The 288,358-nt window shown below is 39.7% G+C and overlaps 4 protein-coding genes across 7 annotated transcripts; all 4 read left to right on the forward strand.

The window, feature by feature from the left end:
- Nucleotides 1-1,271: 1,271 nt before the first annotated feature.
- Nucleotides 1,272-6,727, forward strand: LOC129457313 (sterile alpha motif domain-containing protein 9-like). Its single transcript, XM_055230755.1, has 4 exons — nucleotides 1,272-1,330; nucleotides 1,408-1,500; nucleotides 1,583-1,627; nucleotides 4,325-6,727. Exons 3-4 carry the CDS (start codon nucleotides 1,613-1,615, stop codon nucleotides 6,725-6,727), a joined length of 2,418 nt encoding a protein of 805 aa, XP_055086730.1. The 5' UTR covers nucleotides 1,272-1,330; nucleotides 1,408-1,500; nucleotides 1,583-1,612.
- Nucleotides 6,728-10,367: 3,640 nt separating this feature from the next.
- On the forward strand, nucleotides 10,368-23,841 carry LOC117388876 (sterile alpha motif domain-containing protein 9-like). The gene is made up of 3 exons (XM_055230756.1): nucleotides 10,368-10,388; nucleotides 12,470-14,687; nucleotides 23,708-23,841. The coding sequence occupies exons 1-3, from the start codon at nucleotides 10,374-10,376 to the stop codon at nucleotides 23,839-23,841; spliced, it is 2,367 nt and encodes a 788-aa protein (XP_055086731.1). The 5' UTR covers nucleotides 10,368-10,373.
- A 5,008-nt stretch (nucleotides 23,842-28,849) lies between these two features.
- Nucleotides 28,850-36,642, forward strand: LOC117389336 (sterile alpha motif domain-containing protein 9-like). Of its 3 annotated transcripts, XM_033986992.2 has the most exons (4): nucleotides 30,013-30,076; nucleotides 30,547-30,603; nucleotides 30,735-30,800; nucleotides 31,733-36,642. In XM_033986992.2, the coding sequence occupies exons 3-4, from the start codon at nucleotides 30,777-30,779 to the stop codon at nucleotides 36,335-36,337; spliced, it is 4,629 nt and encodes a 1,542-aa protein (XP_033842883.1). In that variant the 5' UTR covers nucleotides 30,013-30,076; nucleotides 30,547-30,603; nucleotides 30,735-30,776; the 3' UTR covers nucleotides 36,338-36,642. The 3 variants fall into 3 exon arrangements, with proteins under 3 accessions (XP_055086329.1, XP_033842883.1, XP_055086330.1); XM_055230354.1 differs by lacking the exons at nucleotides 30,547-30,603; nucleotides 30,735-30,800 and adding an exon at nucleotides 28,850-28,923 and having other exon boundaries at nucleotides 30,015-30,076; XM_055230355.1 differs by lacking the exon at nucleotides 30,735-30,800.
- A 2,176-nt stretch (nucleotides 36,643-38,818) lies between these two features.
- Nucleotides 38,819-144,506, forward strand: gli2a (GLI family zinc finger 2a). Of its 2 annotated transcripts, XM_055230356.1 has the most exons (15): nucleotides 38,819-38,916; nucleotides 39,330-39,405; nucleotides 60,563-60,703; nucleotides 91,189-91,294; nucleotides 102,862-103,067; nucleotides 109,236-109,445; nucleotides 119,046-119,250; nucleotides 120,110-120,305; nucleotides 122,480-122,590; nucleotides 123,192-123,332; nucleotides 129,659-129,808; nucleotides 136,505-136,669; nucleotides 137,236-137,517; nucleotides 139,881-140,241; nucleotides 140,555-144,506. In XM_055230356.1, the coding sequence occupies exons 3-15, from the start codon at nucleotides 60,589-60,591 to the stop codon at nucleotides 142,690-142,692; spliced, it is 4,386 nt and encodes a 1,461-aa protein (XP_055086331.1). In that variant the 5' UTR covers nucleotides 38,819-38,916; nucleotides 39,330-39,405; nucleotides 60,563-60,588; the 3' UTR covers nucleotides 142,693-144,506. The 2 variants fall into 2 exon arrangements, with proteins under 2 accessions (XP_055086331.1, XP_033842792.1); XM_033986901.2 differs by lacking the exons at nucleotides 38,819-38,916; nucleotides 39,330-39,405 and adding an exon at nucleotides 40,903-41,341 and having other exon boundaries at nucleotides 140,555-144,500.
- Nucleotides 144,507-288,358: the final 143,852 nt, after the last annotated feature.

The raw sequence follows: 288,358 nt of genomic DNA on the forward strand, positions 1-288,358 counted from the left end.
CTGGACAACAGGCGTACATAGTTGCTGGTTGCACTGGGTTAGATTACATGTTACAGGTTGCGTTCACATAAGGGACTATGTCTCTTGGCTGGCCTGGGAACGCCTTGGGGTCCCGCCGGAGGAGCTGGAGGATGTGTCTGGGGTGAGGGAAGTCTGGGAGTTCCTGCTTAGACTGCTGGCCCCGCGACCCGGCCCCGGATAAGCCGAAGAATATGGATGGATGGTGTTCACATAAAATAAACTTGTTACATTCTAAAATCATAATCTATGTAAGATTCTATAGGCTATGGAACATTTAGGCCTACGATTTATTTCTATATCTATAATAGAAATAGACCTATTAATGTTGTGGCATATTAAAGTCCTTTTGACTGACCATGACAACAATGACAGTAGAATAATGGCAACACTTTCTGAGGCTAATGTGACAAAATAATTTTACTTTTGTTTAGGCTGTTTATACAGGCAGAGGACACGTTCAACTTTGTGCCAGAGTTTGTTTCATGTGGATTGGCCCAGTAATTACACAGATATTAACCATGAACCAGGTCAAACAAACTGTAATCTGACAGACTTGTCTCCCCGTCGACCCACACAGTCACTGGGCGTGTATGAGGTAACGGAGGAGGAGGGACCCAGAGACGGGGGGAACTTTTAGCCGCTGGATGTGCACACCGGCTGGACACACATGTTTAACCCGTGGCCACAGTAGCAGGACCGCGCAAACTCTCCGCTAAGGGGTATGTTATTGTTATATTAAGGCAAAATGGTAACTTTGAGCAGCTTTTTGTATGTTCAGAATCAGGTGAGTGATGAGCCAGAGCGCGAGCCTAAAGCACGGCGCGTGTAACGAGCTGTCAGAGATGAAAGGTGCAGTAAGCTAGCCCAGAGCTACATTAGCTACGTCCTTTAGCCGAATGCAGAAAGTCACAAAGTATTTGGGCTGATACTTCTGGGCTAAGTATGTAACTACAGACACCGTACGTCATGAAAAATAACATTTTGGGTCATTTTTCCGCAGAAAGAGGAGACGAGAGGAGGCTCGCGCCGTCACGTGACCCCGGTGTGCAGTCCTGTACACACGAGCGCACTTTTCCTCACATCACCTCTGGATCCGACTCTTCTAGAAATAATGACCGTCCCGCGGAGGCTTTTGGGTGCACTACGCCGCGATAGCACCGTAAAGTCGCCCTCAAAATGTAAAACACGACGTTTTATCATCCATGAAAGCGACATGTGATGCCGGGATGTTTGGGAAAAAGTCGAGTGACTTTTTTCCTTGCAGCTCCGCGCGCCTTCCTGATGTGGCCATGAAATAGTCAAAGTGGAGGTGGGTAAGGGTTTGGAGAGCCTATTTATTTTGTTGTTACTGTTGTTACTTATCATAATACAGTTATTAATTTGCAGCCCAGATGTCGGAGATGTCCTGAGACACAACGAGTCTCTTATCAGCTGCTATTTTTGGCCATGGATGAACTGTTTTTCTCGTGCCTATTTCATGTAAGTAGGTTCTTAGCCTAATTATTTTTTTTATGTTTTTAAACACACTAATAATCATTAATTTGTTCATTATGTCTTACAGAAGTTCCTCCAGTGACCTCCATATTCTTCCATGGCTGAGATGCAGGTAATTGAATTAGCCAGTGATCTATAATCCTGTGCCACTCTGATAACACATTAAGCAGCTATTCATAGTATGACCCTATTCTATTCACTATTACGAGAGAATATTTGTTCAAAATGTTTCACAAAAAAAGGATCCACTGTGATCAGTTGGTAAAGCATGCCCCACACTCTGCAGCTTGTCAGTGCCTCTGTATCATGAGTGCTCTTGTAGTTTAACTCTTTAAGGACTGAGCACATTATAGATCAGTATAGCTCGCCTAGACTTTTTTTCGCCATAAAAATTATGTTAAAGGAAGTATCAGAATGTACTTCATTTTTTCACACAACTAACTCTATTTTACACATCCATTCGTATTTTTTCTTTGACGCATTGAATAACTGACTGGGAAGATCCCCGTGGCACCTGTGCTCTGATTCGTCATCTTCGAGGTACAACAGAGGCAGATTACCGTAATGACAGTAAAATATTTAAAGAGCCACATGTCTCTGCTTTGAGATGCCATTTGAATTTACATGATAGCTGAATTGATTGCGGATTTACAGTAATGGAAAGTCCGCAACTGTGCTCTATCGGCAACGATAGCATCCGCCACAATAGGGTTAAACATAGTTTCCGTTAAGCTATATTGCACTGTCCAGATTTGCACTACCCTGACCTCATCTTATTGAACTGAAACTTTTAAATACTACAGACAAGTCAGGAGTATTCACATTGGCCTTGACCTTGAGAATGTGCTTGATCTTGAGAATGCCAAAGTTAAGTGCGATGGGCCCATTCACTCAATGTTGACATAGGTTGCTCAAAGTGCTCATCTCTCCCAAACACACTCCTGGCATCGAGCCTGCGACATTGGTGCTTGGATCGTTGTCAACTGTCTTGAAGCGCTCAACTTTGTCCTCTCCTTCACCCCCTGCCTTGACTCTATGCCATGCCATACGTGTGGAATATGCATATTTGTTCTTGTTAACATGTCATTATCAACATTGAATCAGTGGCACCGTGTTGCCATGGCGATGTGCCAAAATGCCTACGTTATCCTAATGGGACTGATCCCAAAATTTCCCATTCATGGCAAAAATATTAGTTTCATGGAATAATGTGAAATTTGGCACAGTGATTCTTCATGTCATCCCGATCAAAAATTCAATCGGACGCACGTCATATCTTTCACTGCAAGGGCGATGCACAAAAGTGCCCATGTTATCATAATGGGAAAATTTCCAAATTTCTCTACAGTATATTTCAAAGCAATATAACAACTTGTTGGCTTCATTGAAGAATGTGAAATTTGGCACAGTGACTCTTCAGGTTGTCACCATCAAAGAAATCCCGGCACACCCTAAGGGAGCACCGGGTTGGCCAAGTGCAAAGTTTGATGCTGCCGGTGACTTTAATTCTTCTTTTTCTTGCCTTTTACAAAATGTTGCCCAAAATTTAGGTTTGCTGAAAACTTTTTTTTTTCATATGTTGCATATCTGGGCACAAAAAAATGCATATACATTGTGTCAAAGGGAGACGTCCCAACATCAGCTTTGTCATACAGCCATGAAATCTGGTACACGACTTCGCCAAGTGGAGCTCAAACAAAAAATATTATTATGGCCATGCCCCCTGACAAACCGGAAGTCGGCCATCTTGCATTGAACATTCCGAAATGAGTCAACATTTTCGCTGACATATTTTCATTATCTCCTCTGAGGGGGTTCACCGGCAGGGCTGTAAAATCACTGTACATTACTGAGAAGAGGGGCATCAAAAGTTATTCAATTAATTTTGATAACTGATACCTTTGATCCGGTGAAGCAACAAAATTCCATAGGAATTTTTACAATATTCAAATGTCAAAATTTGCTCCCATGTTATTCTATTTGAATTTTCTTAAAATTCAAAGTCTTATAAAAACTTATAAACTTCGTTGAAGAATATGAAATTTGGCACAGTGGCTCTTCATGTCGTCCCCATCAAAAATGTCCGGGGGCCAAGTTTGTATTTTGCACAATGTTGCCATGGCAATGCCTGGAAAAACCCACATTATTCCATTTTAGTGAATCAGCGCTTCCAATATGTGTAGACTTTGCTTATTGACAAATATAGCCCCAAGCCGCAATTAAACAGAGACAAGTGGCACGTTAGCGCCACCCGTAGGGAGTCCCGGGTTGGCCAAGTGAGAATCAAGGGCCGTTAGATCCCATTTGCAGCTTTACGTTAATGCTTTGTTTGTCCAGTGACATTAACTTCAAAGTTTAAATCACATGTTATGTCCCTGAGTTACTCTTACTTTAGTAGCAGTTTTCTCAAACACTTTTTACTCTTACAGAGTAATTTCTTGGATCACTACTTAGTACTTATATATTAGTAATATTATTTTAAAGTAACATTACTGTTACAGTTGGCTACTATACACACCTCTGGTTTATGTACACTGGTTTATTAATGATGTGTTTGTGAGACTCTTATGTGGACATTGTATAGAAATTATCCCATCCCAATCTGGTGTATTTACAGCATGTAGTATTGTATGTTCATTCACCAAATAATTATAAATAACTCTTACACCCACCAGTAAGAGCTTGTAAGACATAAAAGAAAATTAACACATTCATTTAAACACTTACATGTTATGTTGCGAACCTGAGATTGACTTTCATTACTTTAGAATATATGATCCATGATTGAAATCAACATTTCTTTCCTCAGACTGACGACCTGGTGCCTTCTTCAGACATGGAGGCCTGGAGCAGACATCAAGTAAGAGAATGGGCTCTTAATCTTGGAGTCGACCAGAATTCAGTGGACATACTCTTTAATCAGGACATTACAGGACCAAGCCTTAAGCATCTGGATACTACAGACTTGACCCAAATGGGTGTGAAATTTGGACCAGCCAAACTCATCATTGTTGCAAAAAATGAAATTGTAAAAGCCAAAGCAAAACAATGCACTCCTTATCCGTTTGGCAAATATGCTGCAGCTCATTGGTACATTGAGGGCGACATTCTCATTGTAGCTGAATCTGGTGCATCAGACCTTATCGAGCCATGTCATGAATTCAAAGCATTTATAAACACAACAAAAATGGACAAATTTGTAGATGAGGTTATCCGCTTTGGAGCTTCCTGTATGAACAGTCACACTAATGGCACAATACATTTTGGCATAATGGACCAACCACATGGTAAAATACAGGGTGTTCTAGTAGACAGCAAAGAAAAAGAACATTATGATCAAAAACTCAGGTTTTCCATCAGTAAGCGTTTTGCTTACGAGCACAAAGACGTAGCTCAACAATGCATCAAACCTCCTCGATTTGTGGAAGTCCTCAACAGGAATTTGACCACAACAGGCAAGTTTGTGATAGAGGTTGATATAGTGCCTTATAATACAATCTGTAAAAACGAAGTCTTCCACACTTACAATGCTATCACTAAAGAAAAACAGCTCTTTGTGCGAGAAGGTGGCAGCTGCAGAAACTTCCTAGCTCCAACAACGTTTGACAAAAAAATGAAAGATTGCCAGAGATTTGTCTCCAATGTGGATGACTTGACAGAACGCAGAAAGAAATCGGAAGAAAAGCAACTGTGTGCGGTAAAAAGACGCATGCAAGGCTCTAAGCTGTGTCAGATGATCACTGGGGGAACTGGCTCCTTGGACAGGTCATACTACACACACTACATTATAGTGACCAATAACTCTCACCCCACTCAGTTAGACTCAATGAGGTTCCTTATTCATCTCAGACCAGCAATCGTCTTTGACTTTGGACAAAAGTCAGCTCAAAATGGTCTCTATAAGCACATACAAAAATATTCTAGAGTAATTGCTGTCCCAGAAGAGTGTAAATGCTCCATGTCAGCAAAGAACATTTCTCTGCACGTCATCCGCTGGCTGTTTCACTCAGGAAAATTTAGACAGTCTCGCATACAGGTCTGGTTCCGTAGGTGCACAGCGTTTCAATCTGTAAATACATTCTTATATCAGAACGATGTTTTTCAGAACAAGTGTCTTTTTGTTTTTCTAATTTTGTCTGAAGTTGATCAAATGGATCCTCTTGTGGAGACCTTCTGTACATTTTATCAGCAGCTGAAAGGTAAACAGCAGATCCTTTGTATTTGTGACAATGAGAATGCATTTACCTTGTGGAAAAACTTGATAGACGCTCGCTGTGGAGTGGACATCTCAAATAGATGCATCTATGAGCTCAGCTTTGCAGAGGTCAATGGCACCATCCTGAGCCTTCAGTCAAAGAACCGCAGGAAGAGCCGATTCCTCCCGGGAGCTGGAGGGGGCAGAGTGCTTCTGAAGAAGAAAGTGGAGCACCAGCTCACTACACTGGATGTTGTTTGTGTGAATCAGTGTGAAGGAGGAAATGAAGACCAAGTCTCCATCGAGCAGAACTTCTACAGAGAGGGAGACATGTCCTGGTGGAACTTCTATTTCTCAGAGCAGCCTGGCTCCATGCCATTTATTAAAAGGGACAAATTTGTTTACATAGTTGACACACTCATCCCAGACTTGTGCTCCTTGAGAAAAGCCTGTGTCCTCTTGAACCTCCTCCATGTACCTGGATGTGGTGGCACCACTCTGGCCAAATACACTCTGTGGACTTTCCGAGAAAAGTTTCGCAGTGCTGTGCTTATTGACAACGACGCAGACCCAGTTACAGTGGCAGAACACGTGGTCACCCTCCTGCAGTGTGGCTGTAAAGAGCAAGAACCCCCAGTGCCTGTGTTGTTGATGATAGATGATTTCGAAGACATGGAGAAGGTCTTCAACTTACAACAGCTCATTGAGAAACAGTGTTTGAGCAGCAGTGTCCAGTCCAGGTCTCCACAGGTGATCCTCCTCAACTGCATGAGGTCAGAGCACATTTCTGGTCCCACTGATCCAACTGAAGACACTGTATTCATTGAACAGAGTATATTTGAGGATCAACAAGCTAAAGACAATATATTTCTACTTCTATTTTTACTTTGCTTTTTCATCTTTTTTGTCTGCCTGATCTTAACTCCCCAGCCATGTGTTAGACACCATGTGCCACTATTTGAACGCTGTCCAATATCTTATGACAGATTCATTGACAATATAGTATGCAATCCGTGATACTTGAAATCATACCTGAAGTCACTGGTGCAAGTTACTGTGTACTGTATTTAATTTCAGGGTTACCACATAATCTTGTGGCATTTAAAGTACACGTCGAGCCTACTTCTAACATAATTTTATTATGTATTATATTTATTTTGAAGAAATAACAAATACAAATAAAAAAGTGCAAGACACAAAGAGCAAAAAAGACAAAGATGTTCTTATGTTATGCTGACATCATTTTAAATGTGATCACTGTATTTTTGTCAATTGAACCAAAAAATTTTATACTCTACGAACCTGCCTTAATTTGTTTGTGGGTGACAATGATGTACCAGGACATTTTACAAAGTGTATTTTGTACATGCTTTTTAATAAAATAACATGAACTACACCAACAATATTTACATTTATTGAAAAATACAGTACATTGCTTTACTATTAACCCATAACACATAAAACTGTTTTTGCAAATTAATTGTATTTTCTGATGTTTCTAAGCTCTAACACATCTTTGATTATTTTCAAAATATCTTAAGCCTTTAGATCTCACTTTAAACAAATGACTATTTAGATTTGTTTTAACTGAAAAAAGCAATGCATTTAACAAGTATTTTCAGTGAAGCTAAAGTTAAGTGGATTTGACCAAGAAGGAATAATGGTTTAATAATTTCTTATTTAATTTTCAGTTCTTCCAAATGATCTGATGATTATAAATCTGATGTTATGTCCAGGCTGTTTCTCTTTTGCAACTCTTAACTTGGATTACTACTTTGTACTTCTTGACTGATATGATTTTGAAGTAAGTGTACTCTTGCTTAAGTACATCGTTTGGCTACTCTATCCAATTCTGCATTTTATGACAAAGAGTTGAGAAATGTAAGCTCAATTTAGTCAACCTTAACACATTAAAATGCACCAGAATTTTAAAATTTCTCTGGCAGACCCTCCTTCCTTACAGGTCTTTATACTGTTGTACTTGTGGCTATTGCTGTTGTGAGCATCTAGAATTTTCAGTCTTTTAACAACTGGTTGTAATGATGTGTTAATGTCTGTGTAAACCCTCAGTCGTCCAGGTCTGATCCATAGCAAATGACGAAGTTTAAATCTGTTAACTGGACAAATCGTAGGAGTGAAGACGTTTCGCTGCTCATCCAGTGGCTGGTGGCCACTGCCTTAAATCTATCTGAGGGGAGGGGCTAACCACACTGAAACTGTAAACGGCTGTTGTCTCCCGTTTCAGCTCAAACTACCCTATTCAGCCCTTAACGACCCTGCTATTGTTCTCATTGTTCTGGGTCTGAGGATGGAATTGTAGATGGGGGAGAGATTATGTCTCAGGCCCTCATTTCTGTTTCCTAACAAAAATTGCTTCTTTAACTCCACTCTCAAACCATTTCTTTTCTCTGGCTAAGATCTGAACTTCAGTCTCTTCAAACGAGTGGTTAGTGGCTTTGAGATGGAGATGTACGGCGTACTGGGGTCCAGAGGAACTCTCACGCCAGTGTTGGTACATCCTCTTATGGCAGGGGTGTCAAACACATTTTCACCGAGGGCCACATCACCAAAATGGCTACCCTCAAAGGACCAGATGTAAAATAAATCTAACACATTTTTAAACTTGTTAATTAACTGTTTCTGTATGTATTACTTATTCAAGGTACAAATATTGCATATGCATTTGCCTAAATGTAAAAATATGGCTGTGTAACTGTTTATCTCCTGATAAAATTAGATTTTAAGACTATCATACCTTTTAATTTACCCTGTCAAGGGCCACATAAAATGATGTGGAGGGCCACATTTGGCCCGTGGGCCTTGAGTTTGACACATGTGTCTTATGGAGTAGCTGTTTAGTTTCTCCAATGTAATGCTTACTGCACTCTTCACTACACTGAATGGAGTAGACTACATTATTTTGTTTATGGCTTGGGGTTTTGTCGTTAGGGTGAACCAATTTTTGCCTATGTAAGATTCTATAGGCTATGGAACATTTAGGCCTATGATGTATTTCTATATCCATAATAGAAATAGACCTATTAATGTTGTGGCATATAAAAGTCCTTTTGACTGACTGTAACAAAAATTACAGTTAAATAATGGCACCACTTTCTGAATCTATTGTGCCAAAAATAATTTCACTTTTTTTTTAGGCCAGGAGTCTCAAACTGAAATTATTTGGGGGCCGCAGGAGGCAGAGTCTGGGTGAGCCTGGGCTGCATCAAGTATTCCACAAAAAAAGCTTTGCTAAAATCTTCTCAAACGTCATAGCTGTTTTCAACGTACATGAGTAAATAAGCCAATTCTTGTGGATTTTACGGATATACATCATTATTTGTTGAATCTTTTGTGACGGCAGTACACAGCACGAGTGACACATGTTTTTGGGGTTTACCGATTTGGCGGAACCTTCAACTGCAACATGGTAATGCCACACTAATATTAAACTTTCATATTGTCCTGCGGGCCACAAAATAGAGTTTGAGACTCCTGGTTTAGGCTATTTATACAGGCAGAGGACACTTGAACTTTGTGCCAGTGTTTGTGTCATGTGGATTGCCCCAGTAACTACAGAGATATTAACAATGAACAAATCTGCAATCTGACAGAAAATTCCATCACTTGATTTGGCACCAGCTCAGTTTTAAGTCACGTCCCACACATAGTCACTGGGCGTGTATAAATACTCAGAGGAGGCAGAGAGGAAGAGGCGCAGAAAGAGGCTGGATGTGACAGCAGCTGGACACACATTTTCACCCATCGCCACGCTATCAGACCTGCGCTCCGCTAAGGGGTATGTTATTGTTATATTAAGGCAAAATGGTAACTTTGAGCAGCTTTTTGTATGTTCAGAATCAGGTGAGTGATGAGCCAGAGCGCGAGCCTAAAGCACGGCGCGTGTAACGAGCTGTCAGAGATGAAAGGTGCAGTAAGCTAGCCCAGAGCTACATTAGCTACGTCCTTTAGCCGAATGCAGAAAGTCACAAAGTATTTGGGCTGATGCTTCTGGGCTAAGTATGTAACTACAGACACCGTGCGTCATGAAAAATAACATTTTGGGTCATTTTTCCGCAGAAAGAGGAGACGAGAGGAGGCTCGCGCCGTCACGTGACCCCGGTGTGCAGTCCTGTACACACGAGCGCACTTTTCCTCACATCACCTCTGGATCCGACTCTTCTAGAAATAATGACCTTCCCGCGGAGGCTTTTGGGTGCACTACGCCGCGATAACACTGTAAAGTCGCCCTCAAAATGTAAAACACGACGTTTTATCATCCATGAAAGCGACATGTGATGCCGGGATGTTTGGGAAAAAGTCGAGTGACTTTTTTCCTTGCAGCTCCGCGCGCCTTCCTGATGTGGCCATGAAATAGTCAAAGTGGAGGTGGGTAAGGGTTTGGAGAGCCTATTTATTTTGTTGTTACTGTCCGTTATCATAATACAGTTTTAATTTGCAGCCCAGATGTCGGAGATGTCCTGAGACACAACGAGTCTCTTATCAGCTGATATTTTTGGCCATGGATGAACTGTTTTTCACGTGCCTATTTCATGTAAGTAGGTTTTTAGCCTAATTATTTTTTTATGTTTTTAAACACGCTAATAATCATTAATTTGTTCATTATGTCTTACAGAAGTTCCTCCAGTGACCTCCATATTCTTCCATGACTGAGATGCAGGTAATTGAATTAGCCAGTGATCTATAATCCTGTGCCACTCTGATAACACATTAAGCAGCTATTCATAGTATGACCCTATTCTATTCACTATTAGGAGAGAATATTTGTTCAAAATGTATCCTATAAATACAGAGTCTGACATCACAAAAAGAGGATTCATCCACACTCTGTCTGCAGTTTGCCAATGCCTCTGTATCATGAGTGTGCTAGTAGTTTAAACCTAGTTTCTGTTAAGCTATATTGCACCTTCCAGATTTGCATGGCGCTACACTAACCTCAACATATTGAACTGAAACTGAAATACTACTAACAAGTCAGGAGTATGCACATTGGCCTTTCCACCTTGAGAATGCGCTAAACCGCGTTGGGCCTGGTCATCAATCTTTAAAATGAGTTACTTACTCCTAGGGGATGAATATGAAAATTACTGTATTGATTTGATTGATTTATTGATTAATTCTGTGGATTGTTTCTCATTCAGACCACTGCACGCTGTCGTTGAGCCTTTGACTTTGTCCCTAGTGTTTGTCCGAGGTGGATAGTATATTTATTTGAATAACTTTTTAAAGAAAGTAAAACTTTTGTACTCTCATATTTGTGTCTACCCCTTGAAAATAACAGATTTTATACTTTATGTCAGGGGTCACCAACACTGTGCCCGCGGGCGCCACATCGCCTCCAAGCCCCACATGAGTCGCCCGCAGACCGGTTCTAAAAATAGCACAACTCACTAATGAGCTGCATCTAAAATTAAATTTTATTCTGTTGCTTTTTTTTTTTTTTATCACCCTTGCGTTTATATAGATTTAAAAATGACAATATCTTAAACATATGTTCATTATACGTGAAGTTTAGATAAGTTAAGGTGAACTTTGACCTACTCACTTCAAAGATCAGTATTGTGCGCGTGACAAAACCAGTGCTCCGCTCGCGAGCGCTGTGAGGATGCACTGAATGCAGTTTCTTACTCCATAACATGGTAGAAAAGAAAGAGATCACTTTCACAACGATTTAAGACTGTAAAAGAAACCTGCGCATCTCTCATCTGCGGAGCGACTGTGGTGACGGCAAAGCGGCACAATGTGGAGGGACACTTCACTACGTCTCACAAAGCTCCACACTAACTACCCATAGGGACTCGCACTCCCCACGGGGACGCACACTATGGGCAGAACAAGCCCAGAGCTAAACGCAGCTTTGGGTAAACAACAGGCTTTTTTCACGACACCGGTGAAAAAGTCACACAACGCAACCGAGATTTAGTGATGTAAGTGTCATCTGGAAATTTTACAATTACTAAGATTAGTAAAGTTAAAGTGCTGAATACTGATATCTGTTTCCCTCCTTGCTCATTGTTGATCATTATTTTGAGAAATCATTAATGTGATCAGTGTCTTACAACATGATCAGTGTGTTCACATAGATGATTATCATTTATCATTATTAATAATGTATAACTAAAGGCAAACTGAGAAAATGTGTTATTTCAGAAGAGCGTCTCAATATGGTAGCCCTACGTATGACTCAGTGCCCATAAAGTAGCTCTCAGGTTAAAAAGGTTGGTGACCCCTGCTTTATGTAATGTTTTGTTCTTTTTACTCTTACTAGAGTAATTTCTTGGACCACTACTTAGTACGTCTCTACATGAGTAATATTGTTTTAAAGTAACATTACTCTTACAGTTGGCTTCTATACACACCTCTGGTTTATGTACACTGGTTTATTAATGAAGTGTTTGTGAGACTCTATGTGGGACATTGTATAGAAATTATCCCATGATTGCAGTCTGCCATGTTTACAACATGTAGTATTCTTTGTTCATTAACATGCATTGTCCCAACCAAATTAACCAAATAATTATAAATAACTCTTACACCCACCAGTAAGAGCTTGTGATATAAAAGAAAATGAACACATTCATTTAAACACTTACAAGTTATTAGAAGTCTTGTGTCCAATTATGTTCCTCAAAAGTATCAGTCAGTGGGCGTATATTGCGAACCTGAGGTTGGCTTGCACTGCTTTAGAATGTAAGAAAATAATATATGATCCATGATTGAAATCAACATTTCTTTCCTCAGACTGACGACCTGGTGCCTTCTTCAGACATGGAGGCCTGGAGCAGACATCAAGTAAGAGAATGGGCTCTTAATCTTGGAGGAGTTGACCAGAATTCAGTGGACATACTCTTTAATCAGGACATTACAGGACCAAGCCTTAAGCATCTGGATACTACAGACTTGACCCAAATGGGTGTGAAATTTGGACCAGCCAAACTCATCATTGTTGCAAAAAATGAAATTGTAAAAGCCAAAGCAAAACAATGCACTCCTTATCCGTTTGGCAAGTATGCTGCAGCTCATTGGTACATTGAGGGCGACATTCTCATTGTAGCTGAATCTGGTGCATCAGACCTTATCGAGCCATGTCATGAATTCAAAGCATTTATAAACACAACAAAAATGGACAAATTTGTAGATGAGGTTATCCGCTTTGGAGCTTCCTGTATGAACAGTCACACTAATGGCACAATACATTTTGGCATAATGGACCAACCACATGGTAAAATACAGGGTGTTCTAGTAGACAGCAAAGAGAAAGAACATTATGATCAAAAACTCAGGTTCGCCATCAGTAAGCGTTTTGCTTACAAGCACAAAGATGTAGCTCAACAATGCATCAAACCTCCTCGATTTGTGGAAGTCCTCAACAGGAATTTGACCACAACAGGCAAGTTTGTGATAGAGGTTGATATAGTGCCTTATAATACAATCTGCAAAAGCAAAGTCTTCCACACTTACAATGCTATCACTAAAGAAAAACAGCTCTTTATGCGAGAAGGTGGCAGCTCCAATATCTTGTCAGAACGCAGAAAGCAATTGGAAGAAAAGCAACTGTGTTTGGTAAGAAGACACATGCAAGGCTCTAAGCTGTGTCAGATGATCACTGGGGGAACTGGCTCCTTGGACAGGTCATACTACACACACTACATTATAGTGACCAGTAACTCTCACCCCACTCGGTTAGACTCAATGAGGTTCCTTATTCATCTCAGACCAGCAATCGTCTTTGACTTTGGACATAAGTCAGCTCAAAATCGTCTCTATAAGCACATACAAAAATATTCAAAAGTAATTGCTCTCCCAGAACAGTGTACAAGCACAATGCTAGCAAAGAACATTTCTCTGCACGTCATCCGCTGGCTGTTTCACTCAGGAAAATTTAGACAGTCTAGCATACAGGTCTGGTTCCGTAAGTGCATAGCATTTCAAACTGTAAATCCATTCTATCAAAAAGATGTTTTTAACAACAAGTGTCTTGTTGTTTTTCTAATTTTGTCTGAAGTTGATCAAATGGATCCTCTTGTGGAGACCTTCTGTACATTTTATCAGCAGCTGAAAGGCAAAGAGCAGATCCTTTGTATTTGTGAGAATGAGAATGCATTTACCTTGTGGAAAAACTTGATAGACGCTCGCTGTGGAGTGGACATCTCAAATAGATGCATCTATGAGCTCAGCTTTGCAGAGGTCAATGGCACCATCCTGAGCCTTCGGTCAAAGAACCGCTGGAAGAGCCGATTCCTCCCGGGAGCTGGAGGGGGCAGAGTGCTTCTGGAGAAGAAAGTGGAGCACCAGCTCACTACACTGGATGTTGTTTGTGTGAATCAGTGTGAAGGAGGAAATGAAGACCAAGTCTCCATCGAGCAGAACTTCTACAGAGAGGGAGACGTGTCCTGGTGGAACTTCTATTTCTCAGAGCAGCCTGGCTCCATGCCGTTTATTAAAAGGGACAAATTTGTTTACATAGTTGACACACTCATCCCAGACTTGTGTTCCTTGAGAAAAGCCTGTGTCCTCTTGAACCTCCTCCATGTACCTGGATGTGGTGGCACCACTCTGGCCAAACACACTCTGTGGACTCTCCGAGAAAAGTTCCGCAGTGCTGTGCTTATTGACAACGACGCAGACCCAGTTACAGTGGCAGAACACGTGGTCACCCTCCTGCAGTGTGGCTGTAAAGAGCAAGAACCCCCAGTGCCTGTGTTGTTGATGATAGATGATTTCAAAGACATGACGAAGGTCTTCAACTTACAACAGCTCATTGAAAGACAGTGTTTGAGCAGCAGAGTCCAGTCCAGGTCTCCACAGGTGATCCTCCTCAACTGCATGAGGTCAGAGCACATTTCTGGTCCAACTGATCCAACTGAAGACACTGTATTCATTGAACAGAGTATATTTGAGGATCAACAAGCTAAAGGCAATATATTTCTTGACATCCTCTGTCAGAATACACAAGAGTGTTCTTTCTGTGTTCTACTGTTGGCCTTTACTCTTCTACTTTGCTTTTTCATCTTTTTTGTCTGCCTGATCTTAATTCCCCAGCCATGTGTTAGACACCATGTGCCACTATTTGAACGCTGTCCAATATCTTATGACAGAGTCATTGACAATATAGTATGCAATCCGTGATACTTGAAATCATACCTGAATTCACTGGTGCAAGTTACTATATATTTAGTTTCAGGGTTACCACATAATCTTGTGGCATTTAAAGTTCATGTCGAGTCTACTTCTGACATAATTTTATTATGCATGCGTTATATTTATTTTGAAGAAATAACAAATACAAACAGAAAAGAGTAAGACACAGAGTGAAAAAGACAAACATAGCTGTTATTATATTGGTGTAAACTCTCAGTCGTCCAGTTCTGATCAATAGCTAAAAGGCAAAGTTAAAATCTGTCAAATGGACAGTTCTGGTCAGATTGCTGGGGGGCCACTGCCTTATATCTATCTGAAGGGAGGGGCTAACTACACTGAAATCCATCCATCCATTCACTTTCCTCCGCTTATCCGGGGCCGGGTCGCAGGGCAGCAGTCTAAGCAGGGACTCCCAGACTTCCCTCACCCTGGACAATTCCTCCAGCTCCTCCGGTGGGACCCCAAGGCATTCCCAGGCCAGTCGAGAGACATAGTCCCTCCAGCGTGTCCTGGGTCTTCCCCGGGGCCTCCTCCCAGTGGGACATGCCCAGAACACCTCCCTAGGGAGACCAGGAGGCATCCTGAGCAGATGCCTGAGCCACCTCAACTGGTTCCTCTCAACGTGTAGGAGCAGCGGATCTACTCCGAGCTCCTGCCGTGTGACCCTACCCCTAAAGGTGCGCCCGGCCACCCTATCGGAGGAAACGTATTTCGGCCGCTTGTATCCGCGATCTTGTCCTTTCAGTCATTACCCAGAGCTCATGACCATAGGTGAGGATAGGAACGTAGATTGACCAGTAAATCAAGAGCTTTGCCTTTGGAACCAGCTCCTTCTTTACCACAATGGACTGATACAGCGACCGGATCACTGCAGACGCTGCACCGATCCGCCTGTCAATCTCACACTCCAACCTTCCCTCACTCATGAACAAGACCCCGAGATACTTGAACTCCTCCACTTGAGGCAGAGACTCACCAGCCACCCGGAGAGGGCAAACCACCTTTTTCCGGTTGAGAACCATGGCCTCGGATTTGGAGGAGCTGATTCTCATCCCAGCCGCTTCACACTCGGCTGCAAACCACCCCAGTGCCTGCTGCAGGTCCTGGCTCGAAGAAGCCATCAGGACAACATCATCTGCAAACAGCAGAGATGAAATCCTGTGGTTCCCAAAGCAGATTCCCTCCGGCCCCTGGCTGCGCCTAGAAATTCTGTCCATAAATATAATGAACAGAACTGGTGACAAAGGACAGCCCTGGCGGAATCCAACATGCACTGGGAACAGGTCTGACTTACTGCCGGCAATGCGAACACAGCTCCTGCTCCGGTCATACAGGGACCAGACAGCCCTTAGCAAAGAACCCCGGACCCCATACTTATGGAGCACTCTCCAAAGGACACCACGAGGGACACGGTCAAATGCCTTCTCCAGATCCACAAAACACATGTGGACTGGTCGGGCAAACTCCCATGAGCCCTCAAGGACCCGATGGAGAGTATAGAGCTGGTCCAGTGTTCCGCGACCAGAATGAAAACCACACTGCTCCTCCTGAATCCGAGGTTCGACCATCGGTCGGATTTTCCTCTCCAGTACCCTGGAATAGTGCTTACCAGGAAGGCTGAGGAGTGTGATTCCCCTGTAATTGGAACACACCCTCCAGTCCCCCTTCTTATACAGAGGGACCACCACCCGGGTCTGCCAATCCAGTGGCACTGTCCCTGACCGCCACGCGATGTTGCAGAGACATGTCAGCCAAGACAGCCCCACAACATCCAGAGACTTGAGGTACTCAGGACGGATCTCGTCCTCTCCCGGAGCCTTGCCACCGAGGAGCTCGCCAACCACCTCGGTGACTTCAGCCAGGGTGATGGACAAGTCCGCCTCCGGGACCCCAGTCTCTGCTTCCTCCTCGGAAGATGTGACGGTGGGATTGAGGAGATCCTCAAAGTATTCCTTCCATCGCCCGACAACATCCCCAGTCGAGGTCAGCAGCTCTCGACCCGCACTGTAAACAGTGTTGGTGAAGCACTGCTTTCCCCTCCTGAGTCATCGGATGGTTTGCCAGAATCTCTTTGAGGCCGTCTGATAGTCCTCCTCCATGGCCTCCCCGAACCCCTCCCAACCCCGATTTTTTGCCTCTGTGACTGTCCGAGCCGCGGCACGCTTGGCCCGCCTGTACTCACCAACTGCCTCAGGAGTCCCACAAGCCAACAAGGCCCGATAGGACTCCTTCTTCAGCCTGATGGCATCCCTTACTTCCAGTGTCCACCACCGGGTTCGGGGATTGCCGCCGCGACAAGCACCACAGACCTTACGACCACAGCTATGAGCGGTCGCATCGACAGTAAAGGTGGAGAACATGGCCCACTCTGGAGTCCATGTCCCCAGCCTCCCCCGGGATCAGGGAGAAGCTCTCCTGGGGGTGTGAGTTGAAGACCCCTCTTACAGAGTGCTCCACCAGCCGTTCCCAGCAGACCGTCACGATGCACTTGGGCCTGCCTGGTCTGTTTGGCTTCCTCCTCCGCCAGCGGATCCAACTCACCACTAGGTGGTGATCAGTTGACAGCTCAGCCCCTCTCTTCACCCAAGGGTCCAAGACACGCGGCCGGAGATCAATTAACACGACAACAAAGTCGATCATCGACTTCTGACCTAGAGTGTCCTGGTGCCACGTGCACTGATGGACACCCTTGTACTCGAACATGGTGTTTCTTACAAACTGTGACTAGCACAGAAGTCCAATAACAAAACACTGTTCGGGTTCAGATCAGGGAGGCCGTTCCTCCCAATCACGCCCCTCCAAGTGTCACTGTCATTACCCACATGGACCATGAAGTCCCCCAGGAGAACAACGGAGTCCCCGGTTGGTGCACTGTCTAGTACCCCTCCCAGGGACTCCAAGAAGGCCGGGTACTCCGCACTGCTGTTTGGCCCATAGGCCGACACAACAGTGAGAGACCTGTCCCCGACCCGAAGTGCAGGGACGTGCCCCTCTCGTTCGTTGGGGTGAACTCAAGGAGTTGGGTTCCAGAGCCCAAACTGTGCATGAAGATGAGGCCGACTATGTCTAGCCGGTAACGCTCAACCTCCCGCACAAGCTCAGGCTCCTTCCCCCCCAGCGAGGTGACATTCCATTCCAGTCTCCATGTCCGGAGGTGGTGGGTTCACGGGAGGATGGCCTCACGTCGTTCCTTCGGGCCGAGCACCCACCCCAGGCCTGGCTCCTGGGTGTGGCCCCGGTAAAGCCAGTCCGGGCGATGTAATTGGCCTTGTTCTTTTCCTCTTCATTTGGGGCTTCTGAACTGCTCTTAGTCAGACCCGTCTCCCAGGACCTGTTTGCCATGGGTGACCCTACCAGGGGCATGAAGCCGCCGACAACATAGCTCCCAGGATCATTCGGGTGCTCAAATCCCTCCACCACGTTAAGGTGGCGGTTCGGGGAGGGGAACTGAAACTCTAAACAGCTATTGTCTCCACTTTCAGCTGTAACTACCCTATTCAGCCCTTAACGACCCTGCTATTGTTCTGGGTCTGAGGATGGAATTGTAGATGGGGGAGAGATTATGTCTCAGGCGCCCATTCCATGGGAATGACATTATGTCTATGATGAGCAGCAAAACATCTTAACTTTTACAACGATTTGTCCAGTTGACAGATTTTAACTTAAATTTTAAGAGGTTTTTAATCTCAATGGGACCTTCCTGGTTAAATAAAGGTTAAATAAATAAAAAATAAAAATAACTTTGCCTTTTTGCTAGCTGTTATGAAGTTATGCTGACATCCATCCATCCATCCATTTTCTTCCCCTTATCCGGGGCCGGGTCGCGGGGGCAGCAGTCTAAGCAGCGACTCCCAGACTTCCCTCATCCTGGACACGTCCTCCAGCTCCTCCGGTGGGACCCCAAGGCGTTCCCAGGCCAGCCGAGAGACATAGTCCCTCCAGCGTGTCCTGGGTCTTCCCCAGGGCCTCCTCCCGGTGGGACATGCCCAGAACACCTCCCTAGGGAGGCGTCCAGGAGGCATCCTGAGCAGATGCCCAAGCCACCTCAACTGGTTCCTCTCAACGTGTAGGAGCAGCGACTCTACTCCGAGCTCCTCCCGTGTGACCGAGCTCCTCACCCTATCCCTAAGGGTGCGCCCGGCCACTCTGCGGAGGAAACCCATTTCAGCTGCTTGTATCCGCGACCTTGTCCTTTCGGTCATTACCCAGAGCTCATGACCATAGGTGAGGGTAGGAACGTAGATTGACCGGTAAATCGAGAGTTTCGCCTTTGGGCTCAGCTCCTTCTTCACCACATCGGACCGATACAGCGACCGCATCACTCCAGACGCTGCACCGTTCCGCCTGTCAATCTCCCACTCCATCCTTCCCTCACTCGTGAACAAGACCCCGAGATACTTGAAATGTTAAGTGTTAAATGTGAATTGTTATGCTGACATCATTTTAAAAGTGATCACTGTATTTTTGTCAATTGAACCAAAAGATTTTATACTCTACGAACCTGCCGCAATATGTTTGTGGTTGACAACGATGTACCAGAACATTTAACAAAGTGTATTTTGTACACGCTCTTTAATAAAAAATAACATGAACTACACCAACAATATTTGCACTTATTTAAAAAAAAAAAAAAAGATAAAATAAGAAAAAATATTGATCTTGACATTTCAATACATTGCTTTACTATTAACCCATGACACACAGAACTGTTTTTGAAAATTAATTGATGTTTCCAAGATATAATAACACATCTTTGATTATTTTCAAAATATCTTAAGCCTATATATCTCAATTACAACAAATTATTCTATTTAGATTGTTTTAACTGAAAAACGTTTTTCCCCCTGCATTCTACAAGTATTTTCAGTGAAGCTAAAATTAAGTGGATTTGACCAAGAAGGAATAATGGTTTAAAATTGTTTCATGCACTAATGTTGAAAACACTGCTGTGCAAAGAGTAGATTACATGCATAGGCTAACTTTTGAAAACTTGAAAATATTTATATAAACATGCACATACATCTTCTATAAAAACTCAACTCACTGTTTTAAAATGACTGCATAAAACCACTTTTCATGTCACCAGGAAAACTCACAAAATTGATTATACCATACGTCAAGACCAAAGTTACTGTCCTAAATACATGTTGGCCAGTAGTCACAGTGAGTAACTGTCACATTTCAGTGTTGTTCCCAAAGTGATACGCAGATACATTATGTCTTTTCCTCTTCAGCCTGCAAAATGTCACTCCTTCAACTTAGGAGGGTGCAAGTGATGCCAATCAAGTGACAAGTGACAATTTTGAATACAGCAACTATAGTATTAAAAGTAGATAACATTTTGACATCTATATAAAAAGTTAAAATTGATACTTGCATTTTTGCTCTAAGTGAATTACAAGATACACTGCCCAGCAAAAAAAAAAGGTCACACACTAATATTTTGTTGGACCACCTTTAGCTTTGATCATGGCACGCATTCCCTGTGGCATTGTTTCAATAAGCTTTTGCAATGTTACAAGATTTATTTCCATCCATCCAGCGTTGCATCAATTTTTCACCAAGATGTTGCATTGATGATGTTAGAGTCTGACCGCTGCACAGAGCCTTCTCCAGCACATCCCAAAGATTCTCAATGGGGTTAAGGTTTGGACTCTGTGGTGGCCAATCCATGTGTGACCCTCCTGCTTCCTGAACCACTCTTTCACAATTTGAGCCCGATGAATCCTGGGATTGTCATCTTGGAAAATGCCCGTGCCATCAGGGAAGAAAAAATCCACTGATGGAATAACCTGGTCATTCAGTATATTCGGGTGTCAGCTGACCTCATTCTTTGTGCACAGACTTGCTGAACCTAGACCTGACTCGTACCTATAGGCTTGTTTCTATTTGCTTAGTTAAATCCAGGTGGTGACTTTTTTTCGCCAGGCAGTGTACCTACATCATATTGCAACTACACTAGTGTAGGTCAGGCGAAATTAACCGCCCTCTTTTTTCTAAAGAATTTTCATAAGGGAGATCTCGTAACCATGCACAATCTCTTGTAGGCCTATACAACCCACCTCAAAGTATCCACTCCAGTGGAGTTGCCTTTTATGAAAAAACAACCAAGACATAACCATAGATTGACACTTAACACTCAAAGGCTGAGGTGAAGTTTCCATTATAGATGGCCAAGAGCTAGGAGATGGAATCTGGCACAAACGTATGCCGTGTCTGTATGTGTTTGCAAATGAAATCTCCTTGATCGGCCCATGAAATATTTCTCACCACCAGCGAACATTCACCCATAATTGGAACCAGTTTCAAATCATTAAATAAAATGTATTTTGTTGGGCCCTCAAACGGCCCCCTTTCCTTGAACCCAGTCAACACCAAATTTTTACCAAAATTATTAATCCATTCAACTCTATCTCTGCAAGACCAACTAGAACACCTGCATCTAAGAAATGCTGAAACTCCCACTAAGTCACGCACCACTGAAACAGTTTCAACCAAAGTGGTAGACTGAAGGCTAGCTGTGGTAAAAGATGATGTCTCAACCTTAATTTTCAAAGGTAGAGCAGTAGGTTTCAGATTTGTTCCCTCTACTGGTAGCCTAGAAGTGACCACTTCCCGTGTATCATTGACACCTCCTGCTGGTATGGTTTCTCCTGAATCCATCACGACCAACATTACAATTCTTGTCCTATAAACTGAACCTGACCATTCACCACGCTCCTTTTTAGCTGCTAATTGTGAGTCATAATACAAACACTTATATTGCCCTTGATCTTCAATTAATAACTTATCTATATAAAGACTACAGTCCCCGGCAACCTTCAATCTTCTTTTGTCATTTAACAACATATATTTCCCTAGGCCAAATACACTCCACAAGTCCAAAGTTTTCCCAAGAGGACCTTCCCATTGCGTTCGAAACTGCACTCGTTCTTCACTAGTGTTCTCTTCAGTATGGACAGGGAAGTAAAGCTGCTTTCCCCAAATTCACTTCCACTTTAGTGTCTGTATTGACTAGGTCTCCTTCTTTCCCAATCTGGATTTGACTGACTTGGTCCAGCTGGCTCTCTGGGGCCGTCTGGAATGAAACCACGGCCTCCAGATCCATCGTTTTTTGTGACCGACTAATATTTCCGAATTGATCTTCTCCATTGTCTGAAGAGCCCCCCATATGAGCGTCGGCAATGGGCAAAGAATCACTATGAGTGCCCAAAGTCTGTTCAATCTCTTCTGTTGGCTCTTCTGGAATTTCCCCACTGTGGGACTAATAAAGGCATATCTTATCTTATCTTATCTTCTGCTCCATCCACATGCTGGCCCTGAGCGCGCGGTTCCCCCCTTGGGACCTTTACACAATGTGACAAATGATACCACGCAGGGGTACCTTTAATTTGAACTGCTGTTCCTGTACTATGTACAACTTCAAACTGTCCTTCACGACGCTCATTATACCATTTTCGTCTAAACACCTTGACGAACACCTGGTCGCCAGGCTGTACTATTTCCTGCCTTCGCTCTATCTCCTGATCGTCCTCCTGTTTTTGCTTATCTTAAACATATGTACATAATTTCTTATGTAACTCAGCCATATTTTTCACATAAGCTTTCATTTCACTATCCAACAAGTCTAAGCTTGGACCCTTGCCACTCGTGCGCAACCGTGGGGTTTGCATTTGCCTTCCCGTAAGTAATAAATGTAATTAGTAAATGTGGCGTCACATGTAAATCATACAATTCACTCGAGCGACAAACCATTAAAACCAATGGAAGCGGCGTAACCAAATCCAAACCGGTATGCTGAAAAATTTTAGCAATGCAATTTTTCAAAACACCATTCATTCTCTCGCAAATACCCTGGCTTTGTGGGTGATAAACCGATCCAAGACATTGTTTAATACCTAAGTTTTGCTAAATTAGTCGAACCGTTTTATCCTCAAATTCTTTCCCATTATCAGATGAAATTCTATCGGGAAGTCCCCATCGAGTGACAACTTCTCGACACAAAAAATTGGCAACAGAGTGGGCATCTTTTCGCTTGGTTGGACAGGCTTCTGTCCACCTTGAAAATCTATCAACAACCACTAACATATACGTTTTACCTCCTACTGGTCTAATCATATCAACAAAATCAATTACCAATTCCCTCATAGGGCCTGCTGAAGTTGGAATGTAACCAGAAGATACAGCCACCCCTCTTCTAATATTATTCTTTAAACAAATAACACATTTACCAATAAAATAGTCAATTTGTTCAAGCACATAAGGTGCCCAAAACACATATTCTTTTGTATTTTTTCTCTTGACCTGTCCCTTTAAAATACTTCAAGGTGCAGTGTGGTTGATACTCAGGAGTTCTCACATTTGATAGATTTATGATAATGAATTTCTCCCATAATTTGGCTGACTCCAACAGTTCTGGGCTAAGATTTCCAACCCAGTACATGGTTGAGGTCTCCATCTCTGTGGTCAATAATAATTGGTGTTGAATGTCTTCTGGCACGTCCTCCAGACAGCCGTCTGGCGCACAATAAATAGTACATCTCATTTTGCATAAAGCATCTCTTCACAAAAGTGATATTGATGTTTTTTCTGGTACAAGTACAGGTATTGTAATACTTTGATTTTTGTAGTGGAGCTGTATTGGTTTTGTAAGAGGAATTAATTTTTTTATCCCTTCGAACCCGATTGTCCGTACAAAATGCTCAAACATGGGAGGTTCATAGCATCTTTAGGCCGTAGACAAGTGAGTACAGCTCCGGAGTCTACCATCAAGTTCAATGGCCGATCATTCACCTCTATTATAATCATGGGATCTGTTTATGGTTGTGATGCTACCAGCTGATACCTCCCTGTCGGGTTCTCCGGGCACCCCTAGAATGCAGGTTCTGGACCAGCATATGGATTTGCCGGCCCTGAAGCCTGCGATAAAGAAAGTTGTCCCATTGAAGTCTCCTCTAAACCCTCCTCTGTAGCCTCCTCTGTAGCCTCCTCTGAAGCCTGAGCCTGGATGGTTACATTCACGAGCAAAGGATCCCAATTGTCCACACCTGTAACAAGCCTCTGAAGAATTCAGTTGGTTTTGATTAAAGTTACTTCCTCTTCCTCTATTGACATTTTTTCGTCCTCTTCCTCTCCAATTTTGAAATTGATTGAAATTTGTCAGAATGAATGATGGGGCTGGAGCAAATGGTTGTCGTCATGGTTGATTTTCTTGAGGATGACTTGGCATAACCACAGCTTGTTATCCTTTTGCTTATTGTCTGCCATCTGGATCTGATTCAGTTTTCTGAGAATCTCTTGGTCTTGTTCTTTCCGATCTTGCTCCTTTTTTCGATATAATTCCACTTGATGGGCAATATGATCCATATAAACACTCTTCCCAAGACCAACAACTTCAGCTAATTTACTTCTTACTGGCTGTGGCAATCCCATCTCTATTTTAGTTCGCAGGATTGATTGCTCCATTCGATTAACATCTGGACCCTGTCCGGTGACGTTACGCCAAGTTTGAAATGCTCTTGAGATATATGCTCGAGGATTCTCTTGTTGTCCCAGTGGCTCTATCAGGATACTGTCTGGATGAAGGTTTGTTGGATAACAATCTTTCATTGCCCGCCACATTCGGCCTCGGCATCCGGCGAACAACTCAGCATCATTCACGCTTGTATTGATATATCGATCTAGTCCATCCCACTGAAAAATGTCATTCATGGCATCAACTCCCACTAGTGCCGCTAACAATCTCTTAATATCACCGATGGCGGGTTGCGTCCCAATAACCATTTCCTCCAATTTAGCTATCCATGGGTGTGCACTATCTTGAAGGACTGGTAATTTCTCCATAATGTATTCTTCAATGGTCTATATTCCAAATCTTGTCCTTTCACAACTATGGGACACATCTTATCAGCTGACTTCACCTTTCTTGAACGTAATTTCATATTTGTGGTGGGTAGTACTTCATCTTCGACCTCATCTACAACTCCTTCACTCTCTGATTCCTCCCTCGGGCGTCTGATTACAGAAGCGAAGGAATATTTACATTCTTCTCCCAAGTATTCTTCTTTTTCTTCACTATCTGTTTCATTTTCTTCGAGGTCTGGGTCTTGGCGATTTGGTTTCTTTGGTGTTTTATTTCCTTTCTTTTCTGCACTAGCGAGCATTTTCTTGGTCTTGGGGTCATAGCCACCTCTGGCCTCTTCCATTCTGTATTGTTCTTCTTCTCTCAATCTCATTCTCTTATACTTTCGACCCAGCCCCTTCAAAGCCGCTGACTTTTTGCTTTTCAGAATTGGATATAATTCCATTGTAGTCACTGCTTGGCCTGTTTCAATTGTCTGCTGGTCATCATCTTGCATTTGATAAGAGCCTTCTGCTTTCACCAATGGAAGTTGTATATGTGATTCACTGGTTTCAACTGCCTACTCGTAGGTTAGCGGACTTCTTACATGTGAATATGGTTAATTTATCTTGACTATTAACTTCTCTGTTCTTTCATTTGCCTTTTGTATATCTTCCATTGCTCTCTTTCTCTTATTTTGGTTGTCTTGTAAAATCTCCTGTCCTTCATTTTCAAATAGTTGCAAAACTCCAAGTTCAATGTGTCTTTTCTCCATCCGTTTGCGTCCTAGCCTGCCTTTCTTCTGAGTTGCTTTGTACGTAGTAATCAGAACTCTCAAAGTATCAATAACGTCAAGAGAAAATATCCCCTCAGCGGGCCATGTTAGCTCAATTTCTTTCCAGCGTAGATGCCACTTTTTCGATATCTTAGCAACATTTTGAACTAATGAATTCTTCTTTTCTACTACTTCAACTGGATTGATTTTAGGAGTTGTATCCATTTTCAAAAAGAAAAGAAAATTTTCTTGCAATAACTGCGCAATAATAACTTGTGTCTTCCCCTTCTATTTATTTATTTAGTTATTTAATTGTATTTATTTATTTCCACACTATTTTATTTATTTGTACATTTATTATCTATTTTAGTACGTGTTTGTTTGTTTATCAACCTCCACCGACAAACACAATAGCATTTACCCAGAACAATAAACTAACATTAACATTAGTATTTAAGCAAAAAATACTCAATGAAAGTACAAATATTTAAGATTATGTAACTGCACGTGTAAAATGTCTCAACTCTTAAATTTCCCAATAGATGAATTAGTTTAGTTAGTTAATTAAACAATTGATCGCCCAATTGCAATTGATTTATTACTCAACTACAATTATTGTATTTATCACTAATAACGTAAATATTGTCTATACAAAAGAGTGGAATGCAGTGGTGAAACCCAAAGAAATAAATAAATCAATTATTCAAAGCAAACAATTACTTCCCCCATACCTAAGACTTGTCATCTGTTGCCAAGATTTAGTGTCAGTATCTCTCTAATTCACATAGGCTGCATATGATAGGCAAGCACCCAATATATATTTAAGTATGATCATAAACCATGTAAATCAATATGACGATGTAAGCAGATCTTTGTGTGATGAAAAAGATTTAGTGGATAAAAGCAAGAAACCACTGGTCTTTTTTAATTCTGTGATGTTGAGTCCCGTCTCGGTTTCGCTTGGTTTGGCTCAGCTCTGCCGTCTCGCGATATATTAGCCTGGGTGTGGTCTGGACTAACCACCAACTGGCCTGGATTGAGCCTGATCTCCGTCTGGACCCGTCACTCTGGCAGGACCATCTGACCCTGGCCCGGGGCCTGTTTCATGCTCCCACAGGATTGTAATAAAGACATCAAAAATACTATCATTAAAGATATACAAATTACAGGAATACGGTATACCTTATGTAACAATATAATATAAAATGTATATATATCAGTATCTACTATATATATATATATATATATATATATATATATAATACTACAGTAATAATTATTGTAATATATATATTACAATAATACTATATAATATCAACTAACTTCACCAGTCTTCTCCATTCTTGCAGTGAGTGATCAGTTCACTACAAGATTAGCGCACTCATAATGCTGCCATCTCCTAAACCAGTGTCATCAATAGGGTGGCCAAATATCCAAGTGTACACCACAGTCTTACACCATTAAATAACACCAGGACATCAAAAAGAAGAAAGGTACCACCCCAAAAAAGGCAAAGGGAGATGGAGAGGGGAGGTGAAAGAAGAGGAGCAACAGGGGAGCAGAAAGAGAGAGAGATGGGAGAGGAAGAGATAAAGGAGGAGAAGGGGGCAAGAGAGCTTGCAGGGGTGGGAGGAGCACGGAGAAAGAGGGAGAGAAGGGAGGGGGTCAAAAGATAAGGAAGAAACAGAGACAAAGAAAGTGCAGGAATTTATCCCCTGAACACACCAACTGCACCCAATGCACACACAGAGACAAACAACTAACTACTAACAACTAACCCCAATTTAATTGTGACCTGGTGACCCGAGCCTGAACTGCACCAGCACGCGCTTAAACCTCAGTTACATAAATCATTGTACGTACACCTTTATCCATTTTCCCTTATATACTCGCGTGCACAAATGGGTCATCTAAATTTAGTGTCACCCAGCAGACCTGGGCCTAAACAGCTGCAAACACGCATTTCCTTATATACTCGTGTGTACCGTTATCTTGACTACTTCGCTTGACTATTTTCACTTATTCTTCTTCAACACACAGGCCTATTTACATGCATACAACATCAAAAACCCAATACAGCGCTATATTTCCCTAATTTAGCAATGTAGATGAATTTTAGGTAATTCCCAAACACTCCCACCAACTAATTTACAGAGCAATAAAAATAATGCTACCGATCCTGCCGACAACGCCAATATTTAATGTAGTTTAATTTACACACAGAGCAGCTCACCTGTAATAGTAGCCCAGTGGTCCGGAGTGGGATGTATTCAGGAAATGACCCAAAAGACAAGCTCTGATAGTGTAATGATATTTATTACAAAAACAGAGTATATGCCAATCACAGACAGAGTCTGGGTATTCTCTGAGCCAATGTGAGAAAGACCATGAACAAAGAAACTCACCTATATTTATAGTCTACAGAACTATAGAACTATAGGACAGCCCCTTGACACATGTTGTTTGTTCATGCGTTAGGTCCCAAGACTTAGCAGTTCCCATATGTTGCACCCATAGCTCTCAGTGTGAATTTATGATCTTTGTCACCTCTGTGTCTTAACCCTTAAAAAAAACAGGGAGAAATTCCTGGACCTGATAACAGTTGGCAGGCCAGATACCACACTAGCTTTGATTAATGGTTTGCTGTAGGTGATTGAGTTGGAGGTAGTGAAGATTCAGATCAGAAGATCTGGGTTTAAACCAACTGGATTTCAGCATTGAAACTGGCAACCCAAATGAAAAACTCATTCTTGAATAGCTTCATCATCTTGAAAACCAAAATACCATATTTTGACAAAAACTATTTGGCCATCGTGCCCAACACTTTTGTAATTAAGAATAAATCAGCATTACAGTTGTTATCAGTATTGTTATCAGTTACCTTTGGGGATTAAAATCTTACACACACCCTGTACTGCACAACACCCTAGTGCTGATTTCCAAATCAGCTTGACAAATGTGTGTTACATGCTGTTTTTCAAAAGGCAAAATATGTTTGTCTATACCTAGTGAAAAGGTATATTATAAGAGGCTCAAGTATTTTCTAGGTAATTTAGATTTTAAGATCTAAATTTATAATGGGGAATACAGTTTGCCTGAATTTATCCTTTTGGTTTGATTCTGGTGTTACCGTTAAACTGCTTATGGAATTTGTGACTTCATACATTATATTTTATTATACATCATATACTCATTTTTACCTCCATCTTGCTTGAACATAAATGTTTTAAGTTTTGTTTTTTGAAAAATGCATGAACAGCTAACACAAAGAGTGCCATTGTTTTTATTTCCTTGAGTTTCGTTTTCACCCAAGTCCCCGCCCACTGGCCATAAAAGACTCTGCACAGCTCCATTCTCTGAGAGCAGAGAAGCAGCAGACGGGAGAACTGAATAGGACAATTCCATCCTCCAACCTTCTCGATAGTGGACTTGAAATAGGTAAGTGGTTGTTGCTTTAATGCATCCTACTAAAATGTCTTTGTTGTAAGTTACTTGGGAATATGATATTATACTGTTATATTATACTAGCCTTTTACTGCCTAAAAAACACTGCAAAAATCAAAGGTAAACTGTCAAAGCCAGACTTGGAGAGACTTATCCATGCATTTGTCTCCAGTAGGTTAGACTACTGTAACGGCCTGCTCACTGGCCTCTCCAAACGAGCCTTAACACAGCTGCAGTACATCCAGAACGCTGCTGCTCGGGTCCTAACTAGAACCAGGAAGTACGAGCACATAAGTCCTGTGCTCAGGTCTCTGCACTGGCTTCCTGTGGCTCAGAGAATAGACTTTAAAGCAGCTCTGCTTGTGTATAAGTCTCTCCATGTCCTAGGTCCAAAGTATATCTCCCACATGTTAGTGCCATATGAACCATCTCACACTCTGAGGACTTCAGGGACCGGCCTCCTGCTGGTGCCCAGAGTCAGGACTAAATATGGGGAATCAGCGTTTCAGTTTTATGCAGCTAAAACCTGAAGATGTGAGACAGGCCTCTACTTTACGTGTTTAAATCCAGGCTCAAAACAGTTCTATTTAGCTGTGGTTACGATTGAAAGGTTTTTATTCTGCACTCTTCTGTTTTAATGTTAATTTTATGATGATTATTTGTGATTATTTATGTTTTGATTAGTGTGATTTTAATGTCCTTATTCTGTAAAGCTTTTTGAATAACTTTATGTACAAATTGTGCTATACAAATAAATTTGCCTTGCCTTGCCTGCTATACAGATTGAAATTGACCTTTTAACTGGTTCTGCTGCCATTCAACATAGATTCAACATTTTGTAGACTGCATACTGCTATTTGAATACAAATTGTCATTTTCTGGTCTTGCATCGTTTTATTATTACCGTATTTTAAAGAATTATAAGCTGTGTTTCTGGTTAAAATGCTCTCCTGAACACTTCCTCTTTAGACCAGCTGTAGACTTTGGTCTACAATTTTTAAGTTATGGTTGATAGTGTTTTTATGAGTATTATCTTTTAAGGCAACTTCTTACCTGATGTATGTATATCTACTTTTTGTTTTCAGGACTGATGCATAGACAAAAGGCCTGTAACACAATAACAGCAGGTTCATTGTGCCAAATCCAGGTAAATTGTCTACTTAGACGCTTTCCTTGTTTATCCGAGCTGCTTCGGTCTTTACTTTGTTTTTTAATCATTTTACCTATTCAACAAGGACAGGACAATCTGTATATTCATAATTTTACAATTTTCTCTTAAGTAAATCAAGACTGAAACTAATTTTTAACAAATTCTCTGATGAGCCAGTGAAAGGTCCAGAGGAAAAAAACTAAGGAATTCTTTCTGTGAGCAGTATTAAAAATAGCAAGAAGAAAATAATGACCTATAACCACAGATACTTGCTCTCTAACTGGTTGAACTCGTTGAACATGCTTCTCCTGGGCACTTCCCCTTTTTAATGTGAATTTATTAGCACGCAATGAATCAGCACTTCCTCCACTGCTACTTTTGTGCTGCCATTGATAATGTTTTCATATGAGTATTGTCTTTTTAGACAATTTTTACCTGTTGTATGTAAATCTACTTTTTGTTTGCAGGACTGATAAAAATTGGCGTCCCACACAATGGCAGCATCTTAATTTTGCACAATTCAGGTAACTAGTGGAGCAATCATCACAGATTAAATAAAAATAAAAATAGTAATATAATCATCATTATCATCATCTTTATACAGAAAAGTGCTTTTTTATTTTGTCAGTATATTTTTGATTCTTCTTTAAATTAGATTTCTGCAAGGTGTGTCATAGATGAAAAATCAAAAGTCACAATGGCAGAGCCAGACCAAAATGAGGTGAGTTTTCAGCCTAACAAACTGCAACTTACATTAATATGAGGTAAAGCGATAAATACATGTTAATATCTTCCAAGACCATTGGAAGATACTGGTCTAATAATCTCACAAGCACAACAAGAATAGACCATTATTATGAGCCAAAAATATATGTCTAGTGATGTGAGTAGTACATTATTGTAGTTGTTAACTGTCTTTTTGGGTTGGATTTCATCTATAACACATGAACTAAAAATAAATAAACAGAAACTCAGAGACAGCAGTAGTTAAATCGTTTGCCCATCAACTGTATGGTCACCTGTTTCATTTCAGCTCCAGCAAGTGCATTGGGTTGTTGTCCGTGGGTAAGACACAATTTGCCTATACAAATGTGGAGTGTGTAAGTGATAGTGAGTGTTGTGTCGACATTTTATATAAACATGATAATCGACCAAACCAACAAAGATAATCACCAGAATGTTCAGAAATAAGCTACTTATTTCTGATGATCTTAAACAGCTATTTAAATATAGAACCTATTCATAATATTAAAATTATTTATCTGCATTGCATTTTAAAACTGTCAGCAACTTTAATAATTATTGTGATATAATCATTAATCGCAATTAAAAAGTGAACATAGAGGACTGGGAAACAGCAGATTTCAGCAGAACAAGCGAAACATTTAACTCATATATTTTGGTGTATGTAAGAGGGACTGGCTGGTCTGGCAATCGAGTTATAGGTCAGATCAGAGGAGAGGCGACCCTGCTCACAGTAAATGTGTCACTGTGTTTTGGTTTTTTTTCATCTGTAATATTAAATTCATTAATAATATTTAGTGTACTGTAATATTGACAGTGTTTGTCACATTGCATTTAAAATGTATTAATTAAATAAATATGATCCACAGATTTCCTCACAATTATTTTCTATTTTGTTTTATTTTTCAGAATGACCACTTGGATCCATCAGCTGACTTGGAGCACTGGACTAAAGATCAAGTGAGAGAATGGGCTCTCTCACTGGAAGGTGCAGATGACAAAGCTGCAAACACACTGTTTGAGCAGGACATTACAGGACGTAGTCTAATGCTTTTAACAACAGCAGATCTAAGAGACATAGGTGTGAAACTGGGCCCAGCAAAAGTCCTCATTCATGCTAGAGATGAAATGAAAAAGTTAAAAAAGGAACAAACGGATATCTGTTCTGGAAGACCATGTAAACCATACCCTTTTTATAGGTGTCATGACACGTATAGATACGTGGAAGGTAACATTCTGGATGTAACAGAATCTGGGGCATCAGACTTTATTGAACCATGTCATGAATATAAAGCTTTTACCAACACTACAGAGGAAACTAAAATGATCAAGTTTATTTCTGAGGTTATACGCTTTGCAGCTGCCTGCATGAACAGCCGCACCAACGGTACCATCCATTTTGGAATCGGGGATGTGCCAGAATTTACTCATGGTCAAGTGTTAGGTGTAGTTGTTGAGAAAGATAGAGAGGAATATGACAGAAAATTAAGATGTGCTATCCGTCAGTGTTTTGAGGTCAGAAATGAAAAAACAGCCCAAACTTGCATTAAACCTCCTCGATTTGTTAGCGTACTCAACACAAAGAACACAACTTCTGTAAAGTTTGTGATTGAGGTAGATATAGTCCCTGATTCATCATTATGTGGAGACAATATCTATCACACATTCAACTGTAATACCAAAAAGAACAAAAGCAAAGCAAAAGAAGCATCCGAAGGTGAACAGAAGCAGTTCTTTGTTCGAGAAGGGGGCAGCAGTAGAAACCTTCTGGCTCCAACTACAAATGCCAAACCAATGCAAGACTACAACAAGTTTGTTACCAGTGTACCACAATTATTACAACTCCGAAGGCAGGCAGAGGAAAACCACCTGAGTGTAATTAAAAGCCACAACCATGGGTCTAAGCTGTGTCAGATGATCACTGGAGGAACAGGCTCCTTAGACAAGTCTTGCTATGAGCACTACATTATTGTCACCAATAAATCCCACCCCATTCATTTAGACTCCATTGGTTTCCTTGTCGAACTCAATCCTATAGCAGTGCTGGACTTTGATCCCCAGTCTTTTAAAAATGGGCTATGTGAGGGCTTTGAAAATAAAAGTCCTGTTAGTCTCCATTCACCAGACAAGTATAAAATCACAGAATCCGTTGAGGACATTGCAAAAAAATTGCAGCTGACACGAAGTACCAGCTGGGTGTTCTGCAATGGAAAAACTGGTGAAGAGCAGCCCGCGGAGATGAATCTCTGGTTGATGGACAAAGGAGCCTCGGTTCGAAATGTGATTTCTTTTTTATGTCGAAAAGATGTTCTTCGAAACAAAAGGTTTCTTGTTGTTTTTTTACTATTGTCAAGAGTAAATGACAAGATGGATCCTCTTGTGGAGACCTTCTGTACATTTTATCAGGAACTGAAAGGCAAAGAGCAGATCCTTTGTATTTGTGAGAATGAGAATGCATTTACCTTGTGGAAAAACTTGATAGACACTCGCTGTGAAGTGGACATCTCAAATAGATGCATCTATGAGCTCAGCTTTGCAGAGGTCAATGGCACCATCCTGAGCCTTCAGTCAGAGAACCGCAGGAAGAGCCGATTCCTCCCGGGAGCTGGAGGGGGCAGAGTGCTTCTAGAGAAGAAAGTGGAGCGCCAGCTCACTACACTGGATGTTGTTTGTGTGAATCAGTGTGAAGGAGGAAATGAAGACCAAGTCTCCATCGAGCAGAACTTCTACAGAGGGGGAGACGTGTCCTGGTGGAACTTCTATTTCTCAGAGCAGCCTGGCTCCATGCCGTTTATTAAAAGGGACAAATTTGTTTACATAGTTGACACACTCATCCCAGACTTGTGTTCCTTGAGAAAAGCCTGTGTCCTCTTGAACCTCCTCCATGTACCTGGATGTGGTGGAACCACTCTGGCCAAACACACTCTGTGGACTCTCCGAGAAAAGTTCCGCAGTGCTGTGCTTATTGACAACGACGCAGACCCAGTTACAGTGGCAGAACATGTGGTCACCCTCCTGCAGTGTGGCTGTAAGGAGCAAGAACCCCCAGTGCCTGTGTTGTTGATGATAGATGATTTCGAAGACATGGAGAAGGTCTTCAACTTACAACAGCTCATTGAGAAACAGTGTTTGAGCAGCAGTGTCCAGTCCAGGTCTCCACAGGTGATCCTCCTCAACTGCATGAGGTCAGAACACATTTCTGGTCCAACTGATCCAACTGAAGACACTGTATTCATTGGCAATAAACTCACAGATGATGAGCAGAAACAATTTGATCAGAAATTTGTAGAAATGGAAAAAAGACATTCTAAAAAAGACACTAAAACCTTTTATGGATTCATGGTCATGAAAACCAACTTCGACATTAAGTACATTAAAAGTGTTGTTCAACACACCCTTCAGAAATTTGACATGGAGCAAAAACATGCGCAGCTTATAGCGGTGTTAGCACTAATCAGTGTTTACTGCAAACATGCAGCTCTGTCTCTCTCTTTGTGTGAGGAATATCTTAGTCTGCAGCCAAAGCCATGTTTGGGAGACAATGAGGTTGAAGAGGGATTTCAGCAGTTTTCAACTTTAATCTTGTCCTGTAACATAAGATCTAAGGTTTTGTTTAAAGGAGTTAGAATGATCCATTCACAAATTGCATTGCACTGCCTGAAGGAAATTAACGTAACACACAAAGTCAGCAAAGCAGAGATTGCTAACTTCATCTTGACTACTGATAAGCTTTATGACTGCACACAAGGTAAAAACAGGCTCATGCAGGATGTTCATGACATTTTAGTTAAAAGGTATCCTTTTGAACAAGAAGCTCAACCTTCTGTTCTCACCAGTCCCTCACATTACAAACCCATCAGCTGTACTGAACAGGATGCTTCCTGTCCAGGGAACAAGGAGGATAAAAAAATTGAGTCTCGGTTCTCACCCCTCATTCAAGATATTGAACGTGAAACTCCAGGGTTGGAGGAGAGTGTTCTTATACATGCTTCCAGTAGGTTTCAAAAAGATGCTATTATTTCTCAGTTACTAGCCCGGTATTATTACCTAAAAAGGAAAGATTTTATTGAGGCAAAAAAATGGGCAAACACATCCAAAAAAATGTCACAAAACAGCTCATATATCTCTGACACCACAGCTCAAGTTATGAAGCATGAGCTGAAATATGCCATTGCACGTGAAAACTTTACCAATGACCCTAAAGTACTTCATAGACTTTTGAAACTCGCCAAATCTGCCGTGGGTGCATTCAAAGAAACTCAACAACTTGCAAAGCACGAGTCATTTCAGAGGTTACAATCCAAAAGAGACTACAACCCTTTAAATACCTCTGGATTCCTGGGAGAGATACAAGTGTGTGTACACATTATTGAAATGCTTGAAAAGATCCCTTTATTCTCTACTGGCAAGGTTCGCCATGACCTTTTGTCTTCCATGCTTTCTGGAAGCACAAAACTTGATCGACTTAAATCCTTCGATCCTGAATATAAGAAACATTTACAATTCTACAAGGTTCTTGAAGAATTTTCTGATACACTGCACAATCTCAAAGACGTGATGAAATATAATTTTAACTTCCTTGACAAATTTAATGTAAACCTGGGATCTAAGTTTGGGATGAAAGAAAGCCATGACCAAAGAGTTAAAAGTGAGCTTTCCCGATGCTTTGAAAAATTTGCACAGCTTTTCTGCTTGACAGAATCAGAAGATTTGTTTAACAAAAGCATGAGCACTAAATTGAACCTGCACAAGGCCAGGCAATTCATTGAGAAGGAGAAAGTTGATACATACTCTGGAATTTTGAATTGCCTTTCAAATGACAATAAACAGGAAATCTTGGGTAAAATTGTTGATGCTTACAAATTTATTTACAACTCTGTCAATTGTAGTCCTGTGGAAAAAATGAACTACATCTACATGAATGTTGTGCTCAGTTGTATCGATCAGAAATTGATTGAGCCATTTCCAGAGCTGGTTAAAATTCTTTGCAAATGCCTTAAGGATCCATTGCTAAAGTCTGATTTGCCTCTCTACTTCATAGCAGTCCTTCTGTTATGGCCAGCGCAACAGCGACATTTAATCTTGGCAGAGAGTGCTGAACTGCGGAGTTACATCACACATTTGAAGACCGCTTTTCACACTGAGATGAAACAAATATACAATGGCAAGACCGCAATTGTCCATTTCTTCCTGGGAAAAAAGGCTGGTTATGAACGCATAGTGCATCTGGGAGAAGTCAAACGATGTAGCAAAGCAGAGAAGGAACAATTTGCCACCAAATGGGAAAATGGAGTGATATGGAAAAACCCCAAGGTACAAGAGCTTCTTTGCAGAGTAACTGGGCAAGTGAAATACAAACACATTCTGGTCCATACTGGTAATCCTGAACAAAATGTTGAAGTCACACCACAATTCCAAAGTCAACTCCGACGTTACAGAGAGGGCTCCACTGTATCATTCTTTATTGGGTTTTCCATGAAAGGGCCTCTTGCAATTGACATTGACCAAAATTAAACTACATTAAAGTAGGACTCACGAGCAGTGTGATGGGACTCTATTGTTCTTATCCTTCCAGAAAAGTTAGCATTTAAAATCACTATTTATCAGCCAATGTTCTTAAAACATAACTTAAATACAATTTAACCATTTAAAAATCAAACACGCTAATCTTGTTGCAGATCCCTGAATGTAATGTAATGAATGTAAAATTATACTTTTGTCAATCAAATGTTGTCTTTTGTCCAACACTTGACATTTTATAATTTTGTTTGTTTTATGATTTATGAATTATTAAATGTAAAAAAAAAAAAAAAAATACTTGAGTGAATTGAGTGTTTTGTTTTTATTTATCTTATCCATAGCACTGTTGCCATAATAATACAAATTCAAACCAAGATAAATCAATAATTAAAAGTGCCTAAAATGGAGCCTATAAACAGGAAGCTGAAACTACTTGTACCCCCATTTGAGAAAACCTCTAAATAATAATGTTGTGTATTTCATCAGATGTATAGCAAACAATCCATAACAGTTTTAACATCACTTTTGTTTTAGTTAATACTTCATTTCTCCACCCATCTGTTAAATTATATCTACTCTCGTCCAGCAGAGGTCAGTGTAATATAATGTTTTTCCAGAATGACGAGAGTGAAAATGTGGTATTTACCTTTAACAATTTTATTTAAAGTCATCTTTCTGGACACTCAAGGACACCGTACAAACCCTTAATAGACAATTAAACAACAATTTATCAATTTAACATTCAAACTATTTATTCTTATCTAATCTCACACTAATAAGCATACCTGTATACTTAAAAAGACTGAAAGTATATATGAAATGAAACTGATTAAATTAAGCTATACTTAATTGTTCCTTAAGGGGATTAATGGTTACTATCAGTGCAGTTTTAATTTTATATGTCTTTGCATCATCTTCAGGTATTGAGCTATAGCCTTGATCAGGACCTTAGCTGGAAAATGTTCTGCTTTGTCATTGTGTTAATATTATTGTTCTATTGTTGCTTAAATATAACCTAAACCTTTGTGAAATGTGCTAGTTTAGAAATATAAAATTAATTCACCATTAGGTCAAAGCATCTCATAAAACAGTATCTTGTGGAGTTCCTCAGTCAGGCTTGTTGCAATACCATTAAAAGCCAGCAGAGGGCAGCACCTCAGGCCCGCTGCTCAGACTTCTAAAGTGGAACCTGAAATGACTGGTTAATAAGTTTTTAAATATCCATCTATTTTAGCAATTACATTACAAGAGAAACAAGCTGCTGCGAACCTCTCATACAAAAAAACTCATCTGTGTATTTTATCACTCCTAACAAATGGTACATGCAGAGTGAAATAATTTAATATTGTTTTCTCCTCAATTCTGATACCATTGATTTATACAAATATCATTGAGATAAATTAGGATTTCACACCAGGTGAGTCAGCACAATTCACGTTACCATAGTGATAATATGATAACATTTAGCAGTGGTTGTAAATGCATGTATTTATTGTTAATGTGTCATGAACTCCCCTATTAATCGTGCACTATGAATGGGTATATTGAGATCGCTAATGCTCCTATCATCGGTACTCTTCTACTAAACTACAATGTTGCATTTACTAATTTAACGTTCTATAAAATTTAAAGCTCTCATTTTGGTAAAAAGCATCATTCTCTCAAAAATTTTATTAAAAAAATGTTCACTCCAGATTACATCAGGTAAGTAATTTATGTAATGAAACGTCATCAATAATTTAGGTATTCTGTAGTTCATAACTAGCCTTGGCTAACTCATTTATGGTGATGGAAATCCCTGAACTTAATACAATCATAGTTTTTTTCTCTTTAACACATATACAATAAACATTAAAGCAGCAGGAAGTTTATCATTACAGTGAGATGGTCAGGGTCCTGAGGAATTACCCTCACTGACCAGTTTATGAGGTAATTGTAATAACTCAGCCTTAATTTATCTTTGCATACATGAGAAGAGCTCCTGGAATGACATCTGACCTAGACTCTTTGTATTATGTCAATTATTATATAAACTACAATAAAGGAACAACCTAGAAGTGGTGCACAGACCCTTATCATGTATGGATTCTGAATGAAATGTGTGATTGTCGTTATGTACTGTATGTAGTCCTGTTTTTTGCTTGTGTCCCTTTGACACAATCCATGGAGAATTTGGTTTTCCTTAATATTTTAGTCACAGCTAAATACAATAGTTTACTATGAGTATTTTATGGTTTAAGTGAGACTGAAACTTTTTGGATGTGGAAAGTCATCAGCATGATTTCATGGAAATAGAAAGTTAAAATCATACTATGGGATATTCTTCTTAGAGATAGATGAGGTTTGCAGTTTGTGGAGATGCAAGTCCACTCAGAGTAATATGCAGGGCTATAAAAACATTCAAATTGGAAAAAAAATGGCTAAAAAGTTACACAGTGGGTCTTTGAGATTGACTGGGTTATTATTGTCTTGTAGGAACCTTCAAACCCAGTGACCCGTCAGGAGCAGTGCAGCACCATGGGAACCTTGTCCAGATCTCCTGATATCAAGAGAACGATGTCACCTTACACAAAGTAAGTAGATTTTTTCTTACTTTTTTTGGACAGGATTCCTTCAGGTAAAATGTGGGTGTGTGGTTGACAAAAGTCAGAATTTCACAAATTATTTATATTTATTTATTTTTTTATCATTTTGATGGAATCCAATTTCACATATTTCTGGTGGTGGAAAATTATCTGCGTGATTCCATGAAAATAGAAAGTTAAAACCATAGCTACTTCGGAACATTCTTCATGGAGATAGATTCATTTTATGTCATAGTGTGAAATGTTATAGGCAAAGGAACAACATTTCCATGGAGACAAGCAGGTGAACAAGCAGGTTTGTGGAGATGTGAGCCCACAGAGTAGGGACACATGTATTTCAGTGCAATAAAAATAACCAAAATTAGTCTATTTTATAACTAAAATGTTACAAATCTTGTCAGGAGCCGTGCAGCGACATGGGAACCTTTTCCAGATTTCCTGATATCAAAGAGATGACGACATGAGGACCCGAGGCTTGTAAGTTGTAAATTTTTTCTAACTTTTCGACTTGCCGTGTATTCCCGTGGACAGGGTGACTTCAGGTAAAATTTGAGACCTATGATGATAAATGCTGTTTGTCCCTTCTTCCCACTGGGCCTAAACAGCAGAATAAAGGCTTTTAGAGTCAGATGAAACCTAGTGTGGACAGTCATAAACAAAACATGCATTACGAAGAACCCTTGCCTTCTACTTTGTAAATCAGTGCACTGATTTTAACTACAGGCTCTGAGCGCTGGGTCGGAAAATGTTTGTTCGACATCAGAAAGCGCCTTCAATTATGTTTCCGCCTACTTAAAGAATCACAAAAACAACAGGCCAGCAGATCCATGTGCAAAGAATTAAAGAAGGCGAGATTAAGGAGCGCTTCATCAGTGGAGAAAAAAGGGCTCCAAACAGGATAAGAGCATATTTCAATTTGATTAAATAGTTTGGCTCTTAAAAGCATAGGATCGTTACTTTGTAGTTGGTGAAAAGTGAAGAGATGATATCAAGTGAATGCCTCTGTAATTAAAGTCAAGACAACAGAGAATGACTTGGACAAACATTATTGATATGGACTCACAAATGACCAAGAACATAATGATTAGTGGGGTAATGAAACTCTAAAAGTCGTAAAAATGTGTCAAAATGGGACAGATATTCAGTAGTGCAAGTGTATTTCTGTATGTGTGATTTAGTTGTGTGTGAATGAGAGAAAAGGGGTTAAAAAAGTGTTGTTGTTTTTTTAATATATAGTTTAGTTGGAATACCAGTCATTCAAAGAGACCTAGTTTACTATGCCAGTGAATTTAACTTTATTAGTAGACTACCTTTTATGCATTAACAAGAACAAAATGCTGTTAACATAATCCACACATTTCCTTTGAGAGAAAATACTGGGCTGGGACTAACAAGTAATTTTCTGTAGCACTGTGTAAAATAACTTAAACTAAATAATAACTCCACAATGAAAAATAGACCTACATAAGGTGGTCCTCTATACTATAGCCGCCACTATGAAATGACTAGAGACCTTAAAGAAATACTGCTTGACTGTGGATTTTCAAATCTTGAATAACCCATTAGAATTATCATAACTCATTAGCATTTTACTGTGTTTTTACGCATGAAGTAACTTTTACGCACAGCGGTCCAACACCCAACTTTTACGCACACTCAACTTTTACGCACAGCGGTCTAACACCTAAACTCAATTGTTACTTTTACTCTAGGCCCCTTTCTCCAAGCCGATTCAGAATGCAGTTTAAAAAAAAAAAATCGAACAACAAATGAAACTTTACCCCAACTTTTCCTTCCCCTCAGCTTCCAACTGCTGGATTGGGTTAGGCCCGTCCCATCTGGCGCAGCAAATGGCCCTACTCACCGGGGAGCTCAGGGGGGGGACGAGGGGAGGAGGGGGGGAGGCGAGTAGGAGCCCGAGGAGGAGACGAGGAAGAAAGGGGGGCAGGATTGAAAACAGATCAGCAGAAAGGGACGATCCCAACACCAGCGCGTGTTTCTGCTCCAACTACCACCACAACACGCCGCGTACGCACACCGACTTCCACCCAACGCTCCAATTCTCAGCGCATACTTTTTGACCATGGATCTTACGCCAAAGTTTACCGCCACTACTGCTACTTCTTCTACAACTTATTCCCTCGCATCGCTCTGACTCAGGACAGTCCGGGGATACAGAGAGAAAGTAGAGGAGGAGGAGGAGGAAGAAGGAGCTAATGCCGGGCAAACTGCTCCCAAACTTTCCCCAAGTCGCTTCATGGAGTTTTTAACGCCGCTTGTACGTCGCGTTTTGAGTTTGCAAGTTTGTCCCTGACTCCAAAGCGAGTGGAAAGCAGAATAAAAGAGAGTTGGAGAGGAAGAGGAGACGTACCGGTAGTTAAAAAAAGGCGGTGAGACGCGACAGTAGTAGAAGGTAAGGAAAAGTTTGAGTTTGAGAGATGCTCGCACGCTGGTTTGTCCCTACTTTTTTGTGTTTGCCCGTTCTGTTAAATGTACTTGTGCGGAGTGGGGCTTCTCGTGTTGCTTTGCGTGTCAGCGGCAGATGAGGCTGCGCGCAGTCAGCTCCACATCTCTTTTGCACTTTGAACTTATCTGACACAGGAATCCAAAAAATGTTTCGTCCTGCAACTTGATCCATATGGGAAGAGATGTGATCAGAAAGCACGGCGCCAATCCCTCCCTTTTCACTCCCCACTGAGGCTTTTTTTTTCCTTTTTTTTGTAATATAGGAGTTATTGCATTGCCTAACAACTTTCAAACTATCTCCTGTCTCTTTCATTTTTTGACTATCACGTAAATTATAGACTGTTCATAGCGCGTTTTGCATCACGTGTTTTTGCATTACGCGCGTACATTGCATTTACTTTGTTTTGTGGTGTCAACTTTTAAAAGCACCTCTGCAAATCTGAGTGTCCTAAAATAATCCAGTTTGTACTTGGAGTGGATCAGACTTGGCAGTAGCCTACATTTGTTATTATCTGAAATTTGCCAGCACATTTTGACTTTGTGCACCAAATATTTGAACCAAACCTTTATTCAACATTTCTCTTAGTGACAGTTTGAAATGAAGTTGACCTTTTAGGAAACCTGTTTAGTTATTTTCAGATGCATTGAAAGTGTTAATTGCCAATTAGCATTTTCTCAACTTACTTAAGAACCACTTCCAAATGGACTAACCTCCTTATCCTATTTGACTTCTATGCATTTCAAAGAACATGCAAATCTAGTCACAACCTCAGCTTAGAAAATCTGCCTCGCAATCATTAGCAGTATTTCAAATTTTAGAGTTATTTCATACTTTTGCTTACTTTTGCTTCTTGGTGTTTGCAGTATAAAAAGAGAAAAAAAGTACTGTGTGGAATGCAGTAGCAGCGCAGGGTCCCGAACGCAAGGAGATGTGTACTTATTGTTGAAAGATTCACGGTTTACTGTTTGCTTTGGAGTGGAAGTAGTCAACAAACACTTGACGCCTTTGTGTGGACCCTTAAAGCTCCTATATTTGCTATTGGCTTTTTGGCCTCTATCAAACAGGCGCTGTGCTAATGATCTCCAAACCCATGTGCAATGGAATTATCAGTCCTACTTTTTGTGCAGTTAGTGAGTTTTTTGATTTTGCTCTGAATTTGAGCGCGTGGAAAAGTTGTTCAAGCTTATCTCCTTTGCTTTGGCTCATTATTCTGAAAAGCGATGTAAAGTTTGAAGTCTGTACTACGTTTTTGATTGAGAGTAGATTAAAAAAGTTCTAGTTCTGTCTATTAATCTTAGTAGTACGCATTGTAAGAGTTAGTAAAGCCTTCCAAGTTATTAAAGTTATCCAGTGCAGCGGAAGCAGTTATATTTTTCTTTTTTTTTTTCAAATTACATGTTAGTAAAATGCATAGTTTGTATATTTGCTTCTGTATGACATTTATGCTCCAAAATATTTTAATATTACATTTGCTATTTGCTTATTTACTTGAGAGTAGTGTCAGGTCTAAGATGATCAACTTTCTTCCGTAGCAAAAATCTATTCCAAACTTGTCAGATATGTGAGCTCTCAAGGTTTCAAAACTTTCCAGTAACTTCGAGAAAATCTTCGATACATACAGTATATTTCACTGTTAGCTTAAAATTCATCGACTTTTCTGTCCAGTACAAGTGTGTTTTTCTGCTTCACACGATGACAACTCCGCGGTCGAGGTTGGACACAAGAAAGAAGGAAGGAGGGGGTCTATTGCCATTTGCATGAGAAAAAAAGCGGCGAAAAGTTTTAGTGCATTTGCCCATTGTGAGGAATGAAGAGTTCCAACAGTTAGGGCCTATGGGTACTGAAAGGCCCGAAGAATGGATGAGCCTATTCAACTCATTCAAGGCTTCAGTCTTGTAGGGAGGGGGGGGGGGGGGTCTCTGCTGCGGCAGCCTTCACCGACCCATAGTAGCCGTGTCACTTTCATCTCCACAGTCCTTCTGTTGTAAACGCCATTGCACGATTTTTTTTTCTCGCACATCTCTGTATGCCTTGCTTTTCATTGATCCTGCTTCCTTATAGCTTACGGCATTTAATGAAGCAGATACTGGAAAAGCAACGACTGTTTTTTGTGTTGGAAGGAAAGAAGTAGTTGAAGGTGGCGACGATGGAGGTGGGGGGCGTTATGGACTTTAAAAAAAAAAAAAGAAAAGCAAATTCCGATGAAGTCTAGCGTACAGGGACCGAGAGTGACTCTAAGAAGAAGGGGGAGAGATGGGGGTGAGGAGGAGGAGCGATACCCCCCCTCACCCCACCCTACCCCACCCCACTAGGCCGGCCCTCCTACTACCTCAGAAAAGGGAAAACCACCCACTCCTGCTGAGTAAACTCAAAAGTGCAGAGGAAAAAGAAAATTCCTCAAAGCAGTGCGTCTTTGGGACATAACTCTGAAGATATATAAAGCCATTGAGAGAAGCCAGTCGTGAACATTTTTGGATGGGAACGGTTGGGCAGTCGTAAGAGGTGGTTGGGGCCGGTTGTTCAGAGGAGCGAGTGAACCTTTGACTCAGAGTCCTCCCGTAGCGCCTCGTAAATCTGCCCTCACATAAACATTTAGTCTGACTGTAAAGGCCTGAGTCGAAAAGTGCTTCTTTTGGATTGTCACCCTGTGTCCGAGCCGTTCCTGTTGTTGTTTGAATTTTGGACAGATTCACAAAAGGATAATAGTCACCGAACCGAACACAAGAAAAATAAGTGTGTTATTTTTTTTAGTTTAATTATACACAAGTTGGTAGGTACATAATCTAAAAACATGTATTGTTACAGTGTGTGGGATCACCTCTCCACAGACCTGACTTGTAATTTGGCCCGGAGACACCACCTGCTTGGCTCCATTGAGATAGATATATTTAATGCATATACTAGACCCCCCCCTGCACCAAAAAAGTTATATTGTGTACATTTTTTTGGAATATTTTTGAAATACTCCAAGTGACTGTTTATAAGAAATGTATGTTTTTAATCATTTTAATCTAAAAGCTTCTTACTTCATTCTCGTAGGGCTGTATTATATAACTTAAATTGTGAATGTTTGAAGATCATCAGAAGGATTGCTTAGTGGTGACAGTCTTTCCTCAAAGCCATTCATTTCTTGTTTATGTTCCGGTGATCGTCACGTCCTCAAAATACCCTTACATCTAGTGCACTTTACTTTCTCCGCATCCCTTTCCTGGAACCAAGAAGCGCCGTCGCCGATTGAAGTTTACTCAAGTGAAAGTTTTGAATTGACGAGACCCCAATGGCCGCTCAAGAGGCTGTAAAAGGCACCTCCGCGTTCAACGATGCCACCGCCGCCCGTCCCAGTCCAAACCCACTTCACCGTCGCGCGAAAGTGGACCAGGCGAGAGGGAGATGGCTGTTTACATTCATGTGTAGAGCACTTCACTGCATCTCATCTCCTTTTGGCTACGTCCCGAGGGTGGGCGGTGGTGGGTGCCGGAGGTGGGCGACACGGCTTGTTTTAACGCCTGTTGTCTTAGGCCCCCTCCAGGCGTCCCGTTCTTTCTCCCCTCGAGTGAGTGAGGTTAAAGAGGCTCCAATCATATCCGCCGTGAAGCACTGAGGTGGGCTGTGGGAGTGGGGGGTCAACCTGTTAGGAACCCCCACCCTTTTTTACTCTGGAGCTGAGGAGTGGGTACTCTCCAGTGGGTAGTGCTCTCCAGTCTCTCCATAGGAACCTGATGATTGTAGATAGTGGATAACTGGCTGGTGGTAAGACTGCTCTTTTTAAATTGAGAAGCTTTTACTATTACCTTTTATTTGACAGCTGTATTGTCATAATTTCCTTGTAAATGACATTCCACCAGCTTTTTTGTTGCCACCATGGTTTGACCTACAGGAAGGTGCCTAACTCTACTCGTACCTTAACTGCACGATATCGCAATTTCCAAATTATAATTGATTTGCACTGTTTTGTTGGTGACAGGTGAATGGATAAATTGGAGTCACTGGGGAGTTGGTGGTTTTAAAAGGCAGATTAAAGAGCTAGAATCATATTTACACTTAGCACATAGCATCAATTTCAAGCAGTGTTTTAGTAAAGGCCATTGTCACATCAACATGGGGTCCATCGTATTAAACATTCTGCGTAATTTAGAATGACTTGGGTAATTCCTTTCGTTTTCCAAAGACTGGATTCTCTCTTTAGTCGTAAGCTCTTAACATTTAAATTCCAGTTACGTCTTAGTCATCGAACACATGTAATACGTTTGGAATGTCAACTTTAAAAGTCTATCGCCTCTGAAAGACAAGAGAACATCCCAACTGTCTGGTCTTGTATACAGGTGAAAGCGCTGTGAATCATTCCCTTACATTAAACAGCGCTGCTCTGGACCTCTTACAGTTCTTTCTCCAGACACTTCTCTCACTCTTTAAATCACGTACTGAGTCATCGGAAGCCCGTTTTCCCAATAGCACTAACATCATCATTGTCTAAGGATCCACAAAGGAACAATGGTGGTCGCGGCTCGAAAGTTTTGTGTGCAAAAGCCAGTCCAGGTCACAGCAGGTCAGCTTGTTTGGAGAAAAGAGGGGGATGGGAGATGGTGATTCATTATCTCAACACAAGATAAACTCTGCAGGACAATGAGAAAGGTCTATTTTGAAAGAACAAATGCTTTTATGTGGAACTTTTTCCCTATAGAACAAGTTTGCTTTTGATCCTAAATTTGGGTTTATGCTAATGTAAAGACTATAACCCATTCTTTTTGCAAAATTACCACATAATTCAGGTATATAAAGTTAAGTTTGTTCGGAAACCATTTTGGATACCAACCAATAAAAATCTCAGCATTCAATATTTATTTGCCTTTTGCCCCCTAATAATCTCCCTCATTGGCATTAAAAGCTCATTAGCTCTAAGCCTTTGTTAGAACTGCAAACAAATCAGATTTCCCTCGCAAATCTTTAGACAGACTTTCCCTCTTTTTTGTTTGTAAGCAATCGGATAAGGTTTTTGCTGGACAGAAAGTGGTTCTATTATGAGAATCGGAAACGATGTTGACTCCAATGTAAGGTGATTTAAATAAAAGGATTTACAAGAACAAAGTACAAAAACAAACAGTTGCACCGCACAGTGTAATTTGGTTTGGCTATGCATAGGTCTAAGAGATAACATGTCACTGTAAAGATGTGAATGCTTTGACTGGAATGTTCCACAGTATGGCGTTAAACTATCCATTTTTAGTGTTTTTAAAATGAGTACTCTTACAGTAAGTGATGTCGTCTCTCCACAGAGCTGACCTGTAATTTGGCTTGGTGACTGCAGCTAGTCTCCGTGAAGATAGATATGTTTAATGCCATACTGTGAGGCTTTCTAGATGCGTAGGTGTACCTTTACGCCACACATTTAGAAGACCACCAATCAGTGTTCTAACTTTCTGCTTATTTGCTGGTTTAAATGCGGTTTCCTAACATGATTAAAATCAATTTTCCATTTGCCAAAATTGATTTTCTCTGGCAATTTAACCAAAACCAAACAGTTGAAAACGGGCTTACAGGCACACACAGATCTTGCTTTTGCTTTAACTGTATCATTAGCACTTCCTCATCAAACATCCCACAGGGCCCTCTGTGTGACCACAAGCTTTCGCGATAGACTTGCGGACAATGCTGTATTGTATTCCGTGTTTGCAGCCTGCTCTAATCTGATGCAGAAGCCTAGATTGGGGTCTACGTCGAGGCCAATGACAGCAGCCAACTTCTAGAGAGAGAGAACGATAGAGAGAAAGACAGAGAAAGAGAGAGTGGGCTGTGTTTGCGCTGCTAACTCCACGGTTTGTCTTGAGGATGGGGAGGGGAGAGGCTAACAAGTTTGTATGTTATGATTTACACTGGGCCCTCACGCAACTACAAAGCACCAAAGCCGGCATAGCCTTCAGGGCCAGATAGGCACGGCTTTCTTTCCGTACGACGTGAGATATTAGATTCCCAATTGTGCTGACTCGAAGCCAAGCCACAGTCTCCTCACTGATACAAGCCGGAGACAAGCAGGCAATAGTCAGATTTAAAGACATGTGGTTGTCTTTAGCACAGAAACGCGCCCCTCCTCTGCCGTAGCCACTATCATCTCCCCGGTTCCTCCATTCTATCCAGTTGGGCTGTAAAGAAATTCTTGGTGGACGAAAGACATGCCCTGCTGATCGATTGGTTGACTAAAAAGGGGGCGTGGTAAAAACTCTCAAAACTATTATGTATCTTTATGTATCTGAGCCAAACTGCTCTCACAAGACTACACCTGCACGGGAGTTCATGCAAAAACTTACTTCATGCAGAAAAAAGCACTAGGAAACAATGTATTTATATAAAAAACAGATTAAACTTATGAATCATGAGGTAAATGTGTTTTTTTAAACATGTAAATACCAAATAATACCAAATCTTCAGCACATTCACTCACTAACTTTTTCTTTCTGCTGTTTCCGCTACTGTCTTATATAAACCCTAATAAAATGATTGACTTATACAACGTTTGGTCAACTTAGACACCATCGATTAATCAACTAAAAGACTACAGCCTTTACTACCCCGTTCGTGTCTGGCGCTCTGGCTGCGGGCCCAAAGTACTTCGCTGTAGTGTTTTGTAATCATCTCATTAGAGGAGGGGAAAGTGGGATGAAAATGGTGCCTGTTATGTGCCGGGGCCATCTTTGTGCTCGCTAGCTTCACATGCGAGAGTCTATATCATGTCGAGGCCGCTCGCATAGTGAACCCAGCGCGGGGCAACAGGTGGCTGCAGCGGAGTGAGCCAAGCAGGAGGAAAGTTTATGGAGACAGAAGATCATTACAGTGCATTTGTGCTATTAAAAGGCAGGGGTTTTTTTCCATTTTACTGTACCAGATGACATTTTAAAGACTAAAAAGACAATGCTATTTCCTGTTTATGACCTATGTGTGTGTATGGTTACTGTCAAAATTTCTAGAAGTTGGTAGATAAAACTTCCAGACATGATCCAAAGTTCATATCTCTTTGTAATATTAACAGATGTAAAGGTTTGTTCTTGCAGTGCGATCCAAGTAGGAACGAGTGTGCTACGGGCAATTGGACATGTCAAAATCACAATCTTTTTCTTAAATTAATTTCAGTTCATACGTTTTCTGAAGCTCATTGGGAACCGCATTAGCTCCGACCAGTTTCTTCGTTTTCCTGCCTCTACTTCAACCAGTGTGGTCCAAATGGTCAACCAAAGTGTGCCAGTTCACTCCAGTTTTTAGCACCAGCCTTTGATGCAGTGCTTTAACGAAAGGAAACGACAACCGCCACCTGATGATGTTTTGTGACAAATGTTGCGATCTTCTGAAGCCAGCACTTTTGCGCTTTGTTTACCCCCTGACTACAAATGCCTGTCTATTGAAGAAACAAACAGATGTCATTATAAAGCATATCATGAGGGTTTTTGTGTCAGTGCTGCTTGGGTATTTTTAATCGAGCGGTTTAGCCAATGCGACTTGAAGCGGAGATCAGACCTTGGAGAAAGAAGTGTGAATATTTTTTGCGTTAAAAGGCAATTATTAACAGTCCATATCGTTCGCATTCAGGAAATAAATACTGAGAATTGACTCCGTTTTGATTTGTTTTGATGAAATAAAAAATATCCCCTGAAATGCATGGGATTCTTTTACTAGGTTTTCGCAATTGACCGATGTTTTCTCGAATGTTGACGCTCTTGGACCTATAGGCGTTAGAGCCATCTCTAACGCACGATAACAATAGATCTTTGAAAGCATGCCAGATACCACTTTTGATTTGGTTTTTGATATTCTTTCAGCTGCCAGAACCACAAGCTACTGTTGGTTAAGTACAGCCGGCGGTTATTGACAGCTGAGACGCTTTAGAGTGAGTGCTAACAACACATTTAGCGCGATGACCCTGGCCAAATGTTTTAGGGGAGAGAGGAAGCCGACTCGTCTCTGTGGCACCGACGACAGCTGTGCTCTTTACGCACACGCACTTCTGCTTCCACTGCAGTGTCACGGGTCACTATAGCGGGCAGTCAGCTGAGGTTTGGCAGCCGCTAGGAATTTTAATGATTTGGTCTTCTACTGAGAAACATTTCAAAAAACATATATGATTGATAACATTTTTCATCAAAACCCATCACCGATTCTGTGTTATTTGCTTTTCTATTTTGATTTTTAGATTTGTCCAATGCATTTTAACCACATCAGGGCAACTGTTACGGTCATTTTTATTTAAACGGTCTAAAACTGTTGTTGTTGTTGTCAGAACTCTCGCCGTTACTCGATAGCGCTGAATGTTGGTTACTGAACTAATTCCTGGGTTTGCGCTTTTTCATGACTTTTTACCGTTCAAAACCTAGGCTATTTTATTTTAAATTGCTACATCAACAGTCCTGGCTTTTCATCATTCTGAAACCCAAGATTGTGCTAAACTGTCTTGAACTTTTAGCTATCCCCTTACTAGCAAGTCCAAGTTGTTGGTTTTATTCAGTCACTCTACTGTTCCTTTGACTTGCGAAACATCTTTTGGCATTCTGTTTGCTTTATGCTAATATGCTAACACAAACAATTGTTTCAACAAACTCAGGATGACACTCTTCCAGTCCATTAGCTTAAGTAAGGACATGTTTCTTCAGTTTGTGCCCAAGTTTGTTAGCTAGAACTAGCGGATCTAAAGCTATGCTAACACCCTTGCTTGTTGCGTTTTGGCTTGGTTTATGCCACGAGCTGCCCTCATCCTCCCTGTCTGTACATTGCGGTTCTTCCATCCTCCGTTCCTGGTGGATTCCTCCCTGGCTGAGGTCGGGGCTGGTGCGTGGGCCGTGAGCTCCACATCTGTTTCGTGTTGGTTCGAAGGAGACGAGAGATCAACCACAGGATATTGCCTTTACTAGAAGGAAAGGTCAGGTCCAGGGGTGGAGTAGGAACTCATCCACGAGACTTTTCTCTTGCTGTTTTAGATGCCTTTTATATTACATCAGTTGTTAGATGCTCATTACAATGTATCCCCGGCAATCCCGCGGATGCTTGGGTTGTGGTTTAGGATTTGAGTCCCTGATGGTGGAGTTCAGAAAAGTCCAAGAAAGTAAATTGTGGCAGGAAAACCTTAAAATATAAATGGGCTGTTCTGCTTATACCCCTCTGGGAGTGTCTAGTAGTGAAACTTTGGATCAAGAGAACGGTAGCCCTGTAGGGACACTCTTTCGCCCATTTAGAAATCACAATAGAAATACTTGATGTTTTATTGGAGACTGCAAAAAAGACTTTGATTTAAATAGTTAAGCAATCTAGTGCTTAAGCTGCTTTTCTGTAAACATTTGACATTTTTGATAGCCTAGTTTAGAAATGAGTAAACTTTGCAAATATCAAAACTGTAAAAAAAAAAATTGTTTTCCTATTTTTGAAATGCTTTTGGAATCGCTCTTGTCAACATCGTATTATAATCATTATCAATATATGAATACACCTTCAACTTACCTTTGGAATACTGTATTTTACCATTAATCTATGTAAACAGGTTGGGTTACAGAGCCATCTTTTGCACTTAAAAAGCCCACCTAACAAACCCCTTTGGCCTAGTTTTGAGCACCACCGTTCTTTCTGCTTGACTGACTGCACTCTATACCCCAGTGACAGGCTCTAGTGATGTTGTTTAAGCCTATGAATCAGGCTGATGGCCAAAGCGCCGCTGTCGGGCCTCTCCAGCCGACTGCATGTGTGACCTCCTGGACCCCAGTGGTAAATCCTAACAGAGTTTCACCAAAGACAAGTGATTCACCCCGAGAGAATGTGTCCCGGCCCAGTTCAAACCTGCCCCGGCCGTAGGGTCTCTGAGCGCTTCCATCCATTACACCACATCGTCTGTCAACAAAAACATTCACATGCAACATATGGAATTTGTTTGATGATTTGTTTAATTTAGAGACCAAATGTGACAATGGGAAAGCATCATGTGTACAAATCTACGTTTAAGTATCTGGACATGCAAAATATAAATTAGAAATGTTAGCAGAATTCATTTTCGGAAGACTCAGTTTCCACTTTCTTTCCTTGCATTTAGAGATATTTTTATAATGGTAAAGTTAATTGGTGCTAACAACGATGCACTTTAATCAGTTTGAGTTATAATTATTTTGGTAACTTAAACATGTACTATGTTACTTTTATGGTGGAGGGTGATCAACCTTCTTTTGTCCTTGAAGATGTTACTGCTTTGATTGGAATGTTCCACAGAATGGAATTATTGCATTTAATAAATTACAAGCAGACAAGCAGGTGGTGGACCCTCCTCAAGAAAAGTTACACAACACGAAAAACAAAATTTGGATTAATATATTTGTTATGGCACAAGACTAGAAAAAATAACTTAAAGAAGACGATAACGGATCATGCTCCAGCAACTGTTACCTAACAAGGCCAAACAACGTTGTAAAAAGTATTTCGGTAGAACAACTCACTGGTTTGACCATGTAGCCACTCTATTTAAAAATTACACACCACATTATTATAACCAACGAGGCTTCAACTCGGAAAGTGGTGAGCCAAAGGTGAAGGCCTGAGACTGCGGTCAAGAGCTTTTAAAACCGTCAACTTGTGTCGCTGCCAGGCCTAAAAATGCACCATATTTCTAAGTAAAAAGGAAGTATTTGGGAAGTGCTCTCATGTAGGGAACATTTGGTGAGTTAAATTAGAGGTTCCTCGTGAAACTGTCGCTGCAAAGTCTCTCCGGGGTGCTCTGGGTTGGAGGCATGTGAAGAGAAAAACAGCTGGGTCGGTGGAGTGAGTTATGCGCAGAGCTTTTTGGGCCCATGTGAACAGAGTAAAGGTGGTTGACAGAGGAAGACAGTCGGAGTCGAGGTCGTACACCTGCCCACCTGTAAATTATATCTGACGCTTCCTGCATTCCTGCTGTGACTTCTTTTTTAGGCTTCAGTGATCAGCCATACTACATGTTGCGATTTTATTTTCCTATTGAAAATTCAGAAGTTATAATTCAAGTTTGTAGCTTGTTAGGCTACATAACCGGTCAGAGTGTATTTAAAGTACTGGTCCTGTCACTGATCTGAAGTAAAATAAAATATGTTGCTCTTTAGAAAGTTCTTATTCACTTAATTAAACTGTTGACATAACCGCCAATTCGCCTGAATGTGCTTTGTTTTAGTAAATTATTCAGTTGTTGTTTTTATTTTGTGCGAGAAATGAAACTAATAAACTACATTTTGAACTTTTTAACCCACTTGAAATAAAGTGTAATTCATTTTGTCTCTCATTTCGTTCTAACCTGACACGGTGAAACCAAGCGTAAGATTGTTGTGCCCATGGGCAAAAAACTTAACCTGCCTTTCCTCCAATGTCTATATTCACCGGCTTCTGAATCTACAGAATTCACTTGTAAAACACGTAAATGGGGCTTTGCTAGGACAACGTTTTTATGCAAAATATCACAAGAATTACCTTTTCTGAGGATTTTTTTTAGCATCTTCAAGAGCAGGGCTGTCCAAACTTTTTTCACTGAGGGCCACATACTGAAACATATTTGAAGCGGAGGGCCACAGACCAGTGTCGAAACAGGGAGTCAAATGATGCATTTCACACAGATTTGACAGAGACATTGTACCTTTTAATAAGACTTGGAAGATTATTTTTTGGTCTGTGTCACAATGCAATGTGAGGTTATTCAGGTTATAGAGGTAGAATATCTTCAATTTGTAGTAAAAATGTTGGCCGATGTTGATACCAATTGTTTAGAAACCAGAGAAACTGATTGCTGATTACCTCTGCTGATATTTTTGGGCCAACATGTAGGGAAAATTTAGGTCATTTTCTACAAATGATCAAATTAGAATTTAGCACAAAGTCATCCACAACCTTGTTTTACTACAAACTCTGTAGAGAGCAGTGTATTTTTGCTGTACCCTCTTTGGATTTAAGTGTTCAGATAAAGCTTTATGCATGCATTTTTCATGTATTTATATTGGGTCACACAAAATATCGTCCTCTGATAAAGGTATATCTGATATATCTCTGGAGTCTTTAATATGTAGATTAGCTTCCATTCCCACATGCCGAACCACTGTATAGAAATCAATGTTGAGATAGTGTACCAGAATGATTAAAGTATTAAATCACTCCCAGGTCCTTAAAACAACAGCTGTCATAGGGGCTATCCATTGTTTTGGCTTTGGGGTTCTTGTTGTGGTAACCTGCATGAGTGTTCCTGTCTGAAACCTGAGTGGAGAGGTCTGCAGGTGGCACAGGGGCCTGCTTCCACCAAAAGAAAGAACTACATGTTCGCTAGCTGCCAGGAATTAGACACTACCAGCACCTTGGATCACACTGACCGAAAGATAGGAAGTCAGAAGCCTGGAAATCTTTAAAAAAAAGCAAAAAAAAAAAAAAAAAAGCAGAGGCCCTCTTTTGATGTGTGTTTGCATTCCTCACAGCACTGGTGAAAGGGGAGCTGTCTAGCGGTAGTGCCAAAGAGGAACACTTGAAACTGAACGAGGCGCAAAGAAAAACACTGGCCCTCGGTTCATAACAAAAGTCTAGGGTCTGGGGGTACAAGGTAAAAAAGACAAGAAGGATAGATGTTTGGAGAGGAGATAGAGGGGAGATAGTTGCGACAGAGGCTAATGGACTGGAGTCTGTTCTGTCTAGTTCATGGGAATCATTTTTGCATCTACAAATGTTGTTTTGCAAGGAAAGGTTTGTGATAATTCTCGTGTGGTAGTCTTGTGATGATATTGTTCACTTGTGTAAGTCATGGGTGCATTGGTCAAATTTTACAGTTTTACAGATATGGAGAAGTAGCATTAAACCCAAATGTTCCATGTATTTGGGCAAAACTTGATTTATACCAATACAGATATATTGTATAAGCAGCTTTTGAAGTGAACAGTAGTCCGCTGCGTTCTGTTTGCATCAAGTGTTTTATTGTCCAGTAATCAGGAAGTGCACTGTTAGCATGTTAGTTGTTGTTAGCTTTACCGCTCTGACCTCTGAAAGTTGTGAAAAGTGCTGATGAACTCATCCCAGTAAAGAATTAGGATGCTCTGAATGCGTAAGGTAAGTCATTTAACCATTTTAAATTGTCTAGTTCTGTTTTTCACATCGTTAAGACAGTAAAAATCAGGTACAACACCTTTAACAAGAAATCTAAAGATGTTGTCTTGCAGCCATCAGGAGGTACTGTTTAATCAAAAGCCAAATTGTTTAATGAATGGCTGTTAGAGACATCACCCCATTAACAATTTGTCTTGCAATGTTGACAACTGAATTTGATGCTGCTCAATTCTTTATTTACACCATGTCTAAAACGTTTTCTTTCACCTTGTTGTGACGTGCCATATCTCATCAACCTGGACTATAAGTAGCAAAATCAATACTTTGACTGTTTTGGTGAACTTTGAACACTTTAGCATGTTTTGCCCTTGGCCAATGTTGTTTCCTGTTGTACAGACAACCCCAAATTTCAAAATAGCCATTCAAGCCATTCATTTGAAAGTGAAGTTTTATGGCAGGAAGCATCACGGACTAAAAAGCTTTGTTAGGTAGTATGGTTGGGCAAATCATTTTAACCAATTAAAGTTGTATTTTCATGATAGCTCACAGCATTCATTCATAAAAACAGCTCCAGAGCCAACGCTGCAGGAGACAAAAGATGATTCTGTGCCAAAGTTTTGTCACATTGCAGTGTTACATCACTCTATTAAACTCCTCTGGCCAATTCAATAAAATAGTCACACATTTCTGAGCAATTATGTTGTGTCACGAAGGTCTGTTTCAGTTGGTATCTGTAGTTTAATATCTAATAGTTATAGCCTAGCAAAATATTTCAGTTTCCTGTTATATGAGACATTTTTAGGACTTTTTTCCATTTCAGAAGATAATATTTTGATAAAGTTGCTAATCACTATGACAACGATCCTTATTCTTTATCATGCTGAAACCCATGAATGGCAATAAGTAGATCAAATAAAAGCATTTTAATGTACATGAAACTGAACTTTGATACTCGATACCGATTCCGATAACACAATGATAGTAAAAAACAGTCTTTATTTGGACAATAGAATGTGATTTTCAACATTAAATCGTAGTACTTCTTTTTATATTACCATCTAGTCTTATTTCTGTGTAAGTCCAGGCAGGTTTCATAGTGGTCAATGGGTCTATGTTAGTCTAAGTGGTCTGAAAAGGTTAATTTCTGTTCTGTGAATGTGAGTTTTTTTAGTATTTTTTGACACTTTTGACAATCTTAGCATCTTAAGTATAAAAAACAAAAAAAAAAAAAAACAACAACATTTAGTTATTGATACTCCAAGTTAAAGATAGCATTGTTAGAATAAAACAGAATAAGCTAAATAGGTCTAAATAATAGTTGGCTGTCCTGGCAAAATGACGATGACAATTTTAAATATTTTTTTGTATAATTTTAATATTGTGACAGTCTTAGCCGTCTCCATTCAGAGAAACATATATCATAATTTTGCAGCTAATATCTTGATGTGCGTGTGGTAGGAGGCCTATAATCCTGTCCTGCTCCGAAGTCAGCCTGTGGTCACATGGCACCAGGGGGAGGTGTGAGGAGAGGGGCACGGAGAGGTAGTTTCAAGGGTGGGGGTCTTATCCTACCCGTGCTGCTTCCAGTCTACCCGGCCAACCAGAAGATGAGAAAAGAAGTGCACCCTTGTTGTTATTTCGCCTTTGGCCCCTGCCATCTGTCTGCCCGGTTCCCGACACCTGTACCAGCCTGTCAGAGCCGGGGTCCCCTGTCATCGGGGCCAACGCAGGTCCGGCCTGTAGGGAGACCGGGGGTAGGGGGGCACCGTGTCGCCGCTCGGCTGAATTAGAGCAAGCAGTGGGTGGGGGGAGAAGGGTGAAGTTGGGGGCATTTTTGGAGAAACGAGCTTGGATTCTCACACTACCGCACTGTTGTCGTTATCATTTTATTTTGTATATAGTAAGAGTCGCCAATGTTGATGCAAGATTTCTATTAAACCTTCTATTAAACCTCAGAACTTGAAAAACAAAACAAAGCAAAAAATTATTCCACACTTTTTGGACAACTATTCACCACATTGAGTGTATAAGTACATTAAAACATTAAAACCCCAAAAACCTGTATAATTAGATGTAGCTAGTCAAGTTTGAACTGTACAGCTGTTTATGAAACCTGTACAAGAGTTTAGAAGGAAATTTGCCTGTTGGTTATCTTTATTGGATAGAGCTAGTGTTTGTGTTTTGTAAGTTAGTATTGCATAAATCGTATGTGGAAATCGCTGTCGTGAAAAGGGATCCTGAGGTGAATGAGCTTGGCGAGCAGAAGCAACTCATTTAAGATCTTCAGTTAGAAAGAAATGCCTATAGAGTATTCAACTCCACATTAATTCAAAATTTAACGTGCACCTGCCATGCCAATCAATATTTTCTTAGCTAAATGATCCCTGGAGTTTCTCGGATCCTTTCCTACCCCACTCCGTCCGATTTTGGCCCATGCTTCAGAGGGAAATCGGAAAGCAAAGAGTTGGCATTCCGTAAAAGCACCGAAACAGCTATTAATGCTTTGCCAGATGTTTGCAGACGCCCATGTAAGCAGGAGGATTCCCTGTTAGTTTTAATGGAAGGGTGCGATTGAAAGACGAAGGCGGGTGCTTGTTCATCTCATTCTTGGGCGCAACTTATCTGAGCCAAGAAAGACTCAAAGAAGCTTGCGTTCCAGCCAAGTCCAACCCCGATAAAGGCCCATGAAAGGGGACATTAAATCCTATCGCTATAAGGTGATGTCAGAGTTGTATAGTGGACAAGATGACAAGCTGGCTACCTCGGGGACTTTTTGGCATTGGGGGAAAAAGGGGGACAGCTGCAGTCTAAACCTGTTAGTCGCCCACCTCTAATCGGCTTAGACTGGCCAGGTGACAGGCGACTGGCACCTCCGAAGGGTCACAGACATCGCTGATACTACAACCACCGCACAGAGAAGGGAGACATGTTGTATAGCCACGTGGAACCAAGAACAGTACTTCACACATCCAGCAAGAAAGATGCCAGATCAGTGAACAATATTATGCATTTAATCGCCCAGAAACAAATTGTTCGTACCGTACTTGTAGGGCTGAACAAAAAAATTCAGTTTCTTTTATAAAACAGATTAGACACTGTCATGGAGCAATAATATTTAAGAGAATACTAGTATAATAGCTTAAAGGTGCACTATCTCACTTTAAAGGTACGAGTTTATTCTAGAAAAGAGAATATTACTCAAAAATACCTTAAAAAACATCTATTCTTAATGTGAGTGGGGTCATCTCTCCACAGATCTGATCCATAACCTGGCCTGATGAAGTCATGTGCTTATCTCCACAGAGTTTGATACGTTTAATGCTATACTGTGCAACATTCCTAGCAAAACAGTAATATCTCCATGGAGGTAAGGAGTAGTTTTACCTCCACCAAGAAAGTTACATTGTGAACCTTTAAATGAATTATAAATGTCCACGAAATATATATGGCATATTTTGTTCTCAGCGGAGGAAAGTTTTAAAAAGTATGTTATTATTATGATTCCGTTTTTCATTTATCTCTCGAACTACAAAACATTTATTTTCATGGCTCCAGTGAAAATGACTTACCTCATTGTATTATCAGGATGTTTCTCTTGCGCTCAGTCCAAGTAATTTTACAAGAGTCTGGACTGCTGACCAGTCGTGTAAAGTTTTAATCGTTTGGCCTTTTATAGACATTCCAACAGGTGTCCAGGAGATTAAAGAAAGCTGGACACTTCATTAAGATGCTCAAAGCTAGCATCTGTATCAGTGCATTTTTGAGAATAATATGTAATAATTTCCACACCTGGCTGTAACGCGCTGATGACTATGTAAACACTACATTTTAAAAAAGTCAAAGATATGGTAGAACAATTAATTAAGTGAAAAACAGAACTAGTTCATTTTAAACGGCTTGTGGTGGGTCCAAAGTTATTCCAGACTTCCCTTATACTTTCCGAGCATCCTAATTATTCACCGCAATGAGTTTATCAGTGGTTTCCACAATTCCCAGAGAAGTGCACTTCCTGATTATAGGACAGTAAAGCACTTTCTAATTAGGTACAGACAGTACACAACTGACTTACTTTGACCTCAAGAACTGCTTATGCAATATATCTGTACTGGGAAAGACACATTGGGAAAATATTGGTAACAGGCCTTTAAAACTTTTTATTTTTTTTGCAGTTTGTTGAAGTAAAATGTGTGTTATAATACTTAAACTTTTCATCATAAATTACAAAGCATTGACAATAGCTTTCTTTTGCATTCTGTACTATATCATTAAATGTGAAATAATAAGGTTAATTGTCTTGTATTTGCTACTTCATTTGGATGTGCCAGCAGGGCCGGATGCTGTACCTCGTTGGCCTAGAGTGAGAACATCTTTTTGTATGACTCATCTTTTTATGGGAATCATAACGCAATGGAAAATAAATGTCTTAAAACGCAGTAATGAGCTTTAACACATGACATAAGACAGACACGTTTCCCAACACAAACAACACATGTACGCCTGAAGACCTGACATCATGTAACCAGAGAACAGGCCTGACTTTATGAGACAGTGGGCAAAAAGTCAAGTGAAGAACAAAATTCTTGTTTTCCAAATTATAATTAGTTTTTTGGTGGAGGAAATCCGCAATCTGCTTGTCCCCATGGAGATGTTATTGCTTTGACCACAGTGTGACATTAAACTAAATCTATCTTGCATGTTGCACGCAATTTTATTGTTAGTTACTATGAGCGGACTTGCCTCTCCTCAGATCTGACACATAACTTGGCTTGTGTGACATGATAGTATCCATGGAGATAGATAGTTTAATACCATACTGGTGAACATTTCTTAAAACATCTAGTGGAACCTGTAGTCAAATAGGATCATTCACAAGAAAACCAGATAATTGGCTTAGTTCAATTTTAAAGTTATCAAAATACATGTAAACCAAGGAACTATGATTGAGGTGTCATAGTTCAAATCTCAAATATCCCAATAACAAGCACTGGGATAAAACTGTTCTGACAGGTTTTGGGGCAAGGATGATTTGAGTTTCGTTGTCTAGCACACTCTGAGTTCTCTGTGCATGTAACTGTAGATAGTGACAGAAAATGCCCTACTCGGTGTATAATGCTAATAAATCCACCATGCCTTATGTTTTCACACTGCTCCATTCACAAATACATGCCGACACATCCCAACCTGTTTCTCACCAAAGTCTGAGTTTAGCCTGAGGTGCGATGTCCACCGCTTCACTGGAGGTTGCGGAATGAGGTTTGTCTCTTCCCTGCCACAGACCCAGGGTTTGTTTGCTCAGGGCTGGGGATGATCTTGTAGTTCTCACCAAGTTAAACAAGTGGCTCGTTGCCAGGCCATGGAGCCATTCACAGAGCGGCGTGGAGGTATTGACTCAGGACACACGGCTAAAAGCTAAAGGCCAAGTGTATTTACAATTGGAATAGTAGTCGTGCTGTGAACATGCTGCCGCTATCTGAGACATGTGGGCTGGTTTGGATTTGAATATGTGGGATACAAAAATGTTGTTAAAGGTTTTTGGATTCTTGAATTGTGCTGCCAAAATGCATTGTGTGGAATAAGGATTTTTTGTTCAGAAAGTTTATAAAATGGGTGGTTACATGAGTAAAAATGGATAACACTCTATAAAAACTACACTTATGCCTTAATATAGCATGAACAAGGCAAGGCAAGTAATTCAAAGTGCTTTACAGAATAAGAAACACATTAAAATCACAATACAAATAGGCATCAAAACATAAGTAATCATTATAAAATTAAGTCCTCAGATTGTGAGATGGTTCATATAAGTCTTTGTTCATGCTTTATTTTAGGCATGAGTAAGTGAAGTTATTATAAAGTATATGAATTTATTTTAATTCATGGTTCTGGCGACAAATTTGTATTGAATGTAAACTGTACAAGAACTAGGCCTGTCACAATAACAAATTTTGAAGTATTTATTGTGACAGGCTTTGAAAGAACAAAACCCACCATTAGTCCTTTGTCAAAACAATTGGTTTCCCCCTAAATGTGAAGTTTTTAGCACCTAGCTCGTCATTAGCATCTTAATGACAAAGTGTGTTAACAGTTTTCCTTTTGGGCTTTTCGTAGGCGACACCAGAGAGTGGTCGGGCATCATGGAGACCACAGCTCCCACAGCCACAGAGAAGAAGGAGTGTAAGACCTCAGCGCTGGATGGAAGCAGCTTCTCTGAGCTCCCAAAGAAACCATCGCCAACCACACTTAACAGAGGTAAGCTAGTGTAATTCCACTTTCCATTGGTAGATTTAACTATAGCGCACAAAGATTCAAAAGAGTCAACCATCTCCAAGCCGTGTCCCAGCGCAGACCACAAATTCAAAAAATGTTATCAAATATATAGCTAAATGGTAAAAATGTACAAATGGAATAAGCCTTTTAATGCTCAGAATTGGCTTTTTATTTATTTATTTTTTATCTTTTGATCATTTTGATATAGTCTATGTATCTGTCACTCCATAGATACATTTCTCTTGCATTTTTCCTGTTTGCTTTTTGCTAAATCTACACACTTAAAGCTAATTAGCGTTGGAGTAACTAACATTGCTGATTAGTGCAATAAAGCAAAACAATCTAAAACTTGAATATTTAACATTTAGCTGGTTTTCTGAAAATGGAAGAATGACTGGAAAAAGATAAAAAGATTCCTAGTGTAGGTTCATTTGGTTTGCACACATTTGTAGTCCTAACATGTCCTGTACTTCTGTTATTTCTTTCTAAAGCTGTTGACTGTGCGCCTCTTCATCGACAGGCTCCACACATGTGTATCTGGGTGGCACATAAAAAGAGTTAGGCCCTGAGATGGGGGCTTGTACATGTCAGAGAATGTCTGATGAAAAAATGCTGTAATGAGGCCGAAGGACCTTGTTCTCACCTCCCGAGTGTAAATTTCATGAATTACTAAAAAAGCCAGTGGACGACATGGCGTATCAGAGGCCGCACGGAAAGAGCTAGCTGGGAGGGAGGGGGGAATCGCACTTTTGAAATGCTAACAAGACGTCATCTGACATTGTGGCATTAGCAGTGCTCGCGCTTAATGATGGGCTTGGTGGCCTGCCACAAGAGGAGCCGCGAGTATTAATTGTTTAGGGATGCGGGCGAGAAAGTAGGACGTTTGTGTTTGGCCTGACTGGCAGCACTACAAAGAATATACAAGTTCCTCCAAACCAGAAAGAGAAGAAAATATTGCACTTGCCACCATCTTGAATAATTGATCCATTTACACACTTCTGACCATTGTGTGTCCTGTTGGCTGGGAGCTGTAAGGGTAACCTTGTGCTCAGTGGGTGCTGGGTGGGTGCTGGATGAGCGCTCCATAAAGGCCTTGTAATTAAAAGATGAGAGCTCATGTTTTTGTAAGTGAATGTGTGATGAAAACTCCTTCTAACGAGGTTATGAATTACTAACGGAGACTGGTGGACACCACAGCCCCTCCGGATCGCTGCCTTGGCTTCGTGCGCAAGGTCCACCACAGGAGCGCACTCCACTGGTGTTAGAGATTAATGAAGGGCTTGGTGGCCTGCCATTGAAAGACCACTATTCCACCCAAGGGAGTCTAAAGTAGGACATAAGCACAGCGTTAAGTTTAAGATCAGGCTTTGTTTTTCTCTTAGATTCTTCCCTCTTTGACTTGGGTACATTAGTATGCATGCAGAAATGTGGGGCGCCCCTGAATAAATCTTGGTGATATTTGTTTTGGAATATATCATGCCAAGTCCTGCAAAGGCCACTTGTAATCTTCCAACTTGGAAAGTAGAATCAACAAAGGACAATAGTGTTTGTTAGGCAGAAATGTCCTAAAAACAAAGTTAATTGGATGAACCAGCTACATATGATGGATACGGCAACTATTTCACAGTAGTTCCTCACTTATACCCTTAAATTCATGAACTTAGAAAGACTTTATTGCCATTCAGATACTCATTCTATCAGTTGCATGCGAATAATGTTGACCTAATGTTATTGCTTTGCCTGGTATGTTCCACAGTTTAGCTTTAACCATATCTATCTCCATGGATACAAGCAGGCTAAGTTACAGGTTAGATCTGTAGAGACGCAAGGTCATGCAGTAAGAGAGTGCATGAACATTTGTTTAAGCAATAACAAGACCTGTAATTGGATAAATAAGGTTTAATGCCATGCTATTGAACATTCAACCAAAGCCTTAACATCTCCATGGAGACAGACAAAACACAACAGAAAAAGTTACATAGTGCACTATTCATGAAAGTCAGAAATTGACATTTGGTGCGAAAAGTACTAAATAAACACATCTGACAGTGGGTAAATGAAAGAAAAGTTAACATTCCAAACGTAACATTCTGAAACCCAAAAGACAGTGTGTAACGTGTGCACACTTACAGTAGAGTATGTAAACCTTAATGTACTTCAAATGAAACTGTCTAAAATTCAATAAATAGTTAATGAAGTCAATGTAGGAAGAAACCTCATAAAAAGTTAGCCCTTGAAATGAGGGCTAGCTTTGTTGTTCAAACCCGAAAACCCGTAAAAAGACAATAGAGTAATTTAAGCCGAAACATCCTGAGAACATCTTGTCCGACTTAATCCGATGTGTCAGCTGGCTACGGACTCCATAACTTTCCCCCCCTCCTTCCAAAAACACATGCCTTTTTGAACTCCCATCTGCGAGTAAGTGGATAGCAAAAGGTATAGCGCAATGTGGGTGCAAACGGTATAGGTCTCCGGTCATGTGATAGTATTCTCGAGGTCTTGTTAATGGTTTTAAATGGGTGATGGCGTTTTGTCTGACAGCCTCCATCTGTCTCAAAGCAAGGCGAAAAAAAAATAAAAAAAAATCGTCCACCATGCTTGCCCTTTTGCAACCAGACTCCGAGCCCGAGGATTTACGAGTCTGTGCCTGGCATGTGCTTTACCATGTCGGCTAACATGTGTCGAGATTAGCTACCCACCCCCACCCGTACCTTGGTAGTAAAACATCTCGCCATTTCTAACCCGTGATGGATGCAACTCCTCGTGCTCCCAACAACTGCTATGTAAATTTCGGCGGTCAAAAACAGACACTTTTACCAAACCTGCCATTTTGTTTTTGTTTTACGGTCCTTATTATATTCAAAGAAGAAACTTTACACTATTTTTCCGTCATCGCTCATTTTGCTGGTTGACCGTACTAGGCCAGTGGAGCAGACAGCCTTGATTATTTAACTTTAAGGAGGCCAGTCCTCAGTTTGTGAACTTCGGTGACAGAGGCTGATGTTGAGCATAAGAAACATATTGTCTACAGATATTCATGCGGAGCTTTGATTTATCTAAGAGGAGGCACCGTAAGGAATCCCCCCTCACCTTTGTCAACATTTGCCGTGCTTGCTTTGCTCTTAAGGAAAAGAAGTTGGATTAGGCTTTAAATCAACTCGGCTGCTACTTGAGAGGAGTAAAAAAAAAGGCTGTCAACATATAGATCAGGCTTTGTAAAACTTTTCACAAAATGTCTTAAAATTGTTTTTGGGAGTCCATTGCAGCATCAGCTTGCTAGATGAAACAAAAAGTCCCTAAACTAGATTAGGATTAGGAGCTATGTTATAAATAAACCAGCACAGATAAAGTAAGACAAATCCAGTTCTACCCCCAATATGATGATGAACTAATCTAGGTTGATACAAGGACTAAACCATGCAGCAATCATAACTGAACCAGATCTAAAAAGGTCTAAACCTTTATTAAACTAGTCAAAATAAGGTGAAACCTGTTAATTGCATTCTCTAAACCAGACAAGCTTTCCAAAATCTATTGTAACGTCTACTGTCTACACCAGGACTAAACAGCTCTAAACTCAATGGTCTGAAACCAAATGTCGAGAAACTTGATGAAAATGTACTACAACAGATCTGTAAACGCAAATAGATGTACCACCAGTGTTACCCACCCCACATCTTGAGAACCACAGCTGCAGATAGATAGCATAGAAAAGTCCCCTGTAATTACTCTTGTTGGGACTTTCGATAAGAAGGGTGTGTTAATCATGCCCCGTCAAGGCTGGGTCTGAAAGCCTATACGGGGGTCTGCGCACCGGCCACTGGGTCCTTTCTCTTGAGGGTGCTCTGGAACAGGTCATGCCCCCTTCCCCGGCAGAGAAAAATGTCCCGGAGAAAAATAGTTAAAAAAAAAAAAGGACTACCCTCTACCCACCACCATCACCCTCCCCGTATCCAAAGGCCTACTCCAAAGGGACAGCCACTAATCTTCCTGAGAAAGAGATTTCCTTTGCCTTTCTTTTCTCTTTCTGTGGGCCTAAATGAGGCTCTTACGCCGCCGTGGTTCTTTCAAGCCGAGTGGGATGTGGAAGGGGAGATTGGGGAGGGGTGGTTGTTGGGGGGCCGGAGAGAGAGAGGGGAGGGTGGGTGGTTTGGCCCGGGTTATGCAGTGATGACCGCATTCAAGCCAAGACCTCCTTCGCCCTCTTCTTTTTTAGGGCTTAACTCCTTGCCCTGGACTCTTAGTTTAAAGACCCAGAGAATTCTTTGCCCTGATGGTTGGAGTGTTGTACTCAGCAGGTCGGCAGAAGGAGACAATGTGAAAAAAAAGAAAGGATTTGATTGAGAGCGGTGGGGTTAAAATGGTTAAAATGATTAGCGAAACAATGCCTAATAACTTTTTAATGGCGCATGTTTCTTCTTAACCAATCCTCAAAGAATGTCAGCAGTCAGAGATAAACAAACAATGTGAGAAATTAAAGTGTATGATCAAATATATAACATTAACAGTAAAGGTACAGTATGTAACTTTCTGGAGGTGGCACGTCACTTGCACGAGTCTATGGAAATATTAAGTTAAAACCATCCATGGATATAAAGGTCTTATGCCATACGACGGAAGATTATAGTCAAAGGAACGATATTTGCATGGAAACAAGCAGTTAGAGGCCTTCTTCCATGCCAAAAGAGTCAGGTTTATGGAGATGCAAGCCCGCTCGTAGTAAGGACACATGTTTTTCAGTAAAATGTTTAGAATTTTTAGGCAAAACAATTCCATACTGTGGTTTTTAACATGTAAACCATTTTTAAAAATATAAAACTAGCATCTAACTCATACAACTTTCTGTTATCGCCCCGTTTCAAGAACCAGTGGATTGTTTTACTTCACTTTCAAGAAACACCTCCCTGCCCTCTAAATTCACCAAACATGCCATAGATTTCACTTTGAACGCCCCAAAGTCCGAGATGAAAAGAAATTAGCTCTATCAGGTGTCATCTACTGTAACATTTTGTAACAGCACATCAATAATGCTTTTCCGGATACTTGAGAAGACCTGCCAGCAACAAGCTTACAGTAAAGGCCTATTGACCAAAGCCTAAAGTGTTTGTTTTACTGTCAGGGTCTATAGCAGCATGCTAGCAGGAACCAGGAACTGTCCTTATCCATGTGGGCGGCCACCGAGGGATATAGTTTCTGTCCCGGAATGAATTTCAATTTATGGAATTTTTGGTAAAATGTTGCTTTTTGATATTGTCATTGTAGTTGAGAGTGGACATCTCACAATTAAGCTGTCTGCTAAAGTTCAGTGATTCATGTTGTTGTGTTAAATTGTGGTAGCTCGGTCTGGAATAATGTTGTTACTAGTACAGTGACTCAGCTAAATGCTTTAATGCGTAAATACTGTGTCATTAATACCACACACAGATGGTCTTTTACTGGTTGAAGGTCCTGTACCTGATTTGTACTGTCTTAAAACGAGAAAAACATCTTAATAGTTTGCAGTCCGATGTTACTCACTAACCTTATTCATTCCGAGCATCCTAATTATTCACTGTGATGAGTTTATAAGCAAATTTCACAACTTTCAGATATCAGAAGCTAACAACAACTAGCGTGCTAATGCGTACTTCCTGATAATCAGACAATAAAACGCATTCTAATGAGATACAGACAGTACAGCGGACTTATTTTGACTTAAGAGCTGCTTATACACTATACCTGTACTGGGGAAAGATACATTTAGCTCAAATATGGGAAAAAACAAACACAGGGCTTTTAATTTTGAACGACAAATTCAGAAGTAAAAATCTATGAAGCGCTTTTAGTCTGAGAATTGAAGCAAATATGATTTTTTTTAAACATATGATTGGTAAAAAACCCCCAACATAATTCAACTTTTGGATTTGTTTTTGTGCAATTCAAGCCTTTTTCAGAACTCCATGAAATGGGAAGTGGTTTCTCAAACTCCTCTTGTGTGTTTTTGTACAATTTACAAAAGAAGAAACCCGAACTAAACCTCAACAGTCCAAAGAACCATTTGAAACAGGCCCTCTAAATTTAACAAGACCAACAAAAGAGAAATGTTTACTCAACAGCGAATCACAAAGGCCCATGTTCCGATTGTGTTCTTGCATGTAGCATGAACCGACGTCTGACGAGACAACCTGACGCATGCCTCTTATGTGGTCTGTAGACATAAATCAGACAGCATTGAAAAGACCTTCCAGAAATTACTCCTCTTCTTTCTCGTTCTTCAAAGAGTCTCGAAAGCGCCGTGGTATGCTTTGGGCACTGTCTGCAAATATAAATTTCCCTCCTCCGTACCAGAGGCGATTCTCTTCATGCAGGCCAAAGACAACACATTACATTCCTGGCAGTTTACAAGCGCTGGGAGAGGGGGCAATGTATGGATGCTTTAGGGGATTAAGCGGCAGCCGGCTCTCCCTTCTCAGAGACGCACACTCTGCCTTCGTTCCCTCCAAAGCAGAAAGCTCTCTCCCAGCGTGCGTAGTGTAATCCGTGCTCCGGCTTCTGAGGCCATTTCCTGTCCTGTTGTGTTTGCGAGGCGGATGGGAATGGGACCAATAAGGTGCCAAGTCAAGGTCACGGTAGCATTTTGGTTGTTGTTTCAAGTTTTCAGCTTTGTGAGATAGAGGTAAAGTTTGGAACTTTCTCAAAATGATCATGTTAAGAAGTCTTTTCTTAATTTCTGGAGTATGTTTTATGTGCTACAATATGGTATGATAAAGCAAATGATGAAAAATGATGAATCAAAAACAAATGGTTGGCATAATTGTCATTTGCCATAAAAAAAAAAAAAATAAAATAATAAAATAAATAAAAAACATTTAAAAAAAATAAAATCTTCAAAACTAAAAATGCTTGAAATTTCAGATATAAAAAACCCTTTAAAACAACATTTAAAAAAGAGTTTATTTCCCATACATACATTGCATACTGATCTTATGCTCTCGTTCAACACACTTAACCTGCCTTTGTCTGAGTATGCCCAACTGACCCAATTTACAAATAGTACATTTTAACAACCAACATTTAATTTCACTCCAGAAACAACAAAGCAAACTTTTTTTGACATCTGACATATGCTACCTATCACTGACCTGGTGTAACCTCAAGTCGGGCCTAACCTAAATTGTCTGCCCGGCTCAGCTACTTTCAGTGCGCTAATGTTAGCCCTAACACTCACAGTTCAAGTGAACCAAAATAAACGTCGGAGGAGTTTAGACTGGTAAAACAAAAATGTGTGCTAGCTGTAAACACGGGCGGGAGGCGCTTGTGTAAACAGGCCACGGTTCCTACGGTCGAGTTGGTCTGCAGGCGGACAGTTTGCGGTTAGGCACTTCCGGTTCTCCCTCTCCACTGCCTTCGCCCCCCGAGCCCCCCTCACCTCCCTCCAGACACAGCTGTGGTCCGTCCTGGGAGGAATAAAGGGCCGCTGGAGGGAAAGGCATCAATCGCAGAGCAGCACGGGGCAAAGCCATAGAAGTCACCCGCGATGAGGAGGCCACGTCTGTAGCTTCTCACACAATATACACCATCTATATCAACAAATAGAGGCCTAGTTTAGAGAGAGGCCTGTGTGCTATAGCACTGAGTGAGGAACTAGGCCAAGTTACACTCTGACATTTCTAAGATCTACAAGTATTGTTGTTTTTTTAACCCTCTATCACACTTTTTGACTTTTGTTTCTTGCTTAACTTCTTAATTTTTTATGCAAATGATCAAATTTGTGTGACATTTCTTTGAGTATTTTAACATTTTCCAATCAGTTTTTAAATTTTAGTCTTTTCTAATACATGCTAGTGAAAATACTCTCTTTGTAGAAGCTTGTGCACAGAGCAGAATTTTTGAATAATGAAGTAATTTTTACTTTGCATCTAATTTTGCATTGAGGGAACATCAGCACTAGCTCCTCCCCTCAAGGCTCCATGACATCAGGTGTATGTGACTGAGCGAGTATTTGTAGAGCTCCAGAGTAAACAGTGAAAAACAATATTTAACTTTTACACAGTGTATTTGTAAGAATAGCAGAGGCACAGTATCAGTTACATAAGTCCCAAACCCGCTCATTCAGACACTACTACATGGAAAATCTCATATTTTTTCATTATGTCAGAAGAATTTAGAGTTTTGTTTGGGTAGGTGCGCTGCTCTAGAGTCAGTGTCTGGGAAGTGTTGTAGAATTTTTTTTGTTAACATTAGTTTCTGATGAGATAATTGTAATGTCTAGGTGCACATGCAGGGCCAACAACAGAAGGATGAAATGTATGATCAGAAATACAAACAGCCAAAGTCATGAATTATCACATAAAACGTTTTAAGGTCTAAAAGCAGTCATACCTCCTTATCAATCTCATTTTATCTCAGAAGATAAGAAGGATTGGGCCTGCAGGCTGCAGTGGCTCTAGCACATCTAGTCACTTAACCCACATGGACTAGAATACACCCATGGACCACTATGGGACCTACCTGGACGACTGACTGACATACACAGATACTAATTCCACTTTGTTTGTCATGTGGTTGCAAGTCAAGAGTTCAACCTACCTGGCTATTTTTAATGTAAAAAACATAGTACTCCTATACAAGTATTGCATGTAATTCCTAATGCATTCTTAGCACTGGCATGCCCCAGCCTTAAAAGTGTTGTTGATGTTTGTCATTATTCACAATTTTTACTAAATCCTTCCAACTGATCAACATAAACAAACATAAATCTCTCCACAACACACTTTATTATCATGATATTAACTCACCTACACTTCACATTCAAAGGCTCTGCTAAGCTCTATATATTATACCATTCTATGTAACCAATGTGCTATACAATGTTGACCTCAGAATGGCAACTCAGTCATCTTATTCAACCAAATATCTTTTTGTCAGGTACATATCATGGTTTCCCACCTGAGATCCCTTTTTAGTCCAAGAAACTATGGTTCAGAAAGGCAGCTGTAACAACACAACATTTTATAGTGGAATCTTTCTAATGAAAAGCCCAGACGTAGTTGTCCAACCTCAATTGCTTATGTTACGGATCATGTATGTTGGTTTGAGCCCAATGGAGTTTGCATGGGTTTTGCTCATTGTCCTGTACAATGTACCAAGCTGTTTTAGTTTTTCCACCTCTTCTGCTTAACAAACTCTGGGTGTGTTTAAAATTGTTAGCTCGCCCTCTGCACATCAGGTGTTATGTATGTAGGCCTGTGCTCCGGGGCTCCACCTTCTGTGATTAGGCTAATTGCTAAATGCTAACAGAGACGGGAGTCTTGGAGATCAGCGGCAGTGAAACGTTAGACCTGTAATTACAAGAAGCAGTGGTTCCCTCAGGACGAATTCCACTCACGGCAAAAAAATGAAAGGAAAAAAAAAATCAATTTCCTCTTGTTGCATTCTTACAATTACAGCAGGCATTAATTGCACAGCCATTCTTTGTCCAGGGGCTTAGCCTGCTGCACAGGCCGAGACACAACACACCTCACTTTTGTGCTGCCAAGTGAAAGTAACAAAGGCTTGACTTAGAAAAAGAATGTGTTTTATGCTCCGGGGTAAGTTAGCATACCGTCACCGTTTGTTTAGCATGACATATACATTGAATAGGTTGGGAGCTGGAATAACATTAAAATATACAAAGACAACTATAAGAAAACGCGTTGTAACTTTTCCAGTAGGGGGTACGCCACCTGCTTTTCTCCATTGTGATGTTAGTGCTTTGCCTGTAATGTTACACCTTATTGTATTGAACATAACCATTTTGGATTTAATCAAGCACAGGTGTTTTTATCATTCAAAACATAATAAAAAGATCCATGGATGTAACTTGGCCTGGTGGCGTCTCCATGGAAGTAAATTGTGGAACATTCCTGGCAAAGTAAGTAGTACACATTTAAGTACTGGTATTTTACACTTATCAATTGCTACTCATAACAAACATGCACAAAAACATTTAAGTTGATGTCCATGCTAAGAGAGGAGGCTAAACACTCTACTATTGAAACTACTATCATTTTCCAAAACCGTTATCCCAGACTTCTCGGTGTTAAAAAGCCCTGTCCGAGGCGTATATTTCATGTTTGGGTTACTTTGAAGAAATCCAAGATCCTCAGACATCCTGTTTTTTTTAAACCAACCGGGACATTCTTCTTTACCAGAGGAAAAGAAAAAAGTTCCCTGCCAACCTCAGCAAGGGATACCACTCAATCATGCTCCTGTACCCAGCTGTTACAGAGTGCCTGCCTTTATTCCTGCTTCTCCTGGCATATTTCTTGCAGCTGTATGATGAATGACATTACAAATCAGTTTTCCATATGGCAGCATTTTGTTTGCCTTTTTTTTTTTTTTTACCAGTCACTGTGACAACCGTACAGGGGCCCTATGACCGGCTTTTCAGTGATTATAGTGCGGTGGAACTAATATTTGAGTGGTCCCCAAGCTCTTTCTCACAAGGAAGACAATACTGTATGCGTGCTGTATCTGGGTGAAAAATGTTTGTGGAGTTTGACATATTGTGATGAATGGCGTCCAGCAATGAGGCAATACTTAACTATACTACACTGCTTGCACTACTACTACTGCAATAACAATACAACAAGTACTGTGGCTATACTACTGTACTTTATTCTACTATGCGTTACTATGCTACTGATGATTTGATGATTTACCTTGCCTCTTTACCAATGAATAAGTTCCAAATAAGTTCCAATACCAGTGTTTCAATGTCTGGCTGCTATTTTGCAAGTTCAAAAAGTAGTACTCCGAGTTTTATCAGCACATTTCACAACTTTTTAAAAGTTTTTTGAGTTTTGCCATTACTGTAATACTAATAACAACTAGCGCACTAGCCTTACTTCCTGGTTTGCGGATGATATAAATGTTTTACGATTAGCGTTTTCGTTTTGATCCGAAGAGTTTTTGCAAAATATCTGAATGAAAAGAAATTTTACTGTATTACATGAAAAAAGTCTGGTACAATGTTTTTAAGTAAACCTACTCACATAATTAACGCGGCAATGCTCTGCTACCTACCGTATTTGTGTCAAGGGTCACTTCCTTATCTTCTAGAAGGCATCGGTTTCATATGTGAAAAGGGGATGGTGAATGAAAGCTAGTGTACATTAGCCTAGCGTGTAAGCCCACCACATTTTGTTTGCCAGGTGATTTCCCCTTAACCGTGCGAGCTAAGCCGAAGAATTCCTGGCTCGGGCTTCAAAGAGTGTGCAGTGGGGTCAAACCCTGACAGCAGCAGATACAGACATGTTCAAGTCTGGCGAGGCGTTTCAAAATGCCCAACACCTTGACCAGCGTCGTCATGCTTTAGGTTTCTCTGGCAAAACAAACTGTATATCAACATTAATGTACAAGTTAAGTGTAAAAGCTACACTAGCAATAAAGAACAAAAGAAACTGGTTTAGATTAAATGCCATGTACATGATTATTTTTCATGTTTTTGAGCAAAATTTCTCTTGCCCCAGTACAGATATATTGCAGATTCAGTTCAAGAGTTCAAAATAAGTCTGTTGTGTACTGTCTGAATCGAATTATAAAGCGTTTTTATTGTCAGATAATCAGAAAGTGCACTGTTAGCATGCTAGATGTTGTTAGCTTTACTGTCACGGCAAAACTTTTGACCTATACCAAAACTAACCACTAGTAGACCTTTATAAATTATTTTGTGGAATACCAACTCTCACTATAGCGTTTGTAGCCATTATGTCAAGTTGTTTCTTTGTATTACATTAACTACGGCTGCTGTTTTGACCTCTTGACCCCGATGACCTCAGGTTTCATAGTGTTGTTTTTATGTTGTTGTGACACTTTTTTTTACCAGCGCTAGTGCATCTTTTGCTGTAAGCATGTCAGACAAGCACGGTCCACATTCCCCGAGCTCTGACAGCCCAGGTTCAAACTGCTTAAGTGCTCAAGGTGCTGTAAATCCTCTTTATTCAGCAGAGTTGTGGTCTTAGAGCAAATGTAGGCCCGTCTGAAATTCCCACAGAACAAAGCGGGAGGGGGCCAGGGGTTGAGGGTACTCAGCAGAAGAGGGGGTATTGTTTACATATCAAGACGCTTCCTCTAACTCCCAGGAAAAGCAGTAATTTGCCCCGCAAGGTTTTACTGTTTAATTTCTCCATTGTGCTGGGGGATAACCCCTTAATTATAGGGGAGGAAGTAGGCCTAAGCCCCGGACAGAGGGCCAGCGCACACAGAGAGCCCTGGAGAGTTTAGGACCCCACTTCACTGCAGCCAAGTTTGACAAAGTTTATGTGGTGTTTCTGTGGCAGCTACAAAAATGAAATCTTTTACATAGCTTTTAAGCAGAGAGCCTTAAATGTTGGCATATTTCTTTATCTTTTATCACTATAGGCTCATAATTTGCTTTACTTTCTATAGCGAGCGCTCCACATGTTCAAAGTGCTGTTGCGAGTTCTGGTTTCACCCACACTCACTCACTTAACGTGGCTATTTTACTTGTTCATTAGCACTTGCAGGGTGTCTGGCCACTTGCCAATTAGTCGTCCATTGCAGCTAATATTTCCTTCCTTAAGGCCAGACTAGCTTCACCGGGGGAGACTTGCAGGCGTCTGGATAACGGAGATTGTGGGGGTTGTATTGGCAAAGTCTCCTTAACCCACCTTTGCACACTGGCCATCATTTTAAAATCCCCTATAAACAGTTGATGCCAAAATGTATCATGCTAGCTCAGGTAATTAACAAGCAGACTGGATACTTTAGCGTGGCTAGCCAAAACGACAGACATGCGCAAATATTGACCCAAGTTATAAATGTTCCAAGGTGTATGTATGGCCAAATATATGGATATGGCAAGGCGATCTATCAACAGGTCGTTAGCTTGTATATTCAGGCTGAAGTTAAGTGTTGACGGACAGAAGTAAAATGACAAGTGGACTAAGTGTAATAGCAGGTCATTTGTTTATTTGTGGGGAAAAAAGATGGCTGCCAGTGTTATCTCCTGTACAAGGCTAGCATTTTGATACTTCAGTTTTGGTTACAGAAGGTTTTTGGAAAGTATGTCTATGTCTTCTGTTATTTTCGGGCAGGCTATACTTTAAATGTCTATTCTTTTTAAACTGAAGTCATTTTTTGTAATATTTTGGTTACAAAGATGGCCTGCATTTGTAGCCTACCTAGCTAGTACCTGGACTGGCCTATTAGTGCCTATAGTTTTATGTCATTGCTGAGTGAAAACTATTTTAAGAAACAGCCTAGCCTAATTTATACCAAAATAAATACTTATTCTATTCAATACTTTTTTCTACCACCACTGGAAGTTTGCCTCATTTGTTGTTGTATTGTCAGAACATGGACTAAGGCTGTTTTTACAGGTGCACGTTAGCTTAACACTAGCTTGCTTGTTTTGTGAAATGGCCCTTGTGTTAGCCGCGTGCTGTTTAGTTAGCTTGTGCAGCTTGTCACAGACCTAGACATTGTAATTGCCCCTGAACCTGCCTGAGAAAAGGGCAGTTGAAGTCATGATAATAGAACATTTCATTTTCTCAAACTACCGCGGGCTACGTTCAGTCATGAATATGAATGGAAGGCTAACATTGCCGTGTTTTCCATTAATGGTAACAGTTTAGCTATAAAGTTGTTGCTCATTGGGAACTTGATACACAGCCACACTTAAAACTTGGAAAAATGTATGAACGTCCTCTTAGAAAAAAAAAAAGTTCCATATTAAAAAGAATACTGCTGACAGTTAGGGTCGACATTTTACAGGCCTGAATAACTTACTAGAGGATTAATTATAAAATTTGGCTCCAGGAGGCTATGTTTTATTATTTTTCTGAGTCATATGCTCTCATTAAAATGTTTAACAGCACAAGCATCCCGCTGTGCTAGCGTGTATTTATTTAAGTTTATTTAATGTTGAAGTCTAAATCACGGAGGGCTGTTTTTCATGCAGACATGCACTTTGTCTGCGGCACATGGCATTGCTATTCTTTCTGCTTTGAAAGACCAGACAGCATTCTAGCCAAAATGTGTAAGGGCATATAATTGCTTTATTTATATTGTACATGAGGAGTTATTAATGATGTAGCCAATGTTTAACAAATGCTATTGCTAGCCTGTAATTTTATGGAAATTTTCCATAGTACGTCACTATTTTTCTGTTAGTTTTACAGCATAGTGTATGTTTAACTCGCCAAATGCCCGACTACATATGTTAAAAAAAAACAAACATGAAACTTAACATAGAATAACAAGGCCTGCATCTGCATTCTACACGTGCAACGTGAACTCCCATTTGCCTTTTACTCACTCACACTCGTACTTGCAATTTTAAATTCAACTTAAATAACTCCGTCAACTCCAACTAGCGCAACATATTTCCTCACTGGACATAATTCTACCTCTGTTTTGCGCTCCGTACCACCGAGTTACCAGCACCATTAGCCCGTCATAACACGGCACATATAACCCCAAGTGATCCCAGGCCTGAGAGGAGCCACTGTCCCTTGGGTCTTCTGGTCCACGGTCTAGGGTGATGGGTACCACATGTAAGCAGAGCCAACCGCCGGCGCTAATACAAGCTGACAAGTGGCGGTCCGGCAGGGGCAGATCGGATAGCCGAGACTTGACTATCGCTATGGAAACAGAGGCCTTTTTCACTATAGGGCCTAATGCCTAGTGGTTTTCTTTAAATAGAGGCTTTGTAGGGGAGAAATAGCCTACTCACAAGCTCCGCTCCTGTCTGGCGGTATGCACATATGGCTCTACGAAGGCTTGGCTAATCTGTGTATTGACATAGCAGCAGTCTGTTTTACAAGGACAATGTAAATGGGAAGTAGAGCAGTACGTCTGAGTAAAATATAGACTGGTATTAAAGGCAGCGCAACTGGTGGAATAGTATAAGTTCCTATACCAAAAATGTGGATTATTTGAACAGTCAAACCATTTATTTTTGTTCAGTATAGAGTCAAGCTAATGTATCTTTTACGTCAATGAAAAACCAAAGTAGTCTGTGTGGAGGTTTCTCAAGCAATCCCAGAAGAAAGTTGTGAATTGTGGAATCGTACTATATATATATATACAATGATTAGGACTGAAAAGCACTGAATTAGTTTAATTTATTATATTTTTTATGTTATGGTTATTATAATATGGATGAGAAGCTATAGCCTCTTTATGTTATTCTAACAGACAATTACAGGTCAAAACCTTTCCCCGTAAAATCACCACCATCTCTCCAACATGGGTGGGTCCTGCAAACATATTCTTATAGTGGTGAAGTGGATAAATCTAAAAACCGCTAAAATCATAACTGCCTTTCCAGATCTGTGATTGATTCCCCATCTCCCAAACCACACCAACTCCACATAGCGACCCCTTAGCGCTTTTTAAAGAGCAAGAGCTAGCATACCAAAGACAGTGGCAAACGCATATGGCAGCCTTTCTCCCATTGAAGAAACATGGATCTGTTGATGAATATCTCAACTACGCCACATGTGGGTCATTACCAAGACCCAGGCGGGGATGGTTAAGCTTTCAGTGTGCACTCTTTAAGATTATAGCTTTGAAGGGAACGGCTTTCTAATCAAGACCTTAAAAAAACAACGCCTAGAGTCAGAGCATTCAAATCCAGATGTTGTTTGTTGCGTTACTCCAAATCAGACTCTAAACGAATAATCCTGTTTGTTTAGTATAAAATTGTCCGTTGGGAATTCCTTACGGGAGATTTTGTCGTTTTCACTCGACGGAACAAACCGTGAAGTCAATTTTCGTTTCTTGTACAAAGACTTTAACTCGGATTTGCTGTGGAGCCATGAGCTTGGACCGGTTCCACCTTCTAATTGCTTCACTATGTCGCAGCCTGACGGAGCCATTGCAGAGGGTGCAGATAGCATATGGGACCAGCTAGCTTACTTTCAGATGTCTTATTTTAGCCTCCCCCCAGAAAACATCAGGGTTCGATGAAATCCCCACTCTTATCGCCGACTAAGAAATACTTAACTGACAGTCTCTTCAATTTGTTCCCCAAATGTTTCATTTAGTGTGTTGATGGAAGCGCTCTGGCAGTCATTCAGTCTAGACCAGGGCCCGATGACAGGCCACGACGCAGAGCTGTACAACTAGGGTCAACAAACACACAGCTTCTATGTACAGTAAGGCCTCGTAATGAGAATTCAGAAAGGAGGTAATTATATATACAGTGATGCAGCGGGATTGCAGTAGTCACGATTTGGAGAACCAGCTGAGAGAGCTACCTTAAAGACAGAAATTTAGAATAGCAAAGATTGTATAGTGCTTAAATACACTGTTATGATTTATGTCGTCATTCAGAAAGTCCAAAATATTACGTCATTCTAGTAGATTTAGCCCAATGTTTGTTTAGGAACTACTTTCTACGTTTTATATACGTGCAGAATACATCTAATACATGGTGGTTATGAAGTTATGTAGCAAAGAAAAACAGGTGTCTTCATTCATAGTTTTGATGCCTTCAGTGAAAATTTACAATAGTCCTGAAAATAAAGAAAGAACAAAGATGAAAAAGCATGTCCTTTGACTGTTAGTGTATATCTATATCTCTATCTATTTGTATAAAGGATTTCCAAGCTCTTCGGTAACCTTTTGACTGATTATTTGGCTTCAGAGATACTATTTATCCAGACTTGAAACTGTAAATCACATTAGTTAGATTTTCTTATGTCCCAACCACTTTTTCCTACCATATTCATCAAATTGACTTGGTTTATTTTGGGTTTATTAAGAATGAAGCATGACAGCTAACAAGAATGGTCTGTGTCTAGTGTTTCCCACCAGCAAGTTATTGGGCAACGAATGTAGTATTTTTCGGTTGATACACTTCATTCAACGGGGCATCTGTCAATCTCATCAAACTACTTAAACGTACTTGCTTTAAAACACTTTTGTCATTATGCATTTTACGGAACAGAGGTCCAAATCTCTGCAATCAGCCGACCAGTTTCATGTTTCAGTGACCAGCTGAGTTTTTAGTCCTAATCACAACCTGCATTCTTTCGCGACATGTTCAAGTGCTCCGTTGTGTCATTGTAATTCCTGTTTTGATTTGATGCAAACCTGATACGGCCTCAGAACGACTCAAGGCAATCTGGATTTTTTTTTTCAGGGAACCTTGTTTTGGCAAGAGTTTTGAACTACTAAACCTATATTTTTACTTTTTTTTTTTTTTAATTTAAGACCACTTTTTTAACTCTTGACAACTTTTTATATCACAATTTAGGCAAATGCTAAAAGGTACACTATGTAACCATGAAGATGTTATTGTGTTGTCTGGAAGGTTCCACACAATGGCATTAACAGTAACTTTGGCTTGTCAGTTATGTGCCTCCACGGAGATAGATAAGTTTAATGCTTTACTGCAGAATATTCCAGGCAAAACAAAAACATATACATAGAGAGAAGCAAGTAGCGGACTGCAGGCCTATTATAATTACTATATCGACTTATCGCTCAATATATGAAAGATGTTTGGGGTTAGAAGGTTTTTGAGGGTCAGTATTTATCGTGTGTACATGTTCTTTGCGCTACAGGGACATTTTTGGTAATTTTTTGGCAATATGATCAAATTTAAACCATAAAAAGGCTTCTGAGTGACACAATGAGTTTCAATATTATCGTTTATCGTCTATATTTTCTTCAGCAATATGTCGCACATCAAAATCGGGGATATATATAACATGCATATATCCATTTTAGCTTGACTGAACCAGAAAGTCAAGAAATGGGTTAGTCTTCAGTTTACCACAAATCTCAATGGGCCAAGTACCTATGTAAATTATAACGGAAGAAAATGGACATATGGATAAAAATAGTAGAAGAAAAAAGCACTACTGTAAGGAAAGGGAAACCACATTCGTGAAAACACCTTCCAACGTTAATAAAAAGTAAGTAGACTTTTGAGTGCACCTGGGGTAAAACGGATTCAACAATGGGTGCTACTGTTGAACGTGTGGCTCAAGTTGAGAATTTGAAAATGACTGAAAACATATTGAGAAAAAAATAGGGAAAAATTCACACCGGATTCAAACAAAGTCTAATGTGACGTGTGAAAATCACGGTGGTTGGGGCTGTTGTGGTTTGGTATGTGCGAGCTTTAAAAGTGCTTTTGTGGAGCGGAAGTTGAGATTGAGATATAGATTTTATGAGAGGAAAGGAGTGAAGCTAGGTACCCCTGATCAAGATCCTATAGCCCCAGATCTAGAGAAAAGTTGACAGGTTGCCCTAGGACAGGCATGCCCAAACTATGGCCTGGGGGCTAAATGTGGCCCTCACACCAATTTTTCTTGGCCCTCAACCTTCCAGGTGAATTGGCCGATATTATCTTAAACAATACTTTTTACACTACATTTCTGAAAATCTACTCATTGCCCATCTCAAATATTTAATGTGTCCCACTGAGGATGTGCATGAATAAAGGTCTAGTGGTTCAGTACTTGTAATAAACACACAGATTCGAAAAATGTGCTGTTTCGGCAACCAGTCTATGGCCCTCAATCGGCCCTCAGCTTTGTCTGTGTTTTTATATGTGGCCCTTAATAAGAAAAGTTTGGACACCCCTGCCCTAGGAGAACTGAAGGATGGTTTAAAATGCAGTGCAAATTGGCATACAGGGGCTATAAAGTAGGCGTCACAATACATTTTTAACTTGTTTTTGATATTCAGTAGTCAATTTTCATACCACAACAATACCTAAAAAAACTACTACAGATTATCCAAAAAAGGTCCAACTTTTCCCTGCCTATATGTTTTGTTTAGTATTGATACTTATTCAAATTACTTACTGTATCCAGTTTTGATGCTAGTTTTAGTATCGATTAGAATCTGACTTTATGGTTTTGACATGCCTACTATAAAATCTACCTTAATTCCTGTAATGCAGCAGTTTTTCAAGTACCCTAAGAACTGTAACATTTACAATTTGACTGAACTAAACTTGAAAAACCTGACTCGAACTGCAGAGTACCATGGCAACCATCAGAAGAAGCCGATACCACAGTTTGAGAACCACTGTCTTTGTATGATTTACTTACAGTATCACTAAAAGGCCACAATCTTTACCTTTCTTTGGTTATAATGCTCACTAAACCAAACCCCAAGAGACCAAAAAGTTCCACTATCAAAGTTACTTCCTAATGATTGAACACCTCTTCCTGCCGATATCCATAAAACTGCCGGTCAGATCTGGTCGCCGCTCCCACCAGGCCTCCCCTCACGGTGACTCTCCCGTCAGGTGTCACGCGGGGGAAGCGGCCCCGTTGGCTAATTTTATCACACAATGCGTTGCGTCTGTCAGCGGCATCGAGGTGACAAACGATTGCTTTATCTTGAGGCCTGTTGTTTGTTGTTGCTGAGTAATGTCCTGGCCGATTTCTGCGGTCTCCCGAGCCCTCAGCTGCTCCTCTGTCAGCTGTCATGGCCGCCTTCACCACCAGGTCTTACACAATGGGGATATACGCTGGAGACATGGGTTGTGTACAAATAGAACAAGTACTGATGCTGCTTACCCTCGTAGGACTTTTGACAACCTATACTACCATGGAAGCTGTAGTACGTACAAGTTATTTCTAAGTTGCAAATGGATTGGGACAAAAATGAAGAGGCCATGTGGTGGTATTATTGTAGGTTTTTCAGTCATGATTATTTGGATCATAATTAAAATCATTATTACTCACTATACTGTCAAAATTAACCTGTAGACAAAGTAGGTTTTGATTAACAGAATGTGAACCCAAGTTTATTTGAAAATTCAATTAATTGCACAGCTTTACAATTCACGTTAGCAAGATATAAAACAATTTACGAATAATTTTACCTTCATATTGTACAAATCTGTCCATGTCCCAAACTTTTATAATTATTTTTTACTAAGGACAATATGACAAAATATACAAAACAGTAGTATTACTCATTAACAGTAGTTTTAAAGCAGTTTGGGTGTCATTAAAGGCGTTCCAAAGATTCATTCATTCACTCATCAGGACTTAAAAGTGCACATTTCTTGCCCAAACCTACCACAGATTATAAATTCCAGTTCCCTTAAATTCAAATTAAGTCAAGTTTGCTATACATATTGTAGTAGAAACCAGCAAGACCAAAATCAAAAGTGTGCTACACATGTTACTCTTACTTCCTTTGATAAACTGTCTTCATTGTTATGTCTGCTCCCTAATAATTGTGTGGCCCCATGGTTGACCTTTAGCCCCCTCCTCATTTCCTGTTTCCTTTGGTGCATCTTCACTGCTTCCCTTTTTTGCAGCCAGGAGACATTCTCAATGGCTGCGTCAGAAAACATTCTCGAGCTCGTCTCTAGTTCTAAACCCATCTCTGAGCAAATTTGACCTCATTTTTGTGGTGCTCTGTGGAAGAATCTAACACATAAAAACTCTTTGCATTGAGAGAGCCCTTAAACACTTTCGCTATCACCTATGGACCCACAATAGATATTCATGTTATTTCTACGATCTACATTTGCAGTTTCTACGCCCCATGTGTTTTAAAATGAACCTTCTAACTCAGTAGTAGCCGCACTATCTAAACGCAACATTTATAATCTTATCTTCTTCGCATTTTTTAAAAGAATGACCCTACACTGCTTAACCCTAACCAGCCTCTTTCAACAATCACACAAAACAGCCAACCATCAACTCCCCCTTTCCCCAGACCTTTAATGAGGGTCATTTGACAAAAAAAACGAAAAGACATGCTCTCTTTATCTGAAATCATCGGAAAAACGAAAAAAAAAAAAAAAAAAAATCACCTGAGAACCATTGCGGCGGTTTGGGGCCCTCTGACCCATTTCACAGCTGTTTCTTGTTAGTGCTTTTAAAACAAATTCCCCCAGCGAGATGCTTTCCACGCTGGATCCTGCCCTGAGAGGAGGAGGCCGGGACGGGACGACAGGGTGGGACGTGGCCTTTACGAGCGCCTTTGTACATATGTGTATAAACAGAACCGACTTAACGTTTTTATCTTATCAGCTTAGATGACCCCAGGAGTAGGCCCAGGGAACTAGAGATGCTGGGCTGCGCTGAGGACTCCAACGAGAGCGGAGTGGATTTCGGTTAAATTTGTCCTGATGTGAAGTGAGTCCAGTGTAAGTGCAGCTGCCACTAAGAGTAAACGTGACGGTGTGTTGTGTTCAGGAGTGGTTAGAAAATATATGTGCAGGTATCAGTAGAAGATTCTTATAACTAGAACTATACAATTAATCGTTACTGACTCAAAATCACAATATGAATAGATATGATAAGCAGTTTTTGTACCACAATTTCCCCACAAACAACCAAATATGCTGTTTTATTCTGCATAAAAAACAGCAAACCCTGTAGTTTAGATCTGCACAAACATGTTCTGAAACGTGATTCTCGTATTAGTTTGTCAGTTCATAATTCAGTCTCTTCAGGGCACTTTTAACGTTAATCCTGTTATTAGTACACATAAATCACACAATGAGCACAATTGCAATGTTTGCCAGAAAAAACGCAGTTAGATATTTTTTTTTTACAAATCCGTCAGCCCTACTTTATGGCCATTATGATGGAATTGGCAGCAAAAAAAATGGTATTGGTACTTCCTCTGCATACTTATTATATACTTGTATAGTAAAATAGTAAGATTTGTCAGGTATTCAGAAATTGTCTGTAGTTGTTCCACATTATGAAGAAAAAACAGGAGCATTCACGCAGGATTTGTTATACATGTACCATATATTCTGACTTGCATAAAATAACGTATGAAGAAAAAGTTACGACATGACCTAATTTTGTAGAACCATATAAAAATGATTTTGTATTGTTCCTATAATCAAATATCTAAAACATTTTCGAACTGTCATCAAGTTATATTTTTATACAGAGTTAAAAAATAAAATCATTTTGTGTATAGAATTGCATCTTAATATAATGTAATAGTTATCTTTATCAGATCGAAATGAACTAGTAGATACAAAACGAGGCTTTGAAACATCTGTTCTCACTGTTCTAATTGGAAAAAGAAAGTTGTGTTAAATTTCACCACAGATACGAGTTGTAATGATGGCTTGATGGAGACCATGGGGTATGTCCCGGCTGATCCTCCCCAGCCTCCTGAGCCTCCCCGGGGGGCAGCTCACCCCTGCCTGACCCCCCGCCCGCTCCAGCCCTCTTTAGATTGATGTGCACTGCCTCTTCCACACATTGTGCACTGTTTAGGGCATTTCCTCTTCTTCTCCTTGTCTGGTTTTAAAAAAAGGCGCTAATTGCTGCGCTGAGCTAGCAAGCAAGCATGCCGTCATAAGGCCAATGAGGACGCTCTTTGTGTGGAACTGGCAGCCTCGCCGTCAGCTGTGTCTGAAGAGGTCAAAGGTCACGCGGGAGACTGAGGGGCCCTATTGAGTTCCCGCCGCTCGGAGTGACTTGGCTCGATCGTGGTGTTTGCACTTGGAAATGCTCAACTGATTGATTAAGTTAAAAAAGTACAATTTATGGGCAGGTGAATGGCGCGCTGCAAACAAGGAGACGGACATTATTTAAAGGTCCTATTATGAATTTTCTCAGACTTAGTAAGTCTTTTGAACGCCGGTCGTGTTTTTAATGAAAATAATACATGTAAAACTTAAATGAATCAGCCGTAATTTCTATGCAAACAAATTACTACAGCTGTCAGCAGAGGGTGCATGGACTGGAGTTAAGTAGTTTAAATAAGGCTTAAAAACAGTTGTTGCGAGCCATTATCAATATTTGTTTTGTAGATAAGTGATTGTGTTTGAACTTAATGAACACAGAGGAGCACCAGCTGTGGGATTTCTATTTTATTTCACATTTAAAGCATTGAAGAAAGACAGTTAGACTTGAAATAAAATAAATAAATAAATAAATAAATGGCATCATATTTTCTCTCTATCTACTCACACATCTATTGGACAGAAAAAAGACAGAATATTATATCAATTCAACACGGAATTAGTAGTAATCTCTACTCAAACCTAGACTTTACTTTTTTAGACTTTATACTAAACAAGAGTCAAAGCCCGTTCAGAGTGTTCACCACCACCATCCCTTCTCCTCACATGTCTGGACCAAATTGGCCACCATTTTGTCCTGACAACACCTCCCCAATTACAAAGAGGCTGTATTAATTAGGCCATCAGGAGTACACCTGTGCTCCGGTGCGGCCCCGCGATAAATCAGTGAGTGAGCTATGGGCTGATTATCCCGACAGCCCATCAGTCTTCAGAGAGGCCCACTCCGAGGCGCCGACCGACAAACCACAAACACTACATAAACCAGAGAGCAACTTTTACTGTACAGATATGTTGATTTTCAAACGTAGCATAGCATTGTTTTAACTTTTTTTCAACTTTGGTCAAAATTACTATTTGTGTACGTGTACAGTAAGTTGTGATTAAAAGGGATATTCTCTGTTTTAATGTAATAAAGTAAATTTTGTTTTACCCCAGTACAGATATAGTGTAAAAGCAGCCCTTAGTGTCAAAATGAAAATACTGGTGCACTGTTAGCATGCTAGTTGTTGTTAGGAACCGCTTATAAACTAATTATGGTGAATAATTAGAATACTAGGAATGCAAAAGAAAGTGTTTTGGATCGTACCAAAATGAGCAAGTTCTGTTATTCACATTTTCAACGCAGTTATAATGGTTGTAAATGGACTTAATGTAGTAAAAAAAAGTTAAATAAATCAGTGCAGCTTTTGGAAACATTGCAGTTATAAGCAGTTTTGCAATTATAGGGCCTCAATCATTATGACATAGTAACCATATTTGAAGAAATCTAGTTATAAACACCAATATTTTGACACTGACTTACACAATTGACCATACATTGATACTGTAATATTGAACTAGATTTTTTTTTTTACTTTCGGCTTTCTAAAAGTCCCAGTCCATTCCTAAGTCCTCACTAGGGCTTGACACATACAGGTCACTCCTCTCCCTCACCTCACGCCTCTCCCTGGACACCCATTTTACCCTTAACGCCCCTAAGTACCAGCAACTAATGGTTGGTCCGGGTGAGGTAGGCTCTTTCTTACGCTTGGCCCGTGGAACAATTATCCGCTCGGCGTTTCCGCGGTGATGGATCGTCATGGCGGCGGTGGGTTGGCCGTCGGAGCGTTTGATTGGCCGAGGCGGGCTCGTAGATTTGACAGAGACTGATGGTGGTGAAGTGAAGCCAGCTGGGTCTAAGCAGGATCTGTAAACAGGCCGGGACAGGAATCACATCCCGTTGGAGATAGGAACGAGATAGGGGCGTCATGGCAACCAAATACATAAATACAGGTAGATTTGATCAAAGCTTGACGAACATTGACGAAATATATGTCCGCATTGCTTATTACCCTTCTCTTACGAGTTCTTTTAGCGACTTCCAGGTTGCTGTTTCACTTTTACAGCCAATAATTTGAGTTTTGTGTTGGACTTGTCTCTTCTCATCAGGCTTACTGCTATTGGAAACAAGCCAGCTGTTTTCAATGTTAGAACTCCCATAAAGTCACTGCCCACTGCATTCCCAGTAGTGGAAAACAGTTAGCCGTTAGCAAAATATAGCTCGATAGCATGTAGTCCTGTCAAGATAAGAGCTTTCGGCTATCTTGAAATGAATATTCTTCTATATCAAAGTGGAGTAGCAATTTATAGTTGAACAAACACACAGTTTTAGCAATTAGAAAGTATAGTTTAGTGAAAATGTTGCGAGAATTCAGAAATAGGGGTAACTATTGCCACATCTTCTGGCGAATACCATAGGTTACCATATAGGCCTGTTTAATAGTATCTTCAATCAAACCAGGAGCGACGCAAATTTACAAAATAAATAAGTAAAACTGTGCATTACATGAACTGTCTGTGTTAAATTGCATCTAAAATCCTAGGAAATGTGCTGCTTTCCTGCTTAAAAAGGTGCTGAAATGTGTTTTATTTGCATGTTTTTTTATTCTATTAGCACTATACCACATCGTGAATAAATAATAAATAATAAAGCCAATTTTTCTATAGACCTTATGTTTACTGAAATGTAGTCAACACACAACTGGCTTCTACTTCTTATATATAGAGCAATGCACTTTTAACTTCACCCAAATGTGTCGTAGACCCATGGTTCTTGTTCTTTTTACCCAAATGTCTACATCTGTTTTTCACAAGAACTACAACATTCTCACCAGTCGTTTTATAGTTCACAACTTTGTAAAACCAGGTAGTTTCCACATCTCCAGGACTCACCGTTTGAAGTCACCACACTTTACCCAAGTTCACTGCAGGACCCGACCGACTTCCTCCTCGGCCTCCCTCTGTTATTCCACAGACCGCTGCTTCTAATCCACTTACCTTGCACCCACAATCCCCCTATTAATAAAACAGGTATCGTCTTTCCCTCCCCAGGGGCCGTGAGAAGCCGGGTGCCAGTCCTTTAAGACTTCCTTTCAGAGATGCTGGTGGTAGTGCACTCCGTTGTAAGCCCCTAATCCCTCTGTCGCCATCTCCCTGCGATGCTACAGCCTCAAGGAAGCTACGTCTTCTCGCTAAACCTGGAGCTAATATTCTGTGGATTATCTTAAACATACACTGTGACACAAACATACACGCGAGTCTGAATGTAGGTTTTTGACATTCATCCTAATTGAACAATTATTATATTTATGTAGTAAACACTATAATGGCACTGTTTTGCTTGACCTTTAAAATACTTTTACCTTTCATATATTCCACGATATGGCATTGCAAGTATGTTTCCAGCAATAAAAACATCTTAATGCCATACTGTGACATTTCTGGCAAAGGAGTAACATCTTCATGAGGCAGATAGAACCACGTCATAGAAGTACCTCATGTAAACAACTAAGAAAATGTCCCATATGTATCAACTTAGTAAAAGCTTGGCAACAAATGACAATTTTACTGTAGTGTCTTTGCCCACAGAAATACAGTTAAATATGTCCTAATTTGCCTACAAAGATCAGGATCGCCTATTGTTAACCCAAATAAGATTTAAAGATAGTAACTAGTGACATTGCAGTTAATATGGTGATTCCTTTATCTATTTTGTATATTGTTTTGGTTATTATGTGGATGTAGTTTACTCTTTCAAACAAGATTTTATCTATGTAAATCTCTATAAACATGTCATTAATGAGCAATGAGCAGCCTAAATTCTATATATCTTATACATAGAAATGTAGTTAGATCTCTTTATCAATGGACATGAGCACAATATGAACACAGCGCGGTATAATCTCCATGTGTAGTGAGTTTCTTTGATAGAGCAAACCCATGCACTCGAGCGTTTGTGTATAGCCACTGCTGGCACGCCGCCGCTGTGTAGTTAGGACAACATCCAACTTTTTTTCTGTTGGAATTTCCTGTCTACCATGACCCCTCCCTCCATCCACCGCTCTCCTCTTCTCTCCTCACTCCTCTCCTTCGCTCCTAGCATGACAAAGAACTTTTTCCGAGCGTATTCCTGGCCCGACCCAGCCTCTCTGGGCATTATTATTGAAGTCTGAGTACTTCCTCTAAGACGTGAGCCCACTCCAGATTGTACTTGATCAGCCGCCTCAATAGGATGTAATGAGCAAATGGAGTTTCCTACGTCTATAGTTAGTTATAGTTGTCAGTTAGCATTTTTTAGCACGGGACAGCTGGTATTGTCTTTAGTGGGAGATAAAGGTGAATGTTTCCTGATGTAGAGTTGCAGAAGATGTGGGTCGCTCTTTTGAGGATCGTCATGGGAGCGATGGTGGCTTAGATACCCTTGACTAATAAAAAAAATGAATGTGAGATAAGATCCGAACAACCAACATTTTGAGGTTGATATGGGCCTCATCATGGGGCTTCACTCAAACCTTTTAGTCCAAGAAGATAAGGTTGGTTTAACTAGTTTGTAGCTGTAGTGGTTAACATAGCTGCATTTTGATTATGTAGTTACTTAAAGGTTCCCTATGTAACTTTTCTGGTAGAAGGTCTGCCACCTGCCTAACTCCATGAAGAGGTTCTTGCTTGTTCCACAGTATAGCGTTACACTTATCAATCTCTATGGGGACAAGGCGGTACCTCCAGGCTAAGTCACAGGTCAGATTTGTTAAGAGGCACTGGAGGCATGTTTTTGAGCAATTAAAAACAAAAAACTATTGAAAAAAGGACAGTTTATATGCAAGACTGTGGAACGTTTCAGGAAAAGCAACAACTTCTTCATGGTGACAAGCAGGTAGCGGACCATCTACCAGAAAAGCTACATACTACAACATACCAACTGGTCATTACATGTAGTTTATGTGCAGTTGAGTCTGGTCTGATGTTTAATAGATATATATATTTTTTTTATACAACTTGCTTCAACCTGACAAGATAACAGTACTAAACCTGCTATTAAAAAAAAAAATGGAAGCCTCTATGACTAGTCCAAAAAACTGGCAGGTCACATTATAACAGCCTGGTTTTAATCTTGTATAATGGTCGGACATAAGTTTTTATTTTCACAAACAGGATGTGCCATTGTTTTAAGCGAAAGTATTTGTGTCTTAGATGTGCTGTCCGAAGGGGATTAAACCAAATGTCACAGGGAGGTGGATGTTCTGGTCGTGCACCTCTCAGAAGCTGTCCCTGCAGCCCAGGAAACAATGCAGCTGTCTGGGTGATGGAAAGGCCTGCTCACCCCTAACCGCCCGCACATCCACCAATCACACCGCAAAAAAACTCATGGTTTATTTTAAGGCTGGTGCAGGCTAGTAGTTTATTTTATGATTTGATTTATTCATTAAATGATAAATTTTTTTAAGTATAGTGAAAAAGTAGAAAATATGAATTTATATATATGTGCATAAGGACCAAGAAATGTAAAATATTTTTTTGTTTTCAGTGCAGTATCAAACAACATAGGTTCCAAAAAGTAGTTCCAAAAGTAGTAATCTGGTTTAAAGCCCCACTGTGCACCTTTATAGCCAAAAAAATAGACTAAAATAAAAGTTTTATTTTTCAGTTTGGATGTTTTTATTACACTTGAAAACCACAGAAAAACATGCATCCTTTCTGTGTGGGGGGTATTGCATCTGGACAGACTTGACTCTTATTTGGCCTAGAGGAGGACCTCTTCCTGCTTGTCTCCATGGAGATGTTCCTTCTTTGGCAATAATCTTCCACAGTATGTCATAAAACATATCTATCTCCATGGAGAATATTCTGAAGTTTAACCTTCTATGTCAGTGGAATCATGCAGGTGTCTGTCTATGTCCAGAAAGTGACACATTCTTAAACAGAAGATGATTTGCCAATAGGTTTGACCAATTTTTACATCTTTACATCTTTGTCCCATCTTATCCCGGTCCACTTCTCCACTAAGATGCCGGGACGCTCAAACTCAGGCTGCACCTCTCGGACAAAAGCCTGAACTTCTGGCTCCACTTGTGAAACAAAGCTCACAATTGTTTTTCTTCACGTTCAGCGCCCCTCTCTTCTTTTTTCTCTTCTTTTGGCTTTTTAACTCGCAAGTCGTCTCGGGATCTTTGGCCTGTCTTCATCACAAAGGCGGGGGTGGGATATTGGCAGGGTTCCAGGCGGGCGGCATAGATCACCATCCCAACATAGAGGGTCTGGCTCCAAGCAGGAAACAAGATATAAGCAGACAGGCAGTTTTTATGGCCCGCTTTGACTCCCTGGACATGCTTCTATTAAACCATACGCAGAGGAACCGTTAGGGCCCTTAGACTGATTTCACCTAGGGGCCGTGCAAGTATGAACGTATAATTTGTCAGCAATCTTTTCTTGTAAAAATTCCTCTGGAAAACATATGCTGTTTGTCCCTAAAGAATGGGAGAAACGGGATCTGTGATAGTATTTAACATTAACCTGGCTGTCTCTAGAGTGACATGTGCAACACTCTGAATTAAGTTTTACACATTTATCAATCTGGAATTCATCTGCACCCACGAATAGCGCAAAGAAAGCATAAAATATTTACCAGTTGCTTATTAATATCTCTCTTCTCCTATGTTCCTGGTAAATATAAAAATGTGTTTGCAATAATTTACTTTAGACTTTGACTCATACAGTATAACTTGTAGAGGCCTTTTTTTTCAAGTGGCAATATCTCCACATAGTTTTGCAAATGGTTTAGATGTGCAGGGATGTGTAGTACTACCTTAGATTGAGTTAAACGTCTGCTGTAACAATAAAAATGCCTTGTTTGTCCATCAATGGCACAACCGTTTGACGCTCTTCACAGGAAATGTCATCTCCTTTGTACTGACTCCCAGGTGTTGTCATTGTAACGAGAGCGCTCATCATTCGTTTGGATTATCCTAGCTTGATCTCCCCTGCAGGCAGACTGTATCCTCACTGCTCCTCATACCCAGAGGCTACCACTTGTTTTGAGGTGGTATAAACACACACATTACTGCTACTTAACCCTGATTGAGCCTTTTGTTACTCTGACTGGGGTTAGCATGTTGACGCGATGCCATTTTGTGCCAAATTGTGATGGGATTACCGATGACTGGAGGCAAATGTTTACTTAAGACGTTTGGAATTTTCAGAAAAGAAACTATAGCGTAGTTTTATGAATCATGTGCGATTTCAAATAAAGTCAGGGATAAATGGAGAGGTCAGCCACTAGAGGTCATTACGCAGTTACATGGAATAAAGTGATGGAGGGGGATCTGACATGAAAATCCAAATTTGTTATTGAATGTAAATTACTTGAGACTTGAACCATAAATGAGAAACATAAAAATCTAAACCTATGAAGAAAAAAATGGTCAGTTGCCCTTCCAGACACAACCTGCTCAATTCACAAAGTGCATTTTCTTTTAACACTATCTAGCTGCATATCCCGTGGGACTACTTACTATAAAAACAACAACTTAGCATTCACATCTTGCAAATATCACAATAATTTGATTGCTAGCGCTTCGACATTTGTTCTCTTTTACCATCAACAAATTAGAATAGCATTTCCTAGAATTCTCCTCACTGAAATTTTATCAGTAGCCAACTCATCAGTTTTTCCTCTGTGATCACCTCTGTTTACCTGCTTTTATCCTGGCTTGAATATATCCTGCTGAGATTATAAGACAGTGACTTTTAAATGTCTTTTCTAATAACGATGCAGCCTCCAGACATCAGACCCTTTACTGCAGGAAACCGTGCATTCAAGCGCTCTTTGTCCAACACATAAAACACATTTATTATAATGTTAAACCTGCTCCGGTCTTATTACATACACTCTCATTAATAGGCATTCAGAACTTGGGGGCAAACTCCAGAGACAGTCTACAAGGGTCCAATTAATGGGGCATTACGGGAACTGTAAAAAGCTAGCGTGGCGTGTCATGCTGTGTGCTGTGTCATAAGAACTAGTCACGAAATCACGGAATGGATTTAAGAAGCTCTATTAGCAAAAATGACTGTGATTTGGTAGTGCGTTTATGTCTAAGCTTTTGTCTTCTGGTGTCCGCAGGTGGTCATCCGCTCTTCCCCACCTTCCACACGCCCATCCCCATAGACATGAGGCACCACGAGGGACGCTATCATTATGAACCACATCCACTGCACGCCATGCACGGGTAAGTACCAATGAATGTACGGCAGTAAATTACTCAAAAATGTACGAAACAGGAAAGATGAAATCATATGACGGACAGAATTTTGGAGAAGTACAAAAAAAAATCTGTTTTCTTCATGGAGATGGTATTTCTTTGCCTGGAATGTTTCACAGTATGGCATTAAACATATTTATCATTTATTCAATTACAGGTTGCTACAAAAATGGCCCTAGAAAACGTGCATTGTTATTGTGGGCTCTCCTCTCCACAAATCTGACCTGTAATTTGGCCTGGTGGGGTTTCTTACTTGTCTCCATTGACATATTTACGTTTAATGTCATATTGTGATACATTCTAGGCATAGCAATAATATCTCCATGGAAACGAGCTGGATCCTCCACCAAAAAAAAGTTTTAAAAAATGAAATAAAATAAAAAAAATAGTCATATTTTTTACAGTACAGTAAAATATGTTTTTGTAAAATTCATATATGATTAAAATTAGCATTAAAATAAATTATTTGGATGCTCAATAAATACATTTGAAAGCATCATATCAGTTGGGTGTATTAAAAGCATATTAATAGTATGGAGTTTAAGTGACCTCAGCGGTAAAAATATCTGTAAAAAGCCTAAAAAGTCAAGTATTATATTACTCTTTATCTTTGATTCCCTGTAGACCTCTGTTTTATATTTGTCAGTAGCAGAACCTCAGAAAGTTGCCCTGATCCAAGTTCAAACAGATGAAAGCCAGGCAGGAACCACAAGCCACAGACAAAGAGACATGACGCATTAGCACTGATACCGCGCTATGCTAACATTTCCTAACATTTCTGGCGTTGGCAACAACCAGAACTGGGAACGTGTGCCAAGGCATGTCGTCTCTGAGGAGGAAGTCTGCAGTGAAAAGGTTAGAAAAAATATCTTTACATCATGTTGTAAAGCCACATCTGCAAAATATTACTGTTGTAGAAGTATTATTAACATTTCAAAACAGAAAATAAATGTAGTCAATTCCTACTAAACTGCAAAACTTACTTATATATCAACTAATATTACATGGTCAGGAAGGTTGTGAAAAGTATTGAAAATGAGATAGTTATCAATATTAAAGCTAGTATCAACAGTAAAAAAAAGTAAAAGAGAATAATTGTGAGCTGTATCAATTCAGTTTAATGTCAAAGTTTATATAGCACATTTGACCAAAGTGCTTCACATAAAAGTTAACAAAGTAACCAAATATACAGATAACACTATACATAGAAATAGAACAATAAAACACCAATATATCCTGTCTAGGTAGTATTAAATGCCAGGGAGAAGAGGTGAGTTTTCAGTCTAGTTTTGAACTGTCTTAAAGACTGAGAGGATCTGACAGACAGAGGGAAGCTGTTCCATAGTCTGGGCCATATTTTGAATTTGTTCTGATATAAAAGTTACATTTGCACCTGCAGAATTTTGTGAAAAGTTCAATTTAATCCCAAAATTCAAGCAAAATTTTCCCACCAGGCATTTACATGTAGAATAGAATAGAGTTGCTCTGTTTTCCCTCCATTGCAAGGGATATCTAGGTTGCCAGTCTACTTTTTGTAACTTTTATCCAAACCTGACCTACTTACTGTTTATTTTCTTAGGTTATCGAGGTTTGCCATTACCATACCAACATGGCCGCCCCTCCTCCTCCTCTCCCGCCACCTCCTTCTTCTTTTGCTTATCTAAAATATTTGAATCCAGCCGCATCTAGAAGGGAAGCTGGGGAGTAAGATCAATAGAGGTTTTGCGCGGACTGCGCTGTTACATTTAAATTCAGTACGATCAGGTGATACACAGCGCCATCAGGGCTATTCATCACCCCCAAAAGCAGTTGAAGAAGAAGAGGACGACAAAAAAAAAAGTGTTGCCGCGGCGCCCGGTTTGTTTTGATTAATGTGATGCAACTCTTGACGGCGAGCTAGCGCTAATTCATCAAGACCTTGATCTAGCTGTCGGTCCCCCCGGCGCACGCCAAATTCACCTAATTACGGCGAAGGCGTAGAGTCCCGTGGCTGGCCGGTCGCCCCATTGTCAAGCGCCGCACCTCGCTCTACATCAACTTCTTTTTTTGCACGTAGATTGTAACGAGTGCCGCCGGCCGTTCCGTCATAGCTGTCAGAAGTAGAGTGTAGGTTTGATTTGTCTTCATTGAGCTTACCGGACGGGAGGAGACAAGGATGAGGCGCGGTGTCAGGAGCCGAGCTAGTTTACATGCACAACGTATGGAAGATAGGGCTCTATGTATATGTAAAGTGCAAATAGGAGAAGTGTGGAGATAGGGATCGGTAAGGAAGTAGTGGTAGTTTTTGTAGATGCGTGGAAGCAGTGAGGGAAGAGAGTTCAGTTGGTCATAGAAAAACTTTTGATATACAGTACAATATGGTTTATTTTATAGCAATTAATGGAGTTGCTTTTTTTAGATCGCATACAAATGAACTTTACTTAAAGGTAACCTTTCCTGTGGGTTCAAAACGTTCTATTATACAGGGAGATATTGGACATTCTGCGCAATTTTGGCCACGTTTATCCTATGTACGCATGTATGTGTCACCTTAATTAATTTCGCAGTTTAAAAAAGTGCAAAAGTCTAGCATGTTTTCTAGGACACCTGTTGTAATGATGCACCAACCTTTCACCTCATCGCGTTTAACTGTAATTAGCAACTTAACCCCAGAATTCTTAGCAATGGGACATGAGGGATGAGAAAAACACGTCTCTTCCTAATTCCACTCTATCCAGTTTACTTTTCAGGCAAACACAGTCAGATTCTAATTGTTACAAAACCAAACTTGTCAAAAACAGGGCACTACAACTACGATCGGATAAAAGGTCTTAAAAAGAGGTTTTAAGTCTTTACAGTACGTTTACCATGAAAAACTCGGTGGATTCTTTGAGCGTCCCGATTGGTTGATTCTGATAGACATGTTGTTATCTTGTGTGTGGATGTTCCCTTGAGTTCCAGCCAGGAATGTGGAGTTTCGAGACAAGAGACCCATCAATCAAAGCCGGTCGCCATGTCGCAAATCAATAGCAACAATTTTCACGGTTTGAAAGAAATTTCTTGCACTACCAAAAGACTCAATGTGATGTGACAGCAGCTACGCCAAATAATAGTTAGCATCGGAGTACATTATCCCATCTTCGGACATGCTAGGGGCCACGCTAGGTTCTCAAGTTGTGTTTCTCAGCGTCTCGGAGCCCCAAAAACAACCGCGCTAGGGTCTGAGGTATAGTGTTCCCATGCGGGGTAGAGTGGTGATTTATCATGATCGCTACACAAGCCGGGAAGTACAGAAAGGAGCGTGTCATGTCATAATTCACCGCTACCACCACGGGCCGGTAGGGAAAATGCCAGAGAGGCAAATAGTAACTTGTTGGTCAGCGCGCAGGGCAGGAAGAGGCAGGAAGGAAGATGCAAAATAGAGAGGGGTTTGGTTAATTTTGAGTTTGACCGAGAGGAGTTGAGAGGTTAATGGGGGTTGGAACAAAACAAATTAGAGGAAATTGTGAATGAAAATACAAAATTTCAGAAAAATAAGAACTCAGAGTAATATTTCCGTGAAGTGGAGCTGCTCTAGGCCAAATAAGAGTCAGGTTTATGGAGATGAAAGCTCAATCACAGCACGGGCATGTTTTTCAGTGCAATAAAACATCCACAAAAAAATAAATAAATAAAAATAAATAAGTAAATAAAAGCACACCCAAAAATGCAAAAAACATAATTTTATTTGAGCCTATGTTTTGGCTAAAATTTACAAACTGTGGTTTTAATATTGTAAGAAACACACATTTTCTGTATTTTTGTAACTGGTAGTTAATACTTTTAAAACCTTTTTGAAAAAACATCAATTTAAAAAAGAGCATCTACTAAAAAAATCGGTAGACATTACACAATTTAACACAAAAACACTTTAAACTCTTCCCAACTTCTATTTTCAAATGCAACTCTTAAAAAAGACAATCACACACCAACCATTTTGCAACACTTATAAACCTGACTCATCACATCCATCTACAATACTTATTTGTTTCTCTGCCTCCGTCTAACCAACATGTCGGCACAGAACGCTCCGAGCCGGCAATAAATCACTCCGAGTGTATCCGAGGTTGCGATAATACGCAGACATTTACGGGGCTGGTCTGTCACGAGGAGAGCAAATAACAGTGCAGCGTGGCAGGTACCATTATTGAGGCCTTGTCGACCCACCCTCTGCCTGACAAGATGTTACATGAAGCCTGGCTGTTTTGGAGTCAGGGGGCGGGGTCCAGGGAGAAGGCTGTTCGGAGCTGTCTCTTCATCATCATTTAAACGCTCTTCCACCGTCAAGTCAACAGCACTTTGGGTGGCTGACAAAGCACTTAACTGAAAATTGACCTGCAAAAAAAGTTGGTCATTGGAGTTGTTGAAATCCATAGTAAAATATATGTTTATTATTATATATGTTTACTGTGGCTTAAAAAAACTAATCAGAAAAATAAAAAAATGGGATTAGACCTGTCATGATAATTACTCGAGTTATCGTTCAATATATGAAAGTTGGAACTATTTTTTAAAGGGGTCCGTATTTATCATGTGTACATTTTCTTTGCACTACTACTACACAAAATTGTTTGTTGTTGTTATTTCCTGGCAACTCGATAAGATTTAAGCAATAAAAGGTTGAATGAGTAACTTCTATGAGTCTAACGTCTAATTATGAGGCGATTTATTGTCCAATTATCAGGAAGTACTTGGTTAGCGTGCTAGTTTTTGTTAGTAAAACCCCGCTCTGGTCTCTGAAAGTCGAGAAAAGAGCTTCTAAACTCATTGCTGTGAATAATTAGAGTGCTCATAATGCATAAGGTAAGTGGGAAATTACTCGTGAAATAGAAACTGTTTCAAATGAACTAGCTCTGTCCATTTGTGTTATTTTTTGGCAACACGATAAGGTTTAAGCCATAAAAGATTGAATGGATAACTTTTTTGATTCATCACAGATGCAAGCTAAGTACTTAAGTGTTTCTTTCTGCTATTTATTTATTTAATGCAGCTCATGATTTTTGAAGAATATTGTAGATTTAGAGTATTTTTTATGGTTTAAATCTGCTCTTGGGTGTTTGTGTCAGTGGCAGAGTATCAGTATTACAATTTATCATCTATATTTACTTCATCATGTTATTGTGAGTTGTGCACACTGGACAAAAATAACCAAAACCCCAAAGTACATACAATATTGTGCATATATGTATTCCCCGTTTTCTATTATACAAGCTTCCTGGTTCATTGCATTAGTTACAATCAGTATATTGAGTATGGCAGAAATAATATCTCTCTTTCTTTATTCTTTATTTGTCAGGGACCATGTACAAATTCATTAATGTGACAAAAGAAAAGATGGTTTGTACCAGATTTAGCTACTGCTGCTTTCCATGTGCCGTCCCTGGGCAGGTGAACACACATTAAAATACACATTTCATGACAATTACATTATAAGACAAACAGTTTTTTATCATTAACATCAGCAGAAAAATAAAAAGTCCCCATGTCCAACACATGATGTTTCCTACAGTCCAAACCAATAAAAAATCATTATGTGCAGGTTTTTACAGTGATACAGAACAGTGCAATTTAACTAGACTGATTTGGACACATTTGATGATCTAAAATGTGCCTTTTCAAATTTCTAGTAAAATTATTCAAATCTACAGACAATTTCAGAGTCTGGAGCTGCTTCAACCGTCTGATGGTTTGAAAAGCAAAGGCCGAGAAGCATTTTGGAACTGAGCAATTTGGGTTCACTGAGACCAAATGGATCGGGGAGTTTGTGCCGAACAAAGTTTATTACATTTTTTCAATGGAAGTGGAGCTGTATTATTAATCATTTTGAATACATATCTTAGATTTGAATACAGAATTAAATTGTCAAAACTATTTAGAAAAAGAATATTATCCCAATATTCAAAACAATCATACCAAATTTTTTATGGTTTTTATTTTACAATCTAATGATACAATGATATGTATTGATCCACAAGAAAACACAGGACCACCAACAATTTGATTAAAAAAAATACAAAAAACTAAAAACAAACAAATGTGCTTAAAATTTAAACCATTTTGTAATTTAAAAAGTTTGTTTCTTCAAAGAGCACCTGCTTTATTTTGACTTACGCTCAAAGTCTTGTCTTCTGTTCTACAAACCTCCAAACCTTTTTGCAAACCTTATGATTACATAGTATTTGTCATTTGCAAGTCTTGAGTATAATGCTGAAAATAACGTGGATAGTTCTAACTCTTTTTGGGCTATCTATGAGGTAAAAAGTCAACAACATATCCCTAAATTCTCTTTAATGAAACTACACCTCACACACCAGATCATTTTCATAAGTGCGTAAACCAACCAATAAACCAATAAACGCAGCAAACCTTGGCCTCATCCCATTCTCCTCTGTCATCTCTCTGTTTTTCTTTAAATCGCTGCTAATCAGACCGCAATCTTACCCCTCCTTTCCCGGTCCGCCAGTCATCCTAATGTACATGTTCAGAGGTATGCACTTAGTCACAGGGTTACTCATGAGCGAGACAAGCCATGCCACGTCCCCCCATCACTTTTTCTCACACAGTGTAACAATGGAAGAAACAGCGTGTAATCACATAGGGATCGACATACTGGCAAACAGCAATTATACAGATGGAGGAGTGAGTGGTAGACTTTGTGGTTATGGATTTCAATAACATTATTTAGTCATTTAGTGGTGATTTTTACATTGGGGTGCATGGTAGTTGAAGTAGTAGTAACAGAAATGTATTTTAGGATATATTGGTGAGCATATTGATACTAGTAAGTTGTGAAAGTTGAAAGTAGCAAAGTATTTTGACTGAGCAATGGTCCTAAAATCGAAATAGCGTCGATCACATGTGTCAAACTCAAGGCCCACGGACCAAATGTGGCCCTCCACATCATTTTATGTGGCCCTCGACAGGGTCAGTTAAAAGGTATGATGGTCTTAAAATGTCATTTTATCAAGAGATACGCAGTTACACAGCCAAATTTTTACATGTAGGCAAATGCATATGCAATATTTGTAACTTGAATAAGTAAATACGAAACAGTAAATTAAGAAGTTTAAAAAGTAGTTAGATTTATTTTACATCTGGCCCTTTGAGGGGAGCCATTTTACTGACGTGGCACTCAGTGAAAATGTGTTTGACATCCCTGGTGTAGATGAATCTGCAGGATCGTAATTGGAATAATGAAAACATGAAATACAATTTATTACACAAAATAATAATAGTTTCTTCAATAATACTATTTGGTCTTATACTAGTTCTGATACTACACTACTCAAGAAAGGTCCAATTTGTCCCATTTATGATTTTTTCCCAGTATCCATTAGCTGAGTATCCATTTTGGACACCCTGCTGAGTTGATAAAGCAAGTTGTAACTGAGATAACACATATTCTCTCAAACATCGTTCAACACTCTTTTTATCTGTTACTTGAATCTTAAATGTGGCCTTAAACATTACTACATTATCACACCTGACACTTTAGTCACCGTTAGCCAGATATAGCTGTGACAGTGTGAGAGATGTGTTGCCCAATGACACAAAAACACACTTTGATGGAACATGAAAAATTACACCCAAAATGTTTTACAAAAAAAATAAACTTGAACACTGTAGAAAATGGATGGAGTACAGGAGTATTGTTAAATATTATGATTGTATGATAAAAGACAAATGAGTCAAAAACAGTACAAATCTGGAAACTTTTATAATGTAATCTTTCTTCCAGCAAAAAAAAAAAACACCAAAAAAACCAAACAAAACTCTAGTTATACCTTTCAGACCTTTTTAGGATCACTCCTAACCGTACATGAATAATACAATGATAAAGACCTAACATACATCTTATTTTATCCTAAACTTCACTTTTGGCCCCATGCTCACCATTACATACTTTACAATACTCTTTCAGCTATAAGTCATGTCCACTCTGCACTACAAAGGAAGCATTTCAGATACAGTGCTGAAACTGATGCTAAGTTTTCTGACACTAAAAACTTAAATGGAATTATGTGCAAAAACAGTATGGTCCGAGTTAGCCGCGAACATTTGTACAACTAATACAACAATATTAAAGTTATAGACATGGGGCAGACAGTGCACGCAGATGTTTCTAATGTACTTCCCATTCATTCAGCAGTGAAAGAATCTCATGTCATAACCAGACCCATCATTGTTTGGCTAAGAATATGTCCGTCTATGGTCAGTTTAACGGCAGATCTCCCCCTGTATCCCCGCGGGCATCCCATAAGGCAAAAAAAGACCCCAGATCTGTCACCGCGATGCCAGACTGCCAGCGCGTTGCCAGTTCGGTACGATAGAAGCTTGTTTTTGTGTATGGGTAGTCTGTTTCTTCTCACTTCTACCCCCCTCCCGTGCCAGAACAGAGCGCTCTTTATGGCTGTTTGTAAAGGGGAAGAGTGGTCCTGATGAAAATTGGCACGCAGACAAGGCCGGCAGTCTGCTTACTGGAAATGGAGTGAAGAATATGCTTGGTTGGATTGGCGTTGGATGGAGGTTGCAGGTTGGGTATAGTTTAAGAATTTAGAAAGATTTTAAAGGCCCTGTTTTTTTTGTATTTTCCTCCAGTACATATTGTATAAACAGCTCTTGAGGTTAAAATAAGGTCACTGTGTGCCGTCTGCATCTAATTATAAGGCGCTTTATTGCCCGGGAACCAGGAAGTGGTCGGTTAGCATGCTAGTTGTTATTAGCAAAACACAGCGCTGGTCTGTGAAAGTTGAGAAAAGTGATTCTAAACTCAAATCTGTCCAAAATAAGTCCCAAAATCTGTAAAAATCATGGTACAATGGTGCAACAGGGCAACATTAATCGCTATCAAAATTGCAATTTGAACTGACAAAACTGACCTTTGAACCGAATCCTAATATCAAAACACAAATCTAATCGCAATGCTTGTCAGAAAATTTGTAATATTGCATTATTTTTCCCAAATCGTACACTTCTATGGTGCTAGTGAGTTCATTATGAGCACTGATGGAGTGAGTTTGAAAGATTATAACAGGAAAAGTGCAAAGTCGATGCCAAAACAGAAATGTGGCTGCCAGCAGGGAAAACCGCATGTGTAAACAGACATTTGTTGCCGGAGTGTTTGCACAAGCTGCCTTTGTTTTCACGCACTTGTAAAGAGTGTGTTACGGTAAAGTGGTCCGTGCAAGATTCATTCATAAACAGACAAACAGAGAGGACGTCACATCCTAGTTCTGTTCACAATGAGGGTTTTATTGTGAAAGAGTATGCTGTATTTCTCATTCATTATAAAGAACTGCATCATTAGCTCCTTTTTCTACAGTATACATTTGGGAACTTTTTCTTTTTTTTTTTTCTTTTGTAAGATTTTACTTGGATTTGTAGCCAGGTTTTTGAAACATGCTGAATTTTTTGTATATTTTTGTCAAAGTGTATATAGAATATTCAGATTAACAGTATAAGAAGAATATGAGTTTTTTGTTTTTGTTTTTTGTTTTTTATATTGTCTTGCTTGCCTGAGATCTAGAAAACACACCTCTTTACAAATATTTGAGTCTGGTCACCGGTGAATCTGCCTGTTTTCAGATGGGCATGAGTGACAGGTGGATTAGCCAATCAGGAGCAGGCATTGTTCGTCTGTATTGAAAAACTCTGAGTTGAGATGAATTTTATTTTATTTGTAAATCATGGGTGACCAATGAGCTCCTTTGTTTTGTGTCACTGAAAAAACACATCTGATTGCACGATCACGTTTGACCAGGTTTGAGTCACAAAGGAGGACATGGGGACCGGACTGATAAAAATACAAAGAGATCTCATTATGGATTTGCCAGGCAATTGTCTTGCTGTAAAACTATTTGGAATATTCTGGATAAATATGCTCCAAAATGTGATCAATGTCTTAATGGACTAAAACATAATGAATACTGTGAATATAAATCAATAACCTTTTATATGATTGGGAAAAATATCTAATTAAGATTTTCCTGACAGGCTTTGCGATTGCGATCTATGCTTTAATAATAATAGAATTCTGTTCAAAGTTCACATTTTAAACACACCCAGAAGAATTGAGAAAGACTGAGATATGAACTGACAAACTAATACAAGAATCACATTTCAGAACGTGTTTGTACAGATCAAAAAGTACAGGGTTAGCAGTTTTGTATGCTGAATAAAACAGTCTTTTTTGTTGTTTGTGGAGGAAATAATGGTACTTCAAAAACTGCAGCCTTTTGCGTTTTGCTAATTGCATTCATTCTAATTGCAATTTTGATGATTAATCCGATTAATCTTGCAGCCTTACAATAGACACCTGCAAATCTGAAGCAAGAGACCTGCTACATAAAACAATATTATACTTTAAACACTAGCTGCGTATTACTATTTCTTGACCCTGACTACTGTACCGTGTTACTCATCCCCATCCGAGGCCTCACTCCTTGCAGGTGTTCCTACCACACACTGAGCGCCCGAAAGGCTTCTTATCAGCCCAGCACTCATTCCGCACAAGACTTTAAAGCCAGTGCCAACGGCCAGCAGACGATTTTATCTAGAATTCGGGCCCTCGGGGACACTTGGAGCATTACAACACCTACTTGTCTGTGATCCCTATGCACAAAGCTGCCAATTACCTGCCATACATGACAAATTTACTGTAAGGACTGGACCGACCGGCAGCTTCATCACATGAAACGCTAGCTAAAGGCTACGCTAGCATCCGGTTGCGCTCTCTCATTGTTTTGCATTACCTCAGGTTGGAAGAGTTGGTAGTTTGCCCAGCTGAACAAGGAGGAGACTACACTTTGCAAAATGATCGGTTTTAACATGTCTGTAGCTCCCAGGCTTAATAGGAGATGGTGTTATAAGGGATTATTATGTATTGCGGATAGGGAGGGGTAGACCATTTCAGATAGCATAACTTGGCTAAGTACACAGCAGGGAGACGACTTGAAATATGGCTGCCAGTCTGCGCTGTCAGCCTCTCCAGCCAGCACTAATCACTTATTCACACCCCACATTCAGACTCCAGCGAGGTATCTTGCCCGAAGACACAACAACCGTACACACAGTTAACTTTGAAACTGAGGAATGAACCAAATTATCACCTGAGCTATTGTTGCCCCATAAGAAATTATTAAACCTAACTTTGTACTAATCGGACTAACAAATCTATTAAAAAACTAGCTGAAAGTACATTTTAGTAATCTTTTTTTTTTTACTATACAGACTCTAAAATACATTACAAAACATATTTTATAACAAAGATTCCCAAATGTTCTCTATCTAGAAGACAGTAGTTCAACCTTTATTTGGTTAAAAATGTACAGTAGAAATAATGGTTTGACTAATTAACCAAACTGACCTACTCAAAAAAATTATTCCTGACTAGTACTCCTGACATTTTTGCTTCACCTCTGTCTCATATCAACACGACAAACCTATAGAACGTTATATTATCACACAAAACTTGGAAATAAGTTAATGTAATCCTATTTTTCCTTCTTTCCCCGCAGACCTCCAGGCCTGACGAGCAGCCCGGTCATCTCTGACATCTCCCTGATCCGGCTGTCCCCTCACGCAGCAGCGGGCACCGGGGAGTCGCCCTTCAGCCCCCCTCACCCATACGTGGTCCCACACATGGAGCACTACCTGCGCTCTGTGCACGGCAGCCCCACCTTGTCCATGATCTCAGCCGCCAGGGGACTGAGCCCGGCAGAGGGTGAGCTGAGACACAGTTTACTTACTTTAAGCCAGGTGCCCTACTATATTGCTATGTGATTGGAGGAGGTGTTTTAAGTGTCTTATCTATGGAAAAAACAGCTGAATGCATTTGTGAAGAGATTAAACTGGCTAAGCTACTCTCTATATTTCACTAAGCTTGTGTCTGACTTAATAGCAGTACACTTTTAGCTAGGATTCAACCACTAACCATGCTGTTTCTGGACGACGTGTTTAATTTCTTTCTAAATTCATACCATTTATATAAGTTTCTTTGTGGTAACTTACTCTTGTCTACATATCTTCCGGCATACTGACTTAGATTTGAAAGTTATTCTGTGCCCAAGGACCCAAGGATGGCAGTACACCTTCAACAGTAGCTCCACTGATCCAAAGGTTGGTGGTTTGAATCCCACTTTGGACGTGAACATCGTAAACATCATTGACCGGTCACATTCGCTGACTCACAGATTGGCAGTGATGTAAAGTGCTTTGAGAGCCTTGAAGCTGGAAAAATGCTATATAAAAATGTGACAACCTTGCTATTTGTGGACAACATGCTTAATTTCCCTCTAAATACATTTACCTAAGACGATTAATAAACATTTCTTTGGTATCACACATGCCCTTCTATCTTTAATACATGCCCACTGTATATTATGTGCGTTCTAAACACATAGCATGACAGGTACTCATTTGTCCTGACCTGTTTGACTGAAGCCATCATAAATCTAACAACTCGGCGCCTGCCCTGCCATTGCTATATCAAACAAAGCATTAGACACATCTCACTTAATATCACGCGCAAACAGTCTTAGCGGCTTAACGTCGTAGCTAGCTCTCAATGCCCTGTAGCACTATAAACACTAGCGCTACCTGTTCCGTGCTCCTCTGCATTCGAGATCTGCCAAAATGGAAATATTTAGTCTCCCGGTGATGTATGCCGTGCACAGTCTGCGCAACAGGCTGCCAGTGATGTGGAAAATGTCTCCTCTCTGTTATTCTACCAGTTAACATTAAAGAGGTGAGATTAGAGTTGAGCGGGTTGAAAATTTATGCATTCTGCACGCTCTGAACCGGGGCTGTCTGCAAACGGCATGCTCCGAGTTTGCACAGACTTGACCAATAGCGATAATTAGTGTTGCACCTCGTACGTCTGCACACAGAAAACGCTGAACGCACCTTTCAGCAGTTCACGTCGGGCTGTTTTCCTATGTGATTGGAGTTTGCAGAAGGATTTGGGCAAGGAGACTCCAGCGAGAATGTGCGGGTGAAGCAGAAACTATGGAAATTAGCAGGAGAGTGGCCAAATTCGGTTTGCAAATAAAAGTAGGGTTAAGGTAGGCTGGTAGTAACTCAAGTAAAAGAGATGCCTTTTGAATGCAGCAAAAATACAGTTTATGTAGTATTATTTTGCACTGAGGAAAAAGTCAAGGTCTTGTCTTGAAGCATGTTTCAATATTGAGAAAGTTTGTATTACAAGTTCCATAAAACCACATAGAATCCAATGTTTTTTTTTTTCCTTACGTTGGCCCCTTATGACAAACTTAGCACTTAGACACATAGTCATTTTGCACATTAAAATGTCAAGTTTTGTGTTTGTAGAACCACTCTATCCGCTGAATTAATTGTTCTGAGTTTGACCCTTAAAGGCATCCATAGTTGTAGGAGTCAATTGAGTAGAATTGTATTAAAGGAGATACAACGTGCAGTGTAGAGAGTCTTATAGAAACCAATAAGACTCACTTTTTTCATAGTTTGTTCAGGGGTGCGACTTATACTCAGATGCGACTTATATGTGAAATTATTAAAATATATAATTTCACATCTTTGTTATTGTCACACTGACAACTGCGTGAAGGTACTCTAGGCTTATGTATTAGTCTGACAGCCACGTGGAAGCGGCGTTTCATCTACCTCCTGAGTTGACGTAGTTCAGAAGCAACACTGAGGATGAAGAATTCAATGGATTTAATGATTTGGAGTGAGATTGAGAGTAAACTTGTTAGCTTGTGTTTTAAGCTTTAGTTATCTGATCAGCTGTTAATATCTTACGTTAACATACCATACACATATTCAGTTCGTTAAATATATAACGGTTGATTATACATGTTACAGTTCACTTGTTTGACTGTTAGATGGCGCTGGTGTGTTTGTAATACCTGTAAGAAAATTTACTTGACTCGTTTTCTTTTATACATTTCACATTTAATTTCCCCTTATTTATTTTCATTTATAAGACCATAAAGGTGATTATTTTTCATTAGGAACAATATTGGAAATGTTAAATTTATCATAAGTCTAGTTTAACGTCATGAAAACTACTTCCTGTTTTCTTGGTCAGCCTTTTTTTTTTACACTAATGTGAAGTCTTACCTGACAGAGCACTACACAAACAATTGAAAAGTAAAATATAAAGTTTTCGGTTCACTGGTTTGTTTACTAGCAGGCCAAAGTGGTATATATATTTTCCATACGTTCATATGCAGTTTTGTTTGTATATTTAATATGAGCCAGAGCTTATGTTATATTTTATCTGTTTGTTAGTTCTACGATGTGAACTGTGATGAATAAGTAAGACCACCGTAAACATCACTGAAAAGAACTCTGGTGTCTCTTCTATTTGTGCACAAGCCGGCATATGTTATGTTAGCATAGCGTATCTTATTAACTGTTAATATCTTACATAAACATACCAGACAGTTCGTTGTCTATGTGTTACGTTAGCCTGCTGTACTGCTATTCAGCCGGTTGTTGTCTATTTTATTATTCTTATTATAACTTGCCTTTGAAGATAAAATGTCTGTTCTTGGTTTCGGATTTTTTAAAATAAATTTCCCCTAAAAATGCGACTTATAGTCCAGTGCGACTTATATGTTTTTTTCTTCATTATTATGCATTTTTTCACTGGTGTGACTTATACTCCTAATCGATATATAGTCCGGAAAATACGGTATATGCATTTAGGGGTATTTTGTAGTGCCCTTGGGCAAAACACTTTAGCCACTCTTAATGATTGTGGTGAGAGAGCAAGAGTGAGTTGGCAACCATATAATTCCAGGGCAGCTATGGCTACAACTACCGTATACCTCAAAGCTGTTTTATAGAAAGTTCTAATGAAACTGTGACCACAAGAACATTTGCAAAACCTTTACTCCTCTGAGCTCAGTCTGTTAATCCCTCACATCTCATCTCCACTTTGACAAACTGGTCTTCACTGCCCCCATCCCAAACAACAGGTCACATAGTAGAGCAGCAGAGCCTCCAGCCTCCACAAATAAATCACCAAGTGCACGCTTTTGGCAAGGAAATGGTTCACTACCCTTTCACGAAGAGAAGAAGAGATGGTGTCACTGATAAAGTAGAGGCAAATATGGAGCGGCGGCATAATGCAGCTTTGCAGAACATAAATAAATCCTGGTAGTACAGCAGGCAGTAGAGCGTGTATAAACTTCTGATAGGGATACCTGGGTGCTAGCCATGTGTTGAAGAATGCTTGTGAAATCCTAACTGCCTCAAATGTACACTATATAAATTTAATTTGTGGTTTCAACAGGTATTGCCCATTTTCACAGCTACTCTTAAGCAAACCGGAACATAAAGATGGTTTTATAAGTGTGAAATTTCCACCCAGAAGTAGCTAATAGAGTAAGTCTATACGTTGGGGCTATACGGGAAGGGAGCCAGACAAGCGAAACGTATTTAATAGCCAAATGGGTCTGAAACCTCAACCCATTTACACCATAGATCCCAGCTTGGAACACCACAATTTTAAGGACCCCTAACCGATTTTTCCCATATATCTGAGCAAAGTTTGTCTTGCCCCATTACAGATATATAGTATAAGCAGCTCTTAAGGTCACAATGAGTCCAGTGTGTACTGTCTGCATCTGATTATAAAGCATTTTGCTGTTCGATAATCGTTAGCATGTTAGTTGCCAGTTCCAAAACGTCACTCTTGTCTCTGAGAGTTGTGAAAAGCAATTATAGACCCATGGCGGTGAAGAATTAGAGTGCTCGGAATGCATAAGATAAGTGAGTAATAATGATGACTGCAAATTGTTTAAAATGATCTAGCTATGTTTTTCACAGTTTTAAGACAGTAAAAAGTAAGTGCAGCGCCTTTAAGTTAGGATTTGTTGGCTTCATGTCAGAGAATTGAACCCTCAACCTCTTGTATCATAATCAGAGGAATTATCCATCTCGAAAACACATTTAAAACATTAGGATATTTTTCCAGTCTAAAGAGAGGGGCACATTTTTAAACCGCATTTTTCAAAAACACAAAGTAACCGATATAGCACAACTTACAAGCCTGAGTTTAACTTGAACCAAATGTTGCTGCTACTTGCTTCAATGGTGAGGTCACACACGCACAAATACTTACAGAAAATGTTCCTCTGTGGAGGCGGTAACGTGATCTGGCACTGGAAAAGTCCCCGGTCGCTATAGGCCTGTACACCTTTAGCCCAGCCGCGACCTAATCGCTTCTGATGGGGCCCGTTAACGCTGGGCCTGTGGTGGGGTGGAAGGTGGGGAGTGGTTTTGGTTTACCAGTTTTTACCCAATTTGCACCCCGACCCACATTGCCAACTTTTGCTTACCGCTATTTTTTTTGCGAGCAGTTTGAAGATGGCTGCGGTATATAAGCTGCATTGGTGTTGATGTTGTTTTGCTAGCCATGTCTACTGCCTACTATTACTTACATTAGCATACTGTTTTCGGGACATTAGAGGCTTGTTTTGACATTTTAGCTAGCAAGATTTGATTGACGGCTAATTTCTATGACTTGCTAACATCTTAAATGCTATTTGTACCAATAAAAAGCAATAGTTATAATGTAATGACTGACCACCTTCTGATAACGTGATTTATTTAGAATAAACTGTACTTTTTGTCTTTGTTGTTGTTAGCATTAGCAACAGTTTTGAGTGTTGTAGTTACGGCTAGCGGAGAAACCAACCCGATATAAACTAAAATAGTCATTACACAAGTGACTTTCTATTTTTACCAATATACTAGATGTGCAGGAGAAACATTGTTGTTTTTTGATACGTCATTATTAACCTTGACACTTGCAGGTGTGAGCACATTTTTTGGTCAATACTACTTTTGCACATTTAAGGCTTTCCTCAGCATTATACCTCCGTGCACCTGCGTTGTGCATGAGACCCCGGCCTGTCAAACTTAAGACACTCACAACACCACACAAGTCCAGGAATGTGCTCTTCCTCCTTCTTCTACCTCCTCCCTCCTGTACCCGGCCGAGCTTCCTCCTACTCCCTAGAGATTTTTTCCCACAAGCCAGCGAGCCTCAAAGACATCAGACATCTTTTATCAAACGCCCCACGCCCGGGGCATGCACGCAAAGCACAAATCTTCAAATCTGTAAAGCAGGCCACTTGTCGGCTCAGTTGAGACCTTCTCTTTCAACCTTTCTTTTCAGCCGCCTTTGTTTTGTCAGTCTGTCAAATGGCATGTAAGGAGATGTCTGCCAATGTGTTACTTGGTTTTCATGATGGATTTGAGCTCCCGTGACTTGTCAAAATGCATCACTTTACATGGCTGTGACCTCAGGGTAGACCTTAACAAAATGTAGCCGTTAGCGGATGTAGGTCAAAGTATATGTTGCATGGAAACAAACTGAAGGATTATGGTCTTGGAAACATTTTGATTTATAGTGGTTTTAGTTGTAGGTTACGAGCAGTAGTAGCAGGTGTAATAGTTTGGCTGTTTTTTTTTAGGTTATAGGGTATGGCATAGATCTACTTACACGTGAACAGTCCCCTGCATTTTCCCCATCTAAAAAATTTTTTAATTGTTACACCTTCAGCTTCCTGTTATGTGCAATATTTTGAGGACTTTTTGCCATTCAAATGATACAATATTTTATTTTTAAATTGTTAATTGCTATGCTAATAGTTTGTGTAATATAAAGCAGCTTTTTGAAGGATGGGTCAAAAGCAGAGAGCAAGTTTTGTTTCAGCGTGGCAGCAGTCTAGTGTAACAAGATTCTATTGATTATAATTTAGCCTATTGCACCCCGTATAATTACTTTGCATTATTTGTTACAGTATTGTCATGTTTACTTTTTTATGTATAGTTGCAGTGTGCATTGTAAGTGTCAACCAAAAGCTAACCAAAACAACATTTCCTTTCTCTTCTTTAGTTACCCATGAACATCTGAAAGACCGAGGCCTATTCAGCCTCCCCCCTCCACCCCCGGGAGCCAACCCCACAGAGTACTACCACCTGATGGCCAGTGCCAGCCAGCGTAGCCCCTATGGAGACCTCCTGATGCAGAGTGGAGCTGCAGCAGCCGCAGCAGCAGCAGTGGCAGCAGCTGGCCATCTACCCGACTACATAAGCCCTGTGGATGGTGAGATTTCAGTGGATAATATTATGATCTATTTGTCATGAGAAGCTGATTATCATATCTGCCTTTTTCTGCCCTGTCCATGTTTACTTTTGACTGCTATTGGCCCACACTGTTTGTGTTGGAATGTCTGGTTAAGCGGCAGTTCCATTCATTTCAATGAAATGAGATCAATGTTTGGTGCAGCAACAGGCAGGGAACCACATGTTAACTAGCACTATTAGTTTGTACTGAAAATTAGTTTCTACACTGAATATATTGTGGGGGGTTTTCAGAATTGTTGCATCGAAATTGGTATCGAGTATCAAGCCTTTTGCTTAGTATTGAAAGCGAAATTTGACTATCCTGACAACACTACCAACAAGTCAACACATCACCCATTCTCTGGGATAGGGCTGTGTCAAAAAATCGAAAGACTATAGATTGTGAAATGTGCCGCCCATATGTGGGATGTGTAACAAACTTCTACATGTGATGTGGAAGATTCACCACAACAGGTGCACAATTACTATGCAGTGTAGCACAGCAGAGATGCATGAAGTGGAAGAGTGTGTGGTTCTGAAGGACTCACCGCTCACTTGTTTAGGTGAAAGCTCAGTCAGGGCCACAGTCTCTTTATGTCTCCTCACGTGTCCTCATGTTTCCCAAATTTTACTAAAATCTGCACAATTTGACTAAAAGTCCAGTCTTCCTCCAGCCTCTGCTGCCATCACTCTCATCTTTTCTCCTCTCTTTCTCTGCTCTTGTGCTTCTTATCATTGTAGTCCAGGTTAAAATGACTATTTTCTCACCATTTATGAGTGAAACTTAAGACCAAGTGTAACACACTGACATTGCACATGTTTCTGCACATAGCAGTAGCATGCACATGCTTTTATGCTTAATATGTTGTACAAAAACTTTCCAAATTTTAAATGTGGATTTGTCTGGAGTTATTATTTCTACCAACACTGAATACAAACTGTAGTGATCACCCTGCTCTCTATATCTGAAGTCCACCTGTCTTATGTTTTCAATAAGATGGAAAAGAATCAAATTGAAAATCAACATTGGCCAATATGAGGAAAAAATTGTGATACTTTTTTGCCCAGCCCTTCTATGGGAGGCTTAAGAACAGCTTTGTAGTCTATATAGAACTTATTTGGCCATTGTGGTAAGGATGACTGAAGACTTTTGTTTAAAACTCAGAAATGTCTAGACAAACATTTGTAGAAAGTGATAAAATAAACCTCTGAATGTTCAACAGCCCACCTAAAACAACACAATATTTTGACCTGCTAAACTTTATGTTTTAATTATAAGCACTGACACATCTTGATCCTTTGTGTGTCTTTCATCCCCGCTACAAGTGTAACAACCAACTTTTACTGCCTCTTCCCCTTTGTTCCCAGCAGCAGGCATGTTGATACCATCCTCTTCCTTTTCTGCTTGGAATAGTTTACCACATCAAAGCCTGCGGAGTTCTCGTAGACTTTTAGATGTAGCACAGGGATGGTGGTTAGGGCTGTGTAAAAACTAAAAGCCCCAAGGTACATGCCCGTAAAAAATGTAGATCCAAAACAACGAGTGAATACCTGGGACAGGACAGTGTGGGAAGATCTTATTCTAGAAGAGTTAGCATCAGTGTTGTATCTAAGCTTTACTTTTATGCATAATATTAGCATCGATGCATTAGTTTAGCATGTGCACATTAGCTTAGCAAGTGCACTGTAGCTTAGCAAGGGCATATTATTCTTCCCTTGCCAAAGTTCTGACAGTCAAGCTAATGGCCAAGAAACAACCGCACAGAGACTAGCTTGTTTCTTGGCTCCGCTCTGAATCAAAATGATGGTCAGGCCCCGGCACGAAGCTTTGATTTCAGAGGTAAAACTCATCCAAGAAACCTTCATCCCTCATGAATGGAGGATAGAGAGCGCACAAAGTGGAAAAGTGTCCGTGAAAGTTGAACCTTTCAATGCCTGATAATCAAGTACTCCCTGCTATTTTGGCGACTGACCACCAGTTCACTTCTCGAGCACTATTTCTTTCATCCTGCCCAAACTGCCCACCCAGGAAAATCAAAATCAAGCTCTGTTGGCCTTTGCATGACACCACAGTCAGCATCCTCGCGCACATAGCAAAACATTGCAAGATCTGATATGGCGATTACTCTTTCAAATGACCTCAGTCACTCAACCCTAAATTGTAAGTTTGTTAGCTGACCACCCCTCTTTACTTCACCCCCTCCAACCACCCCAGTGACCGCCGCTGTGTAGCTGTGCCCGCACTTGTTTGGTGAAGCTGTTTACTCAAAAAGCCACTGCTCCCCACCTCATCTGCGCCACACTTCTTACCCCCCAGTCCCAGCGGCTTTCATGTAGCGTTCAACCCATCCATAGGAGTGATGTGGTCGGTTTGGGATGCTCCGGCGTGCCAGTCCAGTCGGGACACTCTTCCATTGCGGCGTCCGGGCACACGGTTGGTATTGACAGAGGTGGCAGGCTAATGGTCATCGCGGGCAGCCTCAACTTGAATCAAAGGTGTTATTTACTAGCTTAGCGCGGGAGGAGGAGTGGCGCATACTGCATGTTTTCAGTCCTGCAGTTAGTTTTGGAAAGCAGGCCAGATCTAGAAGCTCATATTAAAAATCAATTTATGCATTAATATTCAACAGACCCACCACAAATAGCTGGTCGCACTCGGTGAACTCTTAGCGTAGCTTCACACCCTCCGAGCCCCCGGTTTTTTCCCCCCGGATAAGTAAATTGCAGACTGGAACATGCCACAAAGATGCTTTGGTGGAAAGGTTGTAAATACATGCATTAGTGAAGGGGCTTTAAGTCTTCTGGTCCATCCCAAAGTATGTTAAAGCACTGGCTAATGTCCAGGTAATGACTTGCGGCTAACCTCTTTAGAATTAGCCATTAATTCAATTACAAGGTGCTAAAGCTCTTCCTGACAGACTTAGTTCATACGACTACTTTTACTTTAGAGAAAACACCAGAGCGCTTTCATACTAATAATAATATCACAATAAAATAATCCAAATGCTTTTCACAGTTATAGAAATTTAAAAATGAGTCTCAAACTCAAAGATATTATACAATATCATATTCAAAATAAGGTAAAAATTCCCCCTTTTTTTGTCAGCAGTCATCACATTGCACTGATCTAAGTACTGGAGTCTTTAGATTAAATCAGATTTTACACTGAATACTTTCTCTCTATGAAACCATGTAGTGTACCCAAAACATACAGTCTTTTCAGCAGCAAACCTACCAGGCTTCTATAATCTTTGTGTAGCCTTAGTAAGACGATCCCGCTCTGATCCACTGTAGATGCAGCCGTTCCAAGCCCAATGAAAAGCCAGTTAACTCTGATTAGCATGCTGTACTGTAAATATGGTTTCTCACATTGGGAGGCATTCAGGAGGCTGTTTATGCGTGAGCGTGCAGGTATGTCGGGGCTGGGTGGGCACAGGAATATCAGAGCGGCCTGTGGGCAGAATCCGACGCTCCCACGACAAAAGCGCCGGCCAAAGTAAATGTGGGCCATCCTGAGGAAAAAGGGATTTTCTGTAGACGCAGCAAAGCGAAGGCAGCAGATACATTTGTGTACATATGCGGTGGTGAGGAGTGAGTGGGCGAGGGGGGGGGCTGCATACACAAACACTTAACTATATGTTGGTTCATGTGCACATGGCTGCAAGTGTGTGCGTAAACAACGGTGGCTTTGGCCGGCACACTGGGGGCTCATAGAGGATTCAGCACCAGCAACGCTCCTAATAAATTCACTGTGTTAGCATTAGCGAGATTTAGCAGGGAAAATAAACATTGGCCCACTCCAGAGACCCCAGGGGGTGGCTGGGTAAAGATGTGGAGGCCTTGGGCAGTACTGGCTCTGCGTCAGACCATGGTGCGGTGGGTGGGGGCGACCGCTCATTACAGGGAAAGATACTGGACATGTGGCCTGCCTCACCTCAAACAAGGTCAAACTCAGACACCTCAGAGCTTGTAATGCAAAACTTAGTCAATGCAATATTTCTGTAAAGCTTTATATGCAAACAACTTACTACAGTTTTTATTAATAAATATGAAAGGAGGTGCTCAGAGTGCCTACATTTTATTCAAACTTACAAAACTACTGCCATAAAAGAATACTGCACTGTAAAACTTCAACATCATCCAAATAAACCCACAATGAGCCATTAGTCCTATGAAATTTATAGGACTGAAGCAATTACAATTACAATTACAACATTTGGAAAAAGACCAACATTATTAGTGAAAGAATTAGTTAAGAAGTAGACATACATACAACATATAAGGTTTAGAAGAGGCTTTCGGACAATACAACAAATAAATCAAATCAAAAACTGCATAGACCCATTTAAAACATTAAAAACAGGTGAATGTGTGATTATAAATGTCTTTCACCAGACAATTCAAATGCATTAGTGGCACTATGTATCCAATTTTGCTCGTTCTTAAAATGTACTCTGTGTTTGTGAAGCAAAATAACCAGAAGTGTTTTTTTCTTCCCCCTTTTAGTTCAAGTATAGCCAGTTTTTAGACGTAGACCATCATGAGATCTTGCATTAAAAGTTCCCATATCAAAATTCAACAACAAGTGAGATATTCAGGCAGTGAAGTGAAGCGCAGTGCACAGTGATGGGGTTTAAATTCGTCACATCTCCACAGTCTAGCACCAAAAGAAAGGTTATTTGAACAGTTTATTTTCTGTAATTCAATGGGATAAAATTATAGATTTTTTTAGATTTTAAACTGTTATATAATTCTGAGATATTGTATTTTAAAGGATAAGCTTTAATCAAACCAAAACCTGAGATATTTATAGGTGGTGACTTAAATGAGCGTACCATTTAGTGTAGCTCGCACATCGTTTAAATGTTTCTAGAAAAAAATCATATACTTAGTTTTATTTACATTCAATGTTTTCAGGTCTTCAGCACAGTGTCTTTAAGCAATTTGAAGTCATTTCCCAACACCTCCAACTGTTGTAGTTTGAGCCGATGTGCAATAGGACAGTGGATATTAGTGTTTATGTGTGATACCTGAGCTCCAGAGTGGCACTCAGTCGCAGCTTCCCATTCCCTTTTACCAACCCAGGCCAAGCTGACTGATGATTAATCACATTTAACAGAGATACAAAGGCGATTGAGGAGCACAGTGCATTGCTGCAGCTAACAATATAATCTACTGTTTATGAATTCACCCATAATCTGGAAGGTTCCCAGTTCAGTCACATATTGTTGTTTCCTGGGCAAGACATTTCTCTACCACTGATTCCACATATATTTTACAGCATATATTTGCGTAAAAACTCACAATTTAGTCATCAATTTCTAATAAATTCCATCTGCGATTCTATGATGTCTCCCACCGAAAGCACAAATCGCTCAGGAGGGAAAAAAGAATCGTCTGTAGTGAGCATAATTACTTACAACAACGTATTCTTAGGAGTGATTTTAGCATTACAAAGGTTTTACAAAGGTTACAAACTTCACAGCGCATTACTGCAGTCTTACATTTGCTCTGGGCCTGGGTCACACTTTGCTCTCAGAGATTAGCAGAACCCTTCAATTAAAGTGTTTTGATTTTCCACAAAGCCGTTTCATTTTAAAACAGCACGTCTCAGGCTAAACTGTTGAAAATAATCACAAACATACATACTCCGCCACGTCTTTTAATATATTTCTTTACTGTATCAATGGATGCCCCCAGTGCCTGTAATTATGACTATATAAATCCAGATACCACAATTACAACCAGGCCAGAATCTTTGGCGTATTACCCCACTCCGCCGCGCCGCTATGGCCTATGCAACATCTGTTTTCTCGCTCCGTGCCGGAACCTGCTCTACCCTTTCAATTAGGAGCGCCACCAATAAAACACCCGGTTGCCAAGCGTTGTGTGAACCCAGGTAAATAGACAACAGCTTCCATCCAAGTAAACAAAAGCTAATGAAAGAGGACCATATCTTCGGATAACCTCTTAGCCGCAGGCGTTGAGAATTCCTAAGGTGCGCTGTAAAGGGGGCGGTGTTCTGTGGCACGGTGCCCAGAAGGGTGAGGTAGGCGCCAGAGCAGCCATGCCACCAGCCTATGAAGCCTGTTTCCTGCTTCATGAAAGGGGAATATTATTAATGCAACCTATCTGCCATTAAAATCTGCTGGCAGATATAGTGAGCAACTCCTCTCTGCGAAAAATAGCAAGTCCAGGCAGCTGCGTGACCCATTTGTAGTGACATAGTAGGACTAGCTAAAAGTCTCCATTCATGCTGTCAGTGTTAACGCCAAGATTTTAGCATTCATCTGTTTGGTTGTTTTTATTTTGTCGCTAATAACTTGTCTCAATGAAAAATTATCCTTACTCTATGTTTTGATAAGGTTACTGCAAAGACTAACATAGACCATTTTCAATTTCATGCAAATTTGAAGTCATAATCATAATTGCCATGCGAGGGATGCACCAATACAGCTTTTTCGGTTCTGATACCGATATCGATAATTTGGATTTAAATATCTGCTGATACCAGATTTCAAGCACTATCAGAACAGACAAAATAACACAAACCATATTCATTTTGATACAAATTTTAAGTCATAATCATAATTTCTATAACATGCTCGGGATGCACCAATACAGCTTTTTTAGTTCTGATACCGATATCGATAATTTGGATGCTGATACTAGATTTCAGCAACTATCAGAACAAAGTAAAGTTATATCCTTGCACAAATAATTTATGACAAAATTGTTTTCAATGTAACTGTTATATGCCCTTCAATTCACTAAAGAACTGCTTTGTATAATTCAAGTTCAAATTTTATGAGACATTCGGGGGTAACAAAGGCCAGTAAAAAGTCTAATTATATCAATTTAAAGCCTAATTATATCAAGGATTCAATTTTTTTTTAAATTATCAGTATGGGTGCATCTCTAAACCTTTTCAAAATGTGACATGCAATGGTTAGTTTCAGTCATCGGTAATATGTTTTTCAAATTATAGTACTCAAGCAGTTTTCTATAGCTTTCTTGACTTTGACTGATCACATGCCTATTTCATTCAAAAGTTTTATACGCTTCAACTGTAAATCAAATCCTTAACTGATTTGAACCAAGCCATTATGTCATTTACAACCATATAGAGGCCTGGCATGTGTCCCGTCGCACTGTTACCTTAAACACAAAACCAAAGTATAGACATTTTCATAATTGGAGCATCCCCATTGGTTTAACCTTTGTTCCATTCCCACCAAACGACGTATTATTCCTGATGTACATTCCTTACAGGCGTTTGTTGTGTTTGCCAACTCTTTCATATCGATGTCTGCTTAGCTGCTTAGACCTTCAATGTCTCCTTGCGTCTGGGGGCTCGATAACCAAACACACATGTCTCCCCTTTAGTTCTCGCCACCTCAGAAACAGTTTTAAAAGAGCCAGGCCCCCTTTTTTTTTACAGCCGTAAGGGGGTCTGGTCTGGTCTGGTCTGGTGGTGGTTGCTTTGGGGTGTTCAGATTGGGAGCACATTGAAGATGGTGGGGTTGACATGCAGTAAACATATGCGTAGGGTCACGGTGCATGCGCCCAGGTGAGCCGTGATGGGGGCCGTTAGGAGTTTCCGGGCCCCAGCGCCTCCAGTGATGCCCGCCATAAGAGCTCATTACAGCCCAAAGTGGAGCTGCGGCCTGTCCACCCACACCACCTGTCTGAAAGGGCTGTAGCTGTCACCCCATGTGTTCTTGTGGGGGGGGGGTAAATTTAAATGAACAAAAATAACAAGATGAACAAAAACCTATATAAAAAAATACATAAAAATAATAATAATAATAATAATAATAATAATAATAATAATAATAATAATAATAATAAATAATAATAATAATAATATAGCAGGAGGAGGAGTAATAGTTCGTGCTTAAAGTTGTTAGTTGTTAGTGGAAGTACTACCTAGTATTTTGTAGTAGTACTACTGTTGCAGAGAAAATGTTGTAAGAGTATCTGGTTGCAGTAGTACTTGTAATAGGCCTACTACTTTTGTTTTGTTGTTGTAGTAGCACTAGTACTAACCGGTAGCCACAGTATCAAATGAAGTGAAAAGAAGTGTTTTACATAATAGTTTTCCCTTTTTTCTAACTGGGAGCAAATAATTGGCAGGCATTGCACTAAAATAACCTAAATAGATCTAAAATGATCAAACATTTTCTCATTTTGAATCACGATGGAAAAATAAATACCAATATCTTTGAGTTCATGGGAAAATTCCACTCTTCTCAGTACAAACCCATCAGGTCTGAGCGGAGGCCGTGAACCCTACCTTTGTAAGTCAGCCTTGTTCTTTTTTAATGGTATTCTGAAATCAATTTGTTTAAATTGCCTCCATTTAACTTGCCCAAGTACAGCAGTCTTGAGAAGATCTGTATCGCAGTAATTAGGGAGAATGATTGGGGCAATTCATTATGCATAAGAGGATGTGAATGTTAAATAGGAGAGTTGTGTGTGAGAGAGATGCAGGAGATAGTGGCTGTGACCTCTGCGAGAAAACACTGCAAAATAAGTATTTATATAGACCTACTTTAGGATAACTGCATTTATATAACTAATAAGTAATTTATCACTGGCTATTGTGCAATGCTAACTTGTTAGACCTCACTGTGACGGAAAAAAGAGATTCTGTTAGCAAAAAAGTGTTGGTCAGCCATCACCCTACAACCAGACGGTAGCTGGTTAAAATCGCACCCAAAGCCAATACTGTAGTTGACCCAAATATGTCACGTCACCCACATTGTTCACTGCAGTAACAGTGATGAGGCTAGTTGCAGAAAGAAGGGCGTCTGGCATAAAATATCTCACTGTATGACAAACCAGTAACTAAATTAAAAGCGCACTGTGCAACTTTTCTGAAGGCAGTTCTGCTACCTACTTATCTCCTTGTTATTGATTTGCAGGTATCAGCACGCTCATAATAAGAATGCATAGATTTCCCCTGTGATTAAATGAATGCTAAATATTCTAGATACAGATATTAGATATATATAGAACAGGCAAATCAACAACACGATAACACATTTTGAAGTGCGATATAATGCTGAAGTAAATATAGATGATAAAAGATAATATTGAAACTAATTTATGCCACTGACACAAGACCCAAGAGCACATCTAAACCACAAAAACTATTCTAAATCTACAATATTGCTTAAAAATCATGCAATAAATAAGTAAACAGCAGAATGAAACACTTTAGTTCTTAGTTTATACCTATGTTGAGTCATAGAAGTTATTCATTCAACCTTTTACAGCTTAAATCTTATCATATAACCAAAAATAAACAAAAATTTCCCAGTAGTGCAAAGAAAAAGTACTCACGATAAATACTGGCCCCACAAACTATTGTTCCAGCTTTCATATTTTGAACACTTAGTCGATATAATACAGTAATTATCGTGACAGTAGTATCTTTGACTAGCCTGCTGTTACATTTGCACAGAAAAGTATTGTTATTTTTGATTTTTGCATGCATAAAAACTGTTTACAGTGTAATTTACTGTTCTACTTATAAAAAATAAACCTAACTCTACCTCTGTACTCTGTGTCTTAGCTGTATCGCGTTTCTCCAGCCCTCGCCTGACCCCCAGACTGAGCAGGAAAAGAGCCCTGTCCATCTCTCCCCTGTCCGACGCCAGCATCGACCTGCAGACCATGATCCGCACCTCACCCAACTCTTTAGTGGCCTACATCAACAACTCACGCTCCAGCTCAGCGGCTAGCAGCTCCTACGGGCACCTGTCTGTAGGGGGGCTAAGGTATGTCAAAAGAATCTTGGAAAATCTTGGAACAGTTCCTCCAGCTCATGATGCTATGCTGAGGCTTTGCTAACATCAAATAAACAGAGGACGTATTATATATATGTTTTTTGAGCTTTCTACCATGTGATAATGTTGTTCCCTTTTCAAAAACATGTCTAAAGAGGTACTAGATGTCATCCATGCATGTTTGAGTAATCTAGCGATCTCTCCCGGGCCCTATTCGAACCCTCCTTACTTTTGCTGTAAGATTCTGTGCATTGCTCCGCCCACAAGCCTACATGACAAATCTCCATCAATATACAAAAACATGATACAAAACTGTACACAGCAACTAGACAAAGCACACTGATTGTGCTGTGATAGTGCTCTGAAGGGGGAGTGACTTAACACAGAGAGCAAAGGGAGTGTCAAAAACCAAAAACGTGAAACTTATAAGACATTTTCAGCAAATATAGCACTTTCAAGCAATAAAAGCTATCATGGTGATCTAAATATGTTACGTGTGAGCAGTTGATGCCGTATAGAGGTAAAATACTCCCTCTTTAACACGTAAAAGAATAGTATACGGCTGTTTGATGAAGTTTGGAGCATAGGCCAAGATGAGTTCTCTTATTTGGGCCATTATTATTGTAAACTAAACTAAAATTCTTAATTGGGCGCTGCATTAAAACTTTTCCAGTAGATTTCAGAGCTCCAAAATTGACGCTAATATGAGCAAACTGGTGGTGAAGAGCATTTTGTTGACTTCTACTTAGTGACATCACAAGGTGGAACATTTTGAGCTCTGGATGTCGAGATAAACACATATACTGATGCGCAAGTTTAAACTCCTGCTAACAAATGTTTATCTCATTAGCCCGTCATTCAGCTTCCCTCACCCCATGAACCCAGTGGCCTACCAGCAGCTCCTGTCCCAGCAGAGGGGCCTAAACGCCTTTGGTCACACTCCTCCTCTGATACAGCCGTCTCCTGCCTCCTTCTCTGCTCGCCAACACCCCCTCACCTCCTCCATGACGACATCCCATAATACCTCCAACTCTGAGGGCAACCAGGTACGACTTATTTTAGTCCGTGTTGCAACTGACACTCACAATGTCAAATGAAAAAAAGTGTTTGATTTAATTCCCAGACAGTGTGTAAAGTTTCTGTGTAGAGTTTGCATGTTCGCTTTGTGTCTGGGTGAGTTTCCTCTGTCGACTGCAGAGGACAAGTTAACTTTAAAGGAACTGTACATAGCCTTTGCTCAGTTCTGTTATAAAAAAGGTACTACAATCACGACCGAACCTCATTTTCTGTGCCTAAACCTGCAGATAGAGGACACATACGTTTTTCCTCATTCTCAATATATGGACAGGCCTCAGTGAAAGATCAGAACCTCCAGATTTGGCTGCAAGTGCTATGGTTTAGGAATTGAAGATTTAGATCAGAGAGATTTCTTTTAGGTTTAAACAATCTGACACTCATGACTCTCTGACAATCTGAGGCTCATTCTTCTGACTGGATAATCATCAAAATTATAAACAAATTATACACAATTTGGCTATCATGTCGAATGGTTTTGTAGCTAAGAATAAATGATCATTAAAATTGTTATCTGTAAAAGATATATTTGATTTGAACTGAATCTGGGGACAGAGATAGGTCACGTTTATGGAATTTAAAATCAAAATCTTACATATGATTCCTTTACGATGTGTCATGACAGGTTACATTATAAGTAACCACACTTGTTCCCACCGAAAAATGCACATGTTTTGATCAAGCAGCACATTATTATTAGACATGACTTAAACCTCCCTGTACTTCCTCTTTATAGCGCCACTGTTTACTTTATGTTCCTTATTTCATGTAAACATCTCATGCCAGGAGCGGCCCCATCTTGTATTCGTCTTCTATCAGCTGCCTCCTGCACTGTGTCAGAGCTAAAAGCCATGTGCTAACTTGACACAAACCATAATAATAACCAAACATTTAGACATGGTTAAATAGCTGGTTTTTAACAGCGACTGAGACCACATTTCACAGTTTGGTTGACAGATAAATGTATTTAAAATGCGTATGACAGGTTTTCATGTTTTTCTGTTTATGATTTGGTTTGGTGGGGTAGTACCTGTGGTTAATATTTATCGTAGTTTACATCAGTTAAGTGGCAGTTTGTGGGGAAAAAAATTATAAGAAAAGTAGAAAAGTAAAGGAAATACCTCTACCTATGTCATCAACAGAAAAAATATGTCACATCCGCTGCTCATGTCCAACCAATAAGTAAAATTATAAATGACAAAAAGGCATATCTTTAAAAAATGCATATATATATTATTATGTTCAGTATGTTTTAGTTTAATGAATAGTCTAATCTGTCCTATGCACTTTAACAATGTCTTGGTGGGAACATATACAGCCTCCTTCAATGCTTAATAAATCTCAGCACCACAACTGCCGGAGTTTCCCCATTCTTTTCCATACTAAGTGGCGTCAATGGCTTCCTCTCGTCACATCAAAGCCTCTATACCAATAACTTTTTTCATATTTCTTGTGGCTTTGGCGATCGTAAAGAAGTCTAAACTGTTTAGTCTCGGCGGCGGTCTCCGGGCTGACTTATGGGCCGCGGTGCCTGGTGCGACCAAGACTCCCCCCCCCCCCCCCCACTCCGCGGAATAGGAACGCAACCCCGAGCCAAAAAATGTAACCACAAAATGACACTAGCATGCTCTTATCTGATACGACGCTAGCTAGCTGCTTCTCGCGGTGCAGAAGTGGTGAAGTAGATTCTAGTGGTTTCGTGAAGTGGTTTGATGATTAAATGAAAAGAAAAAACAGTAAGAGCAGCTTAGAGGGTGTGTGTGTGTTAAAGTAATCATGCTTTGAGCTCATTGGGGAGTAGTATACTGGATTCGCTGATTTGTAAATGTCAAAAAAAGGAATAGTTGTCATTTACTGAGACGTTAAGTAACTGGGTTGGTTTTGGGCAGTGGCGTTTCTAAATAAAGGACAGGCTGGGCAAATGTATGGGGGGCCCCAATGCTGAAAGTATATATTTTAGCCTTGCTTTGAAATTAGCATAAACCTGTGTAAACATTTAATAAGTGTGCTGAAGTTTTATTCTAATTTACTGACGAAAATGTCACAATCTTGTATTTATCAAGAACCAGTGAGTTCTTCCGGGAAAATTTATCTTTTGCCCCCCCCCCAAATTCAAAATGGCCCTGATTTTGTATCTTCTCTTCAGAACGCAGGTGGGGACCCGGCCGTTAGCAGTACTGTCAACCCGCTCAACACCAAGAGGTCAAAGGTCAAGACGGAAGCGGAAGGACCCCTACCCATCTCACCGTCCACTCAGGTACAAAATGAAATCTTGAGGCCATTTTAACCCCAGATTAAAAAAAACAAAACATGCTAACCTATGCTAAAAGGCCCCGTTGATTTAGTGGTAATGTATGGTTAAAAGTGATAATAATAGTAAATACTTTATAACAAATGATCTGCTTGGGGTATTTTTTTGCTTGTGTTGTCAATACCAAACAAATGTCACATGTTTATTTGGGGGGTTAACCCTCGACACCCCTAACTACATTAACTCCATCCATCTTCTCCTGTAGGTCTAAACAGCTGCTTTACCAGTAATACCTCTTACATTAACCACAATAGATTACTTTTTAAATGCTATTAATTAAACCACCGCCGTACCTCTATTTCAGATTGATTAGAAGGTAATGAATAAAAATGCTGCTTAAATCAATGCGTTGCCGCTGGTTTGATATCTAGAAACAACTCATTAGGATTACGGAGCAGATAAGATAAGACAGATGCAAAATAGTACTGGCGAATGTTTGTCCCACGTATTGACCACAGATTTGGCTAAAAGATGGAGTTGAACGCGCACATTTGTCACTTCTTCTCATCGGAGTGGATGCATTAATCTTAAACTGGTCTGTGTGTAGGATCACGGAGGAGGGGTCCTGGATTTGAGCGAGGATCTGGATAAAGACGAGTGTAAACAGGAACCAGAGGCTATCTACGAGACCAACTGTCACTGGGAGGGCTGCAGCAAGGAGTACGACACCCAGGATCAACTCGTACATGTGAGTGGGGTTGAAGTTATGATATTAGACCGTAGACCATTTTCTATCTGATATACGGTAGAAACAAGGGGTAATAATATTCTTTTTTTTTTTTTTTTTTTTTTTTATGAAAAAAAACAAACAGTGCAGTACAAAACATCACCGGACTTGACAAGAGATAGAAACATGCACAGAAGACAAAGAAACAGACAAGAAAATCAGAAACCTGGTACAAAGCAAAGGACAAGAAACAGAAATAAAACAATGATCAGAGCTTGGGGTGGGCTGGGGGGGGTGGGTTGAGGGATGGGCTGGTTGCGTACAATGAGCTAATGTTTTATTATTGAGCAGGTAAAAAGAATGAATGAGTGAGTATAGTTATGAAGATAAAACTAGTTTTGACATTCAGTTTCAGGGTTGAGTCTCCATTCTCTTTTATTTATTTTTTTCCTTTTTTCCCTCTTTCCCTCTTTTCCTTTTTCTTTTTTTCCCTTTTTGTCTTTTTTTCCTTAAAATTTGTATATATATATATATATATATATATATATATATATATATATATATATATATATATATATATATATATATTCTTTTTTAACACAGATAATATAGTAAGGAAGGAGGTGGACAGTGTTTCCCATAGATTTTGTTCAGACTATGGCGTCAGTACTTTATAGAATAAGGAAGACAAGAAATCACAATACAACCAAATCAAAGTGCAGAGTGCAGAATAAAAACATTTCAGTCATATGCACAGCTAAACAGAACTGTTTGAGCCTGGATTTAAACATTGTCAAAGTAGAGGCCTGTTTCACATCTTCAGACTGTTCCAGGTTTTAGCTGCACAACTAAAATGCTGATTCCTCATGTTTAGTCTTGACTCTGGCCCCTGAGGTCTTCATAGTGTGAGAAGGTTCATATGGCACTAACATGTTGGATAATAATAATAATAATAAAAAAATAAAAATAAAAATAATAATAAAAATAATAATAATAATACATTTAATACAATTTGTAGGGTTATTGCCTGTATTTCATATTTAAGCAGTTGTTTTGGACAGTACAAGAAGCAATACTTTGTTATGCCAGTGTTTAGACTATGAAGGTGTATTTTAGACATTGGGGGACACCATAGTCTCTTTTATTAATGGGAAACACCTTGTCTCCGTGAAGATGTTATTGCTTTGGCTAGAATGGCTAGAATGATCCACAGTATGCCATGAAACATATCTGGGAAACACGCAGATAATGTCATCAGGTTACAGGTCAGATTTGTGGAGAGGCGAGCCCATACACAGTAATTCAAGCAAAAATAAATAGATAAATCACCCATACTTGAATTAAATTCCACGGAGACAAACTGGCAGTTGACCACGTTACCAGACCTCTATCCTGTTGTTTTAGTCTACTCTTCTAATTTACATTAATTATTAACAACATGAGCAATAACTGAAAAAGTCACATAAAGCAAATAATGCATAAAAACAATATGATACATTTTTATCTCGTTGAACAAATGTTAAAAGCGCTGTACCTGATTTTTACTCTCTTAAAGTTAAAAACAGAGCTAGTTCATTATAAAATGGTTTACAGTGGTTCAAACTTATTCCTCACTTACCTTTTGAGCATTTTACTTATTTATCAGAGTTTATAAGTGCTTTTTAGAACTTTCAGAAGCTAGTCACGATGATGGTAACAGCAACTAGCATGCTAAAAAACACTTCCTGATTCTCTGATGGTTAGAAATAAAACAAAACACTTTATAATTAGATGCAGACAGGACAGACCTGACTTATTTGGACCTCAAGAGCTGCTTATATAACATATCTTGATCTGGGGAAAGACAAATTTTGCTCAGATACATGGAAAAAAATTGCGTACTGGCCCTTTAACTGACAAATGTAGAAAATATATGAGAAATTATAAGTTCAGATTCATTACTTTTTGCAACGACAAAATTTCATTCACACCAAACGTATCAAAGCTGAGTTAAAAGTAAAAGAAACAAAACACGGCAATACATCTTAATTAGACGCCTTTGCTTGAACCGTGCACTTGACTAAAACTCCCAAACACCTTCTTTGTGTCGCCCATTAAACGTGGCTGTGATCTTTCCTGTCTGCCTGACACGAGCGCCGGTAATGAGCCCGCGGGCCCTCTCCAAATTCAACTGCAGCTGTGCCCCCCTTCCCCCTCACGCCCCCCGACCCCTCACGCCCCCGCGACCTCCGACCCCCGACCCCTCACTCTTCCGAACCCGGCCCCTGAAGCTCAAGACTCGGCCGTAAATCCAGTCCCCCTCGTGGGTTAAGCGAGCTGATTGTCACGTGAACACTAAGAGGGGAATGTGTCAAGACCAAAGACCCGAGAACTGATGGGAGGGTTCACTACGGGGTGTTACAAGTCAGAACCAGGGTTAGCGCTGAAGAACTTTGGCCCTCCCCAGCTTCCATAGTGTGTGAAAGAATGCCAATTTGCTCGGAAAGGACAGCTGAACGGATCTGCTGAGGTCAATGCATTTTAAAACCATCAGTGTGTAACAAAGTTTGATAATACAGACTGGGAAATCATTATAGTTTGATGAAGCAGTTACTAAAAGTTTTTTAAATCAGTCATATTTATTTTGTATACACAGCAACTATAAACCTGAACAGTTAAAGGCACGTTATGTAACTTTTCTGGTGTAGGTTACTGCTTGTCTTCATAGAGAGGTTATTGCTTTGCCTGTAATTTTCCACATTTTGACATCAAACTTGTCTATCTTACATTTATTACTCATGGTTATGTTGCTAAAATATGTATTCTTACTGTTAGTGGGCTCATCTCACAGTAGATCTGACCTGTAACTTGGCCCGTGTGGTTCACCTGCTTGTTTCCATGGAAATATATATGTCTAATGATATTCTGTAGAACATTGCAGTCAAAGCAATGATATCTAAAAGTTTCACATCTTAAAATTGTTCATTAATCTGCATACTGTTTGTCTGAACCATTTCACAATCATCAGTCATCATTTCAACAATCATTAATATAAACTCTTCCCAAATAGAACTTAAAACTTAATTGCATTTTCATACTCCAGAAATTGTATTGTACCCAACTTTTTTTTTTGCAAACATTTTTTCCGTCCCTGAACACATTTTTGTTTGGTCTCAATCGTCTCACTAAATCAGCAGAAGCACACACCTGCCGCTTCACTTTTGGGCTCTGCTCCCCAGACTTAGCCCGTCTGACGAGCTCCAGAAAACAGAGTTTGTGCCTAATATAACCTGCAAATAGAGGCCGCACACTTGTTTCCATTTCTTCCAGTCTAGCTCAACTACAAATAGTGAATAAGTGAAGGATTGTGGGTAGGGATGTCCTTGTAAGCAGGGTGGTACTGTTGGGTGTGTGGCTGTTTGACTGTGGTGGAAAAATTAAAGCATGTACAGGTTAAAGGCGCAGTATGTAATATTTGGAGATGTTTTTGCTTTGTTTATAATAGTCCACAGTATGGTATTAAACTGTTCTATCTCCATGGAGACAAGCAAGTGACACTGAATGGTGAAGTTTAGATCAGATCTACAGAGTCAAAATGCACGTTTTTTTTAGAGCAATAAAAACACCATGATATATAATTTTGCTGTAATGTGAAACATTCTAGGCCAGGGGTCGGTAACCTTTAAAACCTAAAGAGCCATTTGGACCCAGCTTCCATGGAAAAGAAAACACTGGGAGCCGCAAAGACTTTTTGACATCTAAAATGAAGATTACATTATATATTGCTTTTTTAACCTTTACACTATAGTGTGTTGCCTATGAAATCCATGAAGCAAAATATCTGCATGAATATTTATTTTACTTGTTTAATGGGACTTCTGCTCGTGGACCTTGTTCTAGGCAAAGCAATAACATTACCATGGAGACAGACGGTTGACCCCCCACCAGAAAAATTACATAGTATACCCTTAAATTTTGTACATAAGCATCAGTTAATTGTTCAAAATAGCTATTTTATATAACTGAACCAAAATCTATATATTGCACACACAAAAACAAGTGTCAGGTTAAAATTGTACATGAAACTAGTTCATTTTAAACGGTGTGCAGTGGTTTAAAATCATTCCTCACTCACCTTATGCATTTCATCCAAATTCTTCACTGCAACAAGTTTATAAATTCACAACTTTCAGAGGCAAGAACGGTTGCTGCCACGGTAATGATAATAACAACTAGCATGCTAACAGTGCACTTCCTGATTATCGGATAATAAAACACTTTATAATTAGATGCAGACAGACAGCACACAGTGGACTTACTTTCGACCTCAACAGCTGCTCATACAGTGTATTTATACTGGGACAAGACACATTTTGCCTGTACTTTATATTTTTAAGTAATTACTTCAGCCAGTAAGTGTTACATTGTTGTATATTTTGAAATCAAAGAATCTTAATAATTTGAAATAAACACAAAATGAAAAATCAATCGTCAAGAACCAGTTGCAACTTAAGAAATTATCTTTACGATGCAACCATGATGCAAACTCTTGTAAAACACAAATAGCCCAATTTTGTTTGCACATCTTGAGGAACTTGAGTCACTTACTTCCTTTACCACCAAAAAAGAAGAGAATAGGTTATAAACATGATAGTGGCTTTTTCCTGTTTCTTTCTGTCCTTCACTGAGGAAGTCCACCACACACACCGCCTGAACAAACACATGACACTTTTAAACTTGTTTCAGCTTTCAATCGGTGCATAGTAACTGTCAGTTGTAACGGATAGGCCATAATAGATAGGCCCATTCATCTGTCTGTGATGTAAAGGGGAGCGGCGTTCGGTGGGAAACAAGACAGGAATGTGCTGAGTCGACTCGCGCGTAAACAATATCCAAGCTATTTTTGTACCATGTGGTTCGAATTTGGCTGGAAAAATTCTTCACAAGTATCTGTCATCAGAAAACTAATCTAATTTTGTTTTATTATATTATCTATTATTATATTATGGGATTGGGTTTTTATGTTCCTGTCGGTTACATAATCAAATGATACAATAAAAGTCTGAAACAAAGATAACACATCATTCAAGACTGAAAAAATGTCAAATATTATTAGTTTATGGGCTTGATATGATTAAATTACATTAAGTTAGTGTTTTTGCCAAGTTGTTACATTGTGAGTAGGAGAGCATAATGAATTCAATACAATATTCAAAAACGATGGTACATTTTGTAAAAACTATTTTTTATTGATACATGTACTAGTTTGACATTTGCTCCGTGATAACATTTATTTAGATGCATTCAGTTTCTGCCAGAATGTACCATTTGTCTTACTTCAGTTTACAATACAGTGGCATGATGCTGGAAAAAACTTCGATTTCATTTCGATTCATAATTTATGATTTTATATAAAGATGCAATTCACAGTGCACATTTTAAGGAGCTCTATTTCATTATATTATTAAAGGCACTGATTTGTAGTGTCTTAAAATTGTGAAAAACAGAGCTAGTTCATTTTAAACCAAAGGTGTCCAAAATTTTTTTTATTGAGGGCCACATCTCAAAACATATTCGAAGCGGAGGGCCACAGACCAGTGATCAGTGCAGTGCGGCGCTTTAAACACAGCTTTGACAGAGCCGCTGTGTATTAATAAAGCTTGAAACACATTCATTTTACGTCTGTATCACACTGCAATGTGATGTTTGAGGATGTAGTGGTAGAAATAGTTTAATTTGCTGTTAAAAGTACTGCATATGATCAATTGGGCCGATTCAGCAGGTTCAGCGCGACGCCTAAGGGCCAATAAAAACTGGTCTGTGGGCCGCATTTGGCCCCCGGGCCATAGTTTTGACTCCTCTGTTTTAAACAGTTTGCAGTTGTCTGAAGTTACTCCTCACTTACCTTATGCATTCTGAGCATCCTGATTATTCAATGAGTTTATAAGCGCTTTTCACAACTTGTGGAGGCCAAAGCGGACTAACTCACACTTGCTGATAATAAGACAATAAAAAAAACATTTTAATTAGATTCAGATAGCACGCAGCGGACATATTTTGACTTCAAGAACTGCTTATACGGAGACTTTAATATTTGAGACAAGATTGAAAAACAAACTGCAAAATGAAAAAAATACGTAAATATGAGAACATGGGGTTAGTAATTAGCAATTAGTGAAAATACAGGAGAATCTTAGCAATACTGTAATTCGACAATTGTTGAATTTGCAACATATTACTCCATATTACATATTACTACTAGAAACGTTTTCCATTAATAGTACTGGTACCTACAACTATCATATGAGTACTCTCTATCAAACGCAATTTTGTATCACACAGTTAAATTACTTTTTATTTATTTTCAGCATATCAACAATGACCACATTCACGGTGAGAAGAAGGAGTTCGTGTGCCGCTGGGAGGAGTGTTCCCGGGAGCAGAAGCCCTTTAAGGCGCAGTACATGCTGGTGGTCCACATGAGGCGCCACACCGGAGAGAAACCTCACAAATGCACGGTAAGAAGGAACGACCTACAACCAGCCAGCGCTAATCAAGTGATCAGAGGCAGATGGACGTCTTGGGGCTAAAATAGGAGAGCGTGCATTCCCATAATATAGTCATAACTCCAAACAGGTGGAGCAGGACTTACATCCACGCTGATTTGTTGTTGAGGTTATGGTTTATGCATATGCAGGTCAGGACAGGACAGTAAGTTCACATCGGGAGGCTTGGTGATGGTGTCCACGGGTTTCAGAATGATGAAACTTAGCACTGTTGCCATAGTAGTAAGCAATTTAAAGCAGACTTACGCAAAATCGACTTTTAGAGCATTTAATCATGTTATAGTTGTTTCACCTTCTCATTTTCCCTCTCGAAGTTGTTTTTGGAGTGATTTGAGCATTTGAGATTTGAGCAATCTTTAATTTCTTATTTTCAAGACGCCATATTGATCAATCCCCTTTTTCACCGCCACCGTTATACACGCACTGGTCTGTACTTACTTCGTTCCTCATTTTTATTTTCTTCATCGATGATACTTGTGGGATGCTGCGGTGTCACATAGTCATTTTGGCATAAAAATGAAAAAAAAAATCCGCTACTTGCTGTCAGGATCTGCACGGACTCTGTGTTGTGATGACGAACAAGTCAGCAAACTTGTTTGTTTTATTAAGTCGTTTAAGATGAATATTGTGATTTTAAATGGGCAGTTTATAGCCTAATGATCCAACGTGTCAATAGGCGCAATAGGTCGTCTTTAAAACAAAATGTGATATGTTTTGAATAGTGAAAAGTCCCCAAAATGTCAGATAACAACAGAATGCTTCAAATGAACATTGTAAAAAGGGTTGAACGATATAACGATAGAACTTTAATTGTTATCTGATCCTTTGACAATATGTTTTTTTGTGATATCGTCATAGTGATTCTCTTCATTTCTGTTTAATGCTATGCTCAAACAAATAAAGAAAACATTACATCTTTATAACATATATAGAGACACTAACTGCTTGAATCCTGACCATTAATTTTACAATCAACTAAAACACTATAAAACAGTTCTTAGTGAATTATCTGAACTACTTGCAGGATTTAAATATGAGCCCAAGTGGGAGCTCTAAAGTCTTGAAAAGGAGAATTTCCAGGGCTCTTGCAACATCCACATTATTATGATAAGATGTGAAAACTTTATCTCCTAAAGTAAACACATTACCTCATACTCGGTCAGGCTGACATCCTCTTTCACCAGTGATAACCTTTTACTACAAACACCACCAAAACTGGCCTTGAGTGTTTTCTTTCTTGCTGATTTTCTCTTTTATATCACAATAAAATCAGGCTTTTAAACCTAAAATATGACTAAGGACATTGACTAAACAGCTTGGGCTCTGGAACCCAACTTCTTGAGAGGGGTTGGACTCTCCATTTCTCTGGCGTTGCCCGCGGGGAGCGGCGGCGAGCTGGTGTGGGCTTGCTCATTGCCCCACAGCTCAGCTGCCACGTGTTGGAGTTCACCCCGGTGAACGAGAGGGTCACGTCCCTGCACCTTCGGGTCGGGGACAGGTCTCTCACTGTTGTGTCGGCCTACGGGCCAAACAGCAGTGCGGAGTACCCGGCCTTCTTGGAGTCCCTGGGAGGGGCACTAGACAGTGCACCAACCGGGGACTCCGTTGTTCTCCTGGGGGACTTGAATGCCCATGTGGGTAATGACAGTGACACTCGGAGGGGCGTGATTGGGAGGAATGGCCTCCCCGATCTGAACCCGAGTGGTGTTTTGTTATTGGACTTCTGTGCTAGTCACAGTTTGTCCATAACAAACACCATGTTCGAGCACAAGGTGTCCATCCATGTGGCACCAGGACACTCTAGGTCGGAGGTCGATGATCGACTTTGTTGTCGTGTCATCTGACCTCCGACCGTGTATCTTGGACACTCGGGTGAAGAGAGGGGCTGAGCTGTCAACTGATCACCACCTGGTGGTGAGTTGGATCCGCTGGCGGAGGAGGAAGCCAAACAGACCTGGCAGGCCCAAGCGCATCGTGAGGGTCTGCTGGGAACGTCTGGCGGAGCCCTCTGTCAGAGGGGTCTTCAATTCCCACCTCCAGGAGAGCTTCTCCCTGATCCCGGGGGAGGCTGGGGACATGGACTCTGAGTGGGCCATGTTCTCCACCTATATTGTCAATGCGGCTGCTCGTAGTTGTGGTCGTAAGGTCTGCGGTGCTTGTCGCGGTGGCAATCCCTGAACCCGGTGGTGGACACCGGAATTAAGGGATGCCGTCAAGCTGAAGAAAGAGCCCTATCGAGCCTTGTTGGCTTGTGGGACTCCTGAGGCAGCTGATGAGTACCGGCAGGCCAAGCGTGCCGTGGCTCGGGCAGTCACAGAGGCAAAAACTCGGGGTTGGGAGGAGTTCGGGGAGGCCACGGAGGAGGACTATCGGACGGCCTCAAAGAGATTCTGGCAAACCAACGCCTCAGGAGGGGGAAGCAGTGCTTCACCAACACTGTTTACAGTGCGGGTGGAGAGCTGCTGACCTCGACTGGGGATGTTGTTGGGCGGTGGAAGGAATACTTTGAGGATTTCCTCAATCCCCCCGTCATGTCTTCTGAGGAGGAAGCAGAGACTGGGGACCCGGAGGCGGACTCGTCCATCACCCTGGCTGAAGTCACTGAGGTGGTTGGCAAGCTCCTCGGTGGCAAGGCTCCGGGGTTGGACGAGATCCGTCCTGAGTACCTCAAGTCTCTGGATGTTGTGGGGCTGTCTTGGCTGACACGTCTCTGCAACATCTCGTGGTGGTCGGGGACAGTACCTGTGGAATGGCAGACCGGGGTGGTGGTCCCTCTGTATAAGAAGGGGGACCGGAGGGTGTGTTCCAATTACAGGGGAATCACACTCCTCAGCCTTCCCGGTAAGGTCTATTCCAGGGTACTAGAGAGGAGAATCTGACCGATAGTCGAACCTCGGATTCAGGAGGAGCAGTGTGGTTTTTGTCCTGGTCGTGGAACACTGGACCAGCTCTATACCCTCCATTGGGTCCTTGAGGGTTCATGGGAGTTTGCCCAACCAGTCCACATGTGTTTTATGGATCTGGAGAAGGCATTTGACCGTGTCCCTCGTGGTGTCCTTTGGGGGGTGCTCTGGGAGTATGGGGTCCGGGGCCCTTTGCTAAGGGCTGTCTGGTCCCTGTATGACCGGAGCAGGAGCTGTGTTCGCATTGCCGGCAGTAAGTCAGACCTGTTCCCGGTGCATGTTGGACTCCGCCAGGGCTGCCCTTTGTCACCGGTTCTGTTCATTATATTTATGGACAGAATTTCTAGGCGCAGCCAGGGGCCGGAGGGGGTCTGGTTTAGGAACCACAGGATTTCATCTCTGCTGTTTGTGGATGATGTTGTCCTGATGGCTTCTTCGAGCCAGGACCTGCAGCAGGCACTGGGGCCGTTTGCAGCCGAGTGTGAAGCGGCTGGGATGAGAATCAGCTCCTGCAAATCCGAGGCCATGGTTCTCGACCGGAAAAAGGTGGTTTGCCCTCTCCGGGTGGGTGGTGAGTCTCTGCCTCAAGTGGGTCTCGGGGTCTTGTTCACGAGTGAGGGAAGGATGGAGCGTGAGATTGACAGGCGGATCGGTGCAGCATCTGCAGTGATCGCTGTATCGGTCCGTTGTGGTAAAGAAGGAGCTGAGCCCAAAAGCAAAGCTCTCAATTTACCGCTCAATCTACGTTCCTACCCTCACCTATGGTCATGAGCTCTGGGTAATGACCGAAAGGACAAGGTCGCGGATACAAGCGGCTGAAATGGGTTTCCTCCGCAGGGTGGCCGGGCGCACCCTTAGGGATAGGGTGAGGAGCTCGGTCACACGGGAAGAGCTCGGAGTAGAGCCGCTGCTCCTACATGACGAGAGGAACCAGTTGAGGTGGCTCGGGCATCTGCTCAGGATGCCTCCTGGACGCCTCCCTAGGGAGGTGTTCTGGGCATGTCCCACCGGGAGGAGGCCCCGGGGAAGACCCAGGACACGCTTGCATGGGAACGCCTTGGGGTCCCACCGGAGGAGCTGGAGGACGTGTCCGGGGTGAGGGAAGTCTGGGAGTCCCTGCTTAGACTGCTCCCCCTGCGACCCGGCCCCGGATAAGTGGAAGAAAATGGATGGATGGACATTGACTAAATTTACACAGAACATTATAGGCTTAAAGGTGCAGTATGTAACTATGCTTGTCTCCATGGAGATGTTATTATTTTGCGTGTAACCTGATGGAAACAAGCAGGTGATGTACAGGCCAAGGTACCAGGCCAGATCTGCAAAGAGGCGAACCCACTCACTTTCTGTAAGAGACTTCTGAGGAATAAAATGCCTGTAATTTAATGAATGAATGAGATTAATGCCATGCTGTGGATCATTCCAGAGAATTACACATCCACGGGACCAACCAAGTGGCACAAACCTTACTGGAAATGTTACACAGTACAACTTTAAATCCATCCATTCTCCTATCTTACCTGGAATACACATCATTCAAACAGAACCAATATGTTTATTTCTAATCCAAAATTTGATTTCCTCTTCTTACTTAAAAACTCGACGGAACTTCCCAACTCAAGCTTCGATATTTTATTTCTTCAACCCAGTTCCAGGTTAGATCGCTCCATGTAACCCGCCCTCTTTTACCCCCTGTACAAACTAATCAGACACATCTTTGAGAATCCTTTGTGGCGATATGTTCTGTGTTGATAAATCATGGGGGGTTCGTCTCCGGCTCGCTGGGTGAAGATCAGATCGCAGAGGCTGTTTTTGACGTCTTCAAAGCGGCGCCCAAGTTCTTCTGAATATATTAAACACATGAGCGGTGAAGGCCATGTGAAAGGCTGAGTGACTGTGGGGATGAGTAACTTAAATATGCAGACGAGGAAGAGGCTACAGAGGGATCCTTATGGGCCGGGACTGATGTTCTATAACCCGTATTACAAGAAGATATGTATAAAGTCACACTAAACCAGGGATGGGTCGAGTAGCCAAAAATTATGCTCAAGTGAGAGTAGCATTACTTAGAAAATAGTATAACTCAAGCAGTGGTCCAAGAAATTACTCAAGTACTTAAAGAAGAAGGACAAAATATTAAATAATGCACATTTTTTTAAATTTTCAAACGATACAAAAATGTGAAAAAAAATACATTTTGTCTGAAGGAGCGGTGCAAAAAACACAAATACTTTCATATTTTCAACATAAAACTTGTGTTACTTTTAGACTTACTCACAGTGGGAAGAGGTACCGAAACTTTTACACAAGCAAGAGTACTGTTACTTTGATTATAATATTACTCAAGTAGGAGTAAAAGTACACTCCTAATGCTAAATACTCTGAAAAGTATGTGTGGTTTTACTATAAGGAGGCAACTAGCGCTCCAGGAACTGAACCTGTGACCTTCGAGCTGTGAGGCTTGAAGTGTTAATCGCTCTGCCACCATTTAACCAAGTTTAATCTTTGAAAAATACAATAATCTGGACAAAATTACTACCACATGAATCAGACTGTATTTCTTAACAGTTACTCACTAAAATAATTTAAATACATTCACTTTTGATCACTATTTTTACTTCTACTTGAATATTATTATCTGAAAGTTATTATATCTGCACAAACTCTTCTCCTACGTCTCTTTTAATCTTCTCTTTTGAGGTGGAATCTTTTAAATTTACAAAAATCTTTGGATCAACTTGTATTTCTTTTCATTTGAAGCCTCCACAATGACAGCTCAGAAGGAATACCAAATTATAGCTTGTACCGTGCACCAGAAACAACAGACTAAACAGAGCCCCTATTGTCTCTAAGCCTCACACTTTAGTTTAGTTTTTGCAGATAATAGGCCCCTTTTTACCCCGCATTTGGCTTTGTGTGGCACGGCACAGTAGGCGGGCACCGGGCCAAGGCTAGATTACATTTAAACAGCAGTCGCCAACCAACCAGCTGGGCATAAACAGAGCGGGGATGTGCCGGTGCCATCGAGTATGTTTACAGGCGGGTGGGCACGCTACTGTTTCAGATGACATCGTGTAGGGTTGTGTCTTCATTTAGTTGACTCAATTTTTTATTTTTTTTTTTTTGTCATTTTCACCAAAATAAAAAAATTATAAAAAATAAACAGGGAACAGGTGGAGACTAGATCCAGGTTCCACTTTTCAGCCTGTCCATATAAATTACAAACTCAACTCAGTATAATTTATCATAGCTAAAATATATTCTGTGGTTGAGTGAAATAATTATGGAGGCAGTTGATTAAATTTGCATGGCATTTTTGTTGACTAGAACTACACTTTAAAAAAAAAAGTATTGTATTGTATATGTAAATTTCACTGTATGATATTGTCACAATGTTTATTTCACAGTACAATATTTTTTTTGAGAAATTGTGGAGATGATGAGATGATGCTACTTTTTCCATTAACAAGCCTTTGGTTCTATGTTAGTGACCATATTCCAAAGAACTACGATAGAAAATGTTCTTAAATTAAATTATTTCTTCATGCTGTCTGCACTGAAGTGTTAGAAAACATCATGGCCTATGTGGTTCCATCTGTGTTTCTAACTGCTGCTGCAATAAAACAACACATTTAAGCAAAGAAGCTTGTAATTTGATAATACCTTTGACTTTACGATGTCACGATATTTCAGTTATTGTTACATCAATTATAAATAAACAAATGTATTCTCCATCTCTTTGCAGTTTGAGGGCTGTGCCAAAGCGTACTCTCGCCTGGAGAACCTAAAGACCCACTTGAGGTCTCACACCGGAGAGAAGCCCTACGTCTGTGAGCACGAGGGCTGCAACAAAGCCTTCTCCAACGCCTCGGATCGGGCCAAGCATCAGAACAGAACACACTCCAATGAGGTACTTCAAACCATGTACTTTTACACAACTGGTACTAATGTGTTTTGTTTGAGTACATTTTCAAATACTAGTATTAGCACGCCGTGTTTTACTTCTGTTTCAGTGATATTAACAGTAGGCAAGGCAAGTTTATTTGTATAATGCTTTACAGAATTAGCAAGACAATAAAATCACAATACAACAAATCAAATCACAAATAATGATCATAAAATTTACATTAAAAGAGAAGAGTGCAGAATAAAAACCTTCATACCTTCAGTCATATGCACAGCTAAACAGAACCATTTTGGGCATGGATTTAAACAGTGTCAAAGTGTTACTATGTTTTAAAGTTATTAAAAAAAAAAAAAATTACATTGCGATTTTTTTGTTACTATTGTTCTGTTTGGAGATGCTCTGGTTATTCATTCACTTGTTTCCTGTTAATGTTGTTTAATTTGTTATTGACCAATGACTAATAACAATAACTAACTTTCGCACTCTTTTACTGCACAATTTGACTGAACTCAACTAACCCACCTACTTCTATAAATACTGTCCTAACAAACTCACTTCTTCTTTATTAGAAACCCTACGTGTGTAAGATCCCAGGCTGCACCAAACGCTACACCGACCCCAGCTCTCTTCGAAAACACGTGAAGACGGTGCACGGACCCGAAGCTCACGTGACCAAGAAACAGCGCGGTGACGTTCCTCCGAGACAGCAGCCACCGAAAGGAAACGGCGAGAACGAAGTCAACGCCAAACACGGCTCTAAGGGCGGAGATGGGAAGACGGACGGCAACATCACCTCTAGAGGCGGGGAGGACTGCCTGCAGGTCAAGTCCATCAAGACAGAGAATTCTATGGTTAGTGCCAAATGATTTTTTTTCTTTGCTTAACTGCTAATATAGATTTGGTGAAAGTTTTGTTGTAAATGTTAAAGTTACCACCTCCCTCAGCCTGCAATTAGTACAAATAAACATATGAAGAAAGAGTACTGTAACCAAAAGCTATAGAATATGTAGACATGTACCGGAAACCTGAACAATAACAGCTGAAATACTTTTACATCTTTGTTGAAATTGTTGCTATCTTCAGGAAAGGAATTTTAGCTTTTAACATGTTTAATTTTACCATTGTGTAGCATCACATAAGTGTAATAACCAAGTGGTATTAGTACATAATATAATACTTAATACCAAAGCTGCTATTATTAACACTAGCACATCCTACAAATTGCTTTATTTCACTCAATATGATACATTTAAAAGTACTTCTAGACTAATTTTAAGTATTTGATGGTTCTCAACAAAGCTATCTAAAAAGCTACAGAGTACATTTCTTGTTTAACCAACTAACTTAACAGTTTTCCTTACTGCATCCTTCTAACTTACCTAAAACTTGCTACTATCTTTTCTATTTAACTCTCCTCATGGACAGACAACTCTAAGGTGAGCTTCTGAAATTTCAATTTTCACTTTCACTTTTCACATTTCTCAGCATGAAAAACCTCCACCTAATTTCATTTTCATATTTTTTTGCATGTAAAGTTGCAAACCTATTTTTGCCCTCCATCTTAGACATTTTCTTTCTGTCTGGAAGATCACATTGGCCGTAGCCTTTGCTGTCGGCCGACGATAAAAGTCATCGTCACATTAATATTGAAGAGCTGCGACGGTTTTAGCCACTGTGCTGATTCTGCTGAACAAAATGGTGCCAACATCAAGCTGTGATCAAGACTTAAGTGGAGCCAGTTTGAATTAGTCTTGTAGCTGGACTGTTGTGCGCAGAATTCATCTATTATCCACTTGTTTTTCTGTTGTTAATAAGTCAGAGTCTTCTATAATGCATGTGATTATGGCCTACATTGGTTAATACAAAACACATCACAGTCTGAATAATAAAACTGCTAATTATTTAATCCTAAAGCAGCATAAAATAGCTTCTCTGGATGGAGGCCGGTCACTTTGATCATTGTATTTTTTCAATTCTTTATATATTTTTAAATATTATCGTCCATTTTTTATCTAGGTCTCCTATTCAATTTAGTGATGATAAGTTAAATGGATTTACCAATTTAAATATGTGATACATTGTAAGGTATTAGTTTGAAGCTCTATAATTGGTGGGGTGAAATTTACCCAAATTAAATCAATCATTTATCAGATGTGGAAGACAGAAATTGTTTTCAGATGGGGACCAGGGCCAGTAGCAATTTTTTTTTTTAATCCACAATATGTGACTGTCAAAAAATGATCAGTCTATGTTTATGTTTGCCATTCATCAATTATACTTACCATAAAGATCCTATATTACACAAAATGGATTCTTGTGAGCTTTAAGTCATGTTAAAAACACACCTGGAGTTGTCTTTTGTTTCATTCACACGTGTTTGAGTAATATTTTATTATCAGTCTGTCTACATCTCTTAAGCTCAAAATGCTCTGTTCCACCTTGTGATGTCATGAAGTGGTAGTTTTCAAGTTAACAGCTACCTTTTACATTTTGTTCAGTAGAGATTAGAAGTTCCAGGGCTGAAATCATTCAAATGATTCTAATGAAGGCACATTGTATTACCACATGACATCACACAGTGGAACAGAGTGTGGTCCATTTGAGAAACGAACACAGCCTAAATAACCAGGGTTTGTGTGTTAAACGTGTGAATGAAACCAACCTCCAGTTATGTTTGTATGTTTTATAATCCACAACTGGCCTGTCCTTTTTCAATGTTTTTTTTATCTGAATGCTTTTAACTGTATGTTCATAAATGTTGATTTTAACTGTCTGTAAATTGTATATTATATTGTATTGTAAGGTGACCTTGAGTTCCCAGAAAGGCACCCTATAAATAAAATTTATTATTATTATTATTAAACATTTTAATATAGATCAGAAAATAGCACTATATAGTCCTAAAATTGTATTGTTCGCCAAAGTGGATTTTCACCATCATTTTCAACATCATTCATTCAATTAAAGCTTAACAATCAGTAAATAAGTTTATATAAAGTCAACTGCATTTAAAAGAAATGCACAAATACATTCCATTAGTGGTTATTTAACCCACTGATTGCATCCAGCATATTTTGTCAACTGAAATATCAACTGATCAGCATTCATTTGACTCCATCATTGCCAAGAGCAGAGTTGTATATGTACAAGAACATCAATTTCCTCATGTCGGTTAAGCTTGTGTTCTTTTTTTTTTTTTTTACTTTCTCTGCAGACGTATCAGTCCAGTCCTGGTGGCCACTCGTCATGTAGCAGTGAGCCGTCACCTCTCAGCAGCACCAACAACAATGACAGTGGAGTAGAGATGGCCATGCACAGCGGGGGCAGCTTCGGAGACCTGAGCGCCCAAGACGAGGGCCCCATGATCGACTCCACGGTCCAGGCTGGGGGCCAACACGCTGGGGTGGGCCTACAGTTGAGGAAAGCAATGCCCTATGGTTCGGTCACTATCAAGCTTGAGAATATCAAAAAGGAACGGTTGAAGACGGTGAGGGACTCTTGCCCCTGGAGCAACTCTGCACCACAACCTCCACAAGGCCAGCACAACACCAAGTTACCGCCCATTCCTGCTGTTGGTAAGTGGAATAGATTGAATGTGTGTGATAAGTGGGTTGTTCTCTACATTTTGTTTAGAACTAACGACGGTGTCATGCAAAGAAACTATTTGGTATTCTGCATATTTTGACTCTTACTTTGTGAATAGGTGAATGCCCATTAATTCATTTTCTTATGGTACAATATGAATTGGTAGGACTGAAAAATTATATCGGGACTGTACAATATTTAGAAAGAAATCTAGTTGTGATTGCCATCAGATTTGTGATTATGTCATTTTAACTTCTTTGTCCATGTTGACAGAAAATCTAACCTATACCTTTTATTTTCCAGGTTCCTTGCTGGAGAACTCCAACTTCATCAACAACCTCAGTGGCCAGTACCCAGGCCAGCGCCTCACCGACCCATCCTGTGAGGTGACCCTCCTGAACCAGTTGAATGAGCGGCGTGACAGCACCACCAGCACCCTCAGCTCAGCCTACACCCTCAGCCGCCGCTCCTCCGGGATCTCCCCATGCTACTCCAGCCGGCGATCCAGCGAGACGTCCCAGTTTGGAGTGAATCGCCACAACAACATCAGCTCTGCCGATTCCTACGACCCCATCTCAACTGACCTTTCGCGGCGGTCCAGTGAAGCTAGCCACTGCGGAGGAGGAGCTGGGAATGGAGGTCTTCCGAGTTTGTTAAGCCTCACTCCAGCACAGCATTACCGTCTCAAAGCGAAGTATGCCGCCGCTATCGGAGGCGCTCCACCAACGCCTCTTCCCAACATGGATCGCATGAGCTTGAGAACGCGCATGGCACTTTACAACGACTCTCAAGAAGGCCAGTCCCACTCCTTCCACCAGCCGACTTCCGGAGCTGTCCCGCGAAGGTGCAGTGACATCGGGTACGGCCACCAGAGCATGATGCCCCACGAAGTTCCCAACAATCTCCCACGAAGAGCCAGTGATCCTGTCCGCCGCTCAGCCGGGGATCCGCAAGCCTTCCCGAGAGTCCAGCGCTACAACAGCATGAACAATATGAATCCGATGGATCTTCAAGATCGCCATCAGGGATTGGCTCATCAAGGCTACACTCGCTCCGATGGTAGTCTACAGCGATACCCCTTCGCACCACGACCACCCAGCATCTCCGAGAATGTAGCGATGGAGAACATGGCCATGGACGGTGCCATGGCTGGGATGGAGCATAGCGGGGAGGATGACATTGTCCTTCCAGATGACATGGTGCAGTACCTCAGGTCACAAAACTCGGGTTCGACTGGGCAAAGTTCAACCTTCCATACCAACAACCATTCTCAGGGCTACCAAGGGAGCATGCCCCCTCCTCCTGCATCTCACTACTCTCAAAGGAGGATGGCTATGGTGGACACTGACATGCAACCGTGCCATATCGCGAACTCACAACAGCCACTAGCTCATAACATGAACAAAAACAACATGCCAGTGCAGTGGAACGAAGTCAGCTCGGGGACTGTGGATACTACGGACAAGCTATCCAAGCAGCAGCACCCTCTCAGGGGGAATCTTGCAGTCGTCCAGCAGAGGCACAACATTGGGTCCTTCCAGGCAGGACAGGGGCTGAGCAGCAACCAGCAGGGGGTGCCAGTGAGCCAGAACATGTCCATGCAGGGATACTTAAACCAGAACGGCCAACGGCAAATAAGCCAACAGCAACAGAGGCAGTGCAGCAATGTGAACCTTGGCGAACAGATGAGTCCTCAGCAAGGGTTTGGCCAAGAAACCATCCCCATATCTGGCAGCACTAGCATGAGAGCTAACAGGAATGGTGTGGAACTGCCAAACTACAGGGCAAGGACTGACGCTTATCCTCACGCGAACCAAGCAAACGGGTACAGCGCAGTCCCGCAACAGCCAAATATGAACGGAGTAAGAGTTATGATGCAACCAAGACCTCCAACAGAGCCCAGAACAAGGCACGCTGGACCTGTAGCGAACAGGATACCCAAGATGGAGATGAGTCCATGCCGAGCAAATGACACCTCCGAGGCTAGCCCAAAACGGCCTAGCGGTTCTGTGGTCCATAATTCTGAAAATGTATTTTACACCGGGCAGATCCACATGTTTGAACAGGCAAGCTTCGACGCCCCAATGTCTCCCCAAGCTCCTGCCAACAACACAACTGCTCCGGGCAACATGGCTTCCCCGGGGGTAAACCAGGTATCGAGCAGCACTGCAGACTCTTCGACCAATGGGGCAGCAGAGCACGCCCAGATTGACTTTGACACCATGCTGGATGATGGGGACCACTCCAGCCTCATGTCGGGTACTCTCAGTCCAGGGCTTCTGCAGAGTCTTTCCCAGAATTCCTCTCGACTCACGACCCCCCGCAACTCGGTGACTCTGGCATCTGTACCGGCAGGGATTGGCAACATGGCCATTGGAGATATGAACTCCATGCTTACAGCGCTGGCAGAGGAGAGCAAGTTCCTCAACATGATCAGCTGAGAGCAACCGCAGACCTCATCCTTCCATCCAGTCTTAACTTTTGCTATGTCAGGATTATATGAAAGAAAGCACTGACTGAATATTTGTGAAACTTTTTGATATTGTCCATAGACTTATGCTTGTAATATGTACTTTATATACTACAGTGAAAAGTATAGTATAGGCTTAAGAGCATCATCCTCATTTGTTAAAAAGCCATACTTTTTAGCTCCAAATATACACATGATAGCCAGGGATATATAAACACTTGCAGATCCATTCAGTATTTGCCAGAGAGGCAGTCCTTTATAAAGTGGTGCACTGAAAGCATTTCACAGCGTGCCTTGCTTATGACATCAAGGTTTAATATGGGGAAAAACTACCAGGAAATGGACATATGTAGATAACAGATATTTTCTCATGAAGACATTTCATGTACATTTATAGATTTTTACTGTATGGTACTGTGTTTAAATTATATTTGACTTACAGTAAAATGTTTAAACTATGGCTGTCCATGTGGAGCATCAGGCCTTTTGGCTAAAGCTTGTTCTATATACACATATTGTACTATGTATAATATGGTAAGAGGTGTTTTCCCAGTGGAATAGGTTTCTTTACCCTCATACTTTGGGCAGACCTTTGAATGTGAAAGGGACTTTTGCATATCATATATTGTTGGTCCCAGAAATGGCATTTAAGTAAGAGAAAATTGTAACTGCCATTTTTACAATTTGTGCACACTTAAGTATAGTGTCATCACATATTACAGCTGTCAATGGAGTAGTAGGCCTATTTGTAACAAATCAGTATTTTGTAAACTCGGTTCTATTAGATACATATACTGTATACTTTCATAAATGTGTAAGTAAGTATAGTAGTAGTCAACGCATTTCTATTTGGAAAGAATGACACATTTTATATCATGTTTTGCTGTAAATGGGTGCAGTAAACCCTGTTCCTGATGTTTAGAATGGGCACAGCCCTAATGGTAAGACAGCCGTAATGGGCAATGTACCTCACTGCATTGTTTATATGATTGAGTAAATCCATGTCATTAACTTTGTGTGTATTACTCCCAGGACTTTTATGTATTTGCAGTGTTCACTGGGCCCATTTGCAGCTAATGACAACATAAAGTGTCGGCTCCAGTCACTTTCTCCAAACTAGGAGTTAAAATACTACTGTGTAAAATGCCCTTTCTCAGAGTGCCTATTTACACAATATTGATGTTATCGAAGATTAGTTGGTGCATGTGATCAAATTGAAGCAGAATCTTGAGTAATTACAATGTAAATGTAGCCCTGACAGCCCTAGTTTAAACACGTGGTTGTACAGCATTCTGGTCCACTGATGTTAAGTGCTTTTTGATCATGGCCAGGGCTCGGGGGGGGACCGGCAGTGTTGAATCTACCCTCCGGATCAGAGGCATCAGCCCTCTGTGGTCTCATCTCACCAGGGTAAACATGGAGGAGGACAAGACTGCGCTGCCATCACTTCCAACCTTGTATGAGACGAACAGCATTCTCTGAAAGAATATACAAGTACCTCTGTGTGTTCTTGGGCCCTAATTACCACATCCTAGACCCCCCCTCACCCCCTCGACCCCCTTTCCCTCTCTCCCCTGGGCGTACCACGGGTCCACCAGGAAGTGACTTTGATTTTGGACAGGATCTGCCAACAAGCCCCTCAGATTTCTTCATGTTTGATGAATTTCTAAGTAGCCTTTAAAAGTGTTTGTATGTATGCTGCCATCCACTTTTACTGCGTGTGGCTTGAGTGACTGTGTACATAGCTTTTGTACATTTCAAATAAACTATCCTCTTTGTTCTTTTAAATCTCTTGTGTTGAGTTGTGTCTTTTTGAAATTAGTGAGAACTCCAGAAAGCACATTAAATCAGACGACCATTTTGATGAGAAAGAAACTTGTTCAGGTGGATACATTTTTAGCTGTTTCACAGTATTTGCTCTATCTTACGATATATATGTATGTATATAATACATTTGAGGATATGGGTTTTATTTTAGATCAGTTTTCCTGTAGATAACGCTCACATAGTATGTAATGATTAATGTTAAAACAGACCTATAATGCAAAATCAACTCAAAGCTTTTAACTATGTTTCCGCTCCCCAGTTACTCACCCTATGTTGTATTTGGAGTGATTCATGCATATTTGAGCAATCTTTTACTTTCAAGATGCCCTTTGGCTGATCGACCCTCATCTTCACCTCCAATGGTACACACTCACTGCTCTGTACTTACTTCATTCTCCAATTGTATTTTCTTAATCTATGATCAGCAGCAGACCCATTTCTTTTATTAAGGCATTTTTGATGAATATTGCGATTTAAAATGTCCAAATTACAACATAATGAGCCACGGGTGTCATAGATCATAACTATAAAGCAGACTCAAGCACAATAGGTAATATTTAAATATTAATAGAATTTTGAAGTACTATATTATTATACTATGAATATTTTAAATACCACTGAAGAAAGATTTTTCATTTGAAATCGAGGTTCAATATAGGAGGTATTGACACACACAGTTGCATAAATGTTAAAACAAGTATAATTATACAACTATTATTCTGCTACCACTATATATACAGATAAATATAGCATATGCACATGAAATGATAGGCTTGTATGTAATTCTTGCCTAAGGCTCTACTGTAGCTTGAGGCCAACTTTGGGCAACTTGCTATGTCATCAATCTCAATACAATAACCCTACCTTTAAAAGTCTATTCACATATGTTATTAATGTTAGCTGTATGTTAGCAATATGTACACTAGAGCTTAAGTGAAATATTCAAATGTCACATGCATCTTGATCCATCCATCCATTTTCTTCTGTTTATCCGGGGCTGGATTGCTGGGGCAGCAGTCTAAGCAGGGACTCCGAGGATTCCTGCAGCCCAGACATGTCCTCCAGGTCTTCCTTTGGGACCCCAAGGCGTTCCCAGGCCAGCCGAGAGACATAGTCCCTTCAGCGTGCCCTGGGTCTTCCCCGGGGCCTCCTCCTGGTCAGACATGCCCGGAACACCTCCCTAGGGAGGCGTCCAGGAGGCATCCTGAGCAGATGCCCGAGCCACCTCAGCTGGCTCCTCTTGACATTGAAGGAGCAGCGGCTCTACGCCAAGCTCCTCCGGTGTGACTGAGCTCCTCCCTATAGCTAAGGGAGCGCCCAGCCACCCTGGGGAGGAAACGGTGCACTGTGTAACTTTTCAAGAGGGGTGTCTGATTTTCTGAGAGAGAGTAATTGCTTTGCCTAGAGTGTTCCACAGTATCCATCGAACTTATCTCCATGGAGGAAAGCAGGGGATGCCACCACGCTAAGTTACAGGTCATGTATGTTTTTCAAGGCTTTAAGCAATAGTGCACTTTTAAATTACAAACATAGGCTATTTAGTGCTTAGCCGTCACCCCACATGACATCTGAACACATGGAGGCCTAAACCATTACCTGTTTAAAACCCTGGTAAAACTCCACAGATAAACTGCCCATGGAGCACTTTTGGAAGTTGGTTGCCATGTTTTCCGATATCCAGTCTGACAGCTTGGCCTGAGAAAACGGGTGTGAAGGCAACATAAAACGGACCGGAGATGAGAAATCACCCCGAGTACAAGATACTAAAAGGGACATAGCAGATCAGGGGGAATGCTAGCCTTATGAGCCAAGATGCAAAGCGGTAGAAGAAAAAGAACAAATCATTTTTAATTTGACAGCGCGTTCGGCAGGGGACCGGTTTGGAAGGGCGCACGGGCTGATTACTTTTGCCAGCAGAATTCCGTATTCTCTCAGAGCACGGGTAGGAGTGAAAAACAGCCGCGGGGTAAGGAGTCTCAGCAGAGGAGAACAAGAGGTTAGCGAGGCAGTGAGGGATCAGACAAAGCACTTGAGGGTGGTGAGGGGGATGGAGGCACGGGGTATACGCTAACCTGTTGGAAGGCGGTTATTGCTAGCATGTAATGATTATAGCTAGCATGGTAAGCTCGTCTCACTGGAAGTGGTAAAATATTGGTTGTTGGAAAAACATATGCATTTTACAACATGTGTTAAAGGTGCTCTGTGTGAATGCTCTGGTAAAGATCCAGAATCAGGAAGCACACTGTTAGCCTGCTAATGTTTGTTTGCATTACCGTGAAGGCAAAACTCTGCTCTGGCCTGAAAGTTGTGAAAAGTCCTTATAAACTCATTGTGGCGAATAGTTAGCATAAGGTAAGTGAAGAATAACTTTGGACCACGAACTGTTTAAAATAAAAGTTTGATCTTTTACGTTTTTAAGTTCAAATCTGGTGCGGTGCCTTTAAACGTATCTATCTCCATCGACATAAGCAGGGGACACCTCAAAAGTTACATCTGGTATCTGTTTTTGTGTCTTTTGGCAAGACACTTAAATCAACTTGAAGGTATTAATGTACTGATAGTGATAACCCCAGTGCAGTGCAGCTGTGTTACAATAATATGAATCAATAAATACTGAAAACCTGCAATATTTGTTTTTAAATAGGCCTTTCAAATTAATATGTCCAATTTTATGTTATTTTTGTCTTCACCTGCCTTGCCTTACCTACTAGCTAAACACATTAGTTTATAGTGTTTGATAAGTAACCTTAAAACTGACCTCTTTTGCCCACTTCTCTGTAGATTCGGAGAGTTACTCAGCAGTGCCCCACTCCCAGAGGACAGGAACAATGGCTCATTGTTAGGTCAGGGCGCCTCAGACTTTAGCATGCTGAGATCTGATAATGAATGGCCTTATGAGTCATGTATAGAATCAAAGTGCTGTGTCATTGATTCAAAAGAAGAACACCACTTTTATCATTTCAGCTGAGTCAGTGGTCACTAGCAACAAGCTTCCAATGGGACTGGACGAGAAGTTTTCAAAGACAAACTTGTTGGGTACAGGAATGTAGCAAATCAGTTTCAGGAAAAAAACTGTGGTTAAATAAATGAAAAAGGTGCACTGTGTAACTTTTTGGTAAGGGATCAGCCATCACCTTGTCTCCATGGAGATGTTATTGCTTTGGTTGCAATGTTACACAGTATTCCACATAGAACTTATGCAATTTATGAAAACTAAACGGCACTCTAATATAAACACCCAAGCACATCTAATAAAACACATCTAATCTTCTTAAAGATTAGATGTGTTTTATTTCCAGTCGCTAAATATGTGCTGCCTACATTTTTTTTTTGATTGGGGCAGTGATGTGGACAGCTACACCGGTGTGAAGGACCCCTCCCCTCCAGGTGCACTCTGGGAGCACAGAGGCAGCAGAGGGACATTTGTGTTTTCCAGACTAAAATACTTTAGTTAGTGAAGCTAAGTTTATTTGAACTACGGGACAATATTTGAAGAGCCCAGAGGAAGATCGTTTTGAGGACAGGACTTTTCAGAGAAGAATCTAAATATGTCCCACTTTACACCATGAGACCTGCAGATAAAACAGTGAGACAGGACACACCTCAGAGGGACAGAGGACAGCAGGTGAGTCCGTTTATTACACTGGCTGTTTTTGGTTGTGGTCGATCCTTTTGTCTCTAAACATCAGATGATGTGAGTGAAGTTAAAGCGTCACTGCTCCTGTGTCACATTAACAACGATGATTATAACACAAACCTCTGTTACATCTGCTGAACGAAAGAACGACCTGTGAACGACTCCTGAATGAGTTGTGAATGCTCAGATAGGGAAGCACCGATACCACGTTTTGCAAAACAAGTACAAGTACTTAATTTTGAGTATTCGTCGATACCGAGTAAAGATACTGATACCGAACATCATTTTTAATAGTGTTTGACTATAGTAGTAAATATAATTAATTTTGTAGGATTTTTATAATATAGGCTACTTTTTCATGTTAGAATAGTTATCTTATCTACCGAAATCACTGTAGTTAAGACCAATTCAAATATTATTTATTTCGATCAGCAGCTGGCTTATTTACCACTTCCTCTTTGCGCCCCGCGCTAACGAGCTAACTGCTAACGAGCTAACTGCTAACGAGCTAACTGCTAACGAGCTAACTGCTAACGAGCTAACTGCTAACGAGCTAACTGCTAACGAGCTAACTGCTAACGAGCTAACCGCTAACGCGCCACTGTTAGCATAACAGTGACTGTTGTGTTACTTTTACCAGGGCCACACTTTGACCAATATAGACATGCTTTACGTCTTTTAAAAGCTCTGAACTCGCTCTGTTCTGTCCCTAAATGTTTGTCTATTAAAATAAGTCACAGTGCAGCACAAGTTAATAATCACCAGTACCATTTAGCAACGTTAGCATGCTACTATTGTAAGCACTGCGCTGATATCTTCTGTGAACTATAAACACCTTTAAAGTTCTAAATATTTGTATATTTCATGTGACAGTCACATGTGTCACAGCTGTGCTTAATGTGCAGAACAGTGAATGTGCAGCTTTATGTCCAGAGCTGCTCTGTGGAGAGATGAGCTGTGAGTCAAACAAGAGGCAGCACAGATACAGTGGTATCGGCTCTTGGTATCGACAGCCCATTGATGAGTACGAGTACACCCGATACTGGTATCGGTATCTGTGCATCCCTACTCATTAATATGTGCATTTAGGCGAAATCTTGCATCCAAAGCCTGACAATAAACATAAAAATGATGTGATCCTAAATTCCTCTCTTATTTAATGTTCAGTCCAAATGATCTGATGATTATAAATATGATGTTATGTCCAGGCTGTTTCTCTTTTGCAACTCTTAACTTGGATCACTACTTTGTACTTCTTGACTGATATGATTTTAGAGTAAGTGTACTCTTGTTTAAGTACATCGTTTGGCTACTCTATCCAATTCTGCATTTTTTGACATAAAGAGTTGAGAAATGTAAGCTCAATTTAGTCAACTGGAACACATTAAAATGCACCAGAATTTTAAAATTTCTCTGGCAGACCCTCCTTCCTTACATGTTTTTATACTGTTGTACTTGTGGCTATTGCTGTTGTGGGCATCTAGAATTTTAAGTCTTTTAACAACTGGTTGTGATGATGTCTTATGTTGTCAAATATGAATATGTGGCACTGAAGTGGAGAGTGCCCCTGATGGCAAATTTAGCTTAGGGCCTCCTAAAGGCTAGGGCCCCTAAAGGCTGGGGCCGGCCCTGCATACCAGGCAATTCAATGCTGTCTACATGGAGACAAGTGAGTGGCAAACCCTCTACCAGAAAAGTTACATCGTGCACCTGTAAAAATAAATGAATAAAAAAACATGGCAATAGTAATGAAGATTGGGATAACTGAATTCTGCATGCAAAAATGTATATATTTCAGAACAGAAACGGTACAAATGTTGAATTTTTATGTGCAAACCATTAGACCTATATAACTTGATGGCCTCTTTATCAAATCCCTTCGCCTATGGTCTTTGGGCCTATGTTGTAATGGCAATATTTACTAGTCTGAATTCAAGGAGTTCTTCATTTTAGGCTGAATGCTCTACTCAAACATTTCAGATTCAAAAATGGTAAAAACACATCTCCTTTCAGTCAAAACCTCATGACTTTTTAGGATCATTAAAATGAGATAAAAGTAAAACAGATTTATTATTGCCTTGAGCAGATGCACTTGGCGTCTTTTTATGGAAGCGTGTCCTGCTTTGACCTTTAACCTCGGAGGCCGGGTCATCATAATAAACCCATTCTCTCTTCTCCCTCCTCCGGGTCCGCTCCGTTTTTCATCAAAGACTTCCAGCCCTGATCCGTGTGCCCACTCTCCTCCAACAGACGTGACCCCTGTACCCACATCCCCTGTCACCCCTGTCGCCCCTGCCCCCGTCCCGCCACTTTCCCCGGGGCAGAGCTGGAAGTGTAGAGGTACTGGAGAAGGCCAGCTTTGTGGTCGACCTCATGAGTGTAAAAGTTCCGGTCAGGACCCTAGCTTGAGTTGTGACCTCTCTGAAAATTCTGTTGTGGTCATTCATTTGTTATAGACCATAGAAAACAGGCCAAAGAAAAATGTCCCACATTTCTCTAGTGGAAGGCTTGCCAACTGCTTGTCTCCTTGGAGATGTTATTGCTTTCCTTGTGTTCCTTGTGCAGTACAGAATTAAAAGTATCTAACCTGCATTTATTCAATTACAGTGTTTTTTTTTACCTTGAAAAACACAGATACATTCTCGCCTTCTATAGCTCTGACCTGTAACATGGCCTGGTGGCATATTTGGTTTATCACCATGGAGATAGATAAACTGAAACATTCTGGGCAAAGCAATAACAGTATAGATTAAGCAAATGGCCCACTGTTGTGGATTTGAACCATGGAACTATAATCAAATCTGAAAGGTGAACCCCCAGATGAGCCCCATGGCATCATATGGTTTTCAATGGCCTGTGCTCATTGGCGCATGGGCCCAAAATAAATTTTTCCTTCTACATTGCTTCCTCAATATGGGCCAGTGCGTCTCACCCTGTGACGTCAACGAGTGACCAGTTCTGACCAGTCAGAGCGATAGCTGCTAGACATGGGTTAGCGCTGGCTCAGAACGGGGCTAGGCTAAATCTTACAAAGCTAATTTTTAGCCGCTATGAGGATTTAAATTTTAATGTGTATGTAACCGCAGCGATTAGTGATTTTAATAAACATTGGTCGCATAAAATAAACTGTTAAATGCATATGCAAGTTTGGTTTTTGTAGGCCTATACCAAAGTCTATGTTTCTTTACAACTAATTATTTGGTCCACTGAAACGTACCAGCTTGGCTTAGTTTGCTTTTATTGGAATAGTACTTAAAAAGAAAGTGAATGTCTTTGGTAAAGACAACAAACAAATGCCTTTAAGTCCAACTGTGAAATGTAACAAGTTAGAAAACTGCACCTTTACCACTTTTTTCACAAAGCCTTCCACTTTGGTCCATAATGTTTACAGATAAACAGAACCATAATGCGCGCTCCTTACACTTCTACAAAAACCCATCGCCATAATTGTCACACCCGCCCTGGGGCAGAATTATGGTGCGGCCCAATAAAGGCTGGTATTGTGGGCTTCCTCTGGGGTGTAGGGTCCCAGGTCAGCCTTCAGCGTAACCCCTCCGCAGAGGTCAGTAACCCTGGTTCTATGAAATGAGTGGGCTGAGGGCTGTGGAATTCTGTGTGCGATTGAAGTGGAAGACGTCCTGATGAAAGGATTATAATGGCCCCTGCTCTGCCCTTGTTGGAGGGATAGTGTAGTTCTTTGATGGTTTTTATATAGGATTATTTTTGTTGGTGTAAAGAAGGCTCACTTACAGCAGACTGAAGAGGACTTTGTCAGTGAATGGTTGGGTAATAGAAGGGACGTTTACTTTGAGCTCAGCAGTGCCTGTGTTTCTTGTGTGCATGGAGAGCCTGAATATAAGGTTATTAGTAATGGCAATATTAGCACAAAATGATAAAAAAACAATGACAAAATGATTCTATGCTTTGATATGACTTCAAAAACACCTAATTACAGGCTGTTTTGAGGGATATAGGCAACTTATAGCCTATTAAGGGTTGGAAAAATTGTGAATGAAACTATAGACTGGTACTTATATATGGAACATTATGACATGGTTGAAAGATAACCAATAAAATAATAAATAAGAAGATAATTTGGAGCGCTACCAAGTCCAGAAATACATACAAGCAAACAAGCAAAAAAAACCCAAAAACAAACAAAACACAATGTCGTTCCTAGCTTTTAAATAAAGGCCTTTAAAGGGTCTGTACCTCTTTTTCGTCTGAATATTTGAGCACAATCTGTATTTGTCCCAGATATAAGCAGTTCTATGGTCTGGTATGGTCTATTTTTCAATTTTTTTTTATAGCTGTTAAAATAATTATATCAGAATGCCTTTGATTTAATACTGTCATCTACACTCTATATCAAAGGGCTTTTATTTTGGTCTTGATCAAATGGAAAAAAATACAAAGGTGTTCAAAGGTAAAGCATTGAGTTTGACGTAGTGCAGGCGATTTTTTTTGTCTCCATCTATGCCAGCATGAATATCCTCTTCAAAGCAATACAACTGGCTAGTATACATGGATAATCCTTCTGTCGTGCTAATAATGCAAATAATATCCTTTATAAACCAGCTTGCCTAACACAGTATTGAACCCGCTAACAAGCTGACAGACAAGCTAACAATCCATCTGAGGATTTCCACCCTCCTGACCCTGACCTCAGACGTTTTAAAGTTGCTAAATAGCTTCTCAGCCTCGTAATTTTACTTCCCCATAGCTGTAATTAGGCTATTGCTGGAAAAACAGAATAAAACTGTTGTGTAGAAAGAACTTAAGGCGTTAAACGGTACTTTTAATAACATTTTGAAACCATGCGCCAATGACAACGTCCATGCCTCTATAAATCAACAAAAGGCACAAGCTACAAGGTTTAAACAGTAAATGCCCAGATTGATAAGTACCAAGATAGAAGTTAAGAGCACTGTACCTGACTTTTACCATCTTAAAATATGGAAAAAACAAACTACAGTCGTTCATTTTCAACAGTTTGCAGTGATCCAAAGTTATTTTTCCCATGCCTTACCATTTTGAGCATCTCAGTCATAACTGTGATGTGTTTATAAGCGCTTTTCACAACTTCTAGCATGTTAAGCGCACACTTCCTGATTTTAACAATAACTGATGAAACATACTATAGTGAGTGTACATAGATAAAGTGTTTTTTCCCCCTAAAAGATATAATATTGTATTTTTGACCTTGACTGGAATGTTTCGCAGTATGGCATTTTGATTAAATGATGTGTTGTTATTGCAAAAAATAAAGATAAATAAATTCCTTAACACTATTTTTCTGTTCAAACTAAAAATTTAAAACAGATTACTTTCCTGCGTCTTACATGTTATAGCACCCTTCACCGATTTTAGTGCCAAAGACGTCCCCCGTGAATAACATTTTAAAAGTTGTATTATTACATCACTAATTGAAAAAATTGTACAGTCCTGGCAGAGATTGAGGCTTTTAGCACCAGAGAGTGTTAAAACGTCCCATTTGAGGTGACAAGGCTTTATCACACATGCCGCTGGGTGGGTGTGGGCGCTGTGGGTGGGTGGGGGCACTGTGGGTGGGGAGGACTGGGGAGTACACAGGGAGAGGGGGAATGGTCCAGACATCAGAGCTGATAGACTTAGATGTGTTATTCAAGCACATTGGCCTAAATATCCCTCACTCAGAAACTGTCACTGAAAAAATGTCTTCAGAAAATGCTTTGTGAAGAAACACCATTAATTTGTAAACTGCTTCTCAGACTGTGGTTTAATCTCCTTATTCTGCAAACAGATCGAAGCTAATGGTTTTATGAATTTTATTATTTTAAATTCAACTATGAAACTGTGAGGAAAATTGATTTTTTGCATATGACCATTGCTAAGAGAGATTCGACTTATTCTGCATGTTTTTAAAATGCCAAAACATTTTTGTTAAGATGTATTAGTTGTTGAAGCGCCTGTACCTAATTTTTAACCACCAGTGAAAAACATGTTTGAATTTTACTCTAGGTAAATTATTCCTTTCTGCCGCTCTGATATCGCACCATGACACAGAACCAACTGTCTGGTATAGACTCATATAGTTATTGTTTTCGCATGGTTCTCATCATTTTTTGTCATTGCTAATAATGTACCATGACAAAAAATCTGAGCCCTAGTACCACCCATAGACTGCATAAAGAAGTGGACCGAGGGAATGTGATGTCACCCATAGCATTTGGCTCCAGTCAAATGAAGCTCATCGGTGCTAGCAGTTATTGGGATGAATTTGAAATTCCTACCATTAGTATCATACCAACCAAAAAGCCAATCAGTAGCAACTCTGTTGAAATTAATGTCCTTTCCCGGCCGCACCTCTAGTTTAGCAGGAAGTAGGTTCTTAGCAACACTTAAACCTGTTGCTAATGCTAGTGGGAGCGAACTTGGGGAAGAAGGTGCCTGACTTGTCTGTTATTAATGTTCATATCTTGATTTATGGACACAATAGCAAAATAAAATGCCAGGATCACGTAGAACTGGTTAATATGAATATGTTAAGACCAAAATGATGAGCCTGACAGCAGCAGTTGCAGAGGAAGGGGTGACAGTTTTTCAATATAAAGTGAAGTAGAGCCAATGGAGCCAGAATCGAGCCCATGATCACTTCCTATCTGAAATGGGGCGGCTAGCAGGTTAGCTATGCCCATTTATACTTCGAGGTACCATACCACCTCAAAAAACATTTATGAAGAAGTACCACCATGACTAGACCAAGGCTGTTAAACAAAGTCTTAAATCTGAAAGATTGTCCTGGATCGTACCCCCAAAAAACAGGGTACGATCCAGGACAGTTATATCTGACCAAAATAAGTAATGACTCAAGAACACCTTGTGTACCACCTGAAGGATCGCACAGACCACCAGTGGTATCAACAGAGATTTTTTTTTACCAACTTTATTACTGCTGCTTTGTCTTGTGTATGTTACTTCAGTATCCTTACACATTCTGTGAAGACTTTATCTTTTGATTGGCGTACAACAAGCCCCTTGAGTATAACAAATCAATCTATCAGTTCTATCAATAGATGACAATTCCAGTTATCCATACACCATTCAGCTACTCATGTTGGAGTGTTCTAGCGATGGAGATGTCGTGTGGTCTGGCATGCGTACAAATCCTCCATAAAAGCCTGTATTGTTTGACTCGACCAAAAAACCCTGCTGTTTTTACCCATCTACTTTCAATTCAATTCAATATAACTTTATTAATCCCAGAGGAGCAATTTGAGCACATTGAGCTGTTAAAATTTGGCAACAGCCGCTCTGCCACACACTCCAAGAGCAAGAGACGCACCCCCAAAAATAAACTACAAAACAACAAATAGACAAAAGCCCCAAAAGTGGTCAGGGGGCGGTCTCCTGCGTGGAATAATTGTGGGGGGACATTTTGGACCAGATGTGTTGTGGACTTTGGCTAGCTCGTGTCCCCTGGTTAAATATAGTGATTTGATTAGAAAACAACCAGCATCGCGTACGGGCCGACAGCCAGAGGGTCCATTCGGGGTGCTCCCTACTGACCCCTGAGGGCAGATCAGAGAGGATGTGGGGCCCGCAGCCAGGACAGGGGCCGTAAATCTGCGCAGCTCCCAGTGGCCGGTAGAATTCAAATACAATGGCAGCGGTCGGTGTAGTTGTGTGGAGTAGAGGAGGGGAGAAGACGGGGAGGAGGGGACTGGAGCCGCTGGGGTTAAGGCAGGTTTTAGACACAGTTCAAAAGGGGCAAGCACTAAAACAGCTATTTAGAGACTATTTGAAATGAGTTTTACTGTAGAGTGTGTTTGTACCGGAGTGTTTGTTAGATTGTGAGAATATTCAGTCATTATTTAGTTCAGATTAAAACACATTTTTGTCAAAACCCACCGCATAACTTTTAATAAAACAAACGCGTGTTGGTGTCCATCACTTGTAAAACCTGGCCAAACCTGATTTATAGGCCAAAAGATATATCACAAAACACAAAGTACCAATGGGAATTTTCACACTTGATGCAGAGAAGGCCTTTAATGACGTTTTATGACCCTGTTGAGTTGAAATGTTGGCAAATTTCGGGATTCATGACAGATTCATAAACTGGATCAGAGCTAAGTACAAATCCCCAACTGCAAGAATTAGTGACTGGCACCATGTCTAAGAGCTTTAAAACGTCTAAAGGAATATGGCAAGGCGATCCACTGTCTGGAATTATATTGAACCTTTGGCCGAGCACATCAGAACAGAGAATTCCATCAGGGGTTTGTGTCTTGGAGGAGAAACTCTCATTTTACGCTGATGATATAATTGTTTATGTATCAAGTCCAAGTCTTCAACAATATCACTGATGAAAACTAAACAAGAGCTTGGAAACATATCAGGATACACCATAGACTGTATATATAAGTGGACATAGCTAACCTGCTAGCTGCCGCGTTCCAAATATCACCCCAATTCACTTTTTATGGATAAACTGTCACTCCTCTCTCCATAACTGCTGCTCTCAGACTCGTCGTTTTGGTCTTAAAATGCTCCTATTAACCTGCTCTACATCATCCAGGTATTTTTATTTTGCTGTTTTGTCTGTAAATCAAGATATGAACCTTAATAACAGACAAATCAGGCGCCTTCTTTCCCCTTAGAGTTAGCAATCAACTAGCAAACCGGCCAAACAATATGCATTTTACAATACAGATGTAACGCCCTGTATAGTCTCAGATAAAAAGTAAAAAATCTGAATCATTATTTTTCATAAATTATAATGTGTTATTTAAAAAAGTAGTCATGAGCTGTGGGACTACTATATGTATACACAATATTAATCTAAAGCCATCTGTGGGGCTGCCCTTTCCACTGAGCGCCTGAGAGATGACCTGCTTTGCTTTACTGTATCATATAAATTATAACTCTTGGATTCAAATATTATGAATGACTATGTTTTTTTTTTTTTTATTACAATAGATACAGTCCATCCAAATGTAGGCCGATATGTTGCTATATTCAATTAATATGTTGAAAATAGGCTTCCTCATATAGATTGATCACAAATTTTGATTATTATATTGTACAACTTCTTCCTCCAAAGTCTGGACTCTGTATCAAACCACATGCTTTTACTGACAGAGGATTGGCTGTAAAATTCTCCATTATAAAGACCCAAGCCGATAAATGGTGAATTTCAGTTTCGATTCAGATTTGATTAATTGGTCAGTACTAATTGAAAATAGCTAAAAGCTTTTTTGCCATTTCGATTTTGAATTTAGACAGAAGCCTTCACATCTTCAGTTCTCAGTGGTACATTTACAAATAGAACACTTTATAATATCTGTACCAATTGATGCTTTAGAATATCTGTACTAAACTGGACGCTTTATGATACCGGTCATGTTTCCACTGTTGTTCTGATGCTGTTGTATATATCTGCCTCTAAGTATTTTATTTTTAAGCATTACTTTTTTAACTTTATGCATGCCCTTATTTGTATTTCAGTGTTTTATGTTGCACTTTATCACAGAAGAAAGTTCCTAGTTTGTGAGTTGTGTTCACTGACAATGACAAAAAAAAAGTCTTCTGATTCTAATTCTGAAAATCAGATAACTAGAATAATCAGATAACCCAAAATAATTAGATCAGATTTTTTTTTTTTTACATGTACAAGAGAAAACTGATCATCAAAAACACCTAGTGACATGTGTTAGTTAATCAATGGATTTTTTAAGTAACGGTTGTATTTGGAAGACAAAATTGAATTAACGTTTAAAATAACTCTTTCAATCTTTAACATGCGTCTTTCACTTTTGTTTTTGTCGTATTCATTTGTATAATTTTCCTTGTCACAACCTGAGAGCGAACAATCACATAGAAATCCGATTACTCGCATTTGATATAGAAACGTTTCCCAGACATTTTCAATAAGAAATCTATATCAGAAATCAGATAATGATCAGATTTTTGGTGTTGAGGCGACGGTAGCTCATTTGGTATGGCGTTTGTTGATTGATCTGAACGTTGGCGATTCGAATCCCGCTCTCAACATAAACATCGGTTGAGCGATCAGATTCACGGGTTGGCGGTGTGATTCCAGCTTCTAGAGATGAATGCTGTCATTGTGTCCTTGGGCAAGACACTTAACCCCCCTTGCCCCCAGTGTTTGCGTACACTGGTGTATGAATGGGTGAATGGTTCCTTTATGTAGCGCTTTGAGTTCCTTGAAAGTGCAGAATGGTATATAAAAACGTGAACATTTACATAGTCTTAGTGCTGTCACAGTATTAACATTTCAAACTCGATTTTGAAATGAAAAACACTCTTTATTTAGACTATAGAATTTCATTTTCAACCTTAAATTGTAGTATTTTATTTTATATAAGCATGTGGCCTTATATCTTTGTAATCCCTCAGTCGTCCAGGTATGTTCCACAGTGGTCCATGGTCTATACTAGTCTGTGTCTTATACTTGTTCTGATACAGCTCAAGATCATTGTAAAGATATTCAGGAAAGGTTCATTTCTGTCCTGTGAATGTGACTTTTTAAATTATTGATACCTGCACATATGAGTATGTGTTTTTCTATACTTTTGACAAACCTACATAGTCTTAGTCATCAACACCACACATTTGACTCATTGCCCATTGACCCGCCTTCATAACCCCTGCCCCATGTTTTCCTATAGTTTACCACTTGTCTAATCCAGATCACATTACGGTTCTAATCTCGCCTTGGAAACGCCGAGCGACAGTTTTTCTTCCAATTTTCAGCTAGCTCAGGCCTCACACTTGTTGGGACAGCTGTTTTTTATGACACCAAAAAACGCCCCGGGTCAGTTCTCAGTCTCACTCTCCACAAGTTTGTCCAAAAGAGAGATTATTTGAGATTTCACACTAAAACAGATAAGAGTTTGTAATGTGTTTCTCATCACTAAAGGATTACAATGGAATGTGGAAAGGAGCGATGTAAAGTGGTGTGCACAGGTTTGAGCCGCTCTCTGGTGGGGAAATTAGTGCACTTCAGCAATGTGTAATTACTAAATCTGTATGTATTTATTGCGCTGTTACGTAATTTATCTTATGTTTGTAATGTAATATCATACTGTAATTGTAATTTATGTGTGGGAGACTTGTTTAAGACCATAAATCAGCTCACCTGTTGTAGTTCCAGCTATGTCAACTCTTTCTGGTCAGATAAACAAATAAAGCTCAGATTAAAGTCTAACTTGAGTAACAGAGCTTCAGACAGAGTAGAGCCTCCAGTTAGCTTTACACCCACAGAGAATGTGGATGACATCAGCTACGAAGTATCAATGATGCCTATTTCTGTATTGCATGGTTTGAATTGGCTTTTTGTTGCTTTTTTGTATCTAGAATTTTTGATATTGTAGTTTGATTGGTTAGATTTGAAGTTTATTTTTAATCTTGATCATCTTGATTTTTGAGCGCATATTTCTATTCTCCGGCTGAACTTGTAACACTGGAGTTTCCTCATTGTGGGGCATATAAAAGTTATCTTATCTTATCTCTTATCTTATGCACATTATTCTGTCTGAAGTATCTGGACGTGACTTTGTGCATCAAATATCAAGTGAATTTGTGGAAGATACAGTTCTATCTAATTGTAACTGAACCCATAACGGAAATTGAAATTGGCATCTTAGTAGTAATAAATAAAACCACAAGGGTGTTGAAATTGTCTTGCTCATAAAAAATAATAATGATAAAAAACATAAACTACATATAGACTATTACATGTTTCTTCTTTCTGTCTTCTGAATACAGTCAATAGTTCTATCAGTTGGATTTCACTTTGATGTGTACAACATACTTTTTAGCTTGTGAGTTGTTGGACTTTCTATCAAAAATGTGTTAAAGCAGCTGCTCCTGAAGGGAACACTCAGGTCAAAAGATGACCTTTTGACCCCTGAAGATTGACCTTTAACCTTTAGCTGTGACTTATGTTTGTACGACTCACATCTGACACAATCTATCATCCAAATACAGGCACTTTCACCTGTGACTAAAGTTGTTTTTCAATACTTTTACGACTTACTACTATTACTGCAGTCTACTACTATTCTACTGCTGTACTTACTATTATATACTAGGATTTGGCAATGCGCTTTTGTGAGTCCATTTTAAATGATAAAACAGCATATATTTTACAGTAGAAGTTGTTGCAAGTGATAATCTAAGGCCACTTCTGCTTGCGTCTGAGGTTATGGCTCCCTCTTGTGTCAAATTAAGGTAGTGTGTGTTTTTATCTCATTGGAACACTTTCTTTGGAACATTCAGAAAAATGTGACCATATCACACAGAACAGTGGTCTATAATGCAACGACATCCCAAATCAGCAACAATGGACAAACATAATGCAGTAGATCAATCTCATAGAAAAATGAATATACTCCAGGTGCTCATACTTCAGGCTAAAGGTACCAGACTTCATTAGACATTGAAAGAAATGGTCTGACTTTTTGTTTTGGAACAAGTGCAGCAGAAGTCATTTTGACAGTGATTTGACTTGGAATACGTGGTACGTCTTGGGGCTGTTATAGGAGGTTCACATCTATGACCATCCTTTAAGATTTAGTGGCGTATATCGAAAAGACTGTTAGTAATAATATTAAAATAAAAAAATACATTGCCTGTTACTACGATTTTTTCTCACCAACTGTAATCCTCCTCCCAATAAGCTCTTTTATTAAAATCAGAAAACATAAAATAACCTATTCAATGGTTGTTTATCTTACTTTTACTTTTTCAGCCTAAAAAATAATAAAGGTTAATAAAAATAAAGATGAAAAGTAAATAAATAAATAAAAATTAAAGAGTCCATGTGTGAATGTGTTAACTCAAATTGGACACACTTTCAAGGCACACCATGAAAATATCTCAAAGTATACAATGTTCCCTGGTACAGTGGTTGAAAATCAAGTTTGATTTGAAAAAGTGCATAATGTCCGCTGTTGAAGGTACAGTATAACTTTCTGGAGGTGACACATCAGCTTCTTGGTTCCATGGAAATCGAAAGCAAAAACAAAACAGAAAAAACCCTTAGTTTTATTTTACTTTCCTTTTTGCTAACATAAATAAATAAAATCCCTATCACTGATTTCTATATAAGAAAAATATGTATTTTAATTATCTATAAAATAAAATAATGGGACTGACTTTAAGCCCACATATACTACCAATGTTTCTGTTCTTTACTGGCCCCTTGTGGCTGAAGTTGGTATCTTTGCAATATTGTGCATAAAAAATAAAAGAAGACAAAGACAAAGAATAATGACTCACAAAAAGCTTGACAGTTATACTTAATATTTGCCCTGTAATCTGGCAGAATCCATGGATGTGTGTTTCTGACAGTGAAGCGCTGTTATGTTGGTGAAAGACTTCTCACTTTCCCTGTCTTTGTAAATCTATTTTGACTTTCAGTTTGTTTTTTGTTTAGTAATACAAGAGTCAGACTAGTGTTTATTCTGCGTGTTTATGGTCAGACCACTCACCCAATATTCAGCCCCAGCCCAGTCATTACCCTCTTGTGTTGTGGTGTCACAATGTCTACTGACTCCAATTTACTGCAACCATAAAAGTAGTCAACTGTAACTGAGCAGGCAGCAGGAAATTTAATTAAAAGTACATTTAATGAAATCATTGCTTTGCACGACTGGTGGAAGTTATGCTACAAACCATGTTACATTGGGAAAAAAGTATACTTTTTAATGAGGCGCAGTACTTTCACTGCAGTAGTGTTCATTCATTCTGTTTTGCTACTTCGGAATATAAGCAAAGGGACAGACTGCATTTAGATTTTTTTGGTCAAATTTGAAAAAAATAATTACCTTTTTAAACAATGTCCTCAAAAACCTAGTGGGAGGTTTAAGTAATCCAGTAAATTTAAGAGGTGAGTTTCCCACCCCTGAGGTCAAAACGATGCCACCCTATGACATCATTGGGTGGTATTCCAGGAAGTGTGCCAGTGCCTTTTAAGATAACACCTATTATTTTCAGCCAATTTAAAGTTTGTCACTTCCCAAGGCATTTCATAACTAGGAGTGTGCAAAAATATTGAAATATCGATGTATCGAATCATTTAATTTAATGATATAGTATTGATATTGCGGGCTGCTGTATTATTTATATATATAATTAATATATTTTAATAAACTATTCTGTCACAGCACTATTGTGTGGCTTGTTTAGAGGAAAGAAACTTTATGCTATATATTTGACATTTGATTCACTGTTTTGATGATTAAAATGGATGTATTTCAAATGAGCTTTGCACAGACAGTGGTTTAACAAAAACCTTTAGTATCACAGTTGTGATTTAATAGACATGTTGTGGTCCTTCAGCGTCGTTAAACTGCACATGTCCCTGTGTACATGTAAATGTGGAGCTTGTATAAGCTGTGGGTGAATCACATTGACCAATAGAACAGTTTGATGTGTTCTTCTAAAGTAAAATGCACTAAACAAAATGTACTTGGTTATGTTTATGTTCATCTTCAGTAAACGGAAGATAAATGCTCCATTAATGTTTATTTTTTGTGGAAATGGAGTTGATTATTAAGGATCACGAAAGGCTGTATTTTTCACTGAATTGTATAGAATTGATTTGAAATATATTGTATCGAATTGAAAAAGTACTGTATCGAGGTATGTATCGTATTGCAGCCTTTGTATTGAGATATGTATCGTATCGCGGCCTATGTACCGAGGTACATATTGTATTGCGGCCTATGTATCAAGATATGTGTCATATTAAGATATGTATCGTATCGCAGCCTATGCATCGAGATATGTATCGTATAGAGGTATGTATCGTAATGCAGCCTATGCATCGAGGTATGTATCATATTGACAAAATCTTAATGATACCCAGCCTTAGTCATAACATTAATTTACTTCCATTAAAAAAAATTAAAACCCCCCCAAAAAAATCCATAAGAGCTGTTTCACAATTTGAGTGAATGATTTGTGGCATTGTCATGTTGAAACATTGATGGAATATTGAGGAAGTCAGCAAATTTATTTCTCAACAAATATAATATTGAATAAAACCACACCTTCATTATCCAATCAGTGTTTTTTATTCATTTGCTCAGGCCCAGGTGGTGTCCTTTTTGTCAGGAAAATCTTTGAGAATTTCTTTTACAACCTTGATTTTGGCTCCTCTCTAGAGCCACGATTCACTCCCTTGAAAAATTTTTGAAATCTCAGAGGGACTTTCCTGCTTAAATAAAGAACATTTTTCAACCTGTGTGCAGGGAAATACTATGCCTTGAGGTATTGCAGGTGTTAAAATGTTCAGTGTCTGTAAACGGATTCACACATGCCTTTATAGAAACAGTTTCGCATTTTGTAGTGGCCTGAGCCAGAACCATGTACTGCACTAGAAAATTAAGCTCAAGACCCCAAACAACAAACAACGAGGATCAGTGGTACGGACAAAACTGGAATCACAACACGTAATATTAAATGATAAAGTGCCCACTCCACATTTAAGATTTTCAATGACGTGAATGAATTCAAATGTTTGTTTTGTAATATTTGTATTATTTTTAAGATGTCTATGAAAAGGACCGCAGGAGAACTAGTGGGCCCTTTGGTACAGCTAAAGAGATCCTTGTAAAAAACAAAAACAAAAAAACATTATCTACTTATAATATTTAACTATTCATTCACTATTCCAATCTGCACTTAACATAACAAAAAGGCAACAATAAGTCAATTAAGCTGAACATTCTGCCTGCCTGGAAGACGGGTTCTGTATCTCATCCAAATGTCAAAAAAATGGTTCCAGTGACCTTTTAATTTTTTAAGATTTTTGGGTCTTGGGAGAGTCAGATATCTCTAAAACACAAAGTTATCCATCAACACAAGTATTTATAGGCAGAGATGGGTAGTACTCAGTTGGAATAAAAGTACCTGAAAACTACTCAAGTAAATAAATTAAACAGAGCGAATGTAACTGAGTAATATGTTCTACAGTGTAACAGTACTCTTACTTGAGTAAAAGTTATTATTATTCATCAGAAATCATTTGAACGTTTGTGTTTCTTGCACCGGTCCTTCATATATGATTTAGTATTTCAAAATTCTGTGGTCTATCCAAATTTTGTGCATTATTTATTGTTTTGTCCTTCCATCTTAGTTTACTTTTAGTTTTACTTGAGTAGTAGTTTCCCCATTATTATTTTGAAATAACATTACTCTTATTTGAATAATATTTTTGACTAGTCTACCCACCTTTGTTTATCAGTGGTGTTTCAAAAAATGGACGGCACTGTAAATCTCCCATACCTCTGTGCGTTGTAACGCAAGTGTCCTTATAGTGCTGTTTAAGAGAGCGTTCACACGTGTATGCCGGACGTCTTTACCACTACGCGTGGACAGTGTGACATGTCATAGCTAGGTGCCTGTCCAGTCATTTGCAGAGCAGTGTCTTTGGGAATCGTCAGCGGGCTCATTCTCAAAGTGTCCGGCACAAAAGAGTGTCCGCTCCTGTCCTCGGCACCGGACGTACAAAACAGCCCTATAAAAGTCATTTCCTCGCCTAGGGTGGTAAATCTCAGGCTGTCCAGGGAGCTTTATGTTGTTTGTGCGACAATCTGCCACCAACTTCAAAGAGGGTGGGCGGGAGGGGCGCGGGACAGGGGATACCACAGGGGGGTTGGGTGTCACCTCTCCTCTTTATCTGGACTGTCCATCTATGTCGCACATGTTTGCACAGGAAAACGTCATTGTTGGACACAGGTGGAGGTGTGATGAGTCAAAGTTGAGTGAAATATTGTGCTTGTAATTCTTACTAAAACAGCTCTGTAAATGATAGAAAGTTTTTTTTAAGTAACTTTGGGTAAATCAAATCAGGAATATTTACAAAATGACAAATTTGACCTAAGAAATCTAAGTGTCACTGAAGTGTTTAAATAAGATCCATCCTTCAGTGCTGTTAGGATTTGGCAAATATGTCAGGAGTTGTAGAGATAATGCACTGAAATAAATTAATAAATACGTATTACTTGTTACTATTTCATAAGTAAAAGTGTCCATACATGTTTACAACCATTTCTCTGAACATGTTAGAACTAGTGCTGATTTTTAGTGTGTAGTCTTTGGAAAGATGTTCAAGTCTAGCTAAAACAAAACATTACATTACACCCATTACATAAAGTGAGTAAATACATGAATACATGGGTCGTATCTGGTTTTTAATAAGCCAACTTCTACTTCCATTGTATAAATCACCTTCAAAGCTTCCCAACATGAGTATTTCTTGTAGACACACTCACTTTCTGTTTGATGCTGTAGCCCACTCCTTATGACTCGCTTGCTTCCCTCTGATGACTTTCTCTGGGACTTTCCTCCTTCTCCAGACCATAGCTGCATCATGGAGCTTTGGTTACTTTGATGGTTGCGTTGAGGACCACAAACCGGCTGCAGTTCCAGTAGCATTTATCCCGCGCCTTTCTGACTCACAGCCAGGCTTCCTCTACAAGTCACGGCCAACCACTAATCGCGAATGATGGCTGTCTGCTCCTGGGTGACATAGCTCTGTGCAAGTGTACGGAATAACAGGATCACATATTATGATAGAGGCATGGTTACATCTGTAGACTGGTTTAAAGAGGTTCTTCTTTTATTAAAAAATCCCAAATTTTGTCCAAATGTTCCAGTCTCAAAAGTCCTGCCCATAACTTAGTCTTCTGTGATTCCTGAAGTAAATTTCCTTACATTTTCTCCATTAAATTTTGGAGAAATTTAAATATTAACAGTTTAAAGACGGAACGGAGGCTCAAGCTAACCTGATAAGTGGGAACTTACATCCATTAACACATGTTTTTATAATGTGCAGTTTCTAAAGTTTTAGAAACATAATTGTAAATTAAATTATATGACTTTTGATCATAATTACTTATCTGCCTCTATATCTTTCAAACTTATTTTTTTTACTGAAAGGTCTATGGTAAAAGATATTGAAGTCTCCTGAGAGTAGAGCTGAGGTAGTAGCAGTAATGGGAGTGGAAGTATAACTTGTTGTTGTAAAAAGTTACAAGCAACATTAGCAAACAAACCAAACATTTTTTTTTTAAATTAAATGTAAGAAGAGAGTCACTTATCAGACTCTTTTTGACAGAAAGTACCATTGGCCAGCATAAGTTACTTCCCAGTACTTTGTAACTTTATTTCTAAGACTGTAATCTTGTTGCCAGATTTGAACTTCCTCTGTAAATAATTATGTAAAACACTGTAACAATTTCACCCTCAGCAGTTTATGAGCTAAAATTTATTGCCATACTTCCTTTTGCCACTAGGAGGAACTGCTGGCCTGCTTTTAGGCTCACTCGCCTCAGATGCCCTACACGTAGCTTCAGGGATCCTCAACTTCAAGGTAACCACAATTTACACTTTATCCCTTGCAATAATACACACTTTGACATGTTTTGCCCTTGTTCCGGCTCAAATTGCGTTCTGGGATTGACATTTCACAAACTTGGTGCGCAAAAATAGACTGGAGACTAAAACTGGTGTGAAGGTTCTTGGAAATGATGAGGAAGAAATAAATATGAAAGAAGGAAAGGAAAGAAAACAAATATGAAAATCTGTCTTGCTGCAACAATAAACAGTAACAAGGGAAGATTATTTACTGAGGTTTTGCTGATATGAAGGCAGTCAGTGAAATGGCAGAACTGAAATATTTTCGATGCGCTGGTATCTTTCACATCTTAAACACTTACAGATTTTGCAAAACATGTCAATGGGTCTTTTATATTTTAAATATCTTCCATATGCAGTTTTTCCCCCCAATTGATGCCTGGCACATCAAACATGATTATACCGATGAGAGTTAGGGTGTTTACTATGATTACACTTTCAAATTTCAGCTTTCGTTTTATGTAAATATGAAGAGTGATGATTTTATTTTACCAAATAATTGAATATATTACTTTCACTGTGAGTAACTATGTACACTATACATATAAGTTAAAACCATACTTGGAAACATTCTCCATGGAGGTATATTTTATGCCATCCTGTGGAAAACTATAGCCATAGAAACAACATTTACATGGAAACAAGCAGAATTAGGTCATCCTCTAGGCCAAATAAGGTTTGTGGAGTTGCAAGTAAGCTAAGGGTAATGACTGGAGTCAAAAACAAACAAACTAACAACCAGCTTTTCAGGTGGCATGTCTTTCACCATAGATGTTATTACTTTGCCTGAAATGTTCCAGAGTATGGTATTTATTCAATTATTCAATATTTTACTGCTAAAAAATAAAATCTGGCCTGATGCCTTCTCTTGTTTGTCTCTACAGAAATACATAAGTTCAAAGCTGTGCTGTGAACTATTATGGCAAAGCAATAAAATCTCCATGGAGACAAGCGTCTCTATTAGAAAAGTTACAGAGTGCAGCACACCCAATATATCATTTTACGAACAGATATACAAAACTTGAATAATCTCAAAACAGGTCTACTGCTAGAACCATGCTTCTTCATCGGTGTGTGTCAGATTCTGAAGGTTTAACACTCTTGGCACATAGCAACAAGGTCCGTGGTTTGATGTTGTTTCACTTTTGTTACACATGGATTTCACCTAATTTCACCAGTTAATAAAATTATTTCTAAAACCTGTGAAGTAAGGTGATCCCCCAATGAGATATTTTTGAGTGAGATTTGTAATAGTCCAAAGACGCTCCCCTGTGGCCTCCCTGTTATTTTAATGGAATAACACTGAAGGGTGGGTCAAAAGTGTGATACTTGTTGCAAAACCAGTGACAAAATTTGTCTGTAGCTAATAATTAAGTACTTAACGCAAAACCAGAATTATGAGGATTAATTGCACTTTGGTGGTTTGCTGCAGTTTCGCTTTGCTGTGTGAAAAAAATGCAGTTCTAAAGCTGTATGTAATGCCCTGAAGGTTTCTGACCAAACAGTACAACAGGGACAAATGAGTATAGGCAAAACAACTTTATAGAAAATTATTACGTTATTACAAAATGTTAAATATGTTAAAGTCCAGTTAAAAGCCGTTGCGCGGATGACGGTCAGACCTGGATCCGCCTAACGGGCTCTCCCCTCCAGCACACCTTACAGGGAGGGAAACAAGACCACAGAGAGTGTATTAGTCATGTAATAGGTAAGTTTTAGCAGGGACGTTTAGTCATTTAACAGGTAAGTTTCAGCAAGTAAGTTTCAGCAGGTAAGTTCAATCATTTTTCTCGTGAGTAGAATCCATAAGTGGTAGGTTGGATATTTACAAGAGCACAGAGAGACAGAGGCATGGAGCTCAACAGTGACAGCCAGCTCAGGTTGTGGAAGTAAAATTCAAATATTAACAGTTCAAAGGCATCATAGAGTCTAACCAGCTACGTAGCTAATATCCATAACGCAGCTGCATTAAGTCCAAAATGCCTGTTTAAAATGCAACATTCTGTGAAATGTTTTAATAACTTTGCAGTTTATAAAGTTTCAAAAACAGATTTTAAATACATTTGTAAAATTGTAAAATTGTAGGTCATTAGTTACCACGTAGCTGATTATGCCCAAGCAAGCTTTCAATTTCCCAAATTTTTTTGGAAAGTCTGAGAAAAATGAATGGGAAATTTTGCTCCAGAACCACAGGTGGGCGGTCACTGTTGAGCTCCATTGTAGTGTGGTGCTTAAATAAGGGGAGGAGTGATTGACCCCACCTGGTGTGTGTCACACACACCCAAACCACACCCACAGCAACCAGAGAGCAACAAGAGTCAAGCTGACACAGCATCCAGGTTACATGTGCAAATTATGTGCTAAAGGGTGCAAACCGAAAAAGTTTGAAGACTCTAAACCATTTATTGGAATGAAATTAGCATCTTGGTTAGCAAAACTGCAAATACTTTAGTGCAACATTCTTTGTAACTCACCAAAATATACTGTAGTTGGGCTTACCTTAGAGAGTACATAGGTGAGGTTATCTGGCATGTGCAGTAGATGATTTGCATATTTTACAAACATTTTTAAGAAGGGGTATTATGCACAATCAAGTTTTTGGAGCTTTCCGCCATGTTATAATGTTCCCTTATCAAAAGCATGCCTGAAGAGGTTTTAATTATTATCCATGCATGTTTGAGTAATCTTATGATATCTCCGGACCCTGTTCGAACCTTCCATAAGGTTAGCAGTACGATCCTGTCCAAAGCTCAGCCCATAGCACATAGCAATTTTCCATCAATAGAATCATGATACAAAACAATACACGACAACTTCACAAACTTGACGCTATTTACGTGCAGTAGTTTCACTAGTGGAATGTCCGCTGATAGTGTTGTGAACGCAAAGGAAGGGGGGACTCAGAGGTAACATGGCAATCTGAATATGTTGTAATAACAGTTAATAGCCCAAGTCTAATACTGTGTAAAATAGGTTTTCGTCAAAATTTATTAAAGAAGCCTATATTTTAAAGTCACACTATGTAACTTTCTGGCCTCCAGGCCTTGTCTCCTTGGAATGTTCCACATTTATGCAATAAACTTGGAGAGCCCTTCTCAGAAAAAATTACATAGAGCCCCTTTAACGTGTCCATGTTATATAATTTGTTGTATGGAAAGAAACTGCGTATAAGTCCGGTATTTGAGACAGTTCACCTGAAGTTAAAAGGCTACATTCTTTCACCCGTGACACGGCTATTTTGCTGTTTGCGCCACTTCCAGTCCGCTATGTGTTTATAACCAAGGTTCGCCTGGAATGCTAGCAGACTCTCTTCCACATTTATCCCCATAACTTTTGACGGAAAACCCAAATAACTTGCACTCATTAAGAGCCATGAAGTGGATGGATGTTCGAAATGGGCTCTCATATCATTCCTTTAACTCCTCAATGCCATAAATGGATGTAGTTGTCTAATTTGCGGTCTGGTTTGATTGCACTAAATATTTCTAAGCCAAATTGAAGCCACGCAAAGGACATTTTTGTAGCAAGTATTCGAATTTTATGCTTTCATTTTTGGACATTTTTGTGTCTTTATTTTTTTATTGTTTTATAATTGAAATAATACTTAACTATCCAAGTGTTATCTGATTCCTGAATCTTAAAATTGGTATGCATGTTGTGAAGGCAATATGAGATTTGAAATGACACAAGGTGCATGAGGTGGTTTGAGCTGTGAGAGGAAGACGGCCTAAAAATGCAAATTCGGGCAGGAATGCATAAAACAAATCATAACTCCAGATATATTTTTTAGGATACGTTTAGGAACCTTTGAACTAGTCTGAATGAAAGAAGGGGCTAGCTGAGGAGCTACCTAAAGAGATGCTACAGGCTTTTTACATGAATTGTGTTTTTTTACACCAAATGTGGCTTTTTACTCCAAATGTGGCAGTAAATGTGGCGGAAGATGTTCCAGAGGAAATACTCCAAGATGTTCCAGAGGAAATCAGCCATTTCATCACCCCTGGACAACCTATGGAGTGGACAGAGTGGAATAAGAGTGAGGCTTAGAAGATGCTTTCCTATTGTCTCCAAAGTTCATCTGGTTCCCTTTGGACTCTACTGTGATGCTCAGACTGCAGGAGGAGGCACAATTTTGTCCAGAGGGCTATTACTCTCCTCAAACTGCCCTGACACATGATGTGCTGACCCTACCTAACCAGTCCTCCTGTGAACATGCACAGCTGTCAAATGTACCAGTATTACCCACATCAGACAATGAAGGGAGAAGACCTCCCCAGGAAGTTCTTAATATTATAGACATTTTTCCTGTTTTCCGGTGCATTTTAATGAGTTCCAGTTGGCTAAAGTGTAACATTTATGGATTCTGTAATAAAATATCCCCCTAAACATGCTCTAGGACGGTCTTCAAATGAAATGTTTCAACATAACACTTTTGATTTAGGCTTACTTATTATAAATATCAGGCTCACCATCTCCTCATAACAATGTGACAGACCTATGCACTGACATCAAGAAAGCTTCCCTTTATGATCATATTATTTGTCTTCAATAAATGAAAGAAAAATGAAAACTGCGTAAATAAATGGCTGCCAATTAACGTATTCATACGCATTGGCTATAATATGCATTTGTAGCTTCTTCACGGGTCATTCACTCACACAGCAAATGTAGAGCTGCTCGTATTAATAACAGTATGTAAGCTGCTGCAGTCCAAAGTGTCTGAATTCTTGGCATGTGCTAAAGTAAAGAACAGACAAATGTGTACTAAACTTACATCATACTGTCCCAGTGTCCTCATGCTGTCACTGAGATGTGTTTATGAGCGAGGGAGGAGGGAGGGGGCAAGGCAAAATGTGTGGGTAACAGAAAGTGATATTTACTCTGAAAAGCAAACCAGGCCCCGTTTTGTCATAACTACATGTAGATTGACAGACAGACATCAATGATAAACCTCGGGAGGGGGAGCCCTTCACAGCTTGCATATAGGAAGATCTGGCCCTGCATTTACATGGCCAGGAAAAATCTGATAACTACAATTAAATAACCCAATATTTATATTATGTTCTTGGTGTGGGTTTATTAGTGACATGTATCAATCAGTTCATAGATTGATTTTTTAAGAGTAACTTATCTTTTGAACATAAAGAATTTTAAAATAACTTTCAAATATTTTCACTTTTGTTTTAGTCTTTGCTACATCTTTTTGCCTTTTCTCCACAATTTTCATTGTCAAAACTTGTAACATAACCACTCACTGCATGTACATGCACAGAGGAAGTGTCCTAAAGAACTAACCGTCTTCACCCCTATATATATATATATATATATATATATATATATATATATATATATATATATATATATATATATATATATAAATCATAATCATTCATATAACACTTTTGGCAGGAAAAGATAAGCCACATCTGACTTATGTTGACCATTTGTTTTTCAGACATGCTAGAACCTGCATTAGTCACAAGTTATTTACTCTCTGCAGAACATATATACACTGAAGCTTCTCCATGTAGCGATCAACACAAATCAACATGTGCTTGGTGGAAAGGTCATATTTTGTCATCGCTGCTGATCTAAAATATGTGAGTTAACATCCAAACACATGTTTAATATTTGCCAGGATATTTTTTACCTTATGCAGCAAACACGTCTCCTAGTCTGCACCTACTACTTGCATTTTGAAAATTTGGTTTTATAGAGGGGTTATTATGCAAAATTGACTTTTTGGAGCTTTCTACCATGTTTTAACTTTGTTCTCCCATGAAAAACATGCCTGAAGAGGTTTTAGATGGCATCAATGCTTATTTCAGTAATTTAGTGATCTCTCACTCTATTCTCTAACTCTTCCAGTTAGATTCTGTAAGATTCTGACCAATGCTCAGCTCACAAACTTACATCATCCATGCTGCCACACGACAATTCTTCTTAAATATACAAAAAACATGATACAAAACAACTTGGCAAACCTGATGCGATGTGCAGTAGTTTCATTAGTGGGGTGCATGCTGATTGTGTAATAACTCTGAAGTGGGAGTGACTTAGCATGGAGAGCAAAGGGGAGTGAGGGGAGACTCAGAGCGTCAAAAATGAAAGTGAAACTTATAAAACATGATATGTTGTTTTCAGCAAATAGAGCATTTTCATAACAATAAAAGGAAACATGGTGATGTCCTCCAGGTATGATCCATAGCAAAAGAAAAAATGTATTCCGTCAACTGGACAAAAGTTGAAGGCATTTCGCTGCTCATCCAAGTCGCTTCTTCAGTTCTGGTCAGATTGCTGGTGGACACTGCCTTATATGTGTCTGAAGGGAGGAGTTGACTACACTGCAACTAACACACCTGTTTGTTTACAGTTTCTGTTTACTAGCTAGGTCTATTGAACTACCCCAAGTGTAAACTGGGCCTGAGCCATATTTAGCATAATCTAATAATAATCTCTAATCATAACCTCTTTAACTCCTCTCTAAAACCATTTCTACCTCACTATCTTCAAAGGAGTGGTTAGTGGCTTTCAGATGGACGGCAGATCCTGGAGCTCTTGGGACGGTGCTGGTAGATTCTCTCATTCTCTCATTTTATTAATCCAATATAACACTAGCTGCACTCTTCACTACACTGAATGAAGACCACCAGTTGTGTAGGGAATAGTTACACATTTTCTCCTTGGTTCTGGTTCTCTGTTGTCCTGTTTTTTGGCTCTCTTAGATCTCTTGAAGGCTCGTTTTGTATATCCACAAGTATAGAGGGCTTTCTTCATGAGTCGTTCCTCCTTCACTTTTCCCTCTGTGCTTGTAGGAACCACTTGAGCCCTGTGTTGTAATGTTAGAATAACTCTGACTTTGTGCTGCAGTGGATGGTGTGAATCAAACAGCAGGGATTGGTCAGTGTGTGTGTTCCTGAAGACTTCTACCTGGAGATACCGGTCCTCTCCTGTTGGTACCGTACAATCTAAGAAAGACAATTTGTTCTCTTTGGCTTCTTCCTAAGTGAACTTGATGTTAGGGTCCACAGGATTAATATGTGCAGTAAAGAGTTCCAGATCTTGAATTTAGTTGAATTTTAGTTCTGTTGTCATCCATGTAGCATATGCATGGGTGGAGTGCCTAGAAAAGAGGCCAATTCATTCTGTTCATATTGTTCAAAAATCTCTGTAACATCTAACCAGATTCCCACAGTGGATTACATCACAGTGAAGACTGCAGTGAGTGTTACACTGGATAAAAAAACAGCCACTCCATAAGAATGTACCAACACCGTTTCAAGAGCAGCCGGGGACCTTAATCTGCCGTACATCTCCATCTCAAAGCCACTAACCACTCCTTTGAAGGTAGTGAGGTACAGATCTTAAAGAAAAGAAATGGTTTGAGAGGGGAGTTAAAAGGAATTTTTTATCTGGAAAGATAATGACCGGGAATGGAGGGCTAAGACATCATTTATCTGCTATTTATAACTCCATCCTTGACCTAATTTATAACAAGGAAAACAATAGTGATAGTTTGTATACTAATAGGTATGACACACTTTGGGTAGTTCAATAGACCTAGCTAACAAACACAAACTGTTAACAGATGTTTGTTTCAGTGTAGTTAGCACCTCCCTTCAGATGGATATAAGGTAGTGTCCACCAGCAATCTGACCAGAACTGAATTATAACTGCTTATATGAGCAGCAAAATATCTTCACTCTAAAACTTATGTCCAGTTGATAGTATGTAACATGGTCTAACATGGTGATCTAAATATGTTATGTTTTAGCAGTTAATAGCCCATAGAAGTAAATGGGACTAGGCCAGTTATCCAGTTTTGACAAGCACAAGCAACTGTTGCAAGCACATGAAAGTTGATTTTGCATTAAGTGTAATTTCAGTGTATCATGTGCCATAAGTTGGCGCATGCTGCCTGTCAGTTGTGATTGTCTCGTGTAAAAGGTGTGGAGCTGTTAATAGAATCAGAGTGACACATTTGGCCCTAGGCTTCATGTAAACATCTTATCACTACAATAATAAGCCACCGCGGCACCACCGTGGCTTTATAGACTCAACCTGCTGGTGTAAGATTGGAAATACTTGAACAACTCTGCACAACTTAATGTAACTCTAAACCTCTCTGATCAAGTCGAGACTGAAATGGTTTCATCATGATAAAGCTTTGTATATTAATACATTTTAGGCAGATGTACGTTTTTAATATAGCATTTTCAAGACATAAAAAGGTAACATGGTAATCTAAATATGTAATGTGTTAGCGATTAATACTCGGTAGTGAGTGAAATACACCCTCTTTAAGGTTTAGGTACACTTAATTCGTACATTTACACAATTTAATAATAATAATTATAATAATAAAGTATTTTTATTATGGTTGTTAGCAAAAGATGCTGTTTAAATCTGTCAAATGGACAAATCGTTGTAGGAGTGAAGACATTTTGCTGCTTATCCAAGCCACTTCTTCAGTTCCTACAACGATTTGTCCAGTTGACAGATTTAAACTTCATCTTTTTCTATGGATCAGACCTTGATGACTGAGGGATTACACAGACATTATGGTTGTTGTTAATAAAAATAATAATAAATATAATATAACATAAATATATTATATAATGATGATGCAATAATGATTATAATGATTATAATTATTTATTTTGTTAAGCATAGGATCAGATGAGAGGCTAGTATTAAAATTATAGTCAACAATAATGAAAGCTTGGCCTATTCTTAAAGCTTTGACCCGTAAGGTTCATTTTTCCTGCCACAAACTCAGGGCTCAGCACATGGAGCACACTGGCACGAGCTTAAAATCCACTAGTCTAACAAGTTGACAGAACGAGATCTGTAAACTGTTGAAGAGAGCACACGTGCTACAGTGAGACAGAGCACTGTGTCAGTGACTCTTGTCCTCCCCTCTCTGAGCCTTTTGTGCTTCTCTTATTTAGTCAGGGATCAACAGCTAAAAACACGTATCACCCCTTGGATTGTGGAGAAACCAAAGGCAGAGGGACGACAACAGAAAGTTGAAAGCAGCAGTACAGCGAATGTATCGTGCATACGGGCTAAATGAAATATTAACGAAAAGAGTTTTTTTTCCCTTTTTTTCTTTTAATTGTTTTATTTTATTTTAGGACATAAAATATCCATATTTTATTGAAATAATTGACATGGAAGGTATAGATATACTTACATATGTGTTTGGAAATTACTTAACTTGAAAGTGAGACAGTGGGAGGATAAGCAGGAGACTGTCAGGGGGAGTTGCTGTCAGATGTGATTTCCGCCCATAACCTAAACTCATGACAGCACTGCTAGCTCTAGTTGGTATCAGTGTCACTGTCCACCAATTGAGCTCTATTTTGACCTTTTAACATCCGGTATAGTTGCAGACAATATGAGGGTTTGCCCTCATGACAATTGGACAACACATTTGTGGCAAAAAAGGCAATTTGTGATTCAAAATGTGTCTCCATGGTGGGCGATACACGGAGGGTTGACTCCAGATGTTCTTGCCCCGAGTTGCCATGTCCTGTCAAATAGATTGATGTCAAAAACAGATATGATCGCTTTAATTCACTATACAGGTGATGTATTAAGATATAGCTTTACATGGCCTTAAGCACAGAGGTTTGACATGCTCATGAAGTATGCATGGCATTAAGCTATACTTCTGCTGGGCTCATAGATGGACTAATTATTCAGTTTATGAGCTGCGGGGAAACAATTTGACTTGTATCATGTATCAGAACAAACTTTTTGAACTCACTCCAGATATTTTGCTTACATACTGAGTTTCCATTTGTGTGTTCCATTTGACAAACCAGAGTAATTTTCTACAATGAGCCTCCATAGAAAACAGAAAATGTTCAGAAAATATGGGCCAGGAGCCACAACTATCATTTTGATATTAACATGATTATCCTTACATGGAAATGTATTCTCTGTATAGTTGCTTTTCCATAGGCTTTTGGGTCCACGCTGTGTGCGGTATGGTTTGAGTGAATGAGTGTGTTTGGATGTTCCAGGTCCAGCTCCTACCAGCCCCAAGGAAAAGGCTTATTTTACCCATCCTTCAATAACTCAAGGGTAAACTGTCAGGAGCAGTGTGGGACCCTCCCAGATTGCCAGCTAGGATCCTAGCTGTGGGATAAATCATTTTGCCACTTGTCCAAGTTCAGAACTGAAGAAGCCGCTTGGACGAGTGGCAAAACATCTTCAGACTTAATTTTTCTTTTGCTTTGGAACCTACATGGACGACTGAGAGATTACACACGTTTTACAGAATTTAGAGTTACCCCAGTCACAAATTTCAAAGTGTATTTTATCAAAACAATCTGTCTTTTTTCTTTTCATAATTTTATAGCTAAGTATGTACCATTTTTATGCTAATTGTTTTTTAGTTTTATAACTACTGAGCTTCGAGTTTCCCCAATCCCAACCTTAATAACTTCAAAGTTTATTTCACCAAAATGATCTGCCTTTTTCATAATTTTATAACCATTTACCATTTTTTGGTCAAATGGTTAATGCTGGGACACTGCATTTCAAAGCAATTAGAAGTGGAACAATCTTTGGGCCCTTGAGAGAGACCTCCCAGCCGCACCACTCATGTGTCCGTGATGTGAACGCCAGATAGACACACATCTTCACCTAAAGCCCAGCCGTGACATCCGCTCAGCCATTTCACCGCGTTTCCCGCCTGTGAAGTGTCTCGGTGCATATCCTGTTGTTCTCCGGCTACAGAGTCTGGTTGGGATTAACCAAACCACACATTCTCCCACCACATTAGCATAAATAACTTATCAACTGAGCTGACCGCAAGCTTTTTGTTGAGTCATCCAAAAATATGCATTTACATGTAAATTGTTTAGAGAGATATCAACATGTGTTTGTTAGAAAGTTGGGCGCAATGGCTCGCTAGAAAGGTAAAATAAGCTAAATCATGTGTTAAAGGTACTGTACCCAATTTTTACTGTCCTAAATGAACTACTTCTGTTTTTGATATTTTTAAATTAGTTTATAGTGGTCAAAATGTTTTCCCTTTTTTGAATTTATAAAAGTCACAACTTTCCGAGGCCAGGCTACTGCTAACAACAACTAGCATGCTAACAGTGCACCAGCATTTCTTCCTCATATGCAGCTGATAAAAGCTCTTTATAATTAGATGCAGACAGAGCACAAAGCACCATGCATCTGCGCTGGGGAACATTTTTGCTCAACTACATAAAAATTCTTTCTTTTAAGGGATTCCTATAAGGTCTGTATAGCTCATTATATAATCTGGTGGTAACATAATATTATATATTTCTACATACTGAAATATTCATTTAGATTTTTTTTTTTATATGGATGTTTGGGTAGAGAGAATAACAGAACTAAAAGAGGCTTTTAACTAATTGTTCCAGCTCATTTTGCTTTTTACCAGTGACCAGACATTACGTGTACTCTGAAATGTGATGAATAAGATGTGTCTGCAAAAATACAATAAAAACTGTGGTTTGAACCTTAAAAGAAAATCCTGGTTATGACAGAGAAATCTAATAAATTACAACCTTATTGTTTGCTCATCTGTAATTCTGTTAAAATGCCACAAACCACATTGAACTTACATTCACCAATTTACCCATCTTCAACTGTTTACCACGGAACAGAGCAGGGGCAGTGGTCTAAGCAGAGACATCCAGACTACCCAGCTATTCAATGTTCAGATCAGATCCATAGTCCACCCATAGTTCAGCCAACATGTCCTCCAGACCTTCTCCTAATGGATCCCTCCCAGGGACAGCTGACCTCCGTTAGATCCTCTCAAGCTGGTGTTATCCTCTGAGTTTGCCTAGAAACTTTCCAATCCCTTTTGAGCTTTTCTGATGTCTTTTCTTACATAGCAAAAGAGTTAAAGGGGCTTTAGCATGCTATTTGTTGCTAGAAGTGGCAACAAAACTCCACTCTGCCCTCTCAAAGTTGTGAAAAGAGCTTATAAACTCATCATAGAAATTTGTGTAACAGTTGCTAGGTCACGGCGTCAACAATCACAAATAATCGTTCAGTCACAGTAATCTCCAGCTAGGTTCATGACCATGTAGCTGGCATATGAACGTTTGGTGCATGTTTTGAGTTGATGTGGGAAATCTGAGCATCTTAACGTGCAAACTCCTCCATATTCCTGTATATTGTATAACATGTGTAGCTGCAGTTTGTTTGTTTTGGTCCACTGATTTTGCGCTTTTGAAATTTGCCACCACCAGATGTCTTAAACCAGAATACCAGTCTCTACAATGAATTCAGTATGTCATGTTTACGTACACAAAGTCAAGACCATGACAGCCAAGTTCACGCAAATGTCATCTTTCATATTATCATCCATGTGAGATAACACGGCTCTTCAAACTCCCAATGAGCATCATGGTAGATACAGACACACCTGATATTCCGGACCCGCGCTGGATGCTCATTGTGTTGCTAACATCTCATAAATCAGCTAGCCATTGACCTATGAAGCCCTTTCATGCTTTTTTTCCGTTTTGCATCGGGGTAGAGTGACGCTAGCCGCTAACCCCCCGAAACGTGAGACAGCGTCGGGCATGTGCCGAGTCCTCTGTCCCAGCTGCCGATGGAGAGATAGCAACCGTCCGGTGCTGTGTGCGTCAACCCCGTCACGGTGCTCTGAATACTGTCAACTCTCTTTCAAGCTGGCCCAAACAGTGTGGCCGGGCTTGGAGGAAGCACCAGGGAGGGAAGAGGAGGGGAGACGGACGAAATATGCAAGCAACGTGGAGATAGACATCGCTGAATGAAAGGCCAGCAGGCAAAGAGGGAATAAACTCTCCCTCATCTGTGTTATCAGCTGCGAATGTTAGCGGCCTGGATGTAGCTCTTTAAGTTCTGTGTTTATCCAAGTACAGCTCATTCCAAACGTGTTATGTACAGAGCAGGCACGGGGTCACTGGTCGTGTTTAGTCAAGATCACACTAACTGAGACCAAGACCTGTCTGAGATCACAGGGTCCCGAGACCGTAACAAGACTGAGACCTTTAAAGACCAAGACAAGACCGAGACCACAGCCCATCGAGATCAAATCAAGACCATCTTTGTAATTTTCTGCTTCTCCATTTTATCTGATTAATGCTGATTTATGCTTCAAAGCCAAGCAAACTATACAGTACTGAAACATGCTTTTTTTGGACCACAGCTACAGGTTGCGAACCCGTTTCAAGCCAACTTCCACTTGCAATTTACAGAAAACTGCTTCAAAATGAGTGGGAGCCTATAGCCTACAGAGGAGGAGAGGGTCTTACATCAGTGTGCCACTCTTCACCTTTTCGCTCCAAGATCGTAAAAAACTCACCGGTCCTTTTTGTTCGTTAGAGTATATTTAATGGGGTTTAGGTTGGGTGCAATGAGTGTGCTTAATGCAGTATCTCTTATGGAATGTCTCCTACATTACGTGAAATAAATTCCTTTATAATTTAGTTGACTGACAAGTCCAGAATGATAGCTCTTTGTATTTTTTCTACACAGGGATACCACTGCCTTTGGAGAATTTGTTATGTTTTTCAGTGGCACATGTGAAACGAAGGAGCTCTTTGGCCAGCCATCATTTTTCAGCAATATTTTAATTCCTTCACGTCAGATTACGTCTGATTCTCCAGAAATCCATGATGTTTTTCAGTCCCGTGTTTTTTTTCCCTGTATTTTTTTCCCTCATAAGCAGCCATATTTGTTTTGATACAGATGGAGAATGCGTGTCCCTAATTGGCCAATCCACGTATCACTCACACCCATCTGAACTTGGGGAGCTTTAGTAGACTCCAAGGACGTTCACAGATGGGCCTAGGTGGTACTTAAGCACCTGCCTCTTTGACTTAAGTGCCCTCGCGGTCAACACATTTTTTAATATTTGCCTCATTCACACACATATTCACACATGTTTGAGTAACCCTTTATTACTAGTTTGTCCATATCTCCAAAACTCAAAATGCTCCGTTCCACCTTAGTATATCATGAAGAGGTAGTTTTCAGCTACATTTGACCTTAAGTTCAGAAGAGATGGGCAGTTCCAAGGCTGAGATTATCCAAATGATTCTAGTGAAGGTGTGTGGTGTTTAAAAACCCAGAGGAGCACTTCCTGTATTACCACATGACATCACAAGGCGGAACAGTGTTTTCTGTTTGAGAGAAGACCTCAGCCTAAATATGAATAGTTTGTGTGTTAAACATGTGTGAATGAAACAAAACAAAACTCCAGGTATGTTTGTGATGAGGAAACAACATTGTAACATAGACCAGAAAATAGCTTAATATGTGCCTTTTAATAAACACTTGAATGTTGGAGAGAAGTAGGCCACAGCAATGGGCCTGTATGTTCTGTAATTTGATTTTCAAATGTAAAACACCCCAGATAACAGGGAATGACAAAAAATAAAAATATGTTCCTTTATGGCTCTCTGTCATTTTTTTTGTTATACTCTTATAGGTTCCTTAGCTCCTCTACACTTATGCACAAAGCTTTACTGCTAAACCCCAGCAGGCGTATACCTAATACTAATTTCTAAAGAAGCAAAATACCAAATACAGTGGATAAGTTCATTTTAAGTGATATGGAAAGGTGCCCCTTTTTCTTCTACTCCAAACAGTTCAGCCTATACCCGTCTTAAATCAGCCTACTAATGGTATTACCTAGAATTTATTTGCTGAAACTTCGATAGATTCCCATCTTAATGTAAACTTTATTACTGCACTAGATTAATATTATGGCATGTCTGCATGGAGATGGTTTGCCCGTAATGTTCCATGGTATGGCATTGAATGTATATATTTTGCAGTTATTCAGTTAGTGGTGTTTTAACGCTTGGTCTAGAGGTCTGGAGAAAAAAAAACAAAAAACTATCCATCTAACTGCAACTCTTGATATTCTGCTTCACGACCAACTAGTTTAAAATGCATTCTTTTGGCTTCCAATATGCTTCCTTCCTGGCAAATCTCCATGTTTTTTGTTCTACATCATGTGCTCTACTGTATGTTCTAAGCATGGTCGTCTGGAACTAAATCTGCTTTTATTTTCAAAGGATGTCCAGGAACATTTGGGTCCAAAAGTTCACAAGATGGTTTCTGTCTCTCAAAAAGGTTGTCTATAATGAATAACACAGGATTGAAATGTGTCAGCTGTTTTTGCTTTCAAGAATGGCACTTATGACCTTTGCTTTGTAGTTTAAAACCGCTGCATTCATTGTCCTGCTTGAATAGACAGTACCAGGAGATGTAAAGTCCAAGTTTGTTCATACTCTGCAATGGGCCTGAACCATTTGGTAAAAATATCTAATTTCGTTTTTCCGGACAAACATTGAGATTAGATTTGCGGTTTATGTTTTGGATTCTGTTAAAAGTTCAAATCTAATACAAGAATCACATTTCAGAGCATCTTTGTACAAAGGTTGTCAAAAGTATCAAAAATCAGATACTAATCAATACAAAAACTAGTACAGAAACTTCATATTTGAGCAGGTATCAATACTGAAAAAGTCACATTCACAGGACAGAAATAAACCCTCCTGAATAGTTTTAGTATGATATTGAGCTGTATCAGAATATATAAGACCACATGGACTAGTATATGCCCATGGACCACTTTGGAACCTACCTAGACCACTGAGAATTAAGTAAATAAGGTGTGTTTTTTTTAAATTATCATAATGGAATCTATTTTGAATGTTTTGTATCTTGACAACACTAGTATAGATCTGAACTGCAGGGTTAGCAGTTTTTATGCAAAATACCAGGATACCAGCATTGTTGTTTATTGAGGAAATAATGCTACTTCAAAACTTGTTGCCTTTGTGAATTACTAATTGCGTTTATTCAAAATGATTTGATTGCGATTAATCTTGCAGCCCTACTTTGCAGTTCACTTTGTTACGTACCTTATAGACCAAAGCAAAGGCACGTCTTCACTTACCCTCACAGGCTTGTTGTAAATTTATGGTAGAACGTGCAGTCACAGTTGCACGACTTCTGACCTCTTGTATATAAATTGCTACTTGATCCTGCGACATATTTGTGTGAAATTGGCTTGATTGAGGAAATGTGCTCTCGCTGTGACCTCTTGACCTTTCTACGCCAAAAATGCCAATCCACTTTGTGCTTCAGTTTGGACAAATTCCAACAGGCTTTGTTGAAGTGCTCTGAAGCATGCTAATCAAGTGAAAGGGGGGGCTGTGTGCAAAATCTGTTTTTTTTTTTCTATTTTAATTTTAATTTACTATTCATGTTTTGTTATGTTTTTACATATAGGAAAAACAGAACAAAAAAGATTTGGCTATAACATAACAGAATTGGCTTTTTTTAAATGACAATTTGTTTTTGTGTTGTAGGTTATCAATTTATACAACTGATAGTCACAATTATTAACAATAGCGACTATATAATACTTAGCTGTAAATTTGTTGTGTTCACCTGTTGTCTTGAAGAGCATATGACAGCTTTACAGTTTTTTTTATTATTCCTTTGTTTGCTGAGATAGTATATGTGGTAAATATTCATAGTTTTACAAGTGGCAGTTTCTGAAGAAAAGTTGAAAATGACAGCTAAAGCTGAGACCAATAAATCCCTCTATGTCATCAAAATAAAATATTTTTTTAAAGCTAAATCTTAAATGTAATTATGTTAAAGCCATAGTATGCAACTTTTTGCATCTCGTCAAACCATTTGGCCTGGAGCGGGCCTCCTTCTTGTTTTTCCATAAAGGTTGCATGGAGGATTTTCTTTAGTTTTTCATTGTCAATCTCAATTAAAGATGCAGTAGCCTTGTAATTATGGTGACCAAAAAAAAAAAGAATAAAAATCCATAAACTGTTAGTTAAGGTTAGAGTAAAAGGCCTGTAAAACTTTAGCCAATAGATAACGAGGTGTAAATCAAACTCCCACCGTGTCTGACGCAACTGACTTGCCTATGTGCCGGGATTCCACGATTTCCATATGCCTCTCACGCACTGCACCTACGCAAGACGCTTTTTAGGGTCTGGAATGCTTAGGACCTGGGACTGGCTAGGGTGTAACTGGTCACTGGAGGACCAGCAGCACGACAGTGCTGTGGCTCCCTCCAGCTGAGTTAAGTTTCTATGCTCTGGGTACGGCTCCACGTGAACAACTGATGTCACCTCAATATAACTAATATTTACATAATAAATAAAATCTAATTTGTACCTGCATTATGCTCTCATACGGCTGATCTCAGCGAATCACAAAAAGACATTAAAGCTAGTATAAATACTAAACTAATTCGTTTTTTTTGCATTTATTTCATGTATCAGCACATCTACTCCGGGCTTTAACCTGTTTATTTAATGCATTGGGGTCAGTCATTAGTGCTAGTTGCATTATACACTGCAAATGTAATAATTTTATCTTGAAGGGAGTGTCGTGCATCGATCAACAGGAAACCGCTGGCTAGGTCAGTTTTGCGATGCATATCGGCTCAATATATAAGTTGCCATCACTGGAAATACGGAGGTATAGCACAAAATAAGGTCGGCGTCTAGTGAGAAATTATTATTTTATGATTATATGTTTTTTGCCATCTTAACAATGATGGCTTATCATTGGTCCTCCAATGACCCTCCAATGGCCCACCTTGCTAGAAACGGCCTGGACATGTTTTGTGTCAATATTTTCTTGAGAAAATATTTCTTAATCTAAAATGATTTGCACACCTCTAAACAGTCTTAAAATAAAATAAAATAAAAATAATAAAAATAAGAATAAGCCCCTCCACTTCACTCTATAATGTATACATATTTTCACACTGGTTAAATTGTTTGGACTCTCCGCCTTCAGAGATGAACCAGTTGAGGACATAGACTACTACATATATATTATTTTAATTTTAAGATCCCCGTTTTTGTGGATTGACTGTATATGATAATTATTTGCTTTTAGTGTTGGCTGGGATGATGAAACCTGGGCTCCAGAAATGGAAACACAGGCACAGTCTTCCTCTGAACAAGAAGAGACAAAGGAGTTTGGTGTAATGTAGTCTAGATCTTGGCTGTCATCACAGTCTGAGTCAGTTTGTCTGCTGTATTGGTACTTTGTTTTTTCCTAGCCTCAATTGTATGTATGATATTGGCTTTGTGAGAATGTGGAAAGGTTTACTCCAACCCTCAACACAAAAGAATATAGTAATTAGGACATGTTCGAGGGTAGAAGACAAGAAGATAAGATTATGCTTTTCCTGTCACACCCCGCTTAATGGCATTTGCATATTCACACAACAGGGCTGGGGATGTACTGCAACAACCATTTTTTTGTATTGACACATTGCCACAGAATCACATGGATAAAACAGTCCACGATGATCCTGACGCCTGAAACACTGGCAGGTGTCATCCCTCCTGAGACTGCTATGGCTGTTACTGAGGAAGGTGTTTTGGAAAACCCACAGCCATCATGATGTCTTGTAGCTGCTTTTAGACTACCTAGTCCTACCTGTAGACAAATGTACAGCTAAGGACACCCTTGAGTCTAATGCAATAATTTGCAATACAAAAAATAGTGTATGTAGTATAGTAGTAGTGGTGGTAGTAACAATACAGTATATATATATGTACAATAATATCACTGGCAGTAGCAAGAATTGGAGTAGTAGCAAATATATGTATGTGTATTCATAAGTAGCAGTCACATTATTTAATTTGTCTTATTGGGTTTTCCATAGATGTGTCCACAGTTTGGAGGTGGAGCTCCATGTCAATGGATGTCAATGCCCTGTTGTCTGGAAACAACTTCCAAAAAGTGGCTTCAAATTTATGAATATGGGAATGATTGATCCCACAACATTTCACAATATCCAAGGTGGCTTCTGTGTGGATAATATTGTCATCTTCTGGAAAAGTGACATTGAAGGGAGCATTAAACTTTACTCTAAAACATTAGTCAAATGGACAGAATTTAATTTTTGCTAAGGATCAAACCTGGATGACTGAGAGATTACACAGACTGTAATTATAAGTGTTACTGTCAGAGCATAACATCTGATTTATAATTTCAAGTTAATGTAATTGGAAGGAACAAAAACACCAATGTTCCAATAATTTAATATTGTCAACACAAAGCTTTGTCAATTATAGACTAGAATAGAAGAATAACCTAAACTTTTACTCAAGGACTATGAGAGTCCTACCCACTTCCGCTGCTACATTTGTATATTTACAATCTTATTTCACTTTAAAATAAAAAATGACCTGTATACACATATTGTCACATTAAGGCCCACTGCAGAGCTGGAGTCATTCCTGAATCATATCTCGATATATGCCGGAAAACGCTTTGCATTCGCCAAGAAGGTTTATGAGGCATAAGTCTACTTGGCATCACTGGACTACAACAATTACCTAACAGGACCCAGGAGGAAAAAGGACAGCTCCATTACAGTATGTATGTCCTAACTATAATTATATACTTATATTGCATTTACATACAAAAAACAAATCTCAAAGTGCTATGCACATAGCTGGGTGTCAATTTATAAACAATTGCATATGCTTTTATTTATTCTGTCTAGAAAGGGAAAGCTTTACAACAAGAGTAAGACACTCCAAGACTGTACAAAGCCAAAAAGAGTACAAATACATCCCCAATCTGCTGGCACTCATACTGTTTAAGACTTTTGGCTGATAGTCACCCATCAAGACCCGATGATCCATGAGGGCTGGGGCCTTTAGCAGGTGGCATTGCTCCAACAATACAAGAGCTGGAGCAGAGGGCTATGCAAGTTGGCAGTATATCAATAAGTGCACTTTTAAATAGGATATACTTATTTCTACAAACATCTACTGATCGTAGAAACTGATTCACTACAGATATTTGTAACAATGAAAAAAAAATCTATCAGCGCTATGCTATTCTTTCAGAAACTTTTTTGTCGTTATGAACTAACTTTTATTTGTTCCCAAACGGTGCAACCACCTGAACAGAAGTGAGCATAAACCATGTGACCTGCATGACCTCTGAATGTAACTGTGTATAGTGACGTAAAATCGTGCGTATTAAATAGTAAAATATTATTCTAACATTGTTTTGTGTTTTATGAACTTTATTGACATGATTAAAGAAAGACAAAGCAAAAGGAAAATATCTAACAAAATATTTTTTCATAGATATTGCAGAGAACATAAAACAAGGTCACAGTAGATGCTAAATATACAATCCCAAAATGTGTGAGCCTAACTCACTCCCAAAAATACTGTCTTGAACAAAGTCAACTTTCTTGAACAAAGCCCACACTATGTCGATTTTCATAAGGCTCATGGATCTTCCAGATACAGTAACTTGGTATAACTTTCACCAAACCTCCACACTACATATTGTCTGTAGGCTGTGTATTTAAATTGCAGATTGATTCTCCAAGCTGTGGAGAGTCCTCCTCAGCCATAGGTCATTTCAGATTTTTTGAGCAAGTCACAGGAGACCGTCTTCAAGAATAAACAGATCCATGTGTGGCATCAAAGATACATAGTGTAGTGGCTGCTGTTCACAGCACGTGCGCACTGTTGAAGCAGGCATGTCCCTGCAGTTTCCGCAGACACAGCAGCTCACAGTTTGTGGGTGAGGGGGGCCTGCTGGAGTTGAATCAGTGTTTAGGAGATGAAAAAGTAGACTGGGCTCTTCCATGCTCTAAAAACGTTATTATTCCGCCCCGCCCACTTTAGCCATAAATGCGACCCAACTGCGCTTTCTTTGTGGTGGCACTTGTGGTTAAGCGGGAATCCCATTCCTTTCAATTGAGAATTTGGGAAAAGGTTTGCCACTTAAATATGATATAATGTAGATTAATTTGTGTAAAATGTTCAGCGTTCATGTGACCAACAAGTCAACAATGCACTAATTCTCTGGGACACTTTAAAATGGCTTTGTAGTCCGTATAGAAGTTCGGCAACCCCTTGAAAAATAATGCAACCCGAATGACAATGACGGTTTCCAACAGCAACTTCTGGAATAAGGTGAATAGAATTGTACTAACAAAGGTACATTATTACCATAGACGAGTCCGACATACGGTAAAGTAGACTGATGTGGTAATAGTAACAGCAGCAGTAGGCCTTCTCCTAGTTGGGGGGGCATGAGTTTAACTTTCTATTTCCATGGATTCATTCCGGTGATGTGCCACTTCCAGAAATTTACATACTGTACCATTAAGTACATTTTAGTGAATAAGTAGTTAAACCTACCTCATACCACATGTCTCATCGTGGTGTTCTTCGACAATGAGGCGACAGACAGTTTGAACGGCCAACACATGGTTCCTCATTGTTTAATGCCTACATAGGTACTTAAATGTAATCCCTTAAAGGATTGATGAATTAATCCATATTTGATATTTTAGGTGTTATGTATCAAGTGATTTTCTTTACTATAGTGTGAGTGTTACAGTAGAATCCCTTTTTACCCATAAACTTTGATACAGCACCATGGTTTCATACTTGAGTGAGCAACTTACTAACTATTTGGTAGTTAACTTTATGCCCTACCATAAAAGCCAGGGAGTCTTCATACCTTTTCCAATCGCTAAACATCTTCTGAGAGCTCTGAGACACCTGTCCGGATGGCGCTACCACAACACTCCGCAGATGGTGGAGATCAAGGCCATTCCTCTTTGACATGTCTTCCTCCCTGTTTTTATTAAAGTCAGCCTGTGATATATTACTCACTAACCTCTCTGATTGGCCAGTTTGATGCTTCCTGGCTGTTTTTCCCATATGACCAAACCGTCTGGGAACCTCAAGCGCCGAGACAGACAAGGAAATTGGACTTAGACTTTCTACCTCCCCATTTCCCTCAGAAGGCCGGCGTTTTGTGGTCTCCAGAGGGCCGGGGCTTATTCTGATACGATCCAGTTGCAATAACTGACCCAGATCCTTGCGCAGTCATGAATGTAGCCCGGCCCAACCAAGATGAAGTGGGTAGGGGTCCAAATGAAGGCTTCATGAGCCTTATCTTTGAGCCCAGGATTTTTTTTGGGATTGTATGCACAGCCAAGACCCTTCCCGGACACCTGCATGCACACATAGCTTAATACATGTGCACCATCACACACATGTGCAAACTAGTCACATAGGTCTATCGTTTTCCTTCGTCGCCCTTCCATTTCTTTGCCCTTTCTCACTGGCTCTGGTTCTACTGCCTCTGTACCGTGCCCTCCCATCAGTCTCTCTTCCGCTGTCAGTCTGCAAACTCATAGGCTACCTGACGCACAGACCTCTGGAGGTCCGTGTCTCTCTTTTCTCTCGCTATCCTTGTCTCCCTGATATCCACAGTGTTTCACCTAGTATCCCATAAAGCTGTTGATCAGTCTCTTGGCTTATTAAATAAGCTTACAGCATCTCATGTTGTGTTCAGGATTTACAACCCTGCACACAGGGAATTAAAAAAAATTGATTACGCCAGTCGGGGTGCACTTCCTAACAGTCCTGAACACATTTGCCAGGGAGCGAGACAACTGATTATTGAATGTGCACATTTGTTTTATAGAGATTTTACTACTGCACAGTACTGGAGTCTGGGTAACATTGCTTGCTGTAAATGCACATTTAAAACAAACCCGGGATGGCACTGTCTTGTCCAGTGTCAGAAACAGCAGGTTTTAATAGTTTTGCAGCTCTGCCCCTACTGATGAAGTGAGCAATTTGGTCAATATTTACTGTCACTCTGCTCCACGTGTAATTTGGGAGATCCATTTGAATTCAGTAGGAAAACTGAAGGTACACATAGCGTATACAGGCGTACCCCTGCAGGTGCCACTGCTGAGAACTCTGATTCCTCACAGGAAGACACAGAATGGAGAAAGGTCAAAGGTTGTGGAGTTCCCCTACTGTTCCTGCGCTTTTGTTGTGGTCTGTTATGCAGCTTGGGTGATTAGTCGGAGGCGCTTTGATGTACCATTAGACGGGCTTACCGGTGACGGGTTGATTGGCGCGGGCGGAGTACAGAGCTCTCAGACAGGTGAGTGATCTCCCAGTGATGATGAAAGAAGGCGGCCATTGTGTTGTCAACAGCCTGAGACCTACTGTAAAAACAGCTTTTAGCATCCGAACAAGCAACAATGGGGATTTGCTTCAAGGGTGCACTTAGAACCACCTAAGTCGATATCCCCAATGACCGAACAGCGCGTAACTCACTATGTCTTGTATAACGCTCAGCCTGCTGGGACATGCTAGCTGTGAAATGCTAGCTGTATTGTTGATGTTCGATGTATACAGTATAGTATGTAGGTGGGGGGAAAACATCTCCAGGACACATGAGCTTGCAGGCTCTTTTGCTACATGATATCTGCTAAGCTAACATGATATGATGCATCCAGTGTTGTTTGTAACTGGTGTTTTAAGGCTGCACAATGGCTTGTTATTGTCCCTGAGCTTCGGAGAGAAAACCCTTGTCTATTTGGTGGTAAACAGCTCAACCAACACGACATGTAGGCCGTATCGGAAGCCCAGACTAGGCCACTCAGTCTGGACAGTTCTTTATGGTGAGGTCCCTGGAGTGTCTGGAGCTTCTTAACCTCGTTTACCTCACCCCGGCAGAAACAAGCAGGGCGTCCCATGAGTGAGCGGGTGACACAACAAGCTGGGTGGCCTCTTTAGAGGATCTGTAAGACTCTTCCTTGGCAGGTTTCCCTCTAGGTCGCTCACATGACTGGCCACTAATTGAACTGGGTCAAGTGCAAGTGTGCTGCTGAGAACAAGTGCAGGTAAAGTTTTTTGTTAAACTTGCAAATAAAATAAAAAAACAAACAAACAGATGAATGCAAAAAAAACAACACAGCAATGTACACTATATGTTAAGAATAAGTCTATATTTTCTTTTGTACAGCCTTGTTTTTTTCAGTTTGCAAGTACTGAAACATACAAACTCAAGTGAACACAAATGTTGTAATATAACATTTCTGCTCGATAGTCTGCCATGTGATTGTTGCCATGGAGATTTTATTGTTTTGCTTGGAATGTTCCACAGTAGCCACTAGGCCAAGTAACACATTGGTTCTTTGAAGAGGTGACTCTACTCACTGTAAGGTATTTCTAGCAACAAAACACTTGCACTTCAATAAGACAGATTGATAAGAGCAGGACGTCTGATGCCGTACTGTGGAACTTTCCAGGCAAAGGCAAGCAGATGGTGAACCTCCCCACCAAAAAATCTACATAGCGCATTTGTATATATAATTCAAACAAGCAACCTGTTCAAAAGCCTGCACAGATAGGTTGTATAAGCAGCTCTTGAGATAAAATAAGACTGCTGTGTTCTTTTACAGTACGATAATCCACAAGTGCTTTGCTAGCATGCTAACTGTCACTCACTTTACTGTCAAAATAAACTCTGACCCTGATAATAGTGAAACACACCTTTAAACTGATCGCTGTGACTCTCTAGGAAGCTCTGAATGCATAATGTGTGTGAGGAAAACCACTGAAAACCATTTAAAGTGAACTACTTCTTTTTTACACATGTTGAAAGCAGTAAAAATCAGACATGGCACTTTTAAAGCAACACTGCATTGTACAGGGTGCTACTTTTAGAAGACAATGGGTAATGTATACAGTGTAAAAGGCTGACAATTTTAAGCATTTGGTGGTACAGATGAATTGATGATATAGTTAAGAATTGGAAGAGGCTAGTTTTTACATTCTCTTCATTCATTACCGCAGACCTTGGCGATTTACAGACACCATTTGGCAGAATTCTATACACATGCTTAATCCAAACTTGTTACATTACTCTTTACATGGCCCTCGGAGAGAAAGCAAAGACGAAATCCCATTACATTGTATACCAAACCATCTGACAACCTCCCCTAATGTAAATACATAGCTGGCCTGTTTCTATATAGGAAATCATTCAGGGATGTAAACGTCCGTGCTATTTGTTCAAACAGGCATTCCACGTGTTATTGTTTAAGCTCGTCCGAAACGATGACAAATGAATGCACATATGGAAGCTGGATTTTCTGCTTGAAAATCCCATGACTGCCCCTCCTCCGGCTTGACCATGACAGATATCTGCACTAGATGAGCTCGCACGGGGGCAGAAAGGACAGGCCATAATTCAGTAGCAATAAACAAATCCGCAAGTTTGTAGACGCACTACGTACTACTACACGTACTATATCAGATCGTTAAGACAAAACTCCAAACAACATCTATATCTACATGCGTACTAATGAACAATTGATCAACATAAGCGGCTCATTTAAGCTAGCAAAATTCATTTTGTATACAACAGGGAATGCAAGGATGCCAAAGTATAGGGGATGAATCTTCCGTATAATGATTGTAACAGAGCATCGCAGCCAAGAAAAATGTTGTAAGTGTCGTGGGCTTGCATTGCGGACTCTGTAACGTTAAATTATGGTACGTACTCCTCAAAGAAATCTGAAATCTTTAATGGCTTGATAATCTATGAGAGAGGGGCTCTGGTTTTTAGTTAAGCTGTTCAAAACATATGAAATACTTAGATATACTAAACAGATTGTGAAAGCTTTGAAACAGACCGGCAATAGGACCAGTACCTGATTTTAATTTTACATCTTGCATTGTATGGTCTATCAGTCTATAAATTTTTACATAGCATATTCCCAGGTAATGACTAATATACAGGGTTACTTTTCCATTGAATCAGGCACGTAGTTAATAAAAATCATGGGAAACTGTCTGTCGCAATCCTCAATTCTCTGTTATGGTGCATTTTCAAGAGTGACTGAAAAAAAAAAAAGCTTAAAGTTGGCCTAAATTGGAATTATAAGCAAAAGACGTTGCATGACACAACCCCTGACAGTTGGTCCTGTGTCATGGTGCAATATCCGAATGGGAGAAAAGACTAAAAGTTCAGACTAAAACATGTTCCTGACTCATGGTTTGAAATCAGGAACAGGCCTAGTCATAGCGGCTCTGACAGAAACTAGGCTGCTAATCTGTGTCACTGGCCCTTCTGACTGCCACCACTCACATCTGCAAACCACAAAGCTTGCGCTCTGATCGTTGAGCCATTGTCACCAGAATCAAAGTCAGAAGCTCCGGTAATTTTTCCTGGAGATCCAAAATTGTTTCGAGTGCAGAGCCACGTGGAGAACACAGTGGTCTTCTTCAAATACGGTTTTGTTTCTTGAGACTAACAATGGTCAGTAAATCAAGATGCCTTAATGTCTTTCCTACAAGAATGCCAAATATCACCTACACCCTCTGATCCTGGTCCAGTTTTCCATCGGTTCAGGCCTGTTACTGTGATAGACGTATCAACAAAATATGAATCGTAACAAACCATTTAGTGAAGCATTAGCATAGCATTGCCACATCTTGACATCGTTCTCACAAATGTGTAAAATCTTCTAATCTAAATTGCAGTAGAAACATGTTTATCCTGACTTGACAAACTATATGTGTCATGCTGATTACATAGCCATGATCTGCTCCACAGCTGGGCATACACTAACAAACTGCTAAGCTTTTCATGTTCCCACTATTCTCTCTGTGGCTTACTGTAAAAATGCTTAGCCAGTGTGGCCCTGAGCTGCTGAACTGAACCATGGCATGTTTTGTGTCCAGAAGTCTGCCTGTATTACAACTACTAGTGTAATCACAATAATCTGGCTGAATCCCATTAGAGCCCTCCCTGGGTCTAGACGGACTGATCTCTGGCTCTCTGCACAAACGACTCATTGAATTACCATTAGATACGAACAAGGGCTTCTGCCGTAATCCGGCTAAAGCAACCTTTGCATAACCCATCTCCATATCAGCGAAAGTGGATTTGGTAAACTCGAAAAATCCTTCCCAAAAGAAGAATGGGTGATGGGCATGTGTGTACCAACTTTCCACCACATCCTACTCTAAAAAATAGGAAAATCTAGCTTTAGTTGAAATGACTTGACTTGAATTACCACTGTGCACATAATGTAACTAAAAATATATATATGTTTTTAGTCCAATCAAATCGTCAATAATTGGTTTAGAACTTTTTAATTTAGAGGACTACAGCCCATCCTGTCAGTAAAAGCATGTGGTTTGGAGCAGGAATAAATTGAACTAGTTTTTTAATTAGATGGTAGTAATAAAAAAATAATAATTCTTGATTATGGCACATTTGTTTTTAAAAGCCCTATACAGTTTTTTCACCATGCATTAGAGCAAAATGTTTCTTGTCCCAGTAGATTCATAATTTTTTTGCTGTGCATCACTACGTTTATAGATAGTTCTCAGTGTTCCAGACAAACATGGATTAGACCGTCCTGGGACATGTGATGAGGTTGAAACCACAACCCCCCTCCCCACCAGCCCTCTTTGGTGTTTTTAAGGTTGATAATAATGAAGTACTGTCCTGAAATTCTGTCCTGACACCAGAAAACTAGGACGTGATAAAATAATATTAGACTGGTGTCCTTAGAAACGAGGGCACGCGCCTGATGAGATGCGTTCACTGTACTCTGGCATTATACAAATGTTGGTACATAAAGCTATTGGAAGCATGCAGATGAGATGCACTGGGTAGGATGTAGGAGGTTAACCTTATGTATGGGTCAAAAACACATAAGAAGAAGTTGATTTAGCAGATATGTTTAGCTTTTGAAAAAAAATGCATGCAAGTCAGAATGCTGCTATCCTTCTGTCAAGGGAAAAGGGGGAAGCAATTGTTCAAAGCCCTAGTTCTGGTGAAAGCAGCGATGTGGAGCAAAACAGGTCACAGACAAGTTTGGGTTTATACAAAATCTCAGTAAAACCCAGATCATAGCTCATTTTCTTGTACACATTAGTATTGTCTCGATTCTACAATTTCAAACTTGATTTCGATAGTAAGGAATATACTCGATACTCAATATTGATTCTGATACTACGATGATAATAAAAACGACTTTCTTTAGACAACAGAATGTAATTTTCAACATTAAATCATAGTCCTTTCTTTTATATTACAATTTGGTCTTATATTTGTGTATTTCCTCAGTCGTCCAGGTAGGTTACATAGTGGTCCATGGGTGTATACTAGTCTATGCATCTTATACTTGTTCTGATACAGCTCAAGATTTATTCAAAAGCTATTCAGGAAAGGTTAATTTCTGTCCTGTGAATGTGACTTTTTTATTATCGATACCTGTTCAAATGAGTATGTAGTTTTAGTATCTGGTTTTCTATACTTTAGTGATGCATAAGGCAATTAACGGGTGCAGATGAGACAAGACAATCACAAATAAATCAAAACAGACAATGGTCACAATGCACTACAACACAAAATACAGTGCAACACAAAGTACACTACAACAGAATACAGTAGAATACACATGAATCTTAACTTAGCATGACGTTTAATTCAAAACCCAATATGCAACTTTTTGTTTACCTCAAATTAACAGTTCTTGATGTGTCTTAGTCTATTTTTTTTCTCTCATTTTTACTTGTAAATTGTGTTTCTTATAAGGAACGCAGAACACCTCATCTGCGTTTAACTCACCCGTCAATCACGCACGTTGGAACTGGAAGATTAATGCCAGGGCACGGACCATGTCTCTGTAAAGTAAAGGAAAATCATGTAGTCTTGACACTCCAGCCAATACATCAAACTTTTATTGCTTCAAATTGTCATCCGCCTAGTCCATCTTCACTATATCTGAGCAGAACAGCGAGTACAGGATCACAGAATTTAAACATAGAAAATATTTGCAATTAAACAAAACGCATTTCTGTAAAACCTTTAGCTGATCTGTATATACGATCCACAACTGGCAACTTGCAGTGAAGGGCAGTATCAAGGACCTTTCATATCTTTCTCAGCGCAACAGAAATAAGGCACTGTGTTAAAAATGTGAAAACCAGAACTACCGGTAGTTAATTTTAAACCATGTGCAGTAAAGCAATTCCTCACTTTATGCATTCTGAGCATCTTATTTATTCACTGAGATGAGTTTATAAACACTTTTCACAACTTTCAGAGACCACAGCAAAGGTTTTACCATCAAACCTAACAACAACTAACACGCTAACCCACATTTCGGATAATTTACTGCTTTATAATTAGATGCAGACAATACACAGCTGACATATTTTGACCTTAAGAGCTGCTTATGCAATATATCTGTACTGGAGCAAGACAAATGTTGCTCAAATATATGGACAAAATTAGGTACAGAGCGTTAAATTTGGCCTGCAAAGGAAAAAAAAAAGACTTAAAGTATCCCTGATAATGTTTCCTTGCTTTTTATGTCATGCCATGCTAACAAAAGACATGTCAAAGGCAGGATGCTATTGTTAAGCTTATAAGTGATGACAGCTTGTGACACTAATATATTGTTTCATTTTTGTTCTTACTGGAAGTTTTTTGGGGCCACCCATTAACATGACAATAGTAGATATGCCCTTCCTTTGTCACTTGTTGATTACGCTCAAGAATGTGTTGTGTTGTGTTACAATTCCAAATACAGTTAAAGTTGCTGCACCTGATTTGTGTTACAAATGTGAAAAACAGAACTAGTTAAACGGTTTGTGGTCCGAAGTTATTCCACACTTACCTTATGCGTTCCAAGCGTTGTAATTATTCAACGCAATGAGTTCATAAGTGTTTTTCACAACTTTCAAAGGCCAGAGCAGAGTTTAGTATCACAGTTAGCAGTTAGCATGCTAATATTGCACTTCCTGATTATCTGTTTGATTTGTAAACATGCAAACAGTACAGCTTCTAATGCAATATATATGTAAGGGGCAAGACAAATTTTGCTCAAATACAGGTACAGGTTCTTAAAGTTCTATATTACACAAATTCTTTTGACTCTTGTGACCTTTAAGCCGTGTTAAAATATTGTTACCTCATCTCCAAAGCGCAAAATGCTCTTTTCCACCTTGTGATGTCATGTAGTGGTAATTTTCATGTTACCTTTTACCTTTAGTTCAGTAGAGATTGGCTATTACAGGGCTGAAATCATCTAAATTGTTCTAGAGGAGTATGGAGTTTAAAAACACAGTGGAGCACTTCTTGTATTACCACATGAGAAAGTGGAACAGACTATTTTCAGTTTGAGAGAAGAACTCAGCCTAAATATGCAGGATTTGTGTGTTAAATATGTGAATGAAACAAAACACAACTGTAGGCATGTTTTTGATGTGGAACAACATTATAACATAGATCAGAAAATAAGATAATATGAGTCACTTAGCTTCCGTTAGCCTTTTAAAATCTAATACTACTGTGCACTGCCATTTTTACACTCTTCTCCTTAATCTGCCACCTTGTTTCTTTCTCAAAAAAGGAAGGATGTAGTCTGTCCATTTTGAGCTTTTGTCCATCTTCTGAGAGCGTGTCAGGGTCAGCGGTCTGGACACCACATTCTCAGCTCCCACACCCTCGTTTCGCACAGTAATCTGTTCCACATGACGTATTTGATTGGCCACCAAGAACCCATCCCTCCCTCTGCTCCCTTCCCTCCCTCCCTGTGCGCACATGTTGGCATTACACAGCTCCCGAGTACTCTGAAGCACTTGATTTGAAGAGCTAAGCGGCGACTGGAAGCCTGCCAGCTCCGAGCTCCAATTGCAGTGTTGACATTGCTTTTTCTCATCCTTCACCTGCTATCTATTAGAGTTGGTGATACTCGGCAAACGCAGTATTGTTCCTCCACACCAGAGAGCAGTGGCCCAGGGGCAAGTTTCACCTGCGCGGACTCAGAGTTTTGGTCCTTGTGGTTGAGGGCAGAGTCCCCAGTGTATAGTATCACAGGTATCAGGGAAAACCCCAGGTACTTCACATGTGGCAAGGTAATATCAAAGTTACGTCAAAGGTGTTTGACAGTTTCTACATGTGAAATCGCAATATTTGAGTCATAACAATGTAATATGGGCACAGTAAATTATGGAAAGTACGTCAAAATAGAGGATTGGGTGTCATCTTCTGATCTTTTTCTTTCAACTTAATAAAAGACAGGAGTTTGCATCAAAGAGCAAAGGGCAGCGTTCAAATCAGATTATGTCTGACGGATGGTGGAGCTTCTGTCAAGCTGCAGCATAAAGTAAAACATTAAAGTTTTTGTGTGTGGCTATTAAAGTTGAGGTTGTTCTTTGAAGATAAAACTATTTTCTTCAAGTGTATGACACAGTTAATCATGACTAAACTGTATAATCAGAGCCTTTACTTTGTCATCGGCAGATACTTAAAGCTGCAGTAGCAGAATCTGTATCAGAAGTGAAAAAGCTGATCGGTGCATCTCTAGTCTAAACTATGACCCAGGGGCCAAATGTGACACTTAGATTATTTTTGTTGGCCCTCAGGCTTCCTGTTGAATTGGCCCAAATGACCAAAAAGTTTGAAAAAGTCTGCTCATAACTTAAATAACAAATATTTAGATGTAATACCAGGCTTAACATAAATGTTCCAAGTCTTGTTAAAAATGAGGCTCAGTCAGACTCACGTGAAATGTATCATTTTGAATCACGTCATCGTCCTGCAGTCTATGGCCTTTTCGGACACAACTGCTCTAAATACTTATAGTTCAGGACCTTATTTTATCTTATTGAGCTCTGCTGGACATGTGATGTGTTTTCAATCATCTATGAAATGGACGGTCCATCTTTATGAAAGCCAACATGAAAGCACAAATAAATGATTGAAATGGAATACCACACACAGGGCATCAATTATTGGTGAAGTAATACATGTAGTAATGAAAAGTTGTAAACTTTCCTGCTTTTTGGGGCTTGAGTGTTCCACTTTCCTACTATTCCCAGATAGATACCCAATGCTGTAAGTGGAAATCCTACTTGACATGTCTCTTGTCTATGTGCTGAAATATGCCTATAAATGTCTCGATTGATGTTCAAGTGTCACAATAAAAGTGAATGGACCATAAAATTTCAAAGTTCAAATATAACACTTTATATTCGTGTTTGAAAGATTACAGAAGATATATCTTTTATTTTGATTAAAGTTTTAATCATAGACAATATAAAAGATAGTCTATTTTTGTGCATCTCTGAAACATATTTTGCAATACTTGAACATTTTCTCCCAGCTCTAATCATAACAAAGGACAGGCTCAGTCTTCCATTCATCGTCCAGTCATAAATGTAATGTACCTTCTTATTCACACCCTAACTAAATCCATTCCTTCTAAATCTATCGGCTTAATGCAAGAGTCTTTTTTAAACTGGAGGATGCACTTCAGAACCACTTCTCACAATGCGTCGCTCTGGACCAATCGCGATCCGTCCAGCGTCTTTGTTCCAATCGTGTGAGAGGCCACAAAGGTCTTACGCTGGCTATAACATGATTACCTCCCTCCTTGTTCCTTTGTACTGCTCTGTAGTATCAATAGCATGTGAATTATAAAGCCTTTGTCGGGTGTTTTGGTCCTGATGCGACACATATTTCGGATTTCAATATACGGCAGGTCCCCGGAGACGTGTGTCATGGTGGTTTGGGTTACTCCCCCAAGGAAAAATTGGTGTAGGCTTACGTACACAGAGACGCTTATTGTGAACGCCAAACACTACAGTGTAGATGTACGTGCGGTGAACTTACACGCGCCATATGTTTTAATGGTTTTAAATTAGCTTATTGTATATTAAAAGTGCTGCGCTTGATCTTTACAGTCAACTAGCATGCTAACAAAAAACTTCCTGTATAATTGAATACAGACAACACAAAGCGGTTTAATTTTGACCGTAGGAGCTGTTTTTACAATATATCCATACTGGGGCAAAACCAACTTTACTTTATTACATTTGGGCACAATTGGGCACAGCTTCTTTAACATTAATCCCATGGCAGATTATGGAGATTATGTCCATTCACGAAATGGTAGCAAATGTTTGGCGGTTTGAAGTAATAACCTGGTGTATAGACCCGCATTGCAAATTTAATGATGCGTTTTTTAATTAGCTCCTAAAATGGCATGGCCTTTAAAAAAATAAATGAACTTTTACCACAAATGAAGAGTCTTTATTGAAATTGTGGTGTACAGCGAGACCAGTTAAAGTTGTAACGTTCTGTCGAGGAGACTGAGCAGGGGCACGGTGACTTTTACAACACATGACAGGCTAAAAACAGTTTGTTTCTGTTGCTGTTGTTGTTTTTATTTCTCATTTAATGAACTCAAAAACAGTTTCAGATAAAGAATGCTTTCTGAGAAAACACTTGGTCATACAAAAGAATCTAAATGAGAAACTTGCGACAATTTAACAGTCTGCTGGTGTATTAGCAGAGCACAGGTACCATTCTGTCTGAGTTGTGTGAAAAAGAATATTTACTGCTATGGTCCTCTGTCTAGTCGAGTCTAAGTCTAGTCTAGGCCAAAAAATATATGTATCTTAAAGCCATAGTATATGAAGTAATGGACAAAAACAAAACATTTCATTATGGATGTTTTTATTTCACTGACAAACATAGAAAAATAGACCTGACTCGTTTTTGCCTGGGGGAGTGCCTCCTACTGCTCGAGTCCATAGAAATATTTCTTTGACTATAATATTCCACAGTATGGTATTAAACTATCCATCGCCACGGAGAATGTTGCAACATGTGATTTTAACTTAATATTTACATGGAATCTTACAGTTGACTTTCCACCTCCAGAAAATCACTTTAAAGTACAGAAGTTATTTTGTCTCAATCATCCAATACAGCGACACATTCATTATAGTTGAACCAGCTTCAAAATCCTGAAAGAACTCATTTCAGTTTCTACTGTAATTAGGTAAATGAGTGGTGGAATCTTATACAGCTACAAAGTGCCTTGAAAAACATGTAAAACAGAAGGAGATGACAGATTAGCTCGCATGCAACGCAAATTACAAAGAATGGTCCATTGTCCCCCTTTAATTCCTAGCAAGTGCCTCCTAACATATTGTTTATGCAACACAAATAATGATTTAATCCGAGCGGATCATCTTTCTCCCAAAATTTTACATGGAATTGAGGTTAAAAGGCATAAATCATTCAGTCTTATTTCAATTTCAACTTCCCCTTAACAGTCAAATCAATCTTTAGATCTCTTAAATGCAAAAAGTAGATCAAGTAGATGATTTCACCCAGTACACAGATCATTTTAGAAATTCAAATGAACCTTATGAATTGCAACTAAAGCAAGATCCTCCAAACTGAGCTGGTCCAAAACTGCCGTCTTGGAGAACCAGGGGGTCAAAGAATAATCCACGGCCACGCGGAGAGAGAATGGAACGTTGTCTGGTGTCTGGCTGGCTTGCGGGTGTCCTCTTCGGGGCTGTCGGCAGGTCCAGATCAGACAGACCTGGCCAGGGGATTTGGTCACGAGGGGACAGGGGAAACTGACCTAGTCTCCAACAAAGCTGCGTCCCATTGGTCCAGCTGCGACCAATAGGTTACAAGGTTATGAACTGAGGGTGCTCGCAGCTGTCCGTCACAAGTCTATCTAGGGTTTGCGCAGGCTGCCCGGTATGGGTCTGGACAACGGGTGTGAGCCACGTGAATTTTTCTGTTTGGGATTTACGGACTTTTCGTGGATTACAGGAATCTCCAAAAACACTGGCATCAGGAGCAGCACGTGCAAGAGGGTAAGAGCCACTGCAGCTTGTAATGTGCGGTCTTAGCAAAAACTTATACCTGGACGACTGAGGGATTACACAGACACGGTACAGCAATGTGCATGTGCAAATGTATGTCATGACTAGACAAACTTGAATCTTTGAGGTTTTGGATGCTTTCTGTCTAACAAATAATCTAATAATTGTTATAACATATTTAAATACTATATTATTCAACTGCAGTGGAGATTGTCTGTTCTTTGATTGGATTAGAACATCAACATTAGAATGAAATAATTTAGAAAATACAAATTGAACATAATCTAATCATAACGTGCCACTAAAATATAAATATATATATTAATTTGTTGCTATATGTTGCTTACCTGTCCAGCCAGAACCACACACTTCTTTCAAATCTTTTCAAATATGAGTAGTTCTGCAACCGTACCCTGTCTCCCGATCCCATGAGGTGTGATTGACAGGCAGATTAACCAATCAAAGAGACGTAAGCTTTGTTCTGGTTAAAACGTAGAGTTTTATTCTAAAAAAGGAACGAACAACACAAGGAAACAGTTCAGATGTCTGCAGAATCAACAATTGACGCACCAAACTCTTCTGTCTCAAGTAAAAGAAGTTATATATTTTGTTCTGGATGAAATGAGAATTTTCGGGAAGAGATGTCTCCCGCATTTGAGACGTGATACAAATTAGACTTATTCTTCGCACATCTCCCTATAGCGGCGTTTGGAGTGATTTGTCCAGCAGGTATCCCCCTCACTTTCTCTTCTACGCGTGCGGTGTCCGTCGCAGTGCCCTGTTTAATGGGAGCAGCAATCAAGCGCCCGTCGCCAGCCAGCCAAAGGAAAACAGTGGCGGACCGCGCGGCATGTCAGAGGCTCATTAGGGAGCAGGCCGCGTTTACAACAGTGCTGAGAAGAACACTAAATCACTGTGCTCCCCTACAGCGCCCAGAGGAGGGAGGCCCGCTACGTCAACAGAACGGCCGCTGTGTGCGTCGTGTGTAGGTGAAGAGGGGGGACGGGGAGCGGCGGTGATAGTGCAAGTCTGTAGTCTGGAGTTGTGACTAAATGAAGCTCCCAGTAAATGAATACGTAGAGTTTGTGGAATGGTAAGGGTTTTACTTGATGAAGGGACTCTGAAGTGATGTCTGTACTTTATCAATCAGGAATGGCTTTCACTAAAAATGATCAGGAAAAGACAAAAAAACATGATGGATATTTAAAGCTGATTTGGCGAAGATTTGTGATGGTTTGTGATGTCATGAGAGCAGAACAAGCAGAAAAATCTAACTTTTGTTAAGTCTAGGTTAATGAAAAACAGTTCTTTCCGTCCACAAATGCACAAAACACTTGCAAATGTTCTCTAAAATAGGCTAAAGTTTGTTCGTCAGCGTCATCATGTTTGTTTTGCTTCCGCTCAAACAACAATACTGCTGTAACTGATAAAATTCCAGGTGTTGTGATTGGGCCCAGATCAGATAATTCTCGCAAGTTTGTGAACCCACAAATATCTTCCTGGCTAGGTTCAATATCTTTTACGTAAATAAATGTTGCTAAATTTGTTTGAGAATTATTTGAACAAACTTTTAGATTTTTTGACTGACCCCGCTAACTTAAGATACCTTTTTGATATTAGTTACACAAGATATCAATATAGATACTATACTGTACTCATCAAATGATCAACTAATTGTCATTTCGTCTAAGGCTGTAGTTACTAATGCATAATGTTTCATGCTCATTTATGTTATTTTAAACAAATTCAACATTCTGGTAAACCCCAGACTGTCATTTATATGGAACACTGTTTTTTCTTCATTTATGTAACATTTGCATTTTTGGCTTCTGTAGTTATTAATTTACTGCAAATTTGACAAATGTATTCCCCTGTATTTCAACACAGCTTTTGTATATTTGTTCATAACAGCACTGGATTATTGGAGTGCACAGTATCTTCTCATTTTCTGCAAGACAACTTTTAGTCAGCAAGGTTCCTCATTTCTTTGTTTTGTTCTGTTGTAGCAGTACTATGTTGCTACATCCTATGACGTAGTTCATTCTCATGATTTCATGCAACCCAACATGCCTAACATTTTCTTGGTGGTCTAAATTGTCACTATTAAAAACATTCTAAAAACTGATTGCTGGATGGACAGCTTCTAAGTATATTTTCTGTAAAATTTTCAAACAGTGAAGGAATGAAATGAACATAGTCCTAACAACTATAACAATTCTTGAGGATAATTCATTAGAGGCTCATTAAGACATTTAGTTGGCGATGTCATATTGTATTGTTCTGCGGTCTATTGTTAAGAAGCAGGTTCCGGTGATGTAATGTGCATTTGCATGAGAAGCATCAGCTCACATGTGGGCCACCGTCACACATCACAGGCCTTTCCCAAACATACTAATTACATGATCAACACTGGAGATATAAATATGACACATTGAGGCAGATATATGGTTAAAGTTAAAGACATATTTGTCAGTGAAGTGTTCAGCTCCTTGTCTTGTCTCCTCCTCTTCTTTAAGCATTGCAGCAGAAAAGTCTCTGAGCGATAAGCGTAAAGGCTTCATTTCTTCAGACATTAGCTCTTGATGAACTCTTCCCATTAGAGGGCCATCAGGAGGCTGGGGCCCTGATACAAACCAAATGGAACGGCAGACACACAGCCTGCTGAATTGTGTCATTGTGTGGCTGATAATGGCCGCCTTCTTACACACATTAAATGCAGTCCGGGGGCCCGTGAGGCCCCTGGTTGTCTGTTTTTACATGAAGGAAAATGCCTCCTATTCAATAGGGCATGAGCAGCACCGTTAAACATTTATGGAGCTTGTTTAAACAGCCGTTAACTGCAGATTAAGTGAGATCCTCCCTCTGAAGAATCTACTGTTCACATCCCGTGCACATGGATGAATGACAGCGTCACACATGTGCCGCGTGCACACACATGTGCCGTGTGCACACACAACACTGTGGGAAAAACAAGTACATGTATGTCATTCCCAGGATGGCCTGCATTCCCCTGGAGCAGCTCTCTTGTTTAACAATTACTGCTGTTCGTGCTTGTGTTCCTTAATCCTTAACTACACTGTAATTACTGTAATGGCATTGTCCTGAAGACGCCTGTCACACTCCTGACTGACATGTCCATTATGGCAACAGCTGCTTCAGCTTTCCCTCATGTTTCTCACACATTGTGACATGCGAATACGCCATGACCTACAGTCATGGAATTACATTAATTATAATCTATATTAGTGCAAATAAAACCAGAACCCATGCAAAAAAAATTTTTTTTGTATGTTAAGTGAACATTGTAGCTTTCCCTGTTACAGTTAAACTTTACATTAACGGGTGAACATCAATTACATCTGTTATTACAGAAGTGAATATACTTCAATAAAAATGTGAAGAGGTGTGTCCTGACACATGAAGTGCACTGCAATTGCAATCCATTAACTATTTCTGTCCAGCTGACATCTGCCCTAAAATAAAGTTTCTTGTTCTGTTACGTTTCTTGTGTACGGAACTTATGCCCCACTGACCTACAATTGCAGGTCCTATCCCTTTTAAACTCACTCTTTCCAAGCTAATCTGTCTGCCCTGCCACTATCTAGGCTCTACAACTAGTCCAGATCATCGACAGTCCTTGATTCACTGGTTAAATCCAAACACTCACCTGACGTAACACGATAGTCACTCTCGTATCTGGTCCGCTCTAATATGGGGTTAGCCTGCTTCTCTGCGCTGTAATTAGCCGCCGCGTGGGCAGTTTGGGTGGCTGGAGGGGAGTGGTGGCGTGGGTGGAGGAGAGGAAATGCTCAGAGGTCAGATGGCTGCTGCCGGGTCACTGTCAGGGTCAGCGACTTGTTAATGAGGCGAGGATGGTGTGCCGTGAAAATGACTGTGGAAAGTATCGGATAGGTGGAGCCAGATGACTAAACTTAGCTCCAAGCAAACATGGTAAAATGAGGTAGTGTTAGTTCAAGTTTTTTTTTTTTATGTTTAATTAAAACTTTCCATTAATCTTTTCGAACCCATGCAAGAGTTTGATCACAGCAGCTATGTTTTGTTTTGTTATGTCAAGTGCTCTACCAACTTATTCCATACAATAAGACTAAATAAATAAATAGAACATAAATAAACAATTTACAACAGACCAAAGTTTTTTCTACCTTTCCCAACATATTGATTACACCGAAATCATTCTGTTTTTAATGTATAGGTTTATCACATTAATGCTTGCAACTACTAGCATGTTAACAGTGCACCGACGCAACTTCCTGGTTCATGAAGGATCAAAACAATTCATAATTGGATACATATTGCAGACAGAAAATAATAAATAGAAGCAATTTCACAACTTCCAGGGGCCCAGTGTAGTTTTGCTGTCACAGAAATGATAGCAACAACTAGCTTGCTAACAGCACACCAGCGCTACTATTGGGCACGTAAACTGATAAGAACACCAACCAAGACATATGTTTACAATTTAACATTTATGAGGCAAAAAAAAAGAACAAAGCTACATGAAAACAATCAGGTAACATCAAGTGACATCCAAAGAACAGCCACTTCTTTGGGAACCACCAATATATATTTTGATACTGCGTAAACGTTCAGTCATTTGATTAATTGTTGGCCCATGTTCTTGTTGCTTGTTGGAACAAATATAATCCAGTCAGGTGGCTATTTCAGGACTCATTGCATTAAAATAAATAAGTTACATAAAAAATAGTTTTATTAGTTGGTTAATTAAAAAGGTTTATTTGACCAGTAGAAAATGTTGGCTAGCTTCAACATCCGCCATGCGCAAAATCCTCCTCTTCCTTCCAACCAAATCTTTGCAACTAAATCTTTTCTTGTGTTTTTTTCCAGTTTGTGTTGACATGCTAATAAGCTGGAAGCTAGCAGGTTTGTTGTTTTGGTGTTTTGTGCGGGTGCTGGTGTAGACAGCTGGCCCGTCTGATCCCTCCAGTCTGCTCTTAAATTGGTTTTAGCGGCAGCACTAATAAAGCTGATTATGTGTGTGGCTCCAGGCCTACTAACCCTGTGACACTTCTGGCAGCTGGTGGCACCACAGGCTCAAGAAGCAGGCGGCCGCGCGGACACCACCATCATCATCATGCCGCTCTGTTGAGTAATGCTACTGATGTAAGGTTTGTAATGTCAAAGATGACGTAAGCTTTGTCGCGTTATTATTACCCTTTTTATGTTTTCCATGTCCAAACTGTATTGAAATATTTTGGTATATTTGGTCTAATAATGTAACTTTTTTGTTTGCTTAATCTGGTTCATTTTGATATTTAAAAATTATTTAATAGTGCTAATATTTACATTTTTATTTTTCAGGTTAAACATTAGCATTTCCATGTCTTATTTCTTCTGGCATTTTATATTCGTGGATAGAATATTTAAAAAATGTAAAGAAACGTTGCTATGTTGAGATTGAGAGATACTATTTACAACTTCCATTAATTTCTAAGTACAATAGTAACCCATAAAATGATTAACCCATGCTTCTACATATTTAATCAACTTTAATTTACATAAAAATATTCTGACAATAGATTACCAAATTATCCTCTTTAAGCTTTCTCCAGCTGACTAATTTAATTATAAGTAAATCTTTGGACTGTGAGAGTGCAAAATGAACCATAATAGAAAACACAGAAGGTCTGTCATGTGCTTCAATCTTATCTTTTGCATGACTTGTTCTCTGAATGGCTAATTCTTTGGCTTACGATATTTGGGTCAGGTTTCTGTATTGGAGTATAATGGCAGCTTACTTCCTCCTGTCAGAGTGGCGGCGGAGATCCTTGTTTGACCTATTGGGTTGGCCTTGACCCTAACCTGCCCCCACCCGATGCCCTTATGTGACACCAGAGAGTCCACGAGCATTTGGTTTGTTACCAGCTGCTGCAAGATTGTCACTGGCTGAAGTGGGACTTTTTTGTATCTCATCTTTGTGTTCTTTACCTGTTTTTTCTTTATAAGGTGTTAAGTAAAGCTGAGTAGTAAATATTCAGTCCAGTTTAGATCTTTGAGCAGTTTAGAGCTTCACGTTTTGATTCTGCAGGACTGTGCGTCGGACATTGCTTTTCTCTGATTGGTTAATCCACCTGTCAATCATGCTCATCAGAAATTGGGGAGACAATTCCTGATCCATACGTCTTTGTAAAGCATTGTCAAAGTGTACGGTTCTTGCTGGATAGGGAAACACATAGCTACACTTAACAGGAGCTAGCAGCAGATAAACAAAAAAAAAAAAGTACCAAAATGGCTACGCAACGCTGCTAAATTCTACATGTTTCACAAAAAAACAAAACAAGGTAAGTACAAAGCAGTGAGTATGTATATGGAGCAGGGGAAAGAGAAATGTTTGAAGTAATATTGACTTGATTGCATTCAAATATGAATTAATACGTCTCCTTAAACCATCGTTTGGCATATGTTTCATCACACGCCCTTGAGATCACCCCACCCTCCCACATTGACCACCCACGTCTTCCCACATTAGCCACAATTTCCTATTTCTGCTCTAAATACTAACATTCATATTGATTGGTGTGTGATATGTGTTGCCGGTGCCATGCGGGGACAGGCGGCGACGACCGGGGTTATTCCAGTCAAACGGGAGTCATGTAACGCTGCAGAGCAATATTCATGGAGAACGCGCACAAACAACTCGATTATGGTGAAAATCCAGATTATGGTAATAGTTAGATTAAAGCGCCTACATGGCTGGCTGTGACCTGACAGAAGTTTAGGCAGACCCCGGGGAGAGCCACTGATGCTTGAAAAGGGATTATAACTGTAATATTCAAGGGACGGTGCGCTCGCAAAACTGTCTGCTAGATTTACATTTTAAATCCTGTTCTTAAAGAGGGGGTATTGCACTTCTATGGGGTATTAATCGCTAACACATAACATATTTAGACCGTAATGTTGCTCTTTATTGATTTGAAAATGCCACTTTAGCCAAAAACACATTCAAATGTTTATCAAGTTTCAATCAGCGTGCATCCAGCTAACAAAACTACTGCACATCGCTTCAGGTTTGCGAAGTTGTAGTGTATTGTTTTGTATCCTGCTCTTGTATATTTATGGGAGCTTGGATGATGTTGGCTGGTGGGCTGAGTTTTCTACAGGCTCATACTGCTAACCATAAGGAGTGTTCGAATAGCGCCCAGGAGAGATTGCGAGATTACTCAAGCATGCATGGATGACGCGTACAACGTTTTTGATGAGATTATAACATGGTAGAAAGTCCCAAAAAGTCGATATTTTTTGCATAATACCCCATCTTTAGTCATGGGTGTTTGATGTTCTTCTGTCTTTTAGCTGAATTTTTGTGAAATTGCTTTGGCATTTCATCAAAGGATATATTAAATTCATTATCTGCTGTGGAAAAAAACAATGAAGGACTCTTTGTATGATTTGATTTCTGCTCTATTAGGTGTGCTCTACACTACAACACTGCAGGGAGGGGGTGTCGAGTTTTGAACTTTTTGGAAACATAGTTCTTGTATACATGTCAACAGCTGTCAGCTCCACCTTATCTTGAATTGGGGTAGTTCAATTTGAGTAAAACAAATTATTAGCCCAAAAAGAAAGGAAAGGAGGTCAGTCATTACGCTGAAAAGAGCTTTATTTTAATGAAACCATGTCTATGATCGTGAGGTGACGCATTCCACATATTGACCTCATAGTGATAATAATACCACAATTGAGATAGAACTCTAGATCAGCTAAAAAAAAAAAAAAAAAAAAAATCAGTGCCTAATATGAGCAAAATTTCCGATATCTGTGATCCGCTATCACCGATACCGATACAAAATGTTAAATAGGTCATCCATGAGCCAGTGTTGTTCTTTATACTCTATGTGGCTATTGGTCGAGATTTAAACAATGCAAGGAGGACATAATTATGCATTATAAACAATTAGCAATCCTGTACTGATTTAACAAATGTTTGATAACCTCCACTGTAGTTTATGCAGTGCTTGAGTGATAAAAATGACGTGAGTACTTGGTAAGGTTTGTCTGTTTATTGTCTTCTTCGTCCTGGTCTGACCTTTTTGACATAATCGCTTCTTACAAACAGTAGCCTTTGACTCCTTTTCGACTGTAAATTTACTGCATTTCGCGCATTTATCAAATTACTTTCAGGGGATTTAGCCCAGCCCCAGTGCAATTTATGTAACAATACCCCGGCAGTGGCACGACGATAGCTTAGACGGCTGCCAACAAACTCTTTAAAGGTCAGTAGTCATGTAAGCAATTTAGCCTCACATGTTGAATTTATTAATAAAATTGCAGATTAATTGGTGCTTTTTATGTATCAAGCGGATTGGGTGATGGCTGTATAGGCCGGCTTGTATGGCTTACACCCCTGGGGAGAGTGTTGGGTTTGTGAATGGGTGTCTTTGAGTCACTATCCCAGCTCTCGTGGGCATTGCCATTTCTCGGGTTTCACTGGCTGAGAGCGCTTTGCTTGATTTGGCTTTGGGCCCGGGGCTTCCTATAGGCCCTAAACCCAACAAAGCTTTTATGACAGGCAGTTTCAGTGGCTCCACAAGAGAAAAGGAGGGAATTAACAGGGCACACAATATTTCCTCCAGTGGGGATCCAAAAACATATGCTAACTTTTGACTTCTCCATTGAAAAATGTACCAAGCTGCGATATTTATTTGTATGCCATAAATGCTAATATACTTGAGAAGCATTAAGCTAATCAGATCAGAAAACACATCATTCCCTTGCGCCTCTTTAGATTATAAAAAGTAATTTGGTAAGTGGAGTGCCCAGGTGTTTAGCTCCAAAGGCATTCTGGGACATACTCCAAATGTGTTAGCAGGATTACATGTCCCATCTGGCCAGGGAGGGAATGGGGATCCCCCAAAATAAGGGGCTGGGGAGGGGAAGAGTGGAGGGGTAACCCTCAACCTTCTGCCACTGGAACCACGGCAAGAACAGTGCAAGAAATAACAAACAGCGAGGACATAAATGTTGCAAAGTTTGGCAGATTAACTTTTTGCTCACCATTTTTTTCTATAAATGTGTCTAAAAGGGAGATCGAACCGAGGTATTTCATAGTAACAAGCAGCAGATTCCCTACATGTATGACCTGGAGTCTGGATTTTAGTTGGGACAATACATGATTACATAAACATGCATTTTATAAAAAATCTGAGTAAACTAATTATGAGGGAATACCGCTCATATCAGACAATTTTACATAATGTCCCTTTTATTTTACAGACAAATATAATTTTGTTTTTGTCCCCATTTGTGTTTGTCCTTTGAACTACTTAGAAGTCACACGTTTGACCAAGTTTGTGCCTCTGTTAGACTTGATAGTCCTTTTATAGCCACAGTTTCCATGGTGGTGCTTGAAGTGAAAAGTTGGAGAACCACTGATAAAAACTTTGTCCAATCTTTCAAAAACACATTTACACTACATCCAAGAACAGTACACGGTGTTCAGTGACATTTTTCTACTAGATTTTTGAACATCATTATAGAACAAAACATGACGTGAGCATTAAAATATGACCTTGAAAAGAATGTTCAGAACAAAATGTACCAAAGGCAATTTAGCCATTTTAGCTAGTTCTGCATGACAAAATGTTCGCTGTATCTTAAGACAGGAAAACTAGGACCATGAGTGTACGATATATGGGCAGTTTCAGATAGTCAACCGGCAATTCAAAGAGTACGTTTCTGTCGTGCATTGAGGTTTTTAAACAACTTTTTAAACCCAAAAAATATGGTAACTGAAGTTTTCGATTTCTATTTAATATTGCTGCTGTTTTGTGAGTTTTTTTCTCTTGTGAACATGTTTTTTTTTTACAAATGTCTTTGGTAGTGGTCCAATAACTAAACATTTATATCTTGGGATTTCTGAAATTCACTCTGTGTGGCCAATTTGGACTTAAAAACGAAACACATAAAAACAATCGTGCGATCGTATCCCATTATTTTTAATTTATAGAATCTAATGACAATCAACACTGCCTTATAAAACAATTACACTTTTCCATTGCCTAAAGTTGCAACAATCCGACCACCTATGCCGTGTGAAAATCCAAAACATCTCAAAACGTGCCAGATTTTTTTTTTCTTCTTTTTTGCACGTAGTTTTCTTTGTTTTTGAGTATATTGCTCACCGGCCCCAGTGGCTGTTCAGACACTTTGCAAGTCTCTGTTAGCTTGGGGAGATGAGAGACACAACTCCTGATTACCCCTTGTACAGACGTTCTCACAGGAGCATTGGCAGACACGTAAAGTATAATTTGGGTTTGGGATGGGGCTAAACAGTATAATACAGGATTACATAAACCGGCTGACCTGAAAACACTGTGCTATTGCTAACAAGCTGCTGATGGACTTCAGTAGAAACAGCGCAGAGCAAGTGTTGAAAGATAGCGTAGCATTTATCCGTCAACTGTACGTAACGCCTCATTTTTATTTGGACAAGACGGCTGTATTTACATACTTTTGAGCATTTTGGTAACGCCCGCCTTGCAGTATCTCAGTTTGAAAAAGATTCCTTGTTATAGAAAGTGATCTATATATGTATGTGTGCAGTCTGAAGAGTACGCGTTAACAATCTAGCGAAGTACATTATTATTATTAACTAATACAATTTTTCATATATTTGTGCAAAATTGGTCTTGCCCCTGTACAGATATATTGTATAAGCAGCTCTTGAGGTCAAAATAAGTCTGCTGTGTATTGTCTGTGTTTAATTTTAAAGTGTCTTTTTTGGGTAGAGAATCAGGAAGTTCGTATCAGCATACTAGTTGTTGTTACCATTACTGTAGCGTCAAAACTCCGCTCTTCGTTTTTAAGACTCTATAAATCAGGGACAGAGCTTTTAAGTGTTTTTTTCTTAAAGAAGACATTTGCTATTTTTATTTTGTTTGCTGTAAACGACATTATTGATCTAAAAGGATAAGGATTTCCCAGAACAAGCAACAGATGTTTATGTTTTTTATAATCGCAACCAATTACAGAGTTGTGGGCGGGGACAGGGGGTAGGTGAACTCGATTCTTTTCTGAAAACTCCAGCCTCAAATGCAGGACAACACAGCGTAACTCATACATGAATCAGTCAATCTATCAAAACCATTACAACAGTTAAAAAGTTCATAAAAGTTGTATTTGCATCACACGTCTCCTTTAACAAATAAATAAGCTGATCAAAGGACACTTACAACAACACTCAAAACGTATCTAACAGTTACAATATTGCACGCGAGCTTTTCAAACTTTTCAAACGCACGCTATAAATCCTCTTCTTGTGCATTTGTTGACCGGTGCAGATAGGCCATCCGCACTTTCAATCAAGATCAAAAGTGCATAGGGATAAAATATCGGATGTGTCTCGGGCTACAAACTAAACATTTCCATGCCGCGAGTGTCCGTTCTGTCAGTCTGCACATGTGTGAGTCTGTAGCGCAGCTGGGAGAGAAGACCTGCTAATGTGGCACACAGTTGGATCTCTGCACATCGCTCATGGCAAGGAAAGGAAACAAGGACGCGACTTCAAAGGGTCCTAGAGACGAGTGAGTGTTTAGGAAGTAAACAGCAAAGTGACGCAGGCCAGTGCACTGTAATTGCGCGGCTCCTTTGACCGTTGCCTGGACGTAAAGCTGGAATGTGCACCGGGAAAGCATTGTGTTGACATTAAGCTTGGCCCGAGAGAGTCAATGGGAGAATCAAAGAAATGCTAAGGAAAGGTCAGGGACAATCTGCTGCTACGGTTGGAGGAAAGTTTGGGCAAAAAAGTTTCATAAGAGTGAGAAAGATGAGATCATTTGCAGTTTACATAAGATAATATTTGTGCATCATTGACCCAATAATTACATTTTTATAACTTTAATTGTTTAACGCCATCTCAGCAAAGATGAAACGAGCTCTGGTTAATGAAAAACATAATGTAAGTAAAAGTGCACTGTGTAATTTTTTTGGACAAGGACCCACCTCCTGCTCGTCTCCCTGGAGATCGTGTTGCTTTCCCTGGAATGTTTCACAGTATTGCATTACATCTATTTTGCATTTATCCAATTACATGTTTTTTATACTCCACAGATGTAACATGTCACTTGCTCTGGAGGCATTGCTGGTCTTAAAATATCCGTAGTAACCCGCTTTACAGAATATTGGTATTTTTATTTCACTGTTGTGTCTGTAAATTAAGATATGAACATTAATAATAAACAAATCACATTCTTTCCCCAAGGAGTTGCTAAGCGCCCGCTCCCTGCTTAACCAGTGGTGTAAGCGGGAAGGGGCTTTACCTTCAACAGCCTCGCTCCAGATTGGCTCTTTAGTTGCTATGATACTGGCAGTCTAAAATATGAAACTCGGCACCAAATTCGCTCTATAAGTGCTAACCACGACTAGCTTCATTTGACTGGAGCCGAATGTTATGGATGACATCACACTCGCCTAGTCCACTTCTTTATACAGTCTGTGGTTAATGCATGGACCCAAGAAAACATCTTTTTGACCTTAAAGTAGACCTGAAAAATTTAAAAAACCTGTAAAATTTACTTCTCAGAGCTTTTAACCATGTTATAGTTGTATAGTTTTCACCGCCACTGGCATACACCCACTGCTCTGTACTTACTTTGTTCTCCAATTTTTTTTTCTTAATCAGTGATACATTTAGGATTCAGCAGCATCACATACTCATTTTGGTACAAATGAAAAACATCTGCTGCTCACTACTGTGATCCTCAGCTCTCCATTCAAGATGCCGACTCTTTGTTGTGATGACGTTTACAGTGACGTCTGCTCCCACTGGGTATTGCAGTTTTGTAATGCAGACTTTTTTTGTATATTAAGTCATTTTAGATTTATATTACGATTTAATATTACGATTAATGTGCAATTTATAAAATAATAATCCACTGGCATCGTAGACTTTCAATATATAGCAAGCTCAAGCTCAATATGGTTCTTTAAGTTACCAAGCCCATGTGCTTTGCCTTGAAAAGACAAAAGACTTTCATCAGTGTTGCAAAACACTTCAGTCACTTTATATTCACGTTTAAATGTGTCTAAAATCCAAACATATTTGTGATTGTGATGTGGCTGATGTTCCTCCAAGTCTTTTTAAATATTTACTTCGAACCTTCTATATAAAGGCGCATCACAGTGGAAGAGGAATTGTGCAGCATACCTTGGGGGATTTTATTTGTCAAGCAGCATGTCAAAAAGACTAAGTTGGCTACTGAAAAAACGCAGGACGGAAACAAAGACTCTAGTGGTATCAAGGGCTTGAACTGTAATGTTTAAATTACGGTGGTTGAACGTAAACCATCCGTGCTGCTTATTTTATCTCATGAATCATCTAACTCTTCCTTTTATGTGAATATTCTATGTCGTCGTCCATATTATTGCATGTCAGGGTGCCAAAGAATTTGCTTAGGCTTTCAACTTTCATCACTTGAAATGATGGATAATTTTTACGGGTTAACATTCTCTTGGCAACGTGACCAATGGGATATTTGACACTAAGGCCACAAAGGAGGTGGTTTTCACGCCCAGTTTTTATGAATGGTTTAATGCCCATTAGGGCTCTTTAATTAATACCACGCTTTTGTAGAGTATAATCAGACTTGGAGGGCATCTCTTAAGGTGAAATGAATCTGTGCACAAGGGAAGAGCATCTCATTGAATACCGCTAACCCTCTTGAACAATGTTCGTCAACTAGCTAACCTCTGCTTATGTTACGTTCTTTTGTACACTTTGATCACGTGGATGGCGGATTTTTGGAAGCTGGTGCCAGCAAACAAAAGAAATACCTCTGATCATAATCATAGAATCGGCACCAAAAGAGTTCTTGGGTAAAAATGTGTGAAATCAAACACTTAAGTATCATTGGCCTATCGAACAATGCTTCGTTTATTTTACGACTTCTATCTGGTGCCAGGTTGTGCTGGATCTTGTCAGATTAGCGAAACTCCCCTAGGTGTTCCCAGGACAGTTGAGACATGTGGTGCCTCTTGGGTGTGCTTGGCCTTCCCCCGGGCCTGCTCACGGAGGAGGTACATGCCCACAACACAGCCCCAAAGAGAAAAACAAGGGACATTCAAAAAGATATCTGGGTCATGCTAAGGTTAAGGTATACTTTATTGTTCTCGTAAATTTGTCCGCTGCATTTGATCGACCTTTAAAACGCAGTGGTTCTGCCTGTCAGGAGCCGAGGGCAGCTGCGTTGTAGAGCTTGTAAAACCTTCTCCAGGTCTTGGTTCCAGGCCAGGAGAACAAAGAAGATTAGCCTATTGTGGATGTTTAAGTTCAAGTTAAGATCCATTCAAAGCCAAGGAAGAATATGCAAACTGTTGATAGAAAAGCTCCATAGTAAAGGAATCTGACTCGGGACTATCTAGTTTTGTTGGTAAATACAGCGATGTAGCACTATGTAACTTTTCTTGTGGAGAGTCTACCACCTTCTTGTCTCTGTGGAGGCAACAGTAGCTCAATTGGTAGTATGTTTGCCCCCTGATCCGAAGTTTGAATCCCACTCTCAACATAAACATCATTGGTAGGTACAATTTGGTGATGCAATTCCAGTTTTCACAGATAAATGCTGTTATTGTTGTCCTTGGGCAAGACACTTAATTCATCTTGCTCCAGTGTGCGCGGTGTATGAATGTGTGTGTGTGTGAATGGGTGAGCGGTTCCTTGATGCAAAGCATTTTAAGTGCCTTGAAGGTGGAGAAGTGCTATACAAAAACGGGACCTTTTACAGTGAAGATACTATTGCTTTGGAACATTTCACAGTATGGCATTATTGATCAACCTATTTTTTTTTTCATTGCAGGTGTTTTTATCGCAAAAACCCTTAAAAAACATGTATTCTTACTCTGAGTCGCCTCTCCAAAGATCTTTCGGGTAACGTGTTTGAGTGGTGTCATCCGCTTGTCTCCATGGAGATGGGTATGCTTGCAGCCATACTGTGGAAATTTTTGGCCAAAGCAATAACAACGCCATGGAGACAAGCAGATGGTGGACCATGCACCTGGTAAAAATGACTTTAACACTCTTAAACACATCTTACTTTTAAGATGTGGCTTAGAGTTAGACATTAAAAGATTTTAAAACAACAACATATGAGATTGTTGGCAACAGTGATTGTCCAGCACTCCTGGGAACCCTGCATGTATAAAATAGACTCAACTATGCATTTATCACCATCGAATAAGCCCTCCCATTCATTTCAGCCTAGCAGAGGAAATATATACAAAGTCGACCAAACATGAACCCTGGTCCAGATTTTCAGGTGTGAAAAGATTCAAGGCTATGACGCAAACTCTATTTGACAGAACAGAGTCAAAACCACAAAACCGCGCTTCCGTCAAAGATCCACTTAGTCAAACATTTTTGTGGAAACTGTATTCCGAAGACAGGGACCCAGAGACAGCGACCGTTTGTAATCCCAACTCCTCCCAGTTATTCCCAACAGCCACTGCACACATGAGGAACACTTCCCCTGTCAATGGACGCTCCCACAGCCCCCTCGCATATTCTGTGTCTTGTCTGGAGCTGGAAAAAGTCTGAGAAAGCCATCAAAATCTCAGAAGTAAATCAGCGTACAGTATGGAGTGGTGTAGGTGTAATCAAATGGCTGTGTTTGGCTGTGTTATAGTCTATAGTCGTGGAGATGCGCAAAAAAAATCCGAAGAATGACAGGTAGGATTTAAGACAGGGAAGATATCTTGCGGGACCACACAGTTTTTACATTAAGCCGAGGAAATCTCACTTCGCGGTTTCTTCCTCCAGTGGGTTTGAGTTAAATGCAAAGATACTTTTAACTATGGGAAGTCCTGGTATCCTCAACGTATTATCTAACAGATATAATGTCTTGGCGCAATTTCCTGAAGGATGTTCCAAAGACAGATGTTGGTATCAGATTTGAAGCTGATATATTAAAAGGGTTGCTGCCAATGAAGTATGCTAATGCATTCCTGAAGAAGGATGTGCCAGCGTCCTTAGCAGGTCTTGTTTGGCTTTTAGTGTGGAACTTTAATAAAATGCAGATTAACCAGTATATTTTTCCTCCAAGGCTAATTTGCAAGACTTTTTGAAAGTTTTATATTTTTTTGTAAGTATTACTGTATTAACTACTTGAACCCAGATGTTAGTACTGAATCAAACTAGAAAAAGAATAGATTGCATTCACTATAGTTAAAAAGTGTGCTGTACAACAGGTCAGGATTCTGTGGTGGAATTTGCTGTTTAACTGTCAGATTGCAAATATTTTGACCTGGCTTATGGTTAATATCTCTGGGCCTTCCCACATGAAACTAAAACTGGCACAGAATGTCTTGTCTGTCTGCATAAATAAACAAAAGAAATTATGTTTCACATTAGCTTCAAAAAGGGCCGTCATTATTCAACCCCAAAGACGTGATTGCTGTCAGTTAAAATTACCTAAAATTACCTCATCAAAACATGCCTGAAGTGGTTTTTGAGTGCATGTTTGAGTAGTCGTGCAATCTCTCCCGGGCCCTATTTGAAGCTTATTTACGTTTAGCAGTACGAGCCCACGCCTCTTGTACAAGGCTTATAACTATAACTAATTAAACATCATAATATGTTGTTTGCGGCATCTTCAAAACTAAAAGGTAATGTGGAGTTTGAAATATGTTATATATTAGCAAAATGGACTATTCAGATCTTTTAACCACGTGATAATTGTTTGCCCTTCTCATTTATGCTCTCAAAGGTACATTTAGCTTTCATGCATGTTTGACCAAGCTTTATACTCCTGTACTCAAGACGTCATCGCTCCGATCAACCCCCGCTGATCTGCTCACTGTTTATTTTCTTAATCTGTGATACACGTAGGATTCGTTGGTACAACTGAATAAAAATCAGCTACATGCGAGCATGATCTGCAACTATCCATAGGAGGTGCACACATGGCTCTTTGTTGTAATGATATTTACAGCGGGGTCAACTTCCACATTACATTTATTAAGTGGTTTTAGACTAATATTGCTATTTAAAATATCCAAATTATAACAATGATCCACGGATGTCATAGATTATAACTGTATAGCAGACAGACGTGCAATATCCATCCATCCATTTTGTTCGGCTTATTCACGGCTGGGCCGTGGGGGCAGCAGTCTGAGCAGGGACTCCCAGACTTCCCTCACCCCAGACACATCCTCTAGCTCCTCCGGTGGGACCCCAAGGCGTGCCCTGGCCAGCCAAGAGACATAGTCCCTCCAGCGTGTCCTTTTCCAGGGCCTCCTGTTGGGACATGCCTGGAACATCTCCCTAGGGACAGGCATCCAGGAGGAATCCTGAACAGATGCCCAAGCCACCTCAACTGGCTCCTCTCGACATGGAGGAGCAGCGGCTCTACTCCGAGCTCCTCTCATATGACTGAGCTCTTCACCCTATCCCTAAGGGAGCACCCAGCCACCCCGCGGAGGAAACTCATTTCAGGCACAGGTATACGCGATCTCGCCGTTTCGGTCATTACCCAGAGCTCATGACCATAGGTGAGGGTAGGAACGTAGACTGACCGGTAAATGGACAGGTTTGCTTTTCGACTCAGCTCCTTCTTTATCACAACGGACCGATACAGCGACTGCATCACTGCAGGCGCTGCACTGCTCTGCCTGTCAATCCCATCCTTCCCTCACTCGTGAACAAGGCCCTGAGATTCTTGAACTCCTCCACTTGAGGCAGAGACTCTCCATCCACCCAGAGAGAGCAAACCACCTTTTTCTGGTCGAGAACCATGGCCTAGGATTTGGAGGAGCTGATTCTCATCCCAGCCGCTTCACACTGGGCTGCAAACCACCAAGTACAATATGTCTTTTTTAATACCCCATAGAAGTAATACCTCCTCTTTATGCCACAAAATCTGTATGGAGCCGTTTTTTACAGAAAACTGGAGGGTTAATTGTGGGTTATAATTTTGGATGTTTCTTACAAAAATAGTAAATCTCCCGTAGCTGTATAACCCTCTGCCCTCCATCTGAATTTATGACATCATCAAATTCTATAACGTGAACGCAACCTATTGAAATAACCTACAATGTCTTTTCTTATCAGGGCACAATGACAAACAGAAGTCAGATGTGAGGTCTTTTAGTAGCTCATAAGTAGGTTACAACTTTGTGCTAATGATAACCTGCAGCTATAAGTGTGCACTGATCGGTCAAAACATCCAGGGACCCGTGGCCCAGGGCTGGTTTGGAGCTGGGAATGAGGTCACGCATTACACTTAACCTAATTCAAGTTTGGAATGATTTTTTGTTCCTCCAATAATACCCAAGACACTTTAGAAGCTTTAGGTCTATTTTGCGTTCTGATTGTCCCAACTCTGTACAGTCGCACTGATGTGGAAGGATACTGTCACTGTGTCATAGTGTAAAAATCTTAAAAACATATTATATTTTGGGGGGTATTTAAGATTAAACTATAATAACATAAGTCAATAGTTGTTGTTTTTTCTTTGTAAATTGCAAATGCTCTAAAATAGAAACAGGTTAATTGACTTCCTCTACAAAACTGCAGTGTTGACATAGTGGAATTTCATTGTAAGAAGTAGTAGATTTTTGTGATTTTATTGTTTAAAATTGTTGATTTCTGAACCCTACATGTATGACCCTGAGTTGGAATTATTTGAGTAAGTGTAAGTTAGTATGAATGATGTAACTCAACAAAATGCCATTTCTCATCAGCTGAAAACAGTGCATCTACATTTACAATAATAATACATTCAATAAATAAAATATTCTAGGATAAAAACATTTAAAATATACTAGTACACACTCATACAGCATATCCAGAATATATAAATAGCCAGCTAGGCCGTCGCTGCAACTCAGAGTCCTTCGATTTCATTTGAGTGTGTTGGCACAGCGAGGCACAGCTTATTTATGGAGGTTATTTTTAATACGGAGCTTTGGGTGGGGGATAGGGGGAGTCAAGTCTCAAATGCGGGACTATGCATGTGTGTAAAACATGTGTGAATCAATCAAAAATACATCTACAGGTAATAAGGTAATACTGTTAATACATATTTTTTTCTCCTTTTTTATGACTATTAGGTGAACATTACATTTGTTATGATCAGTTATTCACACCATGTACTTTTTATACAGTTTATACATTACAGATTACAGCAAGTCATTTCCTGTAGTCTGGATTTCAGATCATTACCCATAAAAAGACACTTGCTAATGTGGTTTGTGCAGCAAGACAATATTTTGCTCTATGATAAAGACCCAAGTATTTTAGCTAGAATATTTGAGCAGTAGTCTCATACAGTTCTCTCTGTGTTAGCTGACTTTTGTATGATGTATAGCAGATGTAAAAAGGTTGCGATAGGCTGCGTATAATCTGTCTTCAGTTCCTCTGTCTGAAGTTTCTTGATACTCTTCAAAGAATAATCCAACCTGGAGGACATATTCCTGGGTGGTCCGTATGTATCACAGGACTGTCTTTTTTCTGCAACACGTTTGAAAATTGGGGGTAAGTCTTCCTCTACTCATTAAATCAGACTCCAACTCATGGTTACTTGGTGATTATCAAAGGATCTAGATTCTAAGTATGGTGGTATTATTCAATTATGTAATGTCATTATGTAGGCTTGACTAAGATATCTCCTGGAAAATGGAAGTACATGAAAGATCTGTCAGGCAACGTTCCACTGGGAAAAGTTAAAAATGGCATTGAGTCATTTTTAGCTTTTAAGAAAATTACCAGGTTACTTATAATGGTGTATTCCAACAAGCACATCCACCATATCCAAACTGGGACAAAACTGGAACTGAGCCCTGAACTGTACCTGGACTAGACCAGGTATTTCAACTGTTTTTAGCAAAGGCCATAGATTGGTGGTCAATACAGTGAATCATTCACATGGATGTATTTAGAACAAGGCTGAGCCACCAGGTCTTTCAGGCTTAGAACCTTAATAAGACACATAAAGAGATGGTAACATGTTTGATATTGGGTTTATAAAAGTGCAGTTTTTAAACTTGAACTTAAAAGTACTGCATATCGTAATTTCAGCCAATTCAGCGGGAGGCCTGAGGTCCAAGACAAAATGGTTTAAGTACTGCTTTAAAGTGCGTAGGTGGTAGGTGACATTTTCTGAACACTCAAGCCCCAAATGCAGGATAACATAAGATTACTCAAACATGCATGATTCATGCAGAACACATCTTTAAGTAGATAATGCTGAGGGAACACTGTTATATAACATGACAAACTCATAAAAGTCAATTTTATATTATATGTCCACTTTGAGTTGCTGTTCAGCTGTGAAGCTATTATGTAATTGACTAATAACATTAAGAAGAGCAAGGCATTCTCAACATCAGCCAGACTATTCCACATGTTTACCATAAATTCACATTTTATGCTGATTTAGTCCAAGTGCATTGTAAACAAACCCCAAGAAACCTGCAGCAGAGATTTGCGAGCTAACAGGCTAGCAGCAGCTCCCGCACTGCTTCCACAGGCTTCTAATAAAAGACGCTGTGAGGAGTGTGTTTTGTGACAGGAGGCTGCCGGCTGCGCGCTGACATGCACAGGCTGTTTCTCTCCAAACAGAGCAGCTCCTGGCCCCAGCTGCTGCCTCTGTGCTGGGCTGTGCTTTCATAACCCCAGCCCCCTTAAAAGCCCCCTCGCAAGCGCCGTAAATGGGACAGCGAAAACAGGACAGGCGCGTTACTGGTGTGTGGTGACAGAGCCCATCCGATGTGTTTATATTGGACTCGGCTTGGATGTAAACACAGAGCTGGATTGGGCTCGTCTCTCTCTCCTCCTCTTCGCTCCCCTCCTCGCTCGACCACTGCCGGCTGCCTGCACGCTGCTGCTGCTGGGGCAAAGGTCAAGTATGTGACCTGGCCTTGTGAGGGTCTGCTGGTGGGTGGGGTGGTGAAGCATGGGGATGGGTGGGGGTGTAGCTCTGTGTGAAGAGGAGCTGAATAGGAAGCAGAGATTGGGGAAGTGGTTAATGAATGGGGTGGTTGGAGTACCAGGTCCATGTTTTTTTATAGATTTTTTTTGTATTAAGTAGACATCACAAAAAAGAAGGCACTGGACATAACAATAACATAATATGATTTAAATAAATTACATCTTACTTCAGTCTGCCCCAGGGCAGCTGTGGTGACAATGGCAGTGAATAAATATTCCACAAAATTGTAAAGAAACTTTGAGCGTTTGGAAAAGCCTGTGACTAATGATATGAATATGATATGCATTATTATTATAAATATTTAAGCTAAGCTAAGCTATGCTAATGTTAAATCAACTTTCTAACCATGGTTTTCCACCATGTTATAACTTTCTTCCCTCATCAAAAACATCATACATCCATGGGCACTATTCAAACCCTCCTTACAGTCAGCAGTACAGTTCTGTCTAATGCTCAGCCCACAAGCCCACGTCACTCATGCTCCAGCAGAGACATTTTTCATAAATTTACAAAAGTGTGATACAAAACCATACACTACAACATCACAAACCTGATGCAATGTGCAGTCATTTAATTAGTGGAATGCACGCTGATTGTGTTTTTAATGTTGTTTTCAAAACAAGAAAAGGTCACATGGTGATCTAAGTATGTTACGTGTTAACAATTAATACCCTGTAAAAGTGCAATATCCTCTCTTTAAGAGTACTCTTTAAGAGAATATTACACAGAGTTAATGATGCATTCTTGTGACCATTTGGGTAAAAGCTAAACAACTGCATGTGTTGTGTGAGCATGCAAATTACATTCAGTACAATGGTAATTTATTTTAGTGATGGGACTTTGGGCTCTTTTATGGGATCCTCAAGAGCCATCCAAAAGACTTGCTCTATTTATATTTTTTATATGCCAAAGGCGAAGCGTTCAAGCGGACCAGAACAAATATGGCGACGTTGGCAAATGTACTTCAGCCTATTTTAGCGTCAATATGGACTATTTTGTTTGTGAAAAACATGCAAAAGGTAAGCACTTTGTGCTTTTGTAGACAGAGAAGATGTCTGTGCTTTTCTCTCAACTGGATGTAAGAAAAGTTTCGTCTTGTTTTGTTGTTGTGATGCTTTGACCAATAAGATTCAAATAATCGTCATGATGTTCCTTGTTTTCCGGTCGCTTTCAGCAAGAACCATCCCAAATTGGTAATGTGGAAAACTCAAGCCAGAGTGACACATCTCAATCTGGAGTGAGCCAGGTTATGTTCAACGTGTGAATGAAACAAAACACAACTCTGGGTATGTTTCTGATGAGGAAACTACTTTAAAACATAGGTCAGAAAATAGCGTAATATGAGCCTTTTAATAAAACTAAATAAATAAACAAAAACGCTATGTGTACTATCCATTGGAAGTATGTATCTGAGAGCAGATTTTCTGTGCCCACCTCTGCAGTGCACAGGCTCTGTTCATGCGCTGCTGTGAACACCCCCACATTTCTCTGTATATATAGATAGTATGTGTCCTCGCATGCGGAGTTAGCTCATTGGAATTTGTGTAAACACCAAACCAATACTTTCCCTATATGGCTCAAATCGCTGTGTGTTTCTGCTCCTTTCCTCTTAACACTGACTCTGCCTTCTATTAGTCGCTTCTCTGGGATTAATTCAGAGAGAAAGTGAGAGGAAAGTTTAGTGTCACACAAAATCAACACGCTTTGATGTTTCCTGTCAGGACACAACAGGCACATGTGGTGTCCTTACTAACCTCCTAATCACAAACAAATTACACAACTTAAAGGCACATATGCAAAATCCACTTTTATGAGCTTTTACGCATGTTATTAGCATATTTTTAACTATAAATTATTAGCATAGTCATAGTTGTATTTTGATTGATTCATTCATGTTTGAGTAATCCCACATTACCTGCATTTGAGAGTTGAGTGATACCAGAGAATGTCTTCTTTAATATTTCTTATTCACATATGTTTTTCCACCTAAATTACTGAAAAGTTGAGCTACCTATTGTTCTTGGAGAGAAATATGTCCTCTGCATTTGACCCATTCTTCAGTGCCGCTGGGGCAACCTGTCAGGAGCAGTGGGTGCCACAGTGCAGCGCTTGGGGACCCATCTCCAGATATTTTAAACATGCAGAATCCACACGCAAACTCATAATGGTCTTTGTGTGAGGCCACCATTGCATCAGAGCTTGGGCAGTTCTACCTCTTTCTGACCACATTATCCACACTGCTCTGGTCTTTTTAAAAATCTTTTCAACTCTTCCCGTAAAACAATCAGCTTCAGGAAAAGAACATCATCTTGATCAAGTCGACGTCTCTTCTTTTCATTTGTGCTGAAAACAAACATGCTAACAAACATAGCCTGGGTCTTATTTGAATGCAGCAGATATTGCCTTGTGCCTGGTTCACATGGAGGACCGGAGGACTTGAGGACTGCTCTGTGCCGCCTCAGCCTCTTGTAAATGTTATCACTAACACCTGTGCTCTGCTCCAACAGGCTGCTTCTGCTGCCCTGGGGTCATGTCTCCTCATAGTGAGAACACAGCTGGAACTCTGTACCCTGAGTGGATGTGACGAGAGCAGAACATAGGGTTTTACATTGTTATCCTTGAATAAAATCGGAATATTATAACCGTGAGTAAGTTTAAATAGAGGAGAGAGTTCCTGAAATGAACTGCTTTAGAGGTAAATGTTTGTGCTTCATTGACAGAAACAGGTAACTACAAAGAAAAGAAAGAATTATGCACCGAACATAAGAAATGAGACAACAACATTTAATGTGACAACGTTTTGATCTACTGATCAAAACACTGTTGCATTAAATCCAGTTTGGGGGTAAGTGCGCAGCTTTGTCTTGTTTTCTGTGTTCACTGTAGGACCAGCAGCAGTGATGGGCATATACTTAAACTTCATTTGTTCTTTGAACAACAGAAATAGTCAATTTGTTAATGTTGGAGATGCTATGCTGTACTCCGCACTCACTGCCAGCTCAGTCCTTGTTATCTTGGCCTATGTCATAAAAGGTAGAATATAATACTCCCTACAATGGTAGCAGAGGAAGACTGGACTAGACTGGAATGGACAGCACTATCACAGTGTCTTGAGGGTTCATATTTCCGGGTCCTGGTCCCATACTGATAAACTTATAAATTCTAAGTATTTTGGTGAAAATTTATTCTTGTCATACTTTCACAGATATGTATGAAAACTGGCTTAACTGTGCTATATTTAAACACAAGAAATTATGTAATTGATTAGAAGGTTATGCTTTTTTATAATCTAACAATAATGAAGGAAACATTTGTTTTTGTTCTTCTCATGACACATATTATTATATCCCTAATAGCATTTAAAATTGACTTTTTGTTCTTCACATTTCAAAATGTTTTCATTGCTACTGTTCATTATACAGCCAGAGCGAGAGAGAGAGCGAGATTATATCACACGGCCTGGACTGTACCATCTTATCTTATCTTCTTGAACTGAATTTTCTGCCTAATACCAGGAAAGTTAGATATTTTTCGGAAGAACACTGTCTCCCAGTGACACGTTGTACTATCATAAATGCTAACAGCCGTGTTAGTAGAGTAATCCACAGGCTCATTATTCAAAGACATTTTGTTCTCAAGCAGTCAAAGCAATCCGTGCACAAACGTGAGGAATTTGTTCCGGGACTTGTGTGTGGTCATTTTCGCCCTGTTTTAGCGGATTTACGCGGCTTTTCAAGGCTCTTAAAGTCACAGATAAAAATGACATAATCAATTGCATCAACTTGTGTGTATTGAGCTAAAGCTGTATTACTTAACCTATGCCAAGAACCAATCCCCTACTGTGGAGGTCAGGTCTGTGGAGGTCAGTTACTTAAAATAAATGACTAAACCAGTGATTCGACAGTTGAGAACAAGTCGGCTCTTTTGAACGGTTCCTTAACATGAACAGTGGAAACTGGATCTCATTTTTAAAAAAAAACAAATCTTTTTCTTTATAATTTGTTTGCATTTTTACACTGATTGACACTGAACCGACACCACAGAAGCAAAACAGGTAAAACGGGTGAGAGCTTTTCGCACAAAAACATATTTTTTTAATTATTATTGCAGTGCAATGTTTTATTTTGATTATGCATCATCACAAAGGGTAAACACTCTCCCACTCTCAGTTTGAACCATTTTAAACACATCTGCACCATGGTCATGTCTCTCTGTGATTAGTTTGTTGTTTAAAATGACTTATCACATTGGCTTCTGTCATATAAATAAATATAAATAAATATAAAACCAGTCTTTTGAATGGCTTTTTGAAATGAACCGATTCAAAAGATTCGGATCCCATAAAAGCCAAAGGATTCATCACTGGACTAAACTAACTGAAGCCTTGTTTTTTTGTTATAGGCATTTAAAGGTACGGAATTAACTTTTTTTTTTTGGGTTTTTTTTTGTTTTAGTTTTTTTGTCTGTTTGTTCCATCCTGTAACTGACTTGACATCACCTGTTTACCCAAGTGCTTGCTATCACACTAATGCTACCAACAAGTAACATGCCAACGTCCCACACCAGCCTTACTTTCTGGCTGCACAATTTGAAACAAACACTACTAAGAATTCTCATTTTGACCACAGGAGATGTATTTATAACATACCTGTACTGTGGCAAGACACATTTATTTTACTACATGAAAAAGATCCAAGTATAGCCCCTTAAAAGCCTCAGATTTGCAAAGACAGTCTATCCCTCTCCCCTGCACCTCCAGCGCGCCGTGGCCTTGACCTTGACGGGCTGCCTTCACACATCATTAGAGTTTACAGCAGTCGGCCTGGTGCGAACCGCAGCCTCTGGGAACCTTCGGGGCCTTTTACGGCTCCAATTGGCTGTCAAGCTCGGACATGTGCAAAGAGGAAGTCGTATTCTCTCCCCTGCTAGGCTAATGGTAGGCTGCACTCACCTCTCAAATACAGAGCTGCCAACTTTGCACCAAAAATTGGAGTGAGATTGTGTCAGGGTGCAAGCCTGGTGAGATCCATATCGTTACTGTCAGCTGATCTGCACACTTTTTCACGAGGGTCACACAGTAGGAAATGGCAGCCTAATTATTTGGCACCAAGTTCTGCAAGATTTAAGCAGCAGTTGACAGTTGGATGTTGTGGTTTGAAAAGTTACAGAAGTGTCCGGCAGAATAATAAGGCTAGGTTATAGTTGAAACAAATAGATGTAGTCTTTTAAAACATGGGAGCCAAAACAGATGATGGCTCCTGAATTTTGGTGCTTTGAATCATATCCCCCCTCTTACTGGCTGTGTGAGCGTGTACTAGGGGATTTTCAGCATCCCTGTTGTTTTTATTTTATGTTGATAGGTTTTATAATTGTGGAGAAATGTACCTTTAAAGTTTATAGACCATTGATTCATTATATAAAGCTCTGCGGAAACATCGTGATGTTCGTTCCATTCATTAGATCTTTAGTTTCACTCACAAACAGTCAGAAACGGGTTGTTTGCTTCCCAGAATGTTTTTATTAAGAAAGAAGCGCAAGCTGCAAGGAGAGGAGCCAGAGAATAGCTGATCCTGTGAGCAGAGACGGAAGGGGAGGGTCATAGACTGTATGAAGAAGTGGACTAGGGAAGTGTGACGGTAACCATAGTGCTCGTCTTCAGTCAAATGAAGCTGATCGAGGCTAGCGGTTATAGGGGCCAATTTGGAGCACCACTGATTTAGCACGGAGTGGGCACGTAGCAACACTGTCAATCAAACCTGTTACTAATGCGAGCGTGAGTGACCTCGGGGAAAGAAGCCACATGATTTGTCTGTTATTTATATTCATATCTGGATTTAAGGACACAATAGCAAAATAAAAAAATACTAGAATCATGTAGAGTGGGTTAATACGAACATAAATTTTAAAATTGAAAACTAATTGATGACACTGACACAGTGACCCAAAAGCAGATTTAAACCTCAAAAACTTTTCTAAATCTAAAATATTGTTAAAAAAAAACATGAGCTGCAGTACGTGGATATACTTTAGTACTTAGTTTGCATCTGTAATGAGTCATAGAAGGGATTTATTCAATATTTTACGGCTTAAATCTTATAACAGCCAAAAAATAACCAAAAATAAGTAGACCTTATCATGACAGGTCTAGTCAGGAGGAGAGGTTGGGCTTTTAGGCAAATAAGAAATAATGTGAAGTGAATAAAACTGTACATCATGTGTATGAGAGAGCATTATAGTCCCATTACTGCGCCTATTTTCAATCTAAATATATGGATGGGATTTTTAATTTATTTTTCAATATCTTTTTCCCAGCCTGAGATATCCAGTGTGAAGAGCACTCAAAAGTGTGAGTATCAGAGTAAATGCATAAGAAATACGTCACAACAAGAGTTAAATGAAGTGACATGAAGCTCGAGTTTTGACCCAGGAGAAGGTCATTTCCCATCAGTCCGGGACCTGGGACCCAGACACATGAACCTCAAGGTATTGTGATAGTATTGTTTGTTACAGTCTAGTACAGTCTGGCTATGCTTTTGTTGTAGGGAGTATTATACCTCTGATGACGTAGGCCAAGATAACAAGGACTGAGACAGTGTGGGAGAGGGCACACAGAAAAAAAAATAAAAATTTATACAGTTAGCATTACTGGAATTAAAAATGCTAGTTTTGAGTAGTTTCAATCAGTTTTATGTGTGGCTTGTATTCTTGTTTATTTGTTGATTTCTTTAATTTCATTGTATTTTGATTTTTTTATTATTTAAAACAAAAAAAACAGATTTGTGTAAGATTTGTTTTATCTTATTACGTACATACTATTATTTTACTCCACAAACAGATAACTGAATCTATGACATGTGCAAATGCAAGAGTTTCAGAAAGACTTTTGTTGTATGTGTGAATGAATGTCATTTTTGCAGTTACTGTAAATAAGCTATTATAAGAAAATAATTTCTTGAAAAGGTTTAATAAATTATATCAAATTCTAACAGATTGAAAGAGGTTACATATAGACCCTACATACATACTCTAACCCGAATTAAATCTAAAACTACTCATTTACGGTATTTTTTGGAACACAAAATATATAAACCAGCATCACAAACACAACATGCAACTACCCCTCAGATAAAATAAATAAAAATAAAAATACATGCATAAGCTTACCAACTGAAATTTCTAAATTCAAACAAATTAATACTATATTTCTTTTTTTTTTTTTTTTTTTGCTCGGTAGTGTATTTTGTGCCATATCAGTTACAACCTTAACTTTGAGCAAATTATTGTCAGAACTTGCATGACATGTAACACTTAAAGTCAAGGATAAACGTGTAATGGATCTGTAAAAGTTGATCCTAGTTTGTTTGATGACAGGCCCTGGCACACACTCGGGTCGTAACAGAGGAACATTTCAGCCTTATTAATGTGTAATCTCTGCTCTCATCAGCCACAGTCAAATTAAACAGGGCTTTGTAGAGCATGTGCTGACTTATAATGCAACAGATTACACATAAAACTGTATAGGAGGTGATTTTTATGTGTTATATGGGGATAGTGATGGAACAGCCCCCCCACCCCCAAAACACACAGACGTTTAATAATGAAATAAAATATCTAAACCTCCAAACCAAAATACAGTATCCAAAATATTTCTACGGTAAGGGTATGCCACTTATAAGCCACAAAACAGACTGTTTATTGCACTGGAAATCATACAAAAACACGCTTCTTTACTCATATTTAGCCTGTCGATTTTGACGACACAGAAAAAAAGACAAGCTCATTGGTCATCTACCGTTTAAAACAAAATCAAGCTTCCCTCAACTCATATTACAGTGTTACGTGTGTCTGTTTTCCTTAGACCTTAGATATTTTTTGCACTACCTTTTCATACTTTTTCAAATGCCTGTCCAAGCAACTGTAGATATACCTCCAGTCACTAAAAGTACAGAATAAAAACTGGAATAATTAGCAAAACTCTTCTCTGATCTCTAAAAGTTGTGTAAAGTACATTCAAAGTCTTTGCGGTTAATAATTAGGCTGTTCAGGATGCATAATCTAAGTAAGGAATAACTTGCAAGCTGTTAAAATAAACTAGTTCGGTTTTTAAGACAGTAAAAGTTAGTCACAGCAGTTTTAATAGCCAAAAATGTGCACGAAGTTCAAATGCTAAAGTTATATTGGACCACCGTTTGACATCTACTTTCTAGTAAACAAACCTATTAGGAAAATACGCACCATTGCATTCTTCCCTAATCCTCTTGACACAAAGCAAGAGGTTTAGCCAAACTTGGGAGCTGCAGCTTCACAGTCTCTGCCAGATGAGAAAAAAAAAATCCAGGAAATCCCGTTTGCCAAATCAGTAAATTCGTCACATCCACAGATGCCAAAACACCACTCACTAGCTTTGGTACCTGGAGCCACAGTTGCTGGAAAGTCATAAAATATGCCTAAATTACCGGTGTAATGCTAGGGGAATGCGCGTACATGGGTTTGATTGGTCTCGCGATGGTGGGCTGCTTGGGTGACATGATCCTTCTGGAAAAGACTGCTAGCGAATGCATCCAAAACTCACAGGTGAACGGATGGAAAAAGCACCATAAAAACGATGTAAAAAGGTTCTCAGTGCTAGTGTGGGCTTAATGTGTCATTCTGCAAAAACATATTCGCTCACTGCAGGAAATTAGCAGGTACAGAAAGTCCCGTGTACTGTATGTTAGCATGGGGTCCAGTGCGCCGTGGTCGGACCAGTGCATGCTAATAAACGTGCACTTAAAAGTACGCTGTGTAGCCTCCTGTTCTATTTACTATTATTAAAGGGGACATGTTACAATATGGGTTGAGCTTATAGTCATGGTCTACTTCATTGCTCAGTTTTTTTTCCCAACCTACACGACAGCCACTTTGCATTAGCGACTATGCGAGTAAATGTTTAGTTTTTGATTATATAGTACTATTTTCTGATCTATGTTATAATATTTTTCCTCATCAAAACACACGTGGAGTTGTGTTTTGTTTCATTCACACGTTTCACATGGAAATTCTGCATATTTGAGTTCTTCTTTCAAATGTAAAAAAAACCCCAACAACTCATACTTACTCGTCTTATGATGTCATGTGGTAATACAGGAAGTGCTCCAGTGTGTTTTTAAACTCCATACACCTTTTGCTAGAACCATTTGGATAATTTCAGCCCTGGAATTTACAATCTCTACTAAATTAAAGGTAAATGGCAGCTGTTAACTTGAAAACAACCACTTCATGACATCACAAGGTGGAACAGAGCATTTGGAGATGTATAATCATAATAATAATAATAAAGTGTTACTCAAACATGTGTGAATGGATCAAAACACAACTTAATATATGTTTTTGATGAGGTAACAACATTCTAACGTGGCTTAAAGCTCACAAGAATCCACTTTGCAGTAAAATAGGACCTGTGCCCAATTTTGTCAAGTTGAATGCTGTTTACATCATGCCTTGTAAGTTAAAAGCTAATTAAGATAGCATTTTCTCAGGTAATTATACACAAGTGACTGACATGGTCTAACTAGGAATCATGGGAAACAGCTACGTGAAACTATCCCAGACGGTTGTTTCCGTGTCATGGTGTAATATCACAATTACAGAAAAGAATAAGTGGGCTGGCGAAATGTTCAAACTAAAACCTATTACTGACTCACGGTTTCAAATCAGGTACAGGCCTTTTAAGTTTAGGGCGAGGATGAGCTGGGTTTAGGAACAGAGCATTTTGTTAAGGTTATGACTTTGGGACAGATTAGCTAAAGCGTCTTGGCAGAATCGCATTGGGAGAAAAAGATGGTAGTTTGTTCTTTATATTCTAGAGCTTAAATTGCTTTTATGGTCTTTATACGGTAGCGTCGCGTTGACAATAGAAGCTAATCTGTCATTTTTACTTCACAGCTGAGGGCATTACATATCAAATCAATGTGTTCTCTATGAAACAGTAAAAGCTACACCTTGGCAACAAAAATTAAATCATGCTCCATTAGACTTGAATAGAGCTTGAATACGGCTGTAGCTTTAATCAATCGGCTGTTTACCCTGTTTTAAGTAGCACACACCCAGTGTTTGCTTAAACTATCATGGCATGTAATTCATTTCAGCCAGCCAGTTACTTATAGTTTGTTTTTTGCATGCCATTTTTCCTTTGAACCTGGTATTGTTTTGGCAAGAAAGCTGCACAGTACGGCATTAAATATGTATATCTCAGCGCAGGATCAAGATGGATACCTTTAGTGCCATATCCTGCAAATTTGTAGGTAAAGTAAAAGCAAGCTACGCGGCAATGCCCCCTAATCAGTAAGTGGGAAAACACATACAGTAAATTACGTCTGTCGAAAAGCAGATACTATTCAATACTTCAACTAGTACTGAAACTAGATATTTAATTTGAGCAGGTATCATGAATGAAAAAAAAACCTTTCCTGAATAACTTTAGAATGATCTTGAGCTGTATCAGATCAAGTATAAGACACATAGACCAGTACACGGCCATGGACCACTATGGAACCAACACCAGGCATGCCCAAACTGTGGCCCGGGGTCCAAATGCGGCCCTCAGACCACATTTTTTTGGCCCTCAAGGTTCCAGGTGAATTGACCCATGTTACCTTAAACAGTACTTTTTACTGTGCGTTTCTGAAAATGTACTTACTGCCCATCTCAAATATTTAACATGTTCCACTGAGGATGTAAACATGCATAAAGGTCTACTGATTCAGTCTAACTTATAATAATAACACAGATTTTCACTGTATTGGTGACCAGTCTGTGGTCCTCAGTCGGCCCTCGGTTTTGTCTGTTTTTTAATGTGGCCCTTAAAGAGAAAAGTTTGGACATCCCTGACTTACACAGATGTAAAGTTGCATGGTAATATAAAAGAAAGTACTATGATTTAATGTTGAAAATTACATTATATTGTCAAAATAAATACTTATCATCTTGGTATTGGACTCAGCATTGAGTATCTATTCCCTATTCCCTAGCATCGAAATTTAGTTTGAAATTTTAGTATCGTGACAAGACAGTGCATACAAACAACCTTATTTGAATAGAGCATTTTTATTGGGTAATTTCATTCTTTAACCAAATGCACATTTACATTGGAGTTTATGTTACACCTATAAAACTATTGGCCCTTTTTGTACGCTGTGAAAGTACTAAAGTGTGCAATCCGAGACTCTACTGCCAATTAGTACTTACTTCTTAATATCTTCCTGAACCAATTCTTGCCTTTCACCCGTGCATGACAAAGTACTGAATGCCAACAAAAATAAACTTCTTTAACAATAAGTAGCTTTGACGGGATTTTCCGACTTGTCCTCTTAGTCGGCAGTCCAGAAGTTTTCGCTCAGGTTCCTGGGAAAATTGCAGTGGTAGTAAAGAGTTCTAAAGTAGTTATTTTTTCGGAGGTAAGTGAAATTTGGAGACAAAGGAGGGCTCCCGTGGTGTGGTTGTTCGCATGGCAGAGCTGGCAAACTTTTACTGTCATGAGGTCTTTCTTGTGCAGCCCGTCACATGGTGGTGGAGAATCAAGGCACCAGACAGAAAGAGCTTATAGGACTGGAGCTGTGGAAGTATCTGAGTTTATTCACGGTTTAACTAGATAAATTAAAATATGAATGCTTAACTGATGAGACAAGGACTGAAAAATCTGATCTGGAGCTTTCCGGTTCATCTGGCACTCAGAGAAAACAACGCTGTAACAGACTGAAAGCCCCAGTATTTAACTTTTTACCCAAAAGAACGACAACAACAGATTTTTCTTCTTCATTTTGGTTGTTTGTTGCATCGAAAAACATGTGTCCTTAGAGGAGGCTTGCATCTCCTCAAAACAGACTTTTATTTGTCCTGGAGGAGAGCTGATTCCTTCTTGTTTACACGGAAATGTTGCTCCTTTGACTATCATCTTCTACAGTATGGAATAAAACTTTAACTTTGAATTTTCTTGGAATCGTGCGGGTAATGTGTCACCTCCAGAAAGTTCCAGACTGAATCTTTAATGAAACAGACCTGAGACAAGTGTGAATGAAGCAAAATACAACTTCAATTCTATATTTCTTATCATAGTTTTCATAAGGGAAAGGGCAGTCGGTCCCTGAACCCAGAAACTCAATGTGCACGTTGCATGTTACGATTGCATGTGTAGAAGCTGGCATCCTGACGTGTCTTGCCGATGGACACAATGGCACTACGCAGGTTGAATGGACTGAACCACAAAGGACTCAGTTCGTAAACCGCAGTCATGTAGGATCAGTCAACATAATGTGCTTTCAGAATTTTGTGTCATATCTAATAATAGGTTAATATTACGTCACATTGGACAATATTTTGATCTTTTGTGTGGTTAGATGCATATACGTAGTAGACAATTAGAAAGAAGAAATACTTGTACTGGACTTTCTCGTATTTCATAATTTGACTCCCAATACTCGCCGAAAAGGTCATGAGTATGTAGATTTTTTTATTTTTTTTTTCAAATTTCACAAACTTGACCTTTTGTGTCCCCAGATGTGAGATAAACAGATAAGATACTGCAGTTGTAATGATTTATTCTTAATTACAAAACCGTATGACTTAAAGATGGATTATATATTAGTCATCTACATGTTTTTGAGTAATCTAGCGATCTCTACCAGGCAGTATTTGAACCCTCCTTATGGTTAGCAGTACAATTCAAGCTCACCACATCAGCCTACGCCACCCGTAATCCCACACTTTTATCCAATTATCCATAAATATACAAAAGCATGATACAAAACAATCGACTACAACTTCACAAACCTGATGCAATGTCAGATTGTAATGTGGTAGTACTCTGAAGGGGGAATGACAAAGGGAGGGGGGACATATTAAACGTATTAAACATGTTATTACGCTGTTTTCGGTGAGTATAGCATTTTCACAACAATAAAAGGTAACATGGTGATCGAAATATGTAATGTGTTAGCAGTTAATACCCCATGGAAGTGTAATAACGCTCTTTAAACTAGTCAGAAAGAAACAGTAGGAAACGCTAACTACCTGCAGCCAGTGATTAATGAGCGCTAGTGCAGCCTCTGCCGCTCAGTGAGGGACTGTCCGTTCTAAGCGTTCAAACGAGACTGAGCAAAACTTAGGCCGTTTGTTCTTAACATGCAGCTTCAGTTGTGACTTTAGTTCAACTGTTTCTTTTTTTCAAACCAGCAAGAGTGCAAGCTACACACCCTACCTTTAACCAAATGTGGGAAACAACAATATAAAAGTCAACATGGAGTCGATTGTGCGCTGCAGGGAGCACACAGTAGTCGTCCCGTTTTTTAACAGCCTGCTAAGGAAATGTAAAAGATTTTATTGGTGCTTAAAGGAAGATCGGCTGAATGGGGGCCTATTGTGAGCTCGCCGAGGGGAGGGGGGTAAGAGCCCGTGGATTGTGCAGGGCTCAAGAAGCTTTGAAACACTGGCGCTCGGGATCAGCCTCCTCAGCTGTAAAAAAACATGAAGGCCAAAGCACTTTTTATTCCGTTGTAAAAAGAAAAAAAGAAAAAGCGGAACCTGTGTACACAAATGCCTTTTATGTGAAGTCACAAGCTAGAAGTGATGGTATTAGGAATGTACAAAAATGATATTGTTTGCAACTAGCTTCAAAGCCAAGTGGAAAATAGTGTAAGCTTTGAGTCGTGATTGGAGCGTTGTTTATGAAAATCTACAAAAAGGAGATGTATTAAGGAAGTCCAAAGGTCGGTAATCGCAGTGACTGTTTCCAATAGAGAGGGTGTTTTCAGAAGTAACAGGGGAGGTGACTTCTTGACCTCGCAGTGAAAATTTGACATAGGAGCCAACAAAGAAGAAGGATTCAAGTTATAAAATAAAGTATTTTTAAAGGTTGTACAACAGTTTATTGTTCATAACTTCATCTTCAAAGAATTCTGTAAATGTCAATAGAAAAAAAATATTTTACGAAACATGCAACTAATTTGTGTTGCTGGCTTTTTTTCTTGAGCTGCAACCAGTTTTGTCCAGGTTTGGTGTTTCTATCATTTTTGTGGGATTATTGCACAGTTTTGCACTTTTATATACAAAGGCTGATCAGTCGTCAGTCTATTACTGAAGTGGGACAGTGGCCAAGGCCTTATTGAATTATTTGCTGTTGAGTTTTTACGCTGCCTCTTGTCAGTGAAACTTATTGCTTAAAGCGTGTCAGGACAAAGAGAATCATGATGTTTGACCAAAAACAAGAGACATATATAATAAATTATGTAATTATATCTCCAGTTGTCCTGTATGATAACTTAAAAAGAGCACTTTTGATGCAGATGGTCATGAATAATAGTAGACCAAAGTGAAATCCACTTTAAGTGCAAACTCTTTCTCACAATGTTCCATAAATATTGCGCAAATGTTGAGCCAACAGTGACTTGTAAATTACCATTGTAAGTGAATAAAAATGCAACTTCAGTATACTGCACCTGATTTTTGATTTAGAACAAGGTTATAAATCTGCAACCACAGCTTGCCACATCAAAGTTTGTATTTATAAAAACATTAACGTGAAATATTTCGCACCTCCACACGCTTTTCAGAGACAACTCAGAGGCGAGGAAAGCAGAAACGAGCCATAAGAGGAGAGTTTGAGAAAGTCATGTTTGGTGGAAGTTTTAAACTTTAAACTGAGAATCTAACTGAACTGTGATCATTTAGTCAAAAGCATATGTGAAACATACACAATTTATTTGTATTTTACAAAGTTGTGCATTCATTAGAGGGGAATAAAGCTGTGAGCGCACACTCATCCACGTGCACTGGAGCGCATTGGCACTGACAGCTGTTGATATTGGATGATCCCTACAGCGTCACTAGGTCCTTTTATGAAATTATCGCTGGACACACATCTGACCCTCTTCTACAGCTGATCCACAGAGGAAGCATGTGGCCAAAAGATGATCAAAGTCCCATACGGCACCACGGTTTACTGCCCCCCCCCCCCCCTCAGACACACACACACACGTGTACAAACACACTGTTGCTCCGTGTTTGCCTCTCCTCTTTCACACTCGCAGACGTCTGTGTGCGTGTGGCTACAGCGTAGCCAAAACTAAAAGCATTTATGTATTTCCCTCCACACATGCACTTGTGGACCTCGGTGCTGACACATCCATCATGCTGCATGTACAAAAGGCTGCTTTATGGTCCACCGTCAAATCTATGAGGATGTGCTGCACAGCTCCCTGATGCACATGAAAATCAGTCAGATGCTTGTGGTGCGTTGTGTGAAGTGTATGTGCACCTCAGCCAAAAAGTTACTACATGTTGAATTTGTCCAGTCTTCAAAGCCCCATGTGCATGATGGAGCATGGCAATTAAACAGCCTCTTCTGCGTGTTTCACACTTCAAAACATCAGTTGTTTCAACAAAGCATTATCTCTTAACGTTTAAATGAGAGGATAAGCCAGTGTATGAAATTTTGAGTCAAAGCAGTCACTAAAGTTCCACGAGGTGTCTGCGGCAGCATCTTCCACTGAGCCCCGCCCTTTTTGCCCCGTGTGTCAATCAAACATGCTTATTGTCAGCTCATTATTGGTTCATGTTTAGGTAAATCTCATTCACACTCACTTTGCTTTGTCCTTTTATGGTGAAATCGAGGCGTTAAAGGGGCGTGATGTAATGTGGGGTCATGTGCGCAGATGCACATGATGCTGCAGACCATAAACTTTGAGAGGAAAGTGAGGAGGGAGTAAATACGGAGGGTTTTATAAATCCCAATATTTTTTTCCCGTGTGTGAAATTTGTGTTTTGTCTGTAGGAACTCTTTCAAGTAGATTTTGATGCACTCTTTTAAATGAGGCTCCTGGACACTGTTTTAAAATGGAGGCATTTCAGCTGCTATCCAAAAGTCATTTTAAATCGAAAGGTGCTGGTCTGAGGAGCTAACATTACACTGCCCTAAGGGAAGAGAGCTGAGTTACTCCTGCTTTAAGGGTCTTATTGCTAGAAACATGTGTAAACTGTCTGTAATGATGCCAGACAGTTGTTTGTCTGTCATGGTTCAACATCAGAGTGAGAGAAGGAGCTAAGTGGCTGAGGCTAACAGTTCAATCTACAACTTTACTCACAGTTGAAAATCGAGTACACAGCCTTTAAAGCGTCTTTGAGAGTCCGGCCAAAACCTTGTATAAATCTCGAGAATCTCTGTTCACTTTTCCAAAACAATGTCTTGATTCATAATTTATCATCATGATTTAAAAATTTAATCCATCAGACACACTTAATATTAGGATCAGACAATAGGCATGTTTACAGCACTTTGATTTCACTCCAGTGGATTACATTACAAGAAAAGCTCCCTTCCAAAAATCTTGACGTCTTTTTATTACTGGAGAACAGCTGTGACATGGAGTTGATCTGGGTCAATACTTGTCTTGTGAATGGTTTAGGGATTTCACATTGAGTGGAGTTCAAAGCCTTATTGATGTAACTGGAGATGACAGACTGCGGATAGTGCTGAGTGTGTAAGTCCAGGTGTAGACCAAACCAGGCCAGGTAGAGCCATGAGGTCAGACAGGTGAAGACAGAACTCTCCTCTTACACCTGCCAGAGCGGAAGAGGATTTATGAGAGATATGTCATGTAAAACAGCTGGATATAAAATGGACAGAATAAAGGACTTTGAAGAAGCTAATGCGCTAATTCAATAAAGACTCCTTTCTTCCACATATTTATGGTGTTTCTACACACTCTCATCCTTTCCACCGTTTCAACAGGAACAACCCTCCAAATCCGATCTCACACGCAGCAGCAGAACCATAAGTGTTTTCAGGTTCTCAGTTTTCCTGCCTTCATCGCTCCACTTTGTCTGGAGGAGTAACATTTGCTATTGATGCAGACAGCAGCGTGTCATAGTCGGGGGCGTGGCTGTCGTGAGTTAGGATTATGAACAAAATAAGACTTTTTCCAAGTCGTTTCCTGGCAAATTATGTGTATTTTAAGCACAACCAAGTTGAGTCACATTTAAGTTGTAACGGGTGTTGCAGACATGGCATTACCCCACACTGCAAACCTGGATTAGTTCAGCGTACTCAACCATTTGAGGCAGTCGATTGCCTCAAACAGTTTGAGTTACTGAAAATTTAATGAAAACTTAATTGTTTAAGTAGGGCCAGCTACTCACTGTTGTATGTTTTACGCAACCGTCAAAAACTCCCTTGTTTAAGTGATGTTACCTTAAAATATCAACTATACACCAATGACCACAAAAAACTGTAAATTGTCTTTTTTTTTAATTTAAACAAACATTAGCTTTAGTATAGCAGCTTTGGTAACATTTTTGTCATTCATTTTTGTAAGTTCAAGTGTGAAATTTTGTACAAATAAAAGGCTGAAGCCAACTGAAATTCCAATGGCTATTTTCTAGGAGGATTTGTAAATGGTGCCTGTACTGTCACCAGGCCAGGAGGAAGAACCCTCCCAAATTATTATTATTGTTTCTCTTTTAAACATGTATCTGTGATGGGTCACGCAGGTGCTGCTGGACTGCCTCTGTCTTTGGTGGAGCATATGATTCCCACAGGGAATATACACTGTGGAAAAAAGAGTTATTAACAATCAAAGATCTTCATCAAAATCTTTAGCAGATCCTTTAGAATAAAATCCTCTGATCTCTCTGCTCCTGCACTTACCTCCTCCTTACACTTTACTGGGATTTTATGTATTGTAGTAGTGTAGTCGAATGACAATATTCAAAAGTACTGTCTTTTTAAAGTCCCCTCAAGACACACCAAGTGCTCTTTTCTCTGCAATAAACACAGTTTAACTCATCCTTAAAGTCACTGCTCCTCCAGGGCAGAGGCTGTGCACACATGCAGAACATAGTTTTTAAAACTGTAATTCAAAACTGTGACAAAAATTATTTTGACAGTTTCACACTCACTTTCAATTAAATTTTAAATACAATTTTTATTCATCTCCAGTTTTATCCCATACCAAACCTGCATGTGATTAAATTTATCTTTGTGTCTGATGCAGAACTGAGTTCCAGGTTTTTAGCAGACACAGCTCATCCACAGTGTTACATTCCTGTAAATATAAACACAAGCTTTAAATCCAGGTAAAAGGTTCCTCCTCAAACTGCACCACAGTATGTTCCATTTGAAAAAGAATCAATAACACAATTTATCCTTTTCTTCCACATCCTTATGCAGATATGCCATTCCCTGCCCAATAAGAAGTGTCAAGTATTGAAATACTAATTACATTTTTCTTTAAAGTTGGGATTCAGTTTACAGTACACACTTTAAACCTTGTATTTTATGTTTAATTTGATTTCAGTTTAATTTCATTTCAGTTTCAGCTGTAGGTGGCCTGTCAGCCGAACACAAACATGTTGATTACATTGCACTCTATGAGAAAAATCCTTTCTGGACAGGAGGAATTTTTTTCGTTGTAGTACCAATGAGTGGGTTCAGCTCAGATATTGAATACACTTGGAAGTATATGGAAGTGTCTATTAACTTCACATAGAGTGTTGTTGTGCTTTTGCAGCATTTTTGAAAGTGAAAAAAAACGGCCGCATGGCTCAGTAACAGATGAAATGAAGTGTCTATTCCACACACAGCCCAGAGGAGCAGTCAGAGAGTGTGGTGCACCTCCATCCAACAGGTTCTCTCCACCTACAGCCTCTGAGGCTGCCCTATCTGGAGGGGCTTCAAAATGATTTTTATGCTCATTTTACTATAGCCTTTTTTACACGCACACACGCACACATATATACATATATGTATTCACACGCACTAACAAATATGTAGAGTGACTCTGGTCTCTGTCAGTACATAATCATCTTTATTGTTCTTACCACGTGTCACAAAGTAGCACAGTGGTTTGGCGGTGTCTCCTTAAGGAGCTCTTGGACACGGCCTATTTGTGTGCAGTGTGCATGTTCTCCTAAGCTCTGTTGGTTTCCATTCGGTGCTCTGGTTTTAATTTTTTTGATTATATAACCTACAATTTATATATTCTTTTTTTTCTCTCCTGTGGTACACTGTGCAACTTCTCCTGTGGAGGGTCTGCTACCTACTTTTGTCTATGGAGACGTTATGACTTCACCTTGAAAGTTCCACAGTATACCATTAAACTTGGCATCACCTGCTTGTCTCCACCAAAATAGAACCATTTAGTGTCAGAAAGCTGGAGAAAAGTTACATTGTGAACCTTTAAAGTGACTTGCTAATATTTAATGTCCCTGTTTTGCCATATGCATTGTGACCTGTGCACTAGCTCCTCTTCACCTCACTCCAGCCACAATACAACCCTCCCCCTGTGTGTGCTGTATTTGCCCAGACGCTCAGGCTTCTATTTTGGCCTGGGCGTCTGGGCGAACTCAACACACTTATCTGACCCTGTTGCTAGGTGGAATCCTGTTGTATTTGGACGTGGGCTGTCGGTAGTCAGGCAGGACCATTTCGTGTTTTGGAATAATTTCTTTTACGAGCAGGATATGAGGCTTCTGGGAGTCTTCCTCATTTTAACACATGGCTACAGTGCACACAAGTTCCTGTCTCGCATGTTTGGGTGGCTTCTACATCGAGGACATATTTGCGCTGAGTTTACATTGGGCTGATTGCTTTCTGAAGTGAGGCGCGCATTCATTTGGAGCCGTACAAGGGTGTAACCCAAACTTGCGGGACAGCTGACGAGTGCCGACACGTCTCGCGGAGGAGCAGTCGGATCCTGGTTGGTTCCCCGTGGACAAACACATGAGTCACACGCTTGTCACTGGCTGAAAATAAGAATTAAAGTTAAAGTAGTGGACAAATACTGTACTATGTAAATGACTACTGTACTGTGTAATAAACAACTTTTGCTGAACAGGATCATAAATAAGACGGGTGTTGGGTGTTTTTTTCTAAGTTGTACAAGTAACTGAACTAACTACTTGAAAAAAAGTTAAAATGTTAAATATGAGTTGCAATGTTGTAATATTAACCTATGAACTATAAAGCTACACTGTGTAACTTTTCTGCTGGAGCGCCCACCATCTCCTTCCCAGTATGGCATTAAACAAATATATCTTGCATTTATTCAATTGCAGGTGTTCTTATTTCTCAAAACAACCGCAAAAAACATGCATTATCACACAGGGCGGGTTCACTTCTCCACAGATCTGACCTGTAGCTTGGCCTGGTTATGGGGCTGCTTGTCTCTGGGTCTGGGTGAGGCTGTTTTCAACATTCAAGAGGAAATATGCCAATTCTTGTGGATTTTATGGATATACATTGTCATTTGTTGAATCTTTTGTAATGGGAGTACACAGCGCGAGTGACACGTGTGCTTACAGTTTACAGATATTGTCCTGCGGGCCACAAAATATCATCTCGTGGGCTGCAATTTGCTCCTGGGCCACGTGTTTGAGACTCCTGCTCTAGAACATTCCAGGGAAAAAAAACAACATGGAGTCAAGCAGGTGGCTGACCTTCTACCAGAAAAGTTACACAGTGCACCTTTAAACCATCCTGTCGCCATGGTCACATACATGTTGTTCAGAGACCACTTTAAAGCTAATCAAACATTGCATTAATTACAGACGCACTACGCAACATTTCTGGTGGTGGTGTTGCATAATGCTCGTCTCCATGGAGGTGTTATTGTGTTATTGCTTTGCCCAGAATATACCAAAGTACGGCATTAAAGTCATCTACCTCGCTTCAATTGTGTGCTTTTATTGCCTAAAAATACTTAATACATAACATGCAAGTACTCACCTACTTGTCTCCATTTAAATAGATATCATTATTGCCAGACAGTGGAACATTCCGGGCAAACTCCATGGATACGACGCAGTGAACCCGTCAGAAAAACGTTGTAAAGTGCACCTTGAAAATGATAAAATTTTACTACCTTTGGGTGTGGTGTTTTGGTGTGTTTCGGCGTTATGCAAAATTTACGACAGTTGCCATAGCAATTAACATATATAAATAATTTCAATGGTCAAAAGTTCTCGATATTATACACGATAAAATATGTCAAGGCTGAAAACCGTGAATACGCGCTGCCTTTTTTAAAATGTAGTATTTTTCTCCTTGTCTGTGTAATCCTCAATCAAACAGGTTTGATCCATAGTAAAAGAAAATATAAAATCTGTCAACTGGACAAAAAAAGTTGTAAGAGTGAACATGTTTACCCGCTCATCCAAGCAGCTTCTTCAGTTTCACTTTTACACCTTTTTTGTCCAGTTAACAGATTTTATATTTTTCTTTTACTGTAATAACTGCATTGGTTTAACACTATGATGTGGCAACTGTAATCCAAAAATCTTATAACTGATCTGTACGCAATCAACCCCTAATTATTTGTTCCTACTGTCTAATCACGTGGAATGAGCAATACAACATCAGCAGACATGTTTAACCCACGCTTTTGCATTTGTTTTGTAGCTGGTGACCTCATAGCGAGCTAATCCATTTCCACGCCCGTACATGGACCTGCTCGTACTGCGCCGCGAGTTAAAAATGTACATGATGGCACCTCGGATGGATTGCGTCACATCACCTCATCTATCGCGTGGTTGTTGATGATGCTCAGGTGTACTCCAGGTGTGCTCTTGCAGCCGCTTTTACGATGAGGGATCGGCTACTAGGAGATCCCCCTGCCCCCGCACGCACTCATCCCAGTGGGCAGGTGATGTTCGAGAGGCTAGCCCCGAGCTGAGTCACCCACTATGATGTCATCGTGCTGAACTGTCAGACGCTGCACGTTTCCTGGCTCTGACGGCAAATGCCTTCGACATCTGTATTACGCAACACGACATTGTAAAAAAAAAATTTAAAAAAATCCGTGATTAAAGGCGCTGTAGCTGATTTTTATAGTGTTAAAATGTGAAAAACAGAACATTGTGAAAGGTTTGCATTTGTCCAAAGTTATTCCTGATTTACCTTGTGCACTGAGCATCCCATTAGTCACAGTTATTTGTTTTATTAGTGCTTTTCGCAACTCTCACAGACCACAGCGGAGATTTTCCATGGTAAATCTAACAAAAATTTGCATGCTAACACGCACTTCCTGATTATCGGACAATAAAATGCTTTCTAATTAGATGCAGATTTATTTTGACCTTAAGAGCTGCTTATTCAATTGATCTGTACTGAGGCAAGACAAGTAATGCGTAAAAACATAAAAAGAAAAACAAGATTCCACAACATACATGGGAAAACTTTGTCCATAAAATCCATTAATGGATTAAGTGTGTAATCTCTCCACCCAGTGCTTTCTCAGGGCAGAGGTGTAACAGTATGAGCTCATTTGAGGGTTGGTCAGAATTCTTATAATGGCATTTCACCTCACGGCTTTCCATGAATTTGTAAATTTGATGTCATAGCAGTGCAAAATGGTAAGATACTAAAACACAAGCTGAAATGGTTCAATAAATGATGGAAAATATTCAGTTTCTGTATTGTGTTATTTTAAAGATGTACCCATAGACTGTATGTATAAATGGACAGAGCTAACCTGCTAGCCTCTGTGTTCAAAATAGGAAGTGGGAACTCTTCCAGCTCCCATTGATTCTGGCTCCAATTCACTTTACATTGAAAAATTGTCCCCCCCTCTCTCTGTAATTTTGGTCTTAAAATGTTTATATTAACCCACTCTACATTATCCTGTGTTTTTTTTATTTCACTATAGTGTCCGTAAATCAAGATATGAACATCAGTAACAAACGAATCAGGCGCTTTCTTTCCCCAAAGTCACTCCCGCCAGCGTTAGCAACAGGTTTGACAGCTGTTGCTAAGCACCCGCTCCATGCTAAACCAGCGGTGTGGGCAAGAAGGGGCTTTAAATTCAACATCCTCACTCGGGATTGGCTCTTTGGTTGCTATGATACTCGGGGTCGGGATTCTAAGTATGAAACTCGGCTCCAAATTCACTGCTACAACTGCTAGCCTCGATGAGCTTCATTTCACTGGAGCTGAACGCTATGGGTGACGTCACACTTACATAGCCCACTTTTTTTTGCGTCTATCGCGTAACTTTTCTGGTGTATGTTTGTCTCCGTAGAGATGTTATTGCTTTGACTAGAGTGTTCCACAATAGTATAAAATGTATTTATCTAGCTTGCATTCTGATTTCTATTTTTAGGATCAATAATGCAGTTTACAATACTAAAAATGGATTTGCAAGAGTATATAGCTGATAGTTAGATGTACTCATTTTAAAGGAACACACTGGAACATGTGCCTCCCCACTACTCTATATCTGTCCTTCTTAAACAAACTACCTTTACAGCATTTTAACTCAGCAATTAGACTCAGCACTGGTGATTCGTGCATATTTTAGTGACACTATTATACATTCAGACTCATACAACTCCCATAGGTGCTCACAGCAGCAGGTGGGAAGTGAAGTCATTTGCTTACATCACTTAATAGGCCAGCTGCAGTACATGTCATCGGTTTTGCCTCTTCGTATTTCCTATAAGCACAGGTAAACAAAGCGCTGTACCTGATTTTTACTGTCTTAAAAACGCGAAAAACAAAACTAGTTCATTTTAAAAGATTTGCAGTGGTCCAAAGTTATTCCTCATTTACCCTTAATGATTCCGAGCATCCTAATTATTCACAGAGACAAGAGTTTTGCTATCACGGTAAAGCGATCAACTTACGTGCTAACCATACACTTCCTGATACTTCTGGATAATAAAACGCTTCATAAGTAGATGCAGAGAGTACACAGCTGACTTATTTTGAGCTGCTTATACTTTATGTCTGTGCTGGGGAAAGACAAATTTGGTCAAAAATTAGGTATACTGCCTTTAAGCATGCACGTACAATGTAAGTCCGCATTGTTTTAGCTCTCAAGTTTGTCAAGCTAACAATAACTAGCATGCTAACCACTCACTTCCTGATTATCTGACAGTAAAATGCTTTCTGATTAGATGCAGACAATACACAGCGGAATTATTCTGATGCAAGAGCTGCTCATGTAATGTATCTGTACTGGACGAAGGCACATTTTGCTCAACTACATGGAAACAGCTAGCATGCTAACCACTCACTTCCTGATAATCTGACAGTATAATGCTTTCTGATTAGATGCAGACAATACACAGCGGAATTATTAATATTTTGATGCAAGAGCTGCTTATATAATATATCTGTACAGAGAAAAGATGCATTTTGCTCAACTGCTGAAACAACTAGCATGCTAACCACTCACTTCCTGACTTATTTAGACCTCAGGAGCTGCTTTTGCACTTTTACAATGTATCTGTACCAGGGCAAAAATCAGGTAGAGGCCTTTAAGCTCGACGCACGGTATAATTCCACATTGTGTTGCTCTGTTGGCATTGATGAGACTCCAGCTGTCACTATTAATTTAAAATGTTAATTCTCCAAGTTAGTTTAGCGTGTTTTGACAGTGTGGATTCAACAAATGATCCCTGGCAGTGTGGCGAGCATGTGAAGAGACTAGATAATGCATCGCAATACATCTCCTGGAGTCTAAATTAGTTTATGTTTACACTTTCCATTCCCAGATCCGCAGCACAGCTGATCAGAGGGAGGACAAACTATAGTGTTGTTGTTGTAAGAGAGCGTGAGGTCAGAGGAGGTGAAAACACAGCTCCAAAAATAACTCCACTTTTACAGTATATAATTGTAAAACGGCGACATGAAAAACACTTATTATGTAAACGCGTGTGGGACATTCATCTCGTTCAGGCTCTGCACTGGATTATTACTGCCTTTTAAATGTTTAAATGGGTATTCCTCAGTTACTTTATGCAATCTGAGCATTCTAGTTATTCACAGCAATGAGTTAATAAGTGCGTTTCATAATTTTCAGTGACCAAAGCAGAGTTTTCACCATCATCATCAATCTTTTATCATTAGATGCAGACAAAATACACACAGATCTCAGAGCAAAGGTAGAGTCACTGTAATAAAGGGCTTGTTTCAGCTGGGAAGAGTATTAAAGTATAACAACAATGTAGCACAGCACCACTCATTTTGTGCTTCCGATGTTCCTAGCAGCAGTGTTGCAGTCAAGTTTTCCGTCAGGCCTTACAATGCATGTCTGGGTTTGAGTGTGAGTCATCAATAGTCAAAAAATTAAGTTAGTTTGAATCCTTACAACTTTTAACTACCCCTGAGCTTAAAACAAAATCATCCATATTTTAAAAACATTGCATTTTGCGTAGTTTCAAATGACATCACAATATTCTATAGGACAGCAGAACTTGGGATTGGGTTGTTACACATTTTCTGAATTTCAGTTTACCTAATGTTAACGCAATACACTTTTTAAGATTCTAAATGCTAAACTTAGGATTTGAAAGTATTCTGACGCTATAGTGATCATTTTTGCACCTGCTCGTGTTGTTCCACAGCTGTTTTGTTTATTTACTTTTGCCAGTGTATCTCTAAGGATGTTTCAATCCTGTGCTATATAATATTTAATACAGAATCAGGGGGCAACTAAACTAAATATTTTTAAATGCAGATTTGTGTTGCAATACAGTAATTTCTAGGGAATAGTCATTAATAATATGATCAGGTTCAACATCTGGGAATTTGCCTATTTGTGATTTCTTACTAAAATGTAATGTTAACACACACACGCTCACACACACACACACTCACACAGAGGTCAGCAGAGCGGACTTGAGAGCTATGACTATCCAAGTGTGACTTCTTGCCTGAATCACTGTTCCTCTGAAACTCATGTGTTTGAGTCAAGTCTCACGTTCTCAGTCATTATCTCAGAATCTCAAGTCCCGGAAATGACGCGGAAAACAAGTCAAGTTTACGACAGGACGATTATTAAGCCTGATGTCTCTGTTATCTTTATACACACCGCTTTTGTAGGAATAATTACTTGGACATCTACAGTACACAGTTTTTTTTGTGTATATATATTTAAATAAATTGATCCTTTGCAGCTGTTGTCATCCACATTCCCTGGAGATGTGACATAAACTGTAGGTACTGCTCTGTCTGACACTTTAATCTGAGTTTTAATTAAACACAATCTGAGCAGAAAAAAATGATTTATAGATGAGAAAAAGTTAACGTTTTTGTCCAGTTGACAGAATTGAATTTTTCTTTTACTATGAATCACACCTGGGCGACTGAGGGATTACACAGACATCTGTTTAAATCCATTTTGTATTTTCTCTTGAGTTTTCAGACGATCTTGCAACTTTTATGACAGTTTTTCTTAATGTTTGCATTGTATCACCATAGTAACTCCTGAATATTCCACCATAGAGATACATGCAGAACACCCCCCAGCGTGACGTCAATGCAAAGTATCAATAAGTTGTGTTCACGTTGAAGAATTTGATGATTTGATAATTGATAATGATAATTCTATGAGAGATTTTCAATTTTTGAAAGGTCAACAAATTTGCAACCTGACAGTTAAACAGCAAAATTACAATTTGCTACAATTCTGACACGTGCTTAGACATTCACAGATGCAAAATACTTTGTCTCTGCCCATTGATAAAACCTGATCACTTGGCTAGCCGATGCTACCTGGAGTTACGCTAATTCGAACACTCCCTTGTAAACAAATGAATGATGTCGCAAATCCCCATGTTAAAGTATAGACAATTTTTCATCGTATTTATGTAATTTATCGTGTCTGCTCACTAGTACGATGTAAAAGAAGAGGTTTAGTGCTCAGTAAATGTTTACCAGACGCACTCTAGTTCAGAAATCTCAACACTCTCAATGGCTTTAAACACGTCTCTGAACTCACGCAAATGTGGTCGATGGGTTAGTACCAGCTTGACACCCTCTTGATTATTCATAATTTGCGATTTTTGCAGGCTAATGCTAACAGCTATAGGAAAAAATACAGGGAACTGGGTCCGGTTCTTCCAAAATCTTCCCGGAGTAGCTGAGTTGGTAAGTGGCTGATTGCATTAGCATCTACGAATTATTATGTGACTATTACTATGGTAACATGAATGCAACCTATTAGCTTACATTTCAATATGTCACAAAGGAACAAATGACATCAAAATGCATGTAAAAGCATCCAGGGACTTGGTCTACTTGGTCTACAGAGCTGCCAATCACTTAACGCAGCAACGTCAGACCCTTCCTTGGCTCAAATACTCAAAGTTGCCTTGCATTTCCTCCCACCGTGCTCCTCACTTATCCCCAAGAGGAACATCTCTGCCGCGTCCAGTGCCTTCACCCACATGTCTGCAAACAATTAAACAATCAAACACAAGCGTACCTGCAGGAAGTTAGCCCATTATTGTGAATTACAGTGGGCCGGATTGTATTTCCACGACTTGGTGCATGGAAAACGCCTTGCCGGATCGTGTCCCATGTGTCCCCGATCAACACGCCTCTCCTCCTTAATCAGGCTCACATTGACTTTGACAGATTCTTCCTACTCTAATGGCCATTGCGGACGTCTACGAAAACATACTTTGGATGTTGGCCAAAGATCCGTAATTCAGCGGCGGAAAGAGTACTGTAAATTTGAGCTTGCGTAAACCTACAGAAACGGGGTCGGGTTCAGCAGTAAATGAATAAAACGGCTAACGCAGGACTACTTAAAAATGTACTCTAGATGTTGCCAGGGGTTTGATGTCGGAAGTTGAATACAGAGGCTACTGTAAATGTATATTGCTGTAAACTTAGGACTGAATGATTTGGGGAAAAATTTAAATAGCAGTTTTTTTTGACAAGCGTTAAGGTTAGATTTACGGTTTATACTTTAATAATAGGATTCTTTTTGAAGTTGTTTAAGAGAATTAGCAAATAGGCCTATGAACTGACCAAATAGTACAAGAATCACATGTATTTCAGATCTAAACTACAGAGGTAGGTTTTATATGCAGAGAAAAACTAAAGATATTGTTTGTGGAGGAAACTTTGCTACTTCAAAAATAGCATCTTTTGCGATTTGTTAATTGTTTTGCTAATCTTGCAGCCCTAGGTAAAATTAGAGTACCCCCCCAAAAAAACTACATAAAAAACTAGCCTAAACTTTGAAACACCAAGGAAACCAAAGAATAAAAGTTCGGCTAATGATTAGTTGATGTATGACGTTTATTATTGATAAAAGTCTGACATTTTTGACATTTTGATTTAATAAGGCCGTGGTCTTGATTAAAAAAAAAAAAAAAAAATCTTTTTGTGTCTGTATATTCCAGATAACAATTAATTATGATTTTTAAGAGTCTATATTATGGTATTTTCTGATTTATGTTATAATGTTGTTTCCTCATCAAAAACATACCTGGAGTTGTACGTGGTTTCGTTCACATGTTTCACACACAAATCCTGCATATTTAGGCTTTGTTCTTCTGTCAAACCATTTTGAGCTGTAGTCAGACGTATTTTGAGATGTAGACAACCTTACAATCCTGGATTACTCAAACGTGTGAATGAAAAAACACAACTCTGGATATGTTTCTGATGAGGTAATGACATTATAACATGGCTTAAAACTTTTTTTGTAATATAGGACCTTTAAAATTTTAATACTCATCTGGTCACAATTCATTCCAATTAATCCTGGCAGCCAAACTAAAAAAAAAACCTCACTAAATTGAGAAAAATGTTGAAGAAATTTTGTTTGCAAACAGCTTACATACAATACAGTACTTAATGGTCAGTTGTTTTGCGTCTCACCTTAGCTTACACTACAGAGCTCAGATAAGTTGCTAAGTCTTTCAAATCTGTCCAACCAAAAAACAGGTTTGATTAAATTGCATGCTGGGAAAAGCTGTTTCTTCTTTTTCTTTCCTTGCCAAGCACATGACCAGAGACGTGTGTTTTACCGGAAAGCAGCAGGATATCCCAACAGCATCAGGAAGAACATCCGTGAAACTAATCAGGACCTAAAACCGCAGAGCCCCTTAAGTGGCCGCTTCACATCTCCTTACGCCCAGGATCAGCCCAGCCGGATCCTCTTTCTAATGGGGCCAAAGTCCACTAATCAGGATCCTAAGTCTGCTTTATTGACCATGCATTAATTTCCAAGGAACCGTCCGAGTGGGATTTAATAACTTAAAACGCACCAATTAATCTGACTTAGCTTCATGACCTTCGAGGTGTTCTAACTCCAGCACGCGGCGTCGGCGCCAATGAAGACTACTGTTTGTTCTTATGCATTTTTAACTTGTTGGATAATTTTTGTCCCTTTGGTTTTGAAAGCTTTGACAGTCAATTGTATTCTCCATTTGCGCTGTATTGGACAATGTGGTTGCAGTGTCTTTGCCCAGGGACACAACAATAGATGATGTTTGGTTTGTAGGAGTCAACTTAAGTAATGTTTTTTTAATTTCCTTTTAAAGGTGCACTTTGTACAGCTTTATGATCCAGATATGACCTGTAACATGGCATGGTAGCACCACCTTCTTGTCGTGTAGATAGATAAGTATAATGCCACATTGTGGTGGCGGGACCTCCACCAAAAAGGTTACATAATGCTCCATTAAATTCTTGACATGTCATATATCTTTTAGTGTGACTAATGCTCTAATGCTAGTTTTTACAGTTGGGGGCTACAGTTGAGAACTAGCTTTACAGCTAAACTGGCACATGTACAGAAGTGTCTATTAATGTGCATTATCCCTGTTCAAATAAATTATTAAAAAATAAATATTTAAAAAAATGACATTATGATTTGACATTTATGTTACAATAGTTACAGTGCATTTGAGCTGTGCCTATGCGTGCATGTTATTCACTATGATAATGCTATCTGTTTAGGTACCAAAAAATTGTTGAGTCTGTAGCAGCAGTAAACAATGAGACAATCCATGAAAAATACTGGATTCCAGGAATGAGCTCAGCCAATGTGTGCGACTGGCCGGCAGCGGGAGGCGGGAGGGGGAAGCAAGAGGGGGCAGTAGGAGGGGGCAGGGGGGGGGATCAGTGCCGGATTAGCAGGAAACTGTAATTTAGTGAGCGGTAACAGAGAAAGAGCTCCACCACCATCATAGGATCCTCTGGTCATCACGTCAGGCTTTTCTAATGCCATAATTTGAAGTGAAACATATTTTCCTAAAAATTGATTAGGTTAATGTGGGTTGAGTTGAGCCAATTACAGGCTTGACAGTTAAGACATCACTGAACATACTGTTATTGTGTCATCCATCCCAACTCAAGCCCGAGTGGTTTATGACAGGATGGGCATCCGTCTTAAAGTTTTGGAAAATCATCATGTGACAGTTATTACTACACCCAAGTATCTAAAAGTTTTTTGTTTTTTTTATGTGTTGGGTGTTTTCTGTTAATAGCACACAATAATACACAATCTCATAATGACATAATACACCTATATTTAAAGTTGCTCTATGTAACTTTTCTGATGAAAAGACACTACATGCTTGGCTCCATGGAATTTCATTGCATAGCCTGGAATATTCCAGTGCGGCATTAAATATTTATCTTTTTATTGCTCAAAAATACATTAAAAACATGATTTCTCACTGTTGGTGGAGTTGCCTCTCTACAGATCAGACCTGTATCTTGGCCTGGTGGCACCTGCATTTCTGCACGGAGATAGAAAGTTTTAACATGAAATAAAATAGCATCTCTATGGAGACAAGCTAGTGGCTGAATAGCTCTATACTAGAAAAGTTACACATTGCATCTTTAACATGTTAGTTACGTTTTCTTTACATTTTTCCTGTCCTAAAACCTGGATAAAAGTAGTACATGAAGAGATTAGGGCTGTAGTCGACTAACGACATTCTTGGTCGGCTAAAGGTGTGTCCGGCCAATCAATTAATTGTCTAAAAAGGGGGTGTGGCAAAAGCTGTGTATATCTATGTGTCTGATATAAACAGCACGGGAGATCATGCAGAGTCAGCTATTTATGCAGAAAGAAGCACTAGACAGACTCATGAGTAAATCTGCCTTTTTACATATAAATACCAAAAAAATACCAAATCTTTAGCTACAGTAACTCACACATTCCTTAATGTTTCCTTTCTGCTGTTGTTCCATGTGAATCCTTATAATCTAAACACAGTGATTAGTTGACTACTACAAAGTTTGCTCTACTGACACATCATCAACCGATTAATCGACAAAACAACTAAAGGATGCAGGCCTGGTGGCGATGGATCATTTTGTGTGTGTGGTCCAACATGCACACACAGAACTTCCTCTAAGGGCTTATACACGCTTCCGCAAATCTCAGACCAACCCAATCCAAGTCCTGAAAGGTTTATTTTGGCCTTCACGCTGTAGCTACCAGATTTACGCCATATTTACACACGCCCGGGAAAGTCAGCGTCTGGCACTTTAAGCAGATTAGGTTTTTGTTTTTATTAAGGGCCCTGTACCCGATGTATTTGAGCAAAATTGGTCTTGTCCTAGTACAGATCTATTGTATAAGCAGCTCTTGAGGTCAAAATAAGTCTGCTGCGTGCTGTCTGTGTCTAATTAAAAACCATTTTATAGTCCGATAATCAGGAAGTGCAAGTTGGCATGATAGTTGTTGTTAGCTTTGCCGTTATGGGAAAACTTTAGACTGGTTTCTGAGGGTTGCGAAAAGCGCTTTGTAACTCATTGCGGAGAGTAATTAGGATGCTCGGAATGCTTAAGGTAAGTGAGGAATAACTTTGGACAACTGCAAAACCGTTTAAAACATGAAAAGCAGAAATAGTTCATTTTAAAGACTAGAAAAATCTGGTACAGTGCCTTAAAAAAACTTAAAGGATCTTATACAGGGATACGGGAAGTCGCCGACGCCGACAGCTTCGAGTTGATACTTCATCCACCCTCGCAAACCTTTTTATTTACAGTGAAAGCACCTGGGAAGCAAAACTGGAATTGTGATTAAGGCACTTTTAAGCCGGCTTCAGATGACCGTTGAGGAAAGAAAAGAAAAAAAAGTCAAGTGAACCAGGCTAGAGAGCGCTCCTTCAAGCAAGACTCGAGACAAAGGGGAGACCATTTTCTTGGCGTTGCCCCAGTTCACGCAGAGAACCACCCAAATGACGCTTTGTCGCCGTACCGGACTATGCCAGGAATGTCCGCCACAACAATGCAATCTCACGTACGAAGGACAACCATTCCATATTGATCCTGAAATTCCTTAGTCCATTGTTGGGAGAGCCCGTACCTGACTCCGCTAAATGAGTTGTGGGGATTATAGACCCTTTTGTTGCGTCCCAAGATTTCTTCGCTCCCCCTGTTTCTTAAGGCCGACCCCCCTCCCCTCGTAGGGAAATCCACAGGGGTTTTGACCATCCCACCTGCGGAGAGAATAATATCCTAAATCCATATTAGTGCTCTTTCCGAAAAGCTTTGGTCAACAGATGGTTTACCCAAATCCCCTGGACCTCCCATTCGAACGCCCCCCTGCCCCATTTGACTTGGAGCGTGGACATGTGGCAGCAAGATCTGTTTACACCAAAAAAAGCTGCTTTTATAGTTTACACTTGAACGTAACTGTTTGTAAGATTTCAGCTAAAATTTTACATAACAGATCAGAAAGCAAAGCAAATTATTCATTTCCGTTACTGGTTACTTTATGCTTTTTAAGGGCGGTCTCTGCTCTCTGCAAATCTACCAACTTGTCTGTTCAGTCCAGTTTGAAGTATTATATTCTGTACATTGTTTAGGCAAATTTATGTCAGATGCCCTACCTAATGGAACTCTCTATGTATGCAGGCATGACTTTGTGTTCTCAACATGAATGCAGTTTTATTTGGTCTACTTATGTCAAGATATGAGCATCAACCCGAATGTACAACTTGCTATTTGTCATTTAGATAGAAAAATAAAACCCTACAGAACGTCCCCAGTTGTGATTTATTTTACTTTTAGATTATTTTACTTGCTAGTACCTAATTCTTGTGTAACATTTTTGATGGAGTGCCTGCCACCTGCTTGCCTGGAATGTTTCACAGTAAGGCATTTAATTTATTCTCTATTGAAAGAAACAGGTGATGCCACTGGGCTAAATGACAGGTCAGATCTATGTACGGGCGCGCCTGCTTGCACTGAGAAAACCTGTTTTGTTTAGTTTTTTTCATTTTTACGTTTCATTTCCAATTAAAATCCGTGGAACATTCCAGACAAAGCAATAACATTTCTGTGGAAAGGAGCAGGTGCCCCCCCGCCCACTCCGCCCAACCACTAGAAAAATAGTAAAAGAAAACTTCATACCTGGACGACTCAGAGATTACACAGACACTGGAAAAATGTACAGAATTCAAAATTGAAGTGATTTTTGCCGTGCCCATTTTATCACCTCCTACCCAACAACATTGCAATTTTTTTCCCTAATCACCATTTCCTCCAATCAACATGTTTTGATCCACACTTCACTGGTGATATTTCTCAGCTGGCTATGAGATAAGCAGAGCGTGCATTGCTGTGCCAGAACCAATTAAGGTCTGACCTAGCGCTGTTCAGGAAGTCTCCCCGCTGTTGGCTTTTGGTCATTAAGCCCCTACAGGAGTGGCTGCTTAACTGTAATCCGCACCCGCTGGAACAACAGGCGTACCGTGGAGCAGAGGTGGGCAGAGTAGCCAAAAATTTAACTCAAGTAAGAGTAACGTTACTTCAGAATAATAGTACCAAGTAGTGGTCCATGAATGTAAGAGTGGGAAAAGTACTGATCAAGTAAGAGTAACTGTTGGGACGTCTGATTTATAATTTGACGTTAATGTAATTGGAAAGACAAGACATGGATGAATGAGCAAATCTGGTCATTTCAAAGGATAGACACAAACATTTTCAAAACTACATCATATCTGAAGGAGCGCTGCAAGAAACACAAATGTTCAAATCATTTCATATTGTCAACGTAAAGCTTTTGTCACTTGACTTACTCACAGTGGGAAGAGGAACCCAAACTGGAGCTCAAAAGTAAGAGTACTGCTATTTCATTAAAAAAATATTACTCCAGGAAGGGTAAAAGTATGCTGCAAGAAAAGTACTCTGAAACATAAATGTAACTGAGTAAATGTAACTGCGTACTACCCACCTCAGCTGTGGAGCGTGCAGAAAAACTGAAAACAAGTCGGCTCAAGCTGCTAGTCATGTGTCGGGCAAGGCTTCCTCGTTGATGGACAGGGAACATTGCTCATACCTCAAAGCTAGACACCTATCATCTGAATTTTTTGACAACTCAAATATTTTCGAAACATCTGCTCGGAAAATAGTTAATCCGCCGTGCCCTGGATGATGCGGCGAACTTTCTGTAACCCCTTGGAAAACATCCGTGACTGTGCAGTGACCTGTGTGTTTGTTGTTGTATGTGTCTGTTCCAAATATGGTGGCAAGCTGGCAAGAGAGATACTTGAAATGCATTAGGTACATTTACTATATTTAACTTGAGGCAAAAAACAATAAAATAAAATGCAAAATTTTAATCAAAGCATATGTTTTAGCAGTTTTCTTCATCATTTCCACTTTTCTGTTGAATGCAATTATCTTCATTATCCAACTGGAGATGCTATTACTTTGCCTGGAAAGCTACACAGTATATCAGCTTTTTGGAGCTTCTAATGTTGTTCCCTCATCAAAAGCACAGGAATTTCTCATAAATATACAAAAGCATGACACAAAACAATATACTACAACTTCACAAACCTGACGCAATGTGCAAAAGTTACATTAGTGGGATGCACACTGACTGTATTATGACTTTGTGAAGGGAGCGGGGGACCCAGACCTTATTAAACACTTATTAAAGATACTATGAGCAGGGTAACGTCTCCGCAGATCTGACCTGAGATAAATTAAGTTTAAAGCATTACTGTGGCAAAGCTTCCACATGAAAAGTTACACAGTGCACCTTTAAAGAGAACGACTAAAAATGAATCTTATGTAAACTCCATTGTAGTTTATTTTCTCCTGCCAGTGTCTAATCATCAAAGTTGCAATAGGTTTTAATGCTTTCAATAAATATATGAATGAATGAATGTATGGATGAATTTGTTCAAGCAATAACCTGAGCAACTCAAGTCTTTCAAATAAGTGCTCTCTCTCTCTCTCCCCTCTTTCTTCATGCTCTTTCAGTGATGTACCTTAACCCTCCCCTCCAATCCAGCAGCAGTAAAAAATGTCTACCTTATAAATTCATTGCATTTTTAGACAATTATAGTTAATAATTATAGTTTCTGCAACATTAACCTGTGGTCTGGTAATACTACTGACATAGATCAAGACCACAAAAAATATTTCAAATAAGTATCTAGTTTTAGTATCAATTAGTTTCTGGGTATCAATACTTTTGACAACCCCAATTGGCACCTAACAAAACGCAAGTGCCAAGTTTAGTCCCATGTATTCACACAGTATTCATTACATTCAGGTATTTTCTAAATATTAAGATGCACTTTGTTTTACTATTTGTTTGGTCCAGATAGTAGCTAACCTCACTGTATTAACTGTCAACATTGTATCGTCAATGGGATTAAAAAGACCTGCTATTCACAGGAATACTAGTTAATAATAGTTTCAATAATAGTTAACACAGAATTGACCTGCTGTGGCCTTGTAATGAACCACAATACATTTCTACGTAAACGAAAGATTAGTTTCTATGAGAACATAAGGCTGATGCTGATTGTGGAAGATTAGGAGAGGGCAAACAAAGACGGCTTTCTTCCACCTTTTTTATTGAAATCCATAAGTAACAGACGCAATCTCTGTAAGCAAGTTTTCTGTAAGCTAACTCGCTATTCATAAGCTGTTACTTGACCTGTGTTTCAGTCGCTGATTTTGGGCTTATTTCCCACAGTGCCTCAGGAAAGTAGTCTTGTTTTGCTGTGATGATCCTGGTCAGTGGGGTCCGATTAGGAATGTCAGGAATGGTAGCATTGCTATACATGTGCATCACATGGGACAGGACAGGCAATAACTGAGACACTGATGGATGCACCAATGTCAGTATTAAAGAGTGATGATGCTTAAAACGTCTGTCCACCACTATCACCAACAGGAGACGGTCACACGTGTGCGATACCTACAGTATATCACTTATGTGTGGGATTTTGGGGACTCTTCTAGATTACATTACAGTATGTACCACGTTGCATGCAGTGTATTTCAATCATTTGTAAGAAGAAAATGTAGAATCTAGTTTATTTCATGGAATATGTCACCTGCCATTAGATTTGAGTGTGCCGTATTTGGTTGTATTTTCTTTCAGGAGTCAGTGAGAGTAAAATAAATCTGGATAAAGGTGTGTATTGTTCCCAGGAGCTTTGATGGCCACTATAATCTTATCTGACTGGTGTGAGTTAGTTTCCCAAAGCGTAAAGGTGTGTTGCATTATGTGCACTTATTTGTTGTGGTGCATGTATAGCAGAGCTCTGATATGATTGTGCTGCTGCATGTGGTGACTGTATATTCATTGTATAGTGTGGTATCAGGTGTCTGTCAGTGCTGTCCGCACTATGTGTGTGCAGAGCGTCCAGCCTGTGCATGTGAATCTGATCTGTTTGATGTCTGACAGAGGATGTGTTCTGGAGCCAGTGTCACCTCAGCGTGGCCTTTGCCGCAGCACTAGCACGCAATCCTCTGTCAACCGCTGTCAGGGCGCTGCAGGTGCTCTGAGAGCCGGCGTTCCCACACTGAAGGGCACTGGGGGGCATGGACACCTTAGCTGCCTATTCAGCCTACACACTGCGCAGGGCGGGCATGCCGACCAGGCCCCTCCCCTCTCAATAGCACGAGGCCGCTCCTCTCCCCGGGAGCCCAACAATGGGCACAGCTATCACTGCCTAGTTACACAAACCAGGGCGGGGACCCGCCAAGTGCTCATAAAAGACGCTGTCACTTTGACACTGGCAATCAGAGAGCTCGCCATTATGAAAAGCATACAGAGAAAAATAGGGCTTTTCTCTCAATCGCTCCCGTTTCCTGCTCACTTTTCGATTGTAAATCCCTCCCCTCCTTTGTCCCAGCTCACCTGTGTGTGATGTGACAGGTGAGTCCTCTTCACGAGCTGTCAGCTCCACACGGCTGCTCTTCAGAGTCATGTCATGTCACTGTACAACACCAGGCCCTCGTGGGTGCTCTAAAATGCTTAGACTCCACTGACACATAACAATTTACATAAAGATGGGTCAGAAAAATAAGTCAAGAAAGCATACATTTAAAGAAATCAACACATTAAAAAATTGTTTTTCATGTATTCATGCCATGTGACACACTTTTAATGTGTTGTGTCAATATCACTCATCCTTTCACTTCATAATCTTTCTGACTTTATGTTTATGTTAAACTTTTTGATGTAAGATACAATGTAAGCAATATAATTTTCCCATTAAGGTTCAGATGTTTTTTTTTTTGTGTGCATCAAAACAATATTTTCCCTAATAATTCCAAACTATTTGCACTGCTGCACTTTAGCAAGTAATTCTCAGAAGAAATAACTCAAATTAAACTACTTAACTTCTTAATGGGTTTAAATCAGTGTTTTTATTTCCACTTCAGTGTTGGTAGTGCGGACAACCATAAAGAAGCCATTCATTGCTTTTAACTCATGCATGTCAATACGCAGCAGATGAAAGTATGTCAGGTATTGTACAATGCTTCTATACACTATAATAGCCGGATAATGTGATGATGTGATCTTGTGGAGTTGCATTATGTTCGGGCTTTTGTTGCTGACAAAGTACAGCCTGTGCAGTCTCCAATGCACCAGGCATGGATTAACTTTTCCTTCGTTTGATTGGCTAGGGTGAAGAAGTACTTGAATTAAACTATTTTTTCACAACAAATATTTTTGCCTTTACTCGGTGCCAAGCTGGATGCCCATTGGACGCTGAACCTTGATTTTTTTTTTTTTTTCTCGGCAGCAGGACTCAGAGAAAGACAAAACGTGACTCTGCATTTGACATGCCTATTAGGAAGTGTTTTATTGTACTTTTTTGCTACAAGGCAGGAGTAAAACATTTTGAATTTGAACTTCAAGAGTCTAAATTAGCATAAGCAAAATTATTTGAGCAACATCAAAAAAGTTAAAGTGGTTGTTCCTGATTTTTTCCATGAAGTTGAGAACATTTTTACCCTAGCATATATAAGTAGCTTATAGGCAAGTAATGAGGCCACTGTGTGTTGTCTACATATACTTATATTTTCTTAGAATGAGGACGTGCACTGTTAGCATGTTAGTTATTAGCATGCAAGGTGCTTTTAGCTCCACTCTTCCTCTGAAAGTTGCGCTTATAAACTAATCTCAGTGAATAGTTAGGATAAGAATGTGAGGAATAACTGTTGACCGCTGCAAACCACTTCAAATTGACAAGTTGAATTTACCAATTTTTTCACGACAAATGTTTTTGCCTTTACTCATTTCCAGGCAGATGCCCATTGGACCCTGAACCTTGAATTTTTTCCTTGGCAGCAGAACTTAGAGAAAAACAAAACGTGATTTTAGATTTGCCAAGCCTATTAGGAATTTGGAATTATAATTCTTATTTGTTTATTCCATTGTGAAGCGCCGGGGGGAGGGCTAAATCCCCAAAACATTTTTATACGCATTAGCAATCGCGCATAAAATATTGGCTCAAGAAATAGCAAGATTTAAAAGATTGTGGAAATTTGTCATGCATTGATTCACATTCTCCCACTTGTTAAATCAGTGATCATAAATGTGTTTCATTGTTGCTAGGCTATTTCTATAGAGAGGTTGCACTTTGAGAGCAAAAGCACCAACCTCCATGGTTTACATTGACATTAGCATTAGCCTGTAGGTTTTCCAGACAGCCCAAAGGAAAGCTGAGATGGAATTTAAAATCTCTAAACAAACTTTCAACTAACGTGAAACTAGCAATATCAATGCACATGTGGTCAAGCTAACTTTTTTACTTTTTATCTTTTTTTACTCAGAATCTCTATGAAATTAAGCAATTGTGTTTAGCCCTAGCACATATAAACAGCTCTTAGGGTAGAACTTAGGCCACTGCGTGCATCTGATTACAAAGTATTATACTGCCTTAGCATGCTAGTTTTAGTTTTTAGCTTTACCATGATGAAATTCTCTGTTCGGCCTCTGAAAGTTAAAAAAGGCACGTATAAACAAATCGCGGTGAATCATTTGGAAGTTTTGAACCACTTAAAATGGACTAGTTATCGGATTCACGTTTTTAACACTGTAAAAACCTGGTTTCATTTAACTAAACGAATGTGTCCTCAAAAGTTCTGACATGTCATATGAAGCTAGAGCTATTACCGACACAATTTCAGCTCACCTTGTACCTTTTTAACACATGAACGCACTTATCTTCTAAAGTATTAGACGGGAGCGCAGACATTATGAATTTTGATTTGTCAGACTCCAGCAAATCATTTCGCTCAAAGCCATAGTCCTTGCCTTACCTTGTCGGTCGTGAGCCAGAAACAGCTTGTTGAATCTTCAGGAATGTTTGTCAGTGCACACTTCAAACTGTCTCATCCAAGTCAGACATCATAATAGTGTCTCGCCAGGACCCTCTTACATATGAGTTTAGCAGAGACGAGACGCCGGAGCCTGAGGACAACGCTGCGATTCGTCGTGGAGGAAACAGTTAAGTGTGACGAACGAATAAAAACAATGCACATTTTTCTACCGTTGGAACAGATAGACAAGAGAATAGACAGTCAAAATAAAAGAAAGAAAAAAATGAAAAATCAAAGTGCCACGTGCTGTGTTATTGCATTGTCATTTCTCCAAACATCCAGTGTGATTTTGGCAAAAGAACTGACATAAGGGGTGTTATTACAATTTCAAACTTTTATTTTATACAACGAAGAGGGCTCGATCATAGACTGTATATATAAATGGACATAGCTAATCCACTAGCTGTCACGCTCCAAATAGGAAGTGAGCATGGGCGCACTTCCAGCTCAATCGATTCGGGCTCCAATTCACTTTACATTAGAAAATTGTGGCCTCTCTCTCTGTAACTGCTGCTGTCAGGCTCGACATTTGGTCTTAAAATGTACATATTTACCCGCTCTGCATGAGCCAGGTATTTTTATTTTACTTTTGTGTCTGTAAATCAAGATATGAACATTAATAAGAAACAAATCAGCTGCCTTCTTTCCCCAAGGTCATTCCCATTAGCTTTAGCAACAGGTTTGATTGACAACGTTGCTAAGCGCCCGCTCCCTGCTAAACCAGCGGTGCAGGTGGGAAGGGGCATTACCTTCAGCAGCTTCTCTCCGGATTGGGTCTTTGGTTGCTATGATACTTGTGGTCGGAATTTTAAATATGGAACTTTGCTCCAAATTTTCCACTATAACTGTTCTTGCCTCGATAAGATTTGTTTGCCTGGAGCCGAATGCTGTGGGTGACGTCACACTGTCTTAGTCAGCGTAATCTAACATTCAATACGTTGTTGATTAATATAATTTTTTTAATACAAAATAATAGCTCAGTAAAAGTAATATTTCACTTTGGTCTACCCTGGTCTTGACCCTACAATTTTGTCTAATAATTGTTCAATTTCCAAACGTCCTTTTGTGTCAAAGATTTTAGAGAAAAGCTTCATTACAAAGCTTTCTTAGATGCAAATGGAACTTTAGACACGAAGCATGTCACAGCACTGACTCTGCACTTTTAAAGGTTTGTAATGACTGATGCTGATGACTCTGCCATTTTAGTGCTTTTAGACCTGACTGCTGCTTTCAACACGGTCAACCACGTAACTCTTTTAAAATGTCGTGCAGACTGTGTGGGTGTCAGGGGGACCGCCCTGGGCCGGTTTAGGTCGCACCTGTCTGGGCGGCCATTCAATGTAAGGCTGGGGGACTCCACCTCTGCACGGTGAACTTTCCCAGGGTTCAATGCTTGGCAAGACATTTAAAATACATGGCTTTTCACATCATGCGTTGTAAATTGATTTATTGTTTTTATTTACAATTGACTGTCTTATATTGTTGCTAATAAAATGTGCTATGTAAATAAAGTGGATAGAGTAACGTTATTTCTGATACAGATAATGGTTATTGTAAGACTATTCAGGAAAGATACAATATTGTCTAAACAGATTTTTTTGGGATCAAAACTGTGTAGTTTAAATGAGTAGCTGAATTTTAATATCAGTTTGTAGCATCAATGGGTATGAATGTTATTGAAAACCTTATCAGAATCAGAATCGTTTTATTGCCATCATTTGTGAGCACAGTTCACAAACTAGGAACTTACTTTGGTGATAAAGTGCAACATAAAACACACTGAATAAATACAAATACAAATAAGGGCATGCACAAAGTTAAAAAAAGATATGCTTAAAAAACAATAAAATAAAAGGTAGAAAATATATACAACAGCAGCATCAGAACAACAGTGCAAACATGACTTATTAAAGTGACCGGTGTTATTAAGTGTCCAGTTTTGTGCAGATATTATAAAGTGTTCATGAGACAAACGGCAGAGGGGAAGAAACTGTTCTTATGATGAGAGGTTCTGGTCCCAATGGACCGTAGCCTCCTGCCAGAGGGAAGTGGCTAGTGAATAGTCCATGTCCAGGGTGAGAGGTGTCAGCTGCTATACGGCCTGCTCGCCTCCGAGTCCTGGAGACGTACAGGTCCTGTAGAGATGGAAGGCTGCAGCCAATCACCTTCTCAGCAGAGGCACAGTGCGCTGCAGTCTCTGTTTGTCCCTGGCAGTGGCCCCAGCGAACCACACAGTGATGGAGGAGGTGGGGATGGATTCAATGATGGCCATGTAAAACTGCACCATCATCTGGACTGGCAGCTTGCGTTTCCTCAACTGCCGCAGGTGGAACATCCTCTGCTGGGCTCTCTTGATGAGGGAGCTGATGGTTGGCTCCCACTTGAGATCCTGGGTGATGCAGGTGCCCAGGAAGCAGAAAGAGTCCACAGTGGTGATGGGGGAGTCCGTCAGGGTGAGGGGAGGCAGGGGGGCTGTGACTTTCCTGAAGTCCACAATCATCTCCACTGTCTTCTGGGCGTTAAGCTCCAGGTTCTTGCTACTGCACCAGGACACCAGCCGGTCCACCTCCCTCCTGTAGGCAGACTCATCGCCGTCCGAGATGAGTCTAATGAGGGTGGTGTCATCCGCAAACTTAACCAGTTTGACAGAGTCGTGGCTGGAGGTGCAGCAGTTGGTGTACAGGGAGAAGAGCAGGGGAGAAAGTACACAGCCCTGTGGAGAGCCTGCGCTGATAGTCCGAGTGTCCGAGACATTCTTCCCCAGCTGTACGCGCTGTCTCCTGTCCGTGCTGTCTCCTGTCCGTCAGGAAGTCAGTGATCCACCTGCAGGTGGAGTCAGGCACGTTGAGCTGAGTGAGCTTGTCCTGGAGCAGAGCAGGGAGGATGGTGTTGGACGCAGAGCTGAAGTCCACAAACAGGATCCTGGCGTAGGTTCCCGGGGAGTCCAGATGCTGGAGGATGAAGTGAAGGGCCATTCATGGCGTTGTCCACAGACTGATTGGCTCTGTAGGCAAACTGCAGAGGGTCCAGGAGGGGGGAGGCGAAGGACTTGAGGTGGTGCAGGACCAGACGCTCAAATGACTTCATGACTACAGACGTCAGCGCCACAGGTCTGTAATCATTAAGTCCAGTGACCCTGGGCTTCTTGGGGACGGGGACGATGGTGGACAGCTTGAAGCAGGCTGGGACGTGACATGACTCCAGGGAGGTGTTAAAAATGTCCATGAAGACAGGAGCCAGTTCCTCAGCACAGTGTCTAAGGGTGGAAGGAGAGACACCGTCTGGTCCCGTGACCTTATGGGGATTCTGCTTCCTGAAAAGTTTAGTCATGTCCTGCTTCAAAACTGTGAGGGCAGTGGGGGAGGAGGGGGGGTCCAAGGTGGGTTTGAAGGTAATGTCCATGATGGTGAGGGAGGAGGGGGAGGGGTGTGAAACTTCAAACCTCGCATAAAAGCTGTTTAACTTTTCTGCTAGTTGTTTGTTGTCCACGGCGGGAGGGGCTTTGGGCCTGTAGTTGGTGATTTGCCTAAGCCCTCTCCAGACAGAAGCAGAGTGGAGAAATGCTGCTCCAGACGTGTATTGTACTTTGCTTTAGCCTTCTCCACCTCTTTGCTAAACGCATACTTGCAACGCCTGTAGCCTTCACAATCTTCTGTAACCCATCTCCTTTTCCCTCCTCAGATGTCTCAGTCTGGGTGTGAACCAGGGTTTGTCGTTGTTAAAATCACCCTGGTGCATGATGGATCGATGCTGTCCTCACAGAACTGAATGTATGTCGTCACAGTGTCTGTGTACTCATCCAAACTGTCTGTGGCCTTGAACACATCCCAGTCTGTAGTGTCCAAACATGTGCGAAGCTCCTCCACAGCCTCACTGGTCCACTTCTTAGAAGTCCTCACAGCAGGTTTGGAGAGTTTCAGCCGTTGTTTGTAAGCAGGGATGAGGTGAGCCATGACGTGATCAGAGCAGCGCGGGACACGGCTCTGTAGGCTCCACTGACCGTTGTGTAACAATGATCCAGCGTCTTCTGCTCTCTCGTCGGGCAATTAATAAACTGTTTGTATTTGGGCAGTTCCTGGCTCAGATTTCCCTTATTGAAATCCCCCAAGATGATCAGTAAAGAGTCCGGGAAGGTTCGCTCCACATTCAGAATCTGCTCCGCGAGCACACGCTGGGCCTCGTGCATGTCCGCGCACGGAGGGATGTAAACAGCGGCCAGAATGAATAAAGTGAACTCACGTGGAGAATAGAAAGGCCTACAATTAATGAACAGATATTCCACGGCGGGAGAGCAGTGTTGGGAGATCAGTCACATCCGTACACCAGGCGTTGTTGATGTAGAAACAGACACCTCCACCTTTCGTCTTTCCCCCAGAGAGTCCCCGTTGTCTGTCCGCACGGAGGAGCTGGAATCCCTCCAGATGAAGAGCACAGTCTGGTATACGCTCGTTGAGCCATGTCTCCGTGAAGCATAAGACACAAGAGGAAGAAAAGTCCTTGTTTCTCCTCATCAGCAGCGCCAGTTTGTCTGTCTTGTTGCTGAGGGAGTGAACGTTAGAGAGGAAAATCCCAGGTAAGGGCGTGCGAGCGCCACGTCTCCGAAGGTGTACCAAGGCCCCTGCCCGCTTTCCTTGTCTTTGGTGTCTCACTCTTTTGGCCAAAGAGTGAACAAAATCTACTGCAGGTACTAAAAAGACTGGCAGTAGGTCAACAGGAGTGGTAGTTCTGATAGATAAGAGCTCTTCACGGGTGTAATCCGGCATTAAAAAGATGCAAGGCCCATTTTATAAGTTGACTCTAACTGATCTAGCTCACTTCACTCAATAGTTTAATCAAATTTAAAGATACCAGTCAAGATTATCCTTTAAAACTATTAAACATTATATTTTCCATTTTACACAATCTTTTAAACCTGTTTGCAAACTTACCTTCAAGAGTCCATACAACAGATTCAGTAAATATACATAATTATATTTATTTGAGCAATGTCAACAACACATGATCAAGTTAACTCGTTTATTTAAAGAGGGGATATTATACAAAATTGAGTTTTCTGAGCTAGCAATTCCCTCATCAGTAGTAGTTTTAGACGCCATCCACGCTCCCACAAGACTATATCCATAAATATACAAATACATGATATAAAACAATACACTACAGCTTCACAACCCTGATGCGATGTGCAGTAGTTTCATTAGCGGGATGCACTTTGATTGTGTTGTGATAGCGTTGTGAAGTTGGAGTGATTTTTTTACATCAAAAACAAAACAAAAACACCGGCTTTCGACAAATTTTTCATTTTCAAAGCAATAAACGGTAACATGGTGATCTATATATGTTACATTTTCACAATTAATGCCCTAAAGAAGTAAAATACCGTCCCTTTAACAAAATAATATCTGTCTTGAAGTGTACTACTTTAAAACTTTACGTAAAGCTAAAACTATTCAACGTAATCTTGTAGCCTACCTTTTAAACCTGTAAACAAACTTTTCCTAGAATCCGTAGAACGTATCCAATTGGCACGTATCGTTACCTACATTCAATCCCTTGGAACCATGTCTAATTAGCAGCTCCAGTGATAGATTTATGAGGACACGACTCACGCGTCTTGTTTTGGCAGCGTGTGGAAAAAGTCGTTTTAGTGCTAGCTTACGTATCTATTCATTATTTCATTGTATGTGCTAGCCACCAAGTCTCAGCCAAACCCGTGGGGAGACCGTAAAAAAGCTCTTCCAAAACAGCACCTTACTGTAACACACGTAGCCCTTTTGTCGCGTTAACTAGGGGGAAAATGTTCTGATGAATGCCTTGTATGTTGTCAGCAGTCCCCCGTGGCACTGTCATAAAAGTTACAAGTGTTTCCCCGTCGCCTGATTGCCGTGCTAATAAAGACATTGATTCATTTTACGCATTCTCTGGCTTGCGCACATTCCAGTGCTCCTGTTAGCGCCTCCGAACCTACAAGCTATCTGTCAACCCGGTGAGACAAGCACAATGTGTCGTTTGGTTCATTTAAACATATTAATCTCCTATGTGCCAGGACAGGCCTTCTCTTGCTATGTTCTGCTGGGGTATAGAGTTCAAGCTGGCTAAACATACATTAAGAGTCTCAAGAACCAAAGTTTGACAAAACAGCAATTTAGAATTGCACAAAAAACACACAAGTTTCTAAATCCCTAAATTGTTGTTGTGGGGATTTCGAAAACTTGCTGTCATAATGAGGTCGTAGAAGTCCAATCAAGTCCAGTGTTTATTCAGTGGTGGAAAAAATAGCCTGGCTGCAAACCGCAGTATACAGTAAGGCTTTTTTGAGTAGCTTATGTTATGTTGTGAATGTATGCTGCCAAAATATTGAGTTTCCAAAGCGGGGTATGTTGATGGTCATTGGGTCATTGTATAAGAGCCTGTATAAACAATACTTTTGTGTGTTCTTCATTCTTTTCTTTTTTTTAAGATTAACTGGAGATCAAACAAACACATTGTTCTTGCACGTAAGATAATGTAAGACAAAAGGATATTAGCATAACATAAAAAGCTGCAGTTTACAACAAGACATACAGTATTTAGATATGCCTAAGTAGTGGTTTGACTAGTTGTTACAGTTAAAAATGTTTGTTTATAGCAAAAGTACATGAGTACAGTAGTGCAGTGTTAGCAAACTTACCAAGCTAACATATTAAGATTTTTTTTTTTTTTTTAGGTCCAATTCCTTCCCCAAACAGTTTGAGTGCTCAGGTCTCTAGTTGTCTTCAGTACAATGTAGCACACTCAACATGCTAACCAAAAAATAGAATAACAATAGCATTAGTAGCTTTAGCTGTGTTTTAAACGTGGACATGAAATAAAAAATATATAATTGCTATAGATAAAATACAATAAAATGTAAAAAAAAACCAAAAAAACAACAGAGGCTAACCAGCTAAGGCCCATAATGTAGTCCTTTTCAGACAATTGTTTTCAAAATAACAAAATTTAAAAATGTAAGAAATGTTTTAATAACTTTAAATAGCCTCAGAAAATGAAGAGGAGGTTTTGTACTTTTATTTATTTTTTTCATATTCATGTTCACGTTGGCCCAATCATCAATGAGCCCTCAAATAAACAAACAATAATTTACATGAACTCAAGAAATAAACAACAATGGATGCATAAGTTTTCAATTTACTTGATTTTACAAAAAAACAGTGGATATTACAAAACACCGTGTCTTTCCTTAACCTTCACCAGATGTTCTGCCTAAGCCTGACCCCAGCCACCCTTCTGCGCTGTTACGGCCTCATTTCTCAAACACATTGGCTGTATACTAGACATTGCTATATTACTGTGGAAATGAGGATGTCTTCAAGACTCTGTAGACCTCTTATTTAACTAACCATCAAAGTGAAGAGCAGGGGAGCACCACAGGGGGCCATTTACGTGAATTTATGATTCTGATACATTCTGTACAAGGCCAAGAGGTCAGTGTTACAGAGTGGTTATAACAACAGAGCATTCTTGCAAACATACCTTTCATCAAATAATCTGTTTGGAAGAAAGTCTTTTTGTATTTGGGTAAAATATGTCTTGCTTCAGGCTAGATATATTAAACAACTCAGAGCAGTACGTTACACTATTTTAACGTAGCGACATGGAGTCTTGCGTTACTCTGCGGATTGTGTTAAGGGTAATGCGTTGTTGAATCCGCTTATACCGTGGTCCCACAAACTGGAAATAGTTCATTTTTAAATCTGACAATCGTTTAGCTTTCCATGGATGTTCAAGGCATAAGTTATTTCTGTTTTAGTTGAAGCTAATCCCTCCTAACAGTAATTAATTTGTTTACCTGTTTTCTTATAGGCAAGGCAAGTTTATTTGTATAGCACAATTCGTACACAAGGTAATTCAAAGTTATACCATTGCATAACTAACTGGTTAGCCTCTAACATTTTTTTTCCTTTTCGGGACCACACTGAGTGGCAGATTCTAAAGCAAAAAAGCATTTAAATGTAACTCAATGATTGTACCTGTTCATTCACCTCTGTGCCTTTTACCTTTTTTCACTTCTTTCCCCCTTAATTATTGAAACCAAAGAAGATTGCAAAAATGACGGCAGTACTTTCTTTGGTCCTGGATCATTCTTGAGTTGTCAGCTCCTCACCTGAGGCTGAAAGAACATCTCGACATCGAAGGATTTTCTTAGAAAATCGACTTTTACTGGAAAAGTTCTCACAGCCTCGTTTTCCTGAACTGATAATATGTTTGTGGGAACACGGTGATACTGTGAGAAAGTCACTGTTCACAGCATGAGCCTGTGAAAAACAAGAATGTTCTTCTTAGTCATTGACAAAATACTTTCACCTTTCACGTTCAGCTTTCATTTTCACCTTGGATCTCATTATGGTTTGATTTCTGTATTTCTAAATACTGTATGTATAGACATTTTTTAACATTAAAGGTCCACATCTTTAAAAATGTTGTACCTTATTTTTACTGTCTCATAAAACTATTTGCAATGGTCCAAAGTTATTCTCCACTTCCATAACACATTCATAGTAAGTATGGTTCATGAATAATAAAAAATGCTTTAGAATTTGACTCAGACAGTGCACAATGGTTTTATTTTGAGAGCTGCTTTTACAAAATATCTGTATCAGAGAAAAAAATTCAGTCCCTTTAAATCTAAATTCACAAATAATGCAATTGTGCTCAGTCTTTTCATGTGAAAGCTAAACTTGTACAAACTCAAAAATGAACAACTTTATCAAATATATTTCATTTTTATCCCCAAAACTGATGACTATAGCCAAAACGATCCTGCGTTTTCTATTTGTTTTAATGGTTTCATGTTTTTCACTTCACTCTGTGGTCGGTAATGCGTCATAGTGGCCATGTCATCTAAAAAAATATAGTGAAATATCTTCCTTGGTGCTTGGAAAATGAGAGGTTATTTTTCGGTTTCACGTCAGGAAACCATCAAAACGTATTTAAGCCCATTATCTTAATAACATCACAGCTCTGTATTTTAAGGTACAAATTACGTAGCGTCGACTTAAGTACATTCATAAAGCAAATTGAAAATTAAAAGCTAGAATAGGGCCCAATTAGACGTTTGCAGGGCTAAAAGCAGCTCTCCCGTGTCACGCGTCTATGAGAAAACCACATCTCCATCGGTGTCCTCTGTCATTCTCAGATCACAGCCAATTCAAGATGCAATTACAAACTGACAGACGTGGGAAGTACTCGGTTACATTTACTCAGTTACACTTACTTGAGTAACTTTTTAATGAAATTTTACTTTTCTTTTTCAGTATACTTTTACTTCTGGCAGTACTTGAGTAAAAGTTTTGGCTCCTCTTCCCACTGTGAGTAAGTCTACGAGTGACAAAAGCTTTGTTTCTGTAAATTGCAGTTTCTTCAGATATTATTTTGTTTTTCTCGTTTTTGCGTTTATCCTTTAAAAAAACAGGTACTCTTCAAGTTACTCTTAGTTGATTAGTACTTTTTCCAAATACATTTTTGCTTTTACTTGAGTAATTTCATGGACCACTGCTTTGTACGTCAACTTGAGTAATATTATTTTGAAATAACATTACTTTTACTTGAGTACAGTTTTTGGCTACTCTACCCACCTCTGCAAACTAATTACAGAATACCCCCTCCTGGTTTGTTCTCCTCCTCCTCCCTACCAACCTTTTCCGTAATCTCGCCCAATCCTCCCCTACAGCTACAGTAACTCCTTCAATTACGTGCTCCTGTTTTTTTTTTTGTTTGACAAGAGCAGAGTGGGGACTTGACAGGAGGGCAGTTTTTTTTTAAGGGATTTCAAATTGTGTGCCTGTGTTGATGGAGATAATATAGGTGCCTAGTGGAGCGTGACCCTTCACAAAAGACCTATTGCTTACTCTGGGTAAATTATTGAGCATGTGCAAACGTCATTTAGGCCCACAGAGGACGTAAACACTTTTATATCATGTCTTCAAAGGGGTTTATTGTGGAAAATAGAACTGTTGATCTAGGCCAGTGTTTCTCAAACTCTGGGAGGGGCCTTCCTTAGGGTCTTCTTCAGTTTTAGTATTTATATGTTTTTATGTACATTTCCACACTGTTTTAACACTGTATCAACTGTATCATTAAAAACATAAATAAAAATGGCAGTGTTTCCTATCTCGCCCTACAGCAAGAAGATTACACATTCCATGCCCAGGCCTTTCTTGCGTAGTTTGCAAGTTTCTTCGTGTCTGGTTTGGATGCACAATATTTAGGTCGTCCTGACCAAGACTAGCTCAAGGTCTGGAGATGGCTCCCCGGACACTAACCTTGCGCAGCAAGATGGATTCTCATGATATTTGTGAGTTTACAAACTCACGAGAATCCATCTTGACATACTCAGCAGGACTGAGGTTTGTGCGGAAGTCAAAGGCGAATATTTTGTTAGTGAAAAATGTGCAGTTTTGTGCTTTGTGTATTTGTGGACAGGGAAGATGCCTGTGCTTCTCTCTCAACTGGATGTGACAAGTTTTTTCTTTTTTTTTGGTTAGTTCTGCTGTTGTAATGCTTTGACCAAAGAGGTTCAAATATTAGTCATAATGGTACACATTTTCCCGTTTGCTTTCAGCAAGAGCCATCCCAGACTGATAATGTGTGCAACTAATTTCAGATGAGTCTGGCGTGAGCCTGGTTACTCAGACACTGTGGCACCCACAGGTTGACAGGTTGCCCCAGCTACACTGAAGGATGGGTCAAATGCAGATTACACATTTCCTGGACAAGTCTACCTTAACCTCAATTTGCATGTTTTTTATGGTATTATTGAAGATCCTGTAGCCTCCCCAATTTTAAACCATGAATGAATAACATGTTTCAGAATGAATAGCTGGTTCCGCCCACTTAGACTCACTGATATTGAACCATGTAAGAGGAGCAATTGTTTCCATCTGGCTCTCATCCAACAATGGCTTTGACTGAATAAACTTCTCTTGCACTTCTTTTCTTTGCTTCTCATCAACAAAATGCTTTTTAAAGTGAAAAGGCAATATCATTTAGTTTTATTGTTTTTGGCAAACAGCATTTCTCAATATCCACATGGAGTAAAACATGGAACTTGAATACAAGTCATTTAATTTTCCAGTAAAATAATTATTTCATTGTACAGTTTAAATTATGTACAGTGAAAGGACAATACATGAACCAGTTTAATTCTCATGGGTCTTCTCTTGTAAACCAAAGCCACTCTTAACTTTTTCCCATGGGACTGTGAGGGGCATTGTTGACATGGAGATCTGCTGTAGACGTCCTTGGCACAATGTATACAGTTAGAAGCCACCTGCTCCATATCTACTTAAACGACATATTCTCATGTAAATGGCTCATACGGAGATAAAAGTTTGCAAATATATGACTGGGGGATGCAGAGGTTGCCGAGTGGGAGCAGACACTTTTCCATAGCCTTGTGCGTCACTGTGGTAGATTAGAGCGAGGCGGAGGGAAATATTAGAACTCCAACTGCAAATGGAGCGTAAAGGAAACACATTCACATGCGTAGGGAAACTGCAAATAGATTTATAATAATCGCATGCATTTAGACATATCATGGAGAGGAATTAACTGCAGAGCTAGTATACTTAATATATAAAACATCGCAGAGAGGATATTTTTGTTCATGGCAAAAAAAAAAAATCTGCCTTAAAGAAGCACTATATGACTTTTCTAATGGAGGGTCAACCAGGTGCTTGTCTCCATTGAGATCTTTGCCAGGTTTTGTCAAGAGTGTGGCACAGTATGACATTAAACTCATCTATATCATCAAGTTATAGGTCAGTTCTGTGGAGAGGCAGCCCCATAGTAAGAGGTTATAGTCCACCTTTCAATAAAAACCTCTGTCTGTTCTCATTAACTTTGAGCCATTTCCCAAGCGCTAAACACTTGGGTCTAAAATACATAGCTGCAGAGATGTTAACAAAATAAATCCAATCAAACATTTATCGTAAAAGTCGTTTTTGATTGTAGTGTTTTAATAAGCATGTCTTGAAAAGTGGACAACCAGAACAGCCACCAATTACAACCAGCAACAACAACATTCCAGATTGGATGCAGTGTTGTCATGTACAGATGTATCCCTCTATCGACCTCTGATTAGCGCCGTTGACCTTTGACCCTTTGGCTGCAGTTGCCCCTAAACCATACATGTCTGCACCTCCTCGCTGGGCCCTGCTGTTGCTCAAGTCCAAAAAAAGCTAGCTCGAAGAAGACCTTTGCACAGGGAAGTCAGATGTCCAACCTGCTCAATAAATTTCCGGGGGATGGTGGTTTGGGGAGGGGGCTCCTTGCTGAGTTGACCTAAATGACCCCACTGACCCTTAGGCCTATTTCTCTTTAATAAGTGCAACCCTCCCCAGTGGTAACAGAATGGTCAAACATTATGTCAAGGGTAATTAAAGTCCAAGTGCCCCTGACCCTGATATAATCCCCTTTTGAAAGGATCTCCAACTGTTTGCTGTGATTAAGCTCTCGGGGAGGATCGGTGGTCGCTCCAAAAAAACGTCTTTTATTGTAGCTTTTTATCACCATATTAAGTGTCCCTGTAGCTTCAGAAGATGTCCACAGATCTCAAAGACAACACGTCGGCGCGTTTGAGATGTCATTGAACATTAAAAGAGCAAATGGCCGCCCGCTTACAGACTTCGGAAGCCATAAAGGAGTCCCCAGGGTCAAGAAGTTCCTTTAAAGGAGGCTATAAGCTAACAACTGGGAATAACAGGGAACATAGTAAACGCAGAATGGAAGTGTGTTTATGAGTAACCCATCACTCAAGCATTGTTGTGTTCAGTTGGTTGGCGGTAGTGCTTAAGGTAATGCTAGTAATGCTAATCGGAAAGGTCTATAGGTCAGAGTCATCTTTAAACGTGACCCCCTTTGAGTTCATTCACAATTAGATTTATGCTTTGGACATAGGCTATTCTTTTTGGAACCAAAAGTGGGAATCTCTCCAAATATAAAGTGAAAAAATAGGAAATAAAAGGATTTAATACGGTTATGTTTTCAAACTGACAAAATGTTCAAAATAAAAGTAATAAAGTGTTGTTCCTTTGTCTATAATCTTCAACAGTATGGCATAAAACTTCATGGAGAATGTTCAAACGTATGGTTTAACGTTGTATTTACATGAAAACGTGCAGATGCCACCTCCAGAAGGTTACACAGTGCTGCTTTAACATTGCCTCGCTGTATATGGCTACCACATGTACATAAATTATTTAAACTAATGCATACAGCCCACAGACAATTTTATGCAACCGTACTACCCCAAACTTCAATGCACGTTAAAACTTCTCACCCTATAAAACTACGTAAAAAAAATAAACCAAAAGACATGGGAAGACACGAAGCGCTCTCTGCCAAAGTCAAGGCTGAGTCGGGCATCATCCATCAACGCGGCTCAAACTCTTAACACTGACCACATTTAAGCTTCTGTAGACCCCCGTACTGCACGCAATACCCCACTTCCACCACACACCCCCCCTCCTTGGACTCCCCCTCCCCTCAATCTCCGGTCACACAAACACTGACCACACGCACACCCCGCCAACCCCCCCGAAATGACAGACTGCCCTTGCCGTGTCCGCTAACGGTCAGTCTAATGCACTGGAGGTCATCGGGATTAGCGGGGTGGGGGTATGGGGGAGTCATCTTCACAAGAGCGGAGCAGTTTTAATATGGGAGTGTACAAAGAGGTCAGTGTCCGAAGGCGGTACGTGATGATGGGGCTTTAGTTGCCAAGTTGGCTTCTTTATAAGGAATATGGGGTTCTTTTTATTGGAAAGTCGTTTGTGTGTTTTGGGGCTTGGCACTTTCATGTCATAAAATAGCTTTTTTAAACAAATTTTTCAAGTCTGTTTCACATTAATAGACTCATATATATATATAGTCTAAAGTAATGACTGAAATACAAGATGTTAATAGTTTAAAGCCGTTATTGATATGCTAATATGCTAATGAAAATATTACAACTCACATGGTCACACACACAGCGCTTAACCCGACGAGGAGCTTCGTTTTATAAGGCTCGAGTCGCTCGTTTCTCTCTGAATATCTGGCAGCACTGACTGGGACAACCTCACCACCATCACCACCCCACCCCCCACCCATCCTATCCCATCTTGAACCCCCCCTCCCGATGGCCCGAGACCCCATTTCCCATTGCGCCCATACCCCCCGGGCTTTGGATTGGGAGAGCAGCGCAAGTCATGCAGAACTCACGAGAAGTACATGCTGAGGGTGAGCTCATCGGATTAGGGCTCGATGCAGAGACTCATGTGCCTCCACTCGACACATTCAGAAATAACAGAAGGAGAGGAGAGGTCAAGCAGACGTGGAGGGTTGAAATACTGTGCACAGCGTGGTAGAGACACAATAGACTGTGGTGAAAAGAGACGTATAATGCAACATAAACTTTTACGAGCTTTTAAGCGTACCATACTTGTTTTCTGATTGTTTCATGCATGTTTGAGTAATCCCGTATTGTCCTGCATTTGAGGCGTGCTAAGACAATCTATTTTCACCTGTGTGATTATATGAAAATTAACACTAACTGCTATTCAGGACCCCAAGACTTACAAGGTGATTAAAACCGATGTTTTCTGTTCAGGAGTGGTTTAATACGGCAAAGTACACTGTAGTTGTGACAGGCAGTTTACAAGTAACCTGGAATCTTCCCTGCATTAAGAGAAAATCCGGCATAAGGCTCCGAGTTATACATGATGATAGGGTTTCAAAATGTCATGTAGGCGCTTTTCAAATATAAAAAAACATTAAATGACAATCCACTGCTTGCTACAGTAAAATGCCAGTATGAAGTGCCGGGCCTCTCAGTTTTGTAATTAGTCACATTTCTATTATTAGAGCAGGGATGTCCAAACTTTTCTCATTAAGGGCCACATATAAAAACACAGACAAAGGTGAGGGCCGATTGAGGGCCATAGTCTGTCACCAGTACAGTGAATACTTCAATCCGTGTTACTATTACAAGTTAAACTGAACCACTAGACCTTTATTCACACTTACATCCTCAGTGGGACACATTAAATATTTGATATGAGCTTGTTAAAGTAGATTTTCAGAAATGTACAGTAAAAAGTACTGTTTAAGGTAATATGGGCCAATTCACCTGGAAGCTTAAGGGCCAAGAAAAATTGGTCTGAGGTCTGCATCTGGCCCCCGGGCCACAGTTTGGACATGTCTATATTAGAGCAATATTGCCGTTTACAATGAACAAAATGTAAAATATATATATAAATACATTTGCTTTGTACATAACATAAGGGTACAAGAAGATTTGCTGAATTTAGAATGAGTTTTCAGAGTTTGCCAGGACTCGTAAGGAATAGAAATCAGAGCATTTGATGTACGGTAATGATGTGTGGGGTATGGGGAGTATTATCTCCAATAGATATGTCCTCTTCTATCTTTCCTTCTTAGCGTTAGATTACAGAGACAATACTTTAAAGTAAATACTTAAAATATGTTCTTATCAGCACAGTTTAACAAAAGAATATTCAAAGATAGGAGACAGGTTTTAATCCCAAAAACGTCAACTGTGAACCCATATCAAGTGCACTTTTATTTAAAAATGAACCAACAACAAAGGCACAACGGAGGGCTATTCCAGGTAACAATCCTCATTTGTGGAGCATAAATAGCCGTGTGCGATGAAATATCAAAAAGTGTATAACCCCGTAATCACAAGACTCGATATGGCACAGATGACAGATCAAAGATTACACCCTGTGCACTGAATTATCCTTCCTTGAATTACAGCAAATCGGGAGGTGCTCATGGTTGCTTTGTGCGATGCCCGAATGCCCCAACAATTTGACTCTTTGACGGGAGCACATTGCGGTGATGAATGGGGTGAGGCGCGAAGCTTTTGAAGTGATAAAACAAAGAAAAGTAGGCGATATGGGCCGGGTGCCAAGGTTTGTGGAACAGGGGGTGAAAGGGGGAGACGGGAGAGCACATGATCGCTAACGGGTGCATGCTTTGATCTGACGCCCAAACAAACGGACAGATACAAAGGCTAATCAACACCTCAGGCTACCAACCCAAATTTGCTCCTGTCAGTGTCTATAAATTACCTGCCATCACAGGGGAAAGACTTTTGCATAGCGCTGGGAGCATTAGTTTGACTATTTTGAAATGTTTTTATTGCTATTACAAAATGGTACTAAGAAAAGTCTATCTAATGCAGAGAAATGTGAATCACTTTGCTTGGTGATATACAGAGGGATCAGTCCGGACTCCACTCCCTCTGTTGCGCCTCCAGCCAGAACCAAACACAATTGTGCAATCAGATTTGTTTTTTCAGTGGCGCATGTGAAACAAAGGAGCTCATTGGTCACCCTCATTTTGAATAAAAAGACATTTCTCTCACCTTAGTGAGTACTTTGCTCATTGATTCTGCAGAAATGCTATGTTTTTCAGTATGTTTTTCAGCCATTTTTCCCTTTCTTTTTTCCCGTAAGCAGCTTTACTGTATTTGTTTTACTATGGCTGGATCATGTGTGTCGCTGATTGGCTAATCCACCTGTCAATTCACACCCATCTGAACTCGGGGGATCAGACTCATATATTTGTAAAGTATTGAAGTAGTGTGTATTCTGGATCCCAGGCAAGTCCTTTCACAATTTTTTTTCTCCAATTTTTTCATTCTTAAAATTAAAAGCTACAGAAGGTCTTTGACATAACACAGCACATAGCAATTTTACACCCATTTTACTAGTGGCAGTGCTTCTATTATAGAATAACAGATGCAGCATGTGGCCAAATCAAAAACATATGCTCACATTTCATATTAGTGCAGTGTCTTAATAACCACTTTACACGTACACGGGCCTCTTTATAGTAGTCAGTTTAACTTGCATTTTAAAGGTCCACAATGTAGCTTTTGTGGTGGAGTCCACTAGCTGCTTGTCTCTATGGAGATGCCATGAGTGAGGCAAGCACGTAATGCCAAGTGACCAAGTTAGATCTGTGCAGAGGCAAGTCCACTGACATTAAGAATGCATGTTTTTCAAGGTACTTAATACACATTCCCATCATTTCAACATAGAATACAGAGCACAGATGGAACAAAAGGGAGTGACCACAAATTGCACATTATTTATCTATTTACTTACATTGATAAAATAAAATTGGGCCTTTGTAGACTTCTGTTCCCCATCACGTTAGCCAATTTCCACCTGATCCACTTACGTTTCTTGTATTAGTTTTATGCTACAACCTTCCTCCGGTGCATTTTCAACAACTTGTACTGGGCAGAAACAACACCATTCTTTATCCAACCTGCTTCAGTCGTGGTGCCAAAGACGGAACCACAGCTATTGTTACCAGTGAACGCGGTGTTTGGGCCCTGGTCTATGGGTTTTGACCTTTGTTCTGCCCAGTGCTGGTTTTACATGTGGATAGTCTCCCAGGCAGCGCGGCTCCTGCCAAACCAGCGAATCCTTCAGGCTCAATGTCGGAACAAAGAAAACCACCCCACTGAGCTGCCACCACACATTAGTGGCACCCTTTCACTCACGTCAAATTTGGGGTGACGCAAGGCTCGGCACTCGGCCCGCCTGGCTTTCTCAGAATCTTGGGTGTGAGCATGAAAACTCTCTTCAAAAATACAAAAATAATTTGAACTAAGAGTGGTATTAGTTTTTTTAAATGTGATGTACCCAATTTTTACTGAACATGAAAAACAGAACTAGTTAATTTGAAACCGTTTGCAGCGGTTGAAGTTATTCCTCACTTACCTTATGTATTCAAATTATTCACCACAATGAGTTTTCCAGTGCTTTTCTTAACTCTCAAAAGACCAGAGTGGAGTTTTGCCATGATGTTAAAGCTAACATCAACGAGCTAAAACACACTTTTCACAGGCACGTCCTGATTAGTTGACAATGAAACGCTGTATAATTAGATGCAGACAGCACACAGCTGACACATTTTGACCTCAAGAGCTGCTTATACACTATAGCTGTACTGGGGCTTTTTTTTTTTTTTTCATTTTTTTCTAAAATACGTGGGGGGAAAAATCTGGTACAGGGCCTTTAAATAAATGCATGTTTATGTATAAAACTAATTTAAGTAACTCTTACTATATGTGAGAATTTGTGAAATGAAAATGTAATATTTTATTCAATAATTCAGTAATTTATTCAATAATTATTCAATAAAGCAGTTCAAAACAATGTCATTTTAAGATTGAGTTCAAGTTTATTCTTCTGTCTTTGAACCTTTAACTTTAAGCCCACAACTTGGATAGAGTCTAAGTCAAAGCTTGTGGGCTTTTTATCTGCAGATGGGTCGTGTTACCAAAGGTCACACGGGACCTATGGGAAAACATAACTTTCAAAGTCTGATCTTTTATATTTTTTGGAAGAGAAACTGCCTTAAAATTATAACTTTGAACAATCAAAAAATGTGCAGAAAAGTAAAATTAAGTGTGATTTTCACTCATGACAAATTAGAAGAACATTAAAAGAACTATAAAATTTAAGAGAATCCATAAAAAATTATAAGAAATTAATTAAATAAAGAAAATAAAAAATCAATAAAGATTTGTACTAGTTACATATACATTACATTGTACACGAGGACTATACATTTAATAAATGGAAATTGCAAATTTATTGTATGTGAAAAGTTATGATGAAATGAAATGCAATTTTTCCTTGAGATAAAAGTAAATCTTTTTTAAAACAAAGTTATTTTAAGATTAGTATTAGTATTACTAGTATTAGTATTACTGTAAGTTATTACTGTAAGTTAATTTTTTTTTTTCACACTTGGAGTGAGCCTTAGTCAGTGTTTTTTACTATAGGTCACAGGGGGCCTGAGGGAAAACATAACTTTTTCAAGTTTAGCCTTTTATATTTTTTGCAAGGGGATTTTCATTTCAAATTGAACCCTGAACACTGACAAATGTGCAGATAAGTAAAGTCTGATTATGGCTTTCCACATAATGGGAAACAATACTGGACCCTCACATGTTTTCACCTGCAATAATATAAGGTCTTCACTAAGTTTGGAATGAAGAAATGAAAGGAAGTGTGGGTGCAAGTGTGATGCATTCTTTTGTGACACAATCATTTGTAAAAGTCACCATTGTAATGGCTATCATTAGCTCTTAAATACCAGCTAACATTCAGAACTTAGGAAATGGCAGATAAAGTCCATCTTTGTAATATTTTTCATCTTTTCAAAAGCATTTGAAGCTCATACCGCTTTTCTCCTGAACTGGTTTCACCTTTTTGCTGTTCTAAGATTCCTGATACTTCAATCAAATATATATATGTTAAAATTAAATGTAAAGTGCATGTTTTTGCACCATTCTCTGCCGACTTGACTAACAAAGTAGAAATTTATAGTTTATGGGTTTTGGTAGGTTTGAGAATAGGCATTTACTCTCAACAGAAGAATTGTGTAACCGTCCATAATCTCAAATCTGGATGGAGTTAATCTGCATGGCATTTGTGGGAAACATATTTGTCCCATGTACGATAACGGTAAGATGGATGCACTATAGTATTTTTGTACAAAAGTGAAATCAAATCTGCTTATAAGTGTCATCCCACTGTTGTCCAGATATGATCCATAGGTATAAGTATATGACACATGCTTCTGGTAATAAATTTAAAGATCTACAACTCTGCTAAATATGAAGAAAATCAAATGAACAATGGTAGAAAAAGTTAAGTTAACATTTAGCTAAACAACAGGGACACTGCAGACTATGGTCACAATCATCGATACATACTCTGGGATCAGACACAGTTGAGGAACTAATTATTCTGAGGTGAAAACAACAGCTCCGCAGACAAAACTTTGGCCAGAAAAAGCAGAGAAACACATTTTGTCTGTTAAGCTGCCCGTAGTTCTGCTTCAGTGCCACTCAGTCTGAATGTTGAAGGGAAATTTTCAAATAAAATGATGTCAGTGCATTACCTCTATTGTCATCCGTGCATGTTTGGATAATCTAGTTAGCCATCTCTTTCGGGCACTATCTGAACCCTCTTTGTGGTTAGCGGTCCGATCCTATCCAAGACCCACAATCCTACGCCACCCATGCTCCTGCACAGCAGTTTTCCATAAATGTACAAAAACAGGATACGAAATGATATTCAACTTGACAAATGTGAAGTGATCTGCAGTAGTTTCATCAGCGAAATGCACTTTGATTGTGTTGTGATAGCGCTCTGAAGGGGGAGTGACTTAGTGCGGGGAGCGTCCAAAACAAAACTGAAACTAACTCAACATTTTAACATATTGATTAGCAATACAAGGCAACACGGTGATCTAAATATGTCACGTGTTTTGTAATATTCCCTCTTGAAAACCAGCTGAGAAAATCTTTGTCAATTGTTTTTTTTTTTACGTCTGGAACTCCCTGAATCATTTTCTAGCATTGTAAATAGGTTTATGATCATTCCCCCTTCTCCCTGAGCAGGAAACTTTAGACACAATCATCTCTGTTCTCAATACAGCGACCAGCCTCCCGCGCCACAAAACAGCCATTGTGCCCTACCTGCGCGCCTTAACATAAACAAGCAGCGCGATAAAGAATAGATTGTGTATTCATCACCGCCGCTAGCATGACGTAGCACTGTGAACTCTTTTGGCAGCCTCTACTCAATGGGTAATCTGGTAAAATAACATTGAGAGATTAGCGCTAATGTGAGGTTATGGTTAGCACAACGCAGCGTCTGTCATCGCCAACACCACAAGATGCACACTGTTATTATGAGAATGATAGAGATCTTAGTTTGGATGCTGCAGAAAGGGAGTCTTTAATATAAGGGATGGTAAACTGATCTCCAGTGCCATGATATAAACGAGTTACAGTGACTTCATATGACTTTGTGGTAACGTGTTTGTACTGGAAATAAGTGTTAAAATGGAAGAGGTAGCGTAGTTGGAATGTACTTATGATTTCACTGCAAGGAAGTCCTGGATTTAATTACCAGTACCAAGTTTCATGGTTTTGTATAGAATATCTTGGGATTACAGTAGCAGCGTAGTGTTCTGAACGGGCCATTACGTAAAACTAAGGTGGAGCGTAGATCAGAATCCTGTGATATAATAAGATTTGGCATTGAATTGGTAACATGCACATTAATAACCCAATTTTTCCCCCATGTATTGTAAAAGCAGCTCTTGAGGTCAAAATATGTCCGCTGTGTGCTGTCTTATTCTAATTAGAAAGCATTTTATTGTCCGATAATCTGGAAGTGTGCGTTAACATGCTAGTTGGTGTTTTATGGTCTTTATGGTCATGGCAAAACTCTGCTCTGGTTTCTGAGAGTTGTCAAATATGCTTATAAACTCATCGCAGTGAATAATTAGGAATTTTTCACATTTATAAGATTTTAAGAGGTAAAAAAACAAACAGATACAGCACTTTTAATATCTTTTACCATGTTAAAAGGCAGATGTGTTACCTCGATCTACGGTTAATATTCAGTATGGTTAATAGGACTTAAAGCCATACGGTTAATATGGCTAGTTTGTTGACCCAAATAAATAATGAGAAGGTTCCACCTTTGAGCATTTTGGTGAAACCGTGGAATGTTGCAGAGTTACCACTGCCCTCCATCTGAAATTAGGATATCAAATTCTAAAACGTCAAGCACCTAGCCAGAAAGTATAACCCAACTTTAAATAGTAAGCTATGTATAGATCAGGTATGCCCAAACTGTGGCCCAGGGGCCAAATGCGGCCCTCAGACCAATTTTTCGTGGCCCTCAAGCTTCCTGGTGAATTGGCCCATATTGCCTTAAACAGCACTTTTTTTTCTGTACATTTCTGAAAATCTACTTTAACAAGCTCATATCAAATATTTAATCTGTCCCATTGAGGATGTAAGCATGAATAAAAGTCTAGTGGTTCAGTCTAACTTGTAATAAACACAGATTTGAAGTATTCACTGTATTGGCGACCAGTCTATAGCCCTCAATCGGCCCTCATGCGAAAACTTTTTTTTTTTTTTGAGCTTTCTACCATGTTATAACATTGTTCCCTCATCAAAAACAGGCCTGAAGAGGTTTGTTTGAGTATTTTAGCGATTTCTCCCATTCCCTATTCAAACCCTCCTTACGGTTATGGTCTACATAAATATACAAAACCATGAAACAAAACTAACTATACACAGCAACTTGGCCTGAAACCTGAAACTTTATGCAGTAGTTTCATTAGCAGGATGTACGCTGATTGTGTTTTGATAGTGCTCTGAAGGGGGAGTGACTTAACACAGAGAGCAAAGGGAGGGGAGACTCAGACCGTTAAAAGTGTTGTATGTTATAGCATTTTCAAAACAATAAAAGGGACCATGGTGAGCTAAATGTGTTATGTGTTAGCAGTTGATACCCAATAGAAGTAAAATACCCCGTCTTTAAGGCAGTAGTTCTGTAGTAACAAACAACTATTTCACATCTTTTTGAGTGATATTTTGTTTTAAACTTCCCTAGTCATACCAATTATAGCCTACAGTTATTTGGAAGTTTATGCTAAATGACCAGCTTGTCTTGTCAGTGAAAAAACTATCTTCAAAGTATTCCGCCCTTGTGTTATGTGAAACATCCAGGGAAGAGTGATTTAAGAACTGTTTACACTTTATGCTTTTAACCAACGTTTGCTAATAGTTTCATTACTTCATCTTGCACAGCACTTTGGGGGCAGTGATGGCTGTTTGTAAAGTGCTTTATAAATAAACTTGACCTTCACCTTGACCAGCATCATATATCTAAAAAAAAACAACTTTACCACTTTTTCTCTTATCACTAACAAACGAAAAGTAAACGCCACACAAAAAAAAAAAAATTGCAAGGTGGAATTTGACAAGCCTTCATTTCTCTAGCACACACTGTAGTAATAGTATTTTTACTGCGCTGGATTAAATCTGCCAAAGTAAATCCAATAAATAACACAACACTTGAGTTTGAACACATTGTTTACCCATTGATCACACTGCATTTCACAACACACATTTCTCCATTTGAAATATGAGTGCAACAGCGACACTTTGTATGAGACAGAGGAAAAATCCCAAGTGGAAAAACAAATCTGTCCAAAGACGTCAAACCTAATAATGCGTTAGGGGAGACTAAATGAAAACTTTAAAGGCCTGTATCGTGCTGTTTTCTGATCTGTGTTATAAAGCTGTTTCCTCATTGAAAAATATACCTGAAGTTGTGTTTTGTTTCATTCATGTTTGTGTAGAATGTTTAACACACAAATCCTGTTATTAAAAGGCTGAGTTCTTTTCTCAAACAGAAACCTTGTGATGTCATGTGGTGATACAGGAAGTGCTCCACTGTGTTTTTAAACTCCATACACCTGCACTAGATTCATTTGGATAATTTCAGCCCTGGAATCTACTGAACTGAAAGTAAAAAGGTAACATGAAAATTACAGCTTCATAACATCACAAGGTGAAACAGTGATGTTATGAGGCATTTTGAGCTTTGGAGATGTAGACAGACATCTTAATAAAGGCTTATTTAAACGTGTGTGAATGAAACAAAACACAACTCCAGGGATGTTTTTGATGCAGTTTAAAGTTCAAAAGAGCCAATTTTGTGTAATATAGGACCTTTAGCTGTCCTCGAGGAGCACTTTACTGTGAAATATATGGCCCTCTCCGCCTAAGTGACACTGCCAGTTCCCATTGTCCCGGTGCCAACGCCAAAGCTATGTAAACAGCTATTACAAAATTACAATCTGTAACCCAAACATTACGGCCTGGGATTTAAACAGAGAAACCCCGAGAAACCCCTAGAGTAAATGTACAGAATGGTGCAATGACGTGATGTGGCTGCGAAAAGCTTACTGTGGGATTCTCTCTTTTGCTACTGTAAACACTCTCCAGAAGAGATGAACATTTTAGCGTAGACGCTAGATTTGCTAATATGATGAGGTCAGCCATATTAGCACGAAATGCGTCTTGGGTGGTTCAAACTTTGGTAAATAGTTTGTTTTGGAGCAAAAAGATCTTTCCATATTTGGAACCTTGTAAAACTTAACTGTGTTGAATGTTTTTAATGTTTAACTATTTTTTTTTAGTTTTTAAAATGTATTTTTTTAAACTTTGTCTAACCAGTTAAAATGTTTGAAAACTAATTCTCATTTACAAACATGACCTGGCCTGACCAATACATGACCAGACACATTGGCAAACATGATAAGCACGATCTGTAAGTAGCAACATGGTCAGGTCTTTAACTGTGTTTGTGTCTGAATGTCGTTTGGATTTCCCCAAGAAATACAAAATAGATTTATCCTGCAGCTCGGTGGTTCCCGGTCACATGTGGTTACATGTGCACGCAAAATCTGATTTCTGGAGTTATTATAACACTATTAAAATGACAAGTAAACAACAAACCATTAGATTATTCTTAGATCATGATCCCTCTGGTCACTCACATCAGATTTTGTGGTTTGTGTGTCATTTAAAAAATTTTTAAGGTCCAGAAATCAGATAATAATCAGATATTTATCTGCATGTTGACAAAGCCAATCACTATCTCAATCTCTCACTAGGTTTTCCCAGGCAAAATGTAGAAGATATTGGATTATGTTCAAGGACAGAAACGTATTTTATCTTTACAAATAGTATGCACAATTAAATTTTCAGGTTTCAGTTTTCCTCTGAGCAGATTTGATGGAAGATTGTGTCTCTATTTTGAAACAAACACTCAATTGTTGGACCTGGCTTCAGTCTTTCCACTTCATTTAAAACCTAAGAGGATAAAATTCTTTGACTTTTTTTTAATCTGTCATCTTTTTATCTTAATCCCACGAGTCCTACCAGGTTACACTCAAAAGATAGTTCATCTCCTCTTGTGTGACTTTTTCAAAAATGTCAAGCACCATCTGACACTCCAAGAAACCTTTCACAATAGACTCTGAGCGTCATCATTGGACCCAGGCCGGAAAGCACCTACGCTCTTCCAAAACAGAGTTACACTTTTATTTATCGTACACTGAAAGGGCTGTGGCAATCATGACTCAACGCTAAAAATTATGGTTAACCAGCTGGATACTGGATCTATTTGAGGAGTGAAAGCCTTGGGATGTAGTCTAAATAATATGATTCCAAATGAGCAAGACATCAACAATCCACCCACTGTTAGTTTTGAAGAAATTGTCAAGTGGGTGGAAAAATGAATAAATGTGATTCAGGGACAATAAGCAGAACTGGAGACATTTCTGGCCACATAAATAGCGTACAGTAATGGGTCAGTCAGTTGGAATGTGAAAGTTGTCATTAAAATGCAAAAACAATTGAGTTTGAAGGGTTGTTTTTTATAATCAAGGGACAAATCATAGAATGAGGGGAAAAAAGTGCATTGAAGTGGCTTGGTTGTTGATTGGTTAAGAGGCGAAGGTGATGAGAGCAACAAACATAATCGGAAATACATGAAACAGAAAGGCGACAATCAGAGGTTGAAGATGTACGCAATTTTGTCACTTAAGTAAAAGCACAGATGCGTGAGTCAACAAATACTTAAGTAAAAGTATCGAAGTACCGGCTTAAAAATGACCTTCTGAGTAAAAAAGTTCAAGTATTTCACACAGATTCAATTTAAAGCATCTTCATGAAGAATTGTGCTGATTTTTGATCCACAGAAACAAGAATTGATTTAATATTTCTAATTGTAATTTCAATGTATTTTTATTGCCTAAGGCAGACTTGAACATACTCTAAGCAACCTCACGCCACTAAAAATACTTAATTTTCAGTCCTTTTGCAAAGTACAAAGTATAGATACCTGCTTTCAATCGTCAAGTTATAAGCAGCAGTAACAGCTACCTAAAAATGGTTATTTTTTTGTACTTAGTTACCTTTCATCAACGATAAATACCAGTTCTTTTGTCACAATGATTTGGATGGTTGTGCCAGGAAAGGACAATCACTATCGTTATAGTCGTAGTAACTTTGCAGTCCAATAGTTCTGCTAATTTCTACAGTATGACAGCTCCAACAAAGGCTAACAGTCAAAATAATGTAGAGGATGTCCCAGGAATTAGATCCAACAGGGGCTATATTTACATGCCCAGAGCTGATCAGATAGCTGGAGTAATCAGAAAAACTTTAAAAACCTTTTCATTTTCGGTCATTTACATGTTTCATCTTCTTGGCTTTATTAATTTGTTCTTTTGCTAAGCTAATACTTAAAGAGGAGTGAACAATGAGAAAGAATGAAACATGAAATTTTGTGGTTTACATGGTTATCTCCAGAAATCAGATAATAAACAGATTTCACGGTATTCATGCCTGAGAATCTGTGGATAATTATGAATAGGCCTTCACCAGCAACAAGTGTATGCTTATAATTCTACCTAATATTTGTCAAATTAAGTAGAGAAAGCATTTGAGCAACTATTGAAAGCAAATCAGATCATTACTGTTTTCGTCTAGTAGTTTTATACAGCCCAGAATGAATCCCTTCCTAACTGTTGGTACTTTTGGTATCAGATTCCTTCATCTCATTAGATTTGATTTCCCATGTGAGACTGTGACTTCACCACCCCAAGACCCTGTTTAGTGGCACAGCGGGTTCAGAACAAGCTAATGCCAGCGGATATGGGGATTTAAACAAACTTTGAGCAAACGGTTTGATGGCTGTTTCCTGTTTGCGACCCCTCCCCTGTCTCTCTCTTCTCCCATTACCCGCTAACTCCCAGGCCCAAGCGTATACTCATCCATGCTAACATCTGCACAATTTATGATGGTAGAAACAACTGTAATCTATGGTATAGTGTACCAGGCATCTGTGCTTCTAAAACATTAAAGTGCTACGTGCTACGACTTGCTAGCC

The sequence above is a fragment of the Periophthalmus magnuspinnatus genome, chromosome 21 (assembly GCF_009829125.3).
Source record: "Periophthalmus magnuspinnatus isolate fPerMag1 chromosome 21, fPerMag1.2.pri, whole genome shotgun sequence".
Classification (NCBI taxonomy): Eukaryota; Metazoa; Chordata; class Actinopteri; order Gobiiformes; family Gobiidae; genus Periophthalmus; species Periophthalmus magnuspinnatus.

Bases quoted from the DNA above. Each gene is read 5' to 3' on its own strand.
- LOC117388876 (XM_055230756.1), top strand. The intron at 14,688-23,707 runs GTTCTTTCTGTG...TGATGCTACCAG, and splicing joins CTGTCAGAATACACAAGAGT to CTGATACCTCCCTGTCGGGT.
- gli2a (XM_055230356.1), top strand. From the start codon at position 60,589: ATGGAGACCACAGCTCCCACAGCCACAGAGAAGAAGGAGTGTAAGACC. The intron at 91,295-102,861 runs GTAAGTACCAAT...CTTTCCCCGCAG, and splicing joins CCACTGCACGCCATGCACGG to ACCTCCAGGCCTGACGAGCA. The intron at 103,068-109,235 runs GTGAGCTGAGAC...TCTCTTCTTTAG, and splicing joins GGGACTGAGCCCGGCAGAGG to TTACCCATGAACATCTGAAA.
- LOC117389336 (XM_055230354.1), top strand. From the start codon at position 30,020: ATGCATAGACAAAAGGCCTGTAACACAATAACAGCAGGTTCATTGTGC. The intron at 30,077-31,732 runs GTAAATTGTCTA...TTTATTTTTCAG, and splicing joins GTTCATTGTGCCAAATCCAG to AATGACCACTTGGATCCATC.